This window comes from Abramis brama (assembly GCF_963993115.1).
Source record: "Abramis brama genome assembly, chromosome: 25".
NCBI lineage: Eukaryota > Metazoa > Chordata > Actinopteri > Cypriniformes > Leuciscidae > Abramis > Abramis brama.
This window is the reverse complement of record NC_139987.1, coordinates 19,113,517-19,366,572: the sequence shown is the minus strand read 5'-3', so window position 1 is coordinate 19,366,572 and position 253,056 is coordinate 19,113,517. Positions and strand designations below refer to the sequence as shown.

General features: G+C 39.4%; 18 protein-coding genes and 3 pseudogenes across 22 annotated transcripts in view; 7 read left to right on the top strand and 14 right to left on the bottom strand.

The window, feature by feature from the left end:
- katnal1 (katanin p60 subunit A-like 1) overlaps positions 1–4,470 on the top strand; it is a 10,280-nt gene extending 5,810 nt beyond the window's left edge. The window contains exons 7-11 of the mRNA XM_084104709.1: positions 10–168; positions 1,261–1,387; positions 1,469–1,603; positions 2,675–2,801; positions 3,820–4,470. Of these exons, the coding sequence (XP_083960835.1) occupies positions 10–168; positions 1,261–1,387; positions 1,469–1,603; positions 2,675–2,801; positions 3,820–4,018 (747 nt within the window). The 3' untranslated portion in view covers positions 4,019–4,470. The remainder of the gene's footprint in view (positions 1–9; positions 169–1,260; positions 1,388–1,468; positions 1,604–2,674; positions 2,802–3,819) is intronic.
- Positions 4,471–15,578: 11,108 nt separating this feature from the next.
- On the top strand, positions 15,579–41,684 carry ubl3a (ubiquitin-like 3a). Of its 2 annotated transcripts, none has more exons than XM_084105330.1 (6): positions 15,579–15,916; positions 16,011–16,340; positions 34,213–34,321; positions 36,699–36,785; positions 38,181–38,258; positions 39,946–41,684. In XM_084105330.1, exons 2-6 carry the CDS (start codon positions 16,314–16,316, stop codon positions 39,996–39,998), a joined length of 354 nt encoding a protein of 117 aa, XP_083961456.1. In that variant the 5' UTR covers positions 15,579–15,916; positions 16,011–16,313; the 3' UTR covers positions 39,999–41,684. The 2 variants fall into 2 exon arrangements, with proteins under 2 accessions (XP_083961456.1, XP_083961457.1); XM_084105331.1 differs by having other exon boundaries at positions 15,673–15,827.
- Positions 41,685–43,846: 2,162 nt separating this feature from the next.
- On the bottom strand, positions 43,847–44,836 carry LOC311076892 (olfactory receptor 2AT4-like; the record flags this gene model as incomplete). Its single annotated transcript, XM_084105408.1, has 1 exon — positions 43,847–44,836. One exon carries the CDS (start codon positions 44,834–44,836, stop codon positions 43,847–43,849), a length of 990 nt encoding a protein of 329 aa, XP_083961534.1.
- An 8,045-nt stretch (positions 44,837–52,881) lies between these two features.
- On the top strand, positions 52,882–251,245 carry LOC311076043 (uncharacterized protein). The gene is made up of 4 exons (XM_084103876.1): positions 52,882–52,932; positions 143,553–143,668; positions 250,191–250,315; positions 250,436–251,245. Exons 2-4 carry the CDS (start codon positions 143,553–143,555, stop codon positions 250,681–250,683), a joined length of 489 nt encoding a protein of 162 aa, XP_083960002.1. The 5' UTR covers positions 52,882–52,932; the 3' UTR covers positions 250,684–251,245.
- LOC311076891 (piggyBac transposable element-derived protein 4-like) lies at positions 61,459–63,290 on the top strand (the record flags this gene model as incomplete). Its single annotated transcript, XM_084105407.1, has 3 exons — positions 61,459–61,694; positions 62,202–62,343; positions 62,406–63,290. The coding sequence occupies 3 exons, from the start codon at positions 61,459–61,461 to the stop codon at positions 63,288–63,290; spliced, it is 1,263 nt and encodes a 420-aa protein (XP_083961533.1).
- LOC311076594 (olfactory receptor 1500-like) lies at positions 65,756–66,745 on the bottom strand (the record flags this gene model as incomplete). The annotated part of the gene is made up of 1 exon (XM_084104930.1): positions 65,756–66,745. One exon carries the CDS (start codon positions 66,743–66,745, stop codon positions 65,756–65,758), a length of 990 nt encoding a protein of 329 aa, XP_083961056.1.
- On the bottom strand, positions 81,656–82,648 carry LOC311076593 (olfactory receptor 2AT4-like; the record flags this gene model as incomplete). The annotated part of the gene is made up of 1 exon (XM_084104929.1): positions 81,656–82,648. The coding sequence occupies one exon, from the start codon at positions 82,646–82,648 to the stop codon at positions 81,656–81,658; it is 993 nt and encodes a 330-aa protein (XP_083961055.1).
- On the bottom strand, positions 102,482–103,471 carry LOC311076591 (olfactory receptor 1E16-like; the record flags this gene model as incomplete). The annotated part of the gene is made up of 1 exon (XM_084104927.1): positions 102,482–103,471. The coding sequence occupies one exon, from the start codon at positions 103,469–103,471 to the stop codon at positions 102,482–102,484; it is 990 nt and encodes a 329-aa protein (XP_083961053.1).
- LOC311076590 (olfactory receptor 2AT4-like) lies at positions 109,597–110,586 on the bottom strand (the record flags this gene model as incomplete). The annotated part of the gene is made up of 1 exon (XM_084104926.1): positions 109,597–110,586. One exon carries the CDS (start codon positions 110,584–110,586, stop codon positions 109,597–109,599), a length of 990 nt encoding a protein of 329 aa, XP_083961052.1.
- On the bottom strand, positions 112,538–113,515 carry LOC311076622 (olfactory receptor 2AT4-like; the record flags this gene model as incomplete). Its single annotated transcript, XM_084104957.1, has 1 exon — positions 112,538–113,515. The coding sequence occupies one exon, from the start codon at positions 113,513–113,515 to the stop codon at positions 112,538–112,540; it is 978 nt and encodes a 325-aa protein (XP_083961083.1).
- On the bottom strand, positions 132,184–133,096 carry LOC311076589 (olfactory receptor 6N1-like; annotated as a pseudogene). Its single transcript has one exon. The product of its transcript is annotated as an olfactory receptor 6N1-like (transcript).
- On the bottom strand, positions 135,703–136,978 carry LOC311076039 (olfactory receptor 6N1-like; the record flags this gene model as incomplete). Its single annotated transcript, XM_084103872.1, has 1 exon — positions 135,703–136,978. Exon 1 carries the CDS (start codon positions 136,660–136,662, stop codon positions 135,703–135,705), a length of 960 nt encoding a protein of 319 aa, XP_083959998.1. The 5' UTR covers positions 136,663–136,978.
- LOC311076588 (olfactory receptor 10G4-like) lies at positions 145,909–146,685 on the bottom strand (the record flags this gene model as incomplete). Its single annotated transcript, XM_084104925.1, has 1 exon — positions 145,909–146,685. One exon carries the CDS (start codon positions 146,683–146,685, stop codon positions 145,909–145,911), a length of 777 nt encoding a protein of 258 aa, XP_083961051.1.
- Positions 154,945–156,219, bottom strand: LOC311076572 (olfactory receptor 10G4-like; the record flags this gene model as incomplete). Its single annotated transcript, XM_084104911.1, has 1 exon — positions 154,945–156,219. One exon carries the CDS (start codon positions 156,217–156,219, stop codon positions 155,239–155,241), a length of 981 nt encoding a protein of 326 aa, XP_083961037.1. The 3' UTR covers positions 154,945–155,238.
- On the top strand, positions 158,735–159,636 carry LOC311076587 (olfactory receptor 7A40-like; annotated as a pseudogene). Its single transcript has one exon. The product of its transcript is annotated as an olfactory receptor 7A40-like (transcript).
- LOC311076038 (olfactory receptor 10G4-like) lies at positions 175,225–176,190 on the bottom strand (the record flags this gene model as incomplete). Its single annotated transcript, XM_084103871.1, has 1 exon — positions 175,225–176,190. One exon carries the CDS (start codon positions 176,188–176,190, stop codon positions 175,225–175,227), a length of 966 nt encoding a protein of 321 aa, XP_083959997.1.
- On the bottom strand, positions 187,685–188,665 carry LOC311076036 (olfactory receptor 10G4-like; the record flags this gene model as incomplete). Its single annotated transcript, XM_084103870.1, has 1 exon — positions 187,685–188,665. The coding sequence occupies one exon, from the start codon at positions 188,663–188,665 to the stop codon at positions 187,685–187,687; it is 981 nt and encodes a 326-aa protein (XP_083959996.1).
- Positions 191,739–192,698, top strand: LOC311076041 (olfactory receptor 7A40-like; the record flags this gene model as incomplete). The annotated part of the gene is made up of 1 exon (XM_084103874.1): positions 191,739–192,698. The coding sequence occupies one exon, from the start codon at positions 191,739–191,741 to the stop codon at positions 192,696–192,698; it is 960 nt and encodes a 319-aa protein (XP_083960000.1).
- LOC311076003 (olfactory receptor 6N1-like) lies at positions 198,937–200,063 on the bottom strand (the record flags this gene model as incomplete). Its single annotated transcript, XM_084103757.1, has 1 exon — positions 198,937–200,063. One exon carries the CDS (start codon positions 200,061–200,063, stop codon positions 199,110–199,112), a length of 954 nt encoding a protein of 317 aa, XP_083959883.1. The 3' UTR covers positions 198,937–199,109.
- On the top strand, positions 228,068–229,027 carry LOC311076040 (olfactory receptor 7A40-like; the record flags this gene model as incomplete). The annotated part of the gene is made up of 1 exon (XM_084103873.1): positions 228,068–229,027. The coding sequence occupies one exon, from the start codon at positions 228,068–228,070 to the stop codon at positions 229,025–229,027; it is 960 nt and encodes a 319-aa protein (XP_083959999.1).
- On the bottom strand, positions 241,835–243,468 carry LOC311076586 (putative inhibitor of apoptosis; annotated as a pseudogene). Its single transcript has one exon. The product of its transcript is annotated as a putative inhibitor of apoptosis (transcript).
- Positions 251,246–253,056: the final 1,811 nt, after the last annotated feature.

The window sequence follows — 253,056 nt, the reverse complement described above, 5'->3', positions numbered from 1 at the left end:
AACTGTCAGGGGGTGCTGATGGTGGGGCCTCCAGGTACAGGGAAGACCATGCTGGCTAAAGCGGTTGCGACCGAATGTGGCACAACATTTTTCAATGTGTCGTCCTCCACGCTGACCTCAAAGTACAGGGGCGAATCTGAGAAACTGGTGCGGCTCCTCTTTGAAATGGTGAGTGATCTCCAAGGAAGCAATGTAGACACTGTGATAGTGTTTGCCCATTGGACGGCTAAACAGAGAATGTAAAGAATACTTTCCAAACAACATCAAAAACTGAAACAGTGATTACATACAAAATCTACATGGATCGACAGTAGAGACCTGTTTATTCCAACATGGGGACCAATTATTTCAAACGCATTTTTGAAGTGTATTTACTGTGCCATGATATCTTTAGTATTATTTACAGGTACTTTTATAGCTAGTTAGACAACAGTATAGCAAAAAAGGTTAGTTAGTTAATTATAGAAAAAAACATATGCCTTTACTAAAGGCAAAATCAATTTCAGGGGTCAAATATTGCTTCTTTTAAAATGTTTTAAAATCGTGATTCTGATTGTGACCCACTTTACAACAAAACTTCCTGAAATTAATTAAAGGGGATATAACGCACAGTTTTTGCCAATCTCAGGTTAATCTTGAGTTCCTATAGAGTAGTATTGCCACCTTCATATCTCCGAAGAGTCTTTAGTTTTATCAGATTTATAAAAGACCGATACGCTGTACCGATTCTTTCCGAAAACAGTCAAGCTCCAGGAGGCTTGTCGTGGGCGGAGCTATAAAGAGTCACGTACACATTATCCCTGGATAACGCAGTGATTTCGTGGTCTAAAAACAAAATGACAGCACTGCCGACGGCTTCCGTAGCCCGAACGAAGCACGTTGATGTGCGTGCTCTTGCTCTCGCTCTGTTTGATGTGTGCACGCTCTTCCAGGAGAAGTGCCCATACAAGTAATTCCGCCCTTTATGACGTCATACAGGGCTATACTCGAAATAAAATAAAATAAAATATTCCAAAACTTATAAGAATCCTGAAGTAGTGTATTTGGCACAGAAATACTCCGTCATATGTCCAACTAATTTTTTTAATCTTTGGTTGGTTAATGTTTAGCATGAGAATCCAACTCTTTAACAGTGTAAATAAGCCAGAGTGCATGAAATAGCATTAGACATCCCCTTTAAGTACATGCATGATAACATAATACAAGATCTGATAATTAAAAATGTTAGTCTTGTTATAGTCTTATTTTTTGTTTTAACAGGCTCGTTTTTATGCTCCCACAACAATTTTTATTGATGAGATCGACTCTATTTGTGGGAGGCGGGGCACATCAGATGAACATGAGGCCAGTCGCAGAGTGAAGTCCGAATTACTTGTGCAGATGGATGGTGAGTTTTGTGTAGTAAACAACCCTGTTATGATAGAATAATGCAGCCGTATTTTAACGCCTACCCGTGTAATGGTATCAGGTGTAGGAGGTGCTCAAGAGAGTGACGATCCCTCTAAAATGGTAATGGTCCTGGCTGCCACTAACTTCCCCTGGGACATTGATGAGGCTCTAAGGAGGCGACTGGAGAAGAGGATCTACATTCCACTGCCCACTGGTAATCTAACACCCTCACACACAAATGCCCATCAACAGGACAACATCCTCCAGGCAGTCACGGCTCCTCTGATTTCTCCATGCATCTCACCCACTCATAAATGAACCTGCCTGACTAATTTCTATCCATTCACACTGTGCTGTGTAGTTCAGTTAGTTAGTCATTACTCATGAGCTTTCATTGTCTGATGCAACTCTTTTGTTATAGTTAAAGGGCCTGGATTTTAGAATTTCAAATATGTCGGGAGATAAAAATATTTCAAAAACGTCATATTTCTCCCTGAAACCAAAAGGACAAAATTAGAAATTGTATAAATAAAATGGAGATTATTTTTAGGATTTTTGAAACTCGCATTTGTTATGATACTTAAGCACATTTTGAAATGTGAATTATTAGAATTTTCATTGCTGATTTAAAATAACTTGTATTATAAAATTTTATTTAAAAAAACAATAAATATATTGACCAAATTATACGGAAAATAAGTCGCACTGGATCAATATTGCATTGTTGAGAGAGAAAGAATACATTGGAATACATAAAGTCACATTTTATTAATTTTCAGAAATAATGTAAAATAACATTAAATAAAACAAAACATTTACAGACATTATAAACATGTATTAGTTCTCCTCACTCCACAAATCCTTTCAATTTAATGGTATTCACAGAACAGGAATGAGAAATATAAGTATAAAACAAACATAAATTATTGTTGAATTCATTGTAAATTATTAAAGGCAAACTAAAAGTACCAGTATGTGCGGAAATGCGCTATTCAGCTGGAATCCAAATGTATTGGCTTTGTTTTGCTTTACTTTAATTGCATTATACAAGTTGCTTTGGAATATAAGTCTCAGCATGTTTCAGATTACTAAAAAAATGTGATTTATATTCCAGGAAATATGGTAGTCAAAATAATATTTTGAACACAAGCTGTCTATTTTATTTTAATTTTTTGTTTTATCAAAACAGGAGAACAATAAAAAATAATAATAAAAGTAAACAAAGCATAATAATTTTTTTAAATAAAAAACATGGCTTTCATCAAACCATTACTGAACTCCACAGCTGAAGGACGGGCAGAACTATTAAAGATCAACCTACGGGAAGTTGAAGTGGAATCTGACGTGGATCTCACCCTCATCGCTGAGAAAATTGAGGGTTATTCAGGAGCTGACATCACCAACGTCTGCAGGTACAGTATGTTTTCAGGATTACAGATAACACCTTGTCCAAACTGAATGCTTCAAGCATCATGTCATTTTTCTGCCCTTGGTAAAAATGTAATACAGTGCAAAGCGACAAAATCACAGCCAAACAGACTCAAGCCCAACTGTGGCTGCCTGGGGCCCTTTAGTATATTTTCCATTCATTTTTCCTTCAGCATTGCAGAAAATTCCTGAATAGAAGAGTTATCTTGAACCAAACCAACCAGCTCCAGCTGCTTCAGCTAAAAGGACAAAGTGTGTTTTAAGAGGGACCAATCTCAAATAGCACTGAAAAAGAATTAATCAATTCAGTCTGGGTTTTGTATTTGCATATTAAGGGGTGAGAGAAAGTATTTTAATATATTTTATTATTTCATATATATAAAATAAGGCCATATTATACCCTTATACAAAGTCTTGATTTTGTTATAAGGGTCTACTAGAAGTGTTTTTTTTAACATTCAAGCAAAACGAACCAACTAGTCACCACTGTTACCTAAAACCGCAGTAACATGGTCGCACCTCTGTCATCTAAACCACATTGGTTCAATTATATAGGACTGTTGTTAATCATGTCATGCGCAGGTGGATGTGTAATGCTGTAATGAACGTGGCACCTAATGGCCTGGTTTCACAGACAGGGCTTAGATTAAGTCAGGATTAGGCCTTAGATAAATTAGGACATTTAAGCAGCTTTTATAAACGTGCCTGAGAAAAAAACATGGTGTGCATCTTGAAACAAAACAATGGCACTGACATATCAGTGCAAGTTGCTTTCATTTTAAAAAAGATCAAACATGAATTTTAGCCGGGAGAATGACTACTTCACTGAGTTCCCTCATGCATCATACTCCGGGGATCCCTTGTGCATTTACGCCACTCTTAAAAAAAACGGCACTGATTGTTGACATGCTAAAATGCTAAAGCATAATAGGTCCTCTTTAAATGATGCTGTGTAAGCTCTAAACTTGTTGATTTGACTGATGAACTTGTTTGTTCTCTCAGAGATGCATCAATGATGGCCATGCGAAGGAGGATCCAGGGTCTGAGTCCGGAGGAGATCCGTGCTCTTTCTAAAGATGAGCTGCAGATGCCAGTCACCATGGAGGACTTTGAGCTTACACTCAAAAAGATCTCAAAATCCGTCGCGGCTTCAGACCTGGAGAAGTATGAGTCCTGGATGTCCGAGTTTGGGTCTGTGTAAAAGGCAAACGACAGCTAAAAGACAAGTGTGAATGTGGGAAGGCACATTGTGGACCAATACTTGAAAAAAAAGGCACGGTTTTATGTTTCAAGACATTTTAATATTCAAATATGCTACTGAAAACTACCAGTGTTCAGATGTGTTGGGACATGTTTGGACCGAGAAGAGTTGCTTAAATGCACTACTAGTGTGTATGGCACTGAGCCACTTTTATTTGTTTCTAGCATCTCAGTTTCAAGTCATTTCTAACTTCATTCTCTTCTAACAGATGGAAATCACATGAGTTGCTAATGATCTGTTTTAAGTTTCAAAAACTGAAAAGCTTGTGAAAATTATGTTTGACAAGGGAGACCAGCATAATCCTGGTACTGTACTGGATGTTTAATAGACACTCTGTGTCCTTTTATTTGCTTTACTTGATAGTTCTAATAAAATGAACATTTTATTCTCTACCTATTACATGTCTTTTGGCCAGAAACAATCAAAATGTACCTTATTTACTTTCTCGATACACTTTTTAATTATAGACCTTTTGCGCCAGAGAAATTTTGTGTTTGAACTTGTTTATGGCATCGCTGTTGAAGAGTAATTACCTGGTGAAGTGGATATACAGTGAGGAAAATAAGTATTTGAACACCCTGCTATTTTGCAAGTTCTCCCACTTAGAAATCATGGAGGGGTCTGAAATTGTCATCGTAGGTGCATGTCCACTGTGAGAGACATAAAATCCAGAAATCACAATGTATGATTTTTTAACTATTTATGTGTATGATACAGCTGCAAATAAGTATTTGAACACCTGAGAAAATCAATGTTAATATTTGGTACAGTAGCCTTTGTTTGCAATTACAGAGGTCAAACGTTTCCTTTGGTTTTCACCAGGTTTGCACACACTGCAGGAGGGATTTTGGCCCACTCCTCCACACAGATCATCTCTAGATCAGTCAGGTTTCTGGGCTGTCGCTGAGAAACACGGAGTTTGAGCTCCCTCCAAAGATTCTCTATTGGGTTTAGATCTGGAGACTGGCTAGGCCACGCCAGAACCTTGATATGCTTCTTACAGAGCCACTCCTTGGTTATCCTGGCTGTGTGCTTCGGGTCATTGTCATGTTGGAAGACCCAGCCTCGACCCATCTTCAGTGCTCTAACTGAGGGAAGGAGGTTGTTCCCCAAAATCTCGCAATACATGGCCCCGGTCATCCTCTCCTTAATACAGTGCAGTCACCCTGTCCCATGTGCAGAAAAACACCCCCAAAGCATGATGCTACCACCCCCATGCTTCACAGTAGGGATGGTGTTCTTGGGATGGTACTCATCATTCTTCTTCCTCCAAACACGTTTAGTGGAATTATGACCAAAAAGTTCTATTTTGGTCTCATCTGACCACATGACTTTCTTCCATGACTCCTCTGGATCATTTTTGAAGTTCCTTGTGAATATTGTTTAATACACTGTTATGCCGTTTATATCTGTTGTTGTCTCATCTTTTAAAACACTTCACAAACTCTCACAGTTTAATCTTACCCCAATTTTAGTTAATGTAATTCAACCGAGAAGGCTGAACGTTACATGGTCATTGGCAAACTTAAGACGGGCCTTGACATGTGCTGGTTTAAGCAGGGGAACCTTCCGTGCCATGCATGATTTCAAACCATGACGTCTTAGTGTATTACCAACAGTAACTTTGGAAACGGTGGTCCCAGCTCTTTTCAGGTCATTGACCAGCTCCTCCCGTGTAGTTCTGGGCTGATTTCTCACCTTTCTTAGGATCATTGAGACCCCACGAGGTGAGATCTTGCATGGAGCCCCAGTCTGAGGGAGATTGACAGTCATGTTTAGCTTCTTCCATTTTCTAATGATTGCTCCAACAGTGGACCTTTTTTCACCAAGCTGCTTGGCAATTTCCCCATAGCCCCTTATCAGCCTTGTGGAGGTGTACAATTTTGTCTCTAGTGTCTTTGGACAGCTCTTTGGTCTTGGCCATGTTAGTAGTTGGATTCTTACTGATTGTGTGGGGTGGACAGGTGTCTTTATGCAGCTAACGACCTCAAACAGGTGCATCTAATTTAGGATAATAAATGGAGTGGAGGTGGGCATTTTAAAGGCAGACTAACAGGTCTTTGAGGGTCAGAATTCTAGCTGATAGACAGGTGTTCAAATACTTATTTGCAGCTGTATCATACAAATAAATAGTTAAAAAATCATATATTGTGATTTCTGGATTTTTTTTTAATATTATGTCTCTCACAGTGGACATGCACCTACGATGACAATTTCAGACCTCTCCATGATTTCCAAGTGGGAGAACTTGCAAAATAGCAGGGTGTTCAAATACTTATTTTTCTCACTGTACCTACAGTATTGTAAAGTTAACGAAAGTTATCATGAGCATTTTAATGTTTGAAGCAGATGTCATAAAAAATGTCATTAGACTGGGAAGATTTTAAAACGATCGTCTCATTCATAAATCCGTAAGATCTTACCTTCATGCTGTGGAAATATAAACCAGAAGACTGAAATAGTATTTTCTTGTTTTGTTTTTTACAGTGTGTACATGATTTATCAGTGCATGTTATACAAGAGAGACATTTTTGTCTTCATAATCTTTCATCAGAATACAATAACTTGCTCCAGCTCTGAAACAACTTTCTTTTCGGCTGATGTCGCCAAGACTGTGCAGGCTATTGGATCATTTTAACCGATTTATTCAAACTCCACCCACTTTTTGTGATCTTATAAATTTCTGGTGGATAAAATCCCACCCCGCTTTATGTTTCTCCTGTTTCACTGAGAAATATACTTACATTGCAGAACTAAAATGGTTTGCACTTTATAGTCGGTATGAGTGTGATATTCTTTTCTTCCCTTTTGTGACGTATATACTAGTGAAATGGCTTCTCGAGCAAGAAAAATGTAGGCCGGGACTTGATTTTGTCTATCGGGAATTGATTGGATTGTAGGATCTTTGTGGTTTGCTATTGCACATGAATTAAAAATAAATCATAATGTGCACGGATTTATAATAAATACTGAAATCCCTTTCAAACCAACTTTCTGTTGGCCATCGCAACGAATCAACGTGACCGCGAAATCTTTCACCTTCATGCCAAATTCCAGATCGCATGAATTCCTTTTGAAATGACTGGGATTTGTTCACCAAGCAATGGTAATTGTGACCGGATCTTTACACATTACAAATTGGTAACATTGTCCAAAATGTCTAAAATAACAAATCCTTAATTAATACTCATTAATTATTGTATTAGATTACTAACAGAAATATCATTTCAAAATTGGAATGGGGCATCAACACATCTTCTTTTCAAAAGAGGCATTTACACTTTATATTACTCCTTTATAGCCAGATCTGGATCCGTGATGGGCGATGAAGTTGTTCTTGTGTCCTACAGCAGCAGAAGGGTGTGACTCAGTGGTCAGGAGGGAGGACAGTGGGTGGAGAAGATGACTCTGTTGTTGTGTGGGTGTGGGCTGTGTGTGGAATTTATTGTTTTCTGACTACTACTGAGTTAATACGGTCACGTTATGATGTGTTGTCAGCCCGAAGGGAAGTATTCATGATTGTTATGAAAGTATTTATTTTCTGCTTTTTTATTATTTATATATCAGCATAGATGGCATCTGATTAAATTTGGTCTGTCAAAAAGATGCAGGTTTTGTTCTGTTACGTGAATTCATCCCAGAGGGTTTGTGTGGATACAGATGGACATGGCAGCTATAGTGTATATACAAAGAGAGTGTGAATGAATCATAAGTGGACAACAGTCCGGCCGGCTGACGAGAGGGCCGGTGATGGCATGGCGTGCCATGTGTGCAGTGGAGATCGAGGAAATAGTCAATACTTGTCCTGAAGCGTGGCTTTGTAAAGGCCACTACACATGGCTATGAAACAACCCAGCTGCTCTTATTTACTCTGATGATTTTTCTCCACCGAGCATGTTGTTCAGGAAAACATGACATTTATATAAAACAGCAGTACACAGTATTTCATACACATGCTCTTAATTTGATGGTTTAATCAAACTTGTCGGGTCATTGAAAACAATTCCCCTCTGGACATTACTTTTGGCCACTACTAATAAAAACAACACATTATATATATATATATATATATATATATATTGGATTAAAGGCAATACATTAAAGGTGTTGGATTAAAGGCATATGTTCCGGATGGCGTCAAATGCATCTATTTTTACCCATAACTGCCCCTTCATAAATGCATTCTGGGGAGATTATCTTTAGTGGTATAGATTATATTGTATGTAGACTTGAAGATTTAGTGGTAAAGACTCAGATCAGTCACTCCTCCACAGCATCTGGCCCCAGACAGATGTAGATGCTTTAATGGATTTTATCTATTTAAAAACTGCGGAGTAGTTACATCTGTTGCATTTAGATAGCATAATGTGCACATGACATACATGAATTTGTTCTTTCATTAATGGCACCATATTTACACGGAAACATTTGATAATGTTTGCTGTTGGACAGGCACATGTAAAGTACTAAATATAAATGCCTTTGATGTGAATATTTGTGGTTTTTGTAGAATGGGAGTTGGAGTATTCACAGTTTTATGTACTGTATTCTGAGAATCTCACATGGCCTTCAGCAGCAGCATTTGATTTTATGCTGTTCTGAAAGTTAATATGGTGGTTTTTAGAGGAAGGAGGCTACTGTGATGCATTTGATACTTCTTTGCATTGAGTGTTTCTACTCTCGGTTTCAGACCTCAGCTGTGCTGCAGTTTCTAATGTGTTCCAAGAGATGATGCTTTTGTTGGTTGTTGCTCTTCATTGCCAAATTTCCTGTTTTACACATGTGAAACCCAGTGCCTTAGAGACAACATAGTTTCCTGAAATTAATAGACACTGTAATATGACCTGCTTGAAACCCTGCATGAAGAGTTTAGAAAGGCCTTAGTAGTAACATTCAATCTTTGTTGAATTTTATTGAAATTGAGTGCATCTGTCTTTAGATAGATGGATGGATGGATGGATGGATGGATGGATGGATGGATGGATGGATGGATGGATGGATGGATAGATAATTGTTTTATTTGTGATAATGCAATTAAATGTCAAATTTTGTGGACATATTCTTTGGCCAGGCTTTAATATAAATAAATTATGAACACACTTTTCGTCACTATATTTCGTCACGCCATTTTGCAACTATTGTTTTGTACAGTGAAAAAGATTATGAGATAACAAACAGGCAAGATTTTAAAACAGTTTCATCTCAAATCAATATCACTTATCCCCATAATTATTCTTGGCAAAATGCTGGCTGAATGTACATTATCCCTTACATATATGTAATTCATTGGAAATATATTTAAATAATTATACAAATTGGAAAGAATTAATGTATGTATTCTCACTGGTTTTCTTCACCAGACAGAATTGCCGTTTCTGGGCTGACCATCATAATCAGTGGCAGAGCCAGAATTCAAATCGCATAGGTCTCCCTCTCATCACATCAACCCATGTTCTGCTCTGTCCAACTGCTGTGTTCGGACATTGTTAGTGAGATACAGGATATCCCTGAAGGGGACAGACGTCTAAACAATATCAGACCTAATCAACATTGTTTGTTAACAGTAAGCCAGACATTCTTCTCAATCATATAACACCCCACGCCCAACAGACATAAACAATACGCCGTGAGCCCCCAGCAACATTTCAATCCCTAAATATGGACTTATAATGTGTTTTAATCACAAATAGTAATATTAAATGCTGGCACTAAACTTATGCCAAGTTCAGAGTCAAGCCTTCAGTTCTTCTGTCATGCACCTATTAATAGAGTGAAGAACATAGCCTATAAATGTAAAACTGCTGTTCAAAACAAACCACATAGGCTAATCATCAAATATTAATAAACGACAATGACTAAGTCAGTCGGAAGCCTTGTTTACATCAGTATCATGACACTAGTGTTATTTTAGTACTAATGAGATACTATTATAGTTTTTTTATTTTATTTTATATTATATTTTGAATGTTTTATTTTTGTAGTTTTCAGTTTAAAGGTTTATTAATTTTGTTGTGCGTTTTTATCATTATGCTTATATTCATTTTAACTTCAGTTTTAATTTTCATTATTTTAGTACATCAAATTAAACTAGATAAAAATGAGAAATGTTGCTTTGACAACTAGTTGAAATAAAATAACTTTAAGTTCAATATTATTTATTTCAAGTAAAGAATTTTTTTATTTGATTTTAGTTTACTATAACCTTGACACAATGAGTACAATACTCCCTCTAAAACTTTGTTATGCCTGTGTGTTTGTGTTGTTATGCCTTTCTTTGAGTTTAAAGCTACACTGTGCAGGATTTTCTCCCATCTAGCGGTGAAATTGTTTATGATTACCAACTGAATATTACTTTCTAGCCCCTCCCATTCCGAGGGCGTTTTAACTCCTACGGTGGCCGTATTATTTCAAATCTGCTGGCAGTCGCGAGTAATCTCCCCCTCGCATTCGTCACGGCGCCACTGAGTGTAAAAACACGAAAGGCGAAGCTTGAACTTCCAGGTATGTCCCTCTTTGGCACATGTATTTTCAAGATGGAGGCGCAACATGGCTGCCGCCATTCGAGCGGCTCGCTCGTATGTATTCTAAATGGCAGATTCTACGCTTACGAGAATACTTGATTAGTTGGTAGAAGTAATTACACATTAATGAACACATATCATTTTGAAAGAACATGTGTTTTTTGCTAAGAATCAACTTTAAAATTACACAGTGTAGCTTTAACGCATGAGGTGCCATCTGCCTGAATAATGTTCCCGATAATAATTGCAATTATATCTTTTGATATGCTTCCCAACCTGAATCCTAATCCTGACTTGTCTGTCTTAGGTCAGCTTACAAGAACAACTTTGACCCCTTGGTGAAATCCAGAAAATCCTCACTTATTTGTGGCCACACGTGACTTGAGGCCTCATTTAGATAATGATCGATATTAGACCTGTGAGAGGATTCTCATTATGCCAATGCTAATTGAGGTCCTGCGAGGTGGTCTGATTATTTGCGGCTTCCTGTCACCATCAACAATGTCAAAGTAACATGAAATGGGGTGTCATGGTGTTTTGTCACAACAACAAACCCTACAGCTGTGCAGGATGATGTGGGATTTTTCCCCCACAAATGAGGCGGGTTTAAGCGGTATTAGAGAGGGCTGCCCACATGATGTAAGCTAATGATGTCACAGCTGATGGAAAAAGCCACATGGAGAAACATCTGTTTAGTTGAGGAATATTTCTGGTTAAAGGTAAAAGGTTGATCACTTGTGAGAGGAGATTGTTTGCAAGACACCATTAAACCCACTGAGGATTCATAGGAAAATGTAAACATGAGCCCTCATAGGGCTCCGTTTCAAACAGATGAAACATACACTGTGTGTCTCCACCCTTCATAATACAGTGTTTTTATCACTGTTGTTGTGTTGAGGTAATACTGCCATTATGGCCACACCCGACCTTGAATGCACTAATCTTGTGTCTGGCTGGACTTTACACAGGCTTTACAGTAAGCTATGTTATGAAGCCGAATGGTTAAAAACTGTGCGGTCACCAAGATTCAGTGAAGCTCCCTTGTATCACAGACTCTTTTAAAAGGCAATATATATAATCTTATGATCCGAAACACAGAAGTAGTGCAAAATGAAATAGTCATTAATAGTCTTCCTGTGTGTTGGTCATCATTTACCAACCCTTATGTCATTCTTATGACATTTTTTTCTACAGCGGAACACAAAATTCTCACTGAATCTCTGGGCTGTTCTCAGTATAATTGGTTGTGAATGGGTTGTCAAGCTCTTAAAAGACAAAAACACACCATGGAAGTATTATGAAAGTGGTGTACATGATTTATAAATTATATTCCAGGTCTTTTGAAGACACATGGTAGCTTTTTATGTTGTTATGCTCTAATTTTTATACCTTGACGGTATTCATATGGAAATGAGCAGCGTGAACATTCTTCTAAACTTCTCCTTTTGTGTTCCATGGAAGAACAAAAGTAATACGGGTTTGGGAAGACGTGACGGTAAGTTTATAATAGCAGAATTTGTATTTTCAGAGGAATTATACCTTTAAGGAGCATTATGAATGGCCAGTTTCAAAGCTGCGACTAAAATGGTGGAAATGTTTAGGGAGTACCCCAGAAAGTTTTGCTCTGAGCTGGAAAGAAAAACAGAAAAAGGTGGCTGCCATGGCGATTTGGGCAATAGTCACACACAGCAAAACCTGTAGTACTTGTGCTTCAAATGATCATTCAGACACAGACCAAACTGACACAGTAAAAAGATTCATGGAAATGTTCAGACGTGTAATGAGGAAGGTACAAACAGGTTTATGTTTAGAAATAATGTAATGGGAGACTAACCACAGTTTCACACACACATAAGCACATGCACACCTAAATACATAAATTAAATCTAAATTAGTTCCTCACTATTTATTGTTAATCTCATACTGAAGCAGAAACTGGTTACTGTACAGCAGAACTGGTTTTCACCATAAATATTGAGTCAAGGATCAATGTTCAAGGCAGTTTAAAAGCAGACTTTTAACATGTTAATTATCAACCAGAAACACAAGTGCAAATACAATGTTATAGAATTTTTCATGTCCAATATACTTCCGTTCAAAAGTTTGGGGCCAGTAAGATTTTGTTGTTTAAAGAAATAAATACTTTTATTCAGCCAGGACACATCAAATTGATCAAAAGTGACAGTAAAAACATTTATAGTGTTACAAAAGCTTTATATTTCAAATAAATGCTCTCCTTTTGAACTTTTTTAAACCCTGAAAAAAATGTATCACAGTTTCTACAAAAGTATTAAGCAGCACAACTATTTTCCTTTTTGAGCTGCTGTACAGTCGAAACTAACTCTGTTTGCATCATTGAATCATTTTCCTGTTATCACTGTAAAGCTGCTTTGAAACAATAGGCCTATTGTACATTGTAATAGAGCTATATAAATAACGGTGACTTGACTTGACTTGTTAACTATGTTTACCACAGACATATTTTACTCATATATTGAAAACCCCCATTATTAAAACCCATAGGAAAATCTTGAGGGAACCAGTGGCGAATTAGTATTCCGGGTTTTGACGTCATCCCTGCACCTTACTATTATGTATTATTAATGGTCTGATTTGATTGATCATATTAAGAGAGGCATCTGAGATCTAACTTTTAACGTTTGAACCCCTGAGAAATAACATTTTCCTCTGGATTATGTCTTTATCTGAAAGGGCATTGTAGGGCATTGTAGGGCATTGTAGGGCATTGTAGGGCATTGTAGGGCATTGTAGGGCATTGGGGTGGTGGTGGCGCAATGGATAAGACACATGCCTTTGGTGTGAGAGACCCGGGTTCGAATCCACTGTGAGACACCAATGTGTCCCTGAGCAAGACACTTAACCCATAGTTGCTCCAGAGGCGTGCGACCTCTGACATATATAGCAATTGTAAGTCGCTTTGGATAAAAGCGTCAGCTAAATGAATAAATGTAAATGTAAATGTAATGCATTGTGACTAATATAGAACTTCTCTCAGTTGTGAGAGCTGTGAGAATGTCTTAAGTTGCAAATACAAAAACAACAAACACCAGAAGGACCAAGCAGCATGTCGATAATGCATTCAGAGCGCTCTTTTTGTACTTCGAGGAATGCATGTAACTCTAACAGTAGTTTGGAAAGTCTTTGTTTATCAAAGGCAGTCATGTAAAACCCTCCGGTCTGGTCTCACAACACTAAGCTGCCATTCAGACAGCCCGTGCTTATTCTGGACGTAATCTTACTTTAGCTCACTTTATACACTCTTGTGTCTGCAACATAGAGGGCTTCCTATGTCATTCAATCCCAGGACCTTGTCGCTAATAATCCACAGTAATTGATTTCTCTCTGTGTGTGTGTGTGTGTGTGTGTGTCCCAGCCTCGTCTGAGTTTGTACTCAATAGCTTCCATGTAAACACATATTACACAGATTAACATTCACAATCAAACAAAGGAAGTAGTTACATGTTTGTCTGAACGTCACCACAATCACAAACAGATTATGATCTCAGTCTACCCAACAACCCCCCCCCCCCCCCCCACACCCCCCATACCCCCCATACACACATGCACACAAAAACACACCTGTTTCAAACTCCTTTGCATAATCATATTTATTCACACATTGTGTGGTTTTGATGGCATTTGTGGCAATATTTTGTTCTGACTGGAGACTGAAATGGCACGCAGTAGAACAAAGGCGTATCTGGAGGCAGCATAGAAGAATCAGTGACAGATTAAACAGTTAATCCTCTTGAGTATCTGTGGGTCCGACACCCTACGTCAGGATGAATTCCTCTCAACATCGTGCAAGACAATAGAGGTAGAGTCAACAGCACAGATAAAGACCTCATGCTTCCAAGACAAGGACACCCCCCCCCCCCCCCCCACACACACACACACATACACACACACATACACATAACTCACAGTGCTTAGATTTCTAGGTAAATTAATTTATGAAATAGCTAAAGTCAGGGTAAAGTGCCCCTGCCAAGTTACATTAGAATATTGTAAAGATGAGTCCAAAATAAATACAAATAAATAAATGTAGGCCTATTTACACACACAAAAGTTCAAATGTAAAAAAAAGAATTGAGGTGCTTGATAACCATATGTTAAATTAAATTAGACTAAAAGCAAATCAATGTCTTCTTGTGATTGTGAGTGGTAGTTACATTGTTTTTATACTTCCTGTAGACATGAAATGGCATTTGCAACACATTTTTATCCGTAATTTGACAAATGTGCTCTTTTTGATGATGTCAACAATGAAAACAAGATAGGCTATCCATTGAGAAAATTGACAATGGTTTATCTTTAATAACACTTCTGTTTTTTGAGAGAAATTATAACTTACGTGCCGTGAAAATCTTCCGTTTTCAGAAAAATTTGCTTCTGATTGGTTAATTTTATATACATTTATTTATTTAGTTAAAATAAAGTGGTTGAAGACCGCTTTACTTTTCATAACATTCCATATCTTGTTAAAAACAGATAGCTTCTTACCATGGTCTGCTGGTCCATCAGCTGATATTAGAAGGATTTTTGAGGCTTTTCAGCTGGTTAGGTTAAAGGGTACCAGCTTGCTGGCCAACTAGGCCAGCTAAACCAGCTGAGTAACAGCTTGGTAAGACTTGTGAGACAAGCTTAGAACAGCTTAAACCAGCAAACAATTTTAGGCTTTTTAGCAGGGTATAAACCATTAGTTACCTTGATCTAACCAATGAGGAGCCATCCATGATTTTACCAGTGGTTACTGTGGTCTTAGTAAATGCCAGTTAAACTGGTTATGAGAGAGCTAGCCTATGTGGCAAATAACCAAATAACAAAATGTTATCACACAAAACAAACATTAGGTGACATTAGATGATTTAAAAAAATGTTTGCCCTTGAAAAGGATTAAGCATAAAGGATTATGATAAAAGTTCCTAATTCCTAAACCCTTCCAACTAAGTTAATTCGTTTATAATGAAACGTATCTGGGAGCGCATGGATTCGTAGGCTCGCCTCTCTCTCCGCCTCTTCCTTTAACTGCTGGGGGGCGTATTCATCTGCGCACACACATACCGATCGACAACATCGCGCCGTTTTTATCTGCCTCACCAGCTCCGGTTTCCCCTCGTTCTCTGGTTCAGCCTTTCCCCGTCAACTGCCGCCATGTTTTTCTGAGGCAGGATGACAGCAGAGTGTGAGCGCAGACGAAGACGGATGTAAGACTGAAAAACCGTCGAATTACAGCATTTTTTTCCTCTGCCAGGCGACTGTTTTTTATTGCGGAGTCCGAGGAACTAATTTCTCGGTATATTTGCAAAAACCAATGGTTTTATTGTAGTGTGGTTTTGTTTTCGTATGGCGTAGGCACATTTTCCTAATATATATCCTTTTTATTTCAGGATGGGAGGGGGTCCTCCCACATAAATATAAAATCCAGAAAATATTATTTTCTCCTTTTTGAAGTTTATACCATGAAAAAGCAAAAACACAGAAGCCTATCTGAAGAAGAACCTATTCCTGCCTGCGCTTAACTACCTCGACCAGCGAACCTACAGGAATAACCAGACGAGTGATCTCTGCGTGATTAACTGCTTTACCACGAGACACCTGCGGTCAAAACTTTGCTTCTTAAGCAAACTGAAGATAGAAAAACGACTTTTAATCTAATCTAAAGTGAAGATCCGACAGAGCACATTTCAAAGATGACGGGCAACATCCCTGTCGACATGGTAAGAATACTTATTCTGTAAAGGATTTGATGGTGTACGTTATATGGTAAAATATTGTTTGTATTGTAAATGTTGTGCTCCTTGAAACTAACCAGTATCTATTTTGTGTTACCAGTTGTTTTCTGTTGTTACTAAAAATTATTCCAATAATGATCAGTATCTGTTTATGGTAACTATTCTTGAGATGCCATTACTTATTCTTACTAGTTAGAATACTAATATTTCAGTTAGTAAGTAGTAGTACTTATTCAGTTGTTACTAGTCACTATACTAATACTGACAAATTATTCTTCCACTGTTACTGAAAACAAATTGATATATTTTACCAAAATTGATTAGAACAGTTTATTCAACGAACTAATACTTTTACTGTATATTTTGGTAGTGAACTAGAATAGTTGTCTGTAAAAATGTAAATAGTTAGAAGTTGATAGTTCATATCTAAACCATATTCAATCTCATTCTATTAAAAAAATTGTTACTAGTATCAACGGAATAGTTACTTGTCACTATTGGGATTCTGACTAGTAGCAAAGGAATGTTGATTGAGTACTACAATCTACTACTATCTACTATCTATTACTATTGAAAAAAAAGAAGAAGAAAAAAATAGGCCTACTAGTCATTATTGGATTATTTACTAGTAAAGTACTCTAAAAACGAGTACCTCTAACATAAAATTAGATAGTAGTTAGTTTTAAGGAATAAATATGTTAAAATAAACAAGTGTTTGTCAAAGATCAGAGAAGGTCAACTGATCTCATTGTTGGTCTTGCAAATAGATTATTCCAAGATAGACACAAAGGACTCAGTGTTATTATTAAATGCCTTGGATCTCTTTTTGCTGTTTGGGCAAATACCCCATCAAAATTCCACCTCTATCAGGAAGGGCAGTAGTGTAAAGATATCCTGTCAGATGGCTTACATAGTGCTGTTCTGACTGATAATGAGGAAGTGTGATCAGGGAGAACAGTCACTCTTCCATTTGCACAACTGAAAATGTCTCGGAAATGTGAATCAAGGCAAATGATCAAAACGAAACTCTAACATTAGAATCTTGCTGTCCAGGGAGATGATTTAATATAGGTTCTGTTTAATCCTCATTACATGCCTGTAGAATGACATTTCAAGCTTTGCACTGTGATGTAAGATTGAGACTTCTAAACCCGTGGGTGGTGGTAATGCTGCTATTCGCCAGTGTAAGTGGTTTGAATCCAAGGACGTGGGCAATCTGCTTATCAACCATAAAATACAGCTCTGATTGTGTATTAAAACATTGAAACTAATATCAAAACAAATATGAACTTTTGGCACCAAACTGTAACACTGTTCCTGCTTGTTAGTCAAGCATGCTTTGGATATTCCAAACAGATGATCTGACTGTCAAACTCAAGAGATGCCGACGCTCTGACATTGCAGAGACTCTGATGTAATGTGCACTGAGGGCTGATGTGATTGGCCTTTACAGTGCACATTGACTGTCCTTCTGTTTCTGCAATTGAGTAGCACTAAAATGTAAATCTGGCCCTTAGAAAGGCTTCCTTGGCAACTTTAGATTAAAAGAGCAACGGCACGTATTGTTAATTGATTTTAAGTGCAGAAATGTGAGCCGACCCTGATGATGACGATGCATCTCTTGACGTCTCTACAGGAAGAAAGGTTTTTCTCACATTATCCAAACAGGGAACAAAGTGCTATGTTATATAGCCTAAAGTCAGGTATTGATTATAAGATAGCGTTAGAAGGCCGGCTTTGAAAACTTTAAACATTCAAACCTCACGGGAAATAATTTTATATGGATTTGCAAAGGAACGATAAAGATAATCCATTACTAGCTTTAAAATTAATCAAGGGTTTTTAATGCAGGAGCTGCGTGACTTTTTTCTAAGTTGGGTTTAGCTGTCTATTTTTGGTCTCTTGAAACAGCCCGTTCAGTTTTAGGATGAAATGTCCACTCTGTGAAACTTTGAATCATTGTGTGGTCTCCAGCTTAGGGGCATTCATTTGGGGGGTAGGGTTGTCAAACAATGGGAGTGTTTGTGTGTGTGTGTGTGTGTGCATACACATCTTGTGGGTGGGCATTTTAATGAATGGGCTTTTTTTGTAGAGAGCTCTCACTGTTTCAAAGCAACGAGATGTTGTGGAAGCCTATAGGTGCTACATCAGATATGCTCTTTTAAAAGAGTTTGCTTTGATCAGTTGTGAGACAGAGGTGTGAAGGAGAACTCAATACTCCCTGACAGTACTGTGTCACTTTGTGTGGTGTCATTGTGGTATTGTGTCCTATGTGTAGGGGTGAATTAGTTGGGGATACCATTGGGAGAAATGTCAAGGAGAGACCTCCCCTATGGCTATTGTCCACACTCCACACACTTGAGTAGCGTTGCCCAGCACTTTCAGAAGTTTAAATTATGTAAAAAATGTACACGTTTAAACTTCCTCTAGACATGAAATGGCATTTTATTTCTGTAAATGTGACATTTTTGAGTTAAACAGGATATTTGATGTGAAATCAAACCAGATTTGTCATCGAGACTTTTACAAAATTATGTAACCAAGCTCAAATCAATAAAGCTCATCAGGAAACCAGATAACAGAAGGATGTGGCTACACAAATCAGTCCCTTTGAGGGAATTATAAAATCTGTTTCATGACAAGACAGACCCTCTTCTGAACCCAAACAGCCACCTGCTACGAACAGGCACCTTTGAAATGAGAGGTAGCCAAAGTGTGACATAACTACAGGAGAAATGTACAGGGTATAGATAACAAAAGGTGTTGGTTTGCATATGAGAGATGGAAAAGGTGTAGAAAACGTGAGTAACACTTTCTGGCTAGCAAGTAACTTAGTTCAAATTCACTTGCATTTGCGTCCTTTTGTGCAGATATTTGTAGCATGTTGTAGACAGTGTTACATTTATGTTCTGTATTTAGGCTATCTGATCAAAACAGACATTTTGGCGTAATTGTGTGTGTTATTGTTCATTCAAGCGTGAAAGAGAATTTGATTCTGGCACGCTGTCTGTGCACACGATACTGGCGCGCGTCTGTCAATTTTTTTCTTGTCGCGCTTGAATGGGTTAAAAGTAGGGTTGAAACAATATATCGTGTCACAATATATCGTAATACAAAAATCCAACAATATGTATTGTGGATAGTGATAAAATGTATTGTGTATAGTTCACCCAAAAATAAAATTTCTGTGCGAGGAAAAAATTCAAGTTCTCTGTTGGTACTACATTAAACTACTATATATAATGTTGAATATAATGTATAATAATGCAATGGGGGAATATTTGTGGGTCCTGATGATGCCAAATGTCTTCTGTTAAAAGTGGCCAGCGTTATTAGATCTAGTCAGTGACAGACTGCAAGCATATTCGTCGAAAATAATTCTGTATTTTCAGCTTCAGAATCATGAATATTTTTATTCTGGTGTCACTATTGTTCTGTGCATTGGGTTACCAGCACAAGTCAAAGCATATTCATTTACACGCACAATGTAATATAAAATTTAGCTTTTGAATCAACAGTACATTTTTGTTAACCTTTTTACCATATGTCTTGGAGTATCGCGATAATATCGTATCGTGAGTTCAGTATCATGATATGTATCGAATCGTGACATGAGGGTATCGTTACACCCCTAGTTAAAAGCATTTGCTTGATTAAGAGAGTAATGCTTGCCAAAGAATTCCAGGAAAAAAACGGATGCCTCTTTAACTGTTAAATATTTTAACCTGTTAAACTGAAAAAAAGTATTGTAGGTGTTAACGCGTATATATATATATATATATATATATATATATATATATATATATATATATATATATATATATATATATATAATATGTGTGTGTGTATATTGAAACGCATATATTGAAATATGGATGTCACTGTCAATCTCATAGGATGTGTCATATAGAACAGGCTTCAGTTTTCTGCTTTTCGTTCACTGTTTAGCTTCACCTCATGCAGTTATTCCTTTTAGATGTTTCTTTTTCAAAAACGTTGTTTTGATAGACATATTTTCATGTCATAATTTTATTTGTCAACATTAATTTTCATAACAGTGTTTTATTTAAAATATTTTAATTATCTCAGTGATGGACATGGCCCGCACTCCGCACACGCCCCAGAGTATCCAGAGACCTGCCAGTACTCAAAATCTATTGTGAGAAAAATAATCACAATATATTGATTGTTTAAGCACAGTCATAAAATGAAGAACAGCATAAAAAGACAGAGAGATACATCTAAAGTCTGTTTTAGCATCTGTTGTAAGCATGTGTTTGTGTGAATAAATGTGACGCATATAACATGGTGAGATTTGCATAAAGTCCAGAGAGTGCTTATGGGTCAGTAAGGGTTAAAAGGCTAAAGAGGGAGCGAGAGAGAAAGGAGGAGGAGGAAGTAGCTCAGACTCACTCAATAAAGGATCCTTTCAGTAGAGTGAGGAACAATTTACAACAGCTCTGAGAGAGAGGTGCTCACTCACACACACACACACACACACACACACACACACACACACACACACACACACACACACACACACACACACACACACACACACACACAGTCATGGAAAGTTAGTGATTCAGCGTCAGTTTGTGTAAATAGTGCTCAGTGCCTTATTATAAGTTGTTTTAACTTCTCTGCGGTGATTCTACATATTCATTACTGGACGTGAGTCAACATATATCTGTTTTTATATGTTTCAAAAGGTGGTTCTGTTCAAGTTTTGTGTGAGTTGGGCAGAGACTGACTGCAAGGGTTGTTCCACTGTAAACACTGGCTCTTGCTCGCCTTTATGACATCATTGCACAAGCATTCTCTTGTAGTTTAGTGAAGTCACAGATTGAAATCTCAGGCCAGACTTCCCTTCTCTTCCTTCATACCTTTCCCTCTTTCTCCTCCAAGCCAGCCAAATGTTTTTTTTCTCTGATCATAAGATGTGATCTAAACAACATTTTGACTTCACTTCTAAGGAAACAGGTGTGAACTATAGCTAAAAAATGGGCTAATATTTGATATATAAATCATCAGAGCCATTTCAGAGAATATATATTTTTTTACCTAGTCATTTTTTACCAAAATATCATAATTCAATCTTTCGGTGAAACGTCAGACTTGTCTCTGGTGATGTATGACTCCAAACATTGTGTCCTCATAAACCCCACCCCTTTCTTAAAATCAACTGCAAGCTCACATTCAAGGCACAAGGATTTGTATCAATACAGTGTTGTGTAAAAACTGATCATATACATATTTAAATACATCAATATTGAAATACAATTGTACTGCCACATAGTCTGCTTGCTGTATGGTGCTTATTTAATACCATTATGCACCCTGTTTGACAAAAATAACAAGAAAAAGCTGTAGGACAAACTAGAGTCATGACTTTCAATGAAAAATCTTCTCTGGGCTCGCCCCAAAGAAAAGATAAAAAAAGATTTTCAGTCATAAAGTTGGTCTGTGGAGCTTTGTCTGCAGTGCTGCAATAATTCAGCTTGAGAACATGTGCATGATAGTAATAAGTGATGAGAAGGGTGTTTTTCAGGTTTGTAATACATGGCTGTAATACAATATCAAAAGGCCATTTCTATCAGACGGCCAGCCTCCCCCACTCTCTCTTTCTACAGATGTCTGCCCTTTTTCAGCAGTAGCACGTGGACAGGGCCTGCAGGGTAGAGGCTGCCTGCCTTCATCTGGCTACAGGAGATGAGATATTGTTCTCTCACGCTCCGCTCGTCTTGCTTCTTTTCATCTTGAGTGTTTTTTCTGTTCTCATATTTCCTCATAGCTCCATCAGGAAAATTATTTAAAATAATAGTATGTCAAAAATATTATTATTATTATTATTATTATTATTATTATTATATATATATATATGATATATATATATATATATATATAATATAAATTGCCTAATCATTCTCATGAGGCGGAAATCTGGTTGTATTTTCTGGCCATTCTCTATTGTAGAATGTGTTTGATTAACAGAGATCATCTAACATTGTGACCTTCAAGATGTGTCACATTGTCCTTAAAGCACCTTAAAGGAATCTTGTTTCAGTTCTAAAAAGGTCAGAGTTCTAGGTTTGTGTTTATTCAGCGCCCCTGAGTGCACATTGCTAATGTGTTTATAGAAGGTGAAGTAATTAGCCTCAAGATCGGAAAGTTTGTACAAAGATGAGTCATTCTCAGATTCAGCATTTATTAACACCAGTGTGAAGACATGTCCACTTATGTGATTGTAATTGACACGTCATCAAACGGGCCTATATTGATTTCAGTGATATTTCCACCCTTGTACCCTTGTTTTCTCATCCGGTGAGATGCATCGTTTGGGCCGGTTGAGTGTGTGTGAGTATGTCTGTGTGACTGATTGTCCTTCAGGACTGCTGATGGGGCATCTGGACAGGCTGAGACTGCAGTTGGTGGTGTGCTGTGGCCATGATTAAGTACGGAAGCGGAGTGAGTGAGTCGGGGAGAAGACCAAGAACGATAATGGGAGTAAAGGAAGTTCTAGACATCTTGAGGAAATGTTTGCAAAATTATCACCTTTTACCGTATCTATCTATCTATCTATCTATCTATCTATCTATCTATCTATCTATCTATCTATCTATCTATCTATCTATCTATCTATCTATCTATCTATCTATCTATCTATCTACTTACATGTTCTGGGAAATACTTCACATGTCCTTTCCCTCCATTTCTTGCTTTGTTATAAGCATGACGAGGCAAACGCAGCTGAGAGCAAAATCAATCACTTTATATTCAACCTACCGCACATCAACTCATGCAGGGAACATCCAGGCTCTTTTTGTGTTGCTCGTACATGGCAATTTTGCCTGTGTGTGCGCACGGCCATGGCTGTGAGTCAGTTCTCAAATTCCTGCAATAATTTGTCCCATCATCCACAGAGGTCTTGGAAATAGACAGGGAACTATACAATTTCTCTATATCCCCTCTTGCAGTTTAATTTCCCATGTCTAAAATGTTCCATCTAATTCTCAGATCTCATGTCATTTAATGCTGTTATCTCTTTCTCATGTGCCGCGCTCTTCATAATGAGAATTTAAGTGTCTGACGCTCATCTGAAAGATATCACATATTAATAAATGGCCGGGTCTCTTTTTCTCAGATTTTGGGTCCCCTAACAGTCTGTCCAATATCATGAAAAGATGATTTTATATGAAACACAGTAAGGAATCATTTTGTGGGCTGGAATCTATTCATTTAGAAGCTTTGCCTTGAGACTAGTGGCCAAATGATCTAGCTATTATCAAACCAATGCCAATGGTCATTGTGTTTTTGACCCTGGCTGAAGTGAGACATTTATCCTTCCATTCCCTTGTCCAAATGCATTTCAATGTGTCATCTTGGACATGTTCATTGCTTTAACCCATGCTAATGCAAATAGGCCAAACCGTTTTATATTCTGTTCAGAAAGAAGTCAAGGTGACCTGTAATGTTGAATATCTATGCAAATCCCTAACAAAGGGTGGTTTACCGTACTCAGTGGTTTTAACTTTCTCACCAGAGAAAGAATCAGATCTCCACTGCAAAGCGGCACAACCTGTTCTGTCTCATGCTGAGAAATACAAAAAACTGGATTGTACAGGCTGTACCGTACCTGGCTGACAGTACTTTGTTTTTCTATATTTGTCCTATATTTGTTTGAAAACATGCTAAATAAACTTTGTTATACTCATAAAACTTTAGCATGTTGTTCATTTTAGAGCAAAATCATTTTATGGATAAACCTTTGCCGCTCTGAATTATGTAATTAGTAGACAGGAAATAGGATTCAAAAATTACTTCTGCAGTGTGACGTATTTCTCAGTGAAACCGGATGTTCTGTATAGGGTGGGAATTAACAGTTTGATGATGTCATTTGAAAAGAAAATTGTTTCAGAGGTAGAACAAGGTACACTACTATTTAAAAGTTTGAGGTCGTTAAATTAAAAAATAATAATAATAATCTAAGTAAATACTCACTAAGGCTGCGTTCATTTTATTATAAGACAGTAAAACAGTAATATTGTGATGTATTATTAGAATTTAAAATAACTTTTCTATTTTAACCCTCAGAGAGTCTTCGGTCACTTCTGACCGAAAAAATTTCTGTTTTGAATTTTAAAAAATCACAGCTTCATCGGAAGGTTATGATACTTGGTGACTTTTATGGCATTAGGTATGTGTCTGCAAAAAAAAATTGAGGTCATGATCCGAGCATGCTAAGTGGTCGTAAAAAAAATAGTCACACTCAGTGCCTTCGGTCAAAAATGACCGACCCATAGGAAATGAATGGGAAATTTACAAAAACACAAAAATTCTCTGAATTTTTGTCTGTACAATCTACAAATCGGCCACGATTCTAAAAAAAAGTACACCGCAGTAAAGGGGTGACACTCTACAACATCAAGAGTGCAAAAAATTCACACCCACCCACACACACACACATAGAAACACACTTTTATACACATACACACCAATAAATTCAGATTACAAAAAATCTGTTTTGAATTTTTAAAAATCACAGCTTCATTGGAATGTTACGAAACTTGGTGACTTTTCTGGCATTAGGTATGTGAACACAGAAAAAAATTGAGGTCATGATCCGAGAATGCTAAGTGGTCGTAAAAAAAATAGTCACACTCATGGTCTTCGGTCAAAAATGCCCCCCATAGGAAATGAATGGGAAATTGACAAAAACACAAAAATTCGCTACAAATCGGCCACGATGCAGAAAAAAAGTGCTCAGCAATGAAGGGGTGAAACTCTAAAACATCAAGAGTGAAAAACATAACATAATTAATAATTATAATTAATATATATATATATAATTAATATAATAATTATTAAAATTATTAAAATAATAATTAATAAAATGTTATAAACCTTGGCAAAAAGTATTATTTGACAATTTCTAAAAAAATACAATCAATCCACATCTTAAAAGTAAGTAATTTGGTCCAAAAACAACTAGAATTCACAAGCATCTCCATTTAGAGCTATTACAGGCATCTAGTGGTAAACCCATGCAATAACATGATTTATTTAATTTTATGTTTAATAAATTGATTTATTTTTTTTATTTTTATTTTTTTTCTGAAAGCCTAGTCTCTATTTTAACCGAAAATACCGCATAGAAAAATAAAATAAAAAATAATAATAATAAAAAAAAAAAAACATTATTTTCAATGGCAAAAAATGGACTATAAATATTGCATAAATATTAATAAGTTCAATCAAATTGTCTCAAAATACTAAATCAAAAAGAATAAATATTATAGAACAAAAATAAATTGCATTGGTTTTTACTGGGATGGAGGAAGTTTCATTTTTAGGTGTCCGGTCACTTCTGACCGGGAAGGCACTGAGTGTGACTGCTAAACGAAGACTCTCTGAGGGTTAAAATTACATTAATTCTTGTGATGGCAAAGTGGAATTTTTCAGTGTCACATGATCCTTCAGAAATCATATGCTGATTTGGGGCTCAAGAAACTTTAGTTTTTATTTAATATTATCAGTGTTGAAAACAGTTGTGCTGCTTAATATTTTTGTGGAAACTGATACATTTTTCTTCAGGATTTATTGATAAATAGAAAAATCAAAAGAACAGCATTTTGTAACATTATAAATGTCTTTACTGTCACTTTTGATCAGTCTAATGCGTCCTTGCTGAATAAAAGAAAAGAAAAAACTTACTGACCAAAACATTTGAGTGCTAGAGTGTTTCTTTTAAAGGAAATATTACAAAGAAAACATTTTTTCTTTGGAATGACATGCATCGATAAATCATTCACAATAAGACCAGGAACATGTATTAAGAAATTAAATGGGGTTAGTTAGTTGTGATTTGACTCTGTTTATTTAAAGCATGCAGACAAGTCAGTTTAGGTATAGGTACGGTAAACCCGGGGAAAGAAATGACACTTCCATTCTTAGAATGAGATGCTCTGAGAAGCTTTTTCACACTCTCTCAGATATGCGGGCGAAATCCCACCAACGCCCTGACTGATGAAATAGAGATGAGTGAGTGTGATCACAGTCTTCAAAACCACCTCGGTCTCAACTACATCACAGACTCCTGGAGACATAGACAGAGATGACACTGCTTGAACCAACACTGTGCTGTCGGGGAAGATGGATGGCTTCCCTTTTCTGTCTCGTCTGTTTATGACTGAGGTTGAGTTCGCACACAGAAGCAGACTCCGAATACACTGAGCAGAGTGAAATGGATTTTTCAGTACACAGAAAGAGAAAATGTTAATCTTTTGTTGAGCAGTATGATCATATTTTCTTGTTGATTCTTTATCTGTTCTGTCTGATTACGACATGCTTAAAGCATAAAGACCCTCTCTCAAGATTATAGGTCAGAGCTTTTCTTAATGTCATGATATTATTTATATGATTAGTTAGTTTGTGTGAGTGACGCTTGGATATATTGGGTATTTTTTCATACACATTAGCAGTGCTCGACAATAAGGATGTTCTGATCACACTGCAAACTTAAGTTGCTGATTCGGCTGGTTTAAATATGCCACCTTGGTACAGTAATCTACAGTGATATAGATTAGGTTAGTCAAAGCTAAGTGTAGATAGATGGGCTGCAACAAATCGCGGTTAAAAAGTGTTATGTATAAATATTTTTACAATAATATTATTATAATTGTTCTGTATAATACATGGTTTATATATTTCTAACACACAAAATATGTGTAAATAAAGAAATTCTATTTTTTGCAATGGGGTCTGTAAAAATATCAGCTAAACAACTTAAATTCTGTATTATCAAGCTTGGCTGATTAGCCAAATATAATCATAATATACGGTACCTTTATTTTTACAGTATAATAATGCCATAGTGATTTTTACAACTGTGTGAAACTTCATTGGTATCTTTACTAATGAAGAGTGGAATGATTATTATTTCTGGGCTAAGTAGTTTTCTCCTAGCATTTTTTTCCCCTCTCAATTTTTCTTTGCCATGTCTAACTTTGTATTTTTACTACTTTTTACTATTGTGCGGCTTAATATATTACAATTACTATTGTTGCGGCGCTTAATATAGGTATAAATGGGGTCCTATTTTGGAGACGCTTCATGATCCAGTCACTTGAAGTCTTCGTGGTGTGAACTTCAGCAAGTCCTGAGTTTGTTAACCGGATACGGATCAACAATCCTAAACTTGCATTAGGCTTGTGTGATCTTTAATCCCTAATGGCTCTTCCTTGTTGCAGGTGACTTGTTTTTGTATTGGAATGCTACATCATTGTTCTTTAACCAGCTTATACAGACATAAAAGATCTTGCCATAGAACTCACTAATTTCCTCTCTCTCCAAAACGGACAAATCCCTGCTGGAGGCAACGTTTCTAATATTGTTTTCATTGATGTGTGGTTACGTAAGTGCTGTGAGTGTGTGTCTGTTCCCTATTGCATAAATGTCATTCCCAGAACAATCTGGCAGACCTCTATTCTGGGATGGTCAAAGCCGGTCGACATGTCACATCCACTGTGGTCAGCATTTGTTGTGGCTGCTTTTAGTTCAGACGTCCTGTCTGACACACTCATTACTGTCAGCATCTCTCTCTCTCTCTCTCTCTCTCTCTCTCTCTCTCTGTCTCTTGCTTTCTCTTGGCAGAACCACCGAGTTGTTTATCCTTCTAAAGCAGAGAATCTCCTGCTCAACTTGTGATACCCAAAAGCTACAACCCTCAGAAAATTTCTAGTACTTCACGCTCGGTTTGTAACTATAGCAAACCTGAGACACCTGCTCTGGATGACATATCTGTTTTCAACATGTCAGCTATGGAAAGACTATTGCAGGTGTTATTTTAGTACCTTGCAGTGCCATATAACAATCCAGGTGTCACAAATGAATTATTATTCATTGCAATATTGCAGTTAAATCATGCTATCTACTAAAATGCATGATCGTAATGGCAACAGACCAATAAATCTTCAATATTCAGCTAATATTTTAAGATTATCAGCATCTGCCAATAACCGTGCCTGATAAACAATTTCTAAATCTAATGTCTGTATTGGCAGAGCCTTTGTTGTGCTTTACGTGTTTCTGTTGTATAAATTTTTCCATCACAGTGGAGATCCCATGGGCAGCCTGTAGCCTCACGAGGGAATGCTACGTGTCGTCTGTGTCCATAAGAAAGTGGGTTTGTTTGTGCAGGAGAGCGCTAGGGGGTGATTACATCAAACATTACATCAAACATTCCCCCTGAAGGGTTGGTTGCGGGGAGCCGGGGTCTTCCTATGCTGGTATTGTTGAACATATTCTGTGAGGATGCAGTAGTAGAGATAAATATTGAGTGGTATAATAATGTTTAGCATAGCAACTGCTGTCTTCACTCAGAGGGATCCACCTGCTCCTGGGTAAGACTGGGTAGTACCAGCGTTACCCTCGCCTATGAAATCATTCCCCGGCGGATGTTTTTTGCTGAGCTTGTTGTTGTTTTAGTTCCTTGGAGGCAGCGCTGCATGCCGTATTACGTCATAGTGAGATTTTGTTTGCTCACCAAGGAGATGGATGGAGGAGGAATGTTTTAAGCAGACGTATCCAGCATAACACATATTTCTGCGGTTTGGGCGGCTCTTCCTCCTTTCTGCGAAAGTCTGGAAACATTGTATAAATCAGCTTCCTCTGGTTTTTGCTCATTGGCATTCACCAGGTGGAGATGATAGGTCATCATTAGACAAAGATGTGGAAAAGATGGAGTGACATAGTGAAAGATGAGATACGGCGAGAGAGAAAGAGACAGATGAAGAAAGACTCTGCCTGCAGGTGATTCAGGTCAGCGCTCTCATAGAGGAGCCGCTGCCACGGTTACCATCTCTATGGAAACTAGGAGTTGTTCCATTGTGTCAGAACCATAGAAATAAACATAGATGCCTCATTAGGAGAGCGCATCTATGAGCCCGCTATACGTAAGCCTTTCGCCATATTGAAAGGTCAAAGTGGGTCTGTGAACACTCTAGGTTAAGTTTACTGTGCGTCTGCTACTGTAGTTAGAGGCATGCATGAATATCTATATCTGTAATAGACTTCACCAGATGATTTAGCTTAACTAACAAAATAAACCTTATTTAACAGCAGCGCCATCTTTGATTTTTAAAGGGAATGAAAGGATGGACATGATACAACTCATCAGTGGGTTAAACTGTTATTTAATGTGTTTTTGGATTGTTCTACAGACGGAACACTGCCAAAAATATCTTTCCAAGAAACTTCAGTAGACATAAAACTCCAGACAGCATAAGTTGTGGAAAATCATAAGTGATCTAAGAGCTTTATTCAGCTTTTTACAGCAGATGCCATTGAAAACACAGTAAGTCTATCCCTCACAGCCTCACTTTCATATCTGTCATGGCGCTGCTCTGTCTGAATAAGGTCTATACAAGAAGACAAAGATGTCAGCTAACACAACATTAAAAAGTTACCATATAGCATAAAAACCTGTAATATTGGGTATTGAGTATACAAATAGAAACACAAACCAACACATTCCCACCTATGGGTTGGACTAGATTTTGTCCATTGAGTATTGTATAGTGAGGACTTTGTGATGTCGTTGGAAAAGGAAAGGTGGAACAGGTGGAGCATTTTTTATTAGAAAATTAGAGTTTTTTGTGTAATTTTTCTTTTTTCTTTTCAAAAATGTTCACAACGAATACAAAGAAAGTGTGTTTTCATTTCATTTTTAGTTTAAGCACCAATACTGATAACCAATGTAATAAAGTATGGGATAGATGTAGTATGTAATGTAATTTAAATGGGTAATTTTCTTTAGCAAAATCAGTATTTCTTTGAAATTCACAACAAATATTTGAAAAAATAATGTACATTTATTAATCACTAAAGCTGTTAGTAAATGTAAGCTAATCAATGTTTAATCGATGCATTATTAGCCTACATTTTGGTCTGTTAATCAATGCCAGTAATGTCAAACAAACCCAAATATCAGCCAATTGATGCTTAAATATTAGCTACATTTATGCTGCATTTACTTGATCACAAATGCAGTTAAGACTTAGGCATAATATTTTTGTGGAAACGGATACATTTTATTTTTAGGATTCTTTGATGAAATAGAAAGTTCAAAGGAACAGCATTTATTTGAATAGAAACAGGAAATGTTTTTTTTTTTTTTAAATTAATTTACTAAGTCCTTGCTGAATAAAAGTATTAATTTCTTAGAAGAAAACTTACTGACTCATCTTTTTAACGAGAGTGTATATTTGACATATTTACCAAAATAATACTATTCACAATATATAGAACTTTTTTTTAATTGAAATATATGATTAATCTCTTTACATTTGGAGGATACGAATACTAATTTGAGGAAACGGGTCTTCTTTGCACCTTAGGCTACACTATTTCTGTTTTCTGACATATATAAATCAGCATAAGTATTTTAAAAGCTCTGAAATGGAGGAGTGAATTGGCAAAAATGTGTACAGAAATATTGCGATAAATAGATATCCTCTGGTATTTCCTTCCTGTGTGGTGGCTTCATAAAATAGCCACATACTAATCCGAGCCTAAATTAGATTTGCATGTGTATGTCTGCGTGATCAACCAACCACTGTTGTGCATGAATGCGCGTCTGTTTGTTGACTGATACTCTTTCCTTTGAGGAGATTTAAGATTGTGTGTGTGTTGTGATCTTTAGATGAGTTGTTTGAGTGTGCAGGCTCTTGCTCCTGGCTCTAATCTGATTCTATAAAGTGCTTAGGAGGATCTTTGTTTCCATCTGCTGGCTTTCACTCTGTTACATCACTGCAGCTGGCAATGTGTGTGTGCGTATAGAGGGAGGAGCTTAATACTGGATCTTCTGATGACACTTGCATAGTAACACACGTGCATTGAACATGCACTGCCCCGAGTCCTGTCCGTCTCTCTCTCTCAGCTTGATACATCCTACTCTTGTTTTTAAATGGGCGACACCCTGGGATGTGAATGAGTATGATAGTGGACTTTTTGCAAATTATATTGTTTGAGTGCTTGCACAAACAGCATAATTGTGCTGATTGAATCACTGGTGGTTCACATTTGCAAGGATAAAGTGGAGGATTATATAAAAGTCTTATGAAATAATTTCTCAACCGCCCATCTTCATTATTTTTATTTATTTATTTTTATTTAATGTTAAGCAGCAGTCTTCCCCTCAATAACGTAAACCATTGTTTTGTTTTTTGCAGTTAAATGAAACTGAGAAAACCATACTACATTATTAGTAGCTAAAATCAGGCATTCGGCCAGGCATTCATATAATATTTTTAATCTTACAGTTCAAACTACAATCCGGCCTCTAGTTCATAAATGCCAGAGGAGAACTGGCCCCGACTGAGCCTGGGTTCTCCCAAGGTTTTTTTTTTTCTCCATTAGGTCACTTGATGGAGTTTTAGGACACCATTAGGTCACCTGATGGAGTTTTAGGACACCATTAGGTCACTTGATGGAGTTTTAGGACACCATTAGGTCACTTGATGGAGTTTTAGGACACCATTAGGTCACTTGATGGAGTTTTAGGACACCATTAGGTCACTTGATGGAGTTTTAGGACACCATTAGGTCACTTGATGGAGTTTTTTCAGTTCCTTGCCACTGTTGCCTTTGGCTTGCTCAGTTGGGGATATTTTGGGGATATTTAATTTAATTTTATCAATCAATAAATTCCACTAGAAACAAACCTTGTTGTATTATTTTATTTTAATTTAATACTGTGAAGCTGCTTTGATACAATCTGTATTGTGAAAAGCGCTATACAAATATACTTGATTTGATTTGATTTAAAATCATTATCAAATTAGTCAATGTATTGTATAAATGAATATGCAAGGAGCATGAGATTGGGAAGCTTTGACACTGACAGGCTTTTTAATTCTGTGAAAATATGCTTACTCCAACGCTCAAGTATTTTTCCATCTGATAAACCTCTCAAAAATGTACTGTGGCAGTACCATGCAACAGTGAAGGTATAATACCATGGTATTTTGATATATATACACTACCGTTTAAAACTTTGGGGGTGGTAAGATTTTTTTAACTTATTTAAAGAAGTCTTTTAAACTTAACAAGACTGCATTTATTTGATAAAAAACAGTAATATTGTTTAGCCATTACGCCAGTCTTCAGTGTCACATGATCCTTCAGAAGTGATTCTTTAGAAAAAGAAGAAGATTTTTTTCGATAAATGAATAAATGAATGCCGATAAATGCCGATAAATGAATATTTAAAAAATAAAATAAAAGCGGACGAAACACCCTGCAACCATGTTATGAGTGTTGGCGCTGCATAATTTGTCCACCAGAGCGTACTCTACAAGGAAGACTGCTAACATCAATGAGCTTGGAAATCACAACGAACTTATTAAGTTAGGCACGCGAGGAGTGAACATTTAGACATAGAGAAAAAGTATCAAACATAGCCTGTGCATAAAAGTTAGCTTTTCTTTTACACGTGTGTAAAATCCAAGTGTGCGTTGCTGACTTCGTTTAGCCGCAGCATTAACGAGTCACATAATGTATTTAGTGCATCACCAAGTAGTAGATTTTAGAAGGCAGGCAGCAAATGATGATTGAAAATGGTTTGTTGTAGCTTGATGGAATAGATGGATAGAATTAAAAGAGTGCAGGTAAAGGGATAAGGAAGTTGACATTGTTATTATAAGGTAGCTTATAACATTGACATTTGGCAGATGCTTTTATCAAAAGCGACTTACATTGCATTTGAAGGTACACATTTACAATCTTATCAGTTCTTGCTTTGAACTCATGACCTTGGCGTTGCAAGCACCAACGCTCTACTGTTTGAGGTAATGGAAAGGCAATAGGGACTAACACACACACACACACACACACACACACACACACACACACACACACACACACACACACACACACACACACACACACACACACACACACACACACACACACACACACACACACACACACACACACACACACACACACACACACACACACACACACACACACACACACACAGAGACACAGAGACACAGACACAGACACACGCACACACACACACACACACACACCACCACCACCACCACCACCACCCACAAGGAGTGACCTTTGTCTTGTTTAATAATAATACAAATGATGATAATAATATCATCATTGATTTTTTAAATTATTACTGTCAATATTAATAATAATAGTTGATTTTTTTGTTCAAAGGACTTTAAGTTTCATATCTTAAGTTTGTATTTTTAATATACATTATATTTATCAGAACTTTAATATATTCTGTTCTGTTGTGACAATAAAACAAACACGTTTATTTTTAAACTGCATTATCATATTATTTTAGTAAGGCTGAGGACTCTTAAATAACTACAAATAACTAATGTTAGGGAAATCTGTTCATGTTTTGTTACGCGTTTTTTGGATTTTTAAAAAAATATCGGCCTTAAAAATCCTTTATCGGTCGGGCTCTACTCTTATTGGTAGCTATACGAATAATTCAATTAGTCATGTTTATAAATGAATGTACACAAGGGTCATGAGATTGTGAATCTTTGTGTCTGACAGGCTTTTTTATTCTTTGAAAATATGCAGATCTTTCTCCAAAGGTCTGTTTGCACAGATTCCATGTAGGCCTGCGAATAGCATATTAGCTATTTAGGTCTTGTTTTAGCAAACTAACATTCAGTTCTGGCTCCATTCTGGTATGAAACTCAGAAATACATCACACTACAAGTTAAAATGGGTTGCTAATGCCATTTCATGTTGATGAGGAAGTGTGGTATGGATTCTGACCGAGCTTCTAATGGCTATATTGTTTGTGTTTGTGTTTCAGATCAACTTGAGGCTCATCTTGGTGAGTGGAAAAACAAAAGAGTTCCTGTTCTCGCCAAACGACTCCGCGGCCGACATCGCCAAGCACGTATACGACAACTGGCCAATGGGTGTGTGATGATCACATCTTAAAACACTCACATATTGTTTTGAATGCATTTCCCAGTAGAAACTGTTGGCTCTTGTGAAGGACTTTCAGGCTTTTGTTTCCTGCCGTTGAGTAGATTCCTCTTTACAACCTTTTTCTGTTTTCAGATAATCTGTGCCGCAGACAAATCTGAGTCTGACTGAGTGGTAATCCCATGCAGAGTTAGATTCCACTCACTGTACACTGACCTAAAGTCAATGACATTATTCAGGGGACAAACAGAGCATCTGAGTTTGTGCGTTTATACATCTGTCTGGCTTTCTCTCCGCCTGTGCCCGAGGACTATGTGGTTTGCATTCAAATATTCTACGGATACTGTTCTAGTACGATTATATACACACACATACTGTTCTATCTCTGAATTGTAGAGAAGAGCAGATGGTATACAGACTCTTTCATCTGTTTCTACACTATCTTGGCAACCCATCTGAAACTGCAAGTGCTTTCAGGGATCTGGCCACAAGCTCAAGTTTAGCTTTTTCCACCTGACTAACCTGTTAAAAACGTACTGTTGCAGTACCATGGTGCAGTGATGGTAAAATACCATGGTGTTTTGATATATATATATATATATACTACCGTTCAAAAGTTTGGGTTTGGTAAGATGTTTAAAGTCCCCCTGTAGTCAATAATTTTATCCCTTAAAACTCATCTTTGATCACCAAAATGACATTGAAAGAAAATTCTTCATGCCGTAAGATAGCTTGAATGTAACTCTACACCCTTGCCTCATTTAGTATACGTGGTTCTATGAATATGCAAATTAGCCCCACCTCCACTCACTCACACCAGCTCAGAGATCCACTCGTTGACGATCACATGTTGATCTGATTGGTTACAAGGTAGTTTGTGACGTCAGAAACACCAGCGATTTCAAACCGCGATTTTGAGACTGTCTTTGGTTCACTGCAGTTTTAAAGAGAAAAGACTCAGCAATGGTGTTGACTTATGAATTTGCACATACTTTGTCTTAAAGCACGTTAAAAACACCATATAAATCTATAAACAACATTAAAAACTTGATTTTCACCACAGGGACTTTTAATGTTTTTTAAAGAAGTATTTTTTTCTTACAAAGGCTGCATTTATTTGATAAAAACAGGAATGTTGTTTAGCCATTACTCCAGTCTTCAGTGTCACATGACATGATCCTTCAGAAATCAATCTAATATGCTGATTTGGTGCTCAAAAACACCAAATTTCTTTCAAACCAGTTCATATTCATTTACTTTTATTTTGATTATTATTAGCTATTTATTAGCAACTTCATATTTTTGTGGAAACCACAATATTTTTTTTCATGATTCTTTGATGATTCTTTGAAATAGAAATATTTTATAACATTATAAATGTCTTCAATGTCTTGATTATAAAAGTATCAAATTCTTTCTTTTGTTACAAAAATCTTACTTACCCCAATTTTTTTAACGGTAGTGTATGCTACCTGAATGATTAGCATATTCATATCCATACTCTTATTGTATTTAGTGATATGGTACTCCAGAGAGCCTCGAAAAATAAAAGGCCATTACTTTGGTAAATGTCTAAAAAACAAACAAACATGATTTTATCATGGTTCCATGGTTTTTACCATTAAATACCAATATGTGGATATCTGCTCTCTAAGTCTGGTCTAGCTAATGTGCTTGTTTTGTAGTTTTTCGGAGCTAACTGACCAGCTAAAGCATCTTAAGCCAGTCTGAGACCAGCAAGCCAACTTGGGCTGCATTTTTAGCAGGAATGATGCATTTTTATTACCATTTATTTGTCCAGTCAAGGGTTTATTTAAGTTTATGTAATTTTAATTTAAATTCTTGCTTTGAATAGCTCTTATGAAAGTCATCAGCCCTTAATTCTAAAGAATATTGAAAAAAAGAAAAGGAATACTGTGAAAAGAAAGGCTTTATTTGTTGTACAGTTCGTAAACTCCATCGGGGTGGTCTGGGATTGAATCAGAGTTTTATTCATAGCAGACGAGCACAGCAGAGCTCGACCTCACGAGGACACAGAATGACCATCACTTGAGTCTTGTGATTGAGCCTCCATTTGGATTGAGGCAAGAATGAGACAGATCGGTGGGTCATATTAATGGATGAATGACGTGAAAAACAAAGGAATGAGTAATGTGGAAAGACGGGTAGAAAAGTGCCTCCAAAAAGAAAAATACTTTTTCTTCATTTACACATCATATACTCACCCTCATGTTGTTCCAAACCTTTGACTTTCTTTCTTCTGTGCATAATAACTTGCATTTTGGTCTGTCTCTTGTTGGCTTCAGATTTGTATATTTTGTGTACAACACAATTATGAATGCCTCTCATTCTTTCTGTCTTTAACAGACTGGGAAGAGGAACAAGTGAGCAGTCCGAACATCCTGCGCCTCATCTACCAGGGCCGATTCCTACACGGCAATGTGACGCTAGGAGGTGAGCTGCCCTCCCACACTCCTCATTACCATTATTTATATCACATCACACATGCTCTGTTACTGTTGATTATTCATTAAATCATCCTTATCAGTCCCGAATCACGAGTCTGACCGATAAGAAGTTGCCTGGTCTTTTCTCTGCCAGGTGAATTCGCTGTGTCCCATTGGACTTTTATGACTGCACAGATATTTATTTTGGCTGTCTTGGTTTATTTCGGGCCAGGGTGCAGTGCGGTTTGATTCCATCACAGTTCAGCTGATTGTAAGGATGTAGCCAAAAATTCAGCTCCCAGTCTCAATACACCTAAAAGTAACTATTCTCAAGTCATGAAAAAACTCACTTCATGAAATGAACTTAGAAATATTCTTACAATTCAGTTTTTCATTTAGCTTTGAGGGAAAAGAGCAGTCTATGAAAGTAGGAAAGCATTGTCCGACAGACCTGTCATCAAGGAAAGAAAACAGGGAGGAGAGGAAATTCTTTGGGCGTGAACAGGAAGAATTGTTTTATTTGTTTGGCCATGTGGCCAAACAGGGTTTGTGAATGTGTAAGAAAATATGCTTGCTTTGTTATAAGCATGACGAGGCAAACACAGCAGAGAGCAAAATCAATCACTTTATATTCAACCTACCGCACATCAACTCATGAAGGGAACATCCAAGCTCTTTTCTTATCTATCTATCTATCTATCTATCTATCTATCTATGTATGTATGTATGTATGTATGTATGTATGTATGTATGTATGTATGTCTGTCTGTCTGTCTGTCTGTCTGTCTGTCTGTCTCTGTCTGTCTGTCTGTCTGTCTGTCTGTCTGTCTGTCTGTCAGGCAATCTTGGCTAAATTGTGATTAGTTAAGACTATATAAGTATGTTTTCCTCTCAATACACTAATAAATTAGGTCTATTTTGTCTTTTATAAATATTTGTGATGTGTGAATAGTTTGTAACTTTACTATTTACTCATATCTAATGGGTTTTGCAATGTTTTGCCCGGGCCAGCTTTTCCCAGAGTTGAGTAAACTCACAACCAGCTACAATTTCTGAACTGTTTGGCTGATGATGTGATGGTGGTGCGCAGGGAGGGTTTGCCAAAGAAGTGTCACTTTGATAATACATGCTGACACCTTCTTGATTCAAGAGAACCAAGGCATGAAGACAGAGTCTGTCTGTGGGGCAGAAGGCAGAAGCAGTGGTCTCAAACTCAGTGACGGCTCGCAATAAGGCACAGGCTTAAATGCTGCACTCTCATCCGGGGGTTTACTTTTCATCTTATTCCTCTGTCCTATGACTTTATACTCTTGAAAAGTTACTTTGGTATCATAGATGTACAGCTGCATTAGTCTCTTGTTTGTCCATTCAGTCTAACACTTTTTTTTCTCGTGTCTTGCAGCTTTAAAACTGCCTCTCGGAAAAACCACAGTGATGCATTTAGTTGCCAGAGAGACGCTGCCCGAGCCAAATTCCCAAGGTAACCATTCTGCCCTTTCTCTTTTCTGTCCAGTCCTCCTTCACTTTTTCACACGCTCCCTGCCTAAATGCAGCCTTCACTTTCTTCAAAAATCACCAGTTTAAATGAGGATCATTCTCAACCTCTGGCAATGTCTTTCAGAGGTTTTAAATATCACCAAGATATAAAAGACTGTCACATGACAGTGTTGGTGATAAAATAGGAAGACAAATAACTGAATTTAATGTTTGCTGAGTGTATTCTGACATATTAGAGTTTTAAGCCTTTTAACAATTTTTATTGAAATGCTGAATTGAAGGCACATTTTCATGAAAAAAGTGATGCACTATATATTGATGTATGGTTTCAACATAGAAAGAAATATGAGAATGTATGTATATATTATATATTTGTGGTTATTAATTTAAGTTTGAGGGGACACTTTAAATGAAAGATAGTTAACACTTTACAATAAGGTTTCATTTGTTAACATTAGTTAAATACATTAGTTAACATGAACTAACAATGAACAATACTTCTACAGCATTTATTAATCTTAGTTAATGTTAGTTAATGTTAGTCTCAACATTTACTAATACATAATTAAGATCAAATGTTGCATCTGTTAACACATTAGTTAATACACTGTGAACTAACATGAATAAGAACATTTTTATTAACTAACATTAACAACGGCTGTAAAAATATATTGCTCATTGTTAGTTAGTTATTTAATGCAATTAATGTTAACAAATTAGACCTTATTGTAAAGTGGTTATAATAATTTTCAGGTGAATTCATTGTTGATAATGACGAACATTAAAGGGTTCTTTTAAATATTTCATTTTTATTTATTTAAGAGTTACTTGTGTATACACCACTTACAATTACATAGTACCTTGTTAAACTATTAGGCCTAATATTACAGTGTGAAATAAAACAAGATATACATAAATAAAATGAAGTAAACCCCACATAAAATAAAATAACAAAATAAAATATTTTTTTTTAATTGAAGTCTTCAATTGTTACTTTAGTAATAAGGTGCTGTAAATGTATATTTTTAAATCCAATGTCTTTTCACAATCAAATATCATTGTTTATGTATGCTGAAGCACTTTGTCCATTGACAAATTTGTTGCTGGGTCCTGCGGTCTTATTTATCAGTACTGAAGAGAATGGCTCTGCTCCAAACCCCAGTGAGCTTCCATGCTGCCTACATGGGTAGCTGCCTTTTAAGTCACTGAAAAAGAACCTCATAAATGTTTGATTTGGAACCTTTTAAATAGGCCACATTCACACAGCAGCAGAAAACGGTTGTCAGTCCTGTATTCGAGTCCTTAATACGGTTACGTTCACACACAATTCACGAGAGTTTACGAGAGTGACAATCATATTCTATAACCAAACTCACACCCGTAAACAATTAAAATAGTCTTTTTAACCTTTGAGATTTACTTGCATTTCTCTCACTTTGCCCATCATCCTTCACCAAGCTTTTCAAGGATGCATTCTGGGATTGTGTTCTGTGTAAAGAATATATGCAGAATAAAATATGAATCTTAGAAGGAAAGCCTGCCTCTCTAAGAACAAAACAGAATGCCTATGATGCCTTAAAATAATGTTTAGGTAGGCAGCTATGGTTTTGGAACGGAACCATTGTTTTGTTTTTGTGCAGTAGTTTTAACTGCATGTGTTTTCATTTCAGGTCAAAGGAACCGGGAAAAGACTGGAGAGAGCAACTGTTGTGTGATCCTGTAAATACATCCCTTCATCCCTCAGAATGAGTGTGTCCTGTCCCCCTTCGCCCACGCTGCTTAAACACAACTACTCACACCTGACCAGAACGAGAGCTTCACTTCACCTGGAAAGGAAAGAAAAATAAATAAATAATCACACCCGAGAGAGGACGAGACCAGGCTCGGGGAACGCATAGTCCTTATTGAAGCCAAAAGATGTCAAGAAAATCCAACCTCAAGAGCAGCAGATAATAAAACGCATCCCGCCAACACCCTCACACACACATTTATGGTCATTCTACCTTCATGTACACCCAGCAGACCTGTAACTCGTTTCATCATGCTCACTCTCACACACAGACACTCGCTCCTTCCTTTCTACCGGTTTGCACACGGAAAGAGGCCCTTGTTTCTCTGTTTTTTATTGCACTTGGTAAACATGAATGATTCAGTGAGGAAGAAGAGACCTTGATTCTTCCTCTCAGGAGGGAGACGTGTGAGGGGGAAATTAATTTACACAGGGTCTGATGAACTTTTCGCCAAGCTTGGCTCGGATCCGGTGCGGAGGCGGAAAGGCATGCCGTCATCTTCATCTGAAATAATAGCACACGCTTCACTGGCGGTTTAACCTCCACTACACACGTCCTCCCGATAAAATACCAATCGCCACATGTAGTGTATTGATTTCAGCGCAGGAGAACAAGTATTGATGTGCCTGATGAACGTTTTAGAAATGTTTATTATACGTTTCCATGTGTTTTAAATGCCCAATTCTGGTCATGGAGATCCAGCGTCCTGCTTTAACAAGTTCTGGTGCTCGATTAGCCTGTCCAGGTGTGTTTTGAGCGCAGGAGTCAGGAATTTGCAGGAAGGTAGATCTCCAGATGTTGGTTTGATTCACTCATGGAAAGTCTAAATAATCCACAATGAGTAACAGTGACATTTGCGGCTGTGTTTTGACAGTCAAACAGTGTTGCGTCTGCCCCCTTTAGATAGATCTGAGCTGCTCTCTTTCAGGAAGGGTAAGATTTATCCCTTTATTTTCTAAGTGTGGTGGTGTAAATTAATGCTTGCGTTTGGAGCCAGAAGATAACTATGGAATGAAGTTTGGCTTGGTTTCTATTTCCCCATCCCTGTTAGATATAAAATTTGTTTGCACAATACAGAAACATGAGCTGTTTCATTTCTAAATCTGTGTAATTTTTCTTTCTCCTCCTTTTTAATATTTTTCCAAATGGGAATTGTATTCAAAGGTTACATAAGTGTAGAGTATATTTAATATGAATCTTGTAGAGAACATAACTATAGATTGTTGATATATATTGGTGTCTAGTGTATGATAGTCTAAAAACAGTTAGCACATTAGCATTTGGAGCAGTGAGATGCTGACAATGTCATATACTTTAACAGCAGCAAACCCCTCTCTAATGGCTGAAGAAATTACTGTGCTGTTTTCTTTTTTTTTTCTTCAAATGTTCATAATTTGATATCTTTTTTCTTCCTTTGTCTTTTTCTGTTTATGTGGTCTTTGCTTTTTGTGTTTTAACACCGCACTAGGTCTGAAAAATATTGGTCCTTATCAGGGTTCAAATCTGTACAGAGCTGAAGTTTTTAAAAATATAATTGTAAATAAAACTAATGCTTCTCATTCTCTAAACTACAAATGGAAATACATATATAAACTGAATAAAGAATCCAGAATATTGAAGTGAAATGATTATTGCTTGATGTGTTCACAAATTGCTTATAATGAATTTGAGAGGGCTATAAATTCATATAAGGAGTTGAAATAACTAACTGTTTGGATTTTAGTTCTATATTTGTAAATAAAAACATACTGTATTTCTTGCTCTATGCAATACTATTGCGTTCCAGAAAGCATTTTAATTAAATTGTTTAAAAAAGTCCCCACACGGACAAAGATTTCAGATATTGCCATCTTTGTGTGGACATTTTGTCCTCAAAATTTAGGGTTTACCTGGACCACACACATTTACTTAGCTATCTAAATGGGGACATTCCATAATGGTTTTTATACTGTGCAAACGATATATTCTATCCCCTTACACTAACCCTACCCATCACACAAAACTTTCTGCATTTGTACAATTTCAAAAACTTTTAATTACTTTATTTTTATACCACATTTACAAATGTTCCTAAAGGGAGGTATTTGGTCACTGGATACAAATTGGTCCCCAGAATATAGTTAAGAAGGTACACACACACACACACACACACACACACACACACACACACACACACACACACACACACACACACACAATCTTTGTGAGGACATTCATTGACAATGCAATCTCTAGCTCCTTACCCTAACCCAATTTATCACAACTAAGTGCCTAACACGAACCCTTGCCCTAAACCTAAACCTAATTATGACCTTATCCCTAAATTCATGGCTTTATTTCAGTATTAATGTTTTTGATCAAACAAAGGCATCCTTGGCGAGCATGAGATTTCTTTCAAAAACATACAAAATAGTGTACTCTATACAAATATAGTCCTCAATGTTAGCTTCTCTTTTATATTTTATTAATAAAAACACCAGATATACAGCAAACAGCTCCGTTAGGCCATGAATGTCAAACATCGTTCTTACTGTGAGCTTTTTGCGCCACCTTGTGGGTAAAATGATAATTACTCTTACACCTCCCATTCGCATAATAGATTAAAAATATAAGTATTTATTAATGTTAATATTGCTCACTGTAATTGTTTTTTTGTGTGTGCAGAAATATCCCAAATTAGACAAAAAAAAAAAAAAAAAAAAAATGAATGCGACTAAATGAAAGATCCGATTGATTCATCCGCCATGCGCCCCCTAGTGGAAACATTTTTGATAAAAAAACAAAACAAACAAAAAAAACTTTTTATTGACTTTATTTTAATGTAGTGCAAATATACACCAAGACACGCAATTTATAGTAATACAAAACATGGATTTAGTCATGAGAAGCTACATGAGAAGCTACATACAAGTAACATTGTTTGACGGTCCCTTAAATTACAACGATAGTCTTTGGCAAGTAGCCTATCAAGTTTAAACCAAACCACGTGTACCATGGGAATCTAACGAGCACACAATCCACGGTCTTCCACAGAAATAAACTGCACACGGTAAGAATCAAATTTTTTCTCTCTGTTCAGCAGGCAGTGCCTCATGTGCATCAATTAATGTTACTTTATTCACATGAGATTGCCCGTGTTTTGAAATGTGACAGTTTGTTCAGATTTGAATTATTTTAATTTCTTTTAGCATAACACGATGTAGCCTAATTTTAATTAGTTTGAAACACTAATGAAAACCGGTAAGCTCCACTCCGCCTTACAGATAATCTAAAGAACCGATTATTAATATCAATGTTACCAAAATAATAAAAATGACGTAGGGAAGAGATGTCACTTTAAAGCTTTCCTGAAAATGAATTGATAATGGTCACTTATTTATTTATTAAAATATATAATAAATTATATAGGCTAAAAGCACAAATATTCCTTGTAGTATTTTAATTAAACAAGTCAAAAAACCTGAACACATAATAATTATAAAAAATAGTTTTACATGGGCAGCAGGACATGCAACTTTCCATATGTCACTTTATTCAATCTTGAAAGTATTTTTTGTTTTGTTTTGTTAAATCATCATTGAGGGCTAATAACCCACTGTGATTTACTGTGCTGGTTAAAGGGAGAAGAACTTGTCTATTAGTTGTGAGTGATAAATGGCCTTCCACGTTTATTATAATACAATTTATTATTGATATGCAATCGAAAATAACTATGATATTAACAAAAATTGGAAATAAATAACAGTATGCATGCATTAAAACATATAATAGGCAGATGATTTCATTTAGAAATAGTTAACCTATGGACTTTTAGACTCATCCTGTTTCTCTGGACACACCATTTGAGAAAGAACTGTCTGACTTCTTTGATCCTGATGCAGTAGATGAAGGGGTTCACTAGTGGTGGAAGCAGACTGTAGAACATGACCAGGGCAATCCTCTGACTGCTGTTTATCTGAATGTTCGGGATGTTAGAACTGGAGTAAACAACGAAACGTGGCACATAATAGATAATAATGATAGTCAGCTGTGTGGCACAGGTAGAAAAGGCTTTCATACGACCCTGTGCATTTGCTATACGAAGCACAGACACCAGGATACATATATATGAAAAGATGATGAATGAAAATGGCCAGAGAAGCACAAACATTGCTACACCATAGGCAACGAGTTTCTGTTGGCTGATATCTGCACAGGCGAGCTGGTTTATAGACCCAGCGTCACAGAAGCAATGAGCGATCATATTTGGCCCACAGAATGGCAGTTTCACTGTTTGCATTAAGCTGATGGTTGGGGCAATCATTGCAGTAACCCAGGAAAGCCCTATTAAAAGTCTCATAGTGTGGTTAGTCATTAAAACAAGGTATCTTAGTGGGTAACAAATCGCCAAGTACCGATCTAGAGCCATGATCATCATAATAAGAGAGTTTAGGGTCCCAAAATAGTGAATCAGCTGCCTTTGAAACAGACAAACATTGAAGGTAATATAACCGTCATTAAACCAGTAGCGAGAAATGACTTTTGGCAGAGCAACTGTGCAAAAACCAATATCAGACAAGGACAAACTCAGCATGATAATATACATAGGCTTAAAGAGGCTGCGTTCAGTCACAAACAGGACCACAATGAGAGAGTTTCCAGTGATTACAGCGATGTAGATGCAGAACAAAAGTGCTGCCATCAGGCTGTAGTATTTGGGCAGAAGTCCAGGGAAGCCCACGATGAAAAACTCGGTTACAACAGACGCTGCAGTTTCGTTTGCCTGTGACATACTAAAACATACAGTTAACATCTGTTTACAAAAGAACCAAATGTATCTGCCTTTTACACATGACATAGGCTACCTTGTAAAATGGCTTTTGCCTTGTAAAATTTGCCAATTTGATTTGCTAATAAAAAAAAAGAGAAATTTCTTGAAGTTAAAATTATTCTTGGCAACACTTAAAAATACAATATAATAATGATAATATAAAATTATTTAAATAAAGTTCACCTATGAAATTATAAATTATTGTAAATGATAAAAAATATCATTTATAAAACATTACGTAAAATATACATTAATTATAAAACATTATTTAGTTAGGCTATTAATTTAATTAAGATGAAAGAATTTTCCTTAAATTATTTACACATTCTGTGATTGCAAATATTTGCAAAAATCTAAATGTAATTTTGGTTTGTATTTCAGCTGATCACATGATTACCTTGATTATTTCTCTGTTAAGTTATGTGACATCCGCTTAGAATATTCCTGGCTCAGTGTGTCACGTTTCTCAGTGATCAGTGCAGATGCGTGTGGTTTCATTGTTTTATAGGCGTAGAATCAGCGTTAAAGCCTGTAGGGTCCAACACGTCATGAAGGATCATGTTTTGAATCATTTGATGTTGTGAACCTGGGCTGACCTTTGGTGTTTAGGGAGTGGGGAATGTGTTTTGCTAGAATATAACAATGGAATGAAGTTTGGCTTGGTTCCTCTTCGCTGATAGATATAACATTTATTTGCACAACACAGAAACATCAGCCGTTTCATTTCAAATTGGGTGCAACATAAATATTTTTTTTCTCCAACGCAAAGTATCTTAGGCCTATTATTAAAAGTCTCTTTTATGACTCGTCAAGTTGGATAGCAAACAGCTCCTTTACGTCATGATTGTGAGCTTTTTGTGCCACCTTGTGGGTAAATGATAACTACACACCATAACACCTATCAAATTACAACAAGAAGCATTTATTGCATTATTTTTTGTTTTATTTGTTTTAATTTAATATTATTAATATTATGTACTATATTTTAAAGCAAATATCTAAAATAACACAAAAATGATAATATACTACAGTTGATGAATCCGACTGGAGTATTCCGCATTTTGAGCCTCCACATACAGTACACTATTGATTGTCTCACACAGAACACCTTTTAGGGACATTTTGTAATGAAAAATATAAAATGGATTAAAACGATAATGGATTTGATAATGTTTTTTAAAAAGATAGAAACGTTGTTTAAACAGACAGAAACTGAAAAATTACTAAATTGCACTAGCCTGACTTCGTCATACTCATATTCTAGGCAGAATGTGAGTCTGATACTGCTCCATAGGGCTTTGATTATGAGGCGTGTCTTAACCGAACCAGGAAAAAACAAACAAACTCTGCACTCAATTGGATAGACCTACAACCAATCAGAGCAATGCAGTAAGTGACGTATGTTGAGCGAAGCATAGTTGTCAACAGAGCTCAACTGCACACATGCAGGAAGAAGTAGTAAAGTAATGAGTAAAGTAATAATAAAGCACTCCATGAGTGCAACCAAAGGAGAAACCACAATGACCACAGGGTTTTCATTGCGTCCCATCTTCTTAGCGACCATCAGAGTCAGCTGATAAATGAAACTTTTGCCGAATCCCGTAGGAAAGACGGCAAACACATCTTTCCGATCGACAAATGCCTTGATTGCGGTTCTCTGTTCATCTTTTAAAATTAATGCGCTGTCGTTTTCTTTTATAACAGACGCGATAGCGGAATGTAAACATCTCAATTCTCCTGCTGCAGTCGTCTTTGTTGAAAACCAATTCAACCCAAGCGCTCTTTGGTGACGTGGGTGATTACGTAACCACAGATCATCTGTCCATCCTCGATTAAAGCCCGCCCTGGCAATTTGATTGGCTCAGCCTTCTGGGAGCCGAGCATAATTACTCCTCAACGGATCGAGTCCAGACCGAACTTCCCGACCAAAAAATGTTGTGGGCGGGGTTCGGGCTGGCACCCAGGCTAAAATTGCACATGACTCCAGGAAAATGTGGCAAGGTCTAACACACATCACAGACTTTAAAGGCCGGACATTTACAAACAGCTCTTCATCTCTGTCTGATGAGCTCAATCTCTTCTATACACGCTTTGAAGCCCTGAACACAGAGCCCTGGACAACGCTGGAAGTGACTCCTGACGAGGTGGAGCAGGTATTAACGCTAAACCCTACTCAGGTTTACAAGTCACTGAGTAGAGTGAACACACGCAAGGCAGTGTGTCTTTTGAGAGTCTCGCCAAAAAACACATTCTGAGCATCATGCCAGCAAACCTGTACCCACAACAGTTTGCATATAGGACAAATAGATTAACTGAGGATTCTGTTTGGGAGACTTTGACTGTCTGGATCTGATTTGTAATTAGATGAGTGAACCCGTCTGGGTGCCTATCAGAGCACAGTTTAATATAAGGATGAGGAGACAGGTATGCAGGTTTAGACGATTAAGGATAAGCCGCAGAGGTACAGGTATTTCACAGGTATGTCTGACTGGCTGGGTCAATGGTACGTAGGTAAGCTATGGTCCGTAAGCTTGTTCAGAGGCGTCTGAGAAGATATGGACCTCATGAGTAACTCCTTCAATCCCAACTGCAGGAGGGACATAAGGACGAGGAAGAGAAACACTAGGAAGGCGGCAAAGTTCTTCTTCCCACTGCATCCAGGAGAGGAGCAGTTCAGGAGGTAGGCTAGGATCATCCCAATCTCTGTTGGTTCCAAAGATGCTTTACGATCACTTTCACACAGGTTATGTAAGGAAGGAGCAATCCCAAAGGGTCATACTGTGTAGCAAGGACCCTATAAATATTCCGTAAGGTGGGGGTCTCATAGTTCACAGGTCAGTGTTTATAGGACAAGGTATCATAAGCGATCAATCAGGCTCTGGAGGCAATTATCAATGTAAAAACATCTCTCCATAGAGAAACGTATCTCCTCATCCGTCAAGTGAAATGTATCTCCTCATATGGCAGGTCTCGCCATAGAAAGCAGAGTGGAGGACGAACTTCAGGCAGGAGGCGAACCTGGTGGAACATCGCCTTAATATCTCTGCTCACGGCTACAGGATGCTCTCGGAAACGGAGGAGGACACCTGGAATGTGGACACGAGGCTCCAAGGGTAGGTCCGGGCAATAAGTGCTGGTTAAGGTTCTGACCTCTGACCTGTGGCTAACAAGGTGGTGAGGAATGTACCAACACTCATTAGTATCAGGAACAGGATCAGGAACTTCACAGACAGCTCCGGTCTCCAGAAGTTTACGCATCTCTGTCCGGTAGGGCTTGGCTTTCTCAGGATCCTTCAGCAGACGTCGCTCCCTGCTGCGGAGGGTAGGCAAGACTGAATCTCTTTGGGTATTCAACAACAGCATGTCTCTACGACGAAGAAGGGGAGTGGCAAGGCGACGAACCCCCTCTATCTCTAGGGTAATGGTCTTGAGGTCAAGCAGCTAAAGGGCTTCCTGGTCTTGCTTGGAACGAGTAACTTCGTTACAATCACGGTAAGGAATTGTATCCAACTGCCACAATCTCTGAACGTGGTGAAGGAGCTCATCTTGGACAGAAACCAAACAGGTAAGCAGGCACTGGGAAGGGGTGGAAGGACAACCCATAGAAGGAATAGGACCCTAAAGTGTCCATCTCAAGCTGGTACGAACAGCAACTGGTGGTTTAAGTTTAAGTTTAAGGTTTCGATGGGAACCGGAGCTTCTAACGGCAGCAATGACTTTACCAATCAGCGATTGGCTCTTTTACTTTAGAAGTAAGGACTATTCTGCCATATTGTGTATTGCAGTTTCTCCCATTCATAATAGGAGTGAACGTCTGGGTTACACCTGAGAGCCCATCACCTTTGAATGTAAACTAAACAAGCCAATGTACATTAGATTTGCATCGCTTGCTCCGCCCCGCAGCGTGGCTATATATACGAATGCGGGTGCGCTCACATTTCAGGTCAGAGCCGGTGATCTGGCCGCTCCGCAGTGGCTCAGCAATTGTGGTGACGGGACGTTATATCTCTGTTCCCTCCTGCAAGAAACGGGGGTTACATACGTAACTTAGTCTCCCTTTTAGTAATTCATGTTCGAGGTTACGTTGGAATGACTGAAAGGGAGACCTCCTGGGGTGGAAGATGGGACAGGGCTTACGCATAGAAGGTCAATTACTGCTGTTCTGCTTGACCCGTACAGTAAGACTATTTGGATAACACTGGGAAAGCAGAAAGGGACGCTATGGAGGCTGCATCCTGCCCATAGGGAAGTAACATGTTGAAAATACACATATGGACTGGCCATTAGGGCAGTGCTACACAGAGAATGTCTCTGAGGTAGCTCTGGTCTAGTTAGACGGCAACACCGAAAGGGACGGCAGAGTGGACTCTGCCGAGGGAAAGACACATGTTCGCCAACAGGGGTGCCGTACCCTGGAAAAATACACATATGGGATCACCGTAGGGATCACAACATATGGCACCTAGCCTAGCACAGGGGTCAACCATTGGGTGTACTTACGAGTGTTAGGGTTGGCGTCGGACTCTCCCCCACAACTGGCTGCCAATGCTGGTGAATGAACTCGACAGGACACACCTGCACACCTAACCAACTCCACGTCTGGCCACTGACCGGATCCCTTAAGTAATTCCACTGAGAGGACCATGTTGGCAGCGTTGTCCGTTACCACTGACACCCGCTTCTCTGGTGGAATGTGGTAAGCGTCCGCGACTTGAGTGAGTCGCGCAGCGACATTTTCTCCCGTGTGCGCTTCATCCATCTGCTTTGTTTCTAACACAACGCTACTCATTTTCCAGTCCGCATCGATAAAATGGGCCGTAACTGTCATGTATGCCTCCATTCTAAGCGAAGACCACAAATCAGTTGTGAGGCTTACAGCCTCGGAGGATTGGAGTAACTGGTTTACATTTACTTTAAGGCCATCAAACCGCGAATGTAGCGCACGCATGACAGTCTCCCTTGCTGGCACAGTATATCTTGGCTCGACGATTTTAAACATGTTCTTAAAGCCCTCTCCTTCCACCGTGTTGACTGGCCTCATATCTTGGGCGATGTAATGCACAATGCCCTTAGTGATGTCCTCCTTTCTCTTCGCTGACAGAGGATGGACAAACTCCAGTTGCGTCTGGGTGCTTCCTGACGCCTGTGGCATGGCCTGGGGGTGCATCTAGTACATAACCAATAAAATATATAAACTTTTTTATTATTATTGTTTTTATTAATATATATAAACTTTTAGACTTTAGACATAGCAAGCTGTCTGACACGTATATCTCGCTTACCGTTTTTATGTGATAGGTCATATTGGTCGTTGAGCTGTGGTAAGTTAGCTTTAGGCCACAAAGCTTGCACTCCACAGTCTTCTCGTCTTTTTTTGTAAAATGCAGCCAGACAAAAGATTTAGATTTTTTGGACATTTTGTCGACTAAAGCCAAAACAAGTTAAGTTAGCGTTCTAAATTAACGAAAACGGCACGATCTATATTTCTTACTGAGCGCGCGAAGCAGTGCAGCCACCAACAGGTGCGGTTCCCGACGAGTGTTCTACGTCATGCGCTAAACTGTTGCGCTGTTACAAAATAGCCTAAATTAAAGCATTTAAAGTTGGGGATAAAACATAGGCTAATTATATTTAGAATACAGTAATATATAGCTGAGTATAAAGAAATAAATATCAAGGAGTAAATTAATGAAAAAAATATATATTAGTAAATAAAAAAATAAAAAAATGCAACTGGTCGACCAATGAGAATGTCAGTCGACCAAGACGGCATCGACCGATTAGTCGACTAAACGACTAAAGTTGACAGCCCTAGTATTGATTAAGGATAAGCCGCAGAGGTACAGGTATTTCACAGGTATGTCTGACCGGCTGGGTCAATGGTACGTAGGTAAGCTATGGTCCGTAAGCTTGTTCAGAGGCGTCTGAGAAGATATGAGCCACAACTGGCTGCCAATGCTGGTGAATGAACTCGACAGGGTTCCGCCAGCTGGGGAACACAACTGAGGAACAAGATAAGCGCATGTATTCGGTCTTTAGGAGGGGAATGGCGCAGCAAGTTTAGGCGAGTACACAGGAGGACACTGGCTCTACACAAAGGTTATAAAATCTGACAAACGTGTTGGGTGTCGCCCAGTCTGCAGCTCTACATATATCTGCCAGTGAGGCGGCGTGCGCCAACGCCCAGGAGGAAACAGCACTCCTGGTCGAGTGAGCTCTCAACCTGAGAGGGTGTGGCTCGCCTTGGATCTGGTACAGGCGCAAAGCGCAGACAGGACAGAGCAAGGGCAGAGTCTGCCTCCTACAGGGGCAGCGCTTGCAGGTTTACCATCTGGTCCCTAAAAGGCGTGGTGGGAAACTTGGGCACGTAATTCCAGGAATGATTCGTCGACAGAAAATTCTTGCAGGTCTCCTACTCTCTTGATGGAAGCCAGCGCAGTCAGGAGCACTGTCTTCAATGACAGGATTTTCAGCTCAGTTGACTGCAGCAGTTTGAATGGGGCTCTCAGTAACACTGTAAGCACCAATGAGAGATCCCAAGGGGGTACGGTGTGTGGGCGAGGATGATTTGGCCTTCTCGCACCCTCCAGAAACCTGACGATCAGGTCATGCTTCCCCATGGATTTACCGTTTACTGCATCATGATGATCCTCTGCACAGGGGAGACCTTGCTTTTTTCCCAGTTGACCCGAAGTCCCAACTGATTGAGGTGGACGGATGCATTGGAAAATGCGTTACTGTGTTAACATTTTGAACGGGAGCTTGTGAAGGGCCAGATTTAAAACTCACAGTTCCAAGATTGGCCGTAACTCACTGCCTTACTTGGATACAATGAAGTAAGGGTTGTAGAACCCTGACTTCATATTGGCTGGAGGGACCGGCTCTATCACGTCCTTTGCTAGTTGGACTGATATTTCTGCCTGTAAGACAGGAGCATTGCTGGCAACATGGAGGTGAACTGGATGCCCCTGAACTTGGGGGGATGCGAGGCAAACTGAATTGCATAACTGAGTCTGATAGTCCGAATGAGCCAGCGAGATGGGCTGGGAAGCATTAGCCAGGCTCTCAGGGACTGTACAAGCGGGATCAGAGGGACCACAGACGTACCAGCAGTGGGGCAACAAGGTGGAGCCTTGTGCGTGAGAAGGCATACCATCCTCAAACTGCACGCTGCTGCCCGCCGGCGATAGGAGAGATGGATGAAGGTGGCATAGCTCGCTCTTTTAGGGAAATAGCTCTTTTACAGTGTTGAAGCGCACAGGGGAGATAGCCGTGGCACAGCTTGTAGGATTATAGTGCATTATAGTGATTTTTTTGTATGAGAAGACATGGCGGAAGGCAGTGACAGTGCTGGGGAGATTCATCCCCCCAAAAAACATCCCCGCCACAGCTGCAGCTTCTCAGTGTTCTTGTCAAGCCCCACTAAAGGCATAAAACACACTATAAAGCACTATAAATTTTTCGTGCACTATATTTAAAGACTTCTGAAGCCATTCGATAGCTTAATGTGAGATACGAATTAATATTTAAGTCGTTAAAGTTAATGGAAACTCATCTCTCCTCAGGCATTCTCCATTTTGCATAAAAGTATGTTAACTTGCTGGAGTTTATTTATGTTTCTAAATCATGTCATATGCTCATATGCGAGCTCTCAACTCTAATGAGAGCAGTCTCAGTACTATGGTACGGTCTAAATCCTGACGGAAAATCCTCGCAGATATCATTTCTTTCTAAAAAAGGAACATAGTTGTGAGGAATACCGCCTTTTCTAGTATCTTTGACAGAAAAGGTAGATTCGAGATCGGCCTGTAATTGACTAATTCTGTACGATCAAGTTGCGTTTTTTTAACAAGCGGTTTAATCATAGCCAGTGTAGCCAAGTCAATAGGGGGCACTGTAGAGGATGTAATTTCCCTTTAAATATTCCAAGTCAATAGGGGGCGCTGCTGAGGGTATCTGCAGAGGGTGTAATTTCCCTTTAAATATGCCACTTCCTATGAGTGGAATGGTTGCAGTGCCTGAATTGTTTGGCATGGTTGCTGGAAGAACAAGCTCTGGTAGGTTTATTTTAATAGTGTTATGAGAAAAAGTGTTTTAATGCTCATTTGTGATGTTTTGTGATCATCTTGATGTGTTTTTTTAGTGACTATGTTGATTCAAATGGTCCAGGTGTGTGTAATCCAGTTGTTGTCTTTATGTAGTTGGTTTGTTTTAGACGTGTGGTCTAAATGCCCTAATGCTGGTAAGGTTTGACTGGATGAGTGGTGGACACTGAGTTACCATTGCAGCACATTGCACTTGAGTGTTTGCACATTGTCAAATCAGGTTGTTTTATTGTAGGAAATGAGCAGTGAAATACCTTTTTGTATGTATTGAAACAAATGACTCTTTTGTAGAGAAGTTGCTTTACAGGCCATTACGTTGGCTATGTTAAGCAGGATGAGTGATGGATACTTAAGACCAGGCCCGCCCACAGAAATGACTGGGCCCCTGAAAAGGTCCAGTGAATGGGCCCTCCCCAAATCTGCTATAGGCTACTCATATCATGCGTGTGCTCTCTCTCTCTCCTACATTAACACATACATTTAACTGAGAGAGACTTAGGGGCGCAACTACCCAGTGTCAGAAGGGTATGCAGCAACAATTTTGCTGTCACTGAGTGACAAAAAAATCAAAACAAAAAAAACAACAAATAAATAAATAAATAAGTGTGCCATGTAATGAGTGTGTAGGAACGAGTGAGAGTTAATAGATGAAATAAGTAAAAAAATGTCATTTATTAATACAATTGAACTATACTCCACAGTGATGAATCAAATAAATAAATAAATAAATAAATATATAAACTGCATTGCCATAGCAATACCAGTGTTTCTTACAGGATTTTTGGTAAAGCTGTGGTGAGTGGACCTCTGTACCTCTAGGGGGGTAGGGGGGTTGGGGGGCACCCCCCGTAAGAAAATTTTGTGCTTTTTAATGTTAAATTCATCAATCTGGTGCACTTTGAGAGTTCAAAATTAAAAACTCCAACCCATATTCAGTGTGCAAATTAAAAATTAAAACCTCTTTTAGTTACAGACGTGTCTGTCTACATTACACTACTACATGATAATAGTTATAATATTAATCCCATGATATAATAGCCATATATTGTCAAACAAATGCACTGAAAAATAAAGGAAACTTTCATAATTAGTTTTGTACTAATTTCTATACTTGAAGGAGTATATTTCTATACTTCACATTAAAGATGTGATTGAGCCAGCCCAGTGACCATCAAGAAAAGAACCGGTACTATACGGTTATCTGGACCATACGATGGCCTACCCCTAACCCCGCCCCTAAACCTACCCGTCACTGGTCCGGATAACCGTATAGTTCCAAAGAACCAATGGGCCGCTGATCTACTTGTTTCATGGGCCGGTGTTTCAGAAAAAAAATGTTTTGTTCCATCTTTTTCGACGACAACTCACTACTCGTACCTGCTGCTCGCTCAGTGCTCACGGCGCCCGCGCCCGCTCGCGATATTAAGTACAACAAAACATAGCTCAGACCATTTTCAGGAAAGGGGTGTTTCATTATGACACAGGCTACATTTTACTCAAGCAACATTAAATAAAATGCATTTTTTTCTCACTTTCAACAATTAATGGTGCTATTTTGGTTCAAAATAAAATATGGTAACTTTTGCTTATATTTAGGATGAACATAATTATAGCTGGACTGCATGGGCCCCCTCTAGCGGCTGGGCCCCAAAAAACGTTCCCCTTTATCCCCCCTTATGGACGGCCCTGCTTAAGACTGTTGTACTTCCTGTGGCCTTTGAAATCAGCCAAAAGGCAACTAAGGTATTTATTTTTATTGATGTAATGCTGGAATAGCTATAGCATATTTTTAACGTTGTTGATTTGTATTAAATATATGGACAGTGGTTTCTAGTTGGAACTAATATTATGATGTGGTGCTAGTCTTCAATGTTATGTTTAGATATAATAATTACAGTTGTTTTAATGTGTGTATTTTTGCTTTATTTACTATTGTCTTATCTTTGTAGAATTTGATTCGTCCTGTGCAACTGATCACTGTTTTCCCTGCCTTTATTTTGTTTTTTTTATGGTTTTGTGATTTATCTTTATTTCGTTGTTTTTTTTTGGCCCAGACATTAATTGGTTGTATTTATATTTTTCATAAGGTTTATTTTGTGAATTAAAGCTAGGTCATTATTTACATGTTCCATTATTGTAACTAAGGAGGGAAGATACTCACTTTGATTCACCAAGTGTGGTGTGGAAAGAGTTTTTGTGTGTAATGGTGCATTAAGTTTGCTGTGTAGGAAATTGATTTATTTTGGGGTTATTGTATTAATTTATTGGTTGTGTATATTTTCTTTTTGAAGTGTTGTTACCCTCCACAGTTACTTGTATTGCCATCATGTGCTAAGTAAGTTTGGCCAGCTTTTGAGTGGAATCAAATGAGACCAGAATTCATGTATTTAATAAAAACTGTTTTGATTTGATTGTCACTTTTGCCTTAAGTTTATTAATTTAATTGGATAGCCTAGTGGGGAATCCCGTAGTGATTTGGGATCTCCTACCCAACCAAAATTGGAGTGGCGTAGTCAAGAGCAGTTATAAGCACCCCTATTGCCCCATCAAACCAGCTTAAAAGTTTTTGGTATGTATCCTAATGACAAAGATGAATTAATGATATTAAGAAGAGGGTCTATGACCTCTGGAAGCATCTCTTTCAGTAGCTTAGTTGGTAAAGGGTCTAACATAAATGTTGACGATTTGGATGATTTAACGAGTTTAGCGAATTCTTCCTCTTCTATAGCAATGAATGAATCGAATTTTTCCTTAGGGAGACTACAGTGCACTGCCTGATGTGATACTGTAGTAGACGGTTGCATGGTTATAATTTTCTCCCTGATATATTATCAATCTTATAAGTGAAGAAGTTCATAAACTCATTACTGCTGTGCTGCTTGGAAACTTCTGGGCTTGAAGCTTTATTTTTTGTTAGTTTAGCCACTGTTTCAAATGAATACCTAGGGTTTTGTTTATTTTCTTCTAATAGGGTTGAAAAATAAGCAGATCTAGCAGCTTTTAATGCCTCTTTGCATGCGATCGAGCTCTCCATGAAATGTGAAATACCTCTAGTTTTGTTTTCTTCCAGTTGCGCTCCATTTTTCTGGCTGCTCTCTTAAGGGCCCGAGTCTGCTCGTTGTACCACGGCGTTGGACTATTTTCTTTAATCTTCTTTAAGCGCAACGGAGCAACTGTGTCTAAAGTGCTGGAAAAGAGAGAGTTAAAAGTTTGTCGCAATATCGAGTTCTTCTAAGCTATCTAGGATGTTTAGATGATGAAACTGATCAGGAAGATTATTAATAAAGCAATTAGGGATGTCCCGATACCACTTTTTTCAGAACGAGTCCGATACCGATACTTACATTTTTTATACTCGCCGATACCGATACCGTAACCGATCCCAATTATTTAATCCAATTTTGATACTACAACAAAAACTACCAGCCTAATTAATGTGAATTTAAAACAAGTAATCAGTCAGTAACAAAATAAGAACAAACAATCGAATTACAAATAGGACAAATAAATACAATAGAACAAAGAAAGGCTACAAATGAAATAAACAGTCTTTTTAGAGTTTTTCAGGTAGATCCAACAGGTACAGAAATTTGAATAAAGTAATCAAATGTGAAAAAAGCATATTCATTACTGTATAAATAATATATAGATAGATATTTTTGTAAAGTTGAAAAGGGTAGCGTATTTAGTCAAGAGCAGTGAGTATTTCTTTGTCCTTTGTTTGATTAACATTAAAACACAGAAGCAGGTTTATCAAACTGCTGCCCCTTTAAGACCGAACGCACGGACCGCATTTGATCATGGCTACGTTCATTTGAGATATAACCGACTTTGGTTACTATAGGATACTCGCCAAGACGGGCGTTTTTACATAATTTTGTGTGAATTTGTCCGTACAAGCGCAAGACGTGAAAGACAATTTAATTCAGTATTCGTGCGCTGAGGCGCTGGTTTGCGGGGCGCGCGCTTTGGATGTTTGCATTCATGGAACTTCTTGACCTGCACACGTCCTGAAATATTGTAGGGAACCACTCATTATACTTAAATCAGGTAACAGTTCATGTTTTACTTTACTTGCATATACAATTTAGTTTTCATCCAAATAACATGTGCTGAGTGAACGATAAGCAATCAAGAGCATTCAACAGAAGTGCGCTCGCGCTCTCTCTCTCTCTCTCTCTCTCTCTCTCTCTCTCTCTCTCTCGTCAGTTAACGTTAATAATAATCTACATGCCTCGTTTTATTTTCTTTGCCATTGACATCCGACTGAACAAACTTTCCACTGATGTCTGTTTAAAGGGATGTGCTTGCAATATGTACGCGGTATCGGTGCGTGGTATCGGCAAATTTTTATGAGTATGAGTACATGAGGACAGTATCGGCCCGAGGACAGTATCGGCCCGATGCCAGTATCGGTATCGGGCCATCCCTAAAAGCAATCTTTTAGTGGCAGAAGTGATAGGTCTAACATATTTGTAACACGGAGTCGGCTGTATACAGTAGCCAGCACAAATCTCAAACGTGATTTATCATTTACACTTTAAATTGCTACATTAAGCACCAACACTTCAAAAGAATTATATTTGAAACTAGACTTCTTAGTAATTCTGAAAATATTACTATAAATTACAGCAACACCTCCCCCTTTGCCTTTCAGACGAGGTTCAGCACATCTAGATTATAGTCTGTAATCATATCATTAACAGTAAGTGCTTTTGAAGTAAGGGATCGAATATTCAGCAACCCAAGCTTTATCATTTGCTCATTTGTACTATTATATCTGTTTTTTATTTGTTGAACATCAATAAAATTTTTACACTTAGATGGGTTTGGAAGTTTTTTGTATGTCCTAATTCGGGGAACAGACTAGGGATGTTAACCGATGACCGTTTGACCGATGGTTGACCGTATCAACGTTAACCGATCAAAGTTGTCGGTAGTCGGTAAAAAAAAAAAAAAGTGATCTCTAAATTAGGCTATTATAGACAGTGGACTTAACGCTACTACAGTTAGCCATCTCATTCCAATATCTTTTTGTGTGAAGTGAACAAATCCCTCACACTCAATTTTTCATAACTCGCCTGTTTGTACTTAATAAACTAATAAAATGCGCGAGGTCACAGCGTTTGGGTTCGCGCGCTCACAAGATTTGCCAAAAGTAAAGGCTACAGCTAAAACACTCGAGGTTAGAGCCAGGGCAGACGACAGGATGAAGCGTGCAAAGAAAAGTAGTGTGTGGGACCATTCCACCAAAAAGAATGACACAGATGTAAGTTGCAACTTGTGTGATACAGTGCTTAAATACAGTAGTAGCACATCATCTATGATGTATCACCTGAAAACGCGACACCTGATGATCATCATCTTTCTTTATTATTATCACTACCTCAAACTAAAGCGGCGTCTCTTCGGAGCTGTCATTTTCTTAAACGAGCCGCGGCAATGTTTCAAATGAGCTTCTAATGCTTGACAAACGACTTTATTTTCAACGCGATCACCTTGTACCAAAACCATTTCGAAACTAAGGAGCCATTTGTCCTCCGATTACATACAAGCTCCTCGGCGCCGCGTTTGCGGGACTCATGTTTTGCGCTGTAGGGGATTTTAAAAAAGTGACGTGAGTGGAAGTCAAATTTTGCAGCTCTCGTCGGCGGCGGTGTGAACGTACAGTGAGCGGGAGACAGAGCGGCAGAGAGATGCGACAGAGTTGCGAAATTGCAGGCGCGGCTCAAAATGGCTGTTATTTCAAATAGTGTAGCATATTTTAAACTAATCGGTTAACCGGTTTCAACCGGCTAATGAGGCTCGGTGGTCGGTCAAGAAAATTTGTAGTTTTCGCCATCCCTAGAACAGACACAGTCTCTATATGATGATATCTAGGTGAAAGAGGCTCTATGTGATGGGATTTATCTGACCTTGGTGACGTGAGACAGTTGGCAGATGGTCGGTTTAGCCAGTCTGTCTGCTTCCTGACCTGAGCCCCAATTCATGTTTGAGCTCTAAGACTATGTGCCATATTAGTAGAGAGAACAGCAGCACCATCCCAGGAGGGATGAATACCATCTCTTTTCAACAGGTCAGGTCTGCCCCAAAAACTTTTCCAATTGTCTATGAATTCTATATTATTTTGCGGACACCACTTAGACAACCAGCCATTGAGTGAGGACAATCTACTAAGTATCTTATCACTCCTGCGAACAGGAAGGGGGCCAGAGCAAATTACAGTGCCTGATATCGTACTTGCGAGCTCACATACCTCTTTAACATTAATTTTAGTGATCTCCAACTGGCGGAGTCGAACATCATTAGTGCCGACGTGAATAATAATCTTAGAGAATTTACGATTAGCATTAGCCAGCACTTTTAAATTTGCTTTGATGTCAGGCACTCTGGCTCCCGGCAAACGTGACTATGGTGGCTGGTGTCTCTTTTCTATTTTTATGTAATAGAATCGCCAATAACTAGGGCACATTCAACAGGATTCTCAGTGGGTGTTTCACTGAGTGGGGAGAATCTATTTGAAGTTGTAATCGGAACGGAAGAGCTGTGTTTTGTCCTGTGACTACAGTGTCTCACCGTCAACCAATTGCCCTGCTGCACGGGCTCTACAGCCAGAACCGAACAATGTACAGAGTTCACTAAGCTAGTTGCATCCAAAGCAGTATCTAAAGCCCTTGCATGCTTACTATCCTCAATTAAAGTTTAGATGCGTGTCTCTAGTTTTGAAATCTTCCCCATCAGCTTGACTATCTCCCTGTATTTATCACATGTAATTCCTGTGCTGACAGAGAAGGCTATGCTAAACATGTTACATGAGGTGCTAGTAACAATAAGAGGAGAAGATGACATGACTCATGTGTTTGTTGACTGATCCTACTCACCTAAGTTGTTTGATGAAAAGGCGCAAGCGTGTGCGAGAAAATAAATAAATAAAAATAAATAAAGAGTGGACAGATGGCACGTTAACAGGCTAGCGAATTACTAGCGTGTTGTGCAAGCAGTGATTCAAAACAGAAAGATATACGAAGCTTACAGACGCAAACCAACGCAACAGCTGCAGCAGGAGCAACGAGGCAGAAAAGCACATGCAGCAAATGCCTAAAATGAAAATCAAGTGCACTGTTGCATAGGTGCAAATGATTAGAAGCTCATTCTACTCTCTCTGGAGTAGAGAGAGCACAATGAATTGTTCTTCACGTGCAAAGTAACTAAAATTTTAAACTGTTTAAACAAAATCTGTTAATAGATATGATACACTACTCATATCTCTTCCCCTTGTGCTTTGAACTTTTCAACATTGCTTCAACGTTGACTCCATTGTCTTCCAACGTTGCTTCAAGCGCATCATTCTGCACATGGGATGTGCATAAACCACTCTGTATTGGAGCCTTTCATATTAGGCCTATAAAACTTTTGCGCAATGAAAGATTATTAATAGCCTTTCATGTTCTGTCCTATCTCTCATACTGTATGTTGTTGCCTTATTAAAAAGCTGCGCTATACATTTAAAAGAAATGTCTTTTCATTTCATAGTATATATAAATACATTTTTCATTAATGTATTTTATAACAATACAGAGATTTGTGTTTTATTTGTTCCCCACTAAATGTTTTTTTTCACCCACTATAATAATAACTATAAGAGTAACTTTTGCTGCTGAATTATCCACTAACCTCATTTATAATAGTATTTTTTTCCATAATTATGAATATAGCCTTCTCTTACTCTAGCTGTTTAAATCTTTGCAAATAAATATCTTCTGAAATTTTTGACAAAGATGGTTGGTTGTTTTAATTTTTCAATTCCTCAGAAAATGGCCCGAGATGTTTTAAAATCTTATAAAACTGAGATGTTTATACAGTAGTTTAATTTTTACAGTATACAAAACAATCATCCAGACAAGATGATCATTACCACAGTATTATATTAGTATTAATACTAAAGTCCTCTGATTTCATTTTCAATACAATCACAACTGAGATGCAGGACGGCAAGTTGCATTTTAACGAAACGAGAGACCGCATCTGTGGTGATGCAAGAGATGTGCGCTGTGTTATAATGTGTTGCTATTGATGACGGTCATATACAGTGAGGAAAATAAGTATTTGAACACCCTGCTATTTTGCAAGTTCTCCCACTTAGAAATCATGGAGGGGTCTGAAATTGTCATCATAGGTGCATGTCCACTGTGAGAGACATAATCTAAAAAAAAAAATCCAGAAATCACAATGTATGATTTTTTTAAATGGTAAATGGACTGCATTTATATAGCGCTTTCACAGACCTATGGCCACCAAAGCGCTTTACATAGCCTCACATTCACCCATTCACTCACTCATTCATACACCGACGGCGGTGTCAGGAGCAGCTCGTCGGGAGCAGCTGGGATTAGGTGTCTTGCTCATGGACACCTCGACACTTGGTCAGGTGGAACCGGGGATTGATTTTTTAAATATGTTTTCACGGAGGAGTTGTGGATGCGACTTGTAACAGAAACGAATCTTTATGCTGAACAATCACGGAGCGCAACTCCATCAAACAGCAAGTGGGTACCGGTCACAGTTTTTGAAATGAAGACTGTCATTGGACTGTGTCTTGCCATGGGGATCCTTGACATGCCATCACGTAGAGATTTCTGGCATCAGAAAAAGTGGCTTTTTCGAACGACCATCCCCCAAGCCATTTCAAGGGACAGATTTGCCATCATCTGGAGGTAGGCTAATAATAATAACAATACACACATACTGTGTGTGTGTCTGTGTGTGTATATGTGTCTGTGTGAGTGTGTGTGTGAGTGAGAGTGTGTCTGTGTGAGTGTGTGTGTGTGTGTATATCTGACTGTGTGAAAGTGTGTGTGTGTGTGTGTGTGTGTTATAATTTGATGCTGATACTAATGACAATAAATGAATAAATGTCTAAAGATGATGATTGATATTAATTGATGATTATGGATAACAACAATACAAAATAAATTGGATGCAATAGACAATGCTAGCTTATGATGGATGATGATAATTGTGATATCTGATGACTGATAATACATAAAACATACATAATTAAAAATAAAAATGATAGCTCATGATGGATGACAGTAATAATTATGATGTCTGATGATTACTGATAAAGTGTAATTATACAAACACATGACAATGAAAGCTCATGATAATAATAACAACAACAATGTGTCATTCACTATCCAACTTGCTATGTGCATTTTCAGGTATCTCCACTTGCAAGACAACAGCAAAGATGTGAACCGCTCTGACAAGCTCTGGAAAGTCAGATGGTACCTTGACTACCTGAAAGATCGATTCCAGGAACTGTACGAAGTGGATGGCTTTGTCAGCGTGGATGAAAGTATGGTGAAATTCAAGGGGAGACTCGCTTTCCGGCAATACTGTATCTTCCTCTCAAACCCACCAAGTGGGGCATCAAGGTGTGGGTTATGGCTGAAAGCTCCACCGGGTATGTATCAAACTTCCAGGTCTACACCGGACGTGAGGGGGGGAGTAGCGAGAAGGGCCTTGTGCACCGCGTTGTGATGGATCTGGCTAGACCATACATTGGGTCCCATCTCTCCATTTTTATGGATAACTTTTATTCCGGGGTGCCGCTTTTTGAAGATCTGAAGGCTCATGGTCTGTATGCGTGTGGTACCGTTCGATCAAACAGAAAGGGAATCCCCCCAAAACCGCCTGCCATGGATAAGCATCAGTACCAAGTGTCTCAGAAGGATGACCTGACCTTCTGTGCTTGGCTAGATACAAAGGTCGTTCTGGTACTGTCAAATTACCATGAGCCCATGGCAAAAGGGACTGTCAGGAGAAGACAGGGAGACATCCAGACAGAGGTCACAGTGCCAGCATGCCTTTCTGACTATCAGAAGCACATGAAGGGGGTTGATCTACTGGATCAGATGACAAGCTACTATCAGTTTCAGCATCGGTCCAAGAAATGGTGGCGGAGGCTCTTTTTCTTTTTCCTGTCGGTCAGCTGCTACAATTCTTACATTGCTGCAAGGAGTGCTGGAGCCTACAAGGGTGGCTACAAAGAGTGGCAGGAGGACCTTGCACAGGAACTTGTCACCCCTGTGACAGCAAAGAGTGCTCCTCAGTGCGCCGCAGCACCTGTGGCAGCCTCAGCCGAGCACGACTGTGAAAAAATCTTCGACAAGAGAAAGATCTGCAGGGAATGTTCACTGTCAAAGAGTGAGGCCCGTCCTGGTGCAACAGTGTATGGCTGCAGACAGTGCAATGTGCCACTGCACATTCAGTGCTTCGGAAAGCATTGCCGCAGCACTCGACAGTGAATGATGAGTTGTGTTGAGTTGAATGTATGAGTTGAGACTGTACTGTTCTGTTGATCTGTACACCAAGTTATGAAACGTTACCAAAATTAACATAAATTCATATTGAAATTATGTAAAGAAGAAGTAACCCTCTGTTTTGTTTTGGTTTTTTTATATAACTTTGTATTAGTGATGTTCACTTGTCACTTTGGTACCTCAAAAGTATGAAATAATGGCTGCAGACAGTGCAATGTGCCACTGTACATGCAGTGCTTCGGAAAGCATTACCGCAGCATTTGACAGTGAATGATGAGTTGTGTTGAGTTGAATGTAAAAGTTGAGACTGTACTGTTCTGTTGATCTGTACACTCACCACCAAGTTATGACTATGGTTTCTTAGTGCTATGGTTTCTCTGACGCTTTTATCAAAGGCGACATCCAAAAAATACAAGAAACAAAATTAACATAAATTAATATTTAAATTGTTATGTAAAGAAGTAACCCTCTGTTTTGTTTTGGGGTTTTTTCTATAACTTTGTATCAGTGATGTTCACTTGTCACTTTGGTACCTCAAAAGTATGAAATAATGAAATAAAAACGGATCTGGACTGATTTTCAAAATATTCTTGATGTTTTTGTTGTTTATAGATTTTTTTTTTTTAATTCAGTTAAAAATTATGGCCAAGCAAGTCAGTCAAGTTGAAAGCCAAAGAAGTAAGCTCTCAAATGCTTTTTATTCCATGTTTTTATCTGCTATAGAGCCTGAGAAATTAAGATTTTAGTAGGCGTTGACAAATTTTGAAAATATTTCTGGAAACCCTTAGGTTTTGGGAGGGGGTTTACAGAAAAGTACTTGGGCATAAAAAGGCCTTTTTTAGCAGGTGTTTTAGGCCTAAATGGGTTAAGCAGGGGAACCTTCCGTGCCATGCATGATTTCAAACCATGACGTCTTAGTGTATTACCAACAGTAACCTTGGAAACGGTGGTCCCAGCTCTTTTCAGGTCATTGACCAGCTCCTCCCGTGTAGTTCTGGGCTGATTTCTCACCTTTCTTAGGATCATTGAGACCCCACGAGGTGAGATCTTGCATGGAGCCCCAGTCCGAGGGAGATTGACAGTCATGTTTAGCTTCTTCCATTTTCTAATGATTGCTCCAACAGTGGACCTTTTTTCACCAAGCTGCTTGGCAATTTCCCCGTAGCCCTTTCCAGCCTTGTGGAGGTGTACAATTTTGTCTCTAGTGTCTTTGGACAGCTCTTTGGTCTTGGCCATGTTAGTAGTTGGATTCTTACTGATTGTATGGGGTGGACAGGTGTCTTTATGCAGCTAACGACCTCAAACAGGTGCATCTAATTTAGGATAATAAATGGAGTGGAGGTGGACATTTTAAAGGCAGACTAACAGGTCTTTGAGGGTCAGAATTCTAGCTGATAGACAGGTGTTCAAATACTTATTTGCAGCTGTATCATACAAATAAATAGTTAAAAAATCATATATTGTGATTTCTGGATTTTTTTTTTTTAGATTATGTCTCTCACAGTGGACATGCACCTACGATGACAATTTCAGACCCCTCCATGATTTCCAAGTGGGAGAACTTGCAAAGTAGCAGGGTGTTCAAATACTTATTTTCCTCACTGTAATTTAATGTTTATGCTTTAAAAAATGTGCATAGAACTGCTAATTTTATTTGTTGTTTGTTGATTTTCAAATATACAACTTGTTGAAATGTTTTCAGTTCTTTTTGAACATTTTCATCTCATTTTAACAAAACTGTGATAATAATGATAATCGTGATAATTTTGGTCACTATAATCGTGATATGAAATTTTCACACAGTTTCATCTCTACATCGAATGTGACTGACTGAAGGGGAACCATCTTTCTATATCTATAGTCTTTGGTAAGAATCTAGCTCAGTAATTCATAGCTCAGCAGGACACTGTCATGTGCATCAATTATCAATGAATAATATTTAACTAAAATTAAGTGTGACATTTGAAATTTACCAGTTCGATAATGTGACTTTTGACTGAGAAGTGAGTAAATTATCAAAATTTTAACTGGCATTTGCTTTTTTAAAATTTTTTTTATGAGAAATACTAATGAAAACATGTAAAATCATTCGTAGCCAAGACCTGTGTAAATAAAATAATAGAACATATTACTAATAATGAAACAACCAAAACTGCATGAACATTTAGTAGGAAATGTATGGTTTATAGAGTTGATAAATGTTCCTGCAGTGTGACAAATTAAATTTCCTGTTCTGAGGTATCACATTACATGCTGTTTAAATGCATTTACAATATTTGTTATTATATATATATATATATATATATATATATATATATATATATATATATATATATATATATATATAATATATACTAACTATTAGTATAGTTATATTAATTAACAAATATTGTAAATGCATATAAACCGCATGTAATGTGATACATAAGAACAGGGATAGGCAGATGATCTCATTTAGAAATAGTTAACCTATGGACTTTTAGACTCATCCTGTTTCTCTGGACACACCATTTGAGAAAGAACTGTCTGATTTCTTTGATCCTGATGCAGTAGATGAAGGGGTTCACTAGTGGTGGAAGCAGACTGTAGAACATGACCAGGGCGATCCTCTGACTGCTGTTTATCTGAATGCTCGGGATGGTAGAACTGGAGTAAACAACGAAACGTGGCACATAATAGATAATAATGATAGTCAGCTGTGTGGCACAGGTAGAAAAGGCTTTCATACGACCCTGTGCATTTGCTATTCGAAGCACAGACACCAGGATACATACATATGAAAAGATGATAAAAGAGAATGGCACGAGAAGCACAAACATTGCTACACCATAGGTAATGAGGTTCGTTTGGCTGACATCTGCACAGGCAAGCTGGTTTATAGACACAGCGTCACAGAAGCAATGAGCGATCATATTTGGCCCACAGAATGGCAGTTTCACTGTTTGCATTAAGGTGATGGTCGGGGCAATCATTGCAGTAACCCAGGAAAGCCCTATTAAAAGTCTCATAGTGTGGTTAGTCATTAAAACAAGGTATCTTAGTGGGTAACAAATCGCCAAGTACCGATCTAGAGCCATGATCATCATAATAAGAGAGTTTAGGGTCCCAAAATAGTGAATCAGCTGCCTTTGAAACAGACAAACATTGAAGGTAATATAACCGTCATTAAACCAGTAGCGAGAAATGACTTTTGGCAGAGCAACTGTGCAAAAACCAATATCAGACAAGGACAAACTCAGCATGATAATATACATAGGCTTAAAGAGGCTGCGTTCAGTCACAAACAGGACCACAATGAGAGAGTTTCCAGTGATTACAGCGATGTAGATGCAGAACAAAAGTGCTGCTATCAGACTGTAGTATTCGGGCTGAAGTCCAGGGAAGCCCACGATGAAAAACTCGGTTACAACAGACGCTGCAGTTTCGTTTGCCTGTGACATACTAAAACATACAGTTAACATCTGTTTACAAAAGAACCAAATGTATCTGCCTTTTACACATGACATACCTTGTAAAAATGGCTTTGATTTGCTAAATTGTGAAATACTAAAACATACAGTTAACATCTGTTTACAAAATAACCAAATGTATCTGCCTTTTGACATGCTTTGTAAAATAATATACATTAATTATAAAACATTATTTAGTTATTAAGATGCAAGAATTTTCCTTAAATTATTTACACATTCTGTGATTTCAAATATTTGCAAAAATCTAAATGTAATTTTGGTTTGTATTTCAGCTGATCACATGATTACCTTGATTATTCCTCTGTTAAGTTATGTGACATCTGCTAAGAATATTCCTGGCTCAGTGTTTCACGTTTCTCAATGATCAGTGCAGATGCGTGTGGTTTTATTGTTTTATAGGCGTAGAATCTGTGTTAAAGCCTGTAGGGTCCAACACGTCATGAAGGATGATCATGTTTTGAATCATTTGATGTCGTGAAACTGGGCTGACCTTTGGTGTTTAGGGAGTGGGGAATGTGTTTTGCTAGAATATAACTATGTAATGAAGTTTGGCTTGGTTCCTCTTCGCTGATAGATATAACATTTATTTGCACAACACAGAAACATCAGCCGTTTCATTTCAAATTGGGTGCAACATAAATATTTTTTTTCTCCAGCACAAAGTATCTTAGGTCTATTATTAAAAGTCTCTTTTATGACTCGTCAAGTTGGATAGCAAACAGCTCCTTTACGTCATGATTGTGAGCTTTTTGTGCCACCTTGTGGGTAAATAGCTACACACCATAACACCAATCAAATTACAAGAAGCATTTATTGCATTATTTTTTGTTTTATTTATTTTAATTTAATATTATTAATATTATGTACTATATTTTAAAGCAAATATCTAAAATAACACAAAAATGTTAATACACTACAGTTGATGAATCCGACTGGAGGATTCCGCATTTGGAGTCTCCACATACACTATTGATTGTCTCACACAGAACACCTTTAAGGGACATTTTATAATGAAAAAAATAAAATGGATTAAAACGATAATGGATTTGATAATGTCTTTTAAAAAGATAGATATGTTGTTTAAACAGAAAAACAACATTCTGTTTAAACTGTTTAAACAGAAACTGAAAAATTACTAAATTGCACTAGCCTGACTTTGTCATACTCATATTCTAGGCAGAATGTGAGTCTGATACTGTAACGAGGCAGGCTGGAACATAGAAGGAAGCAGGATCCAAATGCAGCAGTAGTATTTTTATTAAATAAACTAAAGACTAGACAGACTCAAAAACTCAGACATAGGGAACAGTGCAACCAACATCTAACAACATCATGAACCCACAAACACTGTAACAAGACACAGGGTTTAAATACAGAGACTAACAAGCTAAACAAGCTAACAAGAGGGCGTGGTTAATCAGAACCACCTGGGGATACTAATAAACTAGAAAAACTACAAAGGACTACAAAACATGACACAGAACAGGAAATAACTAAAGTCCACACAAGACAAGGGAAACACCAGACAGGAATCATTACATAGCCCCCTACTTAAGGAGTGGATTCCAGACGCTCCTCAGAAAACAATAGTCCAGGAGGGTGGTGGGTCGGAGGCGGATCCGGGGGCGGGATGGAGGGCCAGGCCCGTGGAACGGAAGAGGACCTGGAGACTGCGACAGGACGAGAGGCCAGGGCGGAGCAGGCGACCAGGGCGGAGCAGGCTGTGCAGGCGACCAGGGCGGAGCAGGCTGTGCAGGCGACCAGGGCGGAGCAGGCGGCCAGGGCGGAGACGACCCTTCAGGCGGCCAGGGCGGAGACGACGGTTCAGGATGCCAGGGAGGAGATGACCCTTCAGGAGGCCAGGGAGGAGACGACCCTTCAGGCGGCCAGGGAGGAGACGACCCTTCAGGCGGCCAAGGAGGAGACGACCCTTCAGGCGGCCAGGGAGGAGACGACCCTTCAGGCGGCCAGGGAGGAGACGACCCTTCAGGCGGCCAGGGAGGAGACGACCCTTCAGGCGGCCAGGGAGGAGACGACCCTTCGGCCGACCATGGCAGGGCCTTATTGCACCCCCCCCAAAATTTCCTTGGGGCTGTCCATGGGATCATGGGCAAGAACAGAAACCGGCTCAGGAACAGACTCCGGCTCAGGAACAGACTCCGGCTCAGCGGCAGCCATCTTGTCCGGAGACACTGGCTGGGCGGCGGCCATCTTGTCCGGAGACACAGGCTGGCGGTGGCCATCTTGTCCGAAGACACTGGCTTGGCGGCGACCATCTTGTCCTGAGACACTGGCTCGACGGTGGCCATCTTGACCGAAGACACTGACTTGGCGGAGACCATCTTGTCCTGAGACACTGGTTCGGCGGCGGCGGCGGCCATCTTGTCCGGAGACACTGGCTCGACGGCGGCCAACTTGTTCAGAGACACTGGCTGTGACAAGGCTGTGGAATGAGGGCTAATGTGGGAGTACCACGTTTCTATCCCCACAGCATATCCCGAATCACTCAGTTGCAGAGCCAAGCCAATATAAAATCCTAAAGTGCCGTGGGGAGGGTGTAGTGGCATGGTTGACGCAAGTGGCTCTGATAGTGCCCCTCTAAAAAATATTATGAGGCACAGAGGGTCAATAGGAGTAACATTTGCCAGATCGATAAAATCCTGTACATACTCCTCAATGGGCCGGTCTCCCTGACGGAGACACATAATCCGTGCTACTGGATTCCTGGAGGTCATTGCTGCTGGATCCACGTTAGTGGTGGGTTCATCTGTAACGAGGCAGGCTGGAACATAGAAGGAAGCAGGATCCAAATGCAGCAGTAGTACTTTTATTAAATAAACTAAAGACTAGACCGACTCAAAAACTCAGACATAGGGAACGGCACAACCAACATCTAACAACATCATGAACCCACAAACACTGTAACAAGACACAGGGTTTAAATACAGAGACTAGTGTTGTCACGATACCAAAATTATTGTTTCGATACCGATACCAAGTCAAGTATTGCGATTTCGATACTTTTCCTGAAAATGGAGAAACACTCTCAAATATCATTGCGGGACAACATTCTAATCATATAACACACTAATAAATGAACATATGAACAGCAGATATATTAAACATTTGAACAAAATATGAAATATCAAAATATCAAAAATAAATTAGAGCAATGACATTCAAGGTAAAAAAATTATAAATTTAGCAGCATTATCTCATTTATCATAAGAAACATAAGAGCTTTATCTTGATTCTGAACTTTGAATAAAAATTTGAAATGCGATTATATTAAACAATGTTTAATATTGGTGACATATGATAAGCCTCATTGGTGATATATTTGACGTGGGGAGAGAGTTGTGGAAGGCCTATACTTCATGTTAAACATATCAGCAAAGACAACGTCAGCAGTGTTGATGGCAAAATAGGCTATAGAATAATTCGTTTTGTATTGAGAGGTGCAATATTTGAAAATCGATAATATTTTTTTAAATTACATTTATATTGTATTTGTCAAAACTTTCAAACATCAAAATGTCATTGATTAATATATTCGTGTCAAAATGACATAGAAACATCTTTTCCTATTCTATTTTGCCTGGAAACGCTTCCAACACGCTTGCGTGTCGCGTGAAAAATAGGCGTCGGTTCTATTTCTAGCATGCACGCGTTTTCCGCGGGGCTCGAGCTGCACCCAGACGCGTGTGTCACGCAGGCAGTTAACATGGGAGGCGAAATAAAAACGGACACGACACGCAGCCAGTGTGTCGCCGGCCTTACAAATCTGGAACGCGGTCATTCTTAGAAGTATCGATACTAATAAATTAAGGAATCGTGACGTTTTTAATTTCCGGTTTACTTTTGAAGTATCGGTGCACCGTGCAACAGAGCAAGGTAGGCAACGTACTTCCATATGTCACTCCTCACGTCATCTTTTTCTACGAGTCGTGACCACTTATGCTCGCACATGCAGCCATCTCGCTGTAGTGTTTTGTCACATGGCACTGACAGTGGCAGGTTCCTTGCTGCGTGCGTCAGGAAAAAAACACAGATGTCCATAGGGAGGCGTTTTTTTTTTTTTAAGTATCGATACTGATAAATTTAGGTATCGTGACGTTTTTAATTTCCGAGTATCGCGATACTTTTGAAGTATCGGTACATTGTGCAACACTAACAGAGACTAACAAGCTAAACAAGATAACAAGAGGGCGTGGTTAATCAGAAGCACCTGGGGATACTAATAAACTAGAAAAACTACAAAGGACTACAAAACATGACACAGAACAGGAAATGACCAAAGTCCACACAAGACAAGGGAAACACCAGACAGGAATCATTACAGATACTGCTCCATAGGGCTTTGATTTTGAGGCGTGTCTTAACCGAACCAGAAAAAAAAAACCCTCTGCACTCAATTGGATAGACCTACAACCAATCAGAGCAACGCAGTAAGTGACGTATGTTGAGCGAAGCATAGTTGTCAACAGAGCTTAACTGCACACACGCAGGAAGAAGTAGTAAAGTAATGAGTAAAGTAATAATAAAGCACTCCATGAGTGCAACCAAAGGAGAAACCACAATGACCACAGGGTTTTCATTGCGTCCCATCTTCTTAGCGACTATCGGAGTCAGCTGATAAATTAAACTTTTGCCGAATCCCATAGGAAGGACGGCAAACACATCTTTCCGATCGACAAATGCCTTGATTGCGGTTCTCTGTTCGTCTTTTAAAATTAATGCGCTGTCGATTTCTTTTATAACAGATGCGATAGCGGAATCTAAACATCTCAATTCTCCTGCTGCAGTCGTCTTTGTTGAAAACCAATTCAACCCAAGCGCTCTTTGGTGACGTGGGTGATTACAAAACCGCAGATCATCTGTCCATCATCGATTAAAGCCCGCCCTGGCAATTTGATTGGCTCGGCCTTCTGGGAGCCGAGCATAATTACTCCTCAACAGATCGAGACGGATTTTTTGGAACTTCCCGACCAAAAAATGTTGTGGGTGGGGTTCGAGCTGGCACCCAGGCTAAAATTGCACATGACTCCAGGAAAATGTGGCAAGGTCTAACACACATCACAGACTTTAAAGGCCGGACATTTGCAAACAGCTCTTCATCTCTGTCTGATGAGCTATGCACGCTTTGAAGCCTTGAACACAGAGCCCTGGACAATGCTGGAAGTGACTCCTGACGAGGTGGAGCAGGTATTAACACTAAATCCTACTCAGGTTTACAAGTCACTGAGTAGAGTGAACACACGCAAGGCAGTGTGTCTTTTGAGAGTCTCGCCAAAAAAGACATTCTGAGCATCATGCCGGCAAACCTGTACCCACAACAGTTTGCATATAGGACAAATAGATTAACTGAGGATTCTGTTTGGGAGACTTTGACTGTCTGGATCTGATTTGTAATTAGATGAGTGAACCCGTCTGGGTGCCTATCAGAGCACAGTTTAATATAAGGATGAGGAGACAGGTATGCAGGTTTAGATGATGTATTGATTAAGGATAAGTTGCAGAGGTACAGGTATTTCACAGGTATGTCTGACCGGCTGGGTCAATGGTACGTAGGTAAGCTATGGTCCGTAAGCTTGTTCAGAGGCGTCTGAGAAGATATGGACCTCATGAGTAACTCCTCCAATCCCAACTGCAGGAGGGACATAAGGACGAGGAAGAGAAACACTAGGAAGGCGGCAAAGTTCTTCCCACTGCATCCAGGAGAGGAGCCGTTCAGGAGGTAGGCTAGGATCATCCCAATCTCTGTTGGTTCCAAAGATGCTTTACGATAACTTTCACACAGGTTGTGTAAGGAAGGAGCAATCCCAAAGGGTCATACTGTGTAGCAAGGACCCTATAAATATTCCGTAAGTTGGGGGTCTCATAGTTCACAGGTCGGTGTTTATAGGACAAGGTATCATAAGCGATCAATCAGACTCTGGGCTGCATCAGCAGTAGGTAGGCTCTGGAGGCAATTATCAATGTAAAAACATCTCTCCATAGAGAAACTTATCTCCTCATCCGTCAAGTGAAATGTATCTCCTCATATGGCAGGTCTCGCCATAGAAAGCGGAGTGGAGGACGAACTTAAGGCAGGAGGCGAACCTGGTGGAACATCGCCTTAATATCTCTGCTCACGGCTACAGGATGCTCTCGGAAACGGAGGAGGACACCTGGAATGTGGGCACGAGGCTCCAAGGGTAGGTCCGGGCAATAAGTGCTGGTTAAGGTTCTGACCTCTGTACCGATGGGAACAATTAAAGACAAGCGGGACTTTCTATTGTGGCTAACAAGGTGGTGAGGAATGTACCAACACTCATTAGTATCAGGAACAGGATCAGGAACTTCACAGACAGCTCTGGTCTCCAGAAGTTTACGCATTTCTGTCTGGTAGGGCTTGGCTTTCTCAGGATCCTTCAGCAGACGTCGCTCCCTGCTGCGGAGGGTAGGCAAGACTGAATCTCTTTGAGTATTCAACAACAGCATGTCTCTACGACGAAGAAGGGGAGTGGCAAGGCGACGGACCCCCTCTGTCTCTAGGGTAATGGTCTTGAGGTCAAGCAGCTGAAGGGCTTCCTGGTCTTGCTTGGAACGATTAACTTCGTTACACTCACGGTAAGGAATTGTATCCAACTGCCACAATCTCTGAACGTGGTGAAGGAGCTCATCTTGGACAGAAACCAAACAGGTAAGCAGGCACTTTCGAAAGGGTGGAAGGACAACCCATAGAAGGAATAGGACCCTAAAGTGTCCATCTCAAGCTGGTACGAACAGCAACTGGTGGTTTTAGTTTAAGTTTAAGGTTTCGATGGGAACCGGAGCTTCTAACGGCAGCAATGACTTTACCAATCAGCGATTGGCTCTTTTACTTTAGAAGTAAGGACTATTCCGCCATATTGTGTATTACAGTTTTTCCGTTTCTCGTCTGGGTTACACCTGAGAGCCCATCACCTTTGAGCGTAAACTAAACAATCCAATGTACATTAGATTTGCATTGCTTGCTCCGCCCCGCAGCGCGACTATATATACGAATGCGGGTGCGCTCACATTTCAGGTCAGAGCTGGTGATCTGACCGCTCCGCAGTGGCTCAGCAATTGTGGTGACGGGACGTTATATCTCTGTTCCCTCCTGCAAGAAACGGGGGTTACATACGTAACTTAGTCTCCCTTTCAGTCATTCACGTTCGAGGTTACGTCGGAATGACTGACGTAATTAGTTCCCTACTAAACCCCACTATTGCTGCCCCTTTCTGCGCCCTGTGTAACCCACCTAATCCACCCGCACCCCCTGGGGTGGAAGATGGGACAGGGCTTACGCATAGAAGGTCAATTACTGCTGTTCCGCTTGACCCGTACAGTACGACTATTTGGATAACACTGGGAAAGCAGAAAGGGACGCTATGGAGGCTGCCTACTGCCCATAGGGAAGTAACATGTGGAAAATACACATATGGACTGGCCATTAGGGCAGTGCTACACAGGGAATGTCTCTGAGGTAGCTCTGGCCTAGTTAGACGGCAACACCGAAAGGGACGGCAGAGTGGACTCTGCCGAGGGAAAGACACATGTTCGCCAACAGGGGTGCCGTACTCTGGAAAAATACACATATGGGATCACCGTAGGGATCACAACATATGGCACCTAGCCTAGCACAGGGGTCAACCATTGGGTGTACTTACGAGTGTTAGGGTTGGCGTCGGACTCGCTGTCCCCCACAACTGGCTGCCAATGCTGGTGATTGAACTCGACAGGGTTCCGCCAGCTGGGGAACACAACTAAGGAACAAGATAAGCACATGTATCCGGTCTTTAGGAGGGGAATGGCGCAGCAAGTTTAGGCGAGTACACGGGAGGACACTGGCTCTACACAAAGGTTATAAAATCTGACAAACGTGTTGGGTGTCGCCCAGCCTGCAGCTCTACATATATCTGCCAGTGAGGCGGCATGCGCCAACGCCCAGGAGGAAACAGCACTCCTGGTCGAGTGAGCTCTCAACCTGAGAGGGTGTGGCTCGCCTTGGATCTGGTACAGGCGCGAAGCGCAGACAGGACAGAGCAAAGCAAGGGCAGAGTCTGCCTCCTACAGGGGCAGCACTTGCAGGTTTGCCATCTGGTTCCTAAAAGGTGTGGTGGGAAACCGGGCCAGGGTCTTAGGATAACGTGACAGTTGGTGGCCCGAATTCCAGGAATGATTCGTCGACAGAAAATTCTTGCAGGTCTCCTACTCTCTCGATGGAAGCCAGCACAGTCAGGAGCACTGTCTTCGATGACAGGATTTTCAGCTCAGTTGACTGCAGCAGTTTGAATGGGGCTCTCAGTAACGCTGTAAGCACCAATGAAAGATCCCAAGAGGGTACGGTGTGTGGGCGAGGATGATATGGCCTTCTCGCACCCTCCAGAAACCTGACGATCAGGTCATGCTTCCCCATGGATTTACCGTTTACTGCATCATGATGATCCTCTGCACAGGGGAGAGCTTGCTTTTTTCCCAGTTGACCCGAAGTCCCAACTGATTGAGGTGGACGGATGCATTTGAAAATGAATTACTGTGTTAACATTTTGAACGGGAGCTTGTGAAGGGCCAGATTTAAAACTCACAGTTCCAAGATTGGCCGTAACTCACTGCCTTACTTGGATACAATGAAGTAAGGGTTGTAGAACCCTGACTTCATATTGGCTGGAGGGACCGGCTCTATCACGTCCTTTGCTAGTTGGACTGAGATTTCTGCCTGTAAGACAGGAGCATTGTTGGCAACACGGAGGTGAACTGGATGCCTCTGAACTTGGGAGGATGCAAGGCAAACTGAATTGCATAAATGAGTCTGATAGTCCGAATGAGCCAGCGAGATGGGCTGGGAAGCATTAGCCAGGCTCTCAGGGACTGTACAAGCGGGATCAGAGGGACCACAGACGTACCGGCAGTGGGGCAGCAAGGTGGAGCCTTGTGCGTGAGCAGGCATAGCATCCTCAAACTGCACGGTGCTGCCCGCCAGCGATAGGAGAGATGGATGAAGGTGGCATAGCTCGCTCTTTTAGGGAAATAGCTCTTTTACAGTGTTGAAGCGCACAGGGGAGATAGCCGTGGCACAGCTTGTAGGATTTTAGTGCATTATAGTGATTTTTTTTTGTATGAGAAGACATGGCGGAAGGCAGTAACAGTGCTCGGGAGATTCATCCCCCCAAAAAACCTCCCCGCCACAGCTGCAGCTTCTCAGTGTTCTTGTCAAGCCCCACTAAAGGCATAAAAAACACTATAAAGCACTATAAAGTTTTCGTGCACTATATTTAAAGACTTCTGAAGCCATTCGATAGCTTAATGTGAGATACAAATGAATATTTAAGTCGTTAAAGTTAATGGAAACTCATCTCTCCTCAGGCATTCTCCATTTTGCATAAAAGTATGTTAACTTGCTGGAGTTTATTTATGTTTCTAAATCATGTCATATGCTCATATGCAAGCTCTCAACTCTAATGAGGGCAGTCTCAGTACTATGGTACGGTCTAAATCCTGACTGAAAATCCTCGCAGATATCATGTCTTTCTAAAAAAGGAACATAGTTGTGAGGAATACCGCCTTTTCTAGTATCTTTGACAGAAAAGGTAGATTCGAGATCGGCCTGTAATTGACTAATTCTGTACGATCAATTCGCGTTTTTTTAACAAGCGGTTTAATCATAGCCAGCTTAAAAGTTTTTGGTACGTATCCTAATGACAAAGATGAATTAATGATATTAAGAAGAGGGTCTATGATCTCTGGAAGCATCTCTTTCAGTAGCTTAGTCGGTATAGGGTCTAACATAAATGTTGACGATTTGAATGATTTAACGAGTTTAGCGAATTCTTCCTCTTCTATAGCAATGAATGAATAGAATTTTTCCTTAGGGAGACTACAATGCACTGCCTGATGCGATACTGTAGTAGACGGTTGCATGGTTATAATTTTCTCCCTGATATATTATCAATCTTATAAGTGAAGAAGTTCATAAAGTCATTACTGTTGTGCTGCTTGGAAACTTCTGGGCTTGAAGCTTTATTTTTTTTGTTAGTTTAGCCACTGTTTCAAATAAATACCTAGGGTTTTGTTTATTTTCTTCTAACTGTGCGTTCACACCGGACAGGAATAGCGCGTCAAATTCGCGCCTGCCGCGTCTAGTTATACGTTGCTTGACCACTTTGTGTTAATTCGTGCGTCAAGAGCGAAAGTTTAGAAACCCGTTGGCGGCTATCTTTTTTAGATGTTTATCTAGCATTAGCATTAGAATTAATCGAGAGAGTCACCGCTCGTATATGCTCTGGAGAGCAGAAACAGCTGCGTAGGGGACATCGTCACTGTACTCGGGTCCACCAGACCCTCCGGAGGGTTTCAGGAGTTTCACAATTTGCTCCAGGAGCTAGGTTTGGTGGACCTAACGGTGAGGACGCTGACGAGGACAGCGTAGGCCGCATAAGGCCTCGGCCTCGAGTGGTCGCTGCCTGACGAGCCCACGCTGTACAGTCCGGCGCGAGGTTCACCCTCGCCCGCACCCACCTAATCTGTCATTTATTTTTGTTTTGATAATAAATGGAGCCAGCCTCCAAAAGTGAAACCTGTCCTGTGATTTTTATTTTATTTAGTTTTTATACACTAAATTGTGTTTGTTGTCTTTACATTAGATTAATAATGTTTCATATAATCTAGAATAGATATGGAATAAATAGCATTCAATACAAAATGAGTATCTCTCATATATTGAAATCGAGTTTTTATGTGAAAGATTTGCTTTGTTGTGCATTTTAGTCATATTACAAAATAATTTGAGGCCAAACATAAAATAACATTATAAACTGTCACTTCACCACGTGAAAAACAGCAAGCCTGCTTAACCTGATTGGTTAACGCGGCGCGAATTGATGCAGAAGTTCAGATTTTTCAACTCAGGCGGTAGACGCGAATTCGCGCCAAACGTGTGAATGCACAAAAAGCACTAATAAAATAATTTGCGCGTAACGCGTTTAACGCACCAGCCGCTCAATTCGTGCGAACTTGACGTGTGGTTGAGGCTTATTTGCGTCTACCGCGCTGCGCTCTGCGCCCCATTCGCGCCGCAGGAATTTTTTACGCGCGTAACGAGTCTTTGCATTGACTTAACATTGAAATCTCACTTGCGCCTGACGCGCTATTCGCGTCCGGTGTGAACGCACCATAATAGGGTTGAAAAATAAGCAGATCTAGCAGCTTTTAATGCCTCTCTGCATGCAATCGAGCTCTCCATGAAATGCGAAATACCTCTAGTTTTGTTTTCTTCCAGTTGCGCTCCATTTTTCTGGCTGCTCTCTTAAGGGCCCGAGTCTGCTCGTTGTACCACGGCATTGGACTATTTTCTTTAATCTTCTTTAAGCGCAACGGAGCAACTGTGTCTAAAGTGCTGGAAAAGAGAGAGTTAAAAGTTTGTGTCGCAATATCGAGTTCTTCTAAGCTATCTAGGATGTTGAGATGATGAAACTGATCAGGAAGATTATTAATAAAGCAATCTTTTAGTGGCAGAAATGATAGGTCTAACATATTTGTAACATGGAGTCGGCTGTATACAGTAGCCAGCACAAATCTCAAACGTGATTTATCATTTACACTTTAAATTGCTACATTAAGCACCAACACTTCAAAAGGATTATATTTGAAACTAGACTTCTTAGTAATTCTGAAAATATTACTATAAATTACAGCAACACCTCCCCCTTTGCCTTTCAGACGAGGTTCAGCACATCTAGATTATAGTCTGTAATCATATCATTAACAGTAAGTGCTTTTGAAGTAAGGGATCGAATATTCAGCAACCCAAGCTTTATCATTTGCTCATTTGTACTATTATATCTGTTTTTTATTTGTTGAACATCAATTAAATTTTTACTCTTAGATGGGTTTGGAAGTTTTTTGTATGTCCTAATTCGGGGAACAGACACAGTCTCTATATGATGATATCTAGGTGAAAGAGGCTCTATGTGATGGGATTTATCTGACCTTGGTGACGTGAGACAGTTGGCAGATGGTCGGTTTAGCCAGTCTGTCTGCTTCCTGACCTGAGCCCCAATTCATGTTTGAGCTCTAAGACTATGTGCCATAGTAGAGAGAACAGCAGCACCATCCCAGGAGGGATGAATACCATCTCTTTTCAACAGGTCAGGTCTTCCCCAAAAACTTTTCCAATTGTCTGTGAATTCTATATTATTTTGCGGACACCACTTAGACAACCAGCCATTGAGTGAGGACAATCTACTAAGTATCTCATCACTCCTGTGAACAGGAAGGGGGCCAGAGCAAATTACAGTGCCTGATATCGTACTTGCGAGTTCACATACCTCTTTAACATTAATTTTAGTGATCTCCGAACATCATTAGTGCCGACGTTAATAATAATCTTAGAGAATTTACGATTAGCATTAGCCAGCACTTTTAAATTTGCTTTGATGTCAGGCACTCTGGCTCCCGGCAAACGTGACTATGGTGGCTGGTGTCTCTTTTCTATTTTTATGTAATAGAATCTCCAATAACTAGGGCACATTCAACAGGATTCTCAGTGGGTGTTTCACTGAGTGGGGAGAATCTATTTGAAGTTGTAATAGGAACGGAAGAGCTGTGTTTTGTCCTGTGACTACAGTGTCTCACCGTCAACCAGTTGCCCTGCTGCACGGGCTCTACAGCCAGAACTGAACAATGTACAGAGTTCACTAAGCAAGTCAGATCCAAAGCGGTATTTAAAGCCCTTGCATGCTTACTATCCTCGAAAGTTTAGATGCGTGTCTCTAGTTTTGAATTCTTCCCCATCAGCTTGACTATCTCCCTGTATTTATCACATGTAATTCCTGTGCTGACAGAGAAGGCTATGCTAAACATGTTACATGAGGTGCTAGTAACAATAAGAGGAGAAGATGACATGATTCACCGTGTTTGTTGACTGATCCTACTCACCTAAGTTCATCAAACGATGGACTCGTAAAAAGGCGCGAGCGCGTGCAAGAAAATAAATAAATAAAAATAAATAAAGAGTGGACAGATGGCACGCTAACAGGCTAGCGAATTACTAACGTGTTGTGCAAGCAGTGATTCAAAACAGAAAGATATACGAAGCTTACAGACGCAAACCAACGCAACAGCTGCAGCAGGAGCAACAAGGCAGACAAGCACATGCAGCAAATGCCTAAAATGAAAATCAGGTGCACTGTTGCATAGGTGCAAATGATTAGAAGCTCATTCTACTCTCTCTGGAGTAGAGAGAGCACAATGAATTGTTCTTCACATGCAATAGATATGATACACTACTCATATCTCTTCCCCTTGTGCTTTGAACTTTTCAACGTTGCTTCAACGTTGACTCCATTGTCTTCCAACGTTGCTTCAAGCGCATCATTCTGCGCATGGGATGTGCATAAACCACTCTGTATTGGAGCCTTTCAAATTAGGCCTATAAAACTTTTGCACAATGAAAGATTATTAATAGCCTTTCATGTTCTGTCCTATCTATCATATGTTGTTGCCTTATTAAAAAGCTGCGCTATACATTTAAAAGAAATGTCTTTTCATTTCATAGTGTATATATAAATACATTTTTCATTAATGTATTTTATAACAATACAGAGATTTGTGTTTTATTTGTTCCCCACTAAATGTTTTTTTTCACCCACTATAATAATAACTATAAGAATAACTTTTGCTGCTGAATTATCCACTAACCTCATTTATAATAGTATTTTTTCAAATGAATATCTTCTGAAATTTGTTTTGACAGAGATGGTTGGTTGTTTTAATTTTTCAATTCCTCAGAAAATGGCCCGAGATGTTTTAAAATCTTATAAAACTGAGATGTTTATACAGTAGTTCAATTTTTACAGTATACAAAACAATCATCCAGACAAGATGATCATTACCACAGTATTATATTAGTATTAATACTAAAGTCCTCTGATTTAATTTTCAATACAATCAAAACTGAGATGTAAGACGGCAAGTTGCATTTTAACGAAACAAGAGACCGCATCTGTGGTGATACAAGAGATGTGCGCTGTGTTATAATGTGTTGCTTTTGACGACGGTCATATAATTTAATGTTTATGCTTTAAAAAATGTGCATAGAACTGCTAATTTTATTTGTTGTTTGTTGATTTTCAAATATACAACTTGTTGAAATGTTTTCAGTTCTTTTTGAACATTTTCATCTCATTTTAACAAAACTGTGATAATAATGATAATCGTGATAATTTTGGTCACTATAATCGTGGTATGAAATTTTCACACAGTTTCATCTCTACGTCGAATGTGACTGACTGAAGGGGAACCATCTTTCTATATCTATAGTCTTTGGTAAGAATCTAGCTCAGTAATTCATAGCTCAGCAGGACACTGTCATGTGCATAAATTATCAATGAATAATATTTAACTAAAATTAAGTGTGACATTATTTGAAATTTACCAGTTCGATAATGTGACTTTTGACAAAGAAGTGAGTAAATTATCACAATTTTAACTGGCATTTGCTTTTTTATTTTTTTATTTTTTTATGAGAAATACTAATGAAAACGTCAAATCTTTCGTAGCCAAGACCTGTGTTAATAAAATAATAGAACATATTACTAATAGTAATCTAATGAAACAACCAAAACTGCATGAACATTTAGTAGGAAATGTATGGTTTATTTATAATTAAAATATAATAGAGTTGATAAATGTGCCTGCAGTGTGACAAATTAAATTTCCTGTTCTGAGGTATCACATTACATGCTGTTTAAATGCATTTACAATATTTGTTATTATAGTTATATATATAACTATACTAACTATATTAACAAATATTGTAAATGCATATAAACAGCATGTAATGTGATACATAAGAACAGGAATAGGCAGATGATCTCATTTAGAAATAGTTAACCTATGGACTTTTAGACTCATCCTGTTTCTCTGGACACACCATTTGAGAAAGAACTGTCTGACTTCTTTGATCCTGATGCAGTAGATGAAGGGGTTCACTAGTGGTGGAAGCAGACTGTAGAACATGACCAGGGCGATCCTCTGACTGCTGTTTATCTGAGTGTTGTTGGGGATGCTAGAACTGGAGTAAACAACAAAACGTGGCACATAATAGATAATAATGATAGTCAGCTGTGTGGCACAGGTAGAAAAGGCTTTAATACGACCCTGTGCATTTGCTATTCTAAGCACAGACACAAGGATACATACATATGAAAAGATGACGAAAGAGAATGGCACGAGAAGCACAAACATTGCTACACCATAGGCAATGAGATTCTGTTGGCTGACATTAGCACAGGCGAGCTGGTTTATAGACCCAGAGTCACAGAAGCAATGAGCGATCATATTTGGCCCACAGAATGGCAGTTTCACTGTTTGCATTAAGCCGATGGTTGGGGCAATCATTGCAGTAACCCAGGAAAGCCCTATTAAAAGTCTCATTGTGCGGTTAGTCATTAAAACAGGGTATCTTAGTGGGTAACAGATCGCCAAGTACCGATCTAGAGCCATGATCATCATAATAAGAGAGTTTAGGGTCCCAAAATAGTGAATCAGCTGCCTTTGAAACAGACAAACGTAGAAGGTAATATAACCGTCATTAAACCAGTAGCGAGAAATTACTTTTGGCAGAGCAACTGTGCAAAAACCAATATCAGACAAGGACAAACTCAGCATGATAATATACATAGGCTTAAAGAGGCTGCGTTCAGTCACAAACAGGACCACAATGAGAGAGTTTCCAGTGATTACAGCGATGTAGATGCAGAACAAAAGTGCTGCTATCAGGCTGTAGTATTCGGGCTGAAGTCCAGGGAAGCCCACGATGAAAAACTCGGTTACAACAGACGCTGCTGTTTCGTTTGCCTGTGACATACTAAAACATACAGTTAACATCTGTTTACAAAAGAACCAAATGTATCTGCCTTTTACACATGACATACCTTGTAAAAATGGCTTGGCTTTGATTTGCTAAATTGTGAAATACTAAAACATACAGTTAACATCTGTTTATAAAAGAACCAAATGTATCTGCCTTTTGACATACCTTGTAAAATAATATACATTAATTATAAAACATTATTTAGTTATTAATTAAGATGAAAGAATTTTCCTTAAATTATTTACACATTCTGTGATTTCAAATATTTGCAAAAATCTAAATGTAATTTTGGTTTGTATTTCAGCTGATCACATGATTACCTTGATTATTCCTCTGTTAAGTTATGTGACATCCGCTTAGAATATTCCTGGCTCAGTGTGTCACGTTTCTCAGTGATCAGTGCAGATGCGTGTGGTTTCATTGTTTTATAGGCGTAGAATCAGCGTTAAAGCCTGTAGGGTCCAACACGTCATGAAGGATCATGTTTTGAATCATTTGATGTCGTGAAACTGGGCTGACCTTTGGTGTTTAGGGAGTGGGGAGTGTGTTTTGCTAGAATATAACTATGGAATGAAGTTTGGCTTGGTTCCTCTTCGCTGATAGATATAACATTTATTTGCACAACACAGAAACATCAGCCGTTTAATTTCAAATTTGGTGCAACATAAATATTTTTTTTCTCCAGCCCAAAATATCTTGGGCCTATTATTAAAAGTCTCTTTTATGACTCGTCAAGTTGGACAGCAAACAGCTCCTTTACATCAAGATTGTGAGCTTTTTGTGCCACCTTGTGGGTAAATAACTACACACCATAACACCAATCAAATTTCAAGAAACATTTATTGCATTATTTTTTTGTTTTATTTATTTTAATTTAATATTATGTACTATATTTTAAAGCAAATATCTCAAATAAGACAAAAATTTAAATACATTACAGTTGATGAATCCGACTGGAGGATTCCGCATTTTGAGCCAATACATACACTATTGATTGTCTCACACAGAACACCTTTGAAGGACATTTTATAATGGAAAAATAAACGATAACGGATTTGATAATGTTTTTAAAAAGATAGAAACATTGTTTAAAAATTACTATATTGCACATGACTCCAGTAAAATGTGGCAAGGTCTAACACACATCACAGACTTTAAAGGCCGGAATAATGAATCATGAATAATGCTCTGATTCACACCTGAGAAGACAATGACCCGCAAAATGTCCTGCATAATGAGCCTTTCATTCAGGTGTGTCACACAAGAAAGAATGCGAGAAAAAAAAAAAAAATTTTTTTTTATATATATATATATACACACACACACAGTGGGTACGGAAAGTATTCAGACCCCCTTAAATTTTTCACTCTTTGTTATATTGCAGCCATTTGCTAAAATCATTTAAGTTCATTTTTTTTCCTCATTATTGTACACACAGCACCCCATATTGACAGAAAAACACAGAATTGTTGACATTTTTGCACGTTTATTAAAAAAGAAAAACTGAAATATCACATGGTCCTAAGTATTCAGACCCTTTGCTGTGACACTCATATATTTAACTCAGGTGCTGTCCATTTCTTCTGATCATCCTTGAGATGGTTCTACACTTAAATGATTTTAGCAAATGGCTGCAATATAACAAAGAGTGAAAAATTTAAGGGGGTCTGAATACTTTCCGTACCCACTGTATATTATTTCCTGTTCTGATGCATCACATTACATGCTGTTTATATAACTATACTAACTGTATTAACAAATATTATATATATAATGTACACACACACACACATTATATCCTATATATTAGGGATGCACGATGATATCGGCACAACATCGGTATTGGCCGATAAAAGCTTAAAATGACCATCATCGGCATCGGCCGATGTGAATATTTCTGCCGATGAGCCAAACCGATAGGGGGGCGTGTTTCATGTGCGCGCGCGACGACCATGAACGTAGCTTGAGCGCCAAAAACTTAAACTTACAACATGTCAGCTGTGTGGAGGCATTTCGAGATCTGTCAAACAGATAACAAACTTGCTATTTGCAATATTTGTAAAGCACAAGTGATGCGAGGAGGCGTAAAACAACAGTCTTTCAACACTACAAATATGATTACACATCTTAAGAGCCATCATCCTGAGCAGCACCAAGACTTTTTGAAAAGTAAGAAGGAAAAAATTCCGGCAAAAACCCATCAGCAGCCTCTACTTCAGTCCTTTGACAAAGTTAGAAAATACAGCAGCGACCACCCAAAGGTAAAAGATCTTAACGACAAAATAATTGAATTTATTGCTCTTGATAACCAGCCGTTTAGCATGGTGGAAGACGTTGGCTTCAGGAGGCTAATGATGCACCTAGAGCCGCGGTATGCTATGCCTAGCCGGCGCTATTTGTCTGACGTGGCCTTACCTGAACTCCAGAGTGTTACATTAGTTTCACCATGGATATTTGGACATCAGTGTGAGTCCTGTGAGCATGTTGAGACTCACTGCCCAGTGGATAGACGAAGATTTCACCCTTAAAAAAGCTGTCCTACACTCACCTGAATGCTCCGGTTCTCACACAGCAGCTGCAATTGCGTCCGCATTTGAAAGTATGTTTGGGAAATGGAAAATAGAAAGAGAACGAGTACATGTCATGCTACGTGACAATGCCCGTAACATGGCTAAAGCTATGATGGAGTTTGGTGTGTCAAGTCTACCATGCATGGCATACTCACTGCAACTGGCAGTGAATGACGTGTCGTCTCAGCGTGGCGGATGTTGTGGCCGTGGGAAGGAGAATAATTGGACATTTCAAACACTCCCAGCTGGCATACAGTCGAATGGAGGATGTACAGAAAGAGCTCGGAATGTCGGTAAAACGACTACAACAAGATATCGCTACCAGATGGAATTCGACATTTTATGTGATGCGAAGCTTGGTCGAGCAGAAAAGGGCACTAGGTGCTTATGCCGCTGATTTCGAGCTTCCTGCAACTTTGACGGCAAATCAGTGGGGAATTATAGAAAATATGATCATACTTCTCACCCCCTTTGAGCAGCTGACCAGAGATATAAGCTCTGCAGAGGCCTCTGCTGCTGATGTGATCCCCACGGTTGTGGCACTGACACGACTGCTTGGCCGGCCGAGTGACACGGACAGAGGAGTGCAAGACTACCAAAACTACCCTGCTGGAAGCCGTCAATCATCGCTTCAACGGTGTGCATTGTGAGGCACTTTATTCTGTTGCAACCATGCTTGATGCCCGCTACATTGACGAGGAAAAAAAGAGGAGTGCTCGCGACCTGTTGCTCAAAGTTTTGGATGACATGAGCGGCAATGCAGATGCCAGCACAGAGGATCCCCCAGAGAAGAGGACCCGAACAGGATCACTGCTGGATATGTATGATGAAATTCTGGAGGAGAATGTCATGTTTAAGGAGCAAGACAAGACCACGTCAGTGTCACAGGTAAGCATCAAACATGCACAAATGTAGGTTATTATTTTTTTTTAGAATATTTCACTTTTGGACCGAAAGCATCCTAATTAATAATGCGACTTTCGCTATTATTATTCTGCAATGTCATAACATAGATAATTGCCTATTTATTATCATAATTCGCTATGTGTACGGTAGTAATAATAAACGTGCAACTAATAAATCATTTGATTTCTGGAAAAAAACGTTGGTGCTCTGTTAATGCCTAAAGCATAAAGTAAAAAAATAAAAAAATCCGTAAGTAATATTTTGGAATTCTGTTACTTCATAGGTCATCTCATACCTGGCCGAACCCACAATTCCCAGGAACCACAGTCCATTGGAGTACTGGAAATGCAACCAGGCCCGTTTCCCTGCCCTCGCTCCTGCTGCACGCAAGTACCTGTGTGCGCCCTGCACAAGCGTTGACAGTGAACGGCTTTTTAGCGTTGCCTCTGATGTGATAGATAAACAGAGAAATCGAATGGATGGTGAAAAAGCAGAGATGCTTATTTTTGTGAAGAAAAACCTACCTCTGGTATTAAAAAAATAGCTGAACAGAAGCCTACCGGTCAGCCGAAGTTGTCACCCTAGTTAGTTGGACTGAAAAGGTTTTCACCACTCAAGTTCAAGTAAAGAATAAGTATTATTCCTTGTCCTTGTATTTTTATGTTATTTTTTGCAATACAGAGAGCACATTGTTTGTCACTGAGTTGTTACCGGACTGTCTGTGGCTCACAAGATAATATGTGGAGCTTGGTTTTAAGTTTGATTATACTTTAAAGTGGATCCTCAAGACTGAAGTTGAGGTCTGGACTACACCTGCTTGTTTTGCGCACTTTAAGTGTTTTCTGTAAGTTTCAGTACAATGTCATGTTAACCACTATGTTGGAGGAACATTTGGTAGACCTGTTCCAGTAGGAAAAGATGTAAAAAAAATTATTTGAAAATTTATATGTATTTATTTTACTCTTAAGGACTGAAGTTTCGAAGTCTAAACTTAAAAATAAAATGTTGCACTGGCATATCATTTATTCTCCAAGTGAAATAATTTACCTGTTTTTCAGGGGTGAATGTCTGTCTACATTTGTAAAATGATACATTTATGGTAGAATCAGTACAGGAGAGAGACTTGGATTTCTCTTCAGTAAAATTAAAGTGTAAATATATCAGGCGAAAAATTTGTATATATATCGGTATCGGCATCGGCATCGGCATAAATATCGGTATATCGAATATCGGCCAAAATCCAATATCGTGCATCCCTAATATATATTTATATTTATCCAGTTTTTAATAAAAGAAATACATGGAATATTTGTAGTTCCTTTTCGAGGGAACTCGCGATGCGTCGATAACGCTTTGGGAACGCCCCCGGCATGAATGCGTCTGAAGCATCTATGTCAACTAGTCCAATGGAATGAATGAGCGTCACGGGCGGGTGACGTCATGACCAGGAAGATATAAAAGCGCATCCGGTGTAACCGGCATTAGCTTCTGTTGCCTCAGCAAGCGATCTGTGTTACTCTGTCTATTATATTTACTGTTGTCTGTACACGTATCTATTATGGCGAAACAATTGACCCTTCGCTAAGCCCCGCCCTCCTTAGTTACTGTTGCTACGCCTGTCAAGCTTTTGCGCCTGGGACGTCTATTACAGTATGAATGCACTGGTTTCAGACATTCCTAAGGAGATAATTAGTCATTTTTGCCGAACAGGTGACAATATGAGAGTGCAATACTGCAGTATGCATTCGAGGGCTATATCCACGACATAATATGCAAACGATTAGAGAATAATTTCATCAAAATTGTAGTTAAAGCGATAGGTCCAAGCGCAAGCAGCAGCCGCCTCGTACGCTGACCATTCAAATGGGAAACACACAAATGTGAGGAACAGCTTTGTGCATGCCCAGCAGGGTAAGTGAAATTTGAAAATATTCTAATATTTATAAAACAAACAGCTTATCCATATGTATTGTGGAATAAACACACGACATTAGCCTGACCACTTTGCAATGATAACATTCTCCCGCTTGTATTTTTAGCGCGCCAGGCTAAGGCTACTGCTCACACGTCGGACTAACTTACCGTTATGAACTGATTAAGTTTGCATACCAACCTTTTCCTTGGAGATCTCCGGCAAGCCCCCTGATGTTCCCTCCTTTTACTAACTACCTTTTACTTTTACTAGAACTAACACCGGGAGAGTCGCGATCGGATTGGGGTAACGTTACTAGTTTGGCCGTCGATTAACAAAATGCTGAAATATATTTTTAAGTACCGTTAAGTTATGTCAGTGAGCCTCCGTCTTTCCTTTAATCACACTGCTTGATCCACGAGCTGGACAATAACTTTATTCTAGAGCTGCTATAAAGCCAAAACACTTTACTTTTAATTTCCTATTATCAATGTAAAGCTGCTTTGGAACAATCTACATTGTTAAAAGCGCTATATAAATGAAGATGACGCCCGGCATTTCTCCCCTTGGGTTTTAGGTTTCGGGAAGGGAACAAAATCCACCACCCCGTCCAAACTTTTAGGATACCGGGTATCAGATTTGCACAATCCATACGCACAACGCTTCGGCATGTTTCCCTCACTCGAAAGCTTGCTAGACCTCCCGCGCCTAGTTACGGTTGCTAAGCCACGATTGGCCTGTGGCGGTTTTCGGGCGTGGCTTAGCGAAGGGTCAATTATACAAACTCTGTGCTTCTCCCTGCCTGCGTTATTTAATGGGTGGGGACACACACAAGGTTTGTGTAATGTGTTTGGGAGTGGAGCATGCAGTGTCAGCCTTCGAGGATTGCCAGCATTGTGAGAAGCTTCCGCTTAGCATGCTCCGCTCCCGTCTGTCACTTTTTGAGGAAAGTGGTCAGGCTCGCGCTCCTCAGGGTGCAGGACCCGCTGCTGCCGAGGCAGCACGGAGAATGCACTCCTGGGGATCGCAAAAGGATCTCTCAGAAGGGTTGGTGACGGGTCCGAGGGCCTTATCTCCTTCCTGTCCTGGGGGATCCAGTGCTCTCTCTCCGGTGTCGGAAGCCCGCGCTGTGGCTTCTTCCGCCCGGGAAGAGAGCCCAATGCTTCAGTGCTCTAGCTCTGAGGAGGTAGATGTGCTGAGCATTGGCAGTGACACAATCACACGGGAAGGGGACTCGCCATCCTCTTCCCCAGCATATGAGGAGCTGGTGGAGGTGATAACTCGAGCTGTTGATAAATTACACATTGATTGGCCAGCCGAGAAAAGGGGCGCTCGTCCTAAAAGTAAATTAGATGAGTGCTTCCTAACAAAACCATAAACCATAAATCAAGAAACAGAAACAAAACCTTAAACCAAATTCTTCTCGGCTTTTCAATCCCCAAGTCCATGTTTATTTGGGGATTAGAGGGCTGAGAGAGTATGGTTATGAGTCGATGCCCCAGGCTGAACAGACGCTCGCGAGCTATCTGTCACCTGGTTCAGCATCGTCTCTGAAGGCCTCAGCTTTGCCCACAAAGCCTTTAAAATCGACATCTTCACTTGTGGGCAAAGCATATACGGCAGCAGGTCAGGCTGGAGCATGCTTACACACTATGGCACTGCTCCAGGCATATCAGGCTGATCTGCTGGGGGATTTGGACAGGAGTGAGGCCCGCAGATGCGGTCTCTCGTTTCATTAAAATGCAACTTGCCGTCTTGCATCTCAGTTTTTGATTATATTGAGACAAAAAAAATCGGCCCTGGCATTTTGGCCCAGACTGGCCCACTATATGATCATAAACACCACCCATCTTTGCACGCCCTTAAATATATGCATACCATCTCCTATTCCTTAAAACCACTAATGCCAGATAATGAGTGAGTATAGGAACAAGTGAGAGTTAACAGATGAAATAAGTAAAAATTTTAAATTTATTAATACAGTTGAACTATTCTCCACAGTGATGAATCCTAAAACAAGCTATAAGCTGCATTGGCATAGCAATACCTGTGTTTCTTACAGGATTTTTGGTAAAACTGTGGTGGGTGGACCTCGGTCCTTCTAGGGGGGTTTGGGGGCATGCCCCCCCCCCCCCCCCCCCCCGTAAGAAAATTTTGTGCATTTTAATGTTAAATTCATCAATCTGGTGCACTTTGAGAGTTCAAAATTAAAAGCTCCAACCCATATTCAGTGTGCAAATTAAACAAAGAAAAATTGAAACCTCTTTTAGTTACAGTGTCTATTTACATTACACTACATAATAATAGTTATAATATTAATCCTATGACAGTAATAGCCATATTTTGTAAAACAAATGCACTAAAAAATTAAGGAAACTTTCATAATTAGTTTTGTACCAATTTCTATACTTGAAAGAGATAAGCACATGATCTTTTATTTTGACGCAAACTGCATCAAGCTTTTATTTTGGCGGAAAACATGGTTTACAAATGCCTCATTAAATTTCTAGTGCATTGCGGTAATCGTCAACTATGCAGATGTGGAAATAATCTGTAACTGGGTTATGGGTTCCTACACTCATGACATGGCCTAAGTGTTTTGAAAGTAGTTCTGCTTACCGCAGGCTCTACACTTTCTCATCTCTCTCTTGACTATATAATTAAATGCAGCAGGGGATTCGGGGCCTTTCTGTACCTCAGATTAGCCCGTGAGGCTGAGAATGAGACCTCTCAGCTTCATGTATATCTAAATGTTGGGTTTGCATCTTCTCTCTATTCCAGAGCATTTGATGTTTTGTATTGATTATCTTTGAATTGATTATGAAATTGGCATGGTACATCTGACATAATAAATTGTTACATTTGATTATTCTAACTGACTTTGACATTATTTTCATTAAAGAGTTAAAAAGAATAGTCAAACATTCGCTCACATTTAATGATGCACAGATACTGTATCATTAAAAACCTTTTCATTTATGTAGTCAGATGAAATAACGAGAGAATACATATTCATTTAATCAAAAAATACTTTGCCTCGAGAAAAGACAGTAACACGTTAAGACCTTCCGCACTGGTCAGATGCCGGTTTTGGGCCGATCGAGCGTGAGCCTTACAAAAGTGGCGACGTGATCTCGCAACACAGATGAGCAACATGCTTTCCAGCAAAGTATTTGGATTTTAAAATCAACAAGAGGTTTGAACATCTTCTCTTTCTTCCGCCGTTGTGGTAAGTCAATTATTTTTGCCTTTTTAGAAGTGCTGAGACAAAATCAGCCATTGTTGTATCGGCTTTGTTGAAACACTAGCAATATGTGATGTGAATGAGCAAACAACAGAAAGAAAATTTTACGTTTGTAAACGATCGGAAAACATGTAATTGGATAAACAAAAAGACAAGTCGATGCATTTGTTTATGAAAAGCAAGGTTGAGAAAAACAGGATGATGTGATGCATAGGTTCATGTTTGCAATGATTCTGTTTGGATTTTCAAATTTGTAGTTGTGCTTAACACATTGTGCTCATAGAACACACTTTATAGTTGTTTGTGCTGCTAAAATGTGCACATAGGCTAGTTAAGTTTATTCTTTAAAACACATGATTGCTTTACTGTAAGTATTGTATGAAACACTTAGGTAAAAGGTTGTAGATGCCATGCATGCTAGGCCATGTATCTTGTGTAAACTGGATTAAATATCAAGTGTGTTTATGTTGAATTTGTTTGTCTCCTTGGTGGAAACTCTGCTATTTTTGATATAGCTGCAGTAAAAGATTGCATGAGATTTGCCATGTGGCTACAATGTAAATCACAAGACAATGAAATCTAAAAAGAGAAACTGTAACATGCATCTCATCAATCCTGAAACAAAAACCTTTTCATATTCAACATTCCAGAGACGCGTCAGAGAACGCAGTAACTGAACTTTGAACAAAAATTATAAATTGTTACGTTTGAATTAATTCTGAATTACTCCGGAATTATTTTTCCCAAGTAGAAACGGATTTGTATATTTCCACAAGTTTGCGTCAGAGATTAGTGACGACTAATACCTCGTATCAAATTCAAGTGTGTTTGGATGAGGAGACGAGTTATTTTCCGTCTAGAATCAGCAAATGCTGTTTGATCAACCTAGATTTGGGTGCGTCTAATTACTTCTGTTGTAATTTAATGTTACTTTAGATACGTGTACGTGGAATTCCATAAGCTTGGCCAAACCAAAGCCATTTTAAGAAAGGTAAAGTTGATCGACTAACGTCTTTTAATGGTGGTCAAGACTTCTATTAAAGGAAACGACTGAATTAAGTTCCTGAGGAGGCATTCAAGGGGGCTATGTACATATCTTCGATTATGTACATGTGAATACTGCAAATCCCAGATATTTAGCCAATTACATCTGTTTTGATAATCGGAACTGACGAAATTGTGCCAGAGACATTGCGAGGAACTCAAAGCAATATAGTTTCCTGATCTAAGCGGGTAAAATATAAAGTAAAGAGTAAATAGAATAAACAAACGTTAAAATGACCCATTTAAAAAGACTAGATGAAACGAAAAGGCATTTGAAATAGAACAAAGAAAAAAGAGAAACAGCGAATGTGCATCTCATCAGCCCTGAGCCAAAAACCTTTTCATATTCAAATGTATTGACATGAGAATGAGCAGAGATTTGACCATGCGTTTAGCATGAGCTGGCGGTTCATTGAGTGTTACGCGACTACAGGGCCAAATCTAAAATAAATCATCTTTTGAAAAACAAACACTTTAACAAATAAGTTGTTCCAGAGACTCTTCAGAGACCAGAAGCAATATAATTTAATTTATATTCTTAAATATATTATAAATGTATTATTACTCAAATTCTAATATACATTATATTATAATCGCCAAGCAGGGCATTAATTGGAGAAGTGTGACATTTCATTGGTGTGCTAACCAGTGCAAAAAGGGGAGGGGTGTGCTTTTATTTTTTGCCTTTAAAAAACATGGCTAGAAGTGTGGCACAGGTAATAGCAAACCAAATCATCCTTAACTGGGGTGCACCAATTTAAACTGAATCTGATCAGAGAAGTAAATTTACAAGGAGGGTGTGAATAGCTAACATCAGACAGAAGTACCAAAGCCTTTTGCAGGTCACAAAAGATCTGCACCAACTAAATGTGTGAACGACACCATAGCAAATGCTAAACGGGCAACCCACAGATCTGGCTGTAATTAGAGCAACTTGAAGTAAAGCCATGAGCATTGACTCATTGGAACTCATGACACTACGAGTGATAAAAACTCTGATTAATCTCTAATGCTCATATGACACAGCAGACTGTGAAGGCTGAACTGCAAGAGCAGCTTCAGGTGTCACACAGTGCACTGAAACAACAGCAATAATTCAGACCTGGTCAATGAAACTCGGTTTCATGTGACAACTGGAATTAAAATTGCAATGGACATGATAATGGAGCAAGTAAAAGTAAAATTCCATATGTCTGAATTTGAAGTTGTTGAAAATATCAGAATTAACTGTGGTTCTCTCTGCATTTGTTTCTGTTTTAAGTTTACTTCTGCAAATTCCTCGGAGGACGGATGCCAAGACGGGCCGGACCCCACCTGGATCAAAGCCAGGACAGCGGAATTGTTAGAACATAACCTGAGACTCGGGAGTGAAAAGTGAAAAGACACTTCAAGCAGCCGTTAACATCTCACAATAGTACATCACTGCGTAAATATGACCTCCCAGTATAAAACTGGAACTAAATTTGCAACACAATTGTTATAGATTATGTTCCACCCATCTCCTAGACATGAACACTGAACACATGCCTCCATCACTACAGCCTCACAGCATCATCACCTGGAATAGATCAAGTCTATCCAGGCTGAACACTACACATCATGAGAAGATAAAGATGACGTAGAGTCCAAAAGTGTCACTTCACTAAAGATCTATTGTCCATCTTCACACTAACAGATCCAGATAGCTTCACACCAGTAATGCGCGGGTCAATGTATAAACAACCTGCACCCGACCGATGTTTTCAACTAACCCGCCCGCAACTCGGACCGCAAAAAAAGAAGAGAAAATATTGTACCCGACCCGCTTCCTGACCCGCATTTTTTAAAAGTAGTATATGCTCATCGTAGCGTCATTGGGAAAAAAATTTAACATATTCTTATTTTGTCAAGAATTATAAAAAATCGTCAATAAGCTCATAATTTGTACTAAAATAGTCTAAATGTTTAGTTTTAAAAACAATTTTAAAAAGCTGGCTATGTCTATTTTGATGTTTCTGCGCAAGTTCAGCAGACAGTGAGGTTCGGGTTTGTTCCGATCAGAGCATGTGAGCGGAGAGCGCAATTCTGAATATTCCGCTCCGCTCACTCATTCCGTAGGGTCGCCCGCTCAACCCAGAATGGCCTGCTGGTTTGAAAATATGTGGAATAAGGGCTGCCTCCGACTAATTTTTTTTTTCTAGTCGACTAGTAGTTGTTCATTTAAGCCATTAGTGGACAAATCGCCCCTTTATATTAATTTAATTACTTAAATAGGCTATAGCCTACAGGATAATAAGCGTTATGACCGCACGCATAAAGCTTGCCACAAAGAACCGGTTAAAGTAATGATTATGAATGTGTCTAAATTAGCAAGGAGACATTTAATTGTTTAGTAATAAACTGGTGTTTTCTGTGTCGCTGCAAAGATGAAGTTGACGATGCGGACTCGCCATGAACGCCAGAGAGAAATGCACATTTCATATGGATTACATAATCAGAGAGTAGCCTATTTATTTTGGTTTGAATATTTTCAGACATTTCAAGCTTTCTGTAATATATAGCCTATATTTCTCAAAACTGTGAGGCACAAGCAATGCAAGTGATCGTGCCGGCGCCTTATTACATTGTCTGCTATATATTTGCTTCTTATTCATTAAATACGGGCAATTGATTGATAAAACATTGATCAAAATTAAGATACAATTTATACAAAACGAAAATCTTTTAAAAAGAGTTTTCTATAAAACAAACCGTCAAACCGTCAAAATCATGTTTTACCAAAAACAGCGCCGTTGCTAGGAGGGCGCCAGCGCCTCTGCCTTTCAGCGCCTCTGCCTCGCGAGTCTATGATAGCCCTGAAGACGCCTAGCAATTATATACCTTTAGTGGTAGTATACCTTTAGTTAAGTTATACCTTAAGAGTCTTCGTAGCGCGCTAAGAGACAATGTTATCGCAAAATGCAGCCCAGGTATGATGCGTATGATGCGTAATGGAGATTCCAAAGCGCTCTTTTTTTGGTCAGAACCATGGAGAGCGATCACGGATAGGTCCGTCCTATGCGCCGAAACTTTTAACAATGACACAAAATATTTAACCCCCTGAGGTCGGCTATCGCGCCGGCGCGATAGGCTCGTTTTTTTCCTTATCAGTGAAAACAAATAAATAAAATAAAATATTACTTTTTATCTAATATGCTTGTGTTATACATCAATCGATCCTGTTAAATGTGTATTATTTTTGTGTATACTCACAATAAAAACAAAGTGTTGTGCTTTTTGCCAAATAAAGAAAAATAAACACGAAGTGAGTTCTGCTTTCTCTCTGTCCGTGTAGTCCATTCTGAAACGCGTCCGAAAATGAACTGTAACTCAGCGAATACTCAGTCAAACAGACATACAGACACACAGGCATGAAGCTTGAATTCTCTTCTTTTAAATGAAGTAATTTATATAAAAAACAAATATTCTCATCTTGTGAAATCTGCATTAAAAGAGAGCGATTCCAGTCGAGCTAATTAGAGCTCATTCAGATGTAATGTGACTCCGCCCACGGAGAGCGCGCGCTATTCAAATGCAAATGTCTGAGGCAATCCTGCAAACTGTGAACGCCCACATCAGCTCGAGAAAACACATCAGATCATTGTACTTGTTTACACAGTCTCGCAGCGCTGTGAGGAATAATACTATAATGGAAAATTTACCTCAGAAGTACGAGGAGCAACAGATCCGAGGCTATGGAATAATGTAGTAAGTTTTTTTTCATTCTCAAGTGCGGCGCGTATCTGTGCATGAATGAATGAATGAACGGCAGAGATGCCGCTGTTTACCACAACTGGCAAAAGACGGTTTAAATTTGAATCGTTTCTGTCTGTGAATGTTTCGCTTTTAGCAAACTGTATTGCTATAGGCTACTGAGTAAAAATCGAGTGAAATATGTTGAAATAAAATGTATTTGTATAAGCAACATATTAAACTGCAAATTAACATTTATATTTCTTATAATAAAAACGAAAGTTACTATGTTACAGACATATGAAAGACAACATTTCATTGATTAGTTTTGGATAGATTATAAATTTTTACTGTAAAATATCTGCCACCTCAAATAAGCTTTTGTTTGCCAATTTTTGCTCATATGTTAAATATAGTATGTTTTGTCAAAAATAATCAAATAATATGTTATAGTGTTTATTCCAATGTAGCTTAGGCTATATTCAAGTAATGAATCCTTAACTTTGAAATATGTATGATAAAATGTATACTTTAGTTTTTACAAAGAAAGATTACACTTGAATTGTTGTTGTAATTGTAACCTTTTTAATAAAAAAAAAAAATACAAGGTAGATGTAAACAAACTAATAAAAGGTAAATATAAGCCTTTTCTTTAAAATCATTTTTTATTGTGTTTTATTAGTGACAAATTTGGGGAGAGGATAAATATTCCAAAACTTAAAATACAGTATGAGAATTAACTGCACAATTACTAGACATGTTTTCCTTTTGATATTATAGGCCAATTTGCAAGCACAATTTGTGGAAAAATAAAAAAAACACGAGATGCTTCCAACTGTTGCTCTTGCATTCTTTCTTGTGACACACCTGAATGAATGGCTCATTAAGTATGTGGGCCCCATTGTCTCCAGGTGCGAACCACTAAATATGCATGATCGTTGACGCCCACTCCGCATATTGCCTTTCCAGACAGAAAGTGTTTTGCAAAATTTAAATCAATGCATTGTGTTCTGTGAATGATTAGGCAGGATGATTTTCACATAATTTTGAAGAAAAAACACTAGGCGATGACATCCATTAGTCAAAAGTCTTATTGACACATATTTAGAATGTGTTTTATGGCCTTATTTCAGAAACTTTAGTTTTTAGTTTTTTCAATAACCATGCATAAACATTATTCTCTCAAAAATACAAACATGTACATGCATGGTGCTCACATATGATGGTAGCCCTGTTTGTGCTATATAGAGTGAATTTACACCTTTGCCATTAATATGTTTATAAGCAACTGAAAAAAGCAAAAATGTCAGGGCATGTCAGAACATCTCAAGGACCCCAAAAACACCTTAGACCCCAGAGGGTTAAAGAGCATCAAGCTATTGAAATCTATATTATGTATACGCACAGATAATATAACAGTAGGCTATATTAGTCAATATTTTTTTATTAGGTTAAGCAGTGATTGGATAACGTTTTTTTATTATTATTTAACGTTTTTTTAAAATATTATTTAACGTTTTTAATTTAAGGCCCACCCACAATTGGTCTGGCCCATCCAAAACTGGAATCCTGGCGCCGTGCCTGGTTGGTCGTGCCAGTTTTGTGGCTATCAAATGTGTAAATAGCATCGCAAGAAGTACACATGACAAAGCCAGCACTTTGGTCATCATCTTTCATTATTTCGGCAAATGTCTCCCACACTTTGCTCTTTCTATTTGTGTATTTGCGGACCTTCCACTCCCCAGTCTTCACCTTTTCTCTTGCCGCCTCCATCTCTACCTGCAGACTGAGCTCGTGCGTCATCGTACTTCTTGCCAGTTATTCAGCCAATAAAGTGTAGGCCTATGTATTTCATAGAAAATTGTGTCTAGTACTATATAAATTACAAAGGTTTAATTGGCATCTTTATTTCAAACGACCCGACCGACCGCGACCCGAATATCATTAAAAAATATTTTTGGATGACTCGTAACCGCGGGTGACCGCAGGCACCCGCTCATTTTGGATCAACCCGCGCATCACTGCTTCACACACATAGGATGGTACAGCCGATCCCATGATCACGGTCTAACAGAGACACACATAGCATACGCTATCCACAACACACTGCCAACTCATGGGAAAACACTGTAATATACATATGAATGGCTAAAGTCAGAAGTCAATGATGAAAATTATAAAGCAGAGACAGACCTGCTATTAAATTTCTAAATGTTTAAACTTTCTACCCGTTATTAGAGTGGTTGGAAAATCAGAGGGCCCCTGATTTCTCAACATACCACTAATAACAGAAACATCAGAAAAACGGATAGATCTGAAGTGTGAGCACTTCAATCAATCACAAAATGTACAAATTAAGCCTGTCATCGACTGTGAGTTAGCCAGCACAACACACACACACACACACACACACACACACACAAACACACACACACACACACAAACACAAACAAAACTGTTGCAAGGAATGCACAATCTCCATTCTTGTATGCCTAAACATGTTCCAAGTCACTTCTTAGATCTGCATAGGTGGCTTGCACTGGAAGATTCATGAACAAACAAAGTGATTATTAATTTATATATATATATATACATGCATTTCTTCCTAATTGTGATTGAATATAGATTACTGTTATTACAAGATTTATTGATGCGTACTGTACCATCGATTTTATTATTTAGGTTACACCTTGCTGCATTTCCTTTGAATAATTCAGACTAAGAATATTTCAATTCCATTACCATTTAACATCACAGTGGTAGTGAAGAATTGGATATTTAAAATGAGACCACCCTACCTGACCTTGAAAAACACTTGAGACCAGATGTACCATTCGCACTTGCTGACATGAACATGATATTTTATATCAAACATATGATTTTACTTTGTTGCATTATGTGTTTTTTACTTTGCTCCAATGTAGGCTATATCAAACATATATTTTATATATATATAGATACAGTGAGGAAAATAAGTATTTGAACACCCTGCTATTTTGCAAGTTCTCCCACTTGGAAATCATGGAGGGGTCTGAAATTGTCATCGTAGGTGCATGTCCACTGTGAGAGACATAATCTAAAAAAAAAATCCAGAAATCACAATATATGATTTTTTAACTATTTATTTGTATGATACAGCTGCAAATAAGTATTTGAACACCTGTCTATCAGCTAGAATTCTGACCCTCAAAGACCTGTTAGTCTGCCTTTAAAATGTCCACCTCCACTCCATTTATTATCCTAAATTAGATGCACCTGTTTGAGGTCGTTAGCTGCATAAAGACACCTGTCCACCCCATACAATCAGTAAGAATCCAACTACTAACATGGCCAAGACCAAAGAGCTGTCCAAAGACACTAGAGACAAAATTGTACACCTCCACAAGGCTGGAAAGGGCTACGGGGAAATTGCCAAGCAGCTTGGTGAAAAAAGGTCCACTGTTGGAGCAATCATTAGAAAATGGAAGAAGCTAAACATGACTGTCAATCTCCCTCAGACTGGGGCTCCATGCAAGATCTCACCTCGTGGGGTCTCAGTGATCCTAAGAAAGGTGAGAAATCAGCCCAGAACTACACGGGAGGAGCTGGTCAATGACCTGAAAAGAGCTGGGACCACCGTTTCCAAGGTTACTGTTGGTAATACACTAAGATGTCATGGTTTGAAATCATGCATGGCACGGAAGGTTCCCCTGCTTAAAGGACAATTCCGGTGAAAAATGAACCTAGGGGTAATTAACACATGGTTACCGAGTCGATCGTTCCCTGGGATGCGTTTTCATGAACATCGAATGTAAAGAGTTTTATCTCTAAAAACAGATTAGCTTATAACGCTAGTATATGGGGCACAGAGTAAGTAAAAGTAAACCGCTAGTTAATGGCACTAACAAGGCTCAAAATAGCCTCACACTAACACGGTAGCATAATGAGGGTCCTTACATGCAAACCGAAGCATTGAGAACTTTGTAAGTGTACAGACAATTTAATAAGAAGAAACTTTATAAAGACAGAACATTACGCGTTTACAGGCAGGCGTCATCTTGGAAAACAGTCTCGACTAATCGAGTCACGAACGCCGTGCTAAGTGAGCTGGTCGATAGGAATTACGTTTGTGAAATATAACGTAGCGCGGCGTTCGTGACTCGATTAGTCGAGACTGTTTTCCAAGATGCCTGCTGCCTGTTAACGCGTAATGTACTGTCTTTATAAAGTCTCTTCTTATTAAACTGTCTGTACACTTACAAAGTTCTCAATGCTTTGGTTTGCATGTAGGGACCCTCATTATGCTACCGTGTTAGTGTGAGGCTATTTTGAGCCTTGTTAGTGGTATTAACTAGCGATTTACTTTTACTTACTCTGTGCCCCATATACTAGCGTTATAAGCTAATCTGTTTTTAGAGATAAAACTCTTTACATTCGATTTTCATGAAAACGCATCCCAGGGAACAATCGACTCGGTAACCATGTGTTAATTACCCCTAGGTTCATTTTTCACTGGAATTGTCCTTTAAACCAGCACATGTCAAGGCCCGTCTTAAGTTTGCCAATGACCATTTGGATGATCCAGAGGAGTCATGGGAGAAAGTCATGTGGTCAGATGAGACCAAAATAGAACTTTTTGGTCATAATTCCACTAAACGTGTTTGGAGGAAGAAGAATGATGAGTACCATCCCAAGAACACCATCCCTACTGTGAAGCATGGGGGTGGTAGCATCATGCTTTGGGGGTGTTTTTCTGCACATGGGACAGGGCGACTGCACTGTATTAAGGAGAGGATGACCGGGGCCATGTATTGCGAGATTTTGGGGAACAACCTCCTTCCCTCAGTTAGAGCATTGAAGATGGGTCGAGGCTGGGTCTTCCAACATGACAATGACCCGAAGCACACAGCCAGGATAACCAAGGAGTGGCTCTGTAAGAAGCATATCAAGGTTCTGGCGTGGCCTAGCCAGTCTCCAGACCTAAACCCAATAGAGACTCTTTGGAGGGAGCTCAAACTCCGTGTTTCTCAGCGACAGCCCAGAAACCTGACTGATCTAGAGAAGATCTGTGTGGAGGAGTGGGCCAAAATCCCTCCTGCAGTGTGTGCAAACCTGGTGAAAAACTACAGGAAACGTTTGACCTCTGTAATTGCAAACAAAGGCTACTGTACCAAATATTAACATTGATTTTCTCAGGTGTTCAAATACTTATTTGCAGCTGTATCATACAAATAAATAGTTAAAAAATCATATATTGTGATTTCTGGATTTTTTTTTTTAGATTATGTCTCTCACAGTGGACATACACCTACGATGACAATTTCAGACCCCTCCATAATTTCTAAGTGGGAGAACTTGCAAAATAGCAGGGTGTTCAAATACTTATTTTCCTCACTGTATATTAACTTTGAAATATGTATGATAAAATGTATACTTAAAAAAAAGAGAAAGATTACACTTGAAATATTGTTAAAATTGTAATTGTTGTTGACTTACATGTGAGCACTTTTTAATAAAAAAGCAAAAAATATATTTACAAGGTAGATGTAAAAAAAAAATCTTAATAGGTCAATATAAGCCTTCTCATTAAATTATTTATTATTGTTTTTTTATTAGTGACACATTTGGGGAGAGGATATATTCCAAAACTTTCTGAAAATACAGTATGAGAATTAACTGCATAATTATTAGAAATGTTTACCTTGGATATTATAAAATTTGCATGTATAAAAAATTTGTGGAAAAAGAAAAAAAATTGTCAAGATGTTTCCAACTCTAACTTTGAACCAATTCTGTAGAATGGCCCATATAGCCCATTTGAACAGGATTTGTTTCCAGGTATGACTATGTACTAAAAATGTGCTCTTGACTTTCATTTATATTTGGATTATTTATATATATATATAACATTCCCTGTTCTGATGTAGCACATTATATGCTGTTTAAAAGCATTTACAATATTTGTTAATATAGTTATATATACAACTAGACTAACTATACTAACTATATTAACAAACTATGTGGGTAACAGATCGCCAAGTACCGATCTGGAGCCATGATCATCATAATAAGAGAGTTTAGGGTCCCAAAACAGTGAATCAGCTGCCTTTGAAACAGACAAACGTAGAAGGTAATATAACCATCATTAAACCAGTAGCGAGAAATGACTTTTGGCAGAGCAACTGTGCAAAAACCACGCCCCTGTAGCACAAGATCCCGGGGCCCTATGCATAGGCAGTCCTGATGGGCTCCCATGTTCCCATGTCCATTTAATTAGGAAATGAAAATATCCAGGTAAAATAAGATATATTCCAGACTTTTCAAGGGCCCTCTCTCCCCTTGGGGCTCTGGTAATCTGTAATGGTTTTACCCCCAGTCCGACGCCCCTGTTAACAAATATTGTAAATGCATATAAACAGAATGTAATGTGATACATCAGAACATGGATAGGCAGATGATCTCATTTAGAAATAGTTAACCTATGGACTTTTAGACTCATCCTGTTTCTCTGGACACACCATTTGAGAAAGAACTGTCTGACTTCTTTGATCCTGATGCAGTAGATGAAGGGGTTCACTAATGGTGGAAGCAGACTGTAGAACATGACCAGGGCAATCCTCTGACTGCTGTTTATCTGAATGCTCGGGATGTTAGAACTGGAGTAAACAACGAAACGTGGCACATAATAGATAATAATGATAGTCAGCTGTGTGGCACAGGTAGAAAAGGCTTTCATACGACCCTGTGCATTTGCTATTCGAAGCACAGACACCAGGATACATGCATATGAAAAGATGATAAAAGAGAATGGCCCGAGAAGCACAAACATTGCTACACCATAGGAAATGAGGTTCGTTTGGCTGACATTAGCACAGGCAAGCTGGTTCATAGACCCAGAGTCACAGAAGCAATGAGCGATCATATTTGGCCCACAGAATGGCAGTTTCACTGTTTGCATTGAGCTGATGGTTGGGGCAATCATTGCAGTAACCCAGGAAAGCCCTATTAAAAGTCTCATAGTGCGATTACTCATTAAAACAAGGTATCTTAGTGGGTAACAGATCGCCAAGTACCGATCTAGAGCCATGATCATCATAATAAGAGAGTTTAGGGTCCCAAAATAGTGAATCAGCTGCCTTTGAAACAGACAAACGTAGAAGGTTATATAACCGTCATTAAACCAGTAGCGAGAAATGACTTTTGGCAGAGCAACTGTGCAAAAACCAATATCAGACAAGGACAAACTCAGCATGATAATATACATAGGCTTAAAGAGGCTGCGTTCAGTCACAAACAGGACCACAATGAGAGAGTTTCCAGTGATTACAGCGATGTAGATGCAGAACAAAAGTGCTGCCATCAGGCTGTAGTATTTGGGCAGAAGTCCAGGGAAGCCCACGATGAAAAACTCGGTTACAACAGACGCTGCAGTTTCGTTTGCCTGTGACATACTAAAACATACAGTTAACATCTGTTTACAAAAGAACCAAATGTATCTGCCTTTTACACAACATACCTTGTAAAAATGGCTTTGATTTGTTTTTTTAATATTTTCTTGAAGTAAAAATTATCCTTGGCAACATTTAAAAATACAATATAATAATGATAATATAAAATTCTTTAAATAAAATTCACTTATGAAATTATAAATTATTGTAAATTACTGTATAAAATATATAATTCATAAATATTGTTTTTCATAAAACAACATGTAAAATATACATTCATTTAAGAACATTATTTAGTTATTAATTTAGATGAATGAATTTTCTTTAAGTTATTTAAACATTCTATGATTTCAAATATTTGCAAAAATCTAAATGTTATTTTGGTTTGTATTTCAGCTGATCACATGATTACCTTGATTATTCCTCTGTTGAGTTATGTGACATCTGCTAAGAGTATTCCTGGCTCAGTGTGTCACGTTTCTCAGTGATTAGTGCAGATGCGTGTGGTTTCATTGTTTTATAGGCGTAGAATCCGTGTTAAAGCCTGTAGGGTCCAACACGTCATGAAGGATCATGTTTTTAATCATTTGATGTTGTGAAACTGGGCTGACCTTTGGGGTTTAGGGAGTGGGGAATGTGTTTTGCTAGAAGATAACTATGGAATGAAGTTTGGCTTGGTTCCTCTTAATGTTTACACATGAATAAATGTGTGCTATTTCAGTTCACATTGTGACACTTGAGGTAATTATATTATGTGTTTGTGTTTTTTGAATTAGAACATGGTTAAACCTGTGCAAAATGAGGGCAGTTTTGTGTAGAGTTTTGCAGAAAACATTGAGGAAATAGGAAAGTGTGTGAAAACAGGTGAAATGTTTTAAACATTTTGACTAATGCCTTTGTCACTAAAAATGATTGAATGGCTTGGGAAATTGGGCCAACTGAACCAGTTATAGTGTGTTGGCAATCGAGGAAAACTGTAGTTGGTCTATTCAATGTCTGTATATTCAGCACTTGCAAACTGTGGAAATACAGTAACCTAACTGCAAAAGCCAAAAAGGTTAAAAAAACATCTCTGTTACGTATGTAACACCGTATCGTATCACTGACGTATTTGGAATCACTTCAGGGAGCCCCATCACCTTCGATTGTATACAAAACGAGCCAATGCACATTTGCATCTCGCGCTCCGCCTTGCAACGATGGTATAAACATGGAAGCGGATGCATGCACCTTTGTTTTATGCTGAGGAGTGAGTGGTGTTCGGTCATGCAGCGATGGTACCCCAACCGTGGCGACGGGACGTAACATCGCCGTCACCAACATATTTGGGATCCCTTGGAAATTTGCCACGTTTGCTGCCACATCCAGCACCTTACGTAAGTCTTTCAGACACTCAATATTCTTGGGTGGAAGACCTGCAGTACGTAGTGAATTCATATTGCTGTTCTGCATGACCCATTCAGTAAGACTCTTGGATAACACTGGGAAAGCGTGGTATACGCTGCGGAAGCCACAACCTGAGCTTTGCGTTCTGCCCACGTATAGGCACAGGGCACGAACGGAACAGAGAAAAGCCAGGGGTGGGTCTACCTCCTCCAGGGGCAGTGCTTGCAGGTTCACTACCTGGTCCTGGAAGGGAGTGGTAGGAACCTTGGACACATACCTGTGTGGTCCCAAAGCGTTTCCAAATCAGCTGGACCACCTGGGGATGGAGTCTCCACTCTCCTGGGAGCGCTTGCTGTCATGAGAGCTCGTCAGCTGCACGATTGAGCAGGCCTGGAACATGAGTGGCATTAAGATGCTTCTGATTCCATAGGAGGAGATGTGTCGGTTGATATATGCTGCTGCCACTGGGCTGTCCGTATGGACCAATACATGCTTGCCTAGTAGCAGCGATTTGAGGCGGCCCAGCGCAAGACGTATGGCTAACAACTCGAGGCAGTTAATGTGCCAATGAAGTTGAGGCCCCGTCCACAGACCTGAAACTACATACCTGTTGTACGTGGCCCCCCAGCCGGTGGCAGAGGCATCTGTGAAGACCATAGCATGCCTAGACACTTGTTCTTTGGGAACTCCTGCTCGTAGAAATGAAGTGTCTGACCATGGGCTAAAGGTTTGGGGACATAGCCGGGTAATGGAAACCCAGTACGAGCCGCGCTGCCACACCCATCTCGGGACTCGGTCGTAAAGCCAGTGCTGAAGACTTTCGTGAAGACACGGGGCGACTGGGACAGCCCGAAGGGTGATATGCCCATCCCTTGAACGCAAAGCGTAGGAACGGTCAGGTCGATCGCTGCAAACCAATCTTGGGGACGGATGCATCTTGAACGGCAGCCTGCGTAGGGACCGATTCAAGACTCGCAGGTCCAAGATTGGCCTTAACCCACCGCCTTTCTTGGGTACAATGAAGCTGTAGAACCCTGTCTTTATATCGACTGGAGGGACCGGCTCTATCATGTCCTTTGCTTGTAGGACTGCGATCTCTGCCTGAAGCACAGGAGTGGCCCACAGGGATTGGTTACCGGGCAGGGAAGCCCTTACTGTAATCCTCAGGTCACCTAGATTGCGGTATAGGTGAGGGGAATCCACCTCGTTTGAGGCACTTGAGTTGGTTGACTCGACGCATCAAGAGCGTCGAGCGACGCACTGGGTTGCCATGACAACCCGTGCTGTCAGCCGGCAGCTTGACGGCACACGGCACGCTGAGTGGCTCAAGCCTTTAAGAGAAAGGTGAGACGAACAACATGCCGATGTGGTCATGCTCTTATGAGAGAACATGAACCACCCATGAATGCAGTCTCAGCACGTCTAAGCCCAGGCATGTGAAACAGTGATCGTAGCCGTCAAATGAGGATAGGAAACTACCGCATCCAGAAACATGGATTGAATGACATTTTGAAAAAGACACAGTGTCAAACCGTGTATGCTCTTTCAGGAAACTGCTCTCTCTGGTGCCGAAGCGAACAGGTGATGCCGCGGCTACACAGGACAGAAGAGCAAGCCTGATGTGAGCACTCACATTCTCATTGAAGAATCAATGAGATTAAGTGATTAAATCTCTATCAGCTGATTTAATCAGCACATTCTTTGAAGGCGCAACGTTCTGGAGAGATGTGAAAACAGCTGTTTTGTCAGCTCTCTGTGAGATCGCAGCCAGCGCTGTCTGCGCTGTAAATCCAACACCAGCTTTGAAGAGGCGTTCTCCTGAAGAGGCGTTCTCCGTTCTCCTACGGCTTGCTTGGGCCACAGAAAAGCATGTTACAGTACGCTCAAAAGTCTGTGAATCAAAATCAAAGTCAGTGAGAGATTCATTCTGCCCCAGAATCACGTCTGGACTTTGTCCACATCACAGGCAAGTTCTCTTGCCAGGCATAAGGAAAAACCCTCTGGTGTGCCGATTCAGCCTTGACAACTTTCTACACACCTTACTCTTTCTTGTCCTCATCCTCCTTGTTCACCACATCTTACACGTATTCTTCCTCTTCTCCCTCCTGTATTGTTTCCATCCATTGTTGGTATCAACATTTAGTGCAACATTAAGAGTCAATTTTGGCACTCTAAAACTGACTTGTATCATGTACAGTTGGTTTGGTCACATCATTAGAATTTTGATTCTTGAATTCATAAAATTTTTGAGTCATTGGGCCTCATTCATGAAACATGAGTAGAACGAATTTTTGTGTAAATCGTTCCTAAAGCCGTTCTGACAGAAATGTTCGGATTCACGAAAATGTTCGTATTTTCAAAATGTTAGTTGGTATGACAAATTTACACCTGCTCCCCTACCTTGTGTAAATGGTGCGTAATACATTTGAATGTTCTAATTTAGGCAAACTGATGACATTGCATTTTGATGCACTATGTACCATAATAATATTTCCCAAGTTGATTTGCCCAGTCGTTTTTTTTGTTCATTTTTTTACAGTCACTGTCACTTTTTACCCAGCCTTCCTATCACAGTGGGGGAGGGGCGGGACAAATACTACACCGACCAATCATCCTACTTTTACAACGACTGAACAACAATGGAGAAGTTAATATTGCTGGTTACGGCATTTTTATATTCAGAGTATCTATATTCTAAAGTATCTAAGCTTTTAAGCGCCACCAGCTGGCCATTTGCAGAAGAGCACCTGGCATTTTTAGCTGGCTAAAAATGCGTTAATAGACACACAATAATTTAATATTTATTGCTATGCATATGGCCAATTAGTCTCTTTATCATTTATGCAAAATACTGATGCCAAACCTGAGAAGGAAGTCCAGAAGACTCCACAGCGTTCCTGGACACATAATTTGCGTAGTTGTAACTCATGGGCGGGGATTATGCTATTTATGAATGCGCGCCCTATTTACGAATGTTTGGAATTCATTAATACACACGTTTAACTACAGAATCTGTGGTATATGAAGCGTTTGTGACTTATAATGACAATGTTTTGACTAAGAAGTGAGTGAATGATCACAATTTTAGCTGGCATGTACTTTTAATTTGAGAAATATGAATGAAAACAGGTCAAATCATTTGTAACCATGATCTTCGATGCATAAATAAAATAACTGAACATTATTAATAGTAAACTAATGAAACAACAAAAACTGCAGTCAGGCTTCATGTATGTTTGGTAGGAAATTTGTGATTTATTTGTGATTGAAATATATTTCAGTTTACAGTTATAAATATGCCTGCAATGTAATAAATTAAACTAGGCTACAAATATTCCATGTATTTTTTTTTTTTATAATTAAGAACTGAATAAATGGTTAGACAAATATATAGGCTATAGTGCGTGTGTGTTTATATATATATATATATATATATATATATATATATATATCAGGGGCGTAGAATTTAGTAGGGACGCTAGGGACGTGTCCCTACCAATATCCAGTGACACTGATATATCCCTAGCAATAATTTCGATCAAAACTTAAAATATATTTATATATTGATGTCCCCGTCCCCACCAATTTCAAAATCAAACCTACGCCACTGATATATATATATATATATATATATATATATATATATATATATATTAGGGCTGTCAAAAGATTAATCGCGATTAATCGCATCCAAAATAAAAGTTTGTGTTTACATAATATATGTGTGTGTACTGTGTATAATTATTTTGTATATATAAATATACACACATGCATGTATATATTTAAGAAATATTTACATACATATACTGTATATATTTATATATAATTTATATTATATATAAATATATATTTTTTTATATATAAATAACACATTTTTCTTAAATATATACATGCATGTGTGTGTATTTATATATACAAATTTAATTATACACAGTACACACACATATATTATTTAAACACAAACTTTTATTATGGATGCGATTAATCGCGATTAATCTTTTGACAGCCCTAAAATATATATATATATATATATATATATATATGGATGGATGGATGGATGGATGGATGGATGGATGGATAGATGGATAGATAGATAGATAGATAGATAGATAGATAGATAGATAGATAGATAGATAGATAGATAGATAGATAGATAGTCAAACCAAAAATTATTCATACACCAGATATGATTCTTTTAATTATTTTTTTACTAGTGGGTGCAGGACACTATTGTTCATTATGTAAGTGAGGATAGCAAAATAAAGTAAACTGTGACATATTATACCCAAACATTATTCATACAGTGGACTACCAGTAAAATGTATAAAAATTTGGGATCAACTTTTGAACTGACCATGTTTTGCTTAAGTGTTTTTTCTTTAATTGCTAATGCAACCTTTTTTTACACCACAGACTGAACAAAATTAAGCATTGCTTGGTAATTGGTTAACCTACATTGGTATTATCTAATTGTGTACTTAAATTTAACAGATGGCAGCTATTCAAACTAATTCATTTGTGAGACAGTGGTCAAAACCATCCTTCTGTTAGATCTTGTCATATTGTATTATCATTTTCTAAACTATAGCGAATAAACTGTGGTAATGTGAGAAATGGGTAATGTGTGAGAAATATATTTATATATATATATATATATATATATAACTAGATTAACAAATATTGTAAATGCATATAAACAGCATGTAATGTGATGCATAAGAACAGGGATAGGCAGATGATCTCATTTAGAAATAGTTAACCTATGGACTTTTAGACTCATCCTGTTTCTCTGGACACACCATTTGAGAAAGAACTGTCTGACTTCTTTGATCCTGATGCAGTAGATGAAGGGGTTCACTAGTGGTGGAAGCAGACTGTAGAACATGACCAGGGCGATCCTCTGACTGCTGTTTATCTGAATGCTCGGGATGTTAGAACTGGAGTAAACAACGAAACGTGGCACATAATAGATAATAATGATAGTCAGCTGTGTGGCACAGGTAGAAAAGGCTTTCATACGACCCTGTGCATTTGCTATTCGAAGCACAGACACCAGGATACATACATATGAAAAGATGATAAAAGAGAATGGCCCGAGAAGCACAAACATTGCTACACCATAGGCATTTAAATTTGTGAGGCTGACATCAGCACAGGCAAGCTGGTTTATAGATGTGCCATCACAGAAGCAATGAGCGATCATATTTGGCCCACAGAATGGCAGTTTCACTGTTTGCATTAAGCTGATGGTTGGGGCAATCATTGCAGTAACCCAGGAAAGCCCTATTAAAAGTCTCATAGTGCGGTTAGTCATTAAAACAGGGTATCTTAGTGGGTAACAGATCGCCAAGTACCGATCTAGAGCCATGATCATCATAATAAGAGAGTTTAGGGTCCCAAAATAGTGAATCAGCTGCCTTTGAAACAGACAAACATTGAAGGTAATATAACCGTCATTAAACCAGTAGCGAGAAATGACTTTTGGCAGAGCAACTGTGCAAAAACCAATATCAGACAAGGACAAACTCAGCATGATAATATACATAGGCTTAAAGAGGCTGCGTTCAGTCACAAACAGGACCACAATGAGAGAGTTTCCAGTGATTACAGCGATGTAGATGCAGAACAAAAGTGCTGCCATCAGGCTGTAGTATTTGGGCAGCAGTCCAGGGAAGCCCACGATGAAAAACTCGGTTACAACAGACGCTGCGGTTTTATTTTCCTGTAACATACTAAAACATACAGTGAACTTTAACTTTTACACTTTAACACTGACATTACCAACTATTCGCACTTCCAAAAAACAAACAAAACAACAACAACCCCAAAAACATTTGTCAGATTTGATATGCCCCAAAATGTTAAAATATTTGCATAAATTATATTAAATGCAGTTTATAAATATATTTAAATAAAAAAATAATGACATGGCTAACTTAATTCATATAGGCCTAAATTATAAAAATGTAATTCATACATATAATTTCAGTAAGTTATATTAATAATGTTAATAAATGATAGGCTACCTGTTGTTACTGATTTAAAACGTGTTGTTAAATTATTCGGCTTTGCAATAATCTAAATGTTATTTTGGTTTGTGTTTCAGCTGATCACATGATTACCTTGATTATTCCTCTGTTAAGTTATGTGACATCTGCTAAGAATATTCCTGGCTCAGTGTGTCACGTTTCTCAGTGATCAGTGCAGATGCGTGTGGTTTCATTGTTTTATAGGCGTAGAATCAGCGTTAAAGCCTGTAGGGTCCAACACGTCATGAAGGATCATGTTTTGAATTATTTGGTGTTGTGAAACTGACCTTTGGGGTTCATTGCCTGAGTGCTTGTGTTTGCATCACACACATTAACATAGATGGGGAAAAAGTGGGAATCAAACATAAATTAATAATTTAAAAATATCTCCTAATATATCTTTTTATTTACTCTTTTCATCTACACCTTCAAAGGTCACCAGCAGGTGGTGAAAAAGACAGACAGACAGACAGACAGACAGACAGAGAGAGAGAGAGAAGTGGGCAGCCATTCACTATTGTGAGAATCAAACACAGAACCTTCAGGTTACAAGTCCAATGGTCAAAAAGATAAAAAAAAAAAAAAAAAAATCTGAGATTAAAGCATCTGAGAATTAAATAGTGGTCTAACTTACTTTTTACAAATGTTTTTTCTTTCTTTATTGAATTGCTGCAGTTTGATTATGTTCTGATTATGATGGAATAGTAAATAAGCTTCACCAGCTTCATCATTTTTTAGACTAATCATTTTACATTTAATTGCACATTACAAAGGCCAGGGTTTCCCAAACTAGGATTCAGCTAATCCTTGACAGTGATTCATTGACCTCAGGAAAAAGATATTCACTGTCCCCATCTGGCCACCCCCTTGAAAAGTTACAGGACAATCATGACAACAAGAACACAAAGTTTATTAGTTCATCAGTTTAACTGTCATTAATTTAATGCACAGACAAGTTAGGCTTTTCAACAGCTCTTTTCATCGTGACACATGTTTCCATACTAAATGCTTAGCTGATGGGTACATCATATTATGGCACTTCTGCACTCAAAAAAGAATTTAAGCCTAAATTTAAGATTTATGGGTTTGAATTGCATATTACATATCCATTCATTTGGATTACACAGATTTAACATAAACTAATAAACTTAATGAAATGCATATTTGGAATACATAAATTCTGTAATCTAATAAAACCAGGTTTTTATACAGATATTTATCATCAATAAATCCAGTTTGTTTAAATCACGTTTCTTTTATGCATGACACATTAAGTTTATTATTTGCTTTGTTAAAACGGTGTAATCCAAATGGATGAAAATTTTATATGCAATTCAAATGCATAAACCTAAAATTTAGGCCTGAATATTTTGTGTAAAAACAAACGGGAGAGTTTTATCAGACATCTTTCTGTTAACAGGTCTGTTATACATCCAAAGGGAGCTAGTTTTATTAATGCTGCCATTCATAACAGAGCAGATATTTTGAGTTGTTTTTTCTTGCATCGTCACCACCAGATTTCACTGGAATACATCACAATACACAATTTAGATGAACATAGAAAACAATTACAAATCACAAGAATTTATTTGCTGCTTCTGATAAATCATTGTATGTTTTTTCCATTAAAACTCCACAGAACGTAACAATATTTTACAGCGTGATCACATTAATTATGGACGTTTCTCTCATGGCCCTTTGCCTGCTCATCCACCTGCTCACAATGGTTCTGATCTCCTGCGTACGTAAACAGTAAATGAAGGGGTTTATCAGTGGTGGAATGAGGCTGTAGAGCAGTATGAGAACTATCCTGAAATCTTTGCTGATTTGGATTTGCAGGAAACTGGCTATATACACAGCGCAGCGAGGCAAGTAAAACAGGGCGGTGATGCACAGCTGCGTGCTGCAGGTGGCAAAACTTTTCCAGCGACTCTGAGAGCTCGACAGCCTCATGACAGATGTTATAATATGACAGTAAGAGTAAATGATGAAGGCTAGAGGAAGGAGAAGCACGAGTAGGGCCACGCACAGGGCCACCAAAATCTGCTTGCTGTTTTCAGCACAGGCCAGGTTGGTAATAGAGATGTGGTCACAGTAGCATTGAATGATCAGTTTAGGCCCACAGTAAGGAAGCTGTTGAGTGTGAAGGGTGGCTATTGTGGGAGCGATCAAAGCAGTAACCCAAGCCGTTATGTTTATGATGTACGTGATGCGATTAGTCATAATAACCTGGTATCTCAGAGAATAACAGATAGCCACATAGCGATCGAGGGCCATGATCATCATTATCAGTGAGTTTAATGTTCCAAAATAGTGGATTAGTTCCATTTGGAAGAAGCAAGCATGGAAAGGGGATGCTCCCGCATCAAACAAGTACCTGGATATGATCTTAGGTAAGGCAACAGTGGAGAAACACGTATCAGATATTGCCAGGCTTGCAAGGATAATGTACATAGGCTTCCTGAGGCTCTGCGAAGTGAAAAACAGCACCAGGAAAACAGTGTTCCCGGCCACTGTGGTCGTGTAGACGATGAAGAAAATAGCAGCGACCAGGCCATAGTAGTCTGGATGGAGTCCAGGGAAGCCCACGATGATAAACTCAGTGATTGTCGTCCAGTTGTTCAGTAGCATTTTGCAAAATCTGCAGAGATTGTTGGACAAAAGTGATTAATATTGAATAATAATAATACTATTTATAATATAATCTGAATGAAATGTATATATACAAAAATTAAACATTGTTAAAATGTTTATTTCTGATTAATATATATATATATATAATTACAATATTTTCTAAAACAGGGAGACCTTTAAAAAAAGACATATCGAAAATAAATAAATGATAAAATAAAAAAAGTATTAAGGTTAAATGTTTATGGCATGATTTTGTCAATAAATTCATTATCAGTAAACGGCATCAGACATTAAGTGAATTTGCACCTGGTATATTGACTCTGCCCTAAATGATGACAAATACATTATTGTGTATCACTTATATACTGTAGTGTTCACTGTTATGTACAGTGTCGTTGGGACACGTTTTTTTCTTTTAGATGATGACAGGGTCAGGGTGGCTTTAGGGACTGGATGTCACTCATAGCTCACGAAGTCTTCTACAGGCCTCGTGTCAGCTCAAGTTCTGCTGCCTTTAAAGCCAAATGCCAAATACTAAGAATTGTGAAATTTGTGGGGGTTTTTTTTCAATTAAACTTTGTACTGAAATTGGAATGCTAGAAATTGAAGACATAAAAGGAGAAATATTTTCACTTGTGGTCTCAGATATTTGGACTGTATGACCATTTATTTTATTTTGTTTCATTATTTTAATCAAATGATAGTCGTTCGGTTAACCGTCCCTGAGGTTATTGTTTTATCAATGGACACTGAACCAATTGTTGAATCAAAAAGTTTCTTAAAGATGCTTATGAAATTATATTATTTTGTACAATTATATACTGTATGTGATAATTAAAATATCAAAATATCTTAAAGTTGGTGTCATCTTTGAGTGATACAGAACTTTCATCATATCTCATGGGCTTTCCAGTGTGCGTGTCAGTACCTACATTAATTGGTGTTGTCACTTATCTATTGGATTACTAAGTGATGATTCTCTCAGGTTTGGTTTCCCATTAGTACAATCTTTAGGGTCTGTCTGGTTACTCCAGAGAACAAATTAAGGGCATGTAGCCTGAATGTCGACGCTTTTCAGACAAACAAAGGTGACAGTGTTTACTGCTCTATGTTACATGGAAACCCTTGACATCAGACCTCTACTGTCTTCCTCAGTGAGCATCCCTCCTCTCAAAACACATAAACGCCTAACTATTAAATATTAAAATAAATAATAGCTAGATACATGGAAATTATCCCACTACCTGCTGTCTCCTCTAACTCTTATAATCTAGTAATGGATTTTGCAAAAAAATGAAAATAAAAAAGGACCAAAAACAAGACACTACAAACACTACAACTGCACTGCAGCACTAATATGCATCAAACATATTCCTATCTATATTCTGAAGGTTAATATAGTGGGGTTTGTTCATATAACATTTAGATATAGCATTTTATTATGAAAAGGCAAGGCAAGGCAAGTTTATTTATATAGCACATTTCATACACAATGGCAATTCAAAGCTTTACATAGAAGAAATTAAAATAATAAAAAGAAATAAGAATAATTAAAACAGTTTAGAAAAATAAAATAAAATACAGTACAGTACAAACAGTCGGACGAACAGCGGCACAGTGCTCATTCAGTAAATGCATAGCTAAACAGATGTGTTTTGAGTCTGGATTTGAATGTGACTACTGTAGGAGCACGTCTGATCTCCTCTGGAAGCTGGTTCCAGCTGCGGCTGGCATAATAGCTAAAAGCAGACTCGCCATGCTTTGAGTGAACCCTTGGTATTTCTAGCTGATATGATCCTAATGATCTGAGTGATCTGTTGGGTTTATATTCAGTGAGCATATCTGCAGTGTATTGAGGTCCTAGGCCATTGAATGATTTATATACCAGTAATAATACTTTAAAATCAATCCTAAATCTAACTGGGAGCCAGTGTAAAGACCTGAGGACTGGTGTGATGCGTTCATATTTTCTGGTTCTCAATGGGGCTGTAATCGTTAGGCAAAAGGGCTAAGTAGATCTGTGTGTCGTCTGCATAGCTGTGGTAAGCAATTTGGTTCTTTCTCATTATTTGGCTCATTGGGAGCATATACAGGTTGAACAGGAGTGGCGCAAGAATTGAGCCTTGAGGGACTCCGCATGTCATGGATGTCCACTCAGACTTATGGTCTCCTATACTCACATAGTGACCTCTCCCATCTAAGTATGACCTGAACCATTTTAGGACTATCCCAGAAAGCCCCACCCAGTTTTCCAGCCTGTCAAGAAGTATGTTGTGATCGACAGTGTCAAATGCAGCACTGAGGTCGAGTAGTACCAGCACTGATAATTTTCCTGAATCAGTATTTAAGCGAATATCGTTTATTAAAAATAACTCAAAATTTATGGAGTGATTAACAAGAGATATCCCCTCCGTAAAAACCTTTAACTCTAGTAATGAAAGAATTTTCAACCTGGCTATTACATCTGTCAGCTGCAGGTGCCATCATGTTCCATCTGATGGCAGCCTAGTCCCTCACCGTTTCCACAGACTCTGTTATTCCTGGACTTCATTTTCCAGAATCCTTGCTCATTATTAGTTTATCTGTTTCAGCTGTGTCTTGTTTCATTTGATCATCACCCTGTCTATTTAAATGCCTTTTGCCTTCATTCAGTATGGAGTCTTGTTTGTTTGATTGATTTGGTTCACACTCAGTATTTTAAACAGTTCCTGGTTTCTTTATATTTATCTTTTCCCGTGTTTTGGATTTCTTGTTCCTGTCTTCCTCTGTAGTTTGGATTTGTATTTTGAACTGTTTACATGTGCTTGACCCTCTGCCTGGTATGGACTATGATCTTGGATTACATTTGTTAATAAACTGCGTTTGGATTTTCACTCTGTCTGCTGAATGCTGTCTCACTACCACAACCAAATCATTACACTGGCTTTATCCATTGTTCAGATTTCTTTTCTGGAAATATCTGCAAATTGGTGTTAATTCGATAATGCCTAATTAGCATATTTAAACAACCATAACAAATAAAATAAAAACAATTTACTGTAATAAACTGAAATAAAGTATGGCGATATATTAGTTTAAATGTATATAAAATGTTTACACTATTCACCTTTGGTGATTCATGTAGTCCAAAGCATCATATATCTCCGGTTTCACACAGAAGGCTTAAGCCTAGTTTTAGACTAAAATGCATGTTTGAGCTGTTTTGACTGATAGCAACTTGCACTGAGGTATCTTAAATATGTCAGTGCCATTTTTTTTGTCTTAAGATGCACATCAGTAATGTTTTTTTCTTAGGAACATTTATAAAAACTACTTAAATGTCTTAGGCCTAATTCTGACTTAATCTATGCCCTGTTTGTGAAACCAGACCATAGTACTGTATATTTATTTAATCACAATCTCCTTTCAGCCTCAAGGGCTCAGTGGTGCCAAGCTTCTAATACACTGATGATAATTGAATAATATATTATTAATTGCTCAGCTGGGACAACAAAACAAAGTTAATGTACTGTTGATTACCATCCCTTAATTCACATGGGATAACACAACAAATGATGTATTAATATGTACAAATGAGTATTTCTACACCAGCTATCCTTATTGTTTTGGTCTGCTGAGCTACCCTGATTGAGAGTGTAGCAAGATGTTATTATGATTCAGATTCCTGAGGCCCATAATTTACGTAAAACGAAAAGTTATTAAATCGTTATACACGTACATACATATATTTAAGATATATCTTTATTAATTATACATTTTAGTGTTTTTTTGTTACTTTAAACACTTTCAATTTAATGTGTTTCTCACAAAGCTGTTTGGCTTTAGAGGATTTGAAATCATATGTTGAAGTCAAATGATCTGTTTTTAAAGGTACTATTTTTGGGGGGGGGTGTGATAATACTTTTTTTGTATGAAACATGAGACTAATTGCATGAGAAAAATGTGACTATGCACAAATTTTTATGCAAAACTTAAAAATGTACCATAATGTTGTTTGTGTCACACACCTCAACGACACTACACTTCCCAACATCCCTCATGTTTCCCACCTGCACACTATCAGCCATCACCTGATCACCTGCATGTCAATCACCACGGACACTAACTATCATCACAGCTGTCTGTCATTGTCTCGTTATCATCTGTGTATTTAGTTCCTGCTTGTCTTCAGTTCAGTGTCTGGCATACGGGACTTAATGCAACATTAAATATAATAGGAAAACATCCAACAGGGTTGTGTGATTGGTGTGGAGTCAGAGAAACAGTAGAACATGTTCTCATTCAGTGCAATAAATATAATGAGGATAGAAGGAAAATAATTGAGGAACTTCAGAAAAATGGGGTGCAGCAATTAACAATAAAAGAACTTTTAAATCCAGTAGGAAGTGATAATATATTAGTAACATTTCTAAAAAGGACTCAGTTAATTCATAGAATATAAAGTTTAATATTAGTTTTGGGATTAGTATTAATTTTAGTAGTAGTAGTAATATTATTAATATTAATATTATTATTATTATTATTATCCCTCGTCCCTAGTCTGGAAGGACCTGGGCTGTAGATGGAGGAGCTGAACACGCAGCAACATCGAAAGGCCAGGTTCTGAATAGTCTGGGATGAGGGAAATTACAAGTCTCTGATTCATTGCCACAGTAGATGGCGGTAATGTTCTATCTAAGAAGCAAGCCGCCAATAAAAACGAAAAAGAAGAAGAAGTTCAGTGTCTGGTATTGTTTGTGCTTAGTACACTGTTTCGTATTGTTGGCTCTTTTGTTAGTACCTGTTTAATAAATCTTGGAGTCATCTTCGTCTGCTGTGCATTTCAGCTTTACAGTTTGACTGCAGTGTTCAGTTGAATTGTCCTCTGGGTCGCACAAAACGTGTTTTCCAAAAATATTCACTTTATTATGTTTTATAAAAAAATAATATATATATATATATATATATATATATATATATATATATATATATATACTGTATATATATTTTTTTTAAATTAAACTTAAATTAACCATATACCTACCTGAACTCTAATGTTAAATTACATTTTAAATCCAAAATTAATTCATAATTATATTTTGACCTTTATTGATCTTAATAATTTGTGATGTAGGTTAAAGTCACAGACCTTTAAAGACAACTTGTTTTGAATGTCATTGTCTACATAATTGGGTGTTGTCACTTATTTACTTCATCACTGAGTGATAATTCTCTCAGGTCTGGTTTCCCATCAGTGCAATCTTCAGGGTCTGTCTAGTGTCTCCAGAGAACAAATTAGGTACATGTAGCAAGTATGTTGACACTCTTCAGACAAACAACAGTGACAGGGTTTATTGCACTTGGTTACATAAACTCACGACATCAAACCTCTAATGTGTTCATCAATGAGCATCCCGCCCCTCAAAACATAAGTGTCTGTTTAATAAGAAAATATAATTTCTGTGTGTAATTTATATAAAGCTATAGGTTGCAGTTTTCATAAACCCAATCAGGCATTTAGAAACTCAAATACATCAGCTTATGTTGTAGTGATTTGCCAGCTTGTGGTCACACCACAACAATATTGCTGCCTTATTTAAAAGAAAACGTATGTGTTAGAAATAAGTTTGCACCTGAGGGTTGTTCCATAAAACAAGATTAGAATACAAGCCAGGCTTATTTTGGTTAGTCAGACTTATTGTCGGTGATTTCTGTTTCATAAAGCAAACTTAAAATAGTTCAAACTCAGTTACCCTGGCAACTTATGCTGGGAAACTAGCCTGGTCCAGGGCAGGCTAACTGTCAGGCTAAGCCTCAGTTGTTACACAGATCCTCTAACACTGACCGATATTACCACTGACACTCTCTCACCATTATTGGACTTTATTAACCATTATTAGTCCAAAAATAAATACACAGTATACAGAAATCAACTTAAATAAGGCTACAATGATAAATGCGACAATATAGACATATATATATATATATATATATATCTATATATATATATATATCTATATCTATATATATATATATATATATATATATATATATATATATATATATATATATATATATATATATATATATAGATATAAAGATAGATAGACCTAAATACAATATATATACTACAGGTTTTCTTTTTTTACTGGCTGAATGTTTTGTGCCCAATATTTAATTAGATTGTTTTAAAGATTTATGAATACATTTCTCTCTGTTTTTGTTTGGCAGCTGTAGTACATGTTTATGATTAGAAGAACATTAGAACACAATCTAAAAAAAAGCTTTGTAAAGCAGAAGTTAAAATCACAAAATTAAAAATAAATAATTACAAAAGCACAGTATGAATTTTAACTGGTAAGATGAATCTGAGCTTAGTAATTGACAGTATATAGCCTACATTTGATTTACCCCATTACAATAGTCCCTTTACAGTTAATGCTATCATAAAAATACACTTGTAGGTTTAAAATTCTAAATAAGGCACATCTAATGCTAAATTTTAGCATATATATATATATATATATATATATATAAAATGTACTTTATTATGTCTTTCAATTCAAACACATTTAACACAATTATACAAATTGACAGTTCCTTTAAAGACATCATATTTTCCCTCAATAAATATTCCTTATTTTTCCTTCTACTTTTTTTCTTTTGTGATAATACCCACCAACACACATGATTAGAACAATAACCAAAAAGTACATAGTTAGACACTTTTACATATGATTTAAGGGGGAAAAGACAAAAAACAATAAATAAATATTAATAACAATTTAACATTCACATATTTATATCAAACTCTTATAATGACACATAATTCCTAATAGTTATTCAAGTAATATTATTTGAATATCAAATATTCAATATTAAATAAGCAAATAAATAAAATAACAAATAACTAGCTTAGAAATAAAAGGGAGGGAGGGTTATATAAAAATGTAGTTAATATAGGCTAATATATATTCCTTTATTTTATGGAATATTCTTTGATTTTAGAGTTGCACATATCTTTTCAAAATGTATACATTTGCTCTTAATTTCATGTTATCCTCTCCATAATGTACTTTAGAAACTAAATCTAACCACTCATTTAAAACTGGGGATTCTTGCTTTCTCCAAACAAGTCATAAAAACTCGGTGAGTGTTTTAGCGCAATTTTCTCACCTCATGGGATCACAACACTAAGAGATAGTAAATCTTTTCCTGGATTTTTTTTGTGCGTTCCTGAGATTAGACCTTCCTTAACATAATGCCGAAAACCCGAAGTCTCTAGGTGGTCTGGTTGAGGAGTAGATAGAAGTGCAAGACTGGTGCGCACAGACGCACAGAACAGAAATCATGAGAATTACAGCTTTTAATGCAATAATTTTTAGCGCAATTTTCCCCTGGAAATTGCGCTAAAAATTATTGCATTAAAAGCTGTAATTCTCAGCATTCTAAATAAGTATACATCATCTTTATTAAGTAGCATAGGTCCTATACCTAAAACTATATTTTGTATCTTTATATATTTAGTTTCTTAAAAAAAAATCTTCCCTGAATTAGGCTACTTCTGTTCACTGAAGTACTTCTGTTCGCTAGAAGTTCACTGCAACTTATCCAACATCCTAAAGATAAATTATTATAATTAGAAGATATTTCTAATGTTATAAAATATCGCATATTAATTTTCCAAGCAAAATGTATATTTTAGTCAGAATTATTGCGCTCCTATTTGGCGCGCAGCTCGTTCAATATGAAGATTAGCAGCAAAATGGATACATTTGCATGACTTTCTAACATTTACAGACGGAGAATATAACTGTAAAATGTAAGTTTTGCACTGAGGGGAAAAAAAACATGTCACAAACGCATAAAACAGCACAAAATATACGCTGTTTGATGGTGGATCGATTTGATCCACGATCGACCTCTAGGGCTGCTTCAGAAACGCGTGCACACGCAATTATCTAGACTTGATAAACCTGGATCAAATTAGTGAGATTGCGTGAACTTCAATTACCTTTTATGGAACCACTTTAGCCCCAACTTATTTGTTAGGCTCATTCAAGTCCGGTTTTGGAGTTTAATCCCCGCTTTTCTAAGCGTCTTTTATGGAACAACCCTCTGGTACCTCATATTTGTTTATTTATTTGGATCCCCATTAGCTATGCCCAAGAGCACAGCTAGTCTTCCTGGGGTCCACACAACACATAAAAACATACATTATTTATTATCACATACACAAACGTCATTAACAATACTGTCAATAACAAATCAGGGTCCAAAATCAACACACTTAGATTTTTCTAAACAAACACCAGAGGGTTGTTCCATAAAACAAGATTAAAATACAAGCCAGGCTTATTTTGGTTAGTCAGACTTATTGTTGGTTGATTCTGTTTCATAAAGCAAACTTAAAATAGTTCAAACTCAGTTACTCTGGCAACATATGCTGGGAAACTAGCCTGATCCAGGGCAGGCTAACTGTCAGGCTAAGCCTCAGTTGTTACACATATCCTCTAACACTGACCAATAGGAACACAATGACTGACACTCTCTCATACCATTATTTGTCTTTATTAACTAATTTCAGTCCAAAAATAAATATACAGTAAAGAAAATCAACTTAAATAAGGCTACAATGATAAATGAGACAATATAGACCTACAAACGTGTTAAATTGTATATGAAATGTTTTGTGCCCAAGATTTAATTAGATAGTTTTAAAGATTTATGCATACATTTCTCTCTGGTTTTATTTGGCAGCTGTACATTTTTATGGTTATTAGAAGAACATTAGAACATTACAATCTAAAATAAAATAAAAAAAGCTTATTAAAGCAGAAGTTAAAATCACAAAATTTAACTTTTACTTGATTTACCCCATTACAATAGTCCCTTTACAGTTATTTCTATCATAAAAATACATTTGTAGGTTTAAAATTCTAAATAAAGCACATCTAATGTCCATCTAATGTTTATTATGTCTTTCAATTCAAACACATTTAACACAATCATACAAATAGTTATTTAGTTAATGTAGACTAATATGTATTCCTTTAATTTTAGAGTTGCACATATCTTTTCAAAATGTATACTTTTGCTCTTAATTTCACGTTATCCTCTCCATAATGTACTCTATAAACTAAATCTAACCAAACATTCTTGCTTTCTTCAAAAAAACCAATTATTGCTTTAAAAGTTGTAATTCTCAGCATTCTAAATAAGTATAAGTCATCTTTGTTAAGTAGCTTAGGTCCTAAACCCAAAACTATATTTTGTATCTTTATTATATTTGGTTTCTTAGGAAAATTCTTCCCTGAATTACTTCTGTTAAATTTTGTATTATTATTTTAAATATAAAACATATGAGTATGTAATGAGCTATAAGTTCACTGCAACTTATCCAACATCCTAAAGATAAATTATTATAATTAGAAGATATTGTAACAAATACGACTTTGGGTTAATTTGAATTAGCTCAAAAATATAGGGAATTTTGGAAATATTAATAATTATGAATCATGGTCATAATTCATAAGTCGCATGTACATTTATTTTATCAATTATCGAGATTACCTTGTTCTGTAACTGGTCTGATCACCATTCAATTCGTCCAGCGAATAAATGTAAGATTATCACAGTTAAGAAGGGGTATCTATTTACAAACTCCAAGAAAGTTTATCTTCTGGCCACGAACATCAAACTTTCTGAGTTTATTAATTAAAACCACTCAATGTAGTCTATATATCGAGCTTGTAGCTAGATCTTTTGTTTCATTGACTTATAAGGTGGAATTTCAAACACAGAGACAGTGAAAAGTATTAATGAATTTTAATAAATGTAAGACTAGAGATTATATGGGCTACGAATATAAACGTACGTAAAAATGCAAACGATAAACACATAAACATTTAACCGAAACAAGAACATAAAACAATAACGTGGTCAGAATACATGAAAGAAAGAAAGAAATAGAGAGAAGGGAAAAGCTAGTAATTATTACATACAGAATACAGTTTGTCTTCTGTTCGGGTGATGCTGAGAGGCAGGAAAGCGCGGACGGTGTCCTGTTTCTGCTGCGTCTTCCGGTGTCGCGGGAAGTTTAAAAAGGCTCACTGGATGTAATGTTACCGAGAAAGTTCAGATTCGTCTTCCGGGAGGGAAGAGGCCGGAAATCTTAGTTTCTAAGAGGGAAATCTATGACTCGAACATGCGTTCGTTCGATAGAGAAGGCCAGGGCCTTCTTCAGATGTTCCTGGAGAAACGCTGCGCCGGAGAGGAGGAAGGGCGGCAGCAGGAGGTGAGAAGGAAAGAGCCGGAGAAGAGAGCGAGATGAGGGGGGTTTCTTCCTTTTATCAGACATCTGTTTACGCCCTCCGGTTGGGACAAAAGCCAATCAGATTGTCTTTTCTGAAGCGGGAAAAACTTCTTTGTGTAAAGAAGCCACGCCTCCCTTGACCATATGTCTTATTGAGAGAAAGAATTCATATTTCCTCTTACGATGGTACACACAGAACACTACTTTTTACGGTAATCCCCTATGGATGACGGGTTGAATTAGAACAGGACGGTCAGACAGATATCAAGAATGACAGATAAAGGTCAGGGAAACATAATGTTACATTCATATGCATTATTACACACACATAAAGTTTGATTAAACACACAATAAAACTGTCAGTGTTTCCATTATGGCCAGTGACGACACTTGCGAAACACAGGGATTTGTATCAAACATTTGAAGAGTTTTCTCTGAAATGCTCCATGAAAAGTTCCATGTGTGTTAAGGTGTTGGAATGTTGGCTTGCAAGAGGAACTGGATGAGATGCAGCTTTGGGGTCATAAAGTTTTATGGTCTGAGGTAGGGTTACAAGACCATGGTTCTATTGAGGATCTTCTTTCAATGAACATTTAGAATTCAAACCTATATTCTAGCAAACCACACCTCTATTATAAAGCACTAATCACTCATGCATATCGGAAGGTATACATTCAAGAGCCATATTTCTATATGAAGTTGCACTCAAAGGCTTTTGTGTGTGTGTGTGTGTGTGTGTGTGTGTGTGTGTGTGTGTGTGTGTGTGGAATGTCACGTGATTCAAAGGCATGGGGGGTTTTAGAAGGGATTCTCAAACAGGGTCCTCTTTGTGACTCAAATGTCCCTCTGGGGAAATTATTAACCAGCAAGGATGTGTTTTTGCCATCGCATGATACACTTAATTAAAAGCAGATGTCATTGTTGCTACAATATTTCTGGTGTTATAAAATATCGCATAGCCTATTAATTTTCCAAGCAAAATGTATATATTGGTCAGAATTATTGCGCTTCTATTTGGCACGCATGCACGCAGCAGCGCTCGTTTTTCTAAGATTTACAGATGAAGAATATTCCTGTGAAATGTAAGTTTTGCAAACACCATGTCTCAAACGCATAAAAATATACAACAAAATACGCTGTTTTATGGTGGATCGATTTGATCTATGAACGACCTCTAGGGCTGCTTAAGAAACGCGTACACACGCAGTTATCTAGACTAGATAAACCTGGATCAAATTAGTGGGATTGCGTGAACTTGAATTACCTTTTATGAAACCGCCCCAACTTATTTGTTTGGTTTATTCAAGTCGGGTTTCGGAGTTTAATCCCCGCTTTTCTTAGCATCTTTTATGGAACAGCCCTCTGGTCTAACACTTAAAAAACATCCAACTAACTTATATGCATAACCTCCTATAAATATGATAAGGTGTGCTTTTACCTGCCTTTTAAAATTTTATTTCTGTGTTATTCTAATTAATGACAATGGTATTGTCAAACATTTTCATTGTCCTATATACTACTGTACATTTGAGGAAATTAGTTTTTGCTTTGGGGAGTGAAATCTGCCTTCTGTTGCCTATGGCATATGTGTACGACTCTGAATTGCATTTTAATTGATTGTACCGATCCAATGAAATTTTGTAAAACCTTCCACGTTGCTAATAAAATGGCCTCAGTCATCTGGCCTTCCACCCATAACCAATTAAGATGGAGATGCATGCTGTTAATATTTGTGCCATATGGACATTGTAGAGCAAGTCATGCTGCCTTGTCCTGTACTAGTTGAAGTTTTTATTATCTGGCAATAGTCTAGCTGTGAAAAGAAAAGAGTACCTAATACCATGATTTTCATTATAACTGATGTAAAATATTTTCTGGATCGCCTTACTACAGCTAACACCTTACTCATTTTATTAACCGTGTTGTCAATGTGTTTTGACCAAGACAATTTATTGTCAAGGGTGAAACATCATACATTGTTAATTTCGCGTTTTATTTTAAAACAAGAGGCAAATCATTAGTAAAAATGGAATACATGAGTGGTCCTAGACAGCTCCCTTGAGGAACTCCACATTCCACTGATATTCTCTCTGAATAGCTTCCATGAACACTTACTGGACAACTATTAGGGCCACTAAATGGTATTGTCCTATGAAGCCCACTTGTGTTTTCACCTTGCCATGCTGTAGGGGTTTGTGTGTCCTAGTGACCTTGGGAGCTGCGTTGGCAGGGATTCAGATTCCTGGCAGGTTCAACCATGCTAGATTGGTCTCAGGCGAAGGAACAAACTAAGGACAACACCTGGTCCTGTAGGTTGGGGGTTAGGTGTGGGGCCAACATCCACACCCGGTAAAAAAAACACCATTCTGTTACAGAATCTGTGACAATTGCAAATAACAACACAGAGCCTGCAGTGGACTCAAGCCAAATGGCACAGCCAACTTGCAGTATGACCACTTCTGACAAAGGCCACCAGCAGGATATTAGGAGTGTTACAGACAGTCTCAGCCCAAACTTTAGATCCACGTTGGAGCATGGAATGTCCGAACCATGTAGAATGGGAACCACTCTGTTAAAGGATGATCAGAGCATGCTGCAATTCAAAGCACTGTAATCTCATCATCATACAGTGATGTGGACCAACAAACGGATCTAAGGAGGAGGACAAAACGGCTGGTATAAAGTATAATAACACACAGCCTCTAAAGGCACTGTCATGATATGCTGCTGGTAATATGCAACTTGTATGGTAAGATTGGAACTGACAACCGCAACTGTGATAGAGCTATGGGAAAGCCAAGGCTGTGGGGAAATAAATGACAATGGCATCAGACTAATTGACTTCTGCTTGGACAACAAACTAGTGGTCAGAGGCATCATCATCCAACATAAGGACATCCTCAAGCTGACATGGAACTCACCTTATGGTAACACAATCAACTAGATTGACCACATCCTGAGCAACGGAAAGTGACGCAGGTCCTTTCAAGATGTCAGAGTGTGCTGAGGTGCGGATGTCAACAGTGACGGCTACCTTATGAAAATTATCAAACTCAAGCTTCGGAAGGTGAATCAGGAGAGTCTCCGATATAAACATCTAAATGTTGCCAAGGTACTAGAACTGAAGAACCGTTTTAGTGCCTTAGATGAGACAACAGAGATGTACCCAGACTTTAACACCAAGAAGACCTGTGTTGATACATCTGTCAAGATCTTAGATTACAGAAAGTGGAAACACAAGGAGAGGTTAACACCAGGAACTTGGGTAAAATAGAAGAAAGGAAACAACTCAAAGCCAAAATGCTTAGCACTAAGGCTACGTTCACACTGTCAGTCCAAATCTGATTTTTGTGCATATCCGATTGAAATCCGATTAGATTTAGCTGGTGTGAACGGTAAAAAATCACATGAAATGCAATTTTTACAAATCCATTTCAAGCTACATTCGTGGTTTGAAATCCTATTCAAATCGTAATTCTGAAAATCTGTTTCAGTCTGACCGCTCTGATTGGTTTTCGGGTGGTTTATGTGACTTTTCTTGTGCACATAAAATGTAAAAAAAAAGATCCTCAAATCCTCACGTCTCTTTCCAGGTTTGTTTTCACAATTAAATGCAATAATCTGTCAAAATGATGGAAATCACTTTGAAATAGTATCACGTAATGCTGAAGTTAATGAACATTTTTGATTAAGGCAACATAAGTTACATAAAAGCCTACGGATAAATATTATTACAGTGATATGTAACCCATCCGTTATTGCTGTGGAAAGACTCGCGCTTTAGGGGTTATTTGGTCTGTTGAAAGTACCATGTTGATGCTTTTACACTTTTAAATTTCCTTTTAATGTTCGTTGGTTGAAGGGTGAGTAATGTCATCTCATTGTGACACTTTTTTAATGTATTGTGTTCATAGAGTGAGCCTTTTCACTGATTGTTTACAGCTTAACAGAAGTTACACCCATAATTTGCGCAAAGCATCATGGGGCATGGGAATAAGGTGGACAACAACAACAACATAATAATAATAATGTGTTGATGTCGATAATAATAATATTACTAAGAACAAACTATGGTATTTGTAAAAAAAAAACTTAAACACATGAAAAAACATCTAAAAGCTCATAGTAGTAAGCTTAACAATATATACCATAATGCAACAAGGTGAGTAGTAAGCTTAACAATATACTGTATATCATAATGCAACATGCAACATGGTGGGCCACTCTTTTTGGTGGGCGGCCCACCAGGAAAAGTTCAGGTGCTCCCGATGGGTAGCATCATCTCACTAATCCTGTTCCTGGTTATGAAAAGAGTGCTTTTTTATGGAATGCTCAAGAAATAAATCTAATCATTATCAATATAATATTATTAAAAGATTTCAAGTCCCATTTGAGTGACATTGCTCAAGGGTGCAAGGGTGTCAAGGGTTTAATATACTGATGATCTAACATAATTGAATAATAGATTGTGTCAATAATGTCTCTGTTGGGAAAAGACTGAATGAAAACAATTAATTAACTGTTTATTAATACAGCCATGCATGCTCACTAGAGAGATCTTGTCGCAGTGTTGTGTTATGTTCCCTGGTGTCCACTAGAGGTCCCCTTCCCCCACGGTGTCATTCTCATTAGGAACTACATTTCCCACAATCCTTGTCTGCACTCATCACTGTTCATTGTACCCAGCTGTTCCCCATCATGATTGTTAGTTCTGTGTGTATTTGTATCTGTTTTAGTGTTTGTTATGGAGTCCTTGTTATTCGTCACGCCACTTTGAGGTCTGTTTTCCGCTCTGTCTTGCCTGTTCTTGTTTTGTCTCTTGTTTGGATTTCTTTATGGATTTTGACCCCTGCCTGGACTGTTTATGAATTACGGATTTCCCTATTAAATTACATACTGCACTATTGGATCTTCCGGTGTTTTCTTGAGTGTGGATCGTGACAGATCTAGTTTCTTTTTTCACACTGTCAGACGGCAGCTTCTTTATTGTCTACAAGGTCCATTCACTCCAATGACGAAATCTATAACGATAATATCAGAGGTGGAAAGTAACTAATTACAAATATTTTAGTTACAGTACTTGAGAAGATTTTTTGATTTTTTTTCTACTTTCTTGAGTATAATTAAATTGTGGTACTTTTACTTTTACTTGAGTTGAATAAAAATAAAGTATTCAACTTCGCTACATTTATTTTTCACCAAAAGTACAAAGTAGGCTACTTTGACATACAGTAGGTACCGACGGAGCAACAGGGCGAGCTGACATTTGACCATAGACAGTATAAGAAATGGACATAGCGACTCCATTGACTTCAACGGCGAAAAGTGAAGTCAATTAGAAGCACTCACTTCCTGATAGCTGAGCGTACTGCGCAGACTCAAACTGAGCTTGACAACGTAGATGTGATGTGAGCAACCTGTCTGTCTTCTAGTATCTGTGCCAAGAGAAATCTGAATCATTCCCTTCCGAATCTTGCAGAGACGGAGAGTGTGAGTAAGAGGGTGTCCATGAGCTAGGAGCAGGAGCAACTTTATGAATCTCTATGGGCTTCTCCCTTGACTTTATGCCTCCACGTCCCCCAATTGCCTCTGAGCTTCTCCTCCTGTCTATACGGTAATTTCTCTACTGTGCGACCGAGAGTCGTGTGGTTATAACGCAATCGTTAGCCTATTTTTTACAAAAACTGCTTATACGGGGCCATAACGTAAGATACAAGGTAATGGAGCCTTTTATACATTGTTGTGTTTCTTTAGAAATAAATAATGGACAAATGGAGTCTTTAAATGCCTCAGATGTAAAGTTATTCGCTGTCAAAGTGATGCCAAAATAAATGGGAGTCAATGGAATGCTAACAGCAGGTGATGGTCTGCTAATCAATGGCGGCCTCCAGGGAAGGTACACTTTCTGGGTGATGAATCACTGAACTTACTTAAGCTTTGAACAAAGCTGAAAAAAAAACTCAACAACAGTGAAATAAGATCGCATGATTTATCTGTCAATCAGATGCATGTAAAAGTGTCCTTCATTACAGTGGGCTTGCAGCACATTAGAAAAAAAGAAAGAGAATTTAATTTAACATGTTAACCATACCCCACTTAATTTTCTTTTTTACTGGCACTTTTTTTATTCATACTGTTGTAAATCTCTCTTTTTTTTATTGGACCTCTCACTTAACCTTCTTTGCTTTCAATTATGAAATGATTCAAATGAAAACATTCAAATGATCTTACCTGGACTTACTTTTAAACATACTTTTCAAAATTAGTAATAAAACAATCGCTCTTGACAACAGGGAAAGCTAGTATGTTTGCTTAGCATACTGTCAAACACTACAATTTATGAGTTTAATATCATGTTTTGCTCCAAAATCACAATACATGTCAGTCATGTTTGAAATTACTTTTGTGGTTTCATGTTGCTTCTTAACACAGAGTGAGAATGTATTATTTTATTAAATTCTGTGATACAAGCTATATTGATTAGCATTGCATTAAACGGTTAGTTCACCCAAAAATGAAAATTAGCCCATGATTTACTCACCCTCAAGTCCTTCTTGGTGTACATGACATCCTTCTTTCAGACAAATACAATCAGAGTTATATTTAAAAATGTTCTGGCTCTTCCAAGAACCTTTCTATTGTTCTGAAAGAAGAATGTCATATACATCTAGGATGACTTGAGGGTGAATAAATCATGGGCTAATTTTCCTTTTTGAGTGAACTATCTCTTTAAAGACATACATCATTCTTATGAAAAAACCTGAGATAGCTTGATGAACACAGATATATTATCGCTATCATCTGTTTGTCTTCATGTTTCATCAGTCAAAACATCTGTATTTGCATTTTATTATATCCATAAGGCATTTCCTGAAATGTCATAAGTTTAATACTTCTATGAATCTCACTTGTGGACTTTCTGCACAAGGGATGAATCAGTACTGGGCTTGCAGTATGAATGAAACAGAAATGACGTGAGTGTTTAGCGCTCCATATCGCTATCATCTCCCCATTTTGGTTAAAAATTGAAAAATAATACTAAAGTACTTTGTAATGTAGTTACTTGAGTAGTTTTTAAGCAAACTACTTATTTACTCTTACTTGAGTCATATTATTTTTCAGTACTTCTACTTGTACTCAAGTAAATTATTACTTAGCCTAAGTAGCAATACTTAAGTACAATTTGTTGGTACTCTTTCCACCACTGGATTATATAAAGTTTTAAAGTTTTGCTCATTTACAGGTTCATAATTTTGTTTAGGGAGTATATTTTACATAATTTAAATTTACATTGTTGTTCCACATGCTGCTTTCACCCTCTGTCTCTGTTTTAGTTTTGGTTAGTCACCTCAGTTGTGATTAGTCAATTGTCGGGAAGGTAACGGCACTTATACCATAACTAGCGAGTCCCGAGGCTTCCTGGGGCACTGTAACTATGCCAACTAACTTTAGTCAGTGCAGTTGGTGGGAGAGCAACTGTGCCTAACTGTGCAGCCTGGCATGTCCCCCATCATGATTGTGCATTTTTCACATTTTTCACCGGTGATCAGTTCTGCACAGATTTTGCTGATCTCAATTGAGCCTATTGACTAATGCTGCAGAATGCCTTTTATTATATTCACTTTTTGTATTGACTTTAAAAAGTGTAATTAAAAAATTAATAATTGTAATTATATATTTAAATTAAATTTATTCAAACTAGAACCATATTACTGTATATTTTACTAGAAAGTCCATATCAGAAAACAGGAAATTGCTATATAGATCTAAAGATTTATATGAAAACCCTTTCAAATATGGGTTTAATATATATATATATATATTACATTTATTTTTTTATTTAACTGTATTATGTGCTTGCCCTTTCCATGTCTTTAGATATTTGTACTCATGAAAAAATACAAATGACACTTATGAGAAAAACCCCACAGAAACCCCACTGCACATTTTGGATGAGTTTCTGCTATACTCTGATATTGTAATTAAAATATACAATTGTACAGTACATACAGTTGTTGATTCTTGTTGGTAGTGTTTTAATCATTATGAATACCTGTATATTAAATATGACGCATATATTTATTGAATCATACCATGACACAACAGATCTGACAAAGTATATGTATAGTTACTATTATTTAAATGTGTGAAATGGCCAAAACACTTTCCAAGACATTTTCGTTACATTACATCAATTTCGTCAAATACTGTCCATTACACTACAATATATCTATACTTTGGCTCAATCTCTAACATGAGGAAGAGCATCACAAAAGACATTATTAAATGCAACAGCAACATCATAATCAGTCATGGGAATTAACACAATAATCTATTATGATAAAACCTTTGAATTATTTGGTGCAACTTTTTAGTGCAAAAATACATCTGCTAATCGTTTCCTGATCTCTTTAGCCCTGGTGCAATAAACAGTGGGGTTTATTAAGCGAGGAATTAACGAGGAAATAATTAATATTGCATTTCTCTCTGTTAAAGTTAGCACAACTCCTATTCGAGTTAATAATGCAGAGACCAGCATTGATGCATAAAAACTGAGCAGAACAATGAGGTGACTCAAACAAGTGATGATCATTTGCTTTCTGCTTGCATTATTGGAGAGTCTAGTCACAATATATGCCAGAACAGCATAAGTGCACATAATAAACGGAAACTGTCCACAGAACCACCACAGATTAATCATTGCAGGCAAGAAAAAAATATGGTTCAGGATTGACACAAGCAGCTCTGATCATGGATGGATAATCACAGAAGACATATCTGATAACAGGCTGACAGTATGGAAGATTGTCTGCCATAGAAGGATAAACAGCCATTAGAGTGATAGTAATGAGCCAAGTCAGAAAAATTAGCAGAAACATTTGTGAATTTGTTACAATGTTGTGATACCTTAAAGGAAGTCTAATTGCAAGAAGTCGGTCAATTGCCATTAATGTCAGAGCCATGCATACTGTGAAATCACCAAGATGATAGAAGAACATCCTTGAGATACAAGAGTAGTATGACACAGTTTTAATCTCAGCCAGCAGCACTGAGAACATGGTTGTGCTGCCGGTACAGGAGTACATTATGTCAGCAACAACAGCTAGATTACAGATTAATATGTACATTGGTTTGTGTAAATGTCTGTCAGTCAAGATGATACACAAATTGATGTCGTTCCCAAGCAATATGAGCATGTAGGTTATTAAGATGAGGAATCCAAAGAGCTTTTGGTTCTGCAGGTGATCAAATCCAGTAATTATAAAGTTGTCTACATTATTCATAGTGTAATTTGAAATGTTCTTTCCTCTGTTAAAGAAATAGACACAAGGACATTAAAATACGGTTAGGTGCCTTGTTCAAGGGCACCTCAGTCATTTCCTGCCGGTATTGAGAATCGAAACTGAAACCTTTGGGTTGGTTACCAGTTTGGTAACCATTAGGCCACGACTACCCCCTAAATTAATTTCATTATTTAATTTCATTGACTAAATATGTTCAATGTCATTTTCGATACTTTCGATAGCTGTCTACATTGTTCACTGTGTAATTTGTCATTTTCTGCCCACTGCTAAACAAACAGATGCAAGTACATTAAAATAATCTATACAAATAAGTCAAAATCAATTAGATCCTTGATGTATTCATATAAGCACAGAAAAAAAGGTCCTGTGACGGAAAATGGCAGAAAGATGCAGACGGCATATGTAACGGCAAACTGTAAAAGCTGAAGTATAGTTTCAGAAGAAATACAAAAAGTTTCAATCATTATAAAAAAATATTCAATATCAAGAACACTTAGTTAACACTAACATTAGTTACAGTATAGTCTCAACCTGAGACGTTAACATTAACATGAACTAGCAATGAACGGTTGAACAATGTATTGCTCATTGTTAGTTAATGTTATTGTAAAATGTAAAGTGTTAGGGTTAGGGTTATATATACAACATTTGTAAATGACTAGTTTTCTTTTTTTTCCATCATTTTAAATCCAATAATGCTGTTCGCAATGGGATTGTAGTTCTTTCCCTCACTTTCCCTCACGGTAGTTCTTTCCCTCACTTTCCATCCTCGCTCATGACTCTTTAGAAAGGTTCCTCGCTCCTCATTCCTCGCCTGCTTGCCTCCTTGCTGTTCAACTAGAGCAGGGTTCCTCAAACTCAGTCCTGGAGGGCTGCTGTCCTGCAGAGTTTAACTCCAACCCTGATCAAACACACCTGACCAAGCTAATCAGTGTCTTCAGGATCACTAGAAACTCACAGGTAGGTGTGTTTAATCAGGGTTGGAGCTAAACTGTGCCGCCGGCTGACAGCATGGGTTGTCATGGCAATCCAGCGCTTCCTTTGCCAAAATATGCATAAAAAGTTTTTCCTCTTTCACTACCCCCAATGGTGGGGCGGTCAGGGGGTTCCTGGTGATTCCCCAGGTGGAGTGTGCAGTTATGGTCATGCCACCCCCAATCTGCAAGTCCACTAAGCTAAAGCACTTGTATGCACAAGGGTAGTTCTGAGCGGAGGTTGATGCAGGAACTTCACTCGTAAGTACGCCCAATGGTTGATCCCTGTTCTAGGCTAGGTTCTGCTCTGCTGTCCCTGCCAGTGTTGACCAAAGGACCCCCCCCCCCCCCTTATTTTATTTTTGTAACTTTTTTTTTTCTTGCAAAACATAAAGAGATGACGTTTATGACATACAACTTTGTATACTATATACAAAATGTATTAGAGTTAACAAAGAGCTTAAAACAAAGAGCTTAAAAAAAGAGCATGATGAGGTCAAGATATTAATCTATACATCAGTTATATTGCACACATTTTAGCCATGTTATGTCTAAATAAGTTTCATAGGTAAGAAATGTTAGGTAATGCAGGGTCCAAAGATGAGATGGCAAGTGTTGAGACACTCACACACGGATATTTAAAGCATATTATAAAAACTTTTTGTATAAAATACCCCCTAAACCCTCATTCACTATTCCCTATGTTAGTCCACTAATACTTGAAGGAGTGAATGAAAACGAGTGCGTGAATTCGGACAGCCGTTGATCGTACATCGGCTGTATACAGCCGGGTTCGTCGCTTATTGGGGTCCCCTGAAAACATTTCCATTGTGGTCTGTCCTAATTGCAACGCGTTTCTGTATTTGGTTGTGTTGTGAACTTTTGCAGCGCTTTTCTGTGTTTGGTTGTGCTGTGAGTATTTGGAGGACACGTGTGTTGTAAAACTGATGAAGATGTTTTCTTAATTTGCGGGTGCTTTTTCTATTTGCATGTGTTTTCTTCAGTTGCAGCGTGTTGAGCTCTCTCGGCCACCATAGAAAGTGTCTACACAACACAAACTGAATAGGCAGATTTGAAGGGTTTATTTCCTCAAAAAGATTTAGATGTTTATTGTCATATTATACATTTCTAAAATAACATAGAACTGATGACTTTAAATTTTTTTGCACTTTTTTTTAACTTAATTTAAAGGTTTGTAAATACAATTTTTACAATAGTTTAGGCCCTTTCTGGTGGCCTAGAGGGCCCTGATGGTTCTCCTCTGATCATAACATACATGAAACAACAAATCTGACAAAGTATTTACTGTATAGTTACAAAGTAAATTTGTTATTATTATAATTATGATATTTTCAATATTATTTAAGGTGTGGGACTAAGTACAAAAATGTAACAAAGTTTTTTTTTTTCTGCGGCAGCTATCTCCTCTAGAAAGATGTTCTGTTGTACATTACATTATGAATTTTATCAAATACTGTCCATTACACTACAATGTATCAACAAGTCTATGCTTTGGCATAATCTCTAAATTGAGCAGGAGCATCAGAAAAGACATTATTGAAAAGCAAAACAGCAATCACAATTAGACATGAGAATGAAAATAATAATCTATTATGATAAAACCTTTAAATGATTTGGTGCAACTTTTTTGTGCAAAAATACATCTGCTAATCGTTTCCTTATCTCTTTAGTCCTGGTGCAATAAACAGTGGGGTTTATTAGGGGGGGAATTAATGAGGAAATAATTAGTATTGCATTTCTCTCTGTTAAAGTAAGCACAACTCCTATTCGAGTTAGTAATCCTGAGACCATTTTCGGTGCATAATAACTAAACAAGACAATTAGGTGACTTAAACAAGTGTTAATCATTTGCTTTTTGCTTGCATTATTGGAGAGTTTAGTCACACTATACGCCAGAACAGCATAAGTGCACATTATAAACGGAAACTGTCCACAGAACCACCATAGATTAATCATTGCAGGCAAGAAAAAATATGGTTCAGGATTGACACAAGCAGCTCTGATCATGGACGGATAATCACAGAACACATATCTGATAACAGGCTGACAGTATGGGAGATTGTCTGCCACAGAAGTCAAAATACCCATTAGAGTGATAGTAATGAGCCAAGTCAGAAAAATTAGCAGAAATGTTCGTGAATTTGTTACAATGCTGTGATATCTTAAAGGAAGTCTAATTGCAAGAAGTCGGTCAATTGCCATTAATGTCAGAGCCATGCATACTGTGAAATCACCAAGATGATAGAAGAACATCCTTGAGATACAAGAGTAGTATGACACAGTTTTAATCTCAGCCAGCAGCACTGAGATCATGGTTGTGCTGCAGGTACAGGAGTACATTATGTCAACGACAGCTAGATTACAGATTAATATGTACATTGGTTTGTGTAAATGTCTGTCAGTCAAGATGATACACAGATTGATGCCGTTCCCAAGCAATATGAGCATGTAGGTTATTAAGATGAGGAATCCAAGGAGCTTTTGGTTCTGCAGGTGATCAAATCCAGTGATTATGAAGCCGTCTACATTATTCACAGTGTAATTTGCCATTTTCAGTAAAGAAATAGACACAAGCACATTAAAATACACAATCTACAAGGGACAAGTCAAAATGAATTAAAGTCTTGATGTACTCATATATGCATAGGAAAAAAGCTCCTGTGAAGGAAAAGATGCAGACAGTGTCTGTAACAGCAAGGTGATGAAAACTGGAAAAGTTGAAGTACAGTTTCAAAAGAAATACAAAAAGAGTTTCAGTCATGTTAAAGAGTAAATATGAATAACATTCTTCTTTTGGCGTTTTTCTTTAAGTACTCAAAAACATTTGAATTTCTAATCAGTGAATATTAAAATAGCATGCAAGAGATTCTGAGATGTTCTTCTCATCCAGTACAGACTGATGTCCTGCCTTTTATATGTTTATAGTGTGACAGATACGTCATGGTTTCTTAGCAACCGTGATTAAACATGGAAGTTTGTTCAAAACACAATAGTTCATAACAGTTCAAAGCTGATAATACATAAGCCATAGTTCAACATAAAATGTTATGTAATAAATATTTTTGTAATATAAAAATAATAAACTAATATTGTATTATTTTAGCCTAGGTTGATTCATTATAATTGAATGAGATTAAATATGTTCAGTGCCATCACATTGATTAAATACAATGACCTAATTTCACATCATAACATACATTTATTTCAGCATGATTTCTGTTGATGAATCAATATATCCAAAATCATGTAGCAATCAACTACAAAACTCATTAATGCCAATAATATTTGCCACCACAGACTAATAATATCCAAATAATTAAGGGACCAATTTTTCAGTGTTTAAATGAAAGCAGAGTTAGGATATGATGGCGTTTAAGGACGATTATCAATGCATAAAGCATAAAATGGTGTTCTTTTGGGCTGTGCTTACACTAGCTCAAATATATATATATATATATATATATATTTTTTTTTTTTTTTTTTTTACATATTTGAGACAGATTAGATATTGTTACACAAGTGTAGTAAACAACCCACACACAAAAAAGCTTCTTTTGATGAAATGAAATAAAAGCAAACATCAATAGAATCTTCAGTTTAGGCGAGAGTTTAATGTAAACACTGATATCAGAGAGTTGTGTCTTCAGTCAATGTAAAAAGGTGGGACAAAAAATTGTGTATGGTCAAAAGTTTGGATCTGTGCATTAAGCCTTGCAGTTTAAATGCAGCCATACAGATATGGCTATTTCCAGCTGCCGTCCTTCGGATGAGACAGTAAACCGAGGTCCTGACTCTCTGTGGTCATTCAAAATCTTAGGATGTCCTTCGAAAAAACAGTAGGAGTTTAACCCTGGCATCCTGGTCGAATTTTCCTATTGGCCTCTATCCATCATCATGGCCTCCTAAACATCCCCATGTATACAGTATATACTGATTGGCTTCATCACTCTGTCTTCTCTCCACCAATAAGCTGATGTGTGATGGGCATTCTAGCGCACTATGGCTGCCGTTGCATCATCCAGGTTGATGCTGTACATTGGTGGTGGTTGAGAAGATTCCAAGGTTCCCTTTCAAGGGAACTCGCGTTGCGTCGAGATTGACTCTATGGGAACGCTTTGCGTGATGATGTCTTGAAGCACATGTAAAATCAGTCCAATGGCGTGGCGGAACGTCAGATGCGGGTGACGTCACGTACCAGGAAACTATAAAGCCTGCTTGAAAACAGAGAGCGGCAGCTTCTGTGTCTTCAGTAGCGCTCTTTGTGAAATCTGTCTTTGTCTATTTGGTGTTGTTTTGTCACTCAAATATATATATATAATGGCCAGCAAGCAGTTCAGAATGTGTGTGCATCCCTGCTCGCGTTATATTACGGATGGGGACACGCACGTTCTGTGTATTGTTTGTTTGGGAGAGGAGCATGCCCAGTCAGCACTCGAGGGTGCTGGCTGTGTGCATTGCGAGGCGCTGTTCATGCGCACGCTCCGATCCCGGCTGAGTTTCTTCCGGGAAGCTCGCGTTCCCCAGGGCTCGGGTCCCGCTGCTGCTGAGGCACAGCGGCGATCTCAGTCCTGGGGTTCGCAAATGGATCTATCAGCAGGGTTTGAGACGGGCTCTGCCCTATCTCAGCCTTTGTCTGATAGATCCAGTGTTTCTCATCAGGGTTCGGAAGCACGCGATGCGGTTTCTTCCGCCCTGATGATGGAACAAACACTGCAATTATCCAGTTCTGAGGAACTGGATGTTGTTAGTGTTCACGCTGAGTCTGAGGGTGCCCCACCTCAGTCTCATGCATATGAAGAATTACTCGAAGTAGTGACAAGAGCAGTCGAAAGACTTTCCATTGAGTGGCCATCCGATAAGCAGGACGTTCGTTCAAAAAGTAAACTTGACGAACGCTTCCTGCCGTCACGTGCACAACCACAACACCGTAACCTGCCGTTTTTTCCCGATCTCCATACCGAGGTGTCGAGATCGTGGGAGAAACCAGTATCATATAGAGTGTTTAATCCACAAACTTCTAATTACTCCTCTATAACTGGGTATAAAGAGCATGGTTATGGGGGGATGCCGAAAGTCGAAGAGACGCTTGCGAGCTATCTCTTGCCAGTGTCGGCATCCTCCCTAAAGGGTTCGGTTCTGCAAGGCAAGGCTTATTCCGCGTCTGGTCAGGCTGCAGCGTGTTTACACACGATGTCTTTGCTGCAGGCTTATCAGGCGGAATTATTGGGAGATCTCGATGAGGGCGGGGGTATTGGTCCTGAAGTGGTATGCAAATTGCGCAGAGCCACAGATTTGTCTCTCAGGGCCACCAAGGAGACGGCTAAATCCATCGGCCGTTCTATGGCAGCCCTGGTGGCCACTGAGAGGCATCTGTGGCTCAATCTATCTAATATCAAAGAGAAAGAGAAACATTTTCTTTTAGATGCGCCCATTTCTACTTCGGGTCTATTTGGTGATGCTGTTACTACTGCTGTAGATAAATTCCAAGAAGCTTCTAAGCAATCAGCTGCACTACAGAAAATTCTTCCCCGTCGATCTTTTCATTAGGCTGCTGAGCGGGAGCAGCCTCACTCATCTAGAAAGAGCTCTGAACATCGTGCCACTCAAAAACAGAGCGTGTCTTCCCGTGCTCCCTCACAAAAATCTCGGGGACACGGAGGGCACGCTCAAACCCGGCAGTCTTCGAGGGGTAGAACGGATCTGCGGACCGTTATTATCGCCAAGAAGGCTGTGGGGAAAAAGTCCTGACGCTCGAGGGCTCAGGACAATGAGGGTAGTCTCCCCCGAAGTAGAGCGGTCAACACCTCTTTTTACGGTGCCCGTCTCCCTTCGGTGCCCTCAGGGGACCGTTCTGCCAACCCTGCCACCTCCGGTGCTTCAGGGCGCAGCGGTCTCCGGCGAGGACATATCTCAAGGACCACCCGGAAACGTAGTGGCCTCGGGATGCCCGCCCCCTCCAAGGAGGGTTTTAGAGCAGTCCGTTCAGTCGTTCCCTGCCGGTGCGCCGTTACAGGGCGACGAACCGACTACTCAACAACAACAACAAAGTCCAGAAGCCAGTCTCGAGAGACTGGTACCTCTAGTAGAATCTTTGACAGCGTGGAAGCTACTGCCAAATGTTTCTCGATGGGTCCTGCAGACCGTAGAAAAAGGGTATCAAATACAATTCAAGAAACGCCCACCTCGGTTTATGGGGGTCCTACCCACAGTGGTGAACCCAGAGCAGGTTCTGGTCATGGAACAAGAAGTGAACACTCTGTTAGAGAAAGGGGCCATAGAATATGTACCTCCCTCCAACAGGGAAACCGGGTTTTACAGCCGGTATTTCATAGTTCCAAAGAAGGACGGGGGATTGCGTCCCATTTTAGATCTTCGAGTTCTGAACGAATCAGTCATGCAGCTCAAGTTCAAAATGTTGACTTTGAAATAGATCGTGCCACAAATCAGGTCCGAGGACTGGTTTGTTACGATAGATCTCAAGGACGCATATTTCCATATTTCCATTCGTCCATGTCACTGGAAGTTCCTGAGGTTTGCTTTCGGGGGCAAAGCATACCAATATCGAGTTCTTCCATTCGGTCTAGCTTTATCACCCCGCACTTTCACCAAATGCGTGGATGCAGCTCTGGCGCCCTTGCGCCTTCAGGGTATTCGCATAATGAACTACATTGACGATTGGTTGATTTTAGCTCAGTCGCATCAGATGGCGGTTCGGCATCGAGATGTCGTCCTCGCCCATATGAAAGAGTTGGGGTTACGGCTGAACGCCAAGAAGAGTGTGCTTTCTCCACTTCAGAGGACCACTTTTTTAGGCGTGGTTTGGGATTCAGTGTCGATGCAGGCGCGCCTGTCACCGCCACATATAGAGTCCATCCTTGCAGCTGTGAAAAGTGTAAAGCTAGGCCAGCTACTCACTGTCAAACAGTTCCAGAGACTGTTGGGTCTCATGGCAGCAGCTTCCAACGTGATACCTTTTGGACTGCTGCACATGAGGCCCCTGCAGTGGTGGCTCAGGACCAGGGGGTTTTCCCCGAGGGGCAACCCATTTCGCACAATCAAGGTCACGCGGCGATGCCTACGTGCCTTGGTTATGTGGAAAAAACCTTGGTTCCTGTCCCAAGGCCCAGTGTTGGGAGCTCCTTGTCGTCGCAAACTGCTAACGACGGATGCTTCCCTCACGGGTTGGGGAGTGATTCTAGAGGGTCGCTCATCTCAAGGTCTGTGGGAAGACCATCATCGTTCATGGCATATCAATCGCCTAGAGATGTTAGCTGTCTTCCGGGCTCTGAGGAGCTTTATCACAGGTCTCAGGGGACACCATGTGTAGTACATACGGACAACACGTCGGTAGTCGCCTATATCAAGGGGGTCTGCGCTGGCACGCCATATCCTCTTGTGGTCCCAGGGGAAGCTGTTGTCACTCAGGGTAGCTTAAATCCCTGGGGTCCAGAATATAAGAGCAGACACTCTGTCGAGACAGGGGCTGAGGCCCGGGGAATGGAGGCTCCACCCCGAGGTGGTGGAGCAGATATGGAGGGAGTTTGGCCAAGCACAAGTGGATCTGTTTGCGTCTCGAGAGACGTCTCACTGTCCACTTTGGTTCTCCCTCACGCATCCAGCTCCTCTGGGACTGGATGCTATGGTACAGACGTGGCCAAGGCTACGTCTGTACGCCTTTCCCCCAGTTGCTCTGCTCCCGGGAGTTCTGGAAAGAGTTCGCAGGGACCGGGTCCATCTACTTCTTATAGCCCCGCGCTGGCCGGGCAGAGTATGGTTTCCCGATCTTGTGTCTGTCCTCGACGGGCCTCCTTTGGAGCTACCCATCAGGAGGGACCTTCTGTCCCAAGCGGAGGGCTCGATATTACACCCCCGACCAGAACTGTGGAACCTGTGGGCTTGGCCTCTGAGGGGGCCCAGCTCATAGAGTCAGGTCTCTCAACTGAGGTTGTTGAGACCATTCTACAGTCCAGAGCTCCCTCCACGAGGAAACTTTATGCCCTGAAGTGGAGAGTTTTCACTTCTTGGTGTAGTGACCGTTGGTTGGACCCAGTTAACTGCCCTGTTGGTACAGTGCTGGAGTTCCTGCAAGAACGGTTCACTGCAGGTCTGACTCCGTCCACTTTAAAGGTTTATGTGGCGGCCATAGGTGCTTACCACATTCCTTTGGGTGGAATGTCTGTGGGGAAAGACCCCTTGGTATCTCGTTTCCTTCGTGGCACTTTGAGGCTGAGGCCTGCAGTTCGCTCTAGGTTGCCTCCATGGGATTTGTCCATTGCTCTGCAAGGCCTTTCCCTGGCCCCTTTTGAGCCTATTGAGGAGGTTCCGGAGAAGTTCCTGACAGTGAAAGCTCTGTTCCTTCTAGCTATTTCTTCTCTTAAGAGAATAGGGGATCTTCAAGCACTGTCGGTTGCTCCGTCATGCTTAGAGTTTGCACCTGGTATGGTCAAAGCTTTCCTGCATCCAAGACCGGGTTACATCCCTAAGGTCCCCACTAATGTGGCCAGGCCTATTATTCTGCAGGCCTTCTGTCCTCCTCCTTTTCAAAATGCGGACCAGGAAAGAAACAATTTGCTTTGCCCAGTTCAGGCATTAGACGCTTATGTCCACAGAGCTGCCCTGTGGCATAGAACTGACCAATTGTTTGTGTGTTTTGGGTCCCCTAACAAGGGATCCCCAGTGTCTAAGCAAAGAATGAGCAAGTGGGTGGTTGAGGCTATTTCGCTTGCTTATGAAGCGGCCGGGCAGCCTTCTCCTATGGCTGTCCGGTCGCACTCTACAAGGAGTATGGCGGCCTCCAAGGCCCTTATTTCAGGAGTTTCTCTCCAGGACGTGTGTGATGCAGCAGGCTGGTCCTCACCGCACACCTTTGTCAGGTTTTACTCCTTGGACCTGGACTCTACACCAGGGTCTCAGGTCCTGTCATCCTAGTGCTGCTCTACATGATTTCACACAGGACAGACACTTGTAGCTATGGTGGCGTTGGTATAGACGTTCCCATAGCGTCAATCTCGACGCAACGCTCGTTCCCTCTACAGGGAACAGAGGTTACAGTCGTAACCGAGGCGTTTTCAAAGGTTTACCAGGACTTCAATTTCAGAAAGTCAAATTCAAGTACTTCAAGCACCTTGTACGAACCCTGCCCCCCTTCCATATAAAGTGCTTTGAGAGCCAAGAAAAGTGCTAAATAAATGTAACAAATTATTATGATTATTATTAACTCAGCACTCCAGTTGTCAGGATACAGGCACGGAGACAGAGGTAAGTGAATCCAAACAGCTTTATTCAAGTTGACAATAGTGCAAGGTGAGTATTCAGTGAGTTCAAATGCAGATTCAGTGAAGATCACTCGGTGCAGGGCAGACAGCAGGTAAGCATGTTCACTTCAGGTTTGTAGATACCAAACAGTCACAGTTCATAAATATTTGTCTTTTCTCTTTCAGATGCAGTCAATAGTAAACAAGCTCGGAGGAAACACTGGAAGCTCGGGAGAACAACGGATCACAGGCAATAGGAAATCAAACAGGATTCCTGTAGACAGCAGAACAATGACACAGAGGTTAGTGTTTCACAGGAGAGTATACATTACATCTTGGAAGCATCAGAGTTTCAGGAGACAACAGATCATGGTCTATTCCTGTTGGAGGCTTGACCTTGAACTGAGGCTGTGGTGAGTATTTTATAGAGCTTGCTGATGAGGCTGCTGATTGTGAACAGGTGCAGGTGATTATACTCAGGGGAGAGTAATTGCAGGTGCGCCAAAGAGGATCCTGGGGAATGTAGTGCAAAGATAGACGGTGAACGTGACACCAGTTAAGTCACATCACGTTTATTTATATAGCACTTTAAACAATAGATTGCTTAAAATCAAGCAGCTTTACAGTATTAAACATGAAAAAATAGTGACAGTTTCTCTTTCAAGTAGAATTATAACTTCAATTTCTACTATAAACCAGATCTCCAGTGTGTTGGTATTTACTCGTGGACATCTGACCTTGACGGACTGAACAGAAGAAATTAACAGGAGTAGATTTCCATGTGAAAGAACCTATTACGTAATCGACACGGACCAATGGTAGTTCAAAGGTGTTTACCAGCCAGAGCAAACTTTTTGGGAAAGTACAATGCTAAATCAGATATACAGTAAGGAAAATAAGTATTTGAACACCCTGCTATTTTGCAAGTTCTCCCACTTAGAAATCATGGAGGGGTCTGAAATTGTCATCGTAGGTGCATGTCCACTGTGAGAGACATAATCTAAAAAAAAAAATCCAGAAATCACAATGTATGATTTTTTAACTATTTATTTGTATGATACAGCTGCAAATAAGTATTTGAACACCTGAGAAAATCAATGTTAATATTTGGTACAGTAGCCTTTGATTGCAATTACAGAGGTCAAACGTTTCCTGTAGTTTTTCACCAGGTTTGCACACACTGCAGGAGGGATTTTGGCCCACTCCTCCACACAGATCTTCTCTAGATCAGTCAGGTTTCTGGGCTGTCGCTGAGAAACACGGAGTTTGAGCTCCCTCCAAAGATTCTCTATTGGGTTTAGGTCTGGAGACTGGCTAGGCCACGCCAGAACCTTGATATGCTTCTTACAGAGCCACTCCTTGGTTATCCTGGCTGTGTGCTTCGGGTCATTGTCATGTTGGAAGACCCAGCCTCGACCCATCTTCAATGCTCTAACTGAGGGAAGGAGGTTGTTCCCCAAAATCTCGCAATACATGGCCCCGGTCATCCTCTCCTTAATACAGTGCAGTCACCCTGTCCCATGTGCAGAAAAACACCCCCAAAGCATGATGCTACCACCCCCATGCTTCACAGTAGGGATGGTGTTCTTGGGATGGTACTCATCATTCTTCTTCCTCCAAACACGTTTAGTGGAATTATGACCAAAAAGTTCTATTTTGGTCTCATCTGACCACATGACTTTCTCCCATGACTCCTCTGGATCATCCAAATGGTCATTGGCAAACTTAAGACGGGCCTTGACATGTGCTGGTTTAAGCAGGGGAACCTTCCGTGCCATGCATGATTTCAAACCATGACGTCTTAGTGTATTACCAACAGTAACCTTGGAAACGGTGGTCCCAGCTTTTTTCAGGTCATTGACCAGCTCCTCCCGTGTAGTTCTGGGCTGATTTCTCACCTTTCTTAGGATCATTGAGACCCCACGAGGTGAGATCTTGCATGGAGCCCCAGTCCGAGGGAGATTGACAGTCATGTTTAGCTTCTTCCATTTTCTAATGATTGCTCCAACAGTGGACCTTTTTTCACCAATCTGCTTGGCAATTTCCCCGTAGCCCTTTCCAGCCTTGTGGAGGTGTACAATTTTGTCTCTAGTGTCTTTGGACAGCTCTTTGGTCTTGGCCATGTTAGTAGTTGGATTCTTACTGATTGTATGGGGTGGACAGGTGTCTTTATGCAGCTAACGACCTCAAACAGGTGCATCTAATTTAGGATAATAAATGGAGTGGAGGTGGACATTTTAAAGGCAGACTAACAGGTCTTTGAGGGTCAGAATTCTAGCTGATAGACAGGTGTTCAAATACTTATTTGCAGCTGTATCATACAAATAAATAGTTAAAAAATCATACATTGTGATTTCTGGATTTTTTTTTTAGATTATGTCTCTCACAGTGGACATGCACCTACGATGACAATTTCAGACCCCTCCATGATTTCCAAGTGGGAGAACTTGCAAAATAGCAGGGTGTTCAAATACTTATTTTCCTCACTGTATGTACAATATACTGTACAATAACAATTTTTGGAAAAAATAACATTACGATGTCAGATGTCACAGTTTGGTGCAAAATAACTAAATAAGACAATGAGGTGACTCAAACAAGTGTTAATCATTTGCTTTTTGCTTGAGTTGTTGGAGAGTTTAGTCACACTATACGCCAGAACAGCATACGTGCAGATAATAAAGGGAAATTGTCCACACAACAACCACAGACTAATCATTGCAGGCAAGAAAAAATATGGTTCAGGATTGACACAAGCAGCTCTGATCATGGATGGATAATCACAGAACACATATCTGATAACAGGCTGACAGTATGGGAGATTGTCTGCCATAGAAGTATAAACACCCATTAGAGTGAAACCAATGAGCCATGTCAGTAAAATAAGCAGAAATGTTCGTGGATTTGTTACAATGCTGTGGTATCTTAATGGTAGCCTAAATGCAATAAGTCGGTCTAATGCCATTAATGTCAGAGCCATGCATACTTTGATATCACCAAGATGACAGAAGAACATCCTTGAGATACAAGAGTAGTATGACACAGTTTTAATCTCAGCCAGCAGCACTGAGATCGTGGTTGTGCTGCATGAAGAGGTGTACATTATGTCAACGACAGCTAGATTACAGATTAATATGTACACTGGTTTGTGTAAATGTCTGTCAGTCAAGATGATACACAGATTGATACCGTTCCCAAGCAATATGAGCATGTAGGTTATTAAGATGAAGAATCCAAGGAGCTTTTGGTTCTGCAGGTGATCAAATCCAGTGATTATAAAGCCGTCTACATTGTTCCAAGTGCAATTTTCATTCGCCATTTTCAGTCACCCAGCTCCTAACATACAGACACAAATATTTTAAAAACAACAACTATAAAATCTAATGAAAAACAATTAGATCCTTAATGTATTCATATATGCACAGAAAATAAGCTCCTGTGAAGGACAATGGCAGAAAGATGCAGACAGCGTCTGTAACAGCAAGGTGATGAAAACTGTGAAAGTTGAGGTATAGTATCAAAAGAAACACAAAAAGAGTTTTGATCATTTTAAATCCTAAATATGAATAATATGAAAAAATTTGATATTTGGGAACTCCTTTTTAGACTCTCTAGAATTTCTTATGTAAGAGCTTCTGAGATGCTGCTCTCATCCATTTAAAAACATATGTGTGTGATGTCCTGCCTTTTATTTCTTTAAAATTGTATGACATGATACGTCATAGTTCCCTTTCAGTCGTTCATGTTCGACGTAGTTGACGATGACTGACTGGAGCCCCTTTCACACAGCGCTTTGAACCCGGCAAATTGCCGGCAAATTGCCAGAACACCTTCTGTGTGAACGCAAACATGACCTGGGATTGATGCCGGGATCGATGCCGGGTTGGGGACCAAGTAACATTGCCGTGTTCAGTCCCGGAACGCGCGCTGTGTGAACAAAAGCCGCAATAATGCCGTGTCGTAGTGATGACGCTGAAGCCGCGATCGTTCGCTAGCTGTGAAACGGTACGTAATGCGCAAGTTTTTGATCGAATCAGAGAAAAAATGCACAAGCGTGGTTTCTAGAGAGAGAAATTGCAGCTCATAAACAAACTTAAGACGCTGTGGAGACATTACAAGTCACATCGATGTCACGTGTCTTTACGGAATTTTTACGGGTTGTGTGTGAACGCACTCTCTGATTCCGGAAAATCACTGGCAGTGTGAATGAACCAAAATCAAATGAACCCGGGTCAAATCCCGGGTCACTTTATCCGTGTATTTTCCGGAATATCTGTGTGAAAGGGGCTTGGGATCACGCTAGGGAGCCTGTCATCTTCAAGTACTATTGAACGAGCCAGTGCAATTGGCGTGCGTGATTCGCATCACATGGCGTGGGTATAAATACTGAAGTGGGATGCATGTACTAGTTGCTTTTTGCTTCGGAGCCGAACGTTTTTGATGTCTCTGAAGAGTATTGTTGTATACAACGAGCGAGTGTGTCGGTGTTCTTCTAGGAAGACTCTCCCAGTTGCTGGTGGTTCTACAGCGCGAGTGCAGCGGTGATTGCGAGCTTTGAGCTCAAATTTCTGTTTGTTGACGGCTGGTTAGAGGGCGGAAAAATTGGTGCTTCACTGTTTCAGTCCACTGTTCAGTGTTGGCGCGGTCATTCCTCTGTGTGCTCCGGCACTGGTGATGGGTCCCATTTCCTGAAAGAACAACACTGGTGCGTTTGCGTCTTTTTCAAGATGCCATTCCACACGTGCGTTTCTGGATGCGATCCCTTGTGGATATCCCTTGACACAGAAAAAACTCTGGCCACAGCTGGCCCTGGGGCCCCCGCAGAAATGCGTTCCCCAGTGAGCCTTCTTGCACTACAGTGCTAAAATCAGGAAGAGATGGAGCAGGTCCTGATAGTTGCCCCTTATTGGCCCAACTGACCTCTCCTCTCTACAGCCTTCCTGACTCATTCCTCTCTCCTACGTTCTCAGGGATGGGGCATGATGGCACCCACGTCTAGACCTTGGAGAGTTCCAGGTCTGGTTCTAAAAAGAACGGTACGCGAAGGTTCTGGTTACTACCGCAATAATTTTTTATGCTATAGAGACCATCACTTCTGTGAGAGCACCTCTTAAAAAACAGGCTTGTTCTCCCTTAGAAGTGGAACCTATTCGTTAAATTGAGTCTTCTCTCCGTGAGGAGATCCCAAAGGTGTTCGATCAGTTCAGTGCTTCCTTCCTGCTAACGGTTGGAGTGAGGGCTGTCTCCTCCACCTCAAAATGTTGTGGCCTCTGTATTGACGCACATCATGATGCAGTAGATACAAATTCGTGGGAAGTACGACTTGATCGTCAAGTTCCTGAGGGGAGCAAGGAGAAAAGAAATAACCTCCTTGCGTCCCCTCGTTACCCTCTTGAGACTTATCTCTGGTGCTACTGCACTGTAGAGACCTCCCTTGAGCCCTACAGGCAGTGAGTTAAAAGAAACAGTTCTCCTGCGTGTTTGGTCTCTAGGGACTTGCCCGCATTTTCGGTCAACGAATCGTGCCTGGAGTTCGGGCCGGCTAACTCTCATGGCACCTGAGACCCCGGCCTGGATATGTGCCCAAGGTGCCTACCTCTCCTACGGGACCAGGTGATGAGCCTGCAAGCGCTGCCCCGGAGGAGGCAGACCCAGCCCTGGCTTTTCTCTGTCCGTCCTCTCCAGGTTATACGTGATCAGAATGTACTGGTGGAACCTGTGTTAGGCTGGGTCCATATGTTGTGATCTCTACAGCGATCCCAAATGTCTATTCTTCCATGGTACGTCTCCCTGCGGCGAGCCCGTGTCTTCCATCGGCAGAGTCCACTCTGCCGTCACTGTTCAGTTGATCCTCCCCGCTGTTATAGGCTGGAGTCATCCCAGTGACATTCCATATGTTGTACAGCCGGTCATCCGCTAAGTCCATATGTGTATTCTCCACGTCACCTCCCTTTGGGTAGGATGTGGTGTCCACAACGTCTCTTCCTTCTGTTGATAGGGTACACTTTCCCAGTGGTCCTGTGGAACAGCAGTTGACTTCCCTGGCCTAAGCCTTGCCCTTCTCCGCCTCAAAATTGCGGGGGGTCAGGAGGCTTTCGTCCAGGCACTGGAAGGTGGCAGCTCTAGTGGCACTTTCCATAGTAGATCCCATTCAGTCGAAAGGGAATGTCTCGGTTGCGTATGCAACCTTCGTTCCCTGAAGGAGGGAATGGAGACATAGTCCCTTAGCCGGACCACCGCTGACTCCGAGTTACTCTCGGCTCCTCAGCGAAAAGCAACTAGTGTGTGCATCCATTTCCGTATTTATACCTGCGCTGCGGGGGTGGAGTGTGTGATGCGAATCACGCACGCCAATTGCATTGGCTCGTTCAATAATACTCGAAGATGACAGGCTCCCTAGCGTGATCCCATTCAGTCGACGTCGACTACGTCTCCGTTCCCTCCTTCAGGGAACAAGGGTTGCATATGCAACTGAGACGTTTCCAAGCAACCATGATTAACCCTCTGGGGACCACAAACGCGCCCGCGCGTTTTGCTCGTTTTTTTTTTTAGCAATGAAAATAAACACTAAATGCTCTGTTAATTTTGATCTTTCATTTTCGTGTAATACATCAATCGATCCTGTTCAGTTTCTATTTTTTTTCTGTATACTCACAATAAAAATAAAGTGTTTTGCTTTTTGACAAATAAAGAAAAATTAACATGATGCGATTTCTGCCTTCTCTCTGTCAGTAAACTCCCATTTGAAACGCGTTCGAAAATGATCTATAACTCCGCGAAAATTCAGTCAAACAGGCAAACAGACCCACGGGCATAAAGCTTGAGATCGCATCTTTTAAATGAAGTCATTTATATAAAAAACAAATATTCTCAGCTTCTGTAATCTGTATAAAAAGAGAGCGACTCCTGTCGAGCTCATTACGAGCTAATTCACAGTAATGTGACCACTCCCCGGAGAGCGCGTGCTATTCAAACGCAAATTCTGAGAACTATTTCAGAGCTGTGAAACGCCCACATCAGCTGTAAACAAAGCGCGTCGCGACTCCTCGCGAGTGAGACATTATAGCCTACCTTATGGAGAAAAGATTCCTCAGAACAGTGCTGATGAGGAGCAATATCTCCTGAAATGAGGAGCAGATTCCGCTGAGGAGTGAGGTAGGCTGTTTTCTTTTCTCACGTGTGGAATAACGTTATGGAATTACGTTAGTGTAGGCCTATGTAAACCGCAAAAAGATGAATCGCATTTCTATAATATGACTCGCCTTTCTGTGAGATGAATGAAGGGGACATATTTGTAAAGACTGTTTAGCCTAAATATGAATCGCGCGTCTGTGTGTGAAAGAATAAACTGCTTTGCTATAGCCTACTGAGATGAGTAAAAATCGACTGGAATATGTTGAAATAAAATGTATTTGTATAAGCAATGTATTAAACTGCAAAAAAAATACTATTTTTGTCAAAAATAAATTCATAGACTAAGATGTTAGATGTTCCAATGTTGGCTATATTCAAACTAATGAATACATATGATAAAATGTAGGCCTATAATCTTTTTTTTTTTTTTTTTTTATAAAGAAAGAGTACACTTGAAATATTGTTGAAATTTTAATTATTGTTGTAATTGTAACATTTTTAATAAAATAGCAAAACATATTTACAAGAGAGATGTAAGCGAAATCTTAAATGGTCAATATAAGTCTTCTTCTAAATACATCTTTTGTCCTTGCATTGTGGCTCAGTCAGTTTCACACCTGAGTGAATGGCTCATTATGCAGAGTGGGTGGGACATTCATAATCTAAGGTGTAAACTACTCCTCCCCCTCGCATATTGGCTTTCCAAGCAAAACCTGTTTTACACCATTTAAATCAATGTATTTTTTTTTGTGAACGATAAAGCAAGACTATTTTTACATCATTTTGAAGCTAGAACTCAAAGGGACAACATCCATTAGTCAAAAGTCTTGTGGACACATATTTAATATGTGTTTTGTGGTCTTAATTCAGCAACTTTCATTTTAATTTTTTCCAATAACCACGCATAAACATTATTCTCTTAAAAATACAAACATCTACATACACGTTGCTCGCATATTATGGTAGCCCTGTTTGTGCTATATAGAGTGAATTTACACCTTTGCCATTAACATGTTTATAAATAACTGAAAAAAGCACAAATGTCAAGGCATGTCAGAACATCTCAAGGACCCCAAAAACAGCTTGGTCCCCAGAGGGTTAAGAATATTTAAAATCACAAAAATATTTTCTTTAGTGGTGGTGTTTAATGTTGGTGTCAAACACACTTTTTAAATTCTAGTATCATATTTTGTAAAAGCGGGTTGGAAAACACAATACAATCACACTAGTAAAACATTCAGACAAGGGCCAACCAAGGTGTCAACGGTTGTAGCTAATTCTAAAACGCTTAGCTTGGCTTAATGTTCTAAGACAGTGATATTAACAGACCAAACTCAGCAAACACCATACTAATAAAGCATACTGTGTACAGAAAAGCAGATGAGCCCAGAATATGAATGGGTTACACTTTATTTTAAGGTGTCATTGTTACAGTGTAATTATATATTTAAGTAGTGAGTAATATTAAGTAACTACATGTACTTACTATAAGGTTAGGGTAGGATTAGGATTTGGTTAAGGGTTAGTTGCATGTAATTATGCATAATTTACTGTTATTAGTATGGTAAGTAGTACAACTAATGTAACAAGGACACTGTAAAATAAAGTGTTACTTATGAATGCAACACATCTAATTACACGTTAGGCTAAGTGTTTTCCTCCCATATAACCAAGATAAAGCTTAATGAGGCTTAACCCTCTGGGGTCTGGGGTGTTTTTGGGGTCCTTGAGATGTTCTGACATGCCCTGACATTTGTGCTTTTTTCAGTTGCTTATAAACATATTAATGGCAAAGGTGTAAATTCACTCTATATAGCACAAACAGGACTTCCATAATATGTGAGTCACATGTATGTACATGTTTTCATTTTTGAGAGAATAATGTTTATGCAAGGTTATCGAAAAAACTAAAAATTAAAGTTTCTGAAATAAGGCCACAAAACACATACTAAATATGTGGCAATAAGACTTTTGACTAATGGATGTCATCGAGTTTTTTCTTCAAAATGATGTGAAAATCATCCTGCCTAATCATTCACATAAAACGATACATTGATTTTAGTTTTGTGAAACACTTTTAGTTTGGAAAGCCAATATGCGGATGGGGCGTAAACGATCATGCATATTTAGTGGTTCACACCTGGTGAGACAATGTCCCTGCATACTTAATGAGCCATTCATTCAGGTGTGTCACCTATAGCTAACTTAAATATACAAGCTTCATAAAAATGATCATTCTAGAAGAAAATTTCAGATGGCATTTAGAGGCTTTTGCATCTGAACTCTTCATATATACACACACATATATAATATATATATGCATGCACATACATACTTTATAATCTTTTCAAAACTAGTCAACGTCTTTCAAAACTAAAGTATACATTTTATCATACATATTTCAAAGTAAAGCATTCATTAGTTAGTTGATGACTTTATTTTTGACAAATTACATACAGTATATATTCCTCATCTCAGTATAGCAATAGAGTTTGCTAAAAGCTGTTCATTCAATACAGCAGTATTTGAAAATCGATCATATTTTGTAAATTACATTTATATTTGCATTTATGTCAAAACCTAGACACTTTTAAACATCAAAAGGACATTTATTAATATGTATTCGTGTCAAAATGACAAATAAACAGATTTTCCTATTAAATTTTGCATGGAAACGCTTCCAAGACGCTTGCGTGTCGCGTGAAAAATAGGCGTCGGTTCTATTTCTAGAATGCACACGTTTTCCACGCGGCTCGTGCCGCGCCTGAGACGCGCGTTTCACACAGGCAGTGTGCAAACTCTAAACTGTTAACATGGGAGCCGAAATAAAAACGGACACGCCACGCAGCTGAGACGCTTACGCCACGCATCCAGTGTTTCACCGGCCTTATCCAGCTGATGGGGGCGTTTCACAGGTTTGTATGGATCGCCTCACATTTGCGTTTGAATAGCGCGGTCTCCGTAGGCGGAGTCACATTAAAACTTAATTAGCTGAGATGAGAACGACTGACATCTCTCTCTTTACATACATATTATATAAACTGTGAATATTTGTTTTTTATAAAAATTACTTCATTTAAAAGAAGAGAATTCAAGCTTCATGCCTGTGTGTCTGTATGCCTATTTGACTGAGTATTCGCTGAGTTAATTTTCAGACGCGTTTCAGAATTGACTTCACTGACGGAGAGTAGGCAGAACTCGCATCATGTTTATTTTTCTTTATTTGGCGAAAAGCACAACACTTTGTTTTTATTATGAGCATACACAAAAAAAAATACACACTAAACAGGATCGATTGATGTATAACACAAGCATATAAGATACAAATTAATATATATATATATATTTTTTTTTGCACTCATACGGAAAAAAATGAGCCTATCGCGCCGGTGCGATAGCCGACCCCAGGGGGTTAATGGACAAACAGTTATAAAAAAAAGACTAAATTTGTTGTTTGCAAAAGCCAAATCTGCCTACTCACACTTAGATTGCCTTAAACACAGAGGGAGAACTACAGCAAGCTATCCCTCGCAACCTTGCATCCTGAACACAAATTTGCTTTCTTTTGTCATATGGGCTCATCTGCTTTTATGCTTTATTAGTATGGTGTTTACTGAGTTTGGTCTTTTAATATCACATTAAGCCACATTAAGTGTTTTCTTTGTAATGGTTTTTGGAAAATGCTTAACGTGTAATTAATCGGGATGCATTCATATTCTTGACTCATCTGCTTTTCTGTACATAGAATGCTTTATTCTTAAGCATTATAGTAAGCAAAGTTAAGCGTTCTTCATGTTAAGCATTTTAGAATGTCCCGTCATCACGCATCACTCTTGTCACGTGACTCCTGCGGCTCTGCGCCGCACGTGACTCATCCCCAGATGGTCCAGCTGATTTGGAGTCACAGGTAGACCTGTTCGCCTCTCAAGAATCCTTCTATTATCCTCTGTGATACTCCCTGACCGAGGCCCCCTCTTCTCTGAGCTGGGCAAATCCCCCTGAGGAAGGACCTTCTTTCTCAGAAGTACCCACATTTTTTTTCAAACCACAGGAACTTAGAATGATTTTAGTTATGGGAGCTAAACCCTGGTGGCTACTAGTTCCAATAACTGAACTATAGGCCTATAGTATCCAAATAGCAAGCTGCTTTTTCCATGTAGGTTGTAGTTCTGAAGATTAATTTGTGTCTTATAGCTAGCTACATTTAGTTAGCTAGCTAAGCTTGCCCAATACTGGGACATATCTACAATGTTTTTTTCCTTACACAAAGGGTCCACATAATCATCCATTAATAACTGATCAGATAAGTGGTTTAGATCCCAGTGCAAAAATGTTTTAATAGAATTAGTAATTGAAATGTTTGGACTATGGGACAACAGAATTATTTTGTTTATTATGATTATTGTTATTATTAATGCTTCACATACATAGTATTATTCATGCTTCACATACAAAGATGGGATATACAATGTATCTATAAACAGTTTTGTTTAACAACTCTTTGTCAATGCATAGAAAGTCTTTCTATTTAACATTTCATTTTAAATTTCTGCCAATACTGTCATTTAAAAAATAATCAGAGCTCCAAATATTTTCCCCATTTTTAATTTACTCTATTTGAAAACAAACAATTCAACACAAGCATGTCTATGCTTTGGCTTATCTAACACGAGTAACAGCAAAAGCATCACAAAACACATTATCAAAACAACCAATAGTAACATCATTACAATCATAATTAAGATGATATAGCTGTTGATATTGACTTTAAATGATTTGGTACTATTTTTTTGTGCAAAAATATATCTGCTAATCGTTTCCTGATCTCCTTAGTCCTGGTGCAATAAACAGTGGGGTTTATTAAGGCAGGAACAAGAGAGGCTACAATCAAAATTCCGTTTCGCTCTGTTAAATTTAGCACAACACCTATTCGAGTTAGTAAAATAGAGACTAGCTTTGGTGCAAAAAAACTGATCAGAACAATGAGGTGACTCAAACAAGTGTTGATCATTTGCTTTTTGCTTGAGTTGTTGGAGAGTTTGGTCACACTATATGCCAACACAGCATAACTGCATATTATAAAGGGAAATTGTCCACACATTGGCCACAGACCTAACATTGCAGGTAAGAAAAAATATGGTTCAGGATTGACACAAGCAGCTCTGACCATGGATGGCTGATCACAGAACACATATCTGATAACAGGCTGACAGTATGGGAGACTGTCTACCACAGAAGTCAAAACACCTACTATAGTGATAGTAATGAGCCAAGTCAGAAAAATTAGCAGAAACGTTCGTGAATTTGTTACAATGCTGTGATACCTTAAAGGAAGTCTAATTGCAAGAAGTCGGTCTAATGCCATTAATGTCAGAGCCATGCATACTGTGAAATCACCAAGATGATAGAGGAACATCCTTGAGATACAAGAGTAGTATGACACAGTTTTAATCTCAGCCAACAGCACTGAGATCATGGTTGTGCTGCACGTAGAGGTGTACATTATGTCAATGACAGCTAGATTACAGATTAATATGTACATTGGTTTGTGTAAACGTCTGTCAGTCAAGATGATACACAGATTGATACTGTTCCCAAGCAATATGAGCATGTAAGTTATTAGGATGAGGAATCCGAGTAGCTTTTGGTTCTGCAGGTGATCAAATCCAGTGATTATGAAGCTGTCTACATTATTCACAGTGTAGTTTTCATTTGCCATTTTAAGTCACCCAATTCCTATAACATACAGACACAAATATTTTAAAATACAGTTTGTATAGATGAAAAAAATAAATCAATTAGATCCTCAATGTACTCATAAATGCACATAAAAAAAGCTCCTGTGAAGGCAAATGGCAGAAAGATGCAGACAGTGTCTGTATCGGCAAGGTGGTGAAAACTCTGAATGTTGAAGTATAGTTTTAACAAAAATATAAAAAGAGTTTCGTGCATTCTTGAAAAGAAAAAAGAATATATTATGTAAAATGATTTCTTGCCCTTTACTTCTTTAGGTCCTTAATTAAAAAACAAAACAAAACAATTAGAGTACATTAAAATGCCATATGATAAACCATCTGAGATGTTCCTCTCATCTAGATAAATAAATGACAGAAATGCTGCCTTTTATATTATATTGTGAGACAGATACGTCATGGTTTCCTAGCACCCGTGATCAAGCTAGTAATCAACAAAGACAATTTTACCACATATAGTTTGTGTAAAAAAAAAAAAAAAAAAACAACAACAAAAAAACACACATTTAAGAAAAATTCCTCAACAATATCATAATGCATTGATTTTAAAGTGCACATTTATCCAGAAATTGTAAGTATTATAATGAGGCATGATATTGGGAGACCATTTCTCACACAGGTAAACAGGAGACATATCTTTAGAGTCCTTTACATTTTAAGTTGAACCATTTTCTTAGGAAAGTGATAGTTTTCATAAATGTCAGAGTAGGGGGAAGTTGTCACTTGTTTTATATGTTGTAATTTTATAGAATTTATTAATTATGATATTTATATATTTTTATTGAGGCAAATCATCATTTTTATGTTATAGTTTTATATAATTTATTAGTTAATTTCGTTGGCCATAACAATGGCTTGATATATTTGTGTGTTTCAAACATAAACTATTAAGTTAATAAAAAAAAGCATATAATAGGTTATTTAATGGGAGGTTCCATGAGAAAATCTACCCAATATAGTGTGACAATCATTTATAGTTGATGCGTTATAATGGAGGCACTCAATAATTTTAGTTACAGAAACATGTATTACGTTAACATTAATTTAGTTGGTAACTAAAAGTGGGGCATCAAATAGGAAATTAATGTTTCAAGTGTAATCCATGCTGCTGTAACATATTTTTTTAAGTGCATCCATTATAATGCACCAACATTAAATGATGTAGGGTACTTTGCAGCTTGTGGACATAAGAATTAAGACTGAGAATTAACTTTGTTTTCTGGTATTTTTTCTGTTAAATTCCATGTGACCTCGGCCCCCTCTGTGTTTGTTTTCTTGTGGGTGCACTGCAAGAAACGCTCCACTTGTTTTTTTCACTGTTGCTTCACACTAATGAGCTTCAAGACACTAGAATTACATTTCTTAGGTTCCATATGAACCTCTCCACAGATTTACCTGAGCAAACACAGTGCTATTAGTAGGATAATTAACACGTTTCTCACCTAGTTAGATGATGCAACACTTGTTGATTACTACACATCCTCAACACACACATTTGAGTTGCAGTGGGTAAAAAAAAAAAGTCATGAACTTACTTTGATGTATGACTGAAATTTAAATGACCTCAACACAAACAAAATATTATGAATAAACCAGCGATTAGCTAATAAATTCTGTCATCAGCTGACAAATATACACAATTTGACTTTTGGCTGCATAACTTATGACATATAGCCACAGAACAGTATATCATTTACTATACTTTGCTAAAAATACTATACTTCACTTTCTCACAAACAATATGTAGCTGTAATTTCCATACTTTTTGAGGGCAAAGGGCGCCCTTCACATTGTCCAGGTTGTAGATAGTAAAGAATCTCTCCAGAGGCTAGAGTTTCCAAAATGAAGTCTCTTTTATTTGGAATAAACAATTAGAGTGAAAGGTGAAAGCGTACTCTTGAAATGAAAAACCTGCAAATACGAACATTGCCTTTTTGTCTAAATAATTAGAAGCAGAAGCACAACAGTTTCTCCTCTCTATGGATTAGTAGCTGTATTTGGCGTAGATGATTATGCTATATCAAAGCCATGATTGATCAGCTGACAAGTCCGAAGAGGCCTGGCATTCATATCACAATCAGTGGCATATATACTGTAGTTAAGTATGTAACAGCTCGAAGTCTTTTGACAGTATATAAGCAACTTTCCAGGGCCCTACTGAGCTGCTCTTTACCTTTCTGTGGATATATCATACATAGCACTGTAGCTTTCTCTTTAAATCTTGCATATTTTATAACAAATGTGAATCGGATGTACCAATGTAAGATTCAGATTTTAAATGTGCATGCATGTTTTTAGAATGTAGAATGTCTTGTATGCTTGTCTGGACTTTTTGGTTGGGATCCAATTTAAAGTCTTAATTATAATGTAGATTTAAAAAAATATATATATTATAATTGCATTACATGAAAATCAATTTGAACCCAATTTGTGTTTCTCTACCCAGACAGCATGAAGGCAGGATCAGTGAGTAAAATCAACATGAATCAAGATTTCACTGAAAATGAAAATATTTCCATTCCGTCTTATTTCTATATCAGTGGTTTTTCTGGTATACTTTACATGAGATACTACTATATATTTCTGTTTTTTTGTCTACATCATTACTGTGCTTGGAAACTCCTGCCTCTTGTTTGTTATCATTACAGACAGAAATCTTCACACTCCTAAATATATCGCTGTCTTTAATTTACCATTGACCGACATTTGTGAAAGTACCGCTGTAATCTCTCAGCAACTGGACACATTTTTGTTTGGGAATCAGTTGATACCGTATGGATTGTGTTTGTGTAATATGTTCTCTGTTTTATTATTTTGTGTAATGCAGTCACTAACTCTAAATATTTTGTCTTTTGACAGATTAGTAGCCATTTGTTTACCACAGAGGTATCATATGATTGTGAGCCATAGATCAATGCTTGTTATAATTGGTGCTTCATGGACACTTGCACTGTTGCTAGCAATCATTGGAGCAATTTTCATGAGCAGACTTTCTTTCTGCAAAGTTATTGTCACTGTTAACAGTTTCTACTGTGATCATGGGCCAATATATCGCTCTGCCTGTAACAATAATTTCCCAAGTACTGTGTACAAGTACAGTTTGTTTCCGGCAATAATCATTGGGTTCCCAGTATTTTTTATTATCTTTTCATATACATGCATAGCTGCGACATTGTTCAGAATCAAAATTCTATGTACCTATCACATTTACATATGCATTTTGGTCCTTTATAAACACTAACACAAGGATCATTAATCTTTCTCTGACCTATGTGCTTCCTCCAATGCTTAACCCTATAATCTACACATTCAAGACAGAGGAGTTCATGGTGTCTGTGAAAAGACTTCTTAAAAGAAGTTTCATTTTCCCATCTCGGAACTAAATCTATTATTTCATATTTTAATAATATTAATAGTTGTGGTTTTTCATTGTTTTTTTTTTCCAATGTAGATTTCTTCATGATGTTTACAATAATTGTAAAATTTTTTTTTTTTTTTGAATGCATTTCAACAATTCATTATCAGGTATCACAATGTCAGCTTCATCTGCACATATAACCTTTGTCCATCCTATTCATATGGATTGGTACTCCAATAATTATCAAATTCTATTACATACTGATTAGTTAACACATCTTCCTTAGTAGTTAACAGTAGTAAAGAAGTAGTTAATGAAGAATTACCTATTAGTTCTTCAATAATTCCTTATTAGTTATGCAGTAAGTAAGATACAGTATTCTAAAGTGTTACCCAGTTTTTAATAATTCTTGATTTTGAAAGCATGATTAGTCGTGTTGCAAGGTAATCAGACTTTTGAAAATGGCCACTTATTTGTGATACAGATTAAATAAACTGTATATTGAGCTATATTCAAATTGCTGAATGTTCAGAAATTTGTAACACTGAAAGTAAAACAAGTAGTTTCTGCTCATTGTGATTGCTTTGCTTATTAAAAATAGGCCACAAAATGCTTCCACCTTATTAATATACACAAGAGCCCTCTTAATTATCCATTAATAGCTGAGCAGATAATGTTCCCTGTAGTGTTTGAGATCCCATTACACAAATGTTGTAATAAAATCAGTAAATTATGTCACTGCTGGGACTGAGGGACAACAGACTTTGTTTACGTTTGTTAACATTGTTTATGCTTCACAAAGTTAGACATATGTATCTACAAACAGTTTTGTTTAACCTTCTGATGCATAATGATTTGACCATTTCTTATTATTCTATATGACTGTCCTCTTTATATGTCAATGAGTCAAGTATGACCATTTCAATTTCAAAGTCCCTCTAAAATATCTAATATTATCTTTAAAGGCCCCCTGAAATCAAAATGTAAGTTTTTTTCGCTTTTAGTATGAAAAGGGACTGTAAGTAGGAATTTCTCCCATCTAGTGGTGAAATTGTATTTTGCATTCAAACGAATAATGCTCTCCAGCGCCTCACTTTTTCAAATGCGCGTTGCATCTACGGTAGCCGTTATGTACCAAAAAGCTATGACAGGATGTCTTATAATAGCACTTCCGAGTTTTTCTTCGGGTGAACAGGTTTGTTATTTAAAACAAACTGAAACAACGAAAAAAGAATGTTACAGTATGAATTACTGACTGTGAAAAACATTAACTAAGGTAGTAATAAAGCCTTCTTTACTCGTTATATTTTTTGAAGTAGGCTACGTGCATTGTTAGATCATCATCATTAGCCTTCTCTAATGTTACTTTACTCAATAGCTGCTATTCATCAAAGAGCCTGTTTAACTTTTACTATAAATGTTCTTCTGTCTATATAATAAAGTACACAACCAAGTAATGAAAAGAAAGCTTGTAATTAAGACTGTAACATTGACTTACCTGTCGATAAGAAAGCAGGCAACTTCATTGTCTCTTTTGAAAGCTTTCTCCTGCATTAGCTATCCCGACATTAACCCTTGTTTTTGTAATCTCCGGTCACGTTTCCTTTTACGGTCTATTTTGGACTTTTTCGACGACGAGGACTCCTTATCCTGTGACTCATCATATGTATGAATGAACGGTGTATAAATAACCGTACAGTGCAGCCTTTTAAACTTGCCGCGGCAGTGACAAGTGCCTCTCTCTGCTCTGCTTCTCCGCTTCTGCTGACTTCAGTCACGTGACGCCTGGCTCTGAACGAAAACGCGTTGTGGAAACGCGTTGGCCTAGTACTTTTTATCCCTCTCTGCTATTATAGTTTTTCAAGATGGTGGAACTACATGGAAGCCTCCGTGGACCTACCCGTCCCATGTATATAAAGATAATAAATTCTTCGTTTACGAGGATTAGTCTGATCATTGGCATAGGTATTTGTACATCATTGAGGGCATATTTATTAATAAAAATATTGATTTTAGATAATAAAATACCTAAAAAGCTACATACAGTCCCTTTAAGGTTATGAACAATGACAAAATTCGCATTTAGGAGATATATGCATTCAAAACTTAACTTACAGTCCCTCACTTCCACTAAAATAGATCATGGATTTTTATGACATCACTGCGGACTTCAGCTTATCATCACATCTTCAATCTAATCAAATGCTCTCTAGAATCTAACCTGTTAAGCTGCAACCCCACTTTTGAAAAATCCCCAGAAATGACATACCCAAACTGAAACAGATACAGTTCATGAACCCTTTTTACTAAAAGCACAAGTATGATCTCATTTGAAAGCTGACACCTGGCAGTTTATTGTAAATGTAGAATTAATTATTGTCATAATGATTTATTTTTATTTTTTATAAATAGCTTCAAAGTTTTGTAAAGTTATTAGAAATGTATTTTTATGAAACATCCTCATGAAAATAAAATTGAAGTTGGCACTGTAGCAATCTAGAAATGCACTACAGCTAAAGCCACATGTCTAAACATTTTATATTTATAATCTGAAGATGGTACGTCTAAAACTCTGTATTTAGTTAAATGTTTTTCAAAATCATGTCATATGACTTTATTTTGAAAATCTGAAGATGGTACGTCTAAAACTCTGTATTTAGTTAAATGTTTTTCAAAATCATGTCATATGACTTTATTTTGATTAGACTCTAAAATGCTACTGATGTTTAGTCATCATCTAAGCATCCATTCAGTCTTTTGTCTCTATTGTTTTGTGGTGCAAACTAGCCCCATTCAGTCTCAGTCTCCCCATGCACACATTCACACCTCTCCAGCCTGGTTATGGCTCTAAATATGCATTTCTTTTGTCTGCATTATAGTTACTAACGACTGGCTATTCACATGCTATTCATAGGGTTTCAATCCCTAATTTCTTTTATCAAAGTTCTCACATTTTTTCTCAAATGCCCTTCTTGAATAAAGAAACATATCAGTAAGCATTCCTATTTAGAAAAAAATCATAAAAGAATAACAGCTAGGTGGCAGGTGCACCCAGGGCTAGCTAGCATGTTAGCTTAGCACACCATCAATACACAACAATATATGAGATTAAACCAATGTTTGTGCTCCAAACTTACTTTATAACGCAAGTCGAGTGTTTTAAATAATCTTCTGTGATCTAGTTTGGCTTCAGATAAAAAAATCAGACAGAAAATATATTATTTTATAGTATTCTGCATGATGATAGTCTATATAGATTAGCATTACATTATAAATATAATCTATTATTATGAAAATACCTGGCATGGCTCAAAGAACACAGGTAACTCAAATATCATTGCAATCATGTTTATTGTCTTCAAAACATCTATATCTGCATGTTACAGCGATCTCTGTTGTGTTAGCTTTGTGTGTGTTCGAGGCTTCCTGGAATGTCACATGATCATGGATCTTCTTCATGTTCCATATATGGACTATTATTGTGCATATAGCGCCCTCAGGCTATTGGTATGAATTGAAAACACAGTAAATCAGAGTACCAAACGCTCATAAAGATTACATCGACATATTTGGGTATAAATTCAATAAATATTATTCCTGTCTATAGAAATATGATGTAAATCTATGAGAATCTATCAATATTTCTCCAAATCTGCACATTTTTGAGCTAAAGCCCTGAGGGACATTGTTTTGTGAAGCACTGTCATGACGACAACATAGAGTTCTTTATGAATGGGAGCGGCTGACGCGCATAATTCATATTAAAGGTATCGACTCATTTTTTCATTTCATAACTCCTGACACAAATTAAGACATAACTGTCACTATGAGTTTCTCAGAATACAATAGTGGTAAAATACTGAAACTTGAGTCTTATATCTTTTTAATGATGTATAGTTTGTCAAGGTATAACATTAAATCTGATAGTAACTTTGAACTAAATTAAAAAAAAAAACGCTTCAGTGCGCGGGCGCACTGGCAACGGTTAACAGGCTAAAGTGTCCCACCCCCTATGCTACAAATACCACCTGGCCAAAGCGACCGTTGACACGTCACAAAGCAATATGGGTTTTCTGAAACATCTCGCGGCACGGATGTACCTAATACAAATAAGTAAAACATCTCCAGATAACAGGGGCATTCATTTCATTAGTTTTTGTTAAATAAGAGTTCATCTTATTTATTCATCAAAAATGACACATTTTGTCATTTTTGTGAAATTCAAATAATGAATACTATGGCACAAATTAAACATGAATGAAAATCAGAGCTGCAAAAAGACGACAATACACACCATTTTTGAAGTTCCCTTTCAAAGGGAACTCGAGCTGCGTCGAAACGCTGTGGGAACGTCTCTGCGTGATTGCGTCATGAAGCACGTATGAAACCAGTCCAGTGGCGTGACAGAATGTCGTGTGACGTCATCGACCAGGAAACTAAAGCACACTTAAACCAAACAGCATCAGCTTCTGTGTCTTCAGCAAGCGCTTTATGTGAATTTATGTGTCTGGTGTTTTTTGTCTGTCTCAGAATTTGGCAGCAGTTTTCACCCAATCCATATACATATATACATATTATACATATATAAAAATTATGTAATGACTGAGACTGAGTCAGACTGAGTCAGACACAAGTATTTGTTATAGGTTAACAACTGATATTTAGAACTCACTCTGGGAATGTGACCCCATCCCCCCAAAACAGGGCAAGAAGATCTTAGTCACCCCGGCAACGATCAGATAAGGAGTTTTATGACTTTTAGCAATGTGGACAGAGCCTCTGCTGCAATACTAGTACAGACTCTCCTGCATTCATTTATTGATGAACTGACTAACATGAAATGAACATGCATTCCAGAACATTTTGGGAATGATTTACTGTCGTGTGTTGTGTCTTTTAATACTATTATATGTTGATACTATGATCTTTTGATACTATGTATTTTATTATACCACCAATGGTCAATGTAACCTCTGTGTCATGTCTCCTATCTAATTAATCCTCATTTAATGACTCACACTTTGATGTACATCACCTTCTCTTAGAATGCAGTGTGGATTTGTTATATCTATCTGAGTATTAATGAACAGAAACGAGTACTTGAGACAGTAGCTGCGTTTACATGGACACTTATAATCGGATTGACGGCTCAATCGGATTAAAAAACCTTCATGTAAATGTAACGAACTCGTATGTTTTTACGAGTTCAACCGTATGCCCCAAGGCATCACCAACGCTCCTAGTACTTTCCAACGATTAATGGAGCGGTGTATGGGCAGTCTCCATCTGAAGGAAGTACTCGTATTCTTGGATGACATCATTGTGTTTTCAAGTACATTAGAAGAACATGAAACCAGACTTTTACATGTCCTTCAGCAATTGAGAGAAAATGTCTTGAAACCTTCTCCAGCAAAGTGTCGGTTCAGTGCGCTATCTAGGGCACGTTGTTTCCAGCAAAGGGGTGGAGACTGATCCCGAAAAGGTCAGTGCACTCCGCACTTGGCCAAGACCACAAACCCTCAGCGAGCTCAAGTCCTTCCTAGGCTTTGCAGGGTATTATCGCCGGACTATTCCAAAATAGTCAAACCCTTGAATGACCTCACCGGGGGTTACCCACCTTACAGGAAGGGTAGAAAAGTAACACCATGTCCTGGGAGGTTCTTCAACCCCAAAGAACCCTTTGCCAACCGGTGGACACCTGCTTGCCAAGAAGCTTTTGTGGCGATTATAGACAAACTCACCTCCTCACCAGTACTTGGATTCGCTAATCCAAAACTACCATATGTTCTTCATACAGACGCTAGCACTTCTGGTCTTGGGGCTGCCCTGTACCAAGAACAGGATGGTGAAATGCGAGTAATCGCCTATGCTAGCAGAGGGCTTTCGCCAAGTGAAAAGAGGTATCCAGCCCATAAGCTGGAATTTCTAGCTTTGAAGTGGTCCATTGTGGAAAAGTTCCAAGACTACCTCTATGGAAACACATTCACGGTTGTAACAGACAACAATCCGTTAACATATGTGCTAAAGTCAGCTAAACTTGATGCTGCCAGTTATCGCTGGTTAGCTTCACTTTCCACCTTCGACTTTAACATAAAGTATCAGGCTGGGAAAAGCAACCAAGACGCAGACGGCCTTTCCAGGCGGCCCTGTGACACTCTAGCCGATGACCATGTTTCTCTTGAGGAAAGAAAGCGAATTAAACAATTTGCTTCTCACCATCTGTCTTCATCTCCTGCCCAAGCAGACATTCCAGCTGACACAGTCAATGTCTTGTGGCACCGCCATCTTTTAAGTGAGGCTGACAACAACCTACCTTCTATCACCTTGGTAGAGTCCCTTGCCCTTCACATGGACGCAGTGCCTGACATCTATGCAGATGAGGAAGCGGTGGGTTGTTCTACCATACCTACGTACAGTGAGGCAGAACTCCAGCAACATCAGAGGTCTGACCCAGTCATTGGTCATGTTTTCAACCTGTTGGAGGTTGGAGATGAAGCAAACCCCAATCCCAGTCCCGATTCTCTGGAACTTAAGTTAATGCTTAAGGAATGGAAACGGTTGGAGTTGAGAAATGGTCTCCTCTACAGAACCCGCCGATCAGAAGACGACACCACTTACCAGTTTGTGGCTCCTGAGCCCCTAAGGTCCGCTATTCTTACATGCCTCCACAACGATATGGGGCATGTGGGTCTGGAAAGAACTCTTGACTTGGTCCGATCAAGATTTTATTGGCCTAAGATGGCTACTGATGTGGAGAAAAAGATCAAGTCATGTGGACGTTGTGTAAGGAGAAAAACACCATCTGAAAAATCAGCACCTCTTGTGAATATCCAGACAACTTGTCCCATGGAATTGGTATGCATGGACTTTTTATCTTTGGAGCCTGACAGTCGCAACACCAAAGACATCTTGGTCATAACAGATCACTTTACCAAGTACGCTGTTGCCATACCAACCAAAGACCAGAAGGCTACAACAGTTGCAAAGTGTCTTTGGGAGCAGTATTTGGTGCACTACGGGTTTCCAGAGCGTCTGCTTAGTGATCAGGTGACTCCAATAATTCCTTATTAGTTATGCAGTAAGTAAGATACAGTATTCTAAAGTGTTACCAAAAACTGGTACAAGACAATAATCTGGCAAATCACAAGACCATAAGCAAGAGCTGATGTTCATTTCTAAATGAATGATTTGGCTTGTAGAAACACTAGCCTATATTCTTACACAATTTACATACATCTTACATAAACTTTTTTCTTTTTATTACAGTTTGATTATTATGTGTTTTGAGAGGAGAGATCCTCTCAAATGTATGAGTAATGCATTAGAGATGAGATGCTAAGGGTTTCCATGTAACGGTGCAATAAACGGTGCACTGTTTGTTTGAAGAGTGTCAACATACTTGCTACATGCCCTTGTTCTCTGGAGTCACTAGAGAGACCCTGAAGATTGTAAGGATAGGAAACCTGAGAGAATTATCAAACAGTAGTTGTGTAAATAAGTGACAGTATCCATTACTGTTCGTAATGACTCTCAAAATCAATCAAACCAAGTTTGTCTATAACATTAATTAAGTTTGCCCTTAACATTATTTATAAAGATCAATAAAGGTCCAAACATAATTAAGATTGACATAACTAAATCAATTATTCAGCATTTGAATACTCATTATGTTATCTGACTTTACCACTTAACTTAAATTTCACAATGGCACACCAGAACTGAAACAACAGCATGCGTACAATTGGCAAGTTCAAGGAAAAATGCTGATCTCAGGATTGGACTGGTGTGATTTTGTTGTTTATGCACAGGATGACATCATAATCCAGCGCATATACAAACACATCAGAATGTTTCAGACCATTCAAGAGAAAGCTGACAATTTCTTTCTTTATTCATCTTTGACCTGCCAAGATGCCTACAGGTTGTAGTAGATTTTTCTCTATTTTGCACCTGACCTAAATCTACCTGGGTCTCGTCTACAATCGACGTCCCCGAATGTCTACAGTCGACGTTTAGTCTATCTGGGTCTCGTATACAATCGACGTCCCCTAACTAGCTTGCTGCGCAGCAATAATAAACAGACAGACTTCAGCAAATGTCCTTTAAATGCTTTAATCACGGCCATGAGATTACTCGAGCAATTCTCAGAGAATCTCACCATAAAAGAAGAATACATCAGGTTTTAGAGGATAAAGACAGACAAACAAAATCAAAATAAAACAAAATCAAAATAAGATCAGCGTGACTAACTGTCACGTTTTGGGTTTGTTCATGTCATGTTTCCATGTCTGTCATGTGATTCCCTGTTTGTCATGTGATCCTGCCATGTTTCTTGTCATTGGTTAATTGTCTGATCATTGTTCACAGGTGTCCCTTGTCTTGTCATTAGTCTGTGTATTTAAGCCCTCATGTTTGCCATGTGTCTTTGTCATGATAGGAATAACAGGTAGAATTTATAATTGGATTAAAGGTTTTTTATTTAATAGATTTATTCAAGTTAGAATTGGGAAAGTTTTATCTGGAAGATATATGGTTGAAAATGGCACACCTCAGGGCAGCATCATAAGTCCAATACTCTTTTCAATAATGATAAATGATGTATTTTCTCAAGTTCATGGAGACATGGGGCGTTCATTGTTTGCTGATGATGGGGCATTGTGGAAACGGGGAAGGAATATAAATCATATCAAGGGAAAAATACAAGAGGCAATTGAAGTAGTAGAAAAATGGTCATATGCATGGGGATTTAGGTTTTCAGTAGATAAAACAAAATCAATAATGTTCACTAGGAAAAGAGGTATTGATATAGAAATAAAGATGTATGGACAATCTATTGAACAAGTTAAAGTTTTTAGGTTTCTGGGTGTGTGGTTTGATGCAAAATTAACATGGAATGAGCATATTGAAAGGATTGACACTAAGTGTAAAAAGATTTTAAATGTGATGAGATGTTTAAGAGGATCAGAATGGGGAGCGAGTAGAGTTGCAATGAAAAGTGTTTATATAGCACTGATAAGGTCAGTGTTAGATTATGGAAGTTTTGTTTATGACTCGGCAGCAAAAACTTTGTTGAAGAAGTTGGATGTGTTACAGGCTCAAGCTTTGAGACTTTGTTGTGGTGCTTTTAAAACGACTCCTGTCTCTGCTCTTCAGGTAGAAATGGGTGAAATGCCATTACAAATCAGACGAAAGCAGTTAATGATGAGCTACTGGGTAAATCTTCTGGGGCATTCAGAAGACCGTCATCCAACAGTAAAGGTACTCTTTCCATGTTGGGAAAAGGAAATATCTAAACGGAAGTGTTTTGCATGGAATAGTGACAAAGAAGTTAAAGAAATGATTTTAAGTCAGAAAACATATATTCCAACAGTACCATTATCAATAACTCCACCTTGGTTGTTTCCTCCAGTACTCATAGATTTTGATATGCTAGAGGTAATGAAAGAATCTGGAAACATTGTGGCTGTTGTTGAAGATAGACTACAAACTGTATATCAAGCATTTGTCCCAGTATATACGGATGGATCTAAAGATCCTAATACAGGTAGAACAGGTTTTGCTTTTAGTATTCCATCCTTTAACATTTCTGTTAATAGGAGAACATCAGATCATTTATCAGTAGAGATGATGGCAATAGCAACGGCACTACAGTGGATAGAAGAGACTCAAATCAAAAAGGTTATACTTTGTACAGATTCATGTTCGGCATTGGAGCCATTGAAGTCATTCACATCTCACAGTCGACAGGATATAGTAAATGAGATATATGAACATCTGTATAGATTTAAGAATATGAACATTATGATAATATTTATGTGGATACCGGCTCATAGAGGGATAAAACATAATGAAAAGGTTGATAGTTTAGCAAAACAGGCTTTGGAAATTGAGGAGGTCATGAATATCTCACTTAGTAAAGATGAAGCAAAAGCAGTAATTAAAGTATATACTAAGAAAGAATGGCAACATAGTTGGGATACAATAAATACAGGACGTCATCTTTATGAAATACAAAGAGAAGTAGGAGTAGGGAGGATAACTAAAAGAAGTACCAAAGAGGAAAATATTTTAACAAGATTAAGGGTTGGACATACTATGCTGAATAAAACATTAAACATAATAAATAAACATCCAACAGGATTATGTGAGTATTGTGGACTAGAGGAATCAGTAGAACATGTTATTTATGTTTGTCAAAAGTATAATAATGAGCGAGAAATCATGGAAAATGAACTTAGAAAGAAGGGAATGGATGATTTAAAGCTTAAAAATATAATAACTTATGGTTTAGAGAGTTTATTTCTTTATCTCAAAAGAACAGAGCTGATTAAGAGAATTTAGTTTTTTTTTTTTTTTTTTTTTTACATTCTGGTTCACACTCCAATACAGTAGGTGGCGATAATGCACCTTAACGTTGGTGCTACCCGCCAGAAAATCAAAGAAGAAGAAGAAGATGATGTGTCTTTGTCAAGTATTGTTCCCTGTAACCACTGTTTGTGAGTCATTTTCATGATTATGTCTTGTTTTGAGTTTTCATGCCACGCCATGTTTTTGTTTCATGTTTGGTTTTGTTTATAATAAACTGCACTTGGGTTCTCATTTACACTTGCCTCCAGTGGATCACTATTACAGAAACATGTCACCTTCTATCAATATGATTGGTTCAATTTGTAAATGAGCCTTGACTTCCTCCTCAGACATCCATATGCGGACAGAGCCAAGAATGGTGTACAAAAAGTTGGCCCAGGTTGTAATAATTCGGCTAACTGTAGACTGGGCCAGATCCCGCTGTGTTAGACCAACTGAGAGGTGGATCATGAAGAGGAAGAACTCATCAATGGGCTGCTGGGACTGACCCTATAAAAATAACAAGGTTTGCAATTATGTACATATAATGTGTAGGCTAGGCTTTCACTTAAATGTAAAATTAAGTTTTGCTTTTCTATTTCTTTATTTATCCATGCACTGCCTCTTGTTCCAGATTCACTCCTCATTGTAGTTGCTCTTGCTCTGGTCACACAAATCATGTTGTGGGATGCAGGTTCAATGAGTTTCCAGAAAGTCATTAAATGCCTGTAAGTCATACATCTAAATGAGATGTAATACATGTTTATATACATATATATACACAAACATAAACACGCACACACACACACACACACACACCTTTTTATGGAGATCTTTGGTCTGATCCAGTGCATTATCAACTGCTGCGGCCTCTGGAACTCACCAATAATCATGTTCCAGACAATGGGCATCCATTGGCACAGGAACCTCATCCACTTGAGTGTAGTGCGCCCCAGTGCGCCTTGGTTCAGCAACGGAGTAGCCGTTCCACTGGAATGATAGAAGAACATCCAAGATGATAGAAGAACATCCTTGAGATACAAGAGTAGTATGACACAGTTTTAATCTCAGCCAGCAGCACTGAGATCACGGTTGTGCTGCACGTAGAGGAGTACATTATGTCAACGACAGCTAGATTACAGATTAATATGTACATTGTTTTGTGTAAATGTCTGTCAGTCTAGATGATACACAGATTGATGGAGTTCTCAAGCAATATGAGCATGTAGGTTATTGAGATGAGGAATTTGAGAAGCTTTTGGTTCTGCAGGTGATCAAATCCAGTGATTATAAAGTTCCCTTACTGGGACTACATTGTTCCCAGTGTACTTTGCCATTTTCAGTCCACTGCTAAACAAACAGATTCAAGTACATTAAAATAACACTTAACACAACAGTTAAAGTCTTTATGTACTCATATATGCATAGAAAAAAGCTCCTGTGAAGGAAAAGGTGTAGACAGCATATGTAACGGCAAGGTGATGAAAACTGTGCACATATAAATAATAAATATGAATAATATGGAAAACATTTTCTAGTCTTGTTCTTCTTTAGGCGTTCCTCCATGTGATCTATAAAAATATTAGAATTTCTAATCAGTGAATATTAATATAGCATACAAGAGATTCTGAGATGTTCCCTGTCACAGTGTGGTGTAGACTGAAGAAGACGAGAAGGCAAAAGGCTCCAATACAAACTTTTACTAATAATATACTCCAATGGGTACAGACAGACAGGATGTACACACACTAATTATGACTAAGAACGGACAAAGACTGACTGAACTGAAGGAACTTAAATACTAGCACTGATGAACAATAATGACAGAAACAGATGGAACAGATGACAATTAACTAGACACAGACAAACTAAACAGAACACAACAGTGACATTCCCCTCATTCAGTTAAACACATGTATGGCTGATGTCCTGCATTTTATATTTAAATGTGTGACTGACAGCTTGTACCTCGTTGTTCCTAAGCAGTTTTGAAACTGGGGAGTTTTTTCAAAACACCATAGAACAGAAATAAAACACAATGACACAGATAAAGTAGGAAAGAAAAAGAGATGTCAAATGAGATGTTGTCAGGCTATAAATCAGGATCATTATTCTAACATTATTTTCTTACATTGTTACAAAATAAAAATAACTTTCCTGTCCTGTCAGCCATTATATTTTGCTTGTAGTGAGCACTCTTCAATTGCACATGCAATTTAGGCAAATTCCATAAAAAAAAAAAATTGGGTTACAGCTTAATGACATGGGAAAATTTGGGTCCCATGGCCAAACAAGTTGAGAACCATTAAAAAAAGTGTATATCAAAATGCTCTGTTCTAGAATACATTTTCTAGCCAGCTATCCAGCTAACGACATGTAATTGCTTTTCTTAGGTACATGTAACGTGTTTACAAGCTGTTTTATTGGTCTTTCTGCTGTTAAAACACTGAGCGATTACACCAGACATTACATTTCAGTAATCTTACTGTACTGTATCTTTCAACATACCTCCTAATATGTATTCATAATTATTTCACTATAGTAGTAGGTTAAAGAGGACGAGATTATTAGTTCACATGCACAAAGCTCTGCACTTCACTTGAACTTGAACTCTCTCACCTTGGCCAGAGTAGGAATTAACAGGCAAAGGGGAGGGAATGTGTAGAGCAGCACGTTGGGCTAGCGCGTCCATGCCAACGAGCGCGTCCTCGTCCCGTAGCGAGAAGAACAAAGGACAATGGGCGTTTTTGGTTGGGGTTTCATGAGGCTTTACTTCATAAAAACCCTAATTCTCAGAAGACCCAGAGGCAAGAAGAATTTAGGCTTTTATACACATGTGGCAGCTTTGACTAGAGGTACGCTAAAGATTTAAGAAAGTTACCGACTACGCCACCCGGGGGCCTCTTTCCGGGGAAATGCCCTTTAATTAAATAAGGCTCAGAGGTTCGTTGATCAGAGTCAGATATCAGACATGGAGTAGAAAATAGTACAAAACTTTATTCTCAATAAAAACACCTCAAATTGTATTTAAGACAACACCAATAAATCGAAAATAATCTGAACACAACATGACACGGACGCTCACTTCAGAATGGGGAGCTGGCTCTCTTTAGCAGAACGGATATAGCGATCATACGTGCACACTCACTGCACACTCACTTCACACCTCACTGTGAACACAGCATTCAGGCAAAAGAACCCACCACCACAATCAGGAAGAGACGCTTATTTCCTGCTACTGGCTGCCCCAATTCTGAAGAGAGAACAAAAAAAATAGTAACACAAAACACACACAATATCAAAACATTAAACAGAGCAGCTGGCAATTTAAGACACAAAAAGAGTTCACCACATCAGTTTGGCTCATCGAATCGAGGTGCCGCATCCGGTCACCCCTACAATGCTGGGTGGACAGATATGGGCACAACAGCCAACAATGTTAAAATAGAGAAACACCTCTTTTGGGCTGCCCTCAAGGTATCCACACAAGAAACATACACATACATAAACTTGGTCGCACACCAAATAGGTCACACAGAATATATACATATATATCTATGGATAATATATCCAGCAACTCAAATCAATGAAAAAGAAAATATATATATAAAATTAATCCATAAAACAAGAAACTCAGGAAAATATGATATTTAAAGAAAACAAAATATAGAAGAGCTAGTGACAATGAAGTGGTTGATCTGATACCTGGGCACCACTGGAGGTTTATGACTCAATTTATTTACTCACAGCACAGTTGATGAGGTACCATGCCAACGGCCCACAGTCCTTGAACCAGCTGATGAAACACGCGCTGGACGTAAACAATGGATGTGGCGAGGGGTCGAGCAGCAGCGCGTTAACACGCGAACTGAAAGAGTCAATGAGACTTGTTAGCCAGTTCAATAGAACAGACACACTCGGGACAGCCCGTCTCACTTTGAGCTAGAATTGTAGTCACGGTAACGAGTCGGATAAAGTCGGAAAAGACAGCAAACACAATGCAGACAGCAAAAGGGAACATCCACACAGCGGTTTAGCTGCTATAACGTTATGAACCCAGAGAAAGCCCACTGTAACGTCTTGCGCACGTTGGCCCGCACCTTAAACATAAAATACAAAATATTAATTTACCCGGCTACTAGCAATCATGTGTTCATCAGCTGTTAAAACATACCTGTAGTGCGATTCCCACGGTACCCAAACAGCTTTATATTAAGCACTCATTAAAATCACGACATCCCACAGAGTTCCTCTGTCCAACCTTTAACAGATAAAAATCATGTAATCCCTGTGAGACAACCCCACAAACAAGCCATGCTAGTATAGTCACTGCCAACAGCTCTTACCGTGCAACATTCACGCGTCCCGCCGGAAACACGGTGTCTCGCTCAAATGACGCAGAGAGAGAACGCACTCCCATAGCGACACCCCTTTTATACGGGAGGAACGCAATTAAAGGGCACTCCCCCTTCATATTAAATAACCCGACAGAAATAAAACAGTACTGCTACACACATATAAAAATTTACTGTTGTAAACTGTTGCTGTTGCAGTCTCTGATATTTTGTTGTTGATGTTCCATCCCTTTAGTTTTGTTTTCTACTGTGAAAAAATGGCCAGGGCTAATGTTGCCAGATCCTAATTCCACCAAGTGCAACATATTCCTGGATCAACATCTTTGTCAATCCTCGAATAACAATCCAATCAACAAATTAAATTTGAGGGACAAGTATATAGTTTATAGTTTAGGCTTAGAACCAGGGTTAGGTGCTTCTACATCAGTGTTATTCACCTATCGTTTCCCTCTGATTTTAGGGATAACTCACGGGTTGGGTAAAAGTTAGGGGTAGGAATATGGTTAGGATTAAATTTATGGACAGGAATATTGTTCCAGGATCAACAAAATATGTTGACCCAGGGACGTATGTAACTCGGCAAAATCAGGACATGCAATGTGGACACCTGTTATTTTTAATGTCACCCATGCGCTGAAGTTTATATGTTGTAATGTGTGTTCTATAAATTATTGTGAATATAAGTTATTGGATTATGAAACACTGTATTATGATGCACAGCTTTAGAAGTGTAAGAATATTGACAAATCTCCAAATAGTTTTTCCTATTTTCTTTATTTTGAAAACAGACAAAATAGCAACATACCTACTGTATTTCTTGTCTAATGTGAACAAAACATGCATCACCAACATTTTTACAATCATCCATGATTATTAACACAATCATGAATAATTGTATCAATATAATAATATTATGATAAAACCTTTAAGTGGTTTGGTACAATTCTTTTACGCAAAAATACAGCTGATAATCGTTTCCTGATTTCTTTAGTCCTGGTGCAATAAACAGTGGGGTTTATTAAGGAAGGAACAAGAGAGGCTACAATTGTTACTGCATTTCTCTCTGTTAAATTTAGCACAACACCTATTCGAGTTAGTAAAATAGAGACCAGCTTTGGTGCAAAATAACTAAACAAGACAATTAGGTGACTCAAACAAGTGTTGATCATTTGCTTTTTGCTTGAGTTGTTGGAGAGTTTAGTCACACTATACGCCAGAACAGCATACGTGCAAATAATAAAGGGAAATTGTCCACACAACAACCACAAACTAATCATTGCCGGCAAGAAAAAATATGGTTCAGGATTGACACAAGCAGCTCTGATCATGGATGGATAATCACAGAACACATATCTGATAACAGGCTGACAGTATGGGAGATTGTCTGCCATAGAAGTATAAACACCCATTAGAGTGAAACCAATGAGCCATGTCAGTAAAATAAGCAGAAATGTTCGTGGATTTGTTACAATGCTGTGGTATCTTAATGGTAGCCTAATCGCAATAAGTCGGTCTAATGCCATTAATGTCAGAGCCATGCATACTTTGATATCACCAAGATGATAGATGAACATCCTTGAGATACAAGAGTAGTATGACACAGTTTTAATCTCAGCCAGCAGCACTGAGATCATGGTTGTGCTGCATGTAGAGGTGTACATTATGTCAACGACAGCTAGATTACAGATTAATATGTACATTGGTTTGTGTAAATGTCTGTCAGTCAAGATGATACACAGATTGATGCCGTTCCCAAGCAATATGAGCATGTAGGTTATTAAGATGAGGAATCCAAGGAGCTTTTGGTTCTGCAGGTGATCAAATCCAGTGATTATAAAGCCATCTACATTGTTCCCAGTGTAATTTTCATTCGCCATTTTCAGTCACCCAGCTCCTAACATACAGACACAAATATTTTAAAAACAACAACTATAAAATCTAATGAAAAACAATTAGATCCTTAATGTATTCATATATGCACAGAAAATAAGCTCCTGTGAAGGACAATGGCAGAAAGATGCAGACAGCGTCTGTAACAGCAAGGTGATGAAAACTGTGAAAGTTGAGGTATAGTTTCAAAAGAAACACAAAAAGAGTTTTGATCATTTTAGATCCTAAATATGAATAATATGAAAAACATTTTCTAGTCTTATTATTCTTTGGGAACTCCTTTTTAGACTCTCTAGAATTTCTTATGAAGAGCTTCTGAGATGCTGCTCTCATCCATTTAAAAACATGTGTGTGATGTCTTGCCTTTTATTTCTTTAAAATTGTATGACATGATACGTCATAGTTCCCTTTCAGTCGTTCACGTTCGACGTAGTTGATGACGACTGAATGGGATCACGCTAGGGAGCCTGTCATCTTCGAGTACTATTGAACGAGCCAATGCAATTGGCGTGCGTGATTCGCATCACACGGCGTGGGTATAAATACGGAAGTGGGATGCACATGTGACCGAGTGAATAAGGATTCTGTACAGTCAACAGTCAGTAGACGGCACAACCTCCTGACGTTCTGACCTTTTCCGTCTCCTTCCGGTGTTGTGACCCCAAAGCGCCATAGTGAGGTGTGAGTGTGGTATTTTGTTGTAATACATAAAGATGTTTAGTCTATTTATATTATTGAATTTGTGTTAAACGCAGGTAGAAAGTCCTTGATGCAAGAGTGAGAGCGCGTGGGCATTTGAATGGGGTTAGTGTCGAGCGCTGGATGCCGTGTTTAACCCATAGCAACGAGCTGTAATACCCAGTTTATATTTCACTTTTGGATTTCATCAGAGGTATGTGTGTGTGTGTCAGCAATAAGCCTAACCTACCAATTATGTAGTTTGAATGGTTATGATGATTTATAGGATCGACATCATAGGAGGTTTATTTGGATTTGTATTCCAAATACTAATATTGTTTGTTTGGTATTTATGTTTTTTGTTTTTACTTGGCAGATCTTTCTGTTTGGAGTCCTATACATGTGGACCTCTGACGTCTAGGCCCTGCTGTTTTGTTTATGATTTATTTTTGTAAATTGTTTTTATCATTTGAGTTTGGTTTAGACCAACCGCTGTGATGTATGTGATGCGTAAATGGGAGTTTTAATCTATATCCCTTTTTGTCTAAGGAGCCAGCCTGTGTGGGAGTGCCTTTCTCTGGGGTCGTCTGGGCCTTTCCCTTCACTGCATGTGGCGTGAGATTTCCTGCACTGCATGTGTATTGGTTTGGGAGTGTAGAGTGGTTTGTATTATTCACTGTACTTTTCTTAGAAGTGGTTTTATTAATCTCATTGAGAACCGTGCACGTGTGGTGTGTTCTCTTAGGGCGGCGGGTCCGTGGCCCAATGACTTTTCCTCTTTTTCACACAGGCTTGGTCTCTCCTACTGTAAGACGGGTGGGTTGTGAAATCTAATAATTGACCTAACGTCTATGTGTATTAAATTCTTATTCCTCTTTTTATATTATTAATAGTTAAAAGTGCTTGATTCAGAGAATTATGCTTCATTGTCAATAAAATTATTTGAGCTTGAAAGCCACGTCTTCGTTCTTCTATCAAGTATTGTCTATTTGAACTTGTGTTGCTGTTATTTCCGTGGGTATATAACCCCGGTGGCATAGTCGGGTCTAAGTTAGGCATAAACGTCACGGTTACATCTGGCGTTAGTCGGCAGGATAATCTGTTTTGCTTGTGTAAAACGAGACGTGGCTTCCAAGGGTAATAGTTTTTTATACCTAGCGGTTGGTGTGTTTTTTTGTTGTTGTTGTTTTCTTGTTTTTTTTCTTTTTCTTTTTCTTTCTCTTTTTTTTTTTTTTTTTTTTGCAAAACAGCAGTGGCCTATCAACGGGAAGGTGTTTCGCCAGGAGATTGCTTCTGGTGAGGACGACGGAAGGAACTGTGCCTGGTGATCATGGAGGTGGAGTTGCAAGAGTTGCAGGACTTGGTTAAGCAGCTGAGAACTGATAATCAACGCCTTGTAGAGGCTCAGACTGCTCCTATAAGAACTGAACCCACTAATGTTGGTCCCAATATTCCCAGGTCTTTGGTTCAGTCTAATGGGTCCCATGACCGTTTATTGTATGTGCCCAGGAAAAGGAAGTGCCCTGTGTTTAGAGGTACGGTGGGAATCGGAATAGCCGAATGGGTAGATGAGGTCCGCGCGAGTATGTGGGCCCGGGGTTTAACATCTGTTGATCAAGCTTACTTCATTTATGACCATTTGGAGGGGGAAGCCAAAAATGAAATCAAATATAGGTCTAGAGAAAAGAGGGAAGATCCAGAAGAGATTCTCTCTATCCTCCAAGAAATATATGGATGTTCTCAGTCTTATGTTGCATTGCAAGAGACATTTTTTTCTCGTAAACAACTTGAGGGTGAATCATTACAGGAGTATTCTCATGCTCTGTTTGGGCTTATGAATGAGGTGGTGGAAAGTGCCCCAGATGCAATGCCTAACTCTACCATATTGTTAAGAGACCAGTTTGTTGAACACGTTACTGACCCTGCTCTTCGAAGGGCACTGAAACAAAGTGTCCGAGCCCATCCAAGCCATACGCTTTTAGATATTCGTAAAGAGGCTATTCGTTGGGAGCGAGAAGGTATGTCAGTAGAGGGGCGGGCACGAAGTTATTCTGTGCCTTCATTGTGTGCTACGCATGTATCCACTACATCAAACATCTCTAGAATAGGTAGTTATTCGGCTGAAATTGCTGAAATAAAAGAACTGTTAAAACGACAACAAGAACAGTTAAATCAGCTGGGAGAACAGCTCTCCCATTTACGCAATTCTCCCAAACGGCCCCCTATGCATCGTAACCAAGTTGTATGTAGGCGTTGTCAAAAGCCTGGCCATTTCGCTAGCCACTGTGACAATGAACGTGTTGAACCTCGATCACAGTCTCATTTCAGACAGGGGGTAGGATCCCAGCAGCAGCCGTCGGAAAACTTACTCCCTCTGAGTCGTTGAGTCACGGTTCAGGAGGGGACAACTTTGACTCAAGTAATCCTAATGAGGTAAGCCGCCTCAATGTGCCAAAATTAGTAGGGACATGCCCGTCCGTTATTGTGCTTATGGTCAGGGTACCATGCCTTTTGGATACTGGATCAATGGTGTCCACGGTAACAGAAAGTTTTTTTTCCTAACATTTTAGTGAACAACTGCATTCTTGTAATTGGTTACAACTCAAAGCCGCTAATGGGCTTGATATACCCTATTTTGGTTATGCAGAAGTGAATGTTGAGGTTTTGGGGAAATTTATACCAAAGAAGGGGATCCTTGTGGTAAAAGACACCCCTGGCTTATGGTCAAAAACAAATATTCCAGGTGTTCTGGGAATGAACATTATTGGCGAGTGTTACGACTTGTTGTTCAGTCAGCATGGTGCTTCTCTTTTCAGCCTCCCATGTGTCCAGCAGGCCCCTAAGGAGTGGCAACAGGCTCTCCAGTTTTGTCATAATACTCCCTCGTCAGGTAGGCCCAGCACCAGGATTGCAAGAGTTAGGGGTAGGTACTCTGTCCACTTACCAGGGGGCGCCATGAAATTAGTGGCAACTACCTGCTCTCAGCACCTTACTGACCGGTCTAAGACTGTTGTTTTTGAGCCATTTTCTAATGTTATGCTCCCTGCTGGACTACTAGTGGTTCCTGCTATAGTACAGACGTTTAAGGGTACTGCTTATGTTCCTGTGATTAACGTTAGTAGTATTGATGCTCGTGTCCCTTCACGTTGCGCCTTGGGGACGTTAAAGCCAGGACAAATAGTTAGCTTACCTGCAGGAGTTGAGGAGGTTCCTTTTCCATTGGGGGTGGGGGGAGTTCAGGCTAGGGCTGTAGTCAAGACCACCTTTGTCGAGTCCAAGACAAGTCCAAGACCAGGACTAGTCGAGTCCAAGTCAAGACCGAGTCCAACGAGGTTCGAGTCCAAGTCAAGACCGAGTCCGAGTCAAGACCGTGTCCAGGACAGGAAAAAAAAAAGCAGTCTGCTAAAAAAATATAGGCTAGCCTATAGAAATTAAATCATGTAATAATGATTAAAATAATTTTTATTTAATTTAAATATTTTACTGTCTGATCAGCCTTACATTCTGTTCCTGTCAATCATACACGCGATGTCAACCAATTAAACTGCACGAGGGAGGGCCGAGCCAACTCACAGACACACACACACACACACACACACAAGAGATGCGGATAAACCGTAGATCGGGCGGATGACGTGACGAAAAATAATATTTTAGCCTACCACTCGTGGAATAGGCAAAGAAAGAAAGATAAGAAAAAAAGTCGGAAAACTTTGCCCATTAATTAGATGTGCAAGGCAAGCAGGCTAGTTTTCGGGGTGTTATGGACAATTAAAAATGTGAATATTCAAGTTGCACTAGCGGTGGACTTTCAGCGAGTTTATTTAAACATTTATTTTTTATAGAGCCGTTTTATAGAGTCAAAAGAGCCGTCTCTTTTCATTGAGCTGAGTGAAACGAACCGGCTCACGAAAAAGAGCCGAAATGGCCATAGTTATTAGGTGGCCAGTGTTTCACTTTCCCTCCAATAATATTTTGTTTTAATATCGTGGCGACGTATGTGTGATTACTGGGAACATAATAAAGACACCTGGACTCGGTCGAGACCAAAAGCCATATTTGGCAAGACCAGTGGCCGAGACCGAGACAAGTCCGAGTCCGAATACCAGCGAGTCCGAGACAAGTCCGAGACCACAGAAAAGCGGTCTCGAGTCCGGACTCGAGTCCAAGACCGGACTCGAGTACTACAGCCCTAGTTCAGGCAACAGTTAGTATGCAACAAGGGCAAGTTTATAAAGTACAGCAGCTGATACAGTCAGTTGACTTGTCGGCCCTCTCTGAGTCAGAGCAGAGTAAAGTAATTTTTCTATTGACAAAGTATCAGTCAGTGTTTGCCACCCATGAGGGAGATCTAGGTTGTACTACCCTCATTAGTCATGAGATCCCCTTAAAGGAACACTCCACCGTTTTTTGAAATAGGGCTTATTCACATTCTTTCATACATTTAGATAGGTGGGTAAATGCATTTTTGTCTCAGTGCATGCATTGTTTTAGTTTGACAGGGTCGGCGCTAGCTTAGCTTAGCACAATGAATGGAATCCTTTGTTGCCAGCTAGCATGGCCTGAGTAAAAGTGATCAAAAAAAAAAAAAAAAACCCACGTAATTACTTCTTGTGGCCTGCGTATTCACAACGAGTACAAATAGCGATGCAGATTAACACTAGGCGATTTCCTAGGCAGATATTGTCTTGGGACTATATTATGGGGAAGCACAGGCGAAGCACTGCTACTTAGGCGAAGCACTGCTACTTGGGCGCAGAGATATCACGCAACACATGAAATCCCACGACTTCCGTCAACATACCGGTGTGCATTGCAACGAGTCAAAACACAGAAGAAGAAGAAGAACACGCGTGACCTGCACCGAGTGTCTTCGCTTTTGGATTGTTTATTTTGAGAAGTTACAGCTACAGTTACAGCAAACATGGTAATTACCTGCGTAGCAAAAGGTTGTGAGAACAAGCAAAGGACATACACAAATGTAATGTTTCACAGAATTCCATCGAATGTGGAACTGAGAGCTGCTTAGGCGATGGCTAAGTTAGCTACTATGGATATCTGTACTTCAACGCCTCTCTACAAAATTAAACAGTAAGTTATCGTGTTTGCGAAGAGCATTTTGCACCGGAGGACTAAGTTACTTTGAAAAAATGGAATATGGGCCCAGAAAGACAGTACTACGTCTGAAACATACGGCTGTCCCATCCCATCTATTTTCAAAGCACAGGCAGAACAAAGTGCACATGTAAGTTGTCTTTTATTACTCTTCCTTATGTTAATCTGTGTCTTATTCGGTTGTAAGATAGATGCTGAGAAGCTGTATATAGACCATGGTTCAAATAACGTTAGCCTCCTCTAGTATAACCTCATGCTGAATTCAACCTGTTTAGCATGAACAACCAAACTAAAATAAAAACCGCTGTTATCGTTACCTGTAAAATGAAATGACTGAGGGCTAAGTTAGCTATTTCTCTCACCGAGTTAGCCTGGTTCTTTTGACTCAGGAGTTTTAGTACAACTACTATGAGGAGAAGGCTACAAGCAGTTTACTATACATGTGTCATGTTTAAAATAATCACTTACTCTGTGGACAGCTGTCCATTTGGTCTATTCGGCGTGGGGCGTTTTTTCCAGTTCACTTTATCACACCGGAAAAAAAAAATCGAGTAGCTACTGCCTGATGGATCAGCGCCGTGAAATCCTCGGTAGCTGTGACACAACTGCGGGCACGCTCATCTTGATCTGACGCGTTGAGCCTGGTCATCGATGGCAGTAACGTAACTTGTCCCACTCGCCACAGCACAGACACTATTTCAGTCGGCATAGATTGGCATATTCCCCCACATTCACACCACCAGTTCGTGTTGGCTCTCATCCTCACGTCCTCGGGCTGTTGAGCGATTGCAACCGCCGCCTGTCGTTCTATTTCCACTCATTTTCTGTAAACTCTTGTACATATAGGTAAGGTTCTGGCTCACACAAAATCAGCCATGTTCATCGCCATTCATGTACTGTTGGGAAAATAGCCAGGCAGCTACTATTCACACCGGTATGTTGACGGAAGTCGTGGGATTTCATGTGTTGCGTGATATCTCTGCGCCCAAGTAGCAGTGCTTCGCCTAAGCAGCAGTGCTTCGCCTGTGCTTCCCCATAATATAGTCCCAAGACAATATCTGCCTAGGAAATCGCCTAGTGTTAATCTGCATCGCTATTTGTACTCGTTGTGAATACGCAGGCCACAAGAAGTAATTACGTGGGTTTTTTTTTTTTTGATCACTTTTACTCAGGCCATGCTAGCTGGCAACGAAGGATTCCATTCATTGTGCTAAGCTAAGCTAGCGCCGACCCTGTCAAACTAAAACAATGCATGCACTGAGACAAAAATGCATTTACCCACCTATCTAAATGTATGAAAGAATGTGAATAAGCCCTATTTCAAAAAACGGTGGAGTGTTCCTTTAACTGATGAGGCGCCTGTACGACAAAGGTATAGGTGCATTCCACCTGCTGAATATGATGTTGTGAAGGCACATATAAATCAGCTTTTGGAAAGTCAGGTAATAAGGGAGAGTTGCAGCCCCTATGCGTCACCAATAGTCCTGGTGAAGAAAAAAGATGGTGCCCTGTGGTTGTGTGTGGATTATCACCAGCTCAATCGCAAGACTCGGAGAGATGCTTTTCCCCTCCCTCGCATTGAGGAGTCTCTTGATGCCCTTTCAGGTGCCCGCTGGTTTTCAACTCTAGATCTGGCAAGCGGTTACAATCAGGTGCCTGTTGAAGAGAAGGATAAATGCAAGACTGCTTTTTGTACCCCTTTTGGGCTCTTCGAATTTAATCATATGCCTTTTGGGTTATGTAATGCACCAAGTACATTTCAGCGACTCATGGAGCGCATGTTTGGGTCTCAGCACTTCCAAACTCTGTTGCTTTACCTTGATGATGTGATCGTATTTTCCAGTTCTATAGACCAACATTTGGAGCGTTTGGACAAGGTTCTGAGCCGGCTTCACCAAGAGGGTCTTAAGGTGAAGTTAGAGAAGTGCTGTTTTTTCAAGACTGAGGTAAAATACCTGGGACATGTGATATCCAATAAGGGGGTTTCTACTGACCCTGAGAAGATTGTTGTTGTAGCCAATTGGCCTCGACCAACGGATATAGCAGCGCTAAGATCCTTTTTGGGGTTCTCTAGTTATTACAGACGATTTGCTAAAGATTTTTCAGTGGTGGCGGCTCCATTGTATCATCTGATCGGAGAACTGGGTGGGAGTAAGGATAAAAAGGGTGCGCGGAGACCCGTGAGCAGTGCTTGGACTGAAGCTTGTGAGAAGAGTTTTCAGGATCTAAAGGTGCGTCTGACCACTACTCCTGTGTTGGCTTATGCTAATTTTTCATTGCCTTTTATTTTGGAAGTGGATGCCTGCCAGAACGGACTTGGAGCAGTGTTGTCACAGGAACAGGAAGGGAAAGTGAGGCCTCTGGCGTATGCAAGTAGAACACTGAGTCGAACTGAGAAGAGGATGCCAAACTATAGTTCCATGAAGCTCGAGTTTCTTGCTCTGAAATGGGCAATGGCGGGGAAATTTTGAGAATATTTGCTGGGCCATAAGTGCATTGTTTGGACTGATAACAACCCTTTGAGTCATTTGAGCGCCGCAAAACTTGGTGCAACAGAATTACGGTGGGCAGCCGAGTTAGAAGCGTTTGACTATACAATCCGGTATCGACCAGGGCGGGCCAATAGAAACGCAGATTCCTTGTCAAGACAACACTCTCTGGTGGATCAGGTTCTCCCAGGAACTTCAGTTCCAGTACGGTTGGAGCAGGCTATAGGTCAGACACCAGTCATTGCTTGCCAGTCAGAGATATCTGTCTTACCAGCCTATGCCATGAACGATCTTGCTAAACTTCAACAAGATGACCCAATAATTGGTGCCTTTTCTCCATTTTGGCAAAACAAACAAAGGCCAGATCACATTGAACGACAAGCAGTGAGTAAGTCTGTATTAGAATTGGTGCGACAATGGGATCGTTTGGAGGAGAGAGAAGGGGTATTGTACCGTAGGACTTCTCGTCCTGATGGCGGAGAGGAGGTGCTACAATTGGTATTGCCAGAATCTCTACAGGAGGAGGTGTTACAGCAGTTACATCAGGGGCATGGTCACCAAGGTATTGAGAGGACAACTGAGCTGGTACGTTCAAGGTGTTACTGGCCTGGGATGTATAAAGCAGTTAAGAAGTGGTGTGAAGAATGTGAACGTTGCACGTTGGCTAAACCAGCACACCCTCCGGTGAAGGCACCAATGGGACACTTGATTGCTGCAAGACCAAATCAAATTCTAGCAATTGATTTTACTTTCCTGGAGCGTTCAAGGGATGGGAAGGAGCAAGTACTAATAATGACTGATGTTTTCTCCAAATTTACGCAGGCAGTTCCAACCTATGACCAAAGGGCTTCCACGGTAGCGAATGTCCTGGTGAAGGAATGGTTTTGCCGGTTTGGAGTTCCAGCTCGTATCTACTCGGACCAGGGTCGGAGCTTTGAAGGGGCATTGATACAACAACTTTGTGACCTGTATGGGATACAGAAGACCCGCACAACGCCCTATCGTCCTCAAGGCAACGGCCAATGCGAAAGGTTTAACCGAACACTGCACAGCCTCCTTTGTACGCTTCCAAAGTCTGCTAAAGTTGACTGGCCTAAGTATTTGCCTCAATTATTGTTCTCTTATAATACCACCATACATCAGACAACAGGCGAGTGCCCCCATTTTGTAATGTTTGGCCAAGAGCCTAATTTGCCAGTTGATTTTCTCCTTGGAAGAGTTCCACAGTTGACAGCAGGGACCGTAATGGACTGGATGGAGGAACATCGGGAGCGATTGCAAGTGGCCTTTGATGGTGCGCGGGAGAGAATTCAAGCGGCAGCACAGTTGAGGAAAGAGAGGCATGATCGGAGGGGTTATAGCTGCCACTTGAAAGAAGGTCAGTTAGTTTATCGAAGAGACTGCAGTAATCAAGGTAGAAATAAAATACAAGATGTCTGGAGTCCGACAAAGTACGCAATAATTCAAGCACCCACGGAAGGAGGAGTTGTTTATTCTATAGCCCCTCCAGATAAACGTACACTGGTAAAAAGGATACATCGTACTATGTTGAAACCTGTGCCTGATGTTTTGCCCTTGTATCCTTCTCCATGTATGGGCCCTGAGTCTTTGCAATCTGAGAATATCGGAAGAGAAGAAGAAATGGAGGATGGACAATGGATTTGTGTCCCACTGCCAGAAGAGACTCCGCCGGCTACCGTGCCAGTCCCAGCTGTGTCTCCCCCTGGCTGTGCTGAGTCTGCAGAGCTGGCCTGGTACATTCTGATGACCGGCAAGAGGCATCGGGCGGTAGAGTAAATTTCATGCCAATTCCAGCTCTGTCTTCCCCTGGCCGTGCAGAGTCTGTAGCTGGACTATTACATTCTGATGACCGGCAAGAGGCATCGGGTAGTGGAGTAAATTTCCCACGCAGGTCTGCAAGAGAAACCGCAGGGACACATTCCAATCTTCATCGCTTGCCTAGGGCTGTGGGGACTAGTGCAAATGGGGCTGCGACTTTCTCTGGTCATAGTGAGGGGGTGACAATTGTTTTTAGACCCTGGATCTAGGTCTTTTAAGTTATTGGGTTAGTTTTCCTTGGTGTTTTTTTTTGGGCGTTTATTTTATTTATTTTTTGCCGACGGGGCGTCGACACAGAGGGTGGGGATGGATTGTGACCGAGTGAATAAGGATTCTGTACGGGGTGGGCGTGTGTTTATTTCACTATAAATAGCGCAACAGTCAGTAGACGGCACAACCTCCTGACGTTCTGACCTTTTATTATATTATTATATCTGACCATTATAGTAAGCAAAGTTAAGTGTTCTTCATGTTAAGCATCTTAGAATGTCCCGTCATCACGCATCACTCGTCACGTGACTCCTGCAGCTCTGCGCCACACGTGACTCATCCCCAGACGGTCCAGCTGATTTGGAGTCACAGGTAGACCTGTTCGCCTCTCAAGAATCCTTCTGTTATCCTCTGTGATTCTCCCTGACCGAGGCCCCCTCTTCTCTGAGCCGGGCAAATCCCCCTGAGGAAGGACCTTCTTTCTCAGAAGTACACACTTTTTTTTCACACCACAGGAACTTTTTAGGAATGATTTTAGTTATGGGAGCAAATTTTGTTCTCGGGGGACCACCCTGGTGGCTAGTTCCAATAACTGAACTATAGGCCTATAGTATCCAAATAGCAAGCTGCTTTTTCCATGTAGGTTGTAGTTCTGAAGATTCATTTGTGTCTAAGTGGTTTAGATCCCAGTGCACAAATGTTTTAATAGAATTAGTAATTGAAATGTTTGGACTAAGGGACAACAGAATTATTTTGTTTATTATGATTATTGTTATTATTAATACTTCACATACATAGTATTATTCATGCTTCACATTTATTATGATTATTGTTATTATTAATGCTTCACATACATAGTATTATTCATGCTTCACATACAAAGATGGGATATACAGTTTTGTTTAACAACTCTTTGTCAATGCATAGAAAGTCTTTCTATTTAACATTTCATTTTAAGTTTCTGCCAATACTGTAATTTAAAAAATAATCAGAGCTCCAAATATTTTCCCTATTTTTCATTTACTCTATTTGAAAACAAACAATTCCACACCAGCATGTCTATGCTTTGGCTTATCTAACACGAGTAACAGCAAAAGCATCACAAAACACATTATCAAAACAACCAATAGCAACATCATTACAATCATAATTAAGATGATATAGCTATTGATATTGACTTTAAATGATTTGGTACTATTTTTTTGTGCAAAAATATATATGCTAATCGTTTCCTGATCTCCTTAGTCCTGGTGCAATAAACAGTGGGGTTTATTAAGGCAGGAACAAGAGAGGCTACAATCAAAATTCCATTTCGCTCTGTTAAATTTAGCACAACTCCTATTCGAGTTAGTCCTATAGAGACTAGCTTTGGTGCAAAAAAACTGATCAGAACAATGAGGTGACTCAAACAAGTGTTAATCATTTGCTTTCTGCTTGAGTTGTTGGAGAGTTTAGTCACACTATATGCCAACACAGCATAACTGCATATTATAAAGGGAAATTGTCCACACATCGGCCACAGACCTAACATTGCAGGCAAGAAAAAATATGGTTCAGGATTGACACAAGCAGCTCTGACCATGGATGGCTGATCACAGAACACATATCTGATAACAGGCTGACAGTATGGGAGACTGTCTACCACAGAAGTCAAAACACCCACTATAGTGATAGTAATGAGCCAAGTCAGAAAAATGAGCAGAAACGTTCGTGAATTTGTTACAATGCTGTGATACCTTAAAGGAAGTCTAATTGCAAGAAGTCGGTCTAATGCCATTAATGTCAGAGCCATGCATACTGTGAAATCACCAAGATGATAGATGAACATCCTTGAGATACAAGAGTAGTATGACACAGTTTTAATCTCAGCCAGCAGCACTGAGATCATGGTTGTGCTGCACGTAGAGGTGTACATTATGTCAATGACAGCTAGATTACAGATTAATATGTACATTGGTTTGTGTAAATGTCTGTCAGTCAAGATGATACACAGATTGATGCCGTTCCCAAGCAATATGAGCATGTAGGTTATTAAGATGAGGAATCCGAGGAGCTTTTTGTTCTGCAGGTGATCAAATCCAGTGATTATGAAGCTGTCTACATTATTCACAGTGTAGTTTTCATTTGCCATTTTAAGTCACCCAATTCCTATAACATACAGACACAAATATTTAAAAATACAGTTTGTATAGATGAAAAAATTAAATCAATTAGATCCTCAATGTACTCATAAATGCACATTAAAAAAGCTCCTGTGAAGGAAAATGGCAGAAAGATGCAGACAGCGTCTGTATCGGCAAGGTGATGAAAACTCTGAATGTTGAAGTATAGTTTTAATAAAAATATAAAAAGAGTTTCATGCATTCTTGAAAAGAAAAAAGAAGATATTATGTAAAATGATTTCTTGCCCTTTACTTCTTTAGGTCCTTAATTAAAAAACAAAACAAAAAAACAATTAGAGTACATTAAAATGCCATATGATAAACCATCTGAGATGTTCCTCTCATCCAGATAAATAAATGACAGAAATGCTGCCTTTTATATTATATTGTGAGACAGATACGTCATGGTTTCCTAGCACCAGTGATCAAGCTAGTAATCAACAACATAGACAATTTTACCACATATAGTTTGTGGTAAAAAAACAAAACAAAACACACACACACATTTAAGGAAAATTCCTCAACAATATCATAACCTATGCATTAACCTATGATTTTAAAGTGCACATTTATCCAGAAATTGTAAGTATTATAATGAGGTATGATATTGGGAGACCGTTTCTCTAGTGATATAGTACTCGAGTCCGGTCTCGGTCTCGAGACCGATTTCTGCTTTCTCGGACTCGTCTCGGACTTGTTCCCTCAAAGACTCGGTCTTGACTCGGACTCGACCCTTCAAAGACTCGGTCTTGACTCGGACTCGGCATAGGCGGTCTCGTCCCCATCACTAGTCCACTAGAATACATACCACTAGAAAATTAATATTAAAAAAATCCATATTAAGGTGTTAAGACTGCTCCTCTAAACAATTCCCAATCTAGCTTAGTCTGTAGGCCTAACTGTTGATTATTAACTGGGGTGATATTAAATCATGAATATGAAAACTGACATGTTTTTATGGTCTTGGTCTCGACTCCTAAAGACTCGGTCTCGACTCGGACTTGCTTCCTCAAAGACTCGGTCTTGACTCGGACTCGACTGTATTTGAAAACCAACGGACTCGGTCTCGACTCGGTCTCGACCCTTCAAAGACTCGGTCTTGACTCGGACTCGGCATAGGTGGTCTCGTCCCCATCACTACACAGGTAAACAGGAGACAAATCTTTAGAGTCCTTTGCATTTTAAGTTGAACCATTTTCTTAGGAAAGTGATAGTTTTCATAAATGTCAGAGTAGGGGAAAGTTGTCACTTGTTTTATGTTGTAATTTTATAGAATTTATTAATTATGATACCTATATCTTTTTTTTATTGAGGCAAATCATCCCGTTTATGTTATAGTTTTATATAATTTATTAGTTAATTCCGTTGGCCATCACAATGGCTTGATATATTTGTGTGTTTCAAACATAAACTATTTTAATTAAGTTAATAAAAAAAAGCATATAGGTTATTTAATGGCAGGTTCCATGTGAAAACCTACCCCATATAGTGTGACAATCATTTATAGTTGATGCGTTATAATGGAGGCACTTAAAAATTTTAGTTACAGAAACATGGATTACGTTAACTTATTAATTTAGTTGGTAACTAAAAGTGGGGCATCTAATAGGAAATTAATGTTTCAAGTGTAATCCATGTTGCTGTAACAATTATTTTAGTGCATCCATTATAATGCACCAAAATTAAATGATGTAGGGTACTTTGCAGCTTGTGGACATAAGAATTAAGACTTAGAATTAACTTTGTTTTCTGGTATTTTTTCTGTTAAATTCCATGTGACCTCTGCCCCCTCTGTGTTTGTTTTCTTGTGGGTGCACTGCAAGACATGCTCCACTTATTTTTTTCACTGTTGCCTCACACTAATGAGCTTCGAGACACTAGAATTAAATTTCTTCGGTTCCATATGAACCTCTCCACAGATTTACCTGAGCAAACACAGTGCTATTTATAAAATAATTAACACGTTTCTCACCTAGTTAGATGATGCAACACTTGTTGATTACTACACATCCTCAACACACACATTTGAGGGCAGACTTTGCAGTGGGTAAAAAAAAAAAGTCATGAACTTACTTTCATGTATGACCGAAATTTAAATGACCTCAACACAAACAAAATATTATGAATAAACCAGCTGTTAGCTTATAAATTCTGTCATCAGCTGACACATATACACAATTTGACTTTTGGCTTCATAACTTATGACATATAGCCACAGAACAGTATATAATTTACTATACTATAATGTACTATTTAAAAAGTTTTGATCATGACTTCTTCACTTTCTCACAAACAACATGTACTGTAGCTGTAATTTCAATTCTTTTTGAGGGCAAAGGGCACCCTTCAAATTGTCCAGGTTGTAGATGGTAAAGAATCTCTCCAGAGGCTAGAGTTTCCAAAATGAAGTGAAAGGTGAAAGCGTACTCTTGAAATGAAAAACCTGCAAATACAAGCATTGCTTTTTTGTCAAAATAATTAGAAGCAGAAGTACAACAGTTTCTCCTCTCCATGGATCAGCAGCTGTATGTGGCGTAGATGATTATGCTATATCAAAGCCATGATTGGTCAGCTGACAAGTCCGAAGAGGCCTGGCATTCATATCACAATCAGTGGCATATATACTGTAGTTAAGTATGTAACAGCTCGGAGTCTTTTGACAGTATATAAGCAACTTTCCAGGGCCCTACTGAGCTGCTCTTTACCTTTCTGTGGAAATATCATACCTGAATAGCACTGTAGCTTTCTCTTTAAATCTTGCATATTTTATAACAAATGTGAATCGGATGTACCAATGTAAGATTCAGATTTCAAATGTGCATGCATGTTTTTAGAATGTAGAATGTCTTATATGCTTGTCTGGCCTTTTTGGTTGGGATCCAATTTAAAGTCTTAATTATAATGTAAATTATATATATATATATATATATATATATATATATATATATATATATTAATTGCATTACATGAAAATCAATTTTAACCCAATTTGTGTTTCTCTACCCAGACAGCATGAAGGCAGGATCAGTGAGTAAAATCAACATGAATCAAGATTTCACTGAAAATGAAAATATTTCCATTCCGTCTTATTTCTATATCAGTGGTTTTTCTGGTATACTTTACATGAGATACTACTATATATTTCTGTTTTTTGTCTACATCATTACTGTGCTTGGAAACTCCTGCCTCTTGTTTGTTATCATTACAGACAGAAATCTTCACACTCCTAAATATATCGCTGTCTTTAATTTATCACTGACCGACATTTGTGAAAGTACCGCTGTAATCTCTCAGCAACTGGACACATTTTTGTTTGGGAATCAGTTGATACCGTATGGATTGTGTTTGTGCAATATGTTCTCTGTTTTATTATTTTGCGTAATGCAGTCACTAACTCTAACTATTTTGTCTTTTGACAGATTAGTAGCCATTTGTGTACCACTGAGGTATCATATGATTGTGAGCCATAGATCAATGCTTGTTATAATTGGTGCTTCATGGACACTTGCACTGTTGCTAGCAATCATTGCAGCAATTTTCATGAGCAGACTTTCTTTCTGCAAAGTTATTGTCACTGTTAACAGTTTCTACTGTGATCATGGGCCAATATATCGCTCTGCCTGTAACAATAATTTCCCAAGTACTGTGATTGCCAGTTTGTTTCCGGCAATAATCATTGGGTTCCCAGTATTTTTTATTATCTTTTCATATACATGCATAGCTGCGACGTTGTTCAGAATCACAACCCCACAAGACCGTCAAAGAGCCACCAAGACATGTACTGCTCATTTAATATTAGTGGCTATATTCTATGTACCTATCACATTTACATATGCATTTTGGTCCTTTATAAACACTAACACAAGGATCATTAATCTTTCTCTGACCTATGTGCTTCCTCCAATGCTTAACCCTATAATCTACACATTCAAGACAGAGGAGTTCATGGTGTCTGTGAAAAGACTTCTTAAAAGAAGATTCATTTTCCCATCTCTGAAATAAAACTATTGTATCATATTTTAATAATATTAATAGTTGTGATTTTTCATTTTTTTTTTCCAATGTAGATTTCATGATTTTTACAATAATTGTTCTTTTTTTTTTTTTTGAATGCATTTCAACAATTCATTATCAGGTATCACAATGTCAGCTTCATCTGCACATATAACCTTTGTCTATCCTATTCATATGGATTGGTACTCCAATCATCATCATCTCATATTTTTGCATTGCTGTGTCTTTGCTTAAAATCTGCCACCTCATGATGGAATATTCTCCTGCAGAACCCTTTCGCTCTTGGACCCCACATTGTTTTAATTGACTTAAAGAACTTTTAATGGAAATCCTGATTAGAAATTCTACAAAATTGCTTCAATGATTCTATGTCACCTCAACAATGTAAATATGACAATTAACGTCTTTTAAATTGTCACACATCAGGTGAATAGACTTTGCCCCCTGACTTGAGATCCTTATCCTCCTGATCCTGTCTGTTATTCCTGTGTTCTTGGTTTTGATCTCTGTCTGTCCTTGGACTTATCTTTTTGACTGTGCCCCTGTGACCCTGTTATTGTTTGGACTGATACTCAGTGTTTGTGACCTCTTGCCTGTGTTTAGGACTAGGTCTTGTGAATCTGTAAGTACTGCATTTTTGAGCCTTGTTACCCGGATCTTTGTTATTCATGTTCCCTGGATATCCTTGTTTTTGCCTTAGCCCTGGACATTATCTTTGTTTGGACTGCTCATCTGTGTTTCGACCTTTGCCTAGCCTTTGTGTATGTCTGTGGATTAGCCCATTAAACTGTTTTTGGATCCTCAACCTTGTGTCTCGGAGCAGTTACGTTACAGGTACAGCGTTTCCATATGGCAACATTGATATTTTCTCAATTTACAGTAAAACTATGTAGACAAAGTTGATTTGTGAATAAAAATATATAATTTACTTAGCAAAGATGCAGCAAAAAATCCCTCTTGAGAAGAGAAATGAGACAACAAAATGCCGCTGTTTACTATGGAGAGACGACTGCGTGGGCTGTTGTATCCCTGGTCATATTTTATTATATAGTTTGTCTACATCACTTTAGACAAACAATAATATTTGAGAATGAAGCGATATACGGCTCGAAAATAAGTGAATGTACTGCACACGGCGAAGGCACATCGCAAGTCACTTCAGGAGGAGGCGTGTTGCTAAACAGTGACATGCTCATCATCCAAAAAAAAATTCCAACGATCCATCAGGTAATGTTGTGCCCTTTCTCTCTTTAAAATTGTTTTTGACAGTTGGGACATATGGTCATCAGACCAAATTTCTATCAGGCTCCGCACCTCCTCACAACTCCAAGTTTGTCCGCTAGCTGCCATGCTTAAAGTGCAAACTGTCAACAAACATTTCTCCTCATCCCATAATCACAGCGCAGCTGACTACAGCAACTGGTTTAGTCCAAAAATGCTCAGTTCTTTGGCAGTTGGTTCTGTTCGAGGTCGGATCACGTTCTCACCACAAACGAACTGCTCCAGAGTCCTGTTTGGTCCGCTTTTGGTGCGCACCCGAGTGCGATTGCCGCATTCACACCTGCCCAAACGAACCGCACTAATGGGGAAAACGAACTCTAGTGCAGTTCAACCAAACTAAACGAGGCAGGTGTGAAAGCACCCTAACACACTGCCTCACTCTGAATATGTCTCTGATGCATTGGGCCCCCTGTGTCGGTCCGTTGTAGCACTGAAAAGTGCTCCCGACCGACTCAGCCGGTTTGTGTATCATCAGACTCGGCTAAGACGATTCAGTTCGTCTGGCATCCGCCCATGTGCAGCGCTGTTTGTTACACTTCTGTGTTCAGATTGGGCTGCTGTGTGTGCGGTCATCGCTTCCTACTGGTGAAGGTTGCGATCGAGCCATTCCTCCAGCTGATATGAAAAGAGGTTCTAAGTAGGCCTGTTCTTCATTGTACTCAAACTATAGTGAGTTAGACCATCAGGGGTCTGTGTGCTGGATTCGGTCCCTTTTTAAAGCCTCCGTTCAAGTTACTACACAGTATACATTAATAATGCCCATCCCTATGACTGGTCTGCAGTGTGGGGCCTGAAGGACGCATACTTCAGATATCCACTCCTCCGTAAACATGGGTCATCCTGTGTCTTGTGTTGAGGGGTCGAAGTCTAGGTACAAGTCCCTCCCTTCGAGTGCTACATAGCCAATTGGGGTTCAGGTCAACTGGAAAGGAGTACTCATCTAAGGACTGAGGAGCTTTTTTCCGGTACGGATTTGAACTTGGTTTACACGTTCTCAATTGAAATGTGTCCGGTTGGTGCTTAGAGGCGAGAAAGGGTCCCACTGAATAAACTTTAGAGGCTCCTGGGGCATATGTGAGATGCAGCCGCATATAAATGGTTTCCTCCATATGATGACCACTTCAGCTCTGACTTTATGACCAAGTTCCGAGGTGGCTGTGGCAGAGCAGCATGCTCCGTGTGTTAACTGGTATGCTGCCAAACCTTTAGCAGTGTTCAGACCTTTGTTTCTATGGGCTAATTGCTCCTAGAACAAGTGTCTATTAAACACTAGCTTATGGGCCATGTATAATGGGCATGCAGTATGGAGGGCTTGGGCTTACCTCACACTGCATTGGCATTCAATTGCCTCGAGTTGTAGCCGTTTCCTTGCTTGATGCCACTGCTCAGCAAGATGTACTGCCCAGTTCAGCGACCGCTGCTCATATGCTTCCCTTGCATCTCACAACTCGCTCGCCACCTCCTCCTATGGGTTCAGAAGCTTCTGAGGTCGCTTCCTTCACTTTAAAAATTCCGGCCTTCTCAATCGTGCCGACCAGGTGGCCTCACGACAGTTTGCTGCTGAAGAGAGTGGAGACTCAATCCCCAGGCGTTTCAGCTGTCCGGATATCTTCAGGCCACACAGTTACATCTGTTGCCGCTCTGATTTGTTCACTTGCTAGTTGTTTACTCCCTTAAAGATGGAGACACTGGCTCACAGCTGACGCCAGGGTCTACGCAAAGTACATTAATAAAAACCCCAGTGAGCCTTCTTGCACATCACTGTGCTAAGTCAGGTCAGAGGAGCAGGTTCTTTAGTTGCCCTGTAATGGCCCAACTAGGACCTCGTTCCCTAGACAGCCTTCTTGACTCTTCCTCTGAGATTCTCAGGCATGGGGCACCGTTGGCACCCGCACCAGGCTGGAGAAATCCAGGTTCTATTGTGGTGGTTCAGCTATCTACATGTACCTCTGAAAGAGCTTAGATACCTTTACTTCTGCAAGAGCTCCCTCTAAAGAAAAGAGGCTTGCTTACGATCTGAAGTAGAACCTGTTTATTGTTGGTGTTCTTCTCACGGGAAGACCCCCGAGAGTATTCAATCACTTCTGTGCTTCCTTCCTGCAGAAGATGGTTCGGAGTGTGGCTGTTCCATTCCACCTTCAAAATGATGTTGCCCTTAAAGCACATCAGGAAGCAGTTGAGATATAGGAAGTACGACTTGATCGTCAGGTTCCTGAGCGGTGCAAGGAGATTAAATCTTCATTGCGCCCCCTCAATACCTTATTGGGACCTATCTCCAGTGCTACTGCACTCTGAGACCTCCCCTGAGTACTACAGGTAGTTGAGTTAAAAATCTGTTTTTAAAGATACAGTTCTCCTACTTGCTGACTCTATCGAGAAGGTAGGGGACCTGCACACATTTTCAGTCAACGAATCGTGCCTGGTTTCGGGCCGGCTAACTCTCATTAATTGAGACCCCGGCCTGGATTGTGCCCAAGGTTGCTACCTCTCCCTTAAAACGGGACCAGGTGGTGAACCTGGAAACGCTGCCCCGGAGGACGCAGACCCAGCCTTGACTTTTCTCTGTTAGGACTCCCACTTAGGACAGAATGCAAAGTCTCAGGACCTCTCCAGCTCTTGTCTGTATTGCGGAAACCAGCTGAAGGGAAGGCGGTTTCCATGCAGAGGTTGGCCTACTAACAAAATTAGTTTGGCCATCATCTTAGTGAAATTCCAAGGTGCACCGTGCCAACCTGGGTAGTGAGCTCCTCCATAAAGAGAGTGTAGCTCCTTCCTGGGTGTTGACACAAGTGCCTTGCTGACAGATTAAGATGAGGAATGCAAGGAGCTTTTGGTTCTGCAGGTGATCAAATCCAGTGATTATAAAGCTGTCTACATTGTTCCCAGTGTAATTTTCATTCGCCATTTTCAGTCACCCAGCTCCTAACATACAGACACAAATATTTTAAAAACAACAACTATAAAATCTAATGGAAAAACAATTAGATCATTAATGTATTCATATATGCACAGAAAATAAGCTCCTGTGAAGGACAATGGCAGAAAGATGCAGACAGCGTCTGTAACAGCAAGGTGATGAAAACTGTGAAAGTTGAGGTATAGTTTCAAAAGAAACACAAAAAGAGTTTTGATCATTTTAAATCATAAATATGAATAATATGAAAAACATTTTCTAGTCTTATTATTCTTTAGGAACTCCCTTTTAGACTCTCTAGAATTTCTTATGCAAGAGCTTAAGCTGCGAGGGATAGAGCTCATTCATTTAAAAAAATGTGTGTGTGATGTACTGCCTTTTATTTCTTTAAAATTGTATGACATGATACACAGTTTCCTAGCAACCATGATTAAGAATATTTAAAATCACAAAAATATTTTCTTTAGTGGTGGTTTTTAATGTTGGTGTCAAACACACTGTTTAAATTCTAGTATCATATGTAAAAGCGGTTTGGTAAACACAATACAATCACACTAGTAAAACATTCAGACAAGGGCCAACCAAGGTGTCAATGGTTGTAGCTAATCACACAATATGTATCTCTGGATGCTGAATAATTAGTTTGTTACATAACAGAAAATATTATGCATATTTTAAAGTCCCCCTGAAGTCAATTATTTAATCCCTTAAGGCGAAAGACTACAGACAAAAACAGTGAAAAACTGTTTTTTCATGCATCTGTCAATTTTGAGATTTTGGGCTTTTTGGCTTTTCATAAAGTGTTTTTTCAGACTAGTGGACAGAAAACATCCAAAATACATTTTTAACTGTATCTTTTAGATCATTTTATCTATTTGCATCTGTAGATTTCTTTACAGTTGTATTCTTATCTATATTATGCAGGTTTTTTACAGAGGGGTTTGTTCATGTATAATTTTCCTGATTTTATACACCATTTTATTCCTAAAAAAATGGCGAAAATTTATTTCATTTTGGCTGTTGACAGTATTTACTGATTTGTGGAATGATAAATAGAGATATCCAAATTCCCCTCTAAAAACCTTTGACTCTAATATATATAAAATGCTTTCAACCTGGAAGTTGAAGCTAATGATTTGCAAATGTATCATTATGTTATGACTTTATTTGTTGAGGCACATGACTATTAACTAATCGTTAAGTAATATGCCATTTTGGTTTTGACATCCACACTAAGCCATGGATTTCAATTTCCAGCCATCTACAACTAAGCTTTCACTGAGTCCGATGAACCTTGTTGTTCATGGCACAGGAAAATGTCAGGTTAAGCTTGAGGTTGTGGTACACTGAGAACATGTGGCCGAGCACTGCTATTTCATAACACTGTGTCAAGACTGGACAAAGACAATAGAACGTCCATTATAGTCAGTGATACTACACTGGATGCGGTGCGACGCTATACAACAAAACCCCGACAGTAAACTGATGCCACATTCTATTTCTGACGTACTCCGAGCTCATGTGCTAGTTCTGTTACGAAGGACAAATGGACTTGCAATGGTCTGTCATGTCCAGTGTAGACAGCTAGTCTCGTCCAGTTTAAACACAGTGCAACAGTGGTCAGGAGATCAGATTCTGGTGTGCTGATATTTGTGTGCAGCCCAACTTACCCCATCCTTCAAACACATTCTTTTACATTACATTCACTGCATGTGCAAACTGTCAAAACCCATAAATGGCATATTACTTAACAATTAGTTAATAGTCATGTGCCTCAACAAGTAAAGTCATAAAATAATGATACATTTGCAAATCATTAGTTAATGATTAATTAAAGCAGACAACTGGAAGTTGAAGTACATTGCTTTGACCAATTAACACATTAATTTACACTTTTAGTTAATAAAATATTTTATTGAGAAATTAATACATTATGACACATTTAATTAATAATAATTCATATATTACTTAATATATTAACCATATAGAATCTTTATTAGTTGCTGATGCAGTAATCATTAATTAATGGTTTAGTTCTTCATGAGTCATACATTAACACATGATTATCTGTGCATTAGATAAGCATGAATTAATGCATATTAGTGCACCCGTATTGTAAAGTGTTACCCAAACACACATTAACAAAACAACCAATAGCAACATCATTACAATCAGAATTAAGATGATAATGCTTTTGATATAGACTATTGATGATTTGGTACTATTTTTTTTTGCAAAAATATGTCTGCTAATCGTTTCCTGATCTCCTTAGTCCTCGTGCAATAAACAGTGGGATTAATTAAGGGAGGAACAAGAGAGGCTACAATCAAAATTGCGTTTCGCTCTGTTAAATTTAGCACAACTCCTATTCGAGTTAGTAAAATAGAGACTAGCTTTGGTGCATAAAAACTGAGCAGAACAATGAGGTGACTCAAACAAGTGTTGATCATTTGCTTTTTGCTTGAGTTGTTGGAGAGTTTGGTCACACTATATGCCAACACAGCATAAGTGCACATTATAAAGGGAAATTGTCCACACAATGGCCACAGACTTAACATTACAGGTAAGACAAAATATGGTTCAGGATTGACACAAGCAGCTCTAATCATGGAAGAATATTCACAGAACACATATCTGATAACAGGCTGACAGTATGGGAGATTGTCTGCCACAGAAGTCAAAACACCCATTAGAGTGATAGTAATGAGCCAAGTCAGAAAAATGAGCAGAAACGTTCGTGAATTGGTTACAATGCTGTGATACCTTAAAGGAAGTCTAATTGCAAGAAGTCGGTCAATTGCCATTAATGTCAGAGCCATGCATACTGTGAAATCACCAAGATGATAGAAGAACATCCTTGAGATACAAGAGTAGTATGACACAGTTTTAATCTCAGCCAGCAGCACTGAGATCATGGTTGTGCTGCAGGTAGAGGTGTACATTATGTCAACAACAGCTAGATTACAGATAAATATGTACATTGGTTTGTGTAAACGTCTGTCAGTCAAGATGATACACAGATTGATGCCGTTCCCAAGCAATATGAGCATGTAAGTTATTAAGATGATTAATCCGAGTAGCTTTTGGTTCTGCAGGTGATCAAATCCAGTGATTATGAAGCTGTCTACATTATTCATAGTGTAGTTTTCTTTTGCCATTTTAAGTCACCCAATTCCTATAACATACAGACACAAATATTTTAAAATACAGTTTGTATAGATGAAAAAATTAAATAAATTAGATCCTCAATGTACTCATAAATGCACATTAAAAAAGCTCCAGTGAAGGAAAATGGCAAAAAGATGCAGACAGTGTCTGTATCGGCAAGGTGATGAAAACTCTGAATGTTGAAGTATAGTTTTAACAAAAATATAAAAAGAGTTTCATGCATTCTTGAAAAGAAAAAAGATATGTAAAATGATTTATTGCCCTTTACTTCTTTAGGTCCTTAATTAAAAAACAAAACAAAAAAACAATTAGAGTACATTAAAATGCCATATGATAATCCATCTGAGATGTTCCTCTCATCCAGATAAATAAATGACAGAAATGCTGCCTTTTATATTATATTATGAGACAGATACGTCATGGTTTCCTAGCACCCGTGATCAAGCTAGTAATCAACAACATAGACAAAAAATAAAATAAAAACCCACACATTTAAGTTAAGTTAAATTAAAATTTAAATTCAAATTCCTCAACAATATCATAATGCATTAACCTATGATTTTAAAGTGCACATTTATCCAGAAATTGTAAGTATTATAATGAGGTATGATATTGGGAGACCGTTTCTCACACAGGTAAACAGGAGACATATCTTGTCCTTTACATTTTAAGTTGAACCATTTTCTTAGGAAAGTGATAGTTTTCATAAATGTCAGAGTAGGGGAAGTTGTCACTTGTTTTATATGTTGTAATTTTATAGAATTTATTAATTATGATATCTTTATATTTTTATTGAGACAAATCATCACGTTTATGTTATAGTTTTATATAATTTATTAGTTAATTTCGTTGGCCATAACAATGGCTTGATATATGGCCTGGTCATGCCTTAACTGCAGTCTCTAGTACTGCATATTGTATCCTTCTCATGGGGATTTAATAATTTTTGACTTTTAAGTCTGAATTAAATCTCTTTTTTGGCTTATTTTATCTGTAAAAGAAAACTTGCCTAATAATTATGCACACCTGAATATAAGGCGTTTTTTTATTTCCAGCCTTCATGAACATTTATATATCATTTATAAAAGATTAAATACAAAATTAATAGTAGTTATTACAATTAATGTGGTTTGGAATTGGTAAAATGTGCCTGGAAAAAAAATATGATCAGAAAATCAACATGCCTAATAATTCTGCACGCACTGTAAACATGGCCCCCTCAGCCGACATTAGTGGACACTTGTTCCAGGAGCCATTGGCCCGGGGAAACAAAAGGTCTGTTTATGGGCTGAGGGTTTGGCAACAGGCCAGGGTGTTCACCACACGGAGCGTGTCGCTCTGCCACGGCCACCTCGGGACTCGGCCGTGAAGCCAGTGCTGAAGCGGTCTTCATATGGAGGAAGCCGTGTGGCTGCGTCTACCATATGCCCCAGGAGCCTCTGAAAGTTTCAGTGGGACCCTTTCTCACTTCTTTAATAGCACTGAACTGACACACCTCTATTTGAGAGATGCGCTAGACCAAGACCATCTCCACACTAGAAAAGAGATTCTCGTCCCTTGCGCGAGATTACTCTTTCCCAGTTGACCTGAAGACCCAACTGGCTATGGAGCACTCGAAGGGTAGGCAAGGCAAGGCAAGGCAAGTTTATTTATATAGCACATTTCATACACAATGGCAATTCAAAGTGCTTTACATATGTTACGGTCCCACAAAACATGCGTCTAGGATTCAGGGACACATAACATAAAAGATCGACAACGAAGTGCGTGATCCAAAAATATATATTTATTATAACTCAAACAACTCTCAAATTAACCAAACACTAAGAGACGGGGAGCTCAGCAACAAAGGGAAAGGAAATACAACCCACAGCTGAGACTCCCCGCTCCTAACTCAAGTTCAAAACGGTAAACAAAAGGCAAAACGGCGTTGAGCAGCTGCCTCTCCCAAGGCCACCTCCTTCCGTTTTATCTCCGGTCCTCCCCCAGCACCACCAATCAAAACTAAGGAAAACGGAAACAAGACAACATTAACATAATTAACATAATAAACCTTAATTAGAGGACTCCAGGCCAGGCGTTCGCGATACACGCGTAACAACATAGAAGAAATTAAAATAATAAAAAGAAATAAGAATAATTAAAACAGTTTAGAAAAACAAAATAAAATACAGTATAGTACAAACAGTCGGACGAACAGCGGCAAAGTGCTCATTCAGTAAATGCATAGCTAAACAGATGTGTTTTGAGTCTGGATTTGAATGTGACTACTGTAGGAGCACATCTGATCTCTTCTGGAAGCTGGTTCCAGCTGCGGCTGGCATAATAGCTAAAAGCGGACTCGCCATACTTAGAGTGAACCCTTGGTATTTCTAGCTGATATGATCCTAATGATCTGAGTGATCTGTTGGGTTTATATTCAGTGAGCATATCTGCAGTGTATTGAGGTCCTAGGCCATTGAATGATTTATATACCAGCAATAATACTTTAAAATCAATCCTAAATCTAACTGGGAGCCAGTGTAAAGACCTGAGGACTGGTGTGATATGTTCATATTTTCTGGTTCTGCTCAGAATCCTGGCGGCAGCGTTCTGTATGAGCTGCAACTGTCTTATGGTCTTTTTGGGAAGGCCAGTGAGGAGTCATATACAATAATCCACCCTGCTGGTGATGAAAGTGTCACGGGGTGACGAACAGAAAGGAGAGGAACCTTCGTAGTGGAGAATGTCCCCCTTGGGGAGTGTTTCCGGGGTGACACCAGGCCGGTTCCGGATTTCCATGCGAGTGATGGCGGCTCGAAGAGAATTGATGAGAAAATTTGTGACAGGTGCGAAATAGGAGGGATTTGATCAGCGATTGAGACGCACACCCAGAGAGAGGATTATAAAAGCTATTCTGGCGGCAGGAGAAGGGGGTGAGAGGGAGACAGATTTTAAACTAGGTTTCGGTTGGGGATGAATGCAAGACTCACTCGAGGAGAAACAATGCAGACTGAGAGAAACTTTGAGTGCTCTCTGGATTGAGACTCGGGCTCGCTGTTATCACTGGCTTTTGGTGAAAACAATCCTGATGTCGTGCAGTTAAGTGCTGTTCATGTATTATGACGAGATGATTTGATGCCTTCTGTTCCTGTACATTTCCTCGAGCTCTGCTCTGTTTAATGCACCATTGCTCTGATCTCTTCATGCCAGCGATTGTCTGCGGTGATCTACTTCTCATGCAGCGCCCGTCCTACTAGTTCATCGAGGGAGAGATTCTCGGCCGGGACTTCGTGTGCATGCCTTGTTTCACCGTGAGTTTTGTGATTTACAGTGTCTTTTGTTGGAGTGAACACGTGTGAATTCTTGAAGTGTTGTGGGAAATGCATGAGTGTTGGATTGGTATTGTTGCTTTCCACTCGTAGTCTTAGCTGACAGACTCTCTGATTCCGGGGGCGCTGAGCCTTGTTATAACTCGAACTTGAAGTGTGTTTGTGCAGAGAAATACCTCTCATCATCTGAAGTAAGCTCCTGTGTGATTATTCACCGTTCACTGCCTGAGTTCTCACCGAAGAGGAACTGGTGTGTGACTACTTACCTCTCATCGTCTGAAGTAAGCTCCTGTGTGATTATTCACCGTTCACTGCCTGAGTTCTCACCGAAGAGGAACTGCTGTGTGACTACTTACCTCTCATCGTCTGAAGTAAGCTCCTGTGTGATTATTCACCGTTCACTGCGTAAGTTCTCACCTAAGAGGAACTGCTGTGTGACTACTTACCTCTCATCGTCTGAAGTAAGCTCCTGTGTGATTATTCACCGTTCACTGCCTAAGTTCTCACCGAAGAGGAACTGCTGTGTGACTACTTACCTCTCATCGTCTGAAGTAAGATCCTGTGTGATTATTCACCGTTCACTGCCTGAGTTCTCACCGAAGAGGAACTGGTGTGTGACTGCTTACCTCTCATCGTCTGAAGTAAGCTCCTGTGTGATTATTCACCGTTCACTGCCTGAGTTCTCACCGAAGAGGAACTGCTGTGTGACTACTTACCTCTCATCGTCTGAAGTAAGCTCCTGTGTGATTATTCACCGTTCACTGCCTGAGTTCTCACCGAAGAGGAACTGCTGTGTAATTGCTTATCTCTCATCATCTGAAGTAAGTTCCCGTGTGATTATTCACCATTCACTGCATGAGTTTTCACCGAAGAGGAACTGTTGTGTAGTTACTTATCTTTCATCGTCTGAGCCCCCTCCGAAGTAAAGCTCCTGTGCGACTACTCACCGTCTACTGCCTGAGCTCTCACCGAAGAGGAACTGCTGTGTAATTACTTACCTCTCATCGTCTGAGCCCCCTCCGAAGCAAAGCTCCTGTGCGATTACTCACCGTCCACTGCCTGAGTTCTCACCGAAGAGGAACTGTTGTGTAACTACTTACCTCTCATCGTCTGAAGTAAGCTGCTGTGTGATTATTCACCGTTCACTGCCTGAGTTCTCACCGAAGAGGAACTGCTGTGTAATTGCTTATCGCTCATCGTCTGAGCCCCCCCTCCGAAGCAAAGCTCCTGTGCGATTACTCACCATCTACTGCTTGAGTTCTCACCGAAGAGGAACTGCTGTGTAACTACTTACCTCTCATCATCTGAAGTAAGCTCCTGTGTGATTATTCACCGTTCACTGCCAGAGTTCTCACCGAAGAGGAACTGCTATGTGATTACTTACCTCTTATCGTCTGAAGTAAGCTCCTGTGTGATTATTCACCGTTCACTGCCTGAGTTCTCACCGAAGAGGAACTGCTGTGTAATTACTTACCTCTCATCGTCTGAGCCCCCTCCGAAGCAAAGCTCCTGCGCGATTACTCACCGTCTCCTGCCTGAGTTCTTACCGAAGAGGAACTGCTGTGTAATTACTCACCTTTCATCGTCTGAGCCCTCTCCGAAGCAAAGGGCATGTGTGATTATTTACTGCCCACTGACAGGGTTTTCACCGAAGAAAAAGCCATTTGCCTGTTGATTTTATAAGATTTATTTTTAACTCAATAAAAAGACACTTGTACATTTCATTCTTGTTGTCCAGCCTAGTTGTGTTCTGCGGTTGGCTCCTCGAGGTGGTACGTCAGTTAGGGGTGGTAGTTCGCTGACTCCGCATGTCATGGATGTCCACTCAGACTTATGGTCTCCTATACTCACATAATAACCTCTCCCATCTAAGTATGTGTCATAACTGACGACAGGAAGCAAATGCAAGTAAACTCTTTATTGAAGACAATAATATAAATATGTTCAAGATGAAGCAGCAGGCGGGTGGCGCAGGGACTTTGATGGTCAACAGAGGTGCAGATGAAGTGAAGTGTTGAGTGCGTTGGTGAATGGTGGTGATGAAATCCAGACACAGAACGAAATCCACAGAATACACCGAACAGGAACAAGGAAGCATAAAACTAGAGACGTAGCACAGGACCGGGAAAACACACACAGCACGGATGACTTCAACAACGATCTGACAAAGGAGATGAGAAATGGGTGAGTATTTAAAGGTGAGTGGATTAGCTGCAACTGGCGCCGTGAATGAGATCAGCTGAACCGCTGATCAGACAATGATGGTTGGTCACGCCCACTCACACACACACACACACACACATAACAACATAACACGAGACAAGCAGGAAACAATGCATTCATGAACCGTGACAGTATGACCTGAACCATTTTAGGACCATCCTAGAAAGCCCCACCCAGTTTTCCAGCCTGTCAAGAAGTATGTTATGATCGACAGTGTCAAATGCAGCACTGAGGTCGAGTAGTACCAGCACTGATAATTTGCCTGAATCAGTATTTAAGCGAATATCGTTATTATCTTTATGAGCGCTGTCTCTGTGCTGTGGTGTGGTCGGAAACCAGATTGAAAATTGTCAAAGTATCCATTCGAGCATAAGAATTTGTTCAGTTGATTGAAGACAACTTTTTCAATGATCTTGCCTATGAAAGGAAGATTTGAGATCGGTCTATAGTTGCTTAATATGGTCTTATCCAGATTGTTCTTTTTCAGGAGGGGCTTGACAACTGCAGTTTTCAGGGAGTTTGGAAAACTCCCAGAGAGAAGTGAGGCATTTACCACTTCTAGAAGATCTGCTTCTAAACTGTTTAACACACTTTTGAAAAAAGATGTGGGAAGTGTGTCAAGAGCGCAGGTTGATGTTTTAAGGTGCTGTACGGTTTCTTCCAAAATTTTGCCATCAATTTCTTTGAAATCAGACATAGTAACTATTTTCTCAGGTGGTCTGATCTGTCTGACCCCAGCGCAGCTCAAGGATGTGCTGATCACCTTTCTGATATTATTGATTTTCTCAGAGAAGAAAGAAGCAAACTCATTGCACTTGCTGTCTGAGAGCATTTCACTGGGAATCTGGCTTGGGGGGTTTGTCAGTCTCTCTACAGTAGCAAAAAGAGTGCGTGTGTTGTTTAAATTGCTGTTTATAATATTTGAGAAGAAAGTCTGTCTAGCTTTGCCTAGTTCCATATTGAAAGCATGAAGGCTGTCTTTGTAGATGTTATAATGGACTACAAGTTTTGTCTTCCGCCACATGCGCTCTGTTTTCTGCGTTGTCTTTTCATATTTTGCACTGCTGTTGAGTTTCTCCAAGGTGCTTTTTGTCTGCCACTCTTCTTCCTGACTTTCACAGGAGCAATATCATCAATTACACTTTCAACTTTTGAGTTAAAAGAATCAAGGAGAAAATCAACAGAGTCAGCAGATATGCTTGGTGTTAAGGATATAGCCTTCATAAATAGTACACTAGTGTTCTCATTTAAGCATCTCTTCTTGACAGACAGTCAAACTCTGAGGTAATTGTTGATAACAGTTCTATAAAGTCCTCAGCAAAGGCTGGAGAGTATTTTGGAGGCCTGTAAATAATGATAAGTAAAATGCGTGGAGCACCTTTTAACACAATACCCAGATATTCGAAAGACGGGTAATTCCCAAATGATATTTGCTTACATTGATAGATATCTTTAAAAAGAGCAGCTAGACCCCCACCTCTCTTAACAGCTCTGCAGACACTCATAAAAGTAAAGTTAGGAGGGGATGTTTCATTGAGGATTGTTGCACTGCAGCTGTCTTCTAGCCAGGTTTAATTTACAAGCATAAAATCCAGGTTGTTTGTGGTTAAGTCATTGACTAGAAGTGATTATTTTTTTTTAAACATTTATTTGTAATTTTTGATTTACAGGATGAATAATTAAAGTAAAAACAATATTAACAGAAGGGAGGAGAAGGAATTATGCATAAATACATCACAGATATATGCTACATAACATAGACAGCTTTATACTTATACATATCCACGCATATTCTTGAATATCAATCATCATATACCTACATACCTAAAATTCTATGTATGCACTAACCCCCCTATTAAAAAAAGAAAGAAAAAAAAAAAGAGAGAGACTCTGAACAACAAAGCCAAACTGGTGAGGTTAACCATTCTAATAACCATTACTGTTTACTTAGTGGAGGATGTCTTTACATTCTTTATACTGTATATCAACCACTTTTCCCAGTCCCTTTTAAAAGCACCTTTTTTCATCTTTAGAATATATGTAAGTGTAACGTCTCAGGGTAGAAGAAGATGAAGTTCCAGGCAAAGATCCAAAATACTCAATATTTATTTAAACTGAAGAATACTCGAAACAGTGTGCGTGCACAGACAGAGTGCTAACAACACAAACATTGACCGACAACTGAAGAGTGAAAAGGAAGAACTTAAATACACAGAAGATAATGAAGACAACAGGTGAAGGTGATGATGAACTAATTAACAATGCACAGGTGATAGAACTGAACTAATGATGATGATGACAGAACACAGGTGAAGACAGTGATGATGATTAAGACCAACATAGTGGAAACAGAACACAATCCTGACAATACTCCCCCCTCCCGGGAGGCGCGTCCTTGCAGCGGAGAAAGACCAGGGTGGAGACGACGGAGGGAGGAGCCAAGGAGACCACCCATCGGGCGGCCTAGGCGGAGCAGGTTGAGGTGGCCGTTGCAGAGCAGGTGGCCGTTGCAGAGCAGGCTGAAGATAAGGCCAAGGCGGTGCAGGCAGAGCAGGGGGCCACGGCGATGAAGGCTGAGCAGGGGTTTTAGGGATCCCCAACTGAGCCTGCCGGACCCAGAGCTGAGGCGACACCACAGGTCCGGAGGGCCAAGGCGGAACCGAAGACCCATGGGACCAAGGCGGAGAAGGGGATCCGGAAGGCCGCGGCGGAACCAGAGTGAGTGAGGACGATGGAGGAGCAGGAGGGAAGACGGAACCCGGTGGAGCCGAAGGGATGCAGGGCAGAGGTGCAGCCGGCAGCACGGAGTCCCGAGGTGGAGCCAGGGTGACGGCTGACCACTGAGATGACAGAGGGACGAGTGAGCCTGGTGGAGCTGGAGGCCTGACGGGACACGGCGGAGGTGAGGGCACTATGGGCTGTGGAGGAGCTGAAGGGTCGGGGGGCCAAGGTGGAGTCCAAGGTGCAGGGGACAGAGGCGAGGACAGGGGATCACCAGGCCCGGGCGCTGCTGAGGCCTGGAAACCCTGAGGCGAATCCACAGCGACACAGACAGGTAGCTGTGGATGGGCAGAGGGGTCGACAGGGCTCAGTAGAGGCAAAACAGTAGAGCAAGAAGACCCCAACAGCGGAGGTGGGAGAGGGAGGCTGGGTGGGATCAGTGATGAGGGCTTTGAGCTGGGCAGGACCAGCGGCGAAGAGGGCGTTGAGTTGGCAGGACCAGTGGTGAAGGCTCTGTGCTGGACAGGACCAGCGGTGAAGGCTTTGAGCTGGGCGGGACCAGCGTCGCAGAGGGCTTTGGGCTGGGCGGGACCAGCGATGAAGAAGGCTTTGAGCTGGACGGGACCAGCGATGAAGAGGGCTTTGGGCTGGACGGAACCAGCGGCGAAGGGAGCTTCAAGCTCGGCGGAATAAAAGAAAACAATAGTTCTGTGGGCATGACGCAGTCAGTCTCTAGCTCGGCGGGCATGATGCTTACTGTCACAGGCGCGGCGGGCATGACGCTCACAGTCTTGTGCTCGGCATATCTGGCGTGAAGTGCGGGCTCGGCTGGACTGGCGTGAAGTGCAGGCTCGGCTGGACTGGCGTGAAGTGCAGGCTCGGCTGGACTGGTGTGAAGGGCAGGCTCGGCTGGACTGGCGTGATGAGCTGGGTTGGGTGGCATTCCTGACCCGAACTGGAATGCCGGCTCGGCAGGAACCAACCGGATGATGAACGGGACTGCGTTGAATAGGGACAACAGGTTATCTCTGGAATCCATAACTTTGGTCGGTCAATCTGTAACGTCTCAGGGTAGAAGAAGATGAAGTTCCAGGCAAAGATCCAAAATACTCAATATTTATTTAAACTGAAGAATACTCGAAACAGTGTGCGTGCACAGACAGAGTGCTAACAACACAAACACTGACCGACAACTGAAGAGTGAAAAGGGAGAACTTAAATACACAGAAGATAATGAAGACAACAGGTGAAGGTGAGGATGAACTAATTAACAATGCACAGGTGATAGAACTGAACTAATGATGATGATGACAGAACACAGGTGAAGACAGTGATGACGATGAAGACCAACATGGTGGAAACAGAACACAATCCTGACAGTAAGTTCTTCCATAACCATGATTTCTTCAATAATTCCAAACCATTGTTTACACTTCAAAGTAGTATCTTTAAGCCAGTTCCTAGTTATAGTTTTTTTGCAAGCCGCAAGAAGTATCTTACATAAATATTGATCACTTTTAGGAACTATGCCTTTAATATTTCCCGTAAGTAGAAACATAGAGGTTCTAGGTATTTTAAATCCAAACACTTCCGACATACAGTAACTACCTGCACATCATCCCAAAAAGACAAAGAGAAAATTTTCTCACAGCTCCAAAAAATGTGTGTGTGATCCGCTTCTAACTGAAAAGCAAGCTTGTTGTCCGGAGACTTGTTTGTTTCTGATCTTAGGTGTTATAAAGAAGCGGATAAGGCACTTCCAGCAAAACTCCCTCCATATTTGTGAACTGGTAGTAGTTTGGTGTATTGACCACAAGTCATACCAATCCGTTTCTGATATTTCAATCTTTAGTTCTTTATCCCATTTCAATTTTATATATAATGTAGAGGAGGGGCCGCTACACATCAACACTTCATACAAAAAATAAATTATTCTGGGTGGTGTATGCTTATAGGTGTCCATCATCATTTTAGTAAGGGGATGGATATAATTTATTCTAACTTTCCTTTTTTTGTTGTAGTAATCCCTTAACTGGAAGTATCTAAATAAGTCCTGATTTCTTATTCCAAAGTTTTCCTTTAAGTCCTGGAAACTTCTAATTTCACCCTCTGCAATTACACAGCACAATGCTGTTATTCCCCTATCCCTCCACTGTTGAAATATTGGGTCATCCCTTCCTGACTTAAATTCCTCATCATGAGTAATCCACCTAAGTATTCCAATTTCTTTCTCCAATTTGAATTGTTTAACAATAGAATGCCATACCTTCAATGAGAATGTCGTTATTGGGTCCAGTTTGTCTTTAATATATCCATGGATTTTACTCTCCCCTATAAGTGACTGAACTTGAAGATCTTGTACTGTATATGAAGAGTTCAGATGCAAAAGCCTCTAAGTGCCATCTGAAATTTTCTTCTAGAATGATCATTTTTATCAAGCTTGTATATTCAAATTCAGTAATTTTACTTTAATGACAATAAAAATGACCTATTAATTGTCATTTAAGTGAAATTACTGAACTTAAATATACAAGCTTGATAAAAATTATCATTCTAGAAGAAAATTTCAGATGGCACTGTTCAGTTTGTTATCAAATTATCAGTTTGATGCTTTCGCATTCGTCTTGCCAATAATTTAAGTGCTCTTGGTCCTGATTCATAGTAAGTTTATTTCAAGAATCTAGCCTTTTTCTCCACTTCTGACTGCAACAAGCTGTTAATTTCCTTTCTCAATTCTCCCATTTGAGCCATCACCTCTTTATTTGCATTTTGTTTATGTTTAAGCTCCAATTGTTTTAATTCTGAAATAAGTTTCTCATAATGAGCTATCCTTTCTTTTTTTAAAGTGCTTGTATAGCTATTAATTTTCCTCGAATCACTGCTTTAAGTGCATCCCTCTAAGTATCTTTTTATTTCTATTCGAATTTGCTCAACTACTGATTTATTATTTAATATTCCTAGATTTAATCTCCACAGCATGTTCCTTTTTTCCTCTCCCAGAGAGATCTTCACATAAATAGCACTATGGTCAGATACGTCAGCTACCCCAATACGACAATTCTGTATCCGGTGTCTGTTTTCTTCTTGTAAGAGAAAGTAGTCTATTCTCTAATGGGTGTAATTCCCTCCAGACATCTATTAGGCCCATTTCTGTACATATGTGATTCATGAATTTTGTTATATGTTTTTTGTTTCTTTTATGGCTTGTAGTATCCAGGTCATAGTTAAGCACTATGTTTAGGTCCCCTCCACATATACCAACTAGAATTCTCAACGGGTCGGGTCGGCCCGACAAACCCGACGGGACCCGCGGGTTCGGGCCGGGTTCGGGTCGAAAATATAAGCAAATGACTTATATAAGCTTAATCTTTTCCGCTCAGTGAAAAAAAAACATTTATTAATCATCGCTGCTGTTCACCGTAAAGAAAGTCTGGCTGCTGCGTGCAACGTGCATCATGGAGGGGCGGGGGCAGACCTGACGCTGCTGCGTGCACGCCTTTAGCCTGGAGAAGAAGATGGAGTTGGTGAAAAGTAAACTTGCCGCAGGTGAATTCACCGTCGCTACTACAGCCTATTTATATATTTAAAGTTTATTGTTTCAGTTGTTTGTATTGTTTGTATTGTTAAAAGGCGTGAACATTAAAGGTTGATTTGAATTCCCGTCTGCTGGTCATGATACATGAGAAAAAAAAAACTGATGCGGCGTCGGGCCGCAGGCCGGGTTCGGGCAGATAATTCATGTTGATTTGTCGGGTTACATCGGGTCCGGGCTTTAAAAGCCACAGGCCGGGTCGGGTCGGGTTGTAATTTTCAGGCCCGTTGAGAACTCTAATACCAACCCCCTCCATCTCCTCCGCCACGATATCAAATAATACTTTGAAATATTGTTTATTGCTTTCCGGTGGGGCATAAACATTTATCAAGGTTACCAAGTTATTATTAATTGTTCCTTCAACAATAACATCTCCCTCCCTTCTTTATCCTTTACTTCTTTGTGACACTCAAAATTAACACCTTTTGGAATTAAGATAATGACCCCCCTCTTACGATGGTTTGGACATGAACTATAATTTTTTTTTAGTTTTTTTTTTTAGTTTTTCATGTTCCTCATTCGATAAATGTATTTCTTGCAGAAAATAAATATGCTTCTTTTCCTTTTTAAATTTAGCTATAACTTTAGCTCTTTTGGCTGGGTTCCCTAGTCCATTAACATTCAAAGACATTATCTCAATGTCTCTCTCCTGCATTCAACTATCTCTACAACAATCAATGTATAATGATAACCCTACTGGCAAACATTTGAACAAGTACAAACTACTAAACAACTTTTACATAAACCAAAACATATTAGATTAACTTGAAAGGATATCAACTGACCTCCAGATGGGAATGTTTACCCAGAACTTAGAGTTTTGAGTCACTGTCTCCATAGAGAGGGAAAGCCTCAGCTGAACTGAGGGCCCCCTTCTAGATATGAGATGCAGTCTGTAAAATGTTTTTGCACCCATACTAGATATATTTTCTTCAATGTCCATGTCTCCCTTAAGTCAATGCATGTACACAAACGCCTCTCACTGTAATATTGAATCGTTCTAAATTACGGTCATTGCGCAACATTGTTTCCCCTTAACTTTATGTATTAGTCCCTTGTTCACGTCGTCATATAGAGTGTTTCTTACAAATTCACCAGGTTCGTCCGCCGAAAATCCTCCAGCTGTGTCCGTGCCTGTCAGGATTCCATCACCATCTCCTTCCACTCATTCCCTCACTCCGCCCACTCAGTCATTCACACGCTCATTGTCACCTGATTACTAATCACCGTCACCTGGACCTCATCATCAGTTCACCCATATATACCTGCTACAAACATTCAGTCATTGTCTGATCTCGTCTATACATGACACAGACTCTCTGCCATACTTACCTGTATACCTACCTCCGATCCCGATCTTCACAGCCAGTCACCATTCCGTCTTCTAAGGAACTCCTTCATCATCTTCTGCAAGAGAAAGAGAGAGAGAGACTTGGTTACACTTCAGTTAAGCTATCATCTGAAATTCAACTTACTGTTTACTCACCTGTTTCGCTGTACCGATCCATTCTGCAAATTAAAGCATTTAACTTACCATTCTGTCTGCTTCGTCTATGCCAAACGTGACAGAAGATCAGACCACTATGCAGAATCCTTCGGAATACACAGCGAATTCACCTGTCAATCCGATCGCCATTCATCAACACACCTCTTCAGCTTCACTTCCTCAAGCGCCCGTTGCTTCGTTCACTGCCTCAGCGTGTCCCATGGCCCGACCAGCGACATTCTCCGGTGAGGCGGAGGACTGCAGTGGGTTTCTACTTCAGGTATCTTTGTATTTCTCCATGCAAGAACATCAATATATCAACGATTCAGCTCATGTTGCTTTCATCATTTCACTTCTGTCTGGGCAAGCACTTCAGTGGGCACAGTCTCTGTGGATTTCGGATTCGGAAGTCGTCAAATCCCTCTCCAGTTTCATACAACACTTCAAAGAAGTTTTCGGTCAAAAAGCTGCCGATTTATCAGTACATGATCAACTCTACAATCTTCGTCAAGGCCAATCTTCTGTGAGTACTTTCTCTTTACGATTCCGCACTTTAGCGGCATCCAGTGGTTGGAATGAGGCAGCATTGATCACAGCTTTTCGTCATGGTTTGAACCCTAACATTCGTCAGTTGATGGTGGTTTACGACGACAGTCTGGGAATTGAGAAATTAATTCAAAAATCCATTCGAGTTTCGCAAAGACTATCAGCCTGTGATTCTCCGATTCCCACTGTATGTCCTCCACCCACGGTTCCATCAGTCACTCCTCCAGCACCAGAGCCTATGGATCTCGGCTCCGCCCATCTTCCAGCTTCAGAGCGTCAACGACGCATTCTTCATAAACTCTGTCTCTATTGTGTATCTGATAATCATCTTCTCAGCTCTTGCCCTGTTCGACCTCCATGCCCAGCGGTAAGCACAATTCAAGTCTCACCTAAAATTGAAGCTTTAAATCGCACCACTGTGCATGTATTAACTTCTCGTATTTGTGTCTCAGCGCAAGCCCTTATTGACTCTGGTTCGGCGGGGAATTTCATCTCCACACAGCTTCTCCAAAAATTGAACATCCGCAAACATCGCAATTCTCAAGACCTCCATGTACAAACCATCCAGGGAAAACCGCTGGGTCGAGGTCGAATTCGTCACTGTTCACCTACTCTGACGCTGCGTGTTGGTTGTCTTCATTCAGAGGAGATTTCTTTTATGGTGCTGGAGGAGTCCACCGCTGAGCTCATCCTGGGACGCCCCTGGTTAGTTCAACATCAGCCGACGCTCCACTGGAAATCTGGTGAAGTATTGCGTTGGGTTGAGTCCTGCCATTTGTCCTGTCTATCATCCATCAAGAAAATCCCTTCTTCATCATCGACGCCTCAGAAGAGGTCCAAAGTTCCTGTTTGTTCCACCTCGGTTGAGAGCCCTGAAGTAGAGCATCAAGTAGAGATTCCAGTGGAGTACCAGGCGTACCAGGATGTGTTCAGCAAGAAACTGGCTACTAAACTACCACCTCATCGGCCATGGGACTGCGCAATCGACTTGCTACCTGGAGCCACTCTACCTAAAGGTCGTATCTATCCACTGTCCATCCCGGAGCAGAAGGCCATGGAGGAGTATTTGGAGGAGGCTTTACAACAACAGTTCATCCGCACATCGACCTCCCCTGCCACTTCAAGTTTCTTCTTTGTGGGTAAGAAGGACGGAGGCTTGAGGCCCTGCATCGATTATCGTCATCTCAACTCTCAAACCGTCAAATACAGTTATCCCCTTCCTCTGGTCCCAGCTGCCTTGGAGCAGGTGCGTGGGGCTCGCATATTTTCGAAACTGGACCTTCGGAGTGCATACAACTTGATCCGTATACAGCATGGAGATGAGTGGAAGACAGCGTTCGTCACCCCATCTGGCCATTATGAATATCAGGTTATGCCCTTCGGGCTGTCCAACGCTCCAGCGGTCTTCCAAGGGTACATGAACGAAGTGTTCCGTGAGTACCTCAACCGCTTTGTGATTGTCTACATTGACGATATCCTCATCTATTCATCTTCAATTGCTGAACACCATCGTCATGTCATTCAAGTACTAGAGAAACTGAGAGAACACAAGCTTTACCTGAAATTGGAGAAGTGTGAGTTCCATATCACCTCTGTTCAGTTCCTGGGTTACATCATAGATCAGCATGGTATCCATATGGACCAGAGGAAGGTGGAAACAATCCAAGACTGGCCATTACCCACATCTGTCAAAGAACTTCAAAGATTCCTCGGTTTTGCAAACTTCTACAGAAGATTCATCAAGAACTACAGTCTCATCAGTGCTCCTCTCACATCTTCATTAAAGAATCGACCCAAGTCTCTGTCCTTGAATCCCACAGCTATCCAAGCCTTCCATCGCCTCAAAGAAGTCTTCACGACAGCACCAATCCTCATCCATCCCAATCCAGAACTTCCTTTCATCGTTGAGGTCGATGCATCTTCCACTGGGCTTGGAGCGGTGCTGTCACAGCGGCAGGGTGAGCCTCCCAGACTCCATCCATGTGCCTTCTTTTCCAAAAAGCTGTCCCCGGCGGAGCAAAACTACGACATCGGCAACTGGGAACTGCTAGCCATAAAACTGGCTTTAGAAGAATGGAGACATTGGCTGGAGGGAGCAAATCACCAGTTCGAAGTAATTACAGATCATCGCAACTTGGAATATCTTCGTGAGGCAAGAAGATTGAATCCTCGCCAGGCCCGCTGGGCACTCTTCTTCACTCGATTCAACTTCGTTGTTACTTACCGTCCAGGAAGTAAGAATTGCAAGGCAGACTCCATCATTCATCTTCAGAGGACCTCAGTACTGAAACCATCCTCCCTCCAGCCTTAATCCTCAGTCCCATTCTCTGGGACATCGACCAGCAAATCTCTCAGGAAAATTCTCGCCATCCTGCTCCGCCGGGAGGTCCAGAAGGGCGTACTTTCGTACCTCAACATCTTCGTACTCCCCTTCTGGACTCTGCTCACACAGTTCCGGGCTCTGGACATCCAGGTAGCAAGCGTACCCTCTCGCTCCTCAGTCAGCGGCAGAGCCGGACAGTAACGGAGTACATTTACTTGAGTACAGTACTTAAGTACAATTTTGAGGGATCTGTACTTTACTCGAGTATCATTTTTGGGGAGTACTCATGACTTTACTCAAGTACATTTGAGAGGCAAATATTGTACTCTTTACTCCACTACATTTCTATCCATAACCGTGAGTACCCGTTATTTCTTCTAAAAAATAAAAAAAAAGGAAAAAATAAAAATCTCGGAAACCCTCAATTTGTTGGTTCCATCTCAAACGTGATTGGATTGTGCAGGCGCCACTGCACATTTACTCTGTACATTTACTCAAGTAATGAAGCTGTGTACTCTGTCCGCCTCTGGTCAGCGGTACTGGTGTCCGTCCATCTTCGAAGATGTCTCCAGGTTCGTCCGTGGCTGCTCAGTCTGCACCATCACCAACACTCCCAGGAAACTACCTGAGGGTAAACTTGTGCCACTACCTATACCCAGACGCCCTTGGTCACACATCGGAGTGGACTTCATGACTGACCTTCCTAGATCCGGTGGATTTACCTGTGTGCTCGTCGTTGTGGATAGATTTTCCAAAGGCTGCAAGCTGATACCTTTACCTGGTTTACCCACGGCTTTAGAAACAGCTGAAGCATTGTTTCATCATGTATTCAGAAATTTCGGCATTCCAGAAGACATCTTTTCGGACAGGGGACCCCAATTCATCTCTCGGGTGTGGCACGCCTTCTTCAAGCTCCTCGGGGTCACTGTCAGCCTCTCTTCAGGATATCATCCGCAGACCAACGGCCAGACTGAGCGGAAGATTCAGGAGATAGGACGTTATCTGCGAACTTATTGCCACCAGTACCAAGACAGCTGGAACCGATACCTCCCCTGGGCGGAATACGCTCAGAATTCCCTCACTCTGCGTACCACCGGGCTGACCCCCTTTCAGTGCTTCCTCGGATATCAGCCACCTCTCTTCCCTTGGTCGGGTGAGCCCTCGGAGGTTCCAGCTGTTGACTTTTGGTTCCATCAGAGCGAGGGGGTATGGGACTCAGCTCATGTGCATCTACAACAGGCAGTGCGGAGGCACAAGGATCAAGCGGATCGTCTACGAGCCGAAACACCCCAATACCAGCCTGGTCAGAAGGTGTAGTTATCGACGAGGGACATTCGCCTCCGCCTGCCTTGCCATAAGCTGAGTCCTCGATTCATTGGACCTTTCACCATCCAGAGGCAGTTGAACGAAGTAACCTACAGACTCAACCTTCCACCTCAGTACAAGATCTCTCCTTCCTTTCATGTCTCTCTCCTCAAACCCTTCACTGACCCAGTCTCTTCTGTTCCCTCAGATTCCACCTCGGATGACGTGCCTCCTCCTCCCGTTCCTGTGTAAGAAGAGGCCATCTACAGAGTTCGATCCATCATGGACTCCCGGCAGCGAGGTCCCCGTCTGGAGTATCTGGTGGACTGGGAGGACTGCGGTCCAGAGGAGCGTTCCTGGGTGCTCCATGATGATATCCTAGATCCAGCCTTACTCTCCCAGTTCCATGTAATTGTAATTATCGAACAGTTGTCTGTCCAGCAAACGACCATAAGATTAACTTACTAACCTTCTCAATAAAGTTATCGCTTCTTATAATTTCAGAAAGGAATAGCTTCTGGCCATGAAACCATTCCTTTTGTCCTTATAAAATTTAGGTTACTAAACCATAATCAAATTGTAAAGCCTGTAGCTAGATCAACATTTCAGGGACTCGTAATGTGAGAATTATAGACAGGATCAATCAAGTATATATGGAATTTTAATAATTGGACTAATACATTGAACTAAGGAATACAAAATACTACAATTTACACGAGTAAATATGTATGTACAGGACACGTAAACAAAATACAAGACTAAACGAATAACAGATGAGAGAGGGAGAGGATGAAAGGGAGAAAGTGAAACTAAAGTTCAGGATGAGAGAGATCACCGAAATGATCTCAGCATGGCAAAAATCACAGACAGTAACCTTGAGAGACAGCAAGGAATCAAATCACATTAAAAGTTCAATAAACTTATCTTGCAAAATGGTTCTCTTTGTTGCTGAAGAACGCAGAGTCGTGCGTGTGTCTCTTTAAGAAAGCAGGGCTTGCTTCGGTGAGCGCGTGCTGTGTCTTCCATGCGAGCACGAGCGCGGGAGGTTCAAAGAGTCTCTTTCTTTGAGGTGAAGTTGCCGGGAATGATTCAGGCTAAGTTCATTCAGCTCGTGAATGAACAGAGGCGAATAGGAAAACGAAACTAGACTATAGAAAAACATAAAAAGAAATAAAAGAGAAGAAAAGAGAAGCAGGCCGAAGCCGGTCCGGACTTGGGTTTCCAAAGTTTTTGAGGAGGGAGAAGAGAGAGAGGAAACTGAAGGTTTAGGCTTTTATCAGTGTCCCGTGTACCGTCCCCTTTTTCGTGGTCGACGAATCCTCTTAGAGCATTCCGAGCAGAAGATTTTCTTGTGTGTTAATGTAGCCCGACCCTCGTGTGGAATCACGAGGGGGCAAAGTATGATATTATGCTCATGGAATTAAAACGCATGGAACCATAACGTTTATCACAGTCTCTTATCAAAAATCTTCTTCGTCATGCACAGGAGATCAAAACAATACTAAGGACAAATATTGACAAAGATAGCAACATAGAGATACATTCTTTTGTTGAACAAAGGCACTTAAAGATTACATTACTGTAATTCAAAAACACAACTATTCTAATATCACACTGGTGAACATGCAAATCACCTGGAACACTCTTTGTACATTTTTAATAGTTAGTAAAATGAAATTTTACTAGTGGAAGTTCATATATGTCAATGTGTGTGTGTATATCTGTGAGGTCGGCATCTGTTGCATCTCGTGGTGCATACCACGTGAGGGGTTGGGGCTATTTGAGAATGTGTTACTCTGCAAAAACAAAGGTAGTTTTGTGGGCAGACTAACTTGACAGCCTGAGGCGTCATATAATTTTGCTGAGAGAAGCAAGATAGTCCTAGTTGTCCCAAAACAACTGAATGGGGTAAGTCTTGCAATTTTCCTTCAGTACACAAAGAACAAACGTTAGACACAGTAAGGGAATTGTGGTCGCAGCACGTGATAGTATGAGAAACAAACAGGGGCCTGTTCGTTGATTTCATTAGGTCGGGTAAAACATTAACCAGGGCCTGCTTGTAGAGACTTGTGTCAGAAAGCTAGTCAATTAGGGCTTTCTGAATATGAACGTGTAGTGTTCATATTTAGTCAGCATGAGAAGAACAATCATGATTCGCTACTTCAGAACATCTGACCGGACAGACGGTCAGTGTCGTTACACTAATCACCGTCACCTGGACCTCATCATCAGTTCACCCATATATACCTGCTACAAACATTCAGTCATTGTCTGATCTCGTCTATACATGACACAGACTCTCTGCCATACTTACCTGTATACCTACCTTCGATCCCGATCTTCTCAGCCAGTCACCATTCCATCTTCTAAGGAACTCCTTCATCATCTTCTGCAAGAGAAAGAGAGAGAGAGACTTGGTTACACTTCAGTTAAGCTATCATCTGAAATTCAACTTACTCATTTTCTTACTCACCTGTTTCGCTGTACCGATCCATTCTGCAAATTAAAGCATTTAACTTACCATTCTGTCTGCTTCGTCTATGCCAAACCTGACAGTGCCCTTCTGCTTGCCTCCGCTCTCTGCCGACCCGCTGCCATGCTGAACTTTTCCGTGCCTCGAGTCGTTCCAGTAACGTTATGGGGCCGGCTGCATCTTCAGAATCCGTCACTTTATATCTTCTATCACGCAGGTCTTTCTCCACTTCTCGTTGTATGTTTTTACTCCATTATCCCAGTGAACTCTCATCTTTGTAAATGGAGTCTGAAATCGAATCCCTGCTTCTTTCAAAATTTTCTTGGCTTTAACATACGACTTGCGTTGCTGCACCACAGCCGAGGTATAATCATGGTAGAAGAAAATCCTCCGCTCTCCAAGTGTGATTCTTTTCTTTTCCCAGGCTCTTCTCAGGACCTTCTCCTTCTTATTGTACTGTAGGAAATTCACCACGATGGCCCTCGGTGGTTGATCTGTTTTAGGTTTCGGCGCCAGAGCCCTGTGCGCCCGCTGGATTTGACAGTTGGTTTCAATGTCGAGTTTTCTCCGGATAATTTCTTCGACGAACTGAGTAACAGACCCCTCCTCTGTCTCTTCTGGCACTCCGAAAATCTGCAGGTTATTTCTTCTGGACCACGATTCGAGGCCCGTCAATTTTTCCATCATCTTTTTGTGTTCTTGTATAAAATCGTGTAGTAGACCATCAGTCTCGGTGCTCCAGCACTCCATTTCTTCAACACGCGACAAAGTGGCCTCAACTTTTGCATTTTGTTCCTTTATTTCTTGTGTTGTTGCCACGATTTTTTTATTTATGTCCTCTTTAAACTCGTCTAGCTCCCGTTTCATCTGGGTTTTGAGTTTTAAATTCTCCACTTTCAGCTCGCTGCGAAATTCCTATATCAGCTTACTTATAGCATTTAAACCCGCGCACAGAGCATCTGAAGTTTCTCGGTCGCCATTTTCTTCTTTTTCTTGCATGCTGTCTGTCTCTGTTCGTTTGGGGTCGTTACCTTGCTTTTCGAGGTTTCTTTTAGCTTTAGATTTGTTCCCTCCGCTCATCTCTCACGAACACGAAAATTCTCAACAAGTATATATCGAGTTTAGCGGAGTTTTGAAACTGACTTAAGGGAGCTCACAGCTTAACCTGCCATCGTGCTTCACTGCCCAACCGGAAGTTCCAAAGTGATTAACAGTTAACAGTCTTACTTTTTGTCCCCACAGCAATCTTAGTTTGACATGTAATAGGCACCAGATTAGTTGGGTTTGCTGTACGGCTATTGAAGGCCTTAGACTTTCTATCTTGTAATAGAACAGCAATAAAGAAAGATACAGGCACACTGGGTTCCCGCTTGTTCTGTAAACATTTGAGAAAGTTACTGTTATCATAGCGGGGACCCAACACATATCAATGAGAGAAATTGACTCAATGAGTGAGAAGCACAGAAGTGGAGATGCTGGAGAGAGGGATAAAGTGTCTGGTGAGAGGGGCTGTTGCTCTGGTGTTATCGGAGGCTGTAATATGCTGTCCTGGCTTCCCTGGCTGTTTTCCAGGAAGTCGTCCTTGGGTGCTGAATCTTGGAGCAGTTCTAATATGTCTGTCTGTGGTGAGCTCTGTGGGCAGAGCTCAGCTGAGATTGTGTCTGTGAGCAGAGGTTGTTGTGGCTGAGTGGTGTTATCATTGTCCTTGTGTGATATGTCAACCGCATGTCCATTTTGCTGCTGAAGTGAAGTCCTATGGTCATTCATACTGTGTCCAGGTGTGTGTGTGCCGTTCAGATTGAGTGGATTGGCACACACTGCAGAAGGATGATTGAGGGAGAAGTAGATATTGTCCTTTAGCACTCTTGAACCAAGTTTGTTTGGGTGGTGGCCATCCTGATGAAACAGTTGTCTCTGACTCCAGAAAAGATTGAAGTTGTCAATGAAGTTCACTCCTTTTATATTGCAGGTTTTTTTGCAGCCATGTATTAACCCTCTGAGGTCTGAGCTGTTTTCTGGGCCCTGGAGGTGTTCTGACATGCTCTGACATTTCTGGTTATTTCTGTTACTTGTGACATTTTCATGGCTAAAGTCTAATTACACTGTATTCAGCACAAACTCTGCTACAATAATATATCAGCAGCATGTATGTAAAAGTTTGTAGTTTTGAGATAATGACATTTATGCATGGTTTGTGAAAATACAAAAAAAAAAATTCTCACTGAAATAAGGCCATGAAACCCATACTGATTATTTCTTCACAAGACTTTTGAAAATTGTATCACGTAGCCTAGAATATTTGCTCTAAAACTATGTGAAAATCACCCCGACTGCTCATTCAGATAAGACAATATATTGATTAAAAAAATTTACGACGTGTTTTGTGTGAAAAAGCTTTATGCGGAGGTCATTAATATGTAAGCTTTTCACACCTGAGAAAGACAAAGACCCTCCCCTAACGGCCCTATTAGGAGCTATCAGGCCCTGTCATTCTGAGCAACCTTGCACAATACTGTAAATGAGATTTAAAAAAGAATGGCTTTTAAATTGTTTGGATTTATTTACAACACAACATAGTCCAAAGATACACAACAAATGCCAAAAAAGCACTTATTGAAAACAATGATCCAAAGACAGAGACCTTTGTGCCATTCCTAAAAACATTGTACATACCTTTCATTTCCAAGGTGTTTGATTTTCACTTTACCATGTTCATGTACAGAGACTCATGTGAATGTTGAAGTCCTCAGTGGCATCTGGGCCCTGAAAAAAAAAAAGTGAACATACTGATATCAAGAGAAAGGCCTGCACGATTTTGGGAATAAATTTTAGATTTTTCTGGTTAAAATTGCTTTTTAAAATTCACAGAATACACACACACACACACACACAAATGTTTCCAACAATATATAATATAATGAACACCAGGTTTGTTGTGCCTTGTAGGCATAAGCTATGCGCAGTGCTGGATAAAATAATAATAACAACCTATAGCAGTATAAATCTTCCAAAAGATTTCAGTAACAACTAAGCTAGAGAAAAATATATTGATTATCACGTTACTTCAAATGTTTCCATTCGTTATGATGATATGAAATGAGATAATAGTAAAAACATGAAGCCGTTTGCTTTTCAAACGCGATCGCGATCCAAAATATGATACATTCAAACGCGATCACGCTGCAAAATATGATACGTTCAAAAACGCAATCACGCTCAAATATAAAACATTATGGTTACCATATACATATCTACGTTTGAGCAGATATCCACAAACACAGTAACAGTAAACACGGGTCTAAATATTATAATATTCACCATATAGCTAGCAACAGTTCAACTGCAATGTGAAATTTATGCAACAATAGCAAACTAATATGTAAGAATTTCTTACCTTACATCTTTCTTGTCTTCAAATCGCGTTCTTCTTCTTCTGATGTAAATCCAATGTAAGCTCAGGCGCGTCTAAAAGCAGAGACTTGTGAAGTGTTTTGGTGTTTTGTTTTTGAGGTAGGCCTAATGAGCGCGATCGCGTTCCATGTGGAGATTTGCATGTGAATCTCTTTTGCGCGAGTGGGTGTGGTAAATTAAAAATAATTAGGAAGTGTTTGAGAAGCTGGACATCTTGTTGGTTTTATACAAATTACTTAAACAGAGAATATTTGTTTTCAGTTTGAATCCGATCATTTAAAAGTACACACTTAAATGTTAATAAAGGTATATGGCTCATAAATGTGTGACAAGTATTCGCTGAGTTTTGTTTCAGTTTATAGATGTGCTCAAGAAAAAAAAAGTTCACCGCAATGGAGAGGCAGAACGCACACCCTGTTTATTTTCTTTATTTTACAAAAGCACAATGTTTTGATTTGATTGTAAGTGGACACATACAAAAGTAGAAATATCACAGATTCTTTTTTTATATTTCTTTTTTCTGTATGACCATAAATGATGGAGTAATTTAAGTTTATAGTGCTACAATGTGGAGAAAATCCAGCAAAACGCGCCCGCGCGTTTGCCGACCTCAGAGGGTTAAGCCCAAGCAACCGTGAAAACCTGTTTGTTCCTCTTGCTGGGAGTGGTCCACTGATGAATGTTTGAACTTTCAGTCTTCTAAGTGTTTCAAAAAGTTCATTGAAATCCTTCTTAAGGAGTTCTGACTGCTCTTTATGAATATCATTCTTCCCCACATGAATGATGAGTCGATTTGCAGTCTTATGTTTCATCAGAATGTTCTGAAGTTCCCTGTTTATATCAGAAGTTGTTGCTTGTGGAAGGCATCACTTAGTTGTATCCCTGCTGCTAATGTTTCTGATTATGGAGTCCCCCACTATCAGAGTCCTGGGCTTGGCTGCGCTCTGAGCTGAGTGCCGCTGTCTACTCGACCTTGAGCGCCAGTTAGCATCAGTGTTAGCTACTGGCTGATTCAGTCTGTGTTCGATCACATTCATCACGTTTGGGGATTCCTCATTTACATTCATTAGTACTTCAAATCTGTTCTCAAGATATATAGGCGATGGTAGGAGACCAGTGTTTGCAATCCTTGTCAGAGCTGTATCTGGGGTAGAGGATGCTACTGCGTCAATATGTGATGCTCGTGACAATCTGATGTCTCGAGTGCCTTTGGGTCTCGCTCCCTGTTTGTGCCATAGATTTGTAAGTCGATCGGCTTGTTTCTCTACCTGTCGAGGAGCACTAGTTTCATGGGACTCACCGGCTATATGCTGAGGGTGTCCATGACAAAGCTCTGTTGTGTGTTCCGTCTGGTTTGGTGGTCCTGTAAGTAGCTTTGTTTCAAGAACTGCAATCCTTTGTAAAAGTCTGTGGCAGTTAGTGCAGCAAGTAGATTCTTGAACCAAAAGAGGCATTTTCTCTCTTATCCTTATGAATGTAGGCAGTTGTGTTTTCCTTTCCCCGGAATGTAAGCTGGTCGGGTAAAAGAATTCTGCGTTTTTGTAGTAATCCAGACTTTGTTGTTTGAGCACTGTGCTGATTTGCTGAAGTTAAAATTAGGTGATAAAAGAAGATAAAATATAAAAATATAGAAGATAAAATATAAAAGCGATAGAGCAAAGCGCGGAGCAGTAAGCAAGAGCGTCCAAACAGTAGCTGAGCAGGAAGTGGAGTCAGTTGGTAGTCACATGGTAGGACCATGTACTGATATTTCGTACCTTCGATCGCAAGAACACAGGAGGCCTGTGGAGCGGAAGGATAGAGATCTGAAGTACACGTCTTTCAGGTCGAATGCTGCAGACCAAGCTTGGGGACGGGGCATTGAAAATGCAACTCTGTGTTTAACAAGTGAACGGAGGCTTTCGAAAAAGGGCCCATTTCAGTTGATACAGATCCAAGATGGTCGTAACCCACCACATTAAGGGTACAATGAGGTGTACACACACACAGGACAGGAGCTCTGCTCAACACCTAGGTGTGATGAATCTCACTAATAATTTAGGAGCATCTCTGCTCAACACCTAGGTATGATGAATATCACTGAGCCTGGGCGGAAGCCGAGCGAAATGAATCGCAAGCCGAGTCTGAAGGTGCCGATTGGGGCCAGGCTGGGCATCGGTTGGGAAGCGTTACAGACTTCCACGAGACCGGACCAGGGGCCAGGGACCACAGATGTACCCGAGGTGGGGCAGCGAAGTGGAGGACAGGGATCCGGCTCGAGAGGCCCGCAGGCGGCCCGCAGGCGGCACGCAGGCGGCCCGAAGCGGGATCTGAGTGTGCAGTGCAACACTTACCTTACTCCACTAGGTGGCATGGGATGCGTGAGAAGGCGGATGACCGGGTCCTCGAACCGCACCCAGCTGCCAGCTGGCGAACAAGAGGGGGCTGAGGGGTGCAAGGCTTTACAGGATCGCACACCACCAGGCTTGCCCCTGGAGAGGCCGTGAATGAAACGGCTGGTCGGTCCATTACAGAGAGACCAGCGTGCTCAATGGGACTCCACCGGCTGCGATGTGATAGAGGAGTGAGGAACCCACAGGGATTGGTAACTGGGCGGGAAAGCCTCACTTTGATCCTCTGATCACCCATCCCACACGGCGCCGTAGCGGGGCGTGGTAATGGAGACTCCAGCTTCACGCATGAAGGCGAGTCTCGATCTCAAACAGCGATAGTCATATCCTAGCAATGAGAACATAAACTATCCACAAAAGCTGCTTCAACGTGCTGCATAACATACATTATATACACATATATATTACAAACACGTGATACAACCATTGTGACCGTCCATATGGGGGGACAGGGAACGATCGCATCCAGAATGGCACGGGTGGAAAGGCATCTTGAAAAAGACGCAAACGCACACATGTTGCTCTTTCAGGAAATGGGACCCATCACCAGTGCCGGAGCACACGGGAATGACCACGGCAACACTGAACAGTGAACTGAAACAGTGAAGCACTCACTTTTCCGCCGTCAACAAACACAGAAATTTGATGCTGTTAAAACAGCAGTTGAGAGCTCAAAGCTCGCGATCACTGCTGCACTCACGCTGTAGAATCACCAGCGGCTGGGAGAGTCTTCCTAGAAGAAGCACCGACACAACTAAAAGTGGGGCATCTAATAGGAAATTAATGTTTCAAGTGTAATCCATGTTGCTGTAACAAAATTTTATTAGTGCATCCATTATAATGCACCAACATTAAATGATGTAGGGTACTTTGCAGCTTGTGGACATAAGAATTAAGACTGAGATTTAACTTTGTTTTCTGGTATTTTTTTCTGTTAAATTCCATGTGACCTCGGCCCCCTCTGTGTTTGTTTTCTTGTGGGTGCACTGCAAGAAATGCTCCACTTGTTTTTTTCACTGTTGCCTCACACTAATGAGCTTCGAGACACTAGAATTAAATCTCTTAGGTTCCATATGAACCTCTCCACAGATTTACCTGAGCAAACACAGTGCTATTAGTAGGATAATTAACACGTTTCTCACCTAGTTAGATGATGCAACACTTGTTGATTACTACACATCCTCAACACACATTTGAGGGCAGACTTTGCAGTGGGTAAAAAAAAAAAGTCATGAACTTACTTTGATGTATGACTGAAATTTAAATGACCTCAACACAAACAAAATATTATGAATAAACCAGCGGTTAGCTAATAAATTCTGTCATCAGCTGACAAATATACACAATTTGACTTTTGGCTGCATAACTTATGACATATAGCCACAGAACAGTATGTAATTTACTATACTAAAAATGTACTATTTAAAAAAGTTTTGATCACTTCTTCACTTTCTCACAAACAACATGTACTGTAGCTGTAATTTCCATTCTTTTTGAGGGCAAAGGGCGCCCTTCAAATTGTCCAGGTTGTAGATAGTAAATAATCTCTCCAGAGGCTAGAGTTTCCAAAATTATTTGGAAATTATCCTTTTATTTGGAATAAACAATTCGAGTGAAAGGTGAAAGCGTACTCTTGAAATGAAAAACCTGCAAATACGAGCATTGCCTTTTTGTCTAAATAATTGGAAGCAGAAGCGCAACAGTTTCTCCTCTGGATCAGTAGCTGTATGTGGCGTAGATGATTATGCTATATCAAAGCCATGATTGGTCAGCTGACAAGTCCGAAGAGGCCTGGCATTCATATCACAATCAGTGGCATATATACTGTAGTTAAGTATGTAACAGCTCAGAGTCTTTTGACAGTATATAAGCAACTTTCCAGGGCCCTACTGAGCTGCTCTTTACCTTTCTGTGGATATATCATACATAGTAGTACTGTAGCTTTCTCTTTAAATCTTGCATATTTTATAACAAATGTGAATTGAATGTACCAATGTAAGATTCAGATTTTAAATGTGCATGCATGTTTTTAGAACGTAGAATGTATTATTTGCTTGTCTGGCCTTTTTGGTTGGGATCCAATTTAAAGTCTTAATTATAATGTAGATTTTTTTTAAATATATTATAATTGCATTACATGAAAATCAATTTTAACACAATTTGTGCTTCTCTACCCAGACAGCATGAAGGCAGGATCAGTGAGTGAAATCAACATGAATCAAGATTTCACTGAAAATGAAAATATTTCCATTCCGTCTTATTTCTATATCAGTGGTTTTTCTGGTATACTTTACATGAGATACTACTATATATTTCTGTTTTTTGTCTACATCATTACTGTGCTTGGAAACTCCTGCCTCATGTTTGTTATCATTACAGACAGAAATCTTCACACTCCTAAATATATCGCTGTCTTTAATTTATCACTGACCGACATTTGTGAAAGTACCGCTGTAATCTCTCAGCAACTGGACACATTTTTGTTTGGGAATCAGTTGATTCCGTATGGATTGTGTTTGTGCAATATGTTCTCTGTTTTTTTATTTTTCGCAATGCAGTCACTAACTCTAACTATTTTGTCTTTTGACAGATTAGTAGCCATTTGTTTACCACTGAGATATCATATGATTGTGACCCATAGATCAATTCTTGTTATAATTGGTGCTTCATGGAAACTTGCACTGTGTCTAGCAATCATTGGAGCAATTTTCATGAGCAGACTTTCTTTCTGCAAAGTTATTGTCACTGTTAACAGTTTCTACTGTGATCATGGGCCTATATATCGCTCTGCCTGTAACAATAATTTCCCAAGTACTGTGATTGCCAATTTGTTTCCGGCAATAATCATTGGGTTCCCAGTGTTTTTTATTATCTTTTCATATACAGGCATAGCTGCAACATTATTCAGAATCACAACTCCACAAGACCGTCAAAGAGCCACAAAGACATGTACTGCTCATTTAATATTAGTGGCTATATTCTATGTACCTATCACATTTACATATGCATTTTGGTCCTTTATAAACACTAACACAAGGATCATTAATCTTTCTCTGACCTCTGTGCTTCCTCCAATGCTTAACCCTATAATCTACACATTCATGACAGAGGAGTTCATGGTGTCTGTGAAAAGACTTCTTAAAAGAAGATTAATTTTCCCATCTCGGAAATAAGCCTATTTTTTCCCCCATTTTAATAATATTAATAGTTGTGGTTTTTCATTGTTTTTTTTTTCCCAATGTAGATTTCTTCATGATGTTTACAATAATTGTTAAAAATGTTTTTGTTTTTTTTTAGAATGCATTTCAACAATTAATTATCAGGAATCACAATGTCAGATCTTCTGCACATATAACCTTTGTCCATCCTATTTATATGGATTGGTATTCCAATAATACTAATCATCATCTCATATTTTTGCATTGCTGTGAGTAGTTGATATGACGGACCACCTGTCCAAAAATGATTGATTGACAGGTGCCCCGCCCCTTCCGGTGACAGGTGCCTGCCCCTATTGGCATAGGATCAAAGGGATCATCAGAGAACAAAGGAGATCAAAGGGTTAACCTTTGACCTGGCTAGCCCTTGATCATGTTTTTGACAGCTAGTTTTGACTTTTGATTGACAGGTTGTCCCCTCCTAGCCCTTGATCATGTCGTTTTTGACAGAAGGTATTAATTGTTTGATGCCTTTTGATATTGACAGAAGGTTTTAATCGTTTGAAGTTTTGATCATTTGAAGACACTGTTATAATAATAATAATAATTCATGGCTATGACAGTTAGTGTGTGTGTGTGTGTGTGTGTGTGTGTGTGTGTGTGTGTGTGTGTGTGTGTGTGTGTTTGAAGTTGGTATCACACACGATCCTCCCTACATATTCCGGGCTGTACTGTGAAAACTGACAAGGAAAAACTGTGGAAGTTTATCTCACACACAAATGTTGAAAAGCCATTCAGTTCTTTAAAATAATATAAATGATTATAAAATAAATAATATAAAATAAAGATCTTACTAAAACCTCACACAAAAAGTTGAAATAAAAAAATTGCAATGAGTCTCTCAAAGCACCATCTCAAAACATAAGAAGCGCTGGTGTCTTTCTCTCTCTCTGTGTGTGTGTGTGTGTGTGTGTGTGTGTGTGTGTGTCATGGGATTTCCCCCTGCCACCCTTTTGAGCTCTGACATCTGAAACGTGCTGTTCAGACACTGATTAAACAATGTCATACAAAAAAACATTCTATTGTTTATAAGTATATAATGAAATGCTTATAAAATATATCTTACTGAAACCAATTCTTTCAGTTTTAGATGAACAAAACAAAAGAATAAAATCCATCCGGCATGTTTAGATAACTAAAGGGCCTCTTTTCACACCACCTGTTTGACCTGCAAAGCTTTCAAAAAGCACCAACCAAAGGGTATGTGTGTGTGTGTGTGTGTGTGTTTATGTGTGTGTGTGTGTGTTTGTGTCTGTGAGAGAGTCACACAAATTCAGCAATCAGGATATCAGGTTCTTAATTTATTTCAAAGTATAATCTTAAAAGTTTAAATGATATCTTTTAAAAATGAAAGATTGTTTAAATAAAATCTTTAAAGTTTGAATACATTCATATCTTTTATTTATCTTTTAGAAGATTACTGTAATGATTTTGTTTAACGGTGACCCTAAAGTATAATTGTTATTAAACATTGTCTGTTCAAAAACTGTACTTAGTTGTCTTAAATCTCATTTATATGAAAAGATTCAATCAGCATTTTTTTTTCCATGCTGGGGTTTCAATTTTTATGGTGGGGGCTTTCCATAGCCATAATGATTTTTGTACCGTAACTGCATATTCGATCATGTACACCTAAACACGACCATCACAGAAAACTACATTTGTACATTTTTCAAAAATGAAATAAATATATAAATAATTTAATATCATTTCTAAGCTGTTTTTCACGCGCACACACACGGTTCTAAAAAATGAACTAATTTCTATGTGCATCATGTCACAGCGTATGTAATGTAAGTCTGCTAACGCCTTTCCAGAGCCAAAGTTTTGTTCACACTAAATTTATTTCAAAGCATAATCGTAAAAGTTTAAATATGATCTTTTAAAAATGAAAGACTGTTTAAATAAAATCTTTAAAGTTTGAATACATTAATATCTTCTATTTATCTTTTAGAAGATTACTGTAATGATTTTGTTTAACGGTGACCCTAAAGTATAATTGTTATTAAACAATGTCTGTTCAAAAACTTTAGATTGTTGAAAAAACGTACTTAGTCGTCTTAAATCTCATTTATATGAAAAGATTCAATCAGCATTTTTTGTCCATGCTGGGGTTTCAATTTTTATGGTCGGGGCTTTCCATAGCCATAATGATTTTTGTACCGTAACTGCATATTCGATCATGTACACCTAAACACGACCATCACAGAAAACTACATTTGTACATTTTTCAAAAATGAAATAAATAAATAAATAATTTAATGTCATTTCTAAGCTGTTTTGCCCGCGCACACACGGTTCTAAAAAATGATCTAATCTCTATTTTAAATTATTATTAATAAAAAAGTTTTATTAAAATCATATCTTCTATTTATCTTCTTAATATGATTATGTTCTTAATATACTTATGTATGATGTAAATGATTTTACTTAAATTGAACCTAAGGTATTATTTTTACTAAACAGCGTCTGTTCAAAAACTTTAGATTGTTGAAAAACTGTACTTAGGCGTCTTAGATCTTATTTATACAAAAAATATTTCAAACAGTATTTTTGTCCATACAACATGTTGTCAAAGTTTGTCACAATGTTTTGTTGGTGTATTGTTTTTAAGAAATCCGAGGACTCCACATTGTTCTTATTTAGACTAAGTTTGTATCATTTGGAATATCACCACACAATTTCAGAGACGCGATGTGCCTCTGTGGTTTACTCGTCTTAATTCAAATCATGATCTTACTGGTAGCTATGATCTATTACACGTATAGACCCTTTTACAGCCCACGTGATCAAATAGTTGCGCGCGCATTTTGGCAACGGAAGTGGTGTTTTTCCCCACTGGCTCTACGTGTTGGCACCTCCGAAAGTTTATCAAAACGGTTTCCCAGCATCAAAATGTCTGTTTGTTGCGTTTACGGTTGCACTAATCGATATTCCACCAAGGGGCTTAAGTTTTATAGGATTCCGACAGGATCACGGCCATTTCAGAATAGTGGCTGCAGGCGATTAAATGTGTTGATTGGAGCGAGGACATAATAAAAAATGCTGCTGATTCTCGCCATACTTCCGTTGCCAATATGCGCGCGCATATATCATCATTGTGTACAAACAGTAAAAGGGTCTATAAGATCATTTTTACTTGTAACTCCCAAACTATCCTTAATCAGTGTGGAAACACACAGGGTGAAACCCTTTACTGAGAATATACTATCGGTTATCTACTCAAAATATATGTAGAAGTTTAAATCCGGTGTTTAAAATCTGTCTGGTGGCCACATGAATAGACTTTGGGGAGAGCTGATGATACTATAGCAGGAAGCATGCCCTTTGACCTCCTTGATTTTGGAGACTTTTTTGTTAAAGATTTCTCCCATCTAGCGGCGACATTGTAATTTGCATTTTAACGAATAGTGCTCTCTAACGCCTCACTTTTCAAATGCGTATTGCAACTACGGTGACCATTATGTGCCAAGAAGCTATGACAACATGTCTTCCAATTGCACTTCATCGAGTTTAACTGTACATGTTCTACTGTTATGCTGCCTAAAAAAATATTTTACACAACCAAGCAATGAAAAAAGCTTGTCATTTAGACAGTAACTTTGACTTACCTGTCGAGAAGAAAGCAGGCAGGCAACTTCAGCACCCCCCTTTTAAAGTCTTTCTCCTTCATTAGCTCTATCCACCTTGGAAAAGCTATCCCGATATTTATTTACATTCCGATAAATTACATTTTTGCTTTTTGGCCACGAGGATTCCTTCTCCTGTGGCTCTACATAACTATGATCCTGCATTATATTGTACCGTGCAGTGCAGCCTTTCAAATGTGCCGGGGCAGTGACAAGTGCCTCTCACTGATCTCCTTGTCCACTTTAGCTGGTCTCAGGCAGCCGGCTCTGAACGAACACGCGTTGATGATAAAACGTGTTGATGTAGCTAGTGCTTTTTTTTTTTTTGTCCCTCTCTGCCATTATAGTTTTTCAAGATGGCGGAATGACATGGAAGCTTCCATGGACTTACCCGTTCCATGTAAATAAAGATAAGAAATTCTTCGCTTACGAGGATAAGTCAGATCATTGACAGAGGTCATTTTACACCAGTGAGGACCTATTTTATGAATACAGACAAATTTCAGATGTTTAATTTCAGATGTTTAAATGACAAAATACCATTTTTCAACCGAGTGAATCTACACATGAGAGGCCTTCAGAAGTCATAACTTCAGGGGTCAACGGTTTAGGCCAGTTGGCGAAAACACTGCGTGTGTAAAAATCAAATACTGTATTACACTTTTCAAAGAATAATCTAGCTTTAATAAATGTATTGTGCTTCTTTCTACAAATATCAACCTGATAAATATGGACTTAATACACGATTAAACAAGATAATCATGCTACCAAATACGTCTGACACAACATTTTAAAGAAAAAAACCATGATAACAGATGATTTTTGACAGTCTTACATAAATGCAGGTTGATTACTAAGTTTCAGGCGTAGTGCAACCATGCAATGTTCAAGAAATCTAATATCGGTGTAATCTTTGCGAGGTCTCACTCACAACGCACAACTTTGTGTTGGGTGATCCAGGCATACCTTTACTAAAATAAAATATTATGGAAGTCATTTCCAAACTGTAATTATGGCTTCATGTTGATTTAAAGTTTTTGTTTGTTTGTTATTAACTAATACCTTTATCTTTTAACTAACATCCAGCACAAAATTAAACACATGTATGAGCTAAGGATGTTCTCTGACCCCAAATAAACAGATAATGGAATGTTCAACATCTACAATATACAGTTAGATATTCTCCTACTTAGTACGTGAGTTGTGCTTAAATCTTTGGGTGTATTTTTACACGGCAGCATATTTTGTCACACCATAGTGATGATTTTAAAGTGGACCAACTTTAAAATCATCTTTATACAGATAGCAGATGACACTGTTTCACATTTTGTATGTTGGACTTTATGTGTTTTAGGTGAAGACCTTTCTTTGAGAGCCGTCAACATTCAGTGTTTATAGAAATAAATGACAATTAAGAATTTAAGTGATAGTGTTTCTGTTTGACTAAATTGATACTTCATTTAGTGCAACTTTCCCTCTATCTACGAATCACACAAAGTGCATGCTGTTTTACACTTAAACTATTACATCAGAATCACATCTGACTATTGCACTGAGAGAGGCATATTCATCAAAGCTTGAGGCTGTTAAACAAAGTTCCACACTTTGGTAAAACCTGCTGATAAAATTGCACAAAAGTAAATTCTAGAGGTCAACTGGGTTAAAAGTAAATGCATCATCATGAGCCATTTAAAACAAATACAGAAAAGCCACTATAGTGATCAGTTTTGGCTTTGTCAATTACGCTGTTTACATCTTGTTTCTTTTTGTGTTTGTACAGTTTGCAAAAAGTATATAGTCTCAGAGTGTGGTCATATAGGAATGTATGAAAAACATGAACAAATATTGCATAAAGAGAATTAAATGACGGTCCTTCTAGTATGAGAGTGTTTAAGACTAAACAAATCATATTTATTTTAGAACATCTTTCTGCTATGTCTACGAAACATATTGCTGTTTTTTCTGTTACCTATTACACTTCAAACTCGTCTAACTATTACTCTTAAAGAGGTGCATTTCGCAGCACAGTCATAGATACACGGTTATTTTGTGTACGTCGCTAAACAACAGTTAAGCTAATGAATCACAGTTGATACGTGGTATTTTTATGTGAAAGGAGGGTTGATTCATTTTTTATTCTGTCCACACCAATACTTTGAGTTTTAAGCATCTGTCTTTTAGGCCCGATCCAGAAAACAGACGTTATGTTTTATGTCTTAATAATTGTTCTTCTTTTTATGAAAACGTGGTAAGCAGTTTTTGGCCTCATCAGCATAATGCCGAAATGTTTTAACATATCGTCAATAACTATTTTATCTAACAATCAACAGTTATATATGTGAAACAAGCTCAGTCGCATTAGAGTTGGATTCTTGTTTATATTGAACATTGTTATTGAACCGCATGTTTAACAGTGCTATTGTTCTCTGCCTCATCAAAGTTCACACAAGTCACAAAGTTCCCTTTCGAGGGAACTCGCGATGCGTCAACGACGCTTTGGGGAACGCCTCCGCGTGATTACGTCTGAAGCACGTATGTCAACTAGTCCAATAGGAAGAATGAGCGTCACGGGCGGGTGACGTCATGACCAGGAAAGGATAAAAGCACATCCGGTGCAACCAGTGTTAGCTTTTTTGCCTCAGCAAAGCGCTATATGTCAAAACTGTCTGTATATTTACTGTTTGTTTGTCACTATATATGTATATATCACTATGGCGAAACAACTATTCAAGCAGTGTGTTCCTCCCTGCCCTCGTTTCCTTACGGGTGGGGATACACACGAGCTTTGTGTAGTTTGTTTGGGAGCGGAGCATGCTATGTCAGCCTTCGAGGGGGCTGACTGTCAGCATTGTGAGCTTCTCCCGCTCCGCATGCTCCGCTCCCGCTTGTCCATGTTTGACGAGAGTGGGCAGGCTCGCGAACCTCAGGGTGCTGGACCCGCCGCTGCCGAGGCAGCCCGGAGAAAGCAGACCTGGGGTTCGCAAATGGATCTCTCGGCGGGGTTGGAGACGGGCTCTGCCTTATCTCCTCCCTTACCCGGGGGATCCAGTGCTCTCTTGCCGGTGTCAGAAGCCCGCCCCGCGGTTTCTTCTGCCCAGGAAGAGAGCCCCATGCTTCAGTGCTCTAGCTCCGAGGAGGTAGATGTGCTGAGCATGGCCAGTGACACAAACACACGAGAAGAAAACACGCCATCTTCTTCTCCCGCACATGATGAGCTTGTAGAGGTGATTACACGCGCTGTTGAGAAATTACATATTGAATGGCCATCTGAGAAAAAAGACGCTCGCCCTAAAAGCAAACTTGACGAGCGTTTTTTAATATCTAGTGTTTCATCTCCCTCGCGGGCACTTCCATTTTTTCCCGATCTGCATAGTGAGATAAGTAGATCGTGGAATAAACCATATTCGTCACGTCTCTTCAGTCCTCAAGTGCACACATATTCTGATATAAGGGGACTGAAGGAATATGGTTATGGGTCGATGCCGCCGGCAGAACAGACGCTCGCGAGCTATCTGTCTCCCGCGTCAGCATCGTCCCTGAAATCACCCGCGTTGCCCACTAAACCGTTAAAAAATACATCTGCATTAGTGGGCAAAGCTTATACAGCAGCTGGTCAAGCTGGAGCCTGCCTGCACACCATGGCAGTGCTTCAGGCTTATCAGGCGGATTTATTAGGGGATATTGACAAGAGTGAGGGGGTCAGTCCCGACGATATTCGAGAGCTTCGTCGGGCAACAGATCTTTCTCTCAGAGCTACGAAAGAGACCGCTCGTGCTATTGGGCGGTCTATGGCAGCCCTTGTAGCTACTGAGAGACATTTATGGCTTAATCTAGCTGAGATTAAAGACAAAGATCGTGCTTTTTTATTAGATGCACCACTCTCACCATCTGGTCTTTTTGGCGATGCTGTCAATATGGTTGTTGAACGTTTTCAAGAAACAAAGAAGCAATCTGAGGCATTTAAAAAATTCATCCCTCGTAAAGTCAAAGCCCCTGAGGATGCTGGGCGTGAGCTTCCTCAAACTAGCACTTCAAAATTTTCTCGTGCACAGCAAAAGGAGAGTGTCGCGTCTCGGGCTCCCCCTTTAAAACCTTGGGGGCCGAGCCGTCATTCTCAGCCGAAGTCTTCTAAGTCTAAGCCGGATCTGAGGACCGTTCTTATGGCTAAGAAGGCTTCGGCTCAAAAGAGGTCCTGACGCCCTCAGTGTCAGACCATTGAGGACAGCCCCTACCGGGGTGGAACGGTGTTCACCTCTTTTTACGGTGCCCGTTCCATTTCGGGGTCCTCAGGAAGCCGTTCTGCCAACCCTGCCACCCTTGGTGCTTCAGGGCGCAGCGGTTTCCAGCGAGTTCCTGACCCGGCGTCAACTCGACATTGCGTCAGACTCGCGCCCTCTGAGGGGGGTTCAAAGACAGTCACTTCGGTTGTTTCCTGCCAGTATGCTTCAGGTCACCGAAGTAGCTGTTCCTTTAATACCAGAGGCCAGTCTCGAGAGACTGGTACCCTTAGTAGATTTTCTGACAGAGTGGAAGAATCTGACGAATATATCTCCTTGGGTCCTGCAAACAATAGAGAAAGGTTACCGAATTCAGTTTGGTTCTCCTCCGCCTCGCTTCAACGGGGTGCTACCTACGTTAGTACACCCCGAGCAGGCTCTGGTAATGGAGCAAGAAGTAGAATCTCTTTTAGCGAAAGGAGCTATAGAGCAGGTGTACTCGCCCGACAGAGAATCGGGGTTTTACAGCCGATACTTCATTGTTCCGAAAAAGGATGGGGGGTTGCGTCCCATTTTAGATCTTCGTCTGTTGAATCGTGCAGTCATGAAACTCAAGTTCAAGATGCTCACACTCAAACAGATCGTGACTCAAATCAGATCCGAGGACTGGTTTGTCACGATAGATTTAAAGGACGCTTACTTCCATGTCTCCATCCTCCCTCAACACAGGAAGTTCCTGAGGTTTTCTTTCGGGGGCAAAGAATTCCAATATCGGGTGCTTCCATTTGGCCTGGCTCTATCACCCCGCACGTTCACGAAGTGCGTAGATGCAGCTCTGGCCCCGCTCAGGCTGCAGGGCATACGCATTCTGAACTACATCGACGACTGGCTTATTCTGGCGGAATCAGAGCAGTTAGCGGTTCGGCATCGAGATGTCGTCCTCGCTCACATGAAGAAATTGGGGTTGAGACTCAATACCAAGAAGAGTGTGCTATCTCCATTACAGAGAACCACTTTCCTTGGTGTGGTATGGGATTCAGTCACGATGCGGGCCACATTATCGCCCGTTCGTGTAGCTGCTATCCTCGTAGCCACGAAAGAGTTGAGGCTAGGCCAGTCACGCACTGTGAGACAGTTCGAGAGACTGTTGGGTCTCTTGGCAGCAGCGTCCAATGTGATCCCCTTTGGCCTGCTGTACATGAGACCTTTGCAGTGGTGGCTCAGGACCAGAGGGTTCTCCCCGAGGGGAAACCCACTTCGTATGATCAAGATCACGCGGCGGTGTCTCCGCGCCTTGGTTATATGGAGGAAACATTGGTTCCTGGCCCAGGGTCCGGTGTTGGGAGCTCTTTGCCATCGAGTTGCGATCTCGACAGATGCTTCCCTCACCGGCTGGGGAGCGGTAATGGAAGGCCGCTCAGCTCAGGGTCTGTGGAGGGGTCATCATCTTTTGTGGCACATAAATTGCCTGGAGATGATGGCTGTCTTCGATGCGTTGAAACATTTCCTTCCAGACCTGAGGGGCCATCATGTGCTTGTCCGCACAGACAACACATCGGTGGTCTCTTATATAAATCGTCAGGGGGGTCTGCGCTCGCGTCCACTCTGCAAACTGGCGCACCAGATCCTCCTGTGGTCTCTGGGCAAATTACGCTCTCTGAGGGCAGTGTATATACCAGGGGCTCAGAATATAGGAGCAGACTCCCTGTCGAGGCAGGGGCTGAGGCCAGGGGATTGGAGACTCCACCCCGAGGCGGTGGAGCTCATATGGGACTTTTACGGCCGTGCAGAAGTGGATCTTTTTGCGTCTCAGCATACGACGCATTGTCCACTTTGGTTCTCCCTCACTCAGCCAGCCCCCCTGGGGCTGGACGCTATGGTACAGACATGGCCGAGGCTACGTCTGTACGCCTTTCCCCCTGTTGCTCTGCTCCCAGGAGTTCTGGAGAGAGTCCGCCAGGACGGAATAAGTCTACTGCTTGTAGCGCCACGTTGGCCGAGCCGGTTTTGGTTTGCGGATCTAATTCATCTCCTCAACGGCCCTCCCTTGGAGATCCCGATCAGGAGAGACCTTCTGTCTCAGGCAGGGGGCACTATATTTCACCCCCGGCCAGAGGTTTGGAAACTATGGGTTTGGCCTCTGAGGGGGCCCAACTTATAGAGAGTGGTCTCTCAACCGAGGTTGTTGAGACCATTCTTAGCTCCAGAGCTCCAGCTACGAGGAAATTATACGCACTTAAGTGGAGAGTCTTCACTTCTTGGTGTCACCAGCATCAGTGGGATCCAGTTAACTGTTCAGTGAACACAGTACTTGAATTTCTCCAAGATCGCTTTGCATCAGGTTTATGTCCATCTACCTTAAAAGTCTACGTGGCGGCCATTGCAGCTTTCCACGCCCCGGTGGGTGGTACGTCATTGGGTCGAGACCCCCTGGTCATTTGTTTCCTTCGTGGCACCTTGAGGCTGAGGCCTGCATCTCGCACTAGGGTTCCGGCCTGGGACCTGGCTATTGTTCTAGAAGGTCTTTCAGGGGCGCCCTTTGAGCCCCTAGAGTTAGTTTCAGAGAAATTTCTGACATTTAAGACCATTTTTCTTCTAGCGATCTCGTCCCTAAAAAGAGTCGGAGACCTTCAGGCCCTTTCGGTTTCTCCCACTTGCCTTGAGTTTGCACCCGGGATGGTCAAGGCATTCTTATACCCTAAACAGGGATATGTCCCTAAGGTGCCAACCAATATTCCTAGGCCTATTGTGCTGCAGGCTTTCTGTCCTCCTCCTTTTACATCTTCGGACCAGGAAAAACTGAATCTTTTGTGTCCAGTGCGAGCACTCGACACTTATGTCCACAGGGCTTCCCCGTGGAGGAAATCTGATCAGTTATTTGTCTGCTTTGGGTCACCTAAGAAAGGTCTTCCGGCCTCTAAGCAAACAATTAGTAAGTGGATAGTTGAGGCTATTTCTCTTGCCTATGAGTCTTCTGGCCAGCCATGCCCTTTGGTGGTCAGAGCTCATTCTACTAGGGGTATGGCGGCTTCTAAAGCCTTATTATCTGGGGTTTCTCTTCAGGAGGTTTGTGATGCGGCAGGTTGGTCTTCTCCGCTCACATTCGTGAGGTTTTATAGCCTGGACCTGGATGCTGCCCCAGGTTCTCAGGTGCTTGGTACTTAAGTTGCCGACAGTTTTGATACAGGCAATTGTAAGTCTGGCGTGTTGGGTATTCTCGTTCCCAAAGCGTCGTTGACGCATCGCGAGTTCCCTCGAAAGGGAACGTCTCAGGTTACGACTGTAACCCTAGTTCCCTGAGAAGGGAACGAGACGATGCGTCGCCCGGCCATACTTCCTGCATCCCTGTTATCGACTTTGCTTCGGCTCTAGAAGCTAACACTGGTTGCACCGGATGTGCTTTTATCCTTTCCTGGTCATGACGTCACCCGCCCGTGACGCTCATTCTTCCTATTGGACTAGTTGACATACGTGCTTCAGACGTAATCACGCGGAGGCGTTCCCCAAAGCGTCGTTGACGCATCGTCTCGTTCCCTTCTCAGGGAACTAGGGTTACAGTCGTAACCTGAGACGTTTTCACCGGAGCATACCAACTCTGAAACAAGACCAAATATTAGCGCGTAACATTTTGGACACCTTTGCTTTTTATGCATCTTTGATTTTGTTTGCATTTCTTCTGAAACACCCTGTTTTGAAACTGTTTAATACGGTTTCATTTTTAACATCATCTTAAAAATGTTCATCATCTTACCATCATCTTCACGTGAGACATTTACATTATACCGTCCTAGTTTTTAAATAACGCTAAAATGTATATTTTAACCCTTTATGCGGATATAGAATGCCGCACAAGGTTATCTGAAATATCTTATCGTTTAAAACATCTATGTAGATCTAGCTATGCTTTTAAAGATACCGCGAAACAAAGACAAGGATGCATCTTTCTATAAGCGACCCTCAAAATCTGTGCATACAACAAAACACATGTATGTGTAAAATGATTTATCAGAAAATTACTTTTGTTTGAAGAAAAACTTAAATCAGCTGGTGCTTGATAACTATTGAAGTTATTAAACACCCCTGAATTCGGTAATGATGTGTTTAATTAATTTTAACTCAATGCGCTAAAGGTCTATGAACTTTAACATCTTCATAGTTGGTCAAATTAACTTAAAGCATGCACAAAATGAATTGCATCCTAACTACTTTCTAAATGTTTGTTACAGAACTTATGGCGAACAATTCACCCATGCATATGTTTAATCAGATTTTGTAACTGGATTGAGTGAAAATAATAAACTTCTTTCTGGCGGTATGACTAAGTTGTATCATTTTTTTATATTTTTTTTTTTAGTTACATTGTTTTTTATTCATCAAGTTAAATGTAAATTTGCAAATCCAAAAACTGTTTGTTACTTGGATGATGAATATCTTTAGCCTGGTAATACCAAACTCTGCTACTTCGCTTTGCTTCGTAGACAGAGTCTGGCATGGCATAATTGAAAAGCATTTTCTTTCTCGCGGGGGGGCGCTTGTCTGAAGTTTAAAATCATTGGTTACCCGTAAGCCAATCACATAACGTTTGGTTATGGCGTGTGTTATGCGCATGCTCAGCCGCATCTAACTTCCACTGTAAACACATGTATGATGCGAAAACAAAACCATCGAGCGAAATACCGGAGTGAACATGGCTGTGAACGACTTTTGCAGATTATGAGATTATCTACGCATCCACGGTACAATCAGTGTCTACGTCATCACGGCTCTCAGCCCGCCCTCTGTTCGTTGATTGGCCGGCTGTTTTCAGGCCGGAGGAAAACGGAAAGCTATTACGCTGTCTCAGACTGAGTACAGAAGCGAAATGAAACTGAGCGGAAGAACGAAGTCTGACGTAGTCAGGCTAGAATATCTTCACTTTATGATAGGAAAGTATGGACAGCGCCTTTGACCAAGCCTCTACATATGGGGCACTTGCGCAGAGAAGGCGCACATTCTTTGCACACAACTAGGTGACCACAGGGGATGAAGACAATGTTCACTTCCTTATCCATGCAAACTTTGCATGTGCGCTCCTCTTGAAGTCTTCTTAACTGTTCCTCCATAGGCAAGTCTGAAAGATCTTGACTCTGTGATGCAGCTTCATTTGTCTGGGCCATCAGTTCTCTCAGCAGGCAGACATCATTCTTCTTGATCCAGTTGCGGAAGACCTCTGCTGCTGCATTTCCTTTCGACAGGACTAACTCAATGAGCTGCCCTGTTTGCTGCTTGACTGTAGTGCAGCTACGAATAATGTCATACTCTTTCTGTGAGATGACGTTCTCCTCTAGAAGATGGTCCATTAAGCTCTGCACACTTTTTAGGCGCTGTGACATGGCAAGATGATGTTTCTTAAGAAAACTAAAACCATCTGATGCCATTTCCTCAGCAAGAAGCTCTTGCTCCTCCTCTCTCTTCTCATCTTCTGCACTTAGTAAATCAGACACCAACTCTTGAACGGTTTTGTAATTTTCTCCACTTGCGAGAATTTTGCTCAGAACGGTTTGCTTCACCAGGCCACGCTCAAATCCCATCTCTAAAGCAGACTTCACCACAGGATTGTTCATCATCATTGCATCTTCTGAACGGTCTTCTCCAGGACCCAGGTGTACAACAGGTGGATCAACAAATTCTCTTGAGTCGCTGTCTCCAATAGTCAATAGCTGTTCAAATAGTCTTGGAAATCTTGCTTGAATCTGACGAACAAACTCTTGGCCCTTTTCTTTCAACAGGTATTCACATCTTGGAAACCACTTAGCATGTTCTACCCATGGATCATCACCAGACTCCCAACATCTGAGTCCACCATCACAACAAAAGCACTTCACGTCATCATTACGACCAACATAGTAAAAACCAGCCTTAGCCAATTGGTCTGGTCGAACAGTTATTCTTGAGGGCCAGTTGACAAATGTGAGCAACCTTTCTTCACACTGTTGCATTGCCGAGTTAGATACAATGGAAAGGCCGCCACCAGATAAAGGTACATTATCTGCACGGTCACCTCGAACGAAGCGGCAGTTGGGGTAATGCCTATGGTGCTCTGATACTGCCCAATCTCCCGGTTCCCAGTTGCTAAGCTGGCCTCCACAACTGAAGCAAGCCACTCTGTCTCCCTGGTCAAGGTAGTAGAAACCACTTTTGGCAAGCTCGGCTGGAGTTACTGTAGCAAGAGTCCAATTCTGAAAGGTGTCAAGGCATTCCTGTTCCCGACGCATGCCAGGATTGTGACAAGCCGGAGGTCGCTGGTGAGACATATCCTCAACTCCACGGGACGAAATGGGACTGGAGGGGGGCCAGGTTTAAGTAACCCACCTGCTCCTCCGTTTGGCCTTAAACGGATGCCGTGGTGGTTGATGTTACGGCTGTCGCAGGGGCGGAAAGCTGTAGGATGGCTACGTTGCGAAGCAGGGGAAAAGGCAGAGTGAGAGAACGACAGGAGGTTTGAGGTGGCGGGTAAACTCTGGATGAAGACATAAAAATGTGACCAGAGGGCGTGTCCACTCAATCCCATGACTAGTGTCTAGTCGTCCATGACAGAACACATAATCTTATTAAAAAAAAAAGAACTCCTGAACAGATAGAAGGTCGACGTAGGGGGTATGTGCTTCCTCCCTCTATGATGCAGGAACCGATGCTAATAACAAAATCTAATTTTGTTCAACACCACAAAATGCCCTTTCTTCTGTTCTGTACACAGCGGGCATATTAGTTGTATCATATGAAAATTCACCACACAATTTCAGAGACGCGATGTGCCTCTGTGGTCCGTGGCGCAGCGCATCCAAGCATGGAATGGAAATGGTTGCCACCTCGGGAGTATTGAAGTATTGAAGTATTGAAATATTTAACCCCCTGAGGTCGACGGTATCGCCGGCGATACCAGCTCGCTTTTTTTTTATCAGTGTAAAAGAAACTCATAAATACTCTGTTTACTTAGATTTTCCATAGGAGTTTCATACATCAATCGATTCTGTTAAATGTGTATTATTTTTGTGTATACTCACAATAAAAACAAAGTGTTGTGCTTTTTGCCAAATAAAGAAAAATAAACACGAAGCGAGTTCTGCCTTCTCTCTGCCAGTAAAGTCCATTCTGAAACGCGTCCGAAAATGAGCAATAACTCAGTGAATACTCAGTCAAACAGGCATACAGACACACAGGCATGAAGCTTGAATTCTCTTCTTTTAAATGAAGTAATTTATATAAAAAACAAATATTCTCATCTTGTGAAATCTGTATTAAAAGAGAGCGATTCCAGTCGACTTCATTAGAGCTAATTCAAATGTAATGTGACTCCGCCCACGGAGAGCGCACGCTATTCAGACGCAAATGGCTGAGGTAATCCGTGCAATCCTGTGAACGCCCCCATCAGCTCGAGAAAACCAAAACACAAGTTTATTCAGAACATTACTTGTTTACAACGTCTCGCAGCGCTGTGAGGAATAATGAGGAATACGAGGAATACGAGCTGAGGAATACTAGTAAGTTTTTCCTTCTCGGGTTTCTGTTTATGAATGAATGAACGGCATAGATGCGCGCTGTTTACCACAGCTGGCAAAAAACAATATTACGTGGCAGTTCTCCATTATGGACGGGAGCGCTCTAAAAAAAAAGCACTACAAGACTTTCAAACTTTCACAGAGACCTCAAAACAGAAAGAACAAATCCTTTCTTTAAAACGAATTTCGTTTTGTATCAATTGTATCTTAATTTTAATAATTTTTTCATTAACAAATTTCCTGGACTTACTGCGAAGATCGCGAGTCAATAGCCTATTGTCAACTTCATCTTTGCCAGAAGTTAAATTTAAATCGCGTGTGTGAATGAATGATGGTGTTTTAGCAAACTGTATTGCTATACTGAGATGAGTAAAAATCGACTGAAATATGTTGAAATAAAATGTAGGCTATTTGTATAAGCAACGTATTAAACTGCAAATTAACAATATGCCCTAATATTTCATGAAAACAACGTTACAGTCAGGCGAAATATGAAAGACAACATCTTGTTGACTAGATTTGGGTACAGTTTTTACTGTAGAATATACTGCCATATCAAATAAGCTTTTGTTTAGCAATTTCTATATATAAATTACTATTTTTGTCAAAAATAAGTCATCAACTAAGATGTTAGCTGTTCCAATGTTGACTAAATTCAAACTAATGAATACATAGATAAAATGTAGGCCTATAATCATTTTTTTTTACAAAGAAAGAGTACACTTGAAATATTGTTGAAATTGTAATCATTGTTGTAATTGTAACCTTTTTAATAAAATAGCAAAACATATTTACAAGATAGATGTAAGCAAAATCTTAAATGGTCAATATAAGTCTTCTTCTAAATATATCTTTTGTCCTTGCATTGTGGCTCAGTCAGTTTCACACCTGAGTGAATGCTCATCATTATGCAGAGTGGGTGGGACAGTGTATTCTCAGGTGTAAACCACTCCTCGTTCACGCCCCCCTCGCATATTGGCTTTCCAAGCAAAACCTGTTTTACATCAATTTAAATCAATGTATGGTTTTATGTGAACGATAAAGCAAGACTATTTTCACATAATTTTGAAGAAAAAATTCTAGGCGAGGACATCCATTAGTCAAAAGTCTTATTGACACATATTTACTATGTGTTTTGTGGCCTTATTTCAGAAATTTTAGTTTTTAGTTTTTTCAATATCCATGCATAAACATTATTCTCTCAAAAATGAAAACATGTACATACACGTGTCTCACATATTATTGTAGCCCTGTTTGTGCTTTATAGAGTGAATTTACACCTTTGCCATTAATATGTTTATAAGCAACTGAAAAAAGCACAAATGTCAGGGCATGTCAGAACATCTCAAGGGCCCCAAAAACAGCCCAGACCCCAGAGGGTTAATCTTTTAACCCTCTGAGGTCTGAGCTGTTTTCTGGGCCCTGGAGGTGTTCTGACATGCTCTGACATTTCTGGTTATTTCTGTTACTTGTGACATTTTCATGGCTAAAGTCTAATTACACTGTATTCAGCACAAACTCTGCTACAATAATATATCAACAGCATGTATGTAAAAGTTTGTAGTTTTGAGATAATGACATTTATGCGTGGTTTGTGAAAATACAAAAAAAAATTCTCACTGAAATAAGGCCATGAAACCCATACTGATTATTTCTTCACAAGACTTTTGAAAATTGTATCACGTAGCCTAGAATATTTGCTCTAAAACTATGTGAAAATCACCCTGATTGCTCATTCAGATAAGACAATATATTGATTTAAAAGTTTTACGACGTGTTTTGTGTGAAAAAGCCTTATGCGAGAGCTCATTAATATGTAAGCTTTTCTCACCTGAGAAAGACAAAGACCCTCCCCTAATGGCCCTATTAGGAGCTATCAGGCCCTGTCATTCTGAGCAACCTTGCACAATACTGTAAATGAGGAGATTTAAAAAAAGAATGGCTTTTAAATTGTTTGGATTTATTTACAACACAACATAGTCCAAAGATACACACAGCAAATGCCAAAAAAGCACTTATTGAAAACAATGATCCAAAGACAGAGACCTTTGTGCCATTCCTAAAAACATTGTACATACCTTTCATTTCCAAGGTGTTTGATTTTCACTTTACCATGTTCATGTTCACTGAAGTCCTCAGTGGCATCTGGGCCCTGAAAAAAAAAGTGAACATACTGACATCAAGAGAAAGGCCTGCACGATTTTGGGAATAAATTTTAGATTTTTCTGGTTAAAATTGCTTTTTAAAATTCACAGAATACACACACACACACACACAAATGTTTCCAACAATATATAATATAATGAACAGTGAACACCAGGTTTGTTGTGCCTTGTAGGCATAAGCTATGCGCAGCGCTGGATAAAATATGATACATTCAAACGTGATCACGATCCAAAATATGATACATTCAAACGCGATCGCGCTGCAAAATATGATACATTCAAACGCGATCGCGCTGCAAAATATGATACATTCAAACGCGATCACGATCCAAAATATGATACATTCAAACGCGATCACGATCCAAAATATGATACATTCAAACGCGATCGCGCTCAAATATAAAACATTATGGTTACCATATACATATCTACGTTTGAGCAGATATCCACAAACACAGTAACAGTAAACACGGGTCTAAATATTATAATATTCACCATATATCTAGCAACAGTTCAACTGCAATGTGAAATTTATGCAACAATAGCAAACTAATATGTAAGTATATAATTTCTTACCTTATCTTTCTTGTCTTCAAATCGGGTTCTTCTTCTTCTGATGTAAATCCAATGTAAGCTCAGGCACGTCTTTCAAACTCGACGAAAAATGAAGTGAAGTGTTTTGTTGTTGAGGTAATGAGCGCGATCGCGTTCCATGTGGAGATTTGCATGTGAATATCTTTTGCGCGAGTAGGCGTGGTAAATTAAAAAATAATTAGGAAGCGTTTGAGAAGCTGGACATCTTGTTGGTTTTATACAAATTACTTAAACAGAGAATATTTGTTTTCGTTTTGAATCCGATCATTTAAAAGTACACACTTAAATGTTTATAAAGGTGTATGGCTCATAAATGTGTGACAAGTATTCGCTGAGTTTTGTTTCAGTTTATAGACGTGCTCAAGAAAAAAAAGTTCACCGCGACGGAGAGGCAGAACGCACACCCTGTCTATTTTCTTTATTTTACAAAAGCACAATGTTTTGATTTGATTGTAAGTGGACACATACAAAAGTAGAAATATCACAGATTCTTTTTTTATATTTCTTTTTTCTGTATGACCATAAATGACGAAGAAATTTAAGTTTATAGTGCTACAATGTGGAGAAAATCCAGCAAAACGCGCCCGCGTATCATGTAGTATTTTTAATTATTCTAAATATTATGTATAGTATAATCATGCTATTTTTATGAGCTCAGACATTACCACAATAATCATTTTTTGTAATATTTTTTTTATTTCAACATTATACTTTCGAGTATACATTGAAGTAGTGAAGAAAATGATAGACCGGCATTACGCACATAAAGTAAAGTAAAACAATAATGACATTTACAGATGGTCTAACCAGAATAGAAAATCTCTGCAGGCTATCATGTCTTGCTCTAGGATGTAGTTGATCAGACTTTCAACTAATTTACCAACGTCAGTTTTTGCATTTTTTGACACCAGTGACACACAGAGATCCGTTACAAAAGTACAAATAGCGAGTATCTCTGTGATTTCGAATTCATCAGAACATGCACGCAACACATCCAGAACTTTTCTGAGGATTACGCCATTCGGCTCTTTGCCGTTAAAAAACATGGGTGTTACATCAGTCCATGACTTTGTCAGGCCTCTTACGACATCCATTTCATTTTTGAGATTTGTCACACGTTTGGTATCCTGCGCACAATCGTTTTTCATATCACACGCAGCATTGATGATCCTGTGCATCAAGCCAACCATTTGGCCTCTAAAATGATCTTTAAACATACAGTCTAGCGTAGCTCTTAAAGGACACTCTTTGCCCGTGGCGCACTCACATGCCGGATGATACTTGTTCTCCATCAGGTTTTGCGTCGCCATTTTTTCAACTTTTCGAATAGTCCACTATTCGATGATGAAAGATGATTTTCGTTCCTGGAATGTTCCTGGAATCTCCTGAGTGAGTCCTTGTGGCACAATCGTCCAGGGTTTGTGCGTTAATGCGTGGAAGTTTGTGTTTTTGGGTCAGAAGCGTAGTTTGCGTCAGGTTCAGGCAAACAGGACTTTCAACTTTTGATCAATGAGATGATGCAGTAGCACAGCAGTCCGCGGCTAATAGAGCTAGAGCCCTTCAGTTAGGAAAACTGGGGTTGTGTGCGATAACTGATGCTGAGCCGGCGCAGAGTTTATCAGGACGGCGATTGGGGTCCACCCACCCTGTTGCGTAGAATGTACGGGGGTTGTCATCAGGAAAGCTTCACATCTCCGTGCTGCTGTTTTGGCGTGCATTATAGAAGTTTGAATCGTTTGAGTCATACACACAAGTACAGCGATGGAGCGTGTGAACACGAGCAGTGTGAGAGGATTCCTGAGATCTTGCGACGATCTGACTGAGAAGATTCGCTGTTTAATACAGAAGTACTTGAGCAGGTGATATTATACGCTTACGATGTGATGTGTCAGTGTGTGGGAGTGACGCAGTGAACTATTTTATGTGTGGATTAAAGAATAGAATAAAAAATAGGCATTTAATGAATACATATTTTATATTTTTTATATCATTGTAGAATGTATTTCTGAGCACCAGACGCTCTCTCTCACTAGCATATGGACACACAATCCCATGCATGCCAAACTATCTAAAATGGTGCCTTCGAAGGGCACTGAAGTTTTTAATCATTATCAACATATTTTTTTGATAAAAATAACTATAAAAGAGTTCCAAATGACACTTATTTTTGAGCTCCACACTTTTAAGCGCTCCAAAGTTCTAACTAGAGCAGGGGGCAGAGTTAAAAAGGAACTTTGTTGTTCTTGTCTAGCCTTAATTTACTGAAGGCTATGGATGTTAGGTAAATGTTTATTAAATTAATTCACAATATGTACACATTCATTATTAATCTTATGCCTAATATGATGAAAAAGGCTGTTATTTGTTTCATCTCCTCCCACATTAAATCACATGTATTATATAGGCCTATTTTAAGTTCAAAATGGTGAAATTAGAAAAAAGTTGATTAGTTATTTTTGTCGTTTTTTAACATTTCTCAAAACATTTCTGTCAAATATGAAATGTTTAGTTTATCTACTTGCACCTTATCTCGCACTTTACGACCGTTATCAGCTGGAACTCGCTCTCAGCGGCTCCTGTGAACATACTATTGTCCTAACATAGACTATTATTGTTATTGTCCTAACATAGACTATTGTTTTAACTCTGGTTTAACCTGTCTGTTCACTGTCCATCATGTGCTCTAACACCTGCAGCATCAGCCGGTTCATTGACTTTGAACTGGTGTGTTATATGAAGAATATTGTTATTTCTGTCTGCCTTTCTCCGTTTGGCTTTGGTTGCCATATTTATGAGCTTATCTGGGCTTTGTAAAAGTGAATGTTTGAACTCTGGTGTATGCTAAATGAAAACAGGTGAACACATGTATGAATGTGTCTGCAGGTGTATCTGACCCTAACAACTAATGACCAACTTTATTTTTGCTATTGTACATACATTTTATTCTTCTAACTGTTTGTCTTTGGTTAACACAGCTGGAGAAGAACAACAGGAAGGTTGGAAGACACAGTAGAGGAACTACAGAATAAATATGGAGAGAAAACAGCATTAAAAAGGATCAAGTCCATAGTGAAGAAAATCAGAAAAAAGAATATCAAAAGTAGGAAAAGATTTATGATTTACTTTGTTAGTAGTCAATATGTTTCTCAATCTTCAATAAGCTTTACTATAATGTTTACATGGTTTTGGTTGTGTATTTAATTGTTAATTTTTTTAACAGATGGTGACGTTCAAATGCTGAGCGTTCAAACACATTCTGGAAACATGACAAATCAGCAGCCTAACAACCTTCCACAACGACAGCATAATAATAATAATAATTCTACATCATTCGGACAGCCATTAATTCAGAACCCTAATCAGCTTAACTTAACAATTGACCAGAAGAATGGTGGAACAATAGTTGCTACAATCATGGTAGAAAACACAATATATGGTGATGTTAACATCAATGTGGTGAGTGTCTGATCATTTAAGAAACAGTTGCTTAGTTAAGAAATGATTTGTGTATGTTATATATATTTATGTATGAGTATTTTTTGTTTTGTTTTTATAAACGGCGCTTTTCTTAGTGATTTGGTCTTTTGAATCTTACATGGATTGTAAGGACACGTGTGATTCCTGTATAAAGATGATGTTTTAAAGTTGGTCCATAGGGTGTGGAAATGAAAGCTTTAGCATAAAGTTCTGCCAGGAAGACTTAATTGGTGCGTCACTTGACCTTTTATCTATCCAATCACATTCCAACACTTGTGGTATAAAAGATCGGTACTTACTCATGTTTGAGTTCGCAGATGCTGACGCTCCAATTCGCCACCATCCTCCCCACCACCTCCAAGTCAAATCCTTCCCTCCATCCTCCCCACCACCACCAGGATGGTCCCTTCCATACCTCACAGGGGGTCGGCTGCGCCCCTGCCTTGGTCTTCAGGCAGGATATGCAGAGTCCGGACCCTCAGATTGCGAGCTACGGACGGGGCCTACGCCAAAGAATCTTATTGCTTGCTTGGTTGTTAATAAATGGATAATTGTCACAGTATTTATTCTCTGAGTCTTTCTGGTAGAACTTTGCATCACTATGGTGTGACAAAATATGCTGCCGTGTAAAAATACACCCAAAGATTTAAGCACAACTATTTACACACATACTAAGTAGGAGAATATCTAACTGTATATTGTAGATGTTGAACATTCCATTATCTGTTTATTTGGGGTCAGAGAACATCCTTAGCTCATACATCTGTTTAATTTTGTGCTGGATGTTAGTTAAAAGATAAAGGTATTAGTTAATAACAAACAAACAAAAACTTTAAATCAACATGAAGCCATAATTACAGTTTGGAAATGACTTCAATAATATTTTATTTTAGTAAAGGTATGCCTGGATCACCCAACACAAACTTGTGCGTTGTGAGTGAGACCTCGCAAAGATTACACCGATATTAGATTTCTCGAACATTGCATGGTTGCACTACGCCTGAAACTTAGTAATCAACCTGCATTTATGTAGGACTGTCAAAAATCATCTGTTATCATGGTTTAGTTTTATTTTAAAACACTGTTTTTTTCTTTAAAATGTTGTGTCAGACGTATTTGGTAGCATGATTATCTTGTTTAATCGTGTATTAAGTCCATATTTATCAGGTTGATATTTGTAGAAATAAGCACAATACATTTATTAAACAAGTTAATGGCCTTGTGTCAGAACACAACAGGTATGAAGATATGTTTGGTTTTTAACTTTTCATTCTAACTTTAAAGCTATATTATCCTTTGAAAAGTGTAATACAGTATTTGATTTTTACACACGCAGTGTTTTCGCCAACTGGCCTAAACCGTTGACCCCTGAAGTTATGACTTCTGAAGGCCTCTCATGTGTAGATTCACTCGGTTGAAAAATGGTATTTTGTCATTTAAACATCTGAAATTAAACATCTGAAATTTGTCTGTATTCATAAAATAGGTCCTCACTGGTGTAAAATGACCTCTGTCAATGATCTGACTTATCCTCGTAAGCGAAGAATTTCTTATCTTTATTTACATGGAACGGGTAAGTCCATGGAAGCTTCCATGTCATTCCGCCATCTTGAAAAACTATAATGGCAGAGAGGGACAAAAAAAAAAAAAAGCACTAGCTACATCAACACGTTTCATCATCAACGCGTGTTCGTTCAGAGCCGGCTGCCTGAGACCAGCTAAAGTGGACAAGGAGATCAGTGAGAGGCACTTGTCACTGCCCCGGCACATTTGAAAGGCTGCACTGCACGGTACAATATAATGCAAGATCATAGTTATGCAGAGCCACAGGAGAAGGAATCCTCGTGACCAAAAAGCAAAAATTTAATTTATCGGGATGTAAATAAATATCGGGATAGCTTTTCCAAGGTGGATAGAGCTAATGAAGGAGAAAGACTTTAAAAGGGGGGTGCTGAAGTTGCCTGCCTGCTTTCTTCTCAACAGGTAAGTCAAAGTTACGGTCTAAATGACAAGCTTTTTTCATTGCTTGGTTGTGTAAAATATTTTTTTAGGCAGCATAACAGTAGAACATGTACAGTTAAACTCAATGAAGTGCAATTGGAAGACATGTTGTCAAAGCTTCTTGGCACATAATGGTTACCGTAGTTGCAATACGCATTTGAAAAGCGAGGCGTTAGAGAGCACTATTCGTTAAAATGCAAAATACAATGTCGCCGCTAGATGGGAGAAATCTTTAACAAAAAAGTCTCCAAAATCAAGGAGTTTTTCAACAATCTAAAGTTTTTGAACAAACGCTGTTTAGTAAAAATAATACCTTAGGTTCAATTTAAGCAAAATCATTTACATCATACATAAGTGTATTAA

Coding starts and splice junctions, on each gene's coding strand:
- ubl3a (XM_084105330.1), top strand. CDS start 16,314: ATGACGGGCAACATCCCTGTCGACATG. Junction 34,322..36,698: donor ATACGACAACTGGCCAATGG/GTGTGTGATGAT, acceptor TGTCTTTAACAG/ACTGGGAAGAGGAACAAGTG. Junction 36,786..38,180: donor CGGCAATGTGACGCTAGGAG/GTGAGCTGCCCT, acceptor CGTGTCTTGCAG/CTTTAAAACTGCCTCTCGGA.
- LOC311076043 (XM_084103876.1), top strand. CDS start 143,553: ATGCAGTCAATAGTAAACAAGCTCGGAGGAAACACTGGAAGCTCGGGA. Junction 143,669..250,190: donor AGCAGAACAATGACACAGAG/GTTAGTGTTTCA, acceptor TGGTTAACACAG/CTGGAGAAGAACAACAGGAA. Junction 250,316..250,435: donor CAGAAAAAAGAATATCAAAA/GTAGGAAAAGAT, acceptor TTTTTTTAACAG/ATGGTGACGTTCAAATGCTG.